General features: G+C 45.4%; 1 protein-coding gene across 4 annotated transcripts; it reads right to left on the bottom strand.

The window, feature by feature from the left end:
* Positions 1 to 14,752: 14,752 nt before the first annotated feature.
* On the bottom strand, positions 14,753 to 210,323 carry mkln1 (muskelin 1, intracellular mediator containing kelch motifs). 4 transcript variants are annotated; one of them, XM_072471106.1, is made up of 18 exons: positions 210,185 to 210,323; positions 163,283 to 163,352; positions 156,513 to 156,655; positions 137,482 to 137,570; positions 127,926 to 128,035; positions 117,985 to 118,177; positions 108,071 to 108,148; positions 106,412 to 106,477; positions 93,174 to 93,286; positions 76,867 to 77,079; positions 75,949 to 76,170; positions 72,339 to 72,468; positions 53,206 to 53,353; positions 45,170 to 45,284; positions 38,168 to 38,307; positions 37,309 to 37,411; positions 25,426 to 25,480; positions 14,753 to 23,807 (listed from the first exon to the last, which is right to left on the bottom strand). In XM_072471106.1, exons 1-18 carry the CDS (start codon positions 210,265 to 210,267, stop codon positions 23,686 to 23,688), a joined length of 2,193 nt encoding a protein of 730 aa, XP_072327207.1. In that variant the 5' UTR covers positions 210,268 to 210,323; the 3' UTR covers positions 14,753 to 23,685. The 4 variants fall into 4 exon arrangements, with proteins under 4 accessions (XP_072327207.1, XP_072327208.1, XP_072327210.1 ...); XM_072471107.1 differs by having other exon boundaries at positions 72,345 to 72,468; XM_072471109.1 differs by lacking the exon at positions 25,426 to 25,480 and having other exon boundaries at positions 14,753 to 19,226.
* Between the last annotated feature and the right edge of the window lie 34,649 nt (positions 210,324 to 244,972).

Here is a 244,972-nt window from a genome sequence, read left to right as displayed (position 1 = left end):
GGCCGTCCTTACCCGGTCTGGCCTACATGTGACTCCAGGTCCACAGCAATGCGGTTGTCGTTTAACTGCACTCCACCCAGCAAGCCGCTGAGCTCGAGGGCAATTAGAGAATTGGTAATAAATGCTGGCCTTGCCAACCACATTCCATGAAGGAATTTTTTTTAAAAAAGACTATTTTTCTATAAGAAGGTAAGGCCTGAGCAAGTTAAATAAAGCAAGTTATTCGTAAGAGTGAAAATTTCCACAGAATTCTCCCCATCTATCTCTGGATGTCTAAAGGCAACGCGGGAGAAACGTCATTAGGCCCTTCATCAGCCTTTGCCTCAGTTTATTTGAGGGTTTGGGTGGGGTAGAGAGTTCTCCGACCAGGGAGATCCCAAAGAAATTCCAGGTGAGGCCCCGCATTTTTCCAGGGAAGAGTAGGGTTGCCAACCCTTCAGGATTGCCCTGGAGTCTCCCGGAATCAAAGATTAATTTGCAGGTCACTGATGTGAGCGAAATGATAGGGGCAAAAGAAAAATAGTGCGTTTTCCCATTTACGTTTTCTCCGAACATTTTTGTTTATTTGATGTGAGATAAAAGGTTTTTTAACTCAGTCAAAAATTCTCCAAATAGATCGTTGACTTTCTAATCGGCAGGGGAAGGAGGTGCACCCTGAGGGCAGACATGTTGGGTGACCAGTGGCAGGAGTGCCGGGGGGGGGGGGGGGGTCATGGAGCATGGCCAAAGTTGCCAACTCTTAAGAGGAGCTCCCTGGTCATTACGTAAACCCGGCAGTGTCACCAATCGAGCACTGAAGAAACCAAGACTCTGAACACGTGGTGCAGTTTCAGCTAGTTGTTTAATTTTATTTTGCAAATGAGTAAGTAGAATAAAGTTCCCACGGCCACAGTGGATGAATAAACCCCTGCAAATCACTTGATCTTACACTTCCAGAATACAAGACTCGGCGTGCTGCCAGTTCCCAGTTAAAGCAACGGTTCCCAGTAAGTCACAAGTGGCCGCAGCCACGTCGGCTGCCGGAACTGGGTACCAACGGGGTTTGTGGCAGGACTGCCCACTTGTCTCTGTGTATCCCAGATATTCCACCGGTCAGATACACTTCTGGCTTTTGGCCAGTTGCAACTGATTATTCCTCAAGGGGACACAATCATCTTACCCCTTACACCTTTAGAATCTGTCAAAGTTTCAAAATTGGAGGCAAGGATAAAAATAATAATAACAATCTTTGTTGTCACATGTAGTTCTATCACCATACGGGAGAATATGGCTTTAACTCTTTAATGCTGTACATTCAGGAAAATATTTTCAGGCAAAATACTTGAACACCAATAAGATGGGAAAGTATGCCAGCACCGAGATCGCCTTTTAATTCACCAAATGCAGCCCACGAGACAAATCAGACTGTTAATATTTACAATGCTCGATGTCTTTTTAAAACAGTGCGACTGGGGAGATGGTTTTGTTGTGAAGTTCTATGTTTAAACAAATAAGACGCAAATCACCTTTCCAATTTAGACACCGCTAGTCTTGATAGATTGAGCTGCTTTACTCTCGGTCAATGAGGAAGTTGGCAAGGACCATAACTTTTCCCAAATTTCCTACTGATTATGCGCATTTGCATTTTTTAAAACTGGATGTTTGACATTTAAGACTCAAATTCCGTGTGAAGCAATCAGCTGATCGCAAGGGTGGGGCCCAGGCCAAGAAATGAAAATCAGTGGAATGAATCTTCAGGTGGGTTTGAATCTCACCTGCCCCCTTCAGGCTGCCTCGTCTATCATCATTGTTGGACTGTTTTTTGATTTAGCTGTCTATCTATCCAGAATGAGAATCCTTGTCTGATTTTTAAACATTGTAGGATGGTAATTTCGTTTGAATTTACAGGTCGGAGTGGGTGGTGTTGAGGCCCCATCTTACATCACTTCTGATTTGGTGGATTCAAGTCCCAAAGTCGGCTTGGACATGTAAATTTAGTCAGTGCTGGGATGTGGGAAGGAGGCCGCTAAACTCTCTGCAGCCAGCTGCCACAAACGGCAATGTCATAATGACCAACTAATCTGGATTTGTGATGTTTGACTGAGGGATAATTGTTGGTCAGGGTGCCAATGAGAACTCCCCTGCTCGTCCCTGATCCAGTGCTGTGGGATCTTTTACGCTCACCTGGAAGAGATAGGGCCTTGTTTTGACGTCTTATTGGAAATGCGGTACCTCCAACCATGCAGCAACCTTAGTACTGCACTGGAGGGTACTGCCTCGAGTTTCCCTGAAACCAAAAGCCCTTTGACTCACAGGTGAGTGTGCTACCCACCGAGCCATTTTCTGAAGAGAAGGCAGTTGACCAGTCTTCCTCCCTCAGCGCCGTCAGTCAACTCTAACTTGTGGAACCTTGGCAGATACAAAATGGCTGCCAGATTGGCTCACATGACAACAATTGCTCTGCGTAGCAATTCACCCTCTCCCCAATGCTTGCGACAGTTCCTGAGACGCAGTAAGATGCTATTTCCTTCTCTTGTCGCCACAATAAATAGCGGGCGCAGTAAAGTCTAGGTTACGTACCTGCCTCTGCACATCGACTATTAAGTCTACCACACACACGCTGGAGGAGCAGTGGAAGTGATGCGGGAGCTTTTTAAACTACTGCACAAAACGCAATCTGAGTAAATGCATGGCATCTAGCTCAGAAAGTAAAATTTCTTCCCTATATCAGTCATCGCGTAAGCCAATCCCCAAATTCAGTAAACATCAGCCCACTCATAGGGGTAGGCAAATTGGTAAAAAGTTGATCCATGCCTGACAAGTATAGATTTTAATCAATAAATTCCTCTTTTTTGCTGTTCATGCATGATTGTTTAATTACACTTGGCGCCAAATTCCACAGGTGGATAGGTTGATGGGTGTACTGCCCAACGTCCAACTGATTTACACAGGCCGGGCATACCCCAGGTCCCAAAGCTGCTCTGTAGTGAGGTGGCTGGGGTCAGCAAGGGTAGCATTTGGGGAAGAGAGGAGGCAACTGAGCCAGTGTTCCCACTCTGAATTATTATTCCATGATGTGTGTGTGAGAGAGAGAGAGAGAGAGAGAGAATGGCATTTGGGCAAGGACAAGAGCAGGCGTGTCTTGAGATTCCCTTTATTTAAATCGTCCGACAGTGATCAGGAGGAATGGCCAGCAGAGGGCAGCAAATTCTCTCCCGGAAACCCAATCCGGACAAGTGGCAGTACCTTCCTGGGAGGAAATGAGGAAACAGGATGGATGGTGAAAGTTGTACAGGTGGAGCTGTAAGCAAGTAATGCGCCAGAGGAGGCAGTCAGGAATAATGCAACGATCAGCTTTCAGACCATAAAACATTGTCAATGTAATGAGTCTGTTTTTAATTGAAAGATAATTGTCACAAAGGGACTTCTGTACTTGTTATCAACAATTGTGTACACAAATAACGACAGCAGCTAATAAAAGAATTCTTAAATTGCTTTAAACTCTAATATCTACAAAGTAGGTTAAGACTATTGTGGTTCTTGTCAGCCCAAGTCTGGACCTGGGTCAATATGAGCAGAAAACAAAAGACTTGCATTTTACGAGAAGGTTTTAAACATGGAACTCTGCTGAGAGTATGCATAAGAAATGTTGGGAGCATCAAGTGAGAGAACGATGCCGTCAATTGCTACTTGAACAGGTTAATAAGACCTGGGTGGTTTTTTTTTTTTAAAAACAGGTAAAGGACTCCCAATAATGCAGCTTAACTCTGCCTGCTCCACTCTTGCTTCTGCTCAGCTGCAGAGCCTGATAGAGGACCGACAGCACAAAGGTAACGGTCTCGGAACCAGAGGTAAACAGGAAGGCAACGTTAAATTTGCTTGTCTGCTCAAGCCTAATGAGGAATGACATCGCCTCAATCATCGTGGCATTTCCCAGATGCTTAATGTTGGTCAGGAGCAGTTTTCTGCTTCTGTGACCCAGATAATTTGCCACGGGAAGTTGGGGGGGGGGGGGGGGGGGTGCGTGCACCAAGGGACAATTTTTTAGCATAGCCAAACCACCTAACCTGCACATCTTTGGACTGTGGGAGGAACCCGGAGGAAACCCACGCACACACGGGGAGAACGTGCAGACTCCGCACAGACTCGAGGCTGGAATCGAACCTGGGATCCTGCGAGGCAGCAGTGCTAACCACTGTGCCACCTGATGTGTCACGATGCTCATTTGAAGAGCCGATGCAGACACTATAGGCCGATCCACCTCCTTCTGTGCTGTAACAATTCTGTGATTCTGGGTTCTCTGTCAAGGGGACCAGGTATCCCTGAAGATGTAGAGGGTCATTAAGAAGAGATGCGAGGGTCTATGAAAGGGGGGTGGAGGCTTGCTCAGAGGGCGGGGATCTCTGTGAAGGGAGATAACGTGTCTCTAAAAGGGAGGACATTTTATTATTTAGTCAGTCAGTCACAAACTAGTCTGGACGGAAAAGAACATAGAACATACAGTGCAGAAGGAGACCATTCGGCCCATCGAGTCTGCACCGACCCACTTAAGCCCTCAATTCCACCCTATCCCCGTAACCCAATAACCGCTACTAACCTTTTTTTGGGCTCTAAGGGCAATTTATCATGGCCAATCCACCTAACCTGCACGTCTTTGGATTGTGGGAGGAAACCGGAGCACCCGGACGGAAACCCACGCAGACACGGGGAGGACGTGCCGACTCTACACAGACAGTGACGCAGCGGGGAATCGAACCTGGGACCCTGGCGCTGTGAAGCCACAGTGCTAATCACTTGTGCTACCGTGCCGCCCAAATGGAAATGAAAAGATCCTCTGATTTTTGCCATAGAGTCAGAGATTTACAGCACAAAAAAAGGCCCTTCAGCCCAGAGTCTGCGCTGGCCATCAAGGACCTATCCCAATCCCATTTTCCAGCACTTAGACTGTAGTCGTGTATGCCATAGTTTTTCAAGTGCCCATCGAACTGCTTCTTAAACGTTGTGAGGATTCCTGCCTTTACCAACCTTTCAGGCAGCGAGTTCCAGATTCCCAACACCCTCTGGATGAAAAAAGGTTCCCCTCAAATGATAGAGAGGGTATTGGTATAGAAAGCAAATTACTGTGGACGCAGGAATCTGAAACCAAAAGAGAAAATGCGGGAAAATCTCAGCAGGTCTGGGAGTATCTGTAGGGAGAGAAAAGAGCTCACGTTTCGAGTCCAGGTGACCCTTTGTCAAAGCTAACAGACAGAGAAAGTGGGAGATATTTATACTGTGGGGCGAGAGAATGAAAGGTGAGTCATGGCCACAGAAACCAAGGGGACAGAGTGCTAATGGCAGTCCCCAGAGAGAACAAAAGATGTGAAAGGCCAAAAAGCAGAGAAACTAAAATCAGAGGGTAAGCTGTGACAGATTTGGGGGGGGGGGGGGGGGCGGGGGAAGCAAAGGGGAGAAAAGGTAAGGAGAGGAAAGAAAGACAAGAAAGAAATAAACAGTAAAAATCAGTTAAAATGAAATGGAATGAAAACAAAGGGGTCGAGGTGGGGTAGAGCTAATCATCTGAAGTTGTTGAATTCGATGTTGAGACCGGAAGGCTGTAGCGTGCCTAATCGGAAAATGAGATGTCGTTCCTCCAGTTTGCGTTGAGCTTCACTGGAACATTGCAGCAGGCCAAGAACAGACATGTGGGCATGGGAGCGGGGTCGTGTTAAAATGGTAAGCAACGGGAAGGTCAGGGTCCTGAATGCGCACAGTATCGGTACAGAAAGCCTCTGCTTCGACAGCATTGCTTTACAGGGAGAGAGAGTGGGAACAATTCAGGCTCTTGAATAACACAGCAGAGTGTTTACCAGCAGCCGAGAGCGACATTTTGAAAAGAAGCATTCAGCTTCAATAGTCTGGGTAGGACCTTCAGAGTTTGCATAAAGGAAACTACTGGAGAACAGATTTTGCAAACTAGCTCTGTTTTTCTTAAGCTAAAGGTTAATATAGAAGCAATTGAGTTAAAGTATCAGTGCTTTTCTGGAGATTTTGAGGTGGATTACTGCTCACCAATCATAGACACAATTATCCCTTCAATCAATCAAAGTGGGTGAATCACCTTCCTCGTCATTGAGGGGAAGTCAAGTAGATTAGAGGGAGAAAAGAACGGAGGTTTATGCTGATGTGGTGAGGTGAAGTGGACAGGGAGGAAGTGTGTGTGGAGCAGAAACACTGGCATTGACTAATGGGCTTGAGTTTTCGTGCTGTACATTTGATGCAATCACGTAGTTCGGCTGTGATGGTGATACCCGGGATTGGCCAGTTCCGCTCTAACACCAGTACCAGCTGGAAAAGGGTAGGACAACAGTGTGAGTCCCAGTAAGAGTGCTGCTGCTTTGAGCTCCATCTCTTTCCTCTCTCCCTAGTCAGTGATATAGTTTGTATTCGCTGGAGTTCAGAAGAATGAGGTGGGATCTGATAGAAACCTATAAGATTCTAACAGGAGTAGACAGGGTAGATGCAGGAAGGATGTTCCCGACGGTGGATATGTCCAGCCTAAGGATACGGGGTAGATAATTTAGGACTACGATTGCCATGATATTCAGATAAACATCATGGTGCAAAGACACATACACACTGATGGACAGATCAACGGACCAATCAACACACACGCAACATCACAGCCAATCACAAGCAAGAGCAGACGCACTATAAAATGGGGAACACCACAGTTCCCGCTCATTCCAGCAGGAGACAGCTCAGGGCACAGAGCTCACAGCGTGTCACTCAGACATACACCATGTGCTGAGTGCCTCTCTAAGATAGCGTAAGGGCTGGGTCCACAGGTTAAAGGGTAAAGAACGAACCACAGTCATAAGTTTACAGATGTTGTTATTGATAGTAATAAAACAGAGTTGTACCATCTGCAACCGTGTTGGTTCGTCTGTATAGCGGAACACCCAACACGACAACGATGACGGGAAAATTCTTCATCCAGAGAGTGGTGAGCCTGTGGAATTCGTTATCACAGGACGTAGTTGAGACCAGAACATTGTTTTCAAGAATCAGTTAGATATAGCAATTGGGACAAAAAAGGATCACAGGGTATGATGAGAAGGCCGGGTCAAGGTATTGAGTTGGATGATCAGCCATGATCATAATGAAGGGTGGAGCAGGCTCGAAGGGCCGAATGGCCTCCTCCTGCTCCTATTTTCTATGTTTTATTGATGCTCATCTATCTTTTCCATATTGTGTATTATCCTAATTAAAGGGATCTGTAACATTATACCTTTGCTGGCACTTGGGCTTTCCATCAATTAATCAGCGTTGGTATACAGAAGTTTCCATCCTGCAAGACAGTAATACCGATAAAGTTCCCCCCAAACATCAGTGCCCCCTGCTTAACTGCAACAAAGTTGTGACCAGTACGGATTCTGTGCACACTAGTTATATGTTGTAACAGGTTAACCTGACAGCAATTATGCAGAACCTCCAAGGAGAGGGCACAGAAACAGGCCATTGGGCCCATTCAATCGGTGTTAGAATTTATCGTGCACATGAGCAGTTGCCCCAGTCTCGCGTGCCCTGCCTCTTTTCAATTTGCTCATTCCCCCCAGAGAGCTGTTTGGGGAATATCGGGAACTGGGAACGAAATGAAAGAACAGGTCCTCAAGGATTATAATCTCTGGATTGCTCCCCGAGCCACGCGCTAGTTGGCACGGGGATGTGAAAAATTAGGGAAGTAAACACGCGGCTGAAGGAGTGGTGCGGGAAAGAGAGGTTCCGTTCCATGGAGCACTGGCACCATACTGGGACAGGAGGCAACTGTACCGTTAGGGTGGTCTCCACCTGAACCGATCTGGGACCAGTGTCCAAACGGAGAGAATAAATAAGGTGGTCACAAAGACTTTAAACTAGTATATTGGGGGGGGGGGGAGTGGAGCCTTAGGGGAAGTCAATACAGTTACAAAAACAAGTAGCAGGACAGAGAATAAAGAAATAGTCAGGAACCCAAGTTCAGGAACCGCAGCTAATGGCAAAACTATGAGTATACTGGCTAAACCAGAAGAGAAAAATAATAAACAAGTGGATAAAGCATCAGTGCTGAGGGACAGGTTAGGGGGGTAAAGCCCACTTAAGAGTTCTATATACTAATGCATGGAATGCAAGGAACAAACTAGGTACGCTGCAGGCATGAATTCAAATTGAAGATTATAATGTAGTAGCTATTCCAGAGACATGGCTGCAGGATGGCTGGGACTGGGAACTGAATATGCCTGGTTATAAAGTTACATGAGGGTCAAGGATGATGGCAGAGGGGATGGAGTAGCCTTACTGATTAGAAATCCTTTCACTTCAATGGTGAGGGAGGGTATAATGAGGGGAAGGCAACCAGCGGAGACCATATGGGTGGGAAACTGAGCAACAAAAATGGCCTAAATCTGTAATGTGTTGTGTATCGGCCCCCTGGTAGCAGCTTGAGGTATTAGATTGTATACATACAGAAATTAGGTAAGTGTAGCAAAGGCAGAGTAGTATTAATGGGGGATTTGAAAATACACATGGATTGGGAGATGCAGACAAGCACCCATCACAAAGGTGAATTTCTGGAATGTGTCTGGGATAGTTTCCTGCAGCAAATATGTTCCAGTTGCAACAAGGGGACAGGCAAATGAGCTGTGGATGTCCAAATCACAATGCTGCATCACTTGGAGATACTCTCTCGTTATTGCCGCCCTTGAACGTCTGGGCGGTGGAGGTCACGGTGATGCTGCCAGAGCAGCCTTGGGAAGTCATAAGAATTTGAACAGGAGCCACCAACCTGCAGCTCACTCTTCCCAGTCTAATTCTTTGCCAAGAACAGAATGGATTCTCTGCAAAGAGGAAGCCTTCCTGCGGGTTTGGGTGTTGGGGGCGGGGTGTGGTGCATAATGAAAACTAATGGATAAGATACCCCAGCATTAACACTTCCTGGCAGAAATCAAACATCACTGCTTCCCAACTGATGTGGGTTTGGGACCAGCAAAGAGGTGCACGTTTGCAACTAGGGGATTTTCACGGTAACTTCATTACAGTGTTAATGTAAGCCTACTTGTGACAATAATAAAGATCATTATCATAAATAAGTAGGTTTTATACCCATTTTGCAACTGAGTTCAGCATCGCCAAGGCTACCAATGGGTTAACTGGCCGTGAAAAATCTGCTGCAATGGCACACGGTGATAAGTGGAGCTGCTGCATCTTTGATCTGATCAGCTGCTCTAACAGCAGCCTTTTGCACTGGCTGCAGAGGAGGAAAGGAAATGAGCCAGGAAGACCAACTGACATTCAATCGTCCGAGAAAATTCTCTCTCCAAAGTGCGCGGATAATGGAGGCAAGGTCTCTGTGGAAAGCAGAGAACGCCGTATATTTTAGGACACATGGTGGCACTGTTCACTTCATGAACAACATGCTGAACATGAAGATCTGCACTCCAATAATTCTTTGAAGCTTGCTTTCCAAAAACATGTTAATAAAAACATCCGCTGTAAACTCATTTCTCCTTTTATCTGGTCACCGAGCCGCAACATTATCAATCTTCCTTGGAAAGAAACTGGAAATGGACCCTTGTGACAAATATATCACTTGACATAATTCAGAGGGAAAAGCCTTGCAAATTATTGGACGCAATTAAAGTGTTTGGCAAGCCAGCCAGCGCAGTTAGAAGTTGAAAAGGTGTTGAATGCATTGTCACAAGTGGGAATTAACGCCGGCAGCTTTTCACAGTAACTTCATTGCAATGTAAGCCTACTTGTGACAATAAAGATTATTATTATATTATTGTACAGTTAGTGATCAATGATAAAGGGTTTAAGGTTGGAAAGCACCAGATTAAAATTGGGTTCCGGTTTGGAGGAATGCCAATTGGAATTGGATAGAAAGCTGTGCTGGATTCCTTGCTGAAGCAGTTCCCAAGGATAAGGAGAGAGCTACATATAGCCTACCATGGTGGTCTCAGTGAGACCAACAGCATCGAAAAGGGGCCGGGCTCAATTGTGCAAATGGGTTGAGATGTGGTTACTGGAGTTCCGTGAACTAGAACAAGGAATGTGGAACATCCGCACACGGTGCAGAAGTAAGTTAGCGAGAAGGATCTGGATCTCATTCCTCGCCCAAGTATCCAGGCAGCCAGGGTCAGCAATGCTGACTGCAGTGGAAACCGACTTGCCTCTCGAGACGCGGTCAATTTCCAATCCTTCCAGCTTTCCTGATTTGAAACAAAGTTCGAGATCCAACTTGAAACATTTTTGGATTGCCCGAGTTACAGTGTCCACCTGACGTCCTCTTGTTTGTCACTGTTGTAAAGCTTCTGTTTTACATTGGGTGTCGAAGCAAGAGTGGAATGGTGCAGTGCTTATTGATGCTCAACGCCCCAGATTGGCCCACAGGCCCTTTATAATAATCTTTATTTGTGTCACAAGTAGGCTTACATTAACACTACACAAAGTTACTGTGAAAAGCCCCCAGTCTGTTCGGGTACACCGAGGGAGACTTCTGAAAGTCCAATTCACCTAACAAGCACGTCATGCGGGACTTTGTGGGAGGAAACCGGAACACCCGGAGGAAACCCACGCAGACACGGGGAGAACGTGCAGACTCCGCACAGACAGTGACCCAAGCTGGGAATCGAACCCAGGTCCCTGGCGCAGTGAAGCCACAGTGCTAACCACTGTGCTAACATGCCGCCCACCAATTAATTACATCTGTGTACTCAAGTGCAAAGCCAATTTTAAATTGTTGGGCTTGGACTTCTCCGGCTCTTTGGAGCTGAAAGATTCGAAATGCCGTCCATTCACTGAAAATTCAATTACCTTCAGAAACCACCATCAGGCTGGTCCTGAAAAATACACCACGTTTACACTTTCTCTCGTGTTGCGGACGTTGGATTGCTGCACTTTAAATAACATGCCACATTCTTCTGCTTGTGCATTTTTGCACTCACGTAATTCCAAACAGTTTGAAGCCAGCAGATGAAGCCAAAAATGAGTTTAAAATAAAGTATAAGGACCTATATCTGAATGCACTTTGCATTTTCAGCAAAAGGATGAATTGTTAGCACAGATAATGATAAATATGTACTGTGGTGATATGCACCACTGTAGATACACAAGGGGTTAATGTAGATACACTAGGACTGAGTAAACACTAGAGGGAGCACCAGAGACAGTATGATACACAGACATTCAAACAATTGGTCAGTAAGATAGGACACGACCAATGGGCCGTCAAGCCACACCCAGAGGTGACACTACCACAAGGGGGCGACCCAAATAAAAGGGCAGGGCACACATGCTCTTTCTCTTTCCATCGGCGACACTCAGAGACACGGGCAGATCAGGGAAGCATCACACCCACTGCATGGATTAGAGCAGACTGGTTAGTTAGTTGAGTTACTATAGTTAGATTAGCAGGAGAGTCGAACCCAAGTAAGGGAATTGTTAACTGTTCAATAAATATGTGTTAAATCTATCTCCAAGTCTGAACCTTCCTTTGTCAGAGTATACATCAAGGAAGCAGCTTATGCTACGTGAAGAAGCATAACACAATATGTACAACCTGATGGGCATTAAGAGACATGGTTGAAAAGTGACCAAGACTAGGGGCTGAATGTTTGGAGGGGTATTGACATATCGGAACGACAGGGAACCAGGAAAAGGTGTCAGGGTAGTTGTGTTAATTAAGGGTGGCATTAGTTCAGCATGGAGGAAGATCTTAGCTTGAAAGACAAAGGTGTAGAAGCAGTTTGGATAGAGAAAGGAAAAGTTACGGTAAGAGAAGTCATTTATCAGCCTCTGAATGTAGTTACACTAAGACTGAGCACACAGGAAGAAAGGTACCACGATAATCGCGGGTGACTTTAAACATGTAGATTGGGGAAATCAGATTGGAAAAGGTAGCCTGTAAAACGGGTTCAGTGTTTTAGGACAATTTCTTTAAGAGCAGTATGTTCTCGAGAGCCAACCAGAGAGCAGGCTATCCTCTACCTGGCAATGTGACAGGAATAATCAATAACCTCATAATAAAGGAGCATCTAGGTGACAGTGATCACAACATGATAGAATGCCATAAAAATAAGCAAAATACCACAAATGCTGGAATCCGAAACAAGAACAGAGGAAGCTGGAAAAACGCAGCAGGACTGGCAGCATCAATCAGGAGAGAAACAGTTAATCTTTCAAGTGTGAATTCATCGGAACTGAGAGGGAGAATATTCGAACAAAGGAAACTGGAACAAAAAGTTAGGCCAGGGATGGGCATGAGAGCATGGCGCCGAGTTAAAACGGCGCACAACAGGAAGGTTGGGGTCATGCTTGCGGACTGAGTGACGGTGATCTGCAGAACAGTCACCCAGTCGGCGTTTAATGTCCCCAATGTAGAGGAGTGTGGCAAATGTAGAAATTGTTATATATTTCATATTTGTGGCAGTAAGGATCCTGGTTTCAAATATATACAGCAGTTTGTCTACTAAAACAGTAATTAAGGTGTTGTAAAAGGTAAGGTTATCATTTATTCCAACCACTTACTTTGTTACAGATAGAGCTGATGGTAGTGTTCATGTTTGGATGGTTACCTAAAATGTCCTAAGGAGCCACAATTTGAAGCAAAGACTTATCTTTCGACCTTCATCCTGATAATCTTTACTCCTTTCCACCTGTGTTTGTCTGTCGTGTGTGTAGTAGGCATTAACTTGTCGTTATCCAGTTGTATTTACTGTATAGTTTCAATTATAAATAAACTAATTCGGTTTCCACCTACAAACTTGGTGACTAATCATTGGGCAGCCAAGGGCCAGATTTTGGGAATTTCTATAAGAATTATTGGTTAATTCACTTGTGTTGTGACTCTGGGGCAGGTGGGGCTGGAATTGACTGCACACTGGCCCTGGGCATTGTAACAAAAGTTGGGGTCTGGTCCAGTATCCTGGGAGCAGCGAATACAATAAAATACAAATTGAAAGAAATACAAGTGAAACACTGCTTAGCCTGAAAGGAGCATTTGGGGCCACGAATGGTGAAGAGGGAGGAGGTAAAGTGGCAGGTGTTACGGCTTCTGTGATTGCAAGGGAAAGTGGTGTGGGAAGGGGATGAGGAGTTGGGCATGATGGAGGAGCGGAACACAGGCGCTGTTCCTCACCTCTTCAGGTTAACCTTCCCCAGCAATTATCAGCATGGATATAAAATTGTTTGGTTCACAGGAAGCAGAAAGTAGGGATAAATGGGTCTTTTTTTGGATTGACAATCTGTGCATAGTGGAGTGCCACAGGAATCAGGGTTGGATCCCCAACTATTTAATGGATATCAATGATTTTGATGACATGATAGCTAAATTTGTTATTGACACCAATTTAGGTAACAAAGTACGCTGTCAATAGGTATAAAATCTGCAACGGTGAGAGGGAAAAATTTAGCAGATAGAGTACAACACGTCAACTTATTCACTTTCGCAGAAAGAATGGAAAAGCAGCACACTATTTAACGGGAAAATTTTAAAATCTCTGTTCCAAGGGATCGAGGTGCCCTGGTACACGAAGCACAAGTTAGTTTGCAGATACGGTAAATGATTAGGAAGACAAATTAAATGTTGCCATTTATTGCACGAGGAATAGAACATAAAAATAGAGAAGTTTTAATACAGCTGTACAAGGCCTTGGTGAGGCCACATCTGGAGTACCATGTGCAGTTTTGGTCTCACTTAAAAAAATATATCATTACTTTAGGAGCAGTTCAGAGAAGGTTCTTATTAAGAAAAGTTGAACAGATTAGACCCATACCCATTGGAGTTTAGATAAATGTGAGGTGATCTTATTGAAACATACAAGATCCTGAAGGGACTTGATAGGGTTGATACATGGGAGGATATTTCCTCCCGAGACCAAAACTAGGGGCCACGGCTTAAAAATAAGGGCCTGAATTCTCCGGGTGTTGCGATTCATTGTTCCTGGCAGCAGAATCTCCCTGCCTGCGAGTTTCCCGGCAGGCGTGGGGCGGCTTCAATGGGAAATCCCATTGACAAGCGGCATGAGTCGTGAATCCCGCCACCAGGGAGTGGTGCGCCGACAAACACGGGGCTGGGGTCCAGAGGATCCAGCCCAAGAGGGCTCCCTTCCCTTTTAAGATAGAGCTGAGGACACACTCTCAATCTCTCTCTTCCCCCCCCCCCCCCCGCCCCGCCAAGGGTCACTAGTGTGTGGAATTTTCTCTTCCGCAAAGTAGTGGAAAGTGGACCTTTGAATTTATTTAAGGCCGAGCTTGACAAATTTTTGTCAGGCAACGGAGTCAAGAGTTATGGGGAAGGGGGGGGGGGGCAAAGACAGGAAAGTTCAGACCACAACCAAATCAGTTATCTTTTTGAATGGAGGCGGTGAGTCAAAAAGGGCCAAATGGCCTACTTTTGCTCCCATGTTAACCTGTCAACACCGATTTGAGTTTATTTTCTGCGTTTGAAAGTAATATGGTGGAAATTCCACCCATTCTCAAGTTAAGGATATCACAATGATCGATGGCTAATTGTTAATTCCAGGAATGCTACGCTATTTAGTACATTCATTACAAGACCCGTTTACAGCAGACAGCAGTTCTTATAAGCAGAGTATGTCAGCAAACATTGTGCAGCCCGGACTGTAATCATCATCAGTAGCTGGCACCACAGATAGAAGATCAAATTAAAAGGCCCCAAAATTATAAGTTAAGGATTTACCGATTTCCCAGTCATGCATTTCATTTAACTGTTTTGACCAAACACAAAAGTACAAATCTTTCAGGGTTTTTTTTAATTAAGAAACTGAACAAAATACAGTCTTTTTTCCATATGTACATTACATACAACATAATTCTACAGTTGCATTTGTTCACTGAGTCTACACATTCAGTTATTCACAACAAGGTAGTGCATAAATTGTGTACATTTCAGCAAATAAAGATTGGGATCTTCATAGTTTCAAGAAAAAAAAAGAAATGGAAAACACACACATTTTGGTAACCTCACAGGTTAAATCTGCCCGGTTGAACCTTCTAATTAACCCACAGGTTTGCTTGTAACATATGGTCTGCTACAGAGGTTCATGAAGAATTACCGAACGACTGAAGGGGAAAAAACATCTTCACTGGACCCATGGATTCACAAATAGCCCAAAGTATAACAGGAATCTGTACATGATGTATTGTATTGCATAAAATGTTTCTGAATACAGGCCCCTGTGCACTAATCAGGATCACAGACACACAACCATGAATAGCTGAAGCACCAAACTGGGTTCAAGACCCAATATTAACAACTGAAAGCCTCTTCAAAACTGCGCACACACACACTGCAAAATCCTTTGGCCAATCATTTTCCCACAGTGGTCTTCTGGCTGACTAGCTAGCCATACTTAATCACCATATGCCGAGGGATGTATCAGCAAGTTTTGTTAATAGGTCTACATTTTGTTACGGTTCTTTGATTGTATGCAGATTGGATCATGCACATGCAAAATTATAGCAACTTATCCAAAGCAACAGATTCAAACTGGAAAACGCCCATATTCTTTAATGATCTTCGGTCATTTCCAGGTGGAAGATGTAGCTGCATTACTCACCAAACCAACACACTTGTATCCTTCATTAGCAATAGTCAGTTAGACCAGGGCAATTCTACACTGATTGAAAGCCTCCTCTGATTGGAATGCTGTGAAATATTAGTACTCCAGACTAAAATACCTTCCTTAAATATTTAGTAATGTTTGTTTTTTTGATACCTATTGACTTGCGATACTCTTCCCTTTCCTAGCTTGCAACTTGGGTGGAGAGCTGGTAGAAAATGCATAACTGCAATCACCAAGTTTACATAACAAAATGGCTTAAAAATAAGAGCTACAAAAGGCATTTAATCGGCAGTGGCCAACCATTGACTTCGGAAACATCATATCTACCGCAACAATATTTGTTCCCCACCCAGCAAGGTCACAAATATATACTCTACAGTACATTTAACTGTTTGAATTGTGTTGTTTATTGATTGGATTCGCAGGAGGGAAGGGAGACAAAAATTCTACTTTCAGAATGCTTTAAATTGTTGTGGCCATCAACCTTTACTCAGAGTTATTACAGGTAGAATTATACAGCGACCGATATTTAATGGTGAACTCATCATTACGCAGGGGATATTATCTCTTGTTGAATTCTGCCCTGTCCTCAAATTCTAGTCAGCCGTCCCATTTTTTTATTCTTCAGAAAAGGACATGTTCAATGAAAGCAATTTCTCTGCACTTGCCAGCTTGGAGAAATTGAGCAGCAAGCGTCTATGCAAATGTCACTTTAAAAATATTTATATTCAAGCTTACTGGATATCGGTAAATGAGTGGCAGCCCTATGGTGGAATTTGTAACTTTATATAAAAGTGTGTGCACTAGGAAACATGGATAAATGGTGGAAAATTAAGATTATTTACCAAGTCTGAGCAAAGGCAAAACAGAAGAAAATATATTTGGTTGAACAGGAGATGATATCAGGTATTAGGTAATCCTTTTTAAAGAAAAAAATATTGCAACTAATCTGCTTGATCAGGCTGGAAGATGTACAATAATCACCAAAACACATTTAAAAAGTAATGTATGAATCATCTTGATGTGGGGAAAGAAACTTACTGTATTTACGACTTGCAACTCAACTACAATTCTCATTGTTTACTAGCAAGAGGCATGGGCAAGGTTTTCGCTGTTTTATAAAAAAATCTTCAGTCAAGGGACAAAAAATTTAAACTCTCCAAATGGTGCATTTTTCTTTTTGCCTGATTACTGAGCTTTTTACATTCCTTGTGCCTTAGATAGCCGAATTATAGTTGTAAAACAAAGATGATGGAAATATTAGTTTCAAGAGGAAAAACTGGTTATGTCGGAATAAAGATCCTTCATTACAAGGTGTATGCAAGTGGTGCAGGGTTGGTACTCAACATTAACCAATGCATTTTGGTTTTCTTTTGTTTCCAATCTGCAGTACTTTCAGTTTATTTTATTTACTATGTACACTTGATTTATCTCTGCCCCCAAAGAGGGAACTAATTTGGCCAGCAACAGTGGAAACACCCCCTTTGGTTCAGAGAAGAGGCTGAACTTTTTAACATTGAATGACGGAACTAATTTAAGTGTCACATTCTGCTTCCTAAATCACAGCCGTTTTAATATTTTGACAAACTGCTGCACTCAAGACGTTAGCAGCGCCGGACATTTCCCCATTTCAGACACCAGAAAGTCAGCTACAGGACTGCCACTTCCCTTAAAGCTCCCTCTGCTCAAACTCCATGTTCGTTACCTTTAACTTCAGAAATCATTCAACTGCAGCGTGACCCTTTCCCATGTCTGTTAGCCTTGTCGCTATGGACTGTGGTTGGCCAAATTAGGGGCAACTTTGTGTTGTCAAAAAAATTATTCTGGCAAAAAATTGCTGCAACAATCCCATCAGTCTGGGCTTTGAATTCAGATTCCAGAACTGAAAGTAGTGTGCTAACCCACTGTGCCACCCACTGACAGTCTTTTAAACTGCAACATCAAACTGTTCAGGCAACCCTCACTTTACCAACAGTGTCCACTGAACACTCATTTCAGTAAGGCTGCAAAGGAATGCTACTTGGTCTATTCAATGGAATTTGGACTACTAATACAAGTCCAAAGTCTTGTATTCCAATTTGTCCTTCACGGAGATGCTGTTAGAAAGATAATATTAATTTGCTTTTTCCTACCCAAGCATAGTAGAACATATTTTGGGCTTTGATCAATGTCAACTCCCAATCTGTTTTTAAAATGTAAACAGAAAATTACAATACATCAATTCTTATGGGTTTGAAAACGTGCAGAAATGTAGTGTCTTGCCCAAATTGTGTCCAAAAGATATTGTAAACACCAACTTACTTTGAAGGAATAGACTAATATGTAGATTTTTACAGGATATCCATTCTCTTGCTTCGCTGCTGGGTATTCACCCAATTCAGCAACACATCAGCAATTCATTTAATGCCACTTCCATATTTTTTTTTTATTTTTTATAAAGGGTCACAGAACCACCTTCGTGATTATTAGGGGACACAAAACTAATCCAGTCTGTTCAAATTACACTCCCCGTTCAAATTTGGCTTTTAACTAGAATCTTTTCTTTTGAGGATTTCCTCAAACTAAGAACTACTGTTGGGAATTGAAACTTGAAACCTCTCCTTTCCACTTTCAACACAGCATGCTTTTCACTGCTCATTTTCTTTTGTTTTTTTTGCTTCACATCCATTCTACTTTCATGCATTTTCATCCTTCTTTTCTACGCTTTTAAAAAATTCAAGTGGCCAAATCAGATTTGTCCCAATATGTCGGATGAGCACAACAAAAAATGAAGACACCCAACAGATCACCCCTTTCCAAAATCCCAATTCCACCAGCCTCTCATTATAACGCTCAACTACTTCTCAAAGTAGGTTAATAACCTGCTCTCAACCATCCTTCCTGTCCTCTGCCCAACCATATCCTTCACATGCATGGGCTACCGAGCTCCTTGAACCTGTTTATCCATTTTAATTAGATCACAGCTGATCTAACACATCAACCTCACAACATATATCCTCACCAGGTTATTACACCAAAGATAGATCAGGTCTATAATTAACAAAATGTTTCGCTGCATAGGAGATGGACTGATTGTTGAACAGCATGGAGGTGAAATTCAAAGCAGAACCTGGTCACTTTATTTTACAAGCAAAGTAGAGCTGCCCCATGTTTAACTTTCTAAATCTAGACTGTTGAGATAAAGCAAATCATCCCAGCTTCATGTTCCCATATCTTAACTTTTCAACGAAGCTAGTTTAAACAACACTAATTCTCTCCTACCCCATCCGAAAATATATTTTTCAGCACGCAAAGTGGGTTCAAAGATATTTGGGAAAGGGATCAAAAAGCTCTCAGGAAGCAACATTAGTAATGGGTCCAAGAAAGTTCCACCTTTTACACAGTCAACATTAAGTACAGTCTGAGTTTAAAGCAATCATTTACAGTGTCCCACTACATTCTGACATCTGCCCATTACACAGCTCTAAGCTGTCCTTAACTTTCTGGGAGAGATCTTCGAGAGATGCTAATTTAGTGACAAAAGTCTGGACAATGTTATTCAATGAACCCCAAAATCAAGACCAAGCAATTCCACTTGAAGAATAAGTTTCCTCCAGTTATTCTTTGTGGCCCAGTAAGGTGAAGGATAATGTTCCAACAGACCTGAAACAAATTGTGAAGACTTGAAAACGCATTTAAAATTAAGTATAACAGGCTATCCCCCACCTTCAAATAACCAGCTAACTTAAATAGTACCTGATCAGGTCATCTCAAAGTGCTTTACAATGAATTACGTTTTGAAGCAGTTATTGTTACACAAACCATGCTGTACAAATATATAATCTTGTAAGAGTTACAATCGGGTATCTCACCATGTCAAATCACCTGTCCTAGGTATCAGCAAGATCCTAGAACCCAATCTGAAGACATTGGATTTATATACCTTAACAGTTGCAAAACCACTTTCTGCAGATGCAAACATCTGGTGGCTTATGAACTCAGCAGAAATTCCTGCTATTATGGCATTGCTTCAATTGTAAATGTCGAGAACAATTGATTATCAAGCTGCAAATCCAGGCAGCAGGTCTCATCTGACAAAGAAAGAAAAGTCCAGCCATAACGTACATGGAGCCAGTAATTGAGTTTTAGAGCAGAATCAAGCCTAAGTAATTTAATACGCCAAAATCTGCCCTATGCATTTGCTCTTTCCTTCCAATTATAAAAAATAATTCATTTTGAACTGAATGAGTCAGCCAGGTTTGTTTTACACTCATGGTCAACAATTATTTCTCTTATTTCAGCTGGTTAATTAAAATATGAACTAGACGAAACTGACCAGTGAGAGTAAATTGTCTAAGATATTAAAAAGATCTGCAAAGCTGCCTGGTTTAAATGCACTCCAGCTCAACAAGAGTAAGCTCGACACATTAGGTATTACCGTGCCACTGTTTGGGCTGTACGTCAAAGAACTATAATCTAGGACACCAATTAGCATATTAATCATTTGTATTTTCCAATAAATTTTTACGTGAACCGTAGTGCCAAATTACGGTCAGTTTTCTGTGCTTCACAAGTAGAAGTTAGTGGTAATTCAGAATAATAGCAGTTCAAAATAATTTGTTGGAAGTCTATAACACAAAAATAGATCCGTGTACACAAGACATCGAGTTTTCGGTTTTGACTCAGCAGGTACTTTAATCAAATTTTACCTTTTCAGATATTTATCACCTGGTTCGGTATTCTAAGCATTTTATTTTACTTAACATAACTGGAGTTCAGAAGGGATAGTTGATGGCTATCCAACCATGCACATGACCAACCATTCCGACTTGGCTGTGAAGCACTTTGTGATGTCCCATGGTTGCAAAAAGCATTTAATAAATGCAAGCTTTTACTATTTTTCTTCTCTTCCAATGAGAAGCCACCATTATGATACAGGACGTTTCAGCTTTTCTTTGGTTAACACCAGTGCTTTTGTTCTCATCATGAATGCTTTCCAATATTTGCTACGACACTTCCAACACTGTCACTAACCCCCACAATTTTATACATACAAAATAACTATGCTAGATCATATTAACAAGAGCATTAGCTGTCAAGGACAAAGGAAACTGCTGAAACACACTTTGAAGTATACCACTTCTCCAAATATTAAACTGTAGAACATTTGGACAGAACTTTTGTTGGGTCCAATTCTGACAAAGCATGATCTGTAGTTATAATTTCAAATCAAGGAATCTGGGGCACACCAGCTAATAACTTCTGGAGTATCAGCAATGTTTTGCAATTTTGAGTAGGAATTGTCTGTTCAAATAGGACAAACTAAATCAAGTGAATATTTTTCTCAAGTCTGTATTTCCAACTGTCCTGTACTCGATTAGCCTTTGGTCAAGGCCATCAGGTCAGGTTGGTCATCAACCAAATGTGACCTCAATGCAAAAATATCGGGAACAATACGCTTTGGTCAAGAGTGAAAATTCTTTGCTTCCCATTGACAGCAGAGGTTACAGGGTTGGATTTTACAGAACTTTCCGTTATACAATTCTTACCAGTAAAGGCCAGGTTAGGAGAACGGGAGTACCTGGCATTGTAAAGGATTAATTGAATACCACTGACTATTTGAACAGCAAATGGTCCATTTTACAAGATGGGTAGTGGCAACATTGAGCAATATGTTTGCCCAACATAGATTTTGACTTGTACTGTGAATGCGTTATATACACAGCTGGAAGATGTTCCTTCATTTCAATTCTTCAACACTCCTGACTCTTCTAAACAAAAAAACAAAGACAATCTCACACCAAGCACCTGTATATTTATAAGACTGTGCAATTTACCAAAACAAAGCAGATTTAATATCCACGGGGCCATCTTTCAATGAAGTAGGGCAGCAATGCGAACAAAATCCTGACTCACTAAGTCTTCCCAGCTATAGAAGGAAATCAAAATTTCCACAGTGGTGCAGAGGCATGAATGCAGCAATAGGGAGAAAAATCTTCATTCAACTCTACATTTTTGAATAAAAGATACTCCTTTTTGGACTTGGAGTATGTTGGCGTCATTCGTGAAAAAACAAATTTAAAATGATCTTCTGTAGAGGAAAGAAACGGAAAAAAACCTTTGCCTCTAGTAGTTGAGCACAAAAGCAGCATAAGGGGAACGATTCAATCAGTGAGGTAAAGTAACATAATCACATGCATTTCTAAGACAAGTGAAAGCCTTTTAGTCACTGCTAACTAGCAATGGTTCTTTAAAACCGTTGCCGTGACCATCCTTCACACAAGATCATTATACGAGGAATTGAAATCGAACGGTGCCAATGGATTAAAAATACATACGTAACAACTGTACAAAGAGGTACAATTTAGAAACTTGCATCAGCAAAGATCTTCCACAATCTCCTTAACAACAATTACAACAAATCGGTTCCAATTCTTGAAGATGTGAAAGAGTTAAAATAGTTCATCTGAGAAGCTTATTAAAAATTAAAATACTGTAACAAAGTCCCCATTTCCTAGACAGTTTCAAACATGTATTTCCAATCGGCACACTTAATTGTATTTCTCTATCTTTGGCAGCGAAGCTGGATTTTTTTTATTTTAAAAAAGCACATCATACTTCAAGGCATCACCTTTACATGTTCCAAGAAATGACATTACAACTGATGACTAAACTTCACTCAACATGCCCAACATCGTTGAGCAAGAATGATTTTAAAAAATGAATACAAGAAGCACGATGTTAGTCTGAGCTTCTTTGTTATTAACGGAAGCCAGGAGCCAACTGCAGAAAGCATCCTAAACCAGACCTTCTGCAGTGTGGAGGCGACCATCTCAAGAACACAGCGAATCAACATATTACACACATCTCATCAATATATCTGATGCTTAAGGAATAAAGTCAGGGACTTTGTAATAGATTTAGAGCGTATATCGACTATTTTGTTTCAATTTCAATTTTTAAAATGGGCAATGTGGACGTCGCGCAATCGGAATTCCAGCAGGAAGTGGGGGGGGGGGGGGGGGGGGGGGGTGGGGGGGGGGGGGAAAGAGAGGAGAGAATGTAACAACAGTCGTGCTTTAAAAACAAAACTAGCACACTGCACTTTCCAGGTGAATGTACATAAAAGCGGGCTTCGGAAACTGACCACCTGTGCATCGTGCTCTGGGCTAGCTGCAATAGAAAGGCAAAGTGCTGATAACCACAATTTTGTGAAAGCAATTGTTTTGTTGGAATCATCTTGTCCCAAGTGGAAAAAGACCATGCTGGAACTTTCGTACCTTTTAAAACAGCCAGCTCAGCAGCAAACATTTCTGAAAGCTGGAGGTTTTTCTTCTTTTTTGGGGTCACGCGATCAAAAACAAAAGAGGGAAGTGTGAAGATTAAAGTTAGTCCCATTTAAGATAGGGCTGCAGCTGAAGCGCAAGAAGTAAATTAGCGGTAAAATGGATCGACTCTGAAGTAAAAACACATCCCAATAAAGGCAGCAAATTTACTCTGCCGGCTGAGAATTCCAGTGTCAGCCACCCCGCAGGGCATTGCTTAACACTGCAGTCACAGTACATTATGCACAGCACTCGAATCAATGTCAAAAGTATAGTTGCAGCTTTTTAAAACAGTTATTAATATTGCTATAGAGATCAAAGAGAATGGTAACAGCACATAAAACAACACCATAATGTGATTTCAAGGGTGTGGACTATTAGACTGATAAATGGACAAAGGTGGACTGAAACACTGCTGATGAAATGTCATTGCAGCATTATTCCAGGAAGCAGCCGAGACATTAAGAACGTCTAACGTGTGTTTCTCTCAACACTCCGGTGGCAGGATTATTAAATGTCAAAATAGTTGTAAATATTTACCAATGCAGCAAAGGACGTAACCACACAATGGGGAGCAAACCCATATTCACAAAGCTGTCACCTGCTCCAACCCAGTTCTATAGTCTGCATGAAAACAGCACTGAAATTGGACACTCAAATCAAAACTAGATGAAGGGTGATGACAAAAAACCATCTTTGCCAGCCAAAAATCATAAGCTGATCTAGCCCGCACAAAACAGGAGATCAGATTTGTGATTCACTTTCTCTTCAGCCAGAATCCATCAATTGCTGTCCAGCTACAGTGTGATAAGGTCAACTAGGTTGCCTTTTGGAGGCGTCATACTGTCAGGAAAGAAGTTTACCAGCGTATCAAACAGCAGAGTCCTCTGGGCATACGTCTGGTCAACGTCTGAAAAACCTGTCGAGAAGAGAGACAGATGAACACAAAGTGAGTGCTTTCATTCTACGATGCTCACAGAGCAAGAGTAATGGCACTGGTGAAATAAAGCATATAAAGCAGAGGGTGGCATAATGGTTAGCACTGTTGCCTCAGCACGAGGGACCCGGGTTCAATTCCGGCCCTGGGACTGTCTGTGTGGAGTTTGCACTCTTTCACCCACCCACCCCCACCCTGCCATGTCTGCGTGGGTTTCCTCCGGGTGCTCCAGTTTCCTCCCACAGTCCGAAAAGTGCAGGTTTGGTGGATTGGCCATGATAAATTGTCCTTAGATAGGTTTATGAAGATAGGGCAGGGGGTTGGGCCTGGGCAGGGTGTTCTTTCAAAAGATCGGTGCAGACTCGACGGGCCGAGTGGCCACCTTCTGCACTGGAGGAACTCTATAATTCCCAAGGTGGGGCATTTAACCAGCTTAGATTGAATTTGAGTTATGGGGAAAGCATGGATCCAAATCGAAACTGCACCATCACACACAACTAAATATCTACCCTGCTTTTAATGGGCTTTAATATTGTCATATCCAGTGTTATTGCTGCCTCGAATTCATCAATTATGGGTTCAAACCAACTGGAGGACATGTATAGGCGTTAGAAATTTAAAAGGAGTGAGGTTATCAATAGAAAAGGATAAATTCTCAGCTTTAAATACAACACAATGGACTCCACTCCAGCTGTAAGGAACCCATGTCACAAACCCTTTCTACAAATAGCTCAAATGAATTCAAAGATTAACACTGTAGAAGTACAAATTTGCCAAGCATGTTCTGGTCTACTAATTTTCATATTTTAGCGAAATTGATTCAGGCCTCAATCCTGTGCTGAATTGGTCTCCAAGAGACCCAGCGGAGGAGTGATTGGTGCCACATTCCCCTCCCTGCCCCAAGTGGAGGAAAGCTCTCTCTACTGTAAGCCTGCTCAGTGAGGCAGCCCATTCCTGCTGCCAACATATTCTGCCTGCCACCTGTATTCAAAAATTACAGTTTTATTACCCGGGAATCTAGTGCAGTTGCCCAAATTCTATAGCCGAGACACTAAAAATGCCCCTAGGACGTTCAAGCGACATGCAGGGCAATAAATAATGAAGACTTGTGCATCCAAGCCCTTGACTCTCATACTGGATTTACTTTTGCTTTATGGTGTTAACTGGAATAACATAAATTGTTGGAAACAAGCATCAGCAGAGAGTGGACAGTAGTTGCAGCTTAATGATCTTCCCCCAGAACCCTGGAGCTTATTCACCACACACAGGCTTTCAGATTATATAATCAGGTTTGAACTTGGAAACCATTTGAACAGCTACTTTTCCAGTAGACATGGAATACACAGAATTTCACTGCACAAAGCAGGCCATTTGGCTGAAGAGATATGTGCTGACGTATATGTTCCATGTAAGCCTTTTCCCACAATACTTAATAACACCCAAGCACATTTGTCCATCACTCTCTGCCTTATGTACCTATCTAGCTTCCCCATAAAATAATCAATGTCATTTGTCTCGAGCACTCTACGTGGTAACAAAGTTCCAAAAATCCCATCAATCATATCAATATTAGACATGTAAATGTTATACAACCACTTACCTAATGGGATGAAGTCTGAACTTGATTTAAAGAGTGCTTGAGCCAGTAACTGAAACTTAAGAATAAAGAAAGCATATTAGTTCTAGCAGAGGGCAGTAGAGCGGAGCTGCTGATTGGCTGTTGCGGGGAAATTTGCATACGCCGTTGTGCTCACCCTAACTTGAAGGTGTACCTGAGCAAGAGACCCTAGCTGTTCAAGTGAAGACAAGCATCCAGCAGAGGGCAGTAGAGTAGAGCTTCTGATTGGCTGTTACGGGGGAAATTTGCAGATTTGCAAATTGTTGTGCTCACCCTACCTTGAAGGTGGTTTGTGGAGGAGCTGTTGTCAAGTGACACTTAAACTCGAAACACTTCAGCGTTTCCATCCCTACCCCCTCCTCTAACCAAAAAAACCCCAGCTGCTGTAAAGATCAAGAGGAAGGCTCGAGGGCAGGTAGAAGTAGATAGAAGTTGAACCGTGACCTCATGGCCTGCAGATAAGGGATTGGCTGGTGACTGGTAAGTAGTTTTTATTTTATTTTCCCTCAGGTGTTATCGTGTGGGGCGCAGAGGTGCTGAGAAGGGGAGTGAATAACAGGTAAGCTCTTTCTTTCTTTTTCTTTTTTTATCCAGAGGGGATGGCAGGGAAGGGAGTGCAATGTTCCTCCTGCAGAATGTTTGAGGTGAGGGACACCGTCAGTGTCCCTGCTGATTTCATCTGTGGGAAGAGCACCCATCTCCAGCTCCTCAGAAACCGCGTTAGGGAACTGGATGAAATTCGGATCATTCGGGAGGCAGAGGTGGTCATAGATAGAAGCTTCAGGGATGTAGTTACTCCGAACAATAAAGATAGATGGGTGCCGGTGAGAGGGGCTGAGAGGAAGCAATCAGTACAGGGACCCCCTGCGGTCGTTCCCCTTAGTAACAAGTATACCGCTTTGGATACTGTTGGGGGGGGGGTAGAAACTTACCGGGGTAAGCCATGGGGTACAGGTCTCTGGCACAAAGTCTGTCCCTGTTACTCAGAAGGGAAGGGGGAGAGGAGTAGAGCATTAGTCATTGGAGACTCCATAGTTAGGGGGATAGATAGGAGATTCTGTGGGAACGAGAGAGATTCGCGGTTAGTGTGCTGCCTCCCAGGTGCCAGGGTGCGTGATGTCTCGGATCGTGTTTTCGGGATCCTTAAGGGGGAGGGGGAGCAGCCCCAAGTCGTGGTCCACATAGGTACCAACGACATAGGTAGGAAAAGGGATAGGGATGTAAGGCAGGAATTCAGGGAGCTAGGGTTGAAGCTTAGATCTAGGACAAACAGAGTTATATCTCTGGGTTGTTACCCGTGCCACGTGATAGCGAGATGAGGAATAGGGAGAGAGAGGAGTTGAACACGTGGCTACTGGGATGGTGCAGGAGGGAGGGTTTCAGATTTCTGGATAATTGGGACTCATTCTGGGGTCGGTGGGACCTCTTCAAACAGGATGGTCTACACCTGGACCTGGGGGGGGGGGGGGGGTAAATTTGCTAATGCTCTTCGGGAGGGTTTAAACTAGTTCAGCAGGGGCCTGGGAACCTGAATTGTAGCTCCAATGTACGGGAGGTTGAGAGTAGTGAGGTCATGAGTAAGGTTTCAAAGTTGCAGGAGTGTACTGGCAGGCAGGAAGGTGGTTTGAAGTGTGTCTTCTTCAATGCCAGGAGCATCCGGAATAAGGTGGGTGAACTTGCGGCATGGGTTGGTACCTGGGACTTCGATGTTGTGGCCATTTCGAAGACATGGATAGAGTAGGGACAGGAATAGTTGTTGCAGGTGCCGGGGTTTAGATATTTCAGTCAGCTCAGGTAAGGTGGCAAAAGAGGGGGAGGGGTGGCATTGTTAGTCAAGGACAGTATTACGGTGGCAGAAAGGACGTTTGATGAGGACTCGTCTACTGAGGTAGTATGGGCTGAGGTTAGAAACAGGAAAGGAGAGGTCACCCTGTTAGGGGTTTTCTATAGGCCTCCGAAAAGTTCCAGAGATGTAGAGGAAAGGATTGCAAAGATGATTCTGGATAGGAGCGAAAACAACAGGGTAGTTGTTATGGGGTCTTTAACTTTCCAAATATTGACTGGAAACGCTATAGTTAGAGTACTTTAGATGGGTCCGTTTTAGTCCAATGTGTGCAGGAGATAATTCCTGACACAGTATGTAGATAGGCCAACGAGAGGTGAGGCCATATTGGATTTGGTATTGGGTAATGAACCAGGACAGGTGTTAGATTTGGAGGTAGGTGAGCACTTTGGTGATAGTGACCACAATTCGATTACGTTTACTTTATTGATGGAAAGGGATAGGTATATATCGCAGGGCAAGAGTTATATCTGGGGAAAGGCAATTATGATGCGACGAGGGAAGACTTAGGATGCATCGGATGGAGAGGAAAACTGCAGGGGATGGGCACAATGGAAATGTGAAGCTTGTTCAAGGAACAGCTACTGCGTGTCCTTGATAAGTATGTACCTGTCAGGCAGGGAGGAAGTGGTCGAGCAAGGGAACCGTGGTTTACTAAAGCAGTCGAAACACTTGTCAAGAGGAAGAAGGAGGCTTATGTAAAGATGAGACATGAAAGTTCAGTTAGGGTGCTCGAGAGTTACAAGTTAGCTAGGAAGGACCTAAAGCGAGAGCTAAGAAGAGCCAGGAGGGGACATGAGAAGTCTTTGGCAGGTAGGATCAAGGATAACCCTAAAGCTTTCTATAGATATGTCAGGAATAAACAAATTACTAGGGTAAGAGTAGGGCCAGTCAAGGACAGTAGCGGGAAGTTGTACTTGGAGTCCGACGAGATAGGAGAGGTGCTAAATGAATATTTTGTGTCAGTATTCACACTAGGGAGCTAGGGAGCAGATTGCTGAGCCTTTGGCTTTGATCTTTAAGTCATCTTTGTCTACAGGAATAGTGCCAGAAGACTGGAGGATAGCAAATGTTGTCCCCTTGTTCAAGAAGTAGAGACAGCCCCGGTAACTATAGACCAGTGAGCCTTACTTCTGTTGTGGGCAAAATCTTGGAAAGGTTTATAAGAGATAGCATGTATAATCATCTGGAAAGGAATAATTTGATTAGAGATAGTCAACATGGTTTTGTGAAGGGTAGGTCGTGCCTCACAAACCTTATTGAGTTCTTTGACAAGGTGACCAAAAAGGTGGATGACAGTAAAGCAGTTGATGTGGTGTATATGGATTTTAGTAAAGCGTTTGATAAGGTTCCCCACGGTAGGCTACTGCAGAAAATACAGATGCATGGGATTCAGGGTGATTTAGCAGTTTGGATCAGAAATTGGCTAGCTGGAAGAAGACAAAGGGTGGTGGTTGATGGGAAATGTTCAGACTGGAGTCCAGTTACTAGTGGTGTACCACAAGGATCTGTTCTGGGGCCACTGCTGTTTGTCATTTTTATAAATGACCTGGATGAGGGCGGAGAAGGATGGGTGAGTAAATTTGTAGATGACACTAAAGTCGGTGAACATGTGGACAGTGCGGACGGATGTTACAAGTTACAGAGGGACATAGATAAGTTGCAGCGCTGGGCTGAGAGGTGGCAAATGGAGTTTAATGCAGAAAAGTGTAAGGTGATTCATTTTGGAAGGAATAACAGGGAGACAGAGTACTGGGCTAATGGTAAGATTCTTGGCAGTGTGGGTGAGCAGAGATCTCGGTGTCCATGTATATAGATCCCTGAAAGTTGCCACTCGGGTTGAGAGGGTTGTTAAGAAGGCTTTTATTGGTAGAGGGATTGAGTTTTGGAGCCATGAGGTCATGTCGCAGCTGTACAAAACTCTGGTGCGGCCGCATTTGGAGTATTGCGTGCAATTCTGGTCGCTGCATTATAGGAAGGATGTGGAAGCATTGGAAAGGATGCAGAGGAGATTTACCAGAATGTTGCCTGGTATGGAGGGAAGATCTTATGAGGAAAGGCTGAAGGACTTGAGGCTGTTTTCGTTAGAGAGAAGGTGGTTAACAGGTGACTTAATTGAGGCATACAACACGATCAGAGGATTGGATAGGGTGGACAGTGAGAGCCTTCTTCCTCGGATGGTGATGTCTAGCACGAAGGGACAGAGATTTAAATTGAGGGGAGATAGATACAAGACAGATGTCAGAGGTAGGTTCTTTACTCAGAGAGTAGTAAGGGCGTGGAATGCCCTGCCGGCAACAGTAGTGGACTCGCCAACACGAAGGGCATTCAAATGGTCATTGGATAGACATATGGGCGATAAGGGAATAGTGTAGATGGGCTTTAGAGTGGTTTCACAGGTCGGCGCAACATCGAGGGCCGAAGGGCCTGTACTGCGCTCTAATGTTCTATGTTCTAATACAAAGTAAAGCAACTGGTATAAATCGCAGCTGTGGAAAATGTACCACAAACTCCTAATAAACGGCAAGGCAGAGTACTGCGGATGTTGGACACCCAAAACAAAAACAGAAAATGCTGAAAATACTCAGCAGGTCTGGCAGCTTTCGTGGCGATAGAGACAAAGAGAGTTATGGTTTCAGGTGGATGACCTTTCATCAGAACTGGGAAAAGTTAGAGATGTTTAGAGAAAGGGGTGGGTGGGACAAGGGGGAAATGAAGGTCTGTGATAAAGGCGGAGGGCAGCACGGTAGCCTTGTGGATAGCACAATTGCTTCACAGCTCCAGAGTCCCAGGTTCAATTCTGGCTTGGGTCACTGTCTGTGCGGAGTCTGCACACCCTCCCTGTGTGTGCGTGGGTTTCCTCCGGGTGCTCCGGTTTCCTCCCACAGTCCAAAGATGTGCAGGTTAGGTGGATTGGCCATGATAAATTGCCCTTAGTGTCCAAAATTGCCCTTAGGGTTGGGTGGGGTTACTGGGTTATGTGGATAGGGTGGCGGTGTGGACCTTGGGTAGGGTGCTCTTTCCAAGAGCCGGTGCAGACTCGATGGGCCAAATGGCCTCCTTCGGCACTGTAAATTCTATGAGATTGAATGACAGAAGAGGGAGTCCTACAGGGCCGAATGGAACGGCGATGGGGTAAGGAAATAAAAGTTGTGCCGAAGGCAGGCGTGCTTTTTACTGAAGCAAGAATAGGAGATAAACCGAAACATGCAAAGAAAAGTGAAAGTCAGATTAGGTTGGTGGAAATAGTTGAGTTCAGAAGACTATAAAGTGTCAAATGGAAAGGTACAGTTCTGTTGCTCCAGCTCAAAACCCATTATATCTCCAACTATTCCCAGTTCTGATGAAAGGTCAGAGTCAGATTGTTAACGCTCCACATATTCTGCCTGACTCGCTGAGTACTTCCAGCATTTCCTCATTTGATTTCATAATAAATGATTTAATAAATGATTCAGATTTACCAACTGAAATTCAGCTCCGTAACAATGCCCAGTAGCCCAGTAACAGCTCAATAGCCTGTTTCTTGCAGGGGTGGGGGGGGGCATTATAAATGCAACAATAAAGAAAATACACATAGCTAAAGAGTAAATGGAAGGCTGATTCCAGAAATTGTTCTGAAAATAAAAGGTAGTTGTAAGGGATTTATATTTGTAAACATTAGAAATAAGGTATTGTTTTCAGTGGGTTTAATTTAATGTTTTAGTATGCCTCGAAGAGTAAAATCTATAACTAGATTTGTGCTGGATAAAGGTGTTTGTACGTGTGGGGGTTGGTTTCACTTCCAACTGAGACTCTCTTGCACTTAGTGATGAAATGAAATTGAAATGAAAATTGCTTATTGTCACAAGTAGGCTTCAAATGAAGTTACTGTGAAAAGCCCCTAGTCGCCACATTCCGGCGCCTGTTCGGGGAGGCTGGTACGGGAATTGAACCGTGCTGCTGGCCTGCCTTGGTCTGCTTTCAAAGCCAGCGATTTAGCCCAGTGTGCTAAACCAGCCCCTGTGAAGAACAAATAGAACTAGAAGGGTTTACTTAACACCAGAGGCCCTTATAATTATTTTTAAAAGTTTAAAAGTTTTAGCTGAATTTGTTGGCAGTTGGAGACAGGACCTCAAGGAGTGAACATTTCTCAACTCTGCCTGAAGAAAAGCTGGACAGGACAGGAGTTGCAAAGAAGCAGGCTCACTGAAGTTATAGTCCAGGTAGCAAAGGAATTGGACAGGAATAATGTTTAAGGCGACTGGAGTTAATTCAACAGAGATTAAAGTATTGTTCAGAAGAATTCAAGAGTAAGCAAAGTCTTCGGAGTTAGAAAGACCATTGCAGATTTAAAGTGGGACAGCAGCCTTCAAAAGGTAAATCAAACATCTGAAGAAATTTTAGTACAGTCTGGAAATCGAGAGTTAAAGCAATTGTGAGCAGGCTGCCCAGCAGTCAAGACAAACAAATCCTAAGAGGAGCAGTGTCAAATCTTAGACTGGATTCACCGTTAAAAGTAGAGTGGAAGTTTTGTTTAAATGTGTCATTTGGAAAACCTGGTCTGGATTTTGAAATGTAAACCACTAAGAACAAGCATAATTATGAGAGAAAATTTGAAAGCGTGTTTTTGGGAGTGGAGCTTGGAAACTCACGTAACAATCATCTGGGGGGGGGGGGGGTTCTGAGGAGGCATTCACTTTGGGTTCAGAGTGTTCTTGAAAGGGACTGTGTGCTAATGAGACCATTTGTAGATTATGATGTATTTATATAATCAGTGTTATTCCTAAAATAGGTGTGTAACTGTTTAGGTAAGGGGGGGGGGGGGGGCAGTAAAGGCGTATATCATAATCCAATTTTTTCATGTGTAATACATGTTTTTTCTTGTTGTTAAAACTAATTAGCAGTCATGCGACTCTGTTCCTTCTGATTTTATAAACAAAATAAAAGTTCCAGGCATTTGAGCCAGAGTTCCACTCGGTTTTGTTCCTGTCCAGTTACAACATCAACAGCGATCGTAACAAAATGCACACCAATGCAGAACTCCAGCAGTGTCAAATTATATTTGAAAATTCCCAATCTGTACAAGGTAGACAGGCAAGAGACACCAAAGTTGGACACTTTAAGGGAGTGGAATGGAAAAAAAGAAAATCTGTGGTGTGTCATCCCAGATCAGCATTTTACATCTGATGGTTGATTATAGAGTAACATTGACAGAATCCTGAACGCAAGCTGTTCATCCATCCGCCCCACGCGAAGGGAATGGTGCATGGGGTAGCAGAAGAGTGAATCAGAAAGCAAAACATCATACAGAAATACAGGATAGTGATAGTCAGCGGTAGTGGGGCTGGTTTAGCACAAGGCTAAATTGCTGGCTTTGAAAGCAGAGCAAGGCAGGCCAGCAGCACGGTTCAATTCCCGTACCAGCCTCCCCGAACAGGTGGTGGAATGTGGCGACTAGGGGCTTTTCACAGTAACTTCATTTGAAGCCTACTTGTGACAATAAGCGATTTTCATTTTAAATCACTGCACATTTACTCGAAGAATCTGAACCAAGTGTAAATATCAGGGAATTCCAGAACAAAAATCTCCCAGTTTATCAGTCATTTAGATGAGGTACAAAACATCTATTTTGCTACTGTAAATGCAGCCTTTTAAATAGTCATTAATTCCAACAGTGGCCAAAAAGGACAATAAATGGCAAGATGTCTTAATGTAAGTCTGCAGCTTGAAAGACCATTGGATTGGTAAATAGGGTTAATAGCCCAAGACTTGAATAATTATTTGTAAATACACAGAAACCAGCCTTGCACAGAAAGCACCAACTGCACAAAGCTGTCATACTCAGCAGCAATGCAGGACCCCACACGCTGGTCTAATACACTGTAATTGGTTCAGCGGTCAGCCACAATCTGTTTCCTGCCACTGATCTGAAGATTGAGATACAAAGTGGTACACGCCCCGCTGAGGCAGAGCATACCCTGACTTTTCAACAGGAGATGAAACAACTCTGTAATCACCATGGATTATAGTGACTGCACAGAGTCATGGCTAAGCAACAGCCTGTATTTAAACAGCACCTTTAATATAGTAAAAGATTCCAAAGCACAGGGCTAAATCGCTGGCTTTGAAAGCAGACCAAGGCAGGCCAGCAGCACGGTTCAATTCACGTACCAGCCTCCCCGAACAGGCGCCGGAATGTGGCGACTAGGGGCTTTTCACAGTAACTTCATTGCAGTCTTAATGTAAGCCTATTTGTGACAATAAAAATTATTATTATTAGAGGAATGTTCTCAAACAAAATATGACAAGCCACGTACGGGGAGGGTTGGGAAGGTGACCAAAGATTGATCAAAGAAATAGATTTTAGAAGGACAGGGGAAAGGGGGAGAAACAGGGGAGTTTGTGGAGAGAGTTCCAGTGCTTAGGGCCTATGCAGCAGAAGACACTGGCATCATTGGTGCAGAGATGAAAATCAGGGATGCCCAGGGGACAGAATTAGAGTTCAGATATCTTCAAAGTTGTATGCCTCAAGCAGATTCCAGAGACAGCAAGAGGCAAAGTCATAGATGGATTTGAATAGGAGGATGCAAATTTTAAACTAGAGTATTTGCTTAATGAGGAGCAAAAGCAAGTCAGCAAGCACAGGAGTGCTCAATGAACAGGAGTTGGTGCAAATACAGACATGGCCTACAAAGTTTCCAATGATCTCAAATTTACAGAGGGTAGAATGTTGGAGAGGAGCCAGGAATGCAGTGGAATAGTCACATCTGGAGGCAGGATAGGCATGGGCGAGGGTTTCAGCGGCAGATGAGCTGAGGCAGGGGTAGAGATGATCATGGTCATGCGATGGAAATAAATGATTTAAATGATTAAATGGATAGAATGGTTTGAAGTTCTTCTCGGGATCAAATAGGCATCCAAGACTTGAGAGAGTCTGATTCAGCCAGAGACCTGCCAGGGAATAAAGATTGTGATAGGAATTGGAGACAGGTCTCCCCAATATTTTGGAGAAATGTCTGCTCAGCCAATAAGAGATGTCAGACAAGCAGTTCGAAAGTTTGGAGATAGTCCATGCTCATTAATAGGCACTCAGCCACAGCAGCTGTGGTGAAACATGGGATAAAACAACAGGAGAAAAAGTCAAGCAGAAAGAAAACACGAATGTCACATGTCAAAATGCAAGTCATCAGGACACCAAAATATAGATCATAGAATTTACAGTGCAGAAGGAGGCCATTTGGCCCATCGAGTCTGCACCGGCTCTTGGAAAGAGCACCCTACCCAAGGTCAACACCTCCACCCTATCCCCATAACCCAGTAACCCCACCCAACACCAAGGGCAATTTTGGACACCAAGGGCAATTTATCATGGCCAATCCATCTAACCTGCACATCTTTGGACTGTGGGAGGAAACCGGAGCACCCGGAGGAAACCCACACACACACAGGGAGGGTGTGCAGAAGCCGCACAGACAGTGACCCATGCCGGAATCGAACCTGGGACCCTGGAGCTGTGAAGCAATTGTGCTATCCACAATGCTACTGTGCTGCCCCGTAATTGACCACACATGGAATACTGTGTTCAGAGCTGGTCACCCTATTATAGGAAGGATATTGTTAAACTAGAATGAGTGCAGAAGAGATTTACGAGGATGCTACCAGGACTTGATGGTCTGAGTTATAAGGAGAGGCTGGATAGGCTGGGACTTTTTTCCCTGGAGCGTAGGAGGCTTTGGGGTGATCTTATAGAGGTCTATAAAATAATGAAGAGTATAGAAAAGGTAGATAGTCAACATCTTTTCCCAAAGGTAGAGGAGTCTCGAACTAGAGGGCTTGGTTTAAGGTGAGAGATACAAAAGAGACCAGGGGGGAGTTTCTTTATACAGAGGGTGAGCATCTGGAACGAGTTGCCAGAGGCAGTGGTAGAGGCGGGTACAATTTTTTCCTTTGAAAAGCAGTTAGACAGGGTGGGTGAAGAGGAATATGGGCCAAATGTGGACAAGTGGGACTAGCTTAGTGATAAGAAACTGGGTGGCATAGACAAGCTGGGCCGAAGGGCCTGTTTCCATGCTGTAAACATCTGTGACTTTGCTACACATGTATTTCGGAAGAGTTCTCCAGAACTAATTGAGAAACTCAACTTCCAGCAACAAGACTGGTTACATCTGCTCAGATTACAATCATCTTTTCAGTACCCTCAATTCATTGCACTCGAAAATTCAAGTCCATTTAAATGCACTATTGCATTATAAATAGCAAATTTGGGTATAGGGCCTATTTTGACCATCACCTTAGAAGCCAACTCAGAACTTGAGCCCCAAGATCCAGGAACATCTTTCATGGCTGGATAAGTAAGCAGAGTTGAGCGCACTTTTAAAAGTAAATCCCAGCTTGATCACAAGGAAAGCCTCTTGGGCATTTTAGTCCATACAGAAAGAGAATCTCCACAGTTCTCCCATTCTGGCAACCAAATCTTAAAACAAACCTCTATTACCTCAATCTGAACCATTTGCTGATCACTGCATATGCAGAGCTTTTAGATATTGGGCAACGCAGGTGGAGAAGGTAGTCAAGAAGGCATACGGCATGCTTGCCTTCATTGGCCGGGGCATTGAGTATAAAAATTGGCAAGTCATGTTGCAGCTGTATAGAACCTTAGTTAGGCCACACTTGGAGTATAGTGTTCAATTCTGGTCGCCACACTACCAGAAGGATGTGCAGGCTTTAGAGAGGGTGTAGAAGGGATTCACCAGGATGTTGCCTGGTATGGAGGGCATTAGCGCTATGAGGAGAGGTTGAATAAACTTGGTTTGTTCTCACTGAACGAAGGAGGTTGAGGGGGGACCTGATAGAGGTCTACAAAATTATGAGGGGCATAGACAAAGTGGATAGTCAGAGACATTTTCCCAGGGTAGAGGGGTCAATTACGAGGGGGCATAAGTTTAAGGTGCGAGGGGCAAGGTTTAGAGGAGATGTGCAAGGCACGTTTTTTTACACGGAGGGTAGTGGGTGCCTGGAACTCGCTGCCGAAGGAGGTGGTGGAAGCAGGGATGACAGTGACGCTTAAGTGGCATCTTGACAAATACATGAATAGGATGGGAATAGAGGGATACAGACCCCAGAAGTTAGACGTTTTTCGTTTAGATGGGCAGCATGGTTGGCGCAGTCTTGGAGGGCCGAAGGGCCTGTTCCTGTGCTGTACTTTTCTTTATTCTTTTGTTCTAAAGTTTGCCTCGCAATATTCTGAACCCACATCTCAGGCTTGTAGTACAGTTTGAAATATTTTTGTGATTGACATTTGCATACCCGTTTCTACCTGGTGATTAATTTTCTATCGGGCTTTTTGAGTTGATTCCTAAAATGGTATTTGAGTAGGAGAACCATGGGTCACACAGACATAAATGCCACTGCAGCCAGTGATCATAAGCAATCTGACCAAAACACCACAACATCTGACCATCGCCTTTGCCACTTCCTACAGCTAACTGTCTGCCTGTCATCCTTTATTTAAAGATAGACTTTGTACATATAGCACAAAGCAGGTTTCCTTGTTAAACAGGAACTGCTGAGGTACAGGCTATGGGATCTCTGTTGACTCAAGCAAGTGGTCACTCCTCATGCCAGAACCTGGGAGTGAATGCTAGTTTCAAAGTCAAGCCCAGCTATGTCTTCAACCACAAGTTCACATCCATGCATTTTCTACCAGGAATTAGTGAATAGCAGCAAGCACTAAGCTCTGGTCGTCATTCTCGCCTTCCTAATCAAGGGGCTTTGAGCTCAGCGCCGTGCCTTCCATCACCCACTCCATTTTCCCTCCGTTTCAGATCAGCTAACAAAATACTCCGCAAATTGAATTTTAAGCTTATGTAATCCAGAAATGGCCTGACAACAGTCTTGCATAAACAGATGAAGACAAATTCAAGTGCAGCCTCCAGACTCCATTCTGGTAATTATTAAACAATATCCATTGATTATATCAAACATGCAAGCAGTAATATCAAAGTGGACAGAGGAATGATGATTAGAAGGTTTGTAGTCCTTACCTCTTTAGTTTCTTCTGGGTCCGAGTGATCCACAGTAACATACAAGTCGTTCTGTAAATATTTTAAAGCACTTAAAGGCTCTGCTCGAGCTTTCTCCTCAAATCTAGAGGGAGAGGAGTGAAGTAAAACAAGTTAACAAATTTGCAGGACAAAAACAAAACACTAAGTTACATTACACTACATCTATGTGACACAAAGGTCTGCAGTCCTCCAAATCCATGGCACCAAGTTCAACAGTATAGCATTGGATGGAAATGTGATTCGGAAATTCAGTCGTCTGACATGTCTGGGGAGGGGTGTGGGGGCAAGCTTGTTCAAGGGGAAATCAATTTCACTGTTCTTTCTCGTGGCCAGTTGCAAAGCTGCACGGTCAGGTGTCCAGACACGTGAAAGTTGTTTCTCTGCAGTACAAGGAGCCGAGGAAGGAGTAATCAACTAATTAGAGAGCCTTGCCCCCCAAAAACGCCAAGTTCGATCGAAACTAACCGCTATCCTGTTTTCTTTAATGTATGTAACAATCACTTTTCACTACATTTCCCAGAATTCCAAATAAATCCCATAACAAAGAAAAATTGGATGAAGTTGGATAAAATTAAATATCACACAAGGGAAAGGCACCTTTTAACCGTGAAGTACATCCTTCAGCTCCGCAAGTTTCAAATATATCTGAATAAGGACTGTAACACACAAAGGTCAGTGAAGCACACCTTAGTATAATGCGATTCATCAGATGAAACTAAGCAACTGAAAACAACTTAGCACTCATCCACAGGCACAGTTTACACTCAAGCCCCCAGTGGTAGTTAAGTGCTATGCTCTATTACCTCTGTACATTATTGAGAGCTTTGTTCTTGCATACCTGTGTCTCCTGATGAGGTATCTGCAATGTCTCAAGAGGTAGTCCTTGGAAGGGCGGCAAAGCTTCAGTGACCAAAAATCATCCAGTCTCATTTTGGGTGAGCACGACTTCCCAGGATTTCCACCAAACAAGTAGTGGACCTGTTCCCCAAAAATTCAGGAATTCAGTTGTTACATACAGAAAAAAAAGTAAACTTCCGGTCAACATTGCAAAAACAAACATATTTAAGATCTACATAAATGGTGCAAAATTGCCCAAATCTGATGCTCAAATTAATTTGGACCAATTACCTTCTGACTTAGCTTTGGAGCATGTAGATGATGAGTGGGGCGGGGGAGAAGAAATGGAGGTTGGCAGAGATATCAGTGTAAACTGGTCGATGCTTTGTCTTGAAATACCAAGTTGCTCTCCATATTTTCCCATTCTACCAAATGGGCACGGCAATCATTAAGAAAGTGAGGCGATTGTTTGATAGTGTGGATACATGCATACATAGATACGTACATAGAAGATAGGAACAGGAGATGGGCTTTGGCCCTTCGAGCCTGCTCCGCCATGCATCACGATCATGGCTGATCATCCAACTCAGTAGCCTAATCCTGCTTTCTCCCCATAGCCTTTGATCCCATTCTCCACAAGTGCTATATCCAGCCGCCTCTTGAATATGTTCAAAGTTTTAGCATCAACTACCTCCTGTGGTAATGAATTCCACAGGCTCACCACTCTTTGTGTGAAGAAATGTCTCCTTATCTCTGTCCGAAATGGTTTACCCTGAATCCTCAGGCTGTGACCCCTGGTTCTGGACACACCCATCATTGGTAACATCTTCCCTGCATCTATCCTGTCTAGCATGAGTATTATTTTCATGGAGGTCTTGTGGCGCAGTGGGTAGCATCCCTGACTCTGAACCAGAAGCTCCGGGTTTGAGTCCAACCCCAGGACTTGATGGCCAAGGAAGATGCGTTCATTACGCGGCCAAACAGGTTGCATGCATCAACCTGCAAATCCTTCCAAACACGCTAATGGTTGGTAGTGGGAGCAGTCAGCCATGATGATTTAGAGTGGCGCCCTTCAAGTTATAAGTCTCTGTTCTGGGAATTACCAGCTATGGAAGTCTGCCATAGTGCATCACTAGGTGTGGGAAGAGAATTGGAATTATATTTGTGCATGAACTGCCTTCTAACAATGCAGAATTGAAGTGAGAAAGAATAAAAGGAAGGGTCCGTTTATTTGGAACTTAGAAAGTGTTATCACTAATTATTCCTTCCCACGATGCACAACAATTAAGAGTGATTCCTCGAATGTGATTCCTAGACTGTGGCCCCTCGGTCCTGAATGATGCTAAGCATTCACTGACATCCGGCTCAAGGGAAAATAACCTTTATATGTAGGGTTACAATTCTCATTTCCCAAAACACTGCAGCACAATGAATTCAGAGACAGCATTATACCTCAATGAAGAGAAAATTATCAATTTCACATATGGAATTAATGTGTCACTATGCTGCGGGATTAGAATTACTGAGTTATTTTGAGCTGGAAGGCATGGAGGATTCTCACTGGAATCGCACGATTGCTCCAAGGTGGGGAAGACACACGTGGGGGCAGAAATATTGTAAGTTTATTACAATGTGTGTGCAGAAACAAGGTATACCAATAGATGAACAACAGCATTTAGTTTGGACTGAGGCTTCAAAGTTTTCGCAATCGTAATAAAAAGTATTTCAAGGTTCAGACTCGCTTTCAGAGTCCAGAAAATAAATCTTGGTTGAAAGGAACAGGGAGAACTTGAACTCCATTGAGTTACACGTCATCACCAGACAACAGAAATAAAAAGTTGGGCTGAATAAAGTAAGGAGATGGCCAACAGCTTGTTAAAGTTGTTCCAGACAGAGAGGCACCTGAACAAAGTTGCAGAAGAAGCCAGATTAAATGCATCTTGGAACATTTTGAAAATGGGACTATTTGAGCAACTCGCCTCAATTAATGCCTTGGTAAGGTGAGTCGAGTCCAGCCATTGGCTCTCTGCAACCTGACTGATTTGCAAATCAAAACACCTAGCCTGTGTGAAGATTGATTTCATTTTCTGATGGTTCAGTCTGGGTTAACTTGCATTAGCTTGCATTCTTGGCCACCTGACTGGAATCCACAGATAAACAACCATTGTCCTTCCAAGGATCCATCATTTGGTTAAACTTCAAATGTCACAGCAGCTTCAAAACAGACAACTCCGCTGCACATTCCAAGCTGCAGAAACAATCAGGTTTCCCGATAGAACCACTGGCTACAGTCATTCTTGGTTCAGCTAGAAATTCATATGAACAAGTACGATGCAGGAACATTTACAACACAACGCAGAATGAAACCAGTGTCTGATATATACAGAATAGGACAGCAGGCAAAAAACAGGATACAGGAACTTCAAATCCGCTATGCAGTCCAACACTTTTTAAAATGTCTGATTCAGCTTGGGTCCAAAGGCTGTGCAATAGATTAATAGAAAATAAAACCATTGCTGCAGTGCTCGCTCTCTCTGGCACGAGAAGAACCTCAGATTTCCAAACTTACAAGCCAGTCATTAAAAAAAAATACTGCCAAACAGAAGCAGACAGAGACCCGTTGACATAATATGGCATGTCAGAATGCCTATACAAGCTGCAGGAACTCTGGCTCAGCAGGAAATGGTCAACTTTGTCATTATTTTATTTATTCTCGGCCTTCTGGCTAAGATCAAGCTTCAGATCAAGCCCAAGATGAGGTGCAGTGCCTTTTCTGATCAGTTTGGATCTTGTATGTCTCCCTTGTGGAGACTGTAAATTGGCTTCAATTTGAATTTGAGTTGGCTTTTCGAGCAAGCAAAGAGATGGATCGAGGGTTTGTGTGTCCATTCTGTGCATTGGCTTTGTAACTTTAAGGATGGGATTTTAAAACAAAATGTACAATTCAATCGAATACAACTCTGGAATTAAATGGAACACACACACACACACACACACACACACACACACACACACACACACACACACACCATTGAGGTGCAGCATCTCTCGTTTCTTGATTCACGAGGTCTTGGCTGAAGCAACCATTTGTGTGGTGCTGCTAAACAGAGTGCTTAGAGTGAAGAGAATTTGAAACCTTGATGAGATGCAAATGGGAACAGCAACATTAGAGCCGATCTATTTACTGCTCGGCCTTTTAATCACTCAAGGCAACTTACTGCCTGCCTTCCCTTCCATTCATGCTCACTCGATCTACCAGCCTACAGCAATTCAGATAGGGAGCTAAGAACTCTGCAGAGAATGCCTTCATCAGCAAGCCAACGCCATTAGTTATGAAGACAGGCATGCAGCCACTAAAAAAGAGTGGGGCCACGAATCTTCCCAAGAGATCACAAATTATTTACTCCGAGGAAGTCACCGATCCAGTTCAGTCACCGAGCATTTATAAAAAGTGACCAACCCTCAAAAAATGTAAACTTGTCCCCATGAATTCACCAATGCATCAGATTGCAGCAATTCACACTTTTTGAAGCAGACGTTTTGTTGATTGTAGTCCCACCAATTAGGAGGTTCTCATCAGTGCCCTTTTCACATACCAAAGTGTTCTTTGGAGTTAAGATACTTACCAAATAACTATTCCTTCTGATTTTGAAACAAAGTGTGGGGACCAGCAATCAAAAAGACCAACAGGTTAGTCATCGGGTAAGAGAAAGAACTGCTGGGCTTCATCACCTGGGTGACTCCCCTGGATAATTCAAGCAGTAGTCAGTACTTGACCAGCGGTCAACATTGTATAGAGGACAGCCCCTGCTAGATTCCTCCCCCCCCCCCCCCCTTCTCCACCGTGGGAACAGTTGTCTGCTTGCTGGATATGTGCATGACGGGGTGTCTGGATGCAAGTCCTGTTGGGGATGGAGTTTGGGAATTCCATGGCAGGAGAGGCCCCAACGCCCTTGCTTGCTTGTTCGAGCCTGCATGGTAAACTTACAAATGAAGCTCCTTTCTAGGCCTGCTCCTGCCAGCAAGTCTGGTATGGGTCACAGGCTTCTTGTTAAAATTATATCAGGGACCTGTTTAAAATCACACAACAGCACCAATCACACACTCAAGAGATCATTGCCCTTTGGCGAGGACTCATGCTGTCTGAAACAGGAGGCCAACCCAGAGGGGGAGGCCACATAGAACTCCGAATAATACAGCACAGAAGGCAACCATTTGGTGCATGGTGACTGTGTCGGTCTTTGGTAGAGCTATCCAATCCATCCAACTCCTTACAAATATTTTCCCTCCTATTTGAATCATAACTCACTACATTGAAAAGTAATCTCATCTCCTCTCTGGTTCTTTTGCCAATTACCTTTACTCCGAGGAAGTCGGAGTAAAGGTAATTGGCATACCCTTTGGTTGCCGATGCCCTTGCCAGTCAGTAGAGCAATATCTCGTTATTTATCTGGCTGCTTCTATGTTAGAGGGTGTTTTCCCCCTAACATGGACAGTTAAAAAATGAGCTCAACAATATCAGAATAATTCTAGCTTCTAAAACAATATTAAATTTAGCTAACTTTTTTTATTCCAAAAAGAACTGTAATTTATTTACAGTACCATTACATCTATAAATCACATAAACTTCACCCTTATTGTTCTCATATCATCTAAGCTCCCAGAAATGAATAGCAGCCATGAAATTCATCCCCAGCTAACCAAACGGTTAGATTTTGCAAGGGCTAAATGACCATCCGCAACACTGCTTAATAGTTCCACTAATTGGAGGTAAAATACAGGTTGTAATTTCAAACTTCGGGGCAGAAAGTAACATACAATGGATATTCATTGTGGTTACACTGATCAGAGGATCTGGGATCAGCCAGTTTTGCATAAACTACGTGGTTTGTGGCACTGCAGTCCCTCCTTCAGGGACTCCAGCAGTCAGGTTATTCTGCCTCTGCAATCACTGAATTATATCAAGTTGCTGCACCTACATATTCCATATATAGCTGCAATCCCACAGCTCAAACTGGATCAACGCTGCTCCATTGTTAAAATGCTTTTAGTTCTTTTGAGAACAATTACTAATAATTTGCTGCTGCTGACTTGTCCATAGACAATTCCTATTTAAATGTATAAATACTGTGTACTCATTTGTGCTCGTTTCCATTGGAACACCCCTGAAATGTTTGAGCAATTACCTTTGAAAGCCATTTGGCTCTGGTTTGATTCCACTTTACAGCAAGTGAATTCAGCTGCATTAGCTTACTGGAAGCATGATAGTCTGCTTTAATAGAATGAAGTCCATCCAGTTATCCAATGGCTCTTGTTGAAATGCACATGGTAGGAAAATGCTGCCTCGATGCATTCAACGAAGCACACTGAACGGCAACAGGTTTATGCCAGTGTTGAAATAGGAGGGGATTGCCAGTTTCCCCCAAAGGGGATTGGATTTTCTGTTTCAAATTGAAGTTTCTCCTTTGTGGGCTTGCAGTTTCAGCAAACTGCTGGCTCCAGTAGGAACAGAACCATCTGTGTGCAAGCCAGCAGAGGTAATTAAGCTGACTTGGACATCTGAAAGAGCTCTATTTTGAAGGGGGAAAAGTGCTCAATTGTTCCCTTGCAAACAACGGGTATAAAGATCTAAATTACTCTGACATGCAGCATACGAAACATGCTTTTTTTTGGGGGGGGGGGGGGGGGGGTAGAGAGAGAGAGAGAGAGGAGAGAGACAGAATATCCAGAATTATCGTTTTCACTGATGGCTCAGTTGTAACAATTCACTGTTCAACATGGAATTAAGACATATAAACCCCAGGTTCAACTCTAGCCTGCTCAGTTCATTGACATCAGCCATAGCTGCAGGGTCCTTACGCTGCAAGAAGGGGTGGTGGAGGGAGAGAAAGGAAGTAAAACAACCATTTAAACTCCAGCAGTGCTTGACAAATGCAGACCTATGAAGATGAGGGTTTATAAGGCAGCAGCCTCAGCTGTGGCCGGTGCACCCTGCGCATCAGGATGTCGGCACTCAAATCAATCCTTCGAGAATGGAGAGCAAAATTGGAAGAGGAAATAATAGTTTGTCAAAAATTATTTTCATGATGGCGCTGCCGTTAAACAGTGCTGAGAATAGGCCATGCCAATTAAAATATGGGAACACGAGAAAAGGGGGAACCAATCAAGTACCAGTTCCACTATGTGCGGATACAGCCAACAGTTACTTGCATTTTAAACTTTACAATGCATTTAACTTCTCGTTTTCTACTGCCCATCAATCAGCGACATCTCCACTATTTTAGCCAAAACAAAATTCCATGTTCCCATTACTTTTTCCTTACTTTCAACATTTTTCACACATTACCCCATCTGATCAAGGCCTACGACCAGAAACGTCATTGAGGCAAAAGATCTAAGATTTGTGGATCTAAAGCAGCCACAGATCCACTTCAAGCACAGTTAATAAGTTCTATCGGGGCAGCGGGTGCAGGCGAACAAACAGGAGAGAAAAACGGACAGAAATCCATTTAAGTTAGTGTGTTGAAAAAGGAATCTTGATGGACAAATTACATATATATAAGCAACTTATCAAGTCTTTCACGTGCTCCAAAATGCATCAGATACAAAAAAACGCTTTGCAGATGTATTGTGCAGTTTCTGCTATTGGAGTAAAGACAGTAGTCATTTGGCACACAAAGCTCTAAAAACATCAGGCAAATTTATCTCCAGTGATATTAGAGAAAGGGAGAACTTTGGTTAGGACACCAAAAAGCTCTTCCATAAAGAATCAAATTTGGTGGGCGTAGCGGCTTTTCTCCCCATTTCTAAATTGGTTACGGTGGCAGGACACAAGTCGGATTGTTCTTTACTTGCAGAATGCATCCACTTTCACTCATAGCAGTTCTCAGCCGATCTCCTAACTGTACACTTGAGGCACATGTTCAGCAGGCAAAAGATGTTGAAGTTGGGAAAGAGAAAAGAAACAAAATCTCAGAATGAATGAGGACTAAATGCAAGATACCTTATGCATATCATCGTAGACGAGCTGGTGAGCAAATCTCGGACATGGCTCCTCTTCTTGAATGCTCTTGTTCAGATTATCTTTTAGAGACTGATCATTTTTGTAAACACAGGACCTATGCCACAGAAAAACATGCCATTATAGGAACATAGGAGCAAAGGAACAGGAGTATGCCATTGAGCTCCTCTAGCCTGTTATACCATTCAACAAGATTGAACCCCGCATACCCATCTTTGCCTCGTGTCCCTTAATCCTTTGGATGACAAAAATCTATCCACCTGTGATTTGAAAGTAATTCTTGCATTTACTGCCATTTGCTATATTTTTTTACACTATGTCACTCAGTCCAAAGTTCCCAACCAGTCGAAACTATCAGTGCACCATTCACTTTAATCAAGCATCATTCGAAAGTCCAAGTACAGCACATCAGCCCTCTCTGCACTTTATCAAAAATTCAATCAAGTTAGTTGAATGCTATTTGCCTTTGGCAAATCCACACTGGTTTTCCTCAATTAATCCACACGACCGAATGCTAATTTTGTGCTGATATCTTGAAAACTTTGATCAAATCAGACATTAACCTTCTAAATGACAGGAAATACATTTAAAAGAATGCAGTAGGCATTTTTCAGATGGAGATCGTAGCCCCGAATGAAAACAAATAAAAATAAGCCTTGAAAACAGAAAATGTCGGAAACTCTGGCAGCATCTACTGGGTATTGCCAGCACTTTGTTTTAATTTCAGATTTCCAGCATCCTCAGTATTCAGCTTTTCTAAAAATAAGACTTATTGTTTTCAAGTCAATACTTCATTTATGTGCAAGAGAGCAATGAAGCACATAAGGAAGTACCACAAAACGCAGAACACAAAGGCACACTGACGAGAATTGCTCACCATTGAAGAATTCTCACTACACCTGGGACAAAATTAAGTCACTTGGATAAATGTGGATTAATCAAGGAAAGCCAGCACAGCCTTCTTAAAGGAAAATAGAATTTTACTAACTTGACTGAGTTTTATGATGAGGTAACAAAGGGTTGATGAGTGCAGTTGTGATGTGCATGGACTTCCAAACAGGGTTGGCAAGATTGCTACATAGAAACTGGAAGCCCATGGAATAAAAGAGACAGTAGCAGCAAGGATACCAAGTTGGCTTGAGTGACAGGAAACAGAGCAGTGATGAATAGTTGCTTCTCTAATGGAGGAGGTTCCCAGGCTGTCAGTACCAGGACCAGCAGGTTTTGATATACTTTAATTTCAAAATGTGCAGGTGACAGTCCAAAGATGTGCAGGTTAGGTGGATTGGCCATGCAAAATTGCCCCTGAGCGTCCAACGTTTAGGTGGGGTTAGGCAGACTATGGGCCGAACGGCCTCCTTCTGCACTGTAGGGATCCTATGACAGAAAGCATGGAGGCTCTGGAGAAGGATGGTGATGGACATCTAGAGGATTTTGGCACAGTGGTGGTATGAGTAGATTTGTGGGACATATGAAATTTAATGCAAGCAAGTGTGACGTGATATATTTTGGTAGGGAGAATGAAGAAGAGAGGCAATGAAGAGAGGTAAAGGGGCTGCAGAACAGAGAACTAGGATATTTTTGCCCAAATTGCTGATGGTGGTAGGGTAGATTGACTATGTAGTTAAAGGCAGAAGGGTTCTGGGCTTTATAAAGAGATATAGAGGACAAAAAAGGTCGTACAACATTGGTTTGGTCTCAACTGGAATAGTGTGCCCAATTCTGGGCATCACACTTTAGAAAGGGTATGTAGACTTCCGGGTGCGGCGATGACCAGCTAAGTCGCACATTTCGGCAGCTCCCGTTGGAACGGACTTTTGGGCTCTTGATAGGAGCCCCAACGGCAATTTTTAACGGCCAAAATCACTGTGCCGTGAAATAGAAGGGAATCCCCCCGGATATATATGGAAAAAGGAGCGGAAAGCGGCCGAATTGCAGTGGATCCTTTGGAGCAGCGGCAAGGAAGGGAAGCTCGAAGCAAGATGGCGTCGGAAGGTGGCCGTTTGGTATGGGCCCCGGAGCAACAAGAGTTCCTGCGGCGCTGTGTGGAAGAGCTGAAGAAGGTGGTGTTGGCCCCGATGCTACAGGCGATTGAAGGGCTAAAGGAGGCGCAGAGGACCCAGGAGCTGGAGCTTCGGGTCGTGAAGGCAAAGGCTGCTGAAAATGAAGACGAAATACAGGGCCTGGTGGTGAAGACAGAGACGCACGAGGCACAGCACAAAAGGTGTGAGGAGAGGTTGGAAGCCCTGGAGAATAATTCGAGGAGGAAGAATTTAAGAGTCCTGGGTCTTCCCGAAGGCGCAGAGGGGGCGGACGTCGGGGTATATGTCAGCACGATGCTTCACTCGCTAATGGGATCGGAGGCCCCGACGGGCCCTTTGGAGGTGGAGGGAGCTTATCGAGTTCTGGCGCGAAGACCAAAGGCTGGAGAAATACCTCGTGCCATCGTGGTGAGGTTTCACCGCTACAACGACAGAGAGATGGTCCTAAGGTGGGCGAAGAAAACGCGGAACTGTAGGTGGGAGAACGCGGTGATCCGCGTATGCCAGGATTGGAGTGCGGAGGTGGCGAGAAGGAGGGCAAGTTTCAATCGGGCTAAGGCGGTGCTTCACAAAAAGGTTAAATTTGGAATGTTGCAACTGGCGAGACTGTGGGTCACACACCAAGGGAAGCACCACTACTTTGAGATGGCAGAAGAGGCGTGGGCATTCATTGTGGACGAGAAGCTGGAATAGTCTGGCGAGAGAAAGAGCTTCTGGGATAAAGTGGTGGGGTGATTATGTGGGGCGAGGAAGGGGAAGGGGGGGATGATTTTTCAATTCTGTAACTTTTCTCTCTTCCCCTCGTTTTGGGGGCGGGGGGAAGGATGAGGAACTGTGGGCGCTGCTGGGAAGGAACGGGGAAGGAGAAGGGAACTGCACCATTAGGGGCGGGGCCAAGTGGGAAACGCGGGCTTTGCTCCCGCGCTATGGTAATTATGGCGGGAACAGGCGCGCAGGAAGGAGGGGGCCTCGCACAGTGAGGGGCCGAGGGCAAACGGGGAAGCCAAGGTCAGCCAGAGTTCGCTGACTTCTGGGAGCAACATGGGGGGTGTAACTACGCTAGAGGGGGATCTAGCGGAGGGGGGGGGGGGTTAACTGGGTTGCTGCTGCTAAGGGGAAGGGGGAGCTGTTATGGGGCGGGGTGGTTGAGACGGGAGGGCACCATCGGTGGGATATACGGGTACGTGGGAACCGGGTGAGGAGCTGGGTTAAAAAAGGGGATGGCGAGTCGACAAGGGGGGGGGGGGGGGGGTAAAGAGCCCCCAACCCGGCTGATTACGTGGAACGTGAGAGGGCTGAATGGGCCGATTAAAAGGGCACGGGTACTCGCACACCTAAAGAAATTAAAGGTAGATGTGGCTATGTTGCAGGAGACGCACCTGAAACTGATAGACCAGGTCAGACTACGTAAAGGTTGGGTGGGGCAGGTGTTTCATTCGGTTTAGATGCGAAGCATAGGGGGGTGGCTATTTTAGTGGGGAAACGGGTACTGTTTGAGGCAAAGACCATAGTGGCGGACAGTGGGGGCAGATACGTGATGGTGAGTGGCAGATTGCAAGGGGAGGCGGTGGTTCTGGTGAACGTATACGCCCCGAACTGGGATGATGCAAACTTCATGAGGCGTATGTTGGGGCGTATCCCGGACAAGTTGGTAATGGGGGGAGACTTCAATACGGTGCTTGATCCAGGGCTGGACCGGTCGAGGTCCAGGACCGGGAGGAGGCCGGCAGAGGCCAAGGTGCTTAAGGACTTCATGGAGCAGATGGGAGGAGTAGACCCCTGGAGATTTATTAGGCCTAGGAGTAAGGAGTTCTCATTTTTCTCCCACGTTCACAAGGTATATTCACGGATAGACTTTTTTGTCCTGGGAAGGGCACTGATTCCGAAGGTGACAGGGACGGAGTATACGGCCATAGCCATCTCGGACCACGCTCCACATTGGGTAGATATGGAGGTAGGAGAGGAAAAAGAACAGCACCCACTCTGGAGAATGGGTATCGGCTTATTGGCGGATGAGGGGGTATGTCTAAGGGTGAAGGGGTGTATCAAAAGGTACTTAGAGCTTAATGACAACGGAGAGGTTCAGGTGGGAGTGGTCTGGGAGGCGTTGAAGGCGGTGGTCAGAGGGGAACTGATATCCATAAGGGCACATAAAGGGAAGCAAGAGAGTAAAGAAAGGGAGCGATTGTTGAGAGAACTTCTGAGGGTGGACAGGCAATATGCAGAGGCACCGGAGGAGGGACTGTACAGGGAAAGACAAAGGTTACACGTGGAATTTGACCTGCTGACCACTGGTAAGGCAGAGGCACAGTGGAGGAGGGCACAGGGTGTACAGTATGAGTATGGAGAGAAGGCGAGTCGACTACTGGCCCAACAATTGAGGAAGAGGGGAGCGGCGAGGGAGATAGGTGGGGTGAGAGATGAGGAGGGAGAGATGGAACGGGGAGTGGAGAGAGTGAACGGGGTGTTCAAGGCATTCTATGAGAGGTTGTATAAGGCTCAGCCCCCGGAAGGGAAGGAGGGAATGATGCATTTCCTGGATCATCTGGAATTCCCGAAGGTGGAGGAGCAGGAGAGGGCGGGACTGGGAGCACAGATTGAAGTGGAGGAGGTGGTAAAGGGGATTGGGAGCATGCAGGCGGGGAAGGCCCCGGGACCGGATGGGTTCCCGGTGGAATTTTATAGGAAATATATGGACCTACTGGCCCCGCTTTTGACGAGAACCTTTAATGAGGCCAGGGAAAGGGGGGAAGTTGCCCCCGACTATGTCGGAGGCGACGATATCGTTAGTTCTGAAGAAGGAAAAAGACCCGCTGCAGTGTGGGTCCTACAGGCCCATTTCCCTTTTGAACGTAGATGCTAAGCTCCTGGCCAAGGTGATGGCGACGAGGACAGAGGATTGTGTCCCGGGGGTGGTCCACGAGGATCAAACTGGGTTCGTTAAGGGGAGACAGCTGAACACGAACATACGGAGGCTGCTAGGGGTGATGATGATGCCCCCACCAGAGGGGGAGGCGGAGATAGTGGTGGCGATGGACGCCGAGAAAGCATTCGACAGAGTGGAGTGGGACTACCTGTAGGAAGTGTTGAGGAGATTTGGTTTTGGAGAAGAGTTTGTTGGATGGGTACAGCTGCTATATAGGGCCCCGGTGGCAAGTGTGATCACGAACAGGCAGAGGTCTGACTACTTCCGTCTTTATAGAGGGACGAGGCAGGGGTGTCCCCTGTCTCCGTTACGGTTTGCATTGGCAATTGAGCCCCTGGCCATAGCACTGAGGGGCTCCAGGAAGTGGAGGGGAGTACTCAGGGGAGGAGAAGAACACCGGGTATCATTGTATGCAGATGATTTATTGCTGTATGTTGCGGACCCAGTGGAGGGGATGCCTGAGATAACGCACTCAGGGAGTTTGGGGAATTCTCAGGGTACAAATTGAATATGGGGAAGAGTGAGTTGTTTGTGGTGCATCCGGGGGAGCAGAGCAGGGGAATAGATGATTTACCGCTGAGGAAGGTAACAAGAGATTTCCGGTACTTAGGAATTCAGATAGCCAGGAGTTGGGGAACTAAAGTCTTCAGGGGTGTTTTTGTATAGATATTTGTACTTGGTTATGTATATTGGATTGTTTGATTTTATTATTTGGGAGAGTTATTATTTTTGTTATGGCAGTTGCCATTTAGTTTATATATTATTTATTTATTTGTTAAAACCGGTCACTGTTATTTGTATTGTTTTATTGTTGTAAAAAGGGAAAAACCTTTGTACTGTTTTATTTGGCCGAAAAATTTGAAAAAAATATAATTTTAAAAAAAAAGAATATGTAGGCTTTAGAAGGAATGCAGAATAGATTTATGAATAATGGTTCCAGGGATGAGGAGCTTCATTTACACACATTGATTGTAGAAACCGGGGTGTAATCCTTCTAGGAGGAGGAGAGAAGGTTTGATCAGAGAGAAGGTTTGATCAGAGGTGTGCAAAATCATGAGACATTGAAACAAAGAGTGAGGGAGAAACTGTTCCCATTGGCGGAATGGGCGACAACCAGACAACACAATTTAAGGTGATTGGCAAAAGAAACAAGGGCGACATGAAACATACTTATGCAGCTAGTTAGGATTTGGAATGCATTTCTCTCGTGTAGTTTTTCTAAAGGGGAACTGCAAAAGCACCCAGGAGACAAAAGGATTGCAGGGTTTCAGAGAAAGGGCAAGAGTGGAACCAGCCACCATCTTACATAGAATCATATACTGGGCACAAAATGGACATGTTGGGCTGAATGGCCTCCTTCTGTCTTGCAACCATTCCATGATATACAACGAGCAATCCGTGTTGAAATAGTTTGGGTTTCTAGAAGAATCCACATTACCAGTAATTGCACAAAATAATTGAACAGAATTTGCTACATCCCTCAAAGGTCAAGGTTAAAATCAGAGCAGAGATTGCTGCATCATTTTTAGTCAGAGTTGCCAGCCAAAACTCCAATTCCATCACGAATAAAATGGAGCAGGAATATTAAAATGTATTTTCTAATTTGCAGTTCAGGTAGGTGGTTTAAGTGCCTATAGCCCAAGGCATGGAGCTCATGTATTCCAATGCATCGCACCAATGATGGATAGAAGCATAAACGTTTATGACACAGAAGGCCATTCAGTCCATCATTTCTGTGACGCCCTAAAAAGCTATGCAGCCTAATTCCATTTTCAGCTCTTGGTCCATATTCCATTATGTTATGGCACTTCATTCAAGTACTGACCTAGCCAGTGACATCCACATCCCGTAAATTAATTTTTTTCAAATGCCATCAAGGTTTCAGCCTCTATCACCATTTCAGGCATTGTGTTCCAGGTCGGTGTGTGTGGGGTATTTACCATTTTCTATAGTTGTCACTCTTATTGATACTATCAAAGGTAGACATGAAACAGAGACTGGACACTTGCTTGCGAGTAGGTACAATGTGCATACACTAAAACTAAAGTTCATGCCTGACTAGCACTGCTCCCATACAGCGCCAGGGACCCAGGTTCAAATACGACCTCAGGTGACTGTCTGTGTGGAGTTTGTACGTTCTCCCCGCGTCTGCGTGGGTTTTCTCTGGGTGCTCCGGTTTCCTCCCACAGTCTAAAGATGCGCAGGTTAGGCGGATTGGCCATGCTAAATTGCCCCCAAGTGTCCAAAGGTTGGGTGTGGTTACCAGTATAGGGCAGGAGATTGGGCCTCGGTAGGGTGCTCTTTCGAAAGGTCAGTGCAGGCTCGATGGGCCAAGTAGCCACTGTAGGGATTCTATGATTCATTTTTATTATACGGTATATTTGTGGAATGAACTGAAAATTAAATAGACTGAAGCCACGTCATAAAACATTGAAACGCTTTTCAAAAAGGCCAAGATCGATGGTCACGCCATACAACCTATTCAAGCTTCTGTTGTCAATGTCACTGACTAAGTGGTGCTTTCCATTGTCTTAGTCAGTCAAGCACATATATGAGAACAATGGAAGGTCAGGCAAGATTTGCGCCAACTACTTCTGGGGAGGTAAGCAAATGAGGGTAAGAAGGTCAGTCAAGTTTCTCATTCAAATCTTAGATGATCAGAAAAGATGCAGCTGCTCACAGTTTTGACTATCTAGGGGAACTGATTACCATGGGGAACTGATAAGGAAAAGTTCAAGTACGCAAATGTAATGGTAAATACGGAAACTAAAAATACAAAGTCGTGCAACTGCAGTTTTGATTTCTTCTTTCCATATCGCGGACCCAGCACAGGCACGAGGGGCTGCATCACCTCTTCCTGTGCTGCATCAGTTGTGCAATTCTATGGTAACATTTATCGGCACTGCAGGGTTTCCATGAATATTAGCGCTGTGAACAGCAAAAGCAAAATAAAGTGTCCGATTGTTGAGCAGCAACAAACCACTGGGGAACTCCAAAAATGGAAGAGCTGTGTGGTTAGTACTCGGGAAATGTTTTGCTTCAGAACTTACCAGTTATTCCGGGCGATGTCATAAATCCAGAAAGAATTCCGAACATTCTCTTCCCGCTTGTCCTTATCTTTACTGAGGCCCGAGAGGACATGAATCTCATTCAGTTCTGGGTCAATGGTAGCCCGCTGAGTGAAACCTGTCATTGGAACTAAAGAGTGCAATGACTCAGAAAATGACTTATTCAAACCAAATATTTAGACAAGTTGTAAAATGTTTTCAGAGACACCATTTTTGAATGGTCACTAAAACCTCTCAATCCTCTACAGTTCTTTGCAAAACAGATGCACCCATATTGCGCAAAAGGCAAAATCCTACAGTGGACTTAAACTACAGCTCACTTTTTCTCTAGGGCTGTTAAATAATAAAAGGTAGGGGATGAGTGCGCTGGTACATCTTTGAAAAAGCAGGTCGCTCCTAGGTAGATATGTATGCGAGAGAATGCATGAGAGAATGACAGCGTATGGAGTGAGGACAGCATGCTTGAGCGATCATTTCATACCACCCTTCCCTAGTCCTGTTAAATACTGTCCATTTCCATGTCTGAAGGGTCTTTCCAAAAGGCCAACTAATTTGTGCTCTAGCACCAGATGACATCTGGCGTGCTAAGTTTTTCCAGTAATTTCTGTTGCACTCGTACTGCATCAGTCATTTAACAAAAAAGCATTCTTACCCTTATGAACTCCTATGGCCAATGAAAATCAAATCAGCTTAAGCATGTTAAAATAGGAAAATAAATGGTTCTGATAAAAGTATTCAGTACTCATTAGGCTGCTGAATTGACAAGTAGTTTCCAAATACATTTTCTAAAAGAAATGTTGGGACTTCTAATGAGGCACTGGTAGTTAAAATGCATGTTGAAGTCTAATTATTTTATAATGAAATGAAGAGCAGCTGGGGAAACAGACCCTCTTTTTGACACTTCATAATACTTTTCATCAGTGAAGTTTCAAAGCTTCTTACTGAAGTATTGGACAAGCCAACATCTCTATTCTTCAGATCCTGCGTTACTTTGGGACAGCATCAAGGGTTTTCATTATTGAGGAGGCTTCAGTTAGACTAAAAAACTTGGTTGGAAAAGTATTTAAAGTCCAATTAAATTTGTTGAAATTATGAAGCAGTGTGCCCAATCAAATCAGAGCAATGATCACAAGGCAAACATGAATCAACAAATAGCAAACCGAAACAAGAATGATTAAATTGCACAGTTCTCTGGTAAAAGCAGACCTTAAGAACAGTGTCCAGTTCGTTGAAAAAGGCATCATAACGTAACAGCCCTCACACTGAGCTTTAGCACAAGATTGAGTTTTGAATTTTAAAAAGATGAAGATACTTGTTTTTTTGTAAGGAAGCAAAACCCCTGAAATCATGTGTAGCATGGGTGTACATTCCCTTGTACCATGATTGACAGGAAGAGAAAAAGATAGACTGTTCTCAATGGATGAGCTAAAATGGAGCCAACAGCATTCCTCATCGAGGTGAATATGTGATAGAACGTACAATTCAGGAGGACAATATAAGAGTCTTCTATTTATCAAGTCTAAAAAGGTTTAGATATAGGTTGGCAACAGATATAGGGATTCCACAACTGTAGGCAGGAGTACTGGAATTTAACCAGCTGAGCTGAACTTTACTAGCACAAAGCAAAGAGTTTACTTCAGTCTGTCCATTCGCTTCATCCATCAGGGTACTGACTCAGGGCAGCAATGCGTGATACAGAGTGGTAGATGTACCCCTGCATATCCCATTAATGAGCCAGGATTGCTGGCTAGTCATCAATAGTGTCTACTGATGGAACAAGCATGAGGGGGCAAATCATTCAAAGAAGCAAAGGGTTCAAATAATCTTTCACCAGTCTGACTTGGGTACAGGATTACTGATTACTAAGCGTGATTTGAGTCTGACTTTCCATCATAAGGTGCATCATCTTGCAGCCTATTTGACTTGAAAAAGATATAATTTATTTCCACTCCCCCAAGTATAATTCCTGGTTAACAGATAACCGCAGCAGCCACATCCAACATGTCCTCTAATGTTATTTTTGCAGTGTGCGGCCCTCTTAATTTTTTTTTTAATGTGGCTGCACAATGCGTGGTAACTTAAAGCAGATGACCAGAGACCTGCACAGGAATTTTCAGGTTGCTGCAAGGCTGCACAGCTTAGAGGCAACATTGATCACAGGTTTTTTTCCAACAGATGTCAACCACTTCTGAGTAGCATGGTGAATATCATGCTTCACCATAAAATGTGTAATAGCATTGCCACTACCCCCCTGTAAATATATGGACATGCACCATGATCAGAACATTTAAAGACATGTGGAAAAAGGTACCAAGGCAGGCTGTTGAAGAAAACAGTGTAAATGTGTTAAGGAAGTAACTAGACAAGATTCTAAGGAATAAAAAAATGATTTGAAGACAGTGAAAAAGTCAGTGGATGGGTTACGATCAATCAAACCCAAGGTATGATCGTTTCCTGAAATACTGTTTTCCTGAATTATTCCAAAAAGGCTTTGCATCCACTCCCATCATTCAGGTACTTAACTGGGAATGCCCCGACTGTTTGCTAAGAATAGTTAGTATAGAAACACCAGCTGACAGAAACACAAGTGGGATGCTGCTAAATTAGGGCACAAAATCTAAATGGCCGCCTTCTTAAGCCAGTCTTCGATAAGGAGCTGCAGTAGAAAAGCTGTTCATTATACTGGGAATTCAACACACAAAAAACTCTACCACCTCACATATGCAAAAGAACACAGGAGAAACAAACAAAATGCAAAAATCAGGCTCAGAATGAGATCAGAGCAAGAACTAATTGCTCGGAGCTGCAAAACTACAGCTTCCATGTTTCCACAATGCTAAGTTTGTTTACCAATCAGATATTATTAAATATCCATCTACCCCTGGAGCTGCTAATGATAAGTTTACTACTGAAAGCAGCATTAACTGCTGGCTTCCTGCTCTTCTAGCTATCACTTCTGATGTCTTGTTAAAATTGTCTCATGATCTGCTCTGCACTGCCTTTGGTGGAAACAGATTCAATCGTCACTTTCAAAAGGGAATCAGAGAAACTGACATCAAGAATTGGATGAGTTTCAGTTTTTGTGTCGAGACAAACACTGGCAAAACCAGAACAATCATCTTCAACCCACCAAACATATTGTGCCCTTATGGGCCAACCCTTTCCCTGTCCTCCTCTCATTCTTTGCAACCTTGTTGTTCTATTTGACCTGAATGGAATTCCAACTGCATATCCTCTCCATCATAAAGACCACCTACTGTGGTATCAAGGCCGACATGTGCGCAACTTTGTATTCAACTTTCACTCTTCACGCCTCCAGAGTTAGTTATTCCGACGTTCTCCCAGATTGCCTTCAAACCTCCGCATTCTTCTAAACTTCAGTTTGCCCAGAACTCAGCTGCCTGTACAACATTCAGCATCAATTTCTGCTGGTCATTCACCCACGTCCTTGCTGACTTACACAGGCTGCCTGCTCCCAAAATATTTCCAATATTAAACATTTACATCCCAGTGTTGAAATTCCTCCATTACCCCACCTTTTCTTTTCTCTGCCAGCTCCCCCAATGTGACATGGCTCCCTCGAATCTGTTCTTCTGACTCTGGCCGCTTGTGCACAGTCAACTACAGGCAGCTGCTCCTTCACTTACTTAAGCCATTCCTAAACTCCTCCATCTGCCTCTTTAAATGATCCTCATAAAATCAACATTTTCAACCAAGCTTCTGGCCACTTTTGCAAATACCTCATTTGGGGATAACATTTTTTTTTTTAAAGTTTAAAGGCAATGTAGAAGTCTTTGCTGCCGTAAAACCTAGATACTTCTTTTAAAAATTCAAACTTCGCTCTAAACGCAAATCAAATTGAGTGAACGCCACCCTGGCTGAGCAACACTTGGCAGATTTAGCAATCCACAAGTACAGGTTGTAATAACCCGGGCTCTCCAGATCACACTGTTCCTTCAGCTTGGTACATAGCTTCTTACACGTAACTGTGTCCCATGCAATGTTTGCAACACAGTGGATCACCAGTTTGGGATGATGCAAGTGTTTTCTCTGAGTGCTAGTTAGCCAATTTAACCGCAGAAGCAAATTAAATGATTATATTGATGAGATTAGCTGCTCGTACTGGATATGGAGGTTTATGGATTTTTGATCCCAGGGTGGGAGGGAAATAGGCAAACTGAAGCCAGGCTGATTTATCCATTGAGTTGGACCCAGCTGTAATGAGGAAAAAGGACGAGGAACCATACAAACATGCAAATTCGGAGTAGGGCAGTTGAGCCCTCACGCCTGCTCCGCCATTCAATAAGATCATGGCTAATCTGATTGTAATCACTACACATTCCTGTCCACATCCAATAGCCTTTCACCCCCTTGCTCATCAGCACTCTATCTATTCTGCCTTAAAGATATGTAAAGACTCTGCCTCAAACACCTTCTGAGGAAGAGAATTCCAGAGTCCCTCAACGCAGCCCCGAGGTCTAGATTCTCCCACAAAAGGAAACATTTTCCACATCCACCCTGTCAAGGTCTTGTATGTCTCTTTCCGATAGCCTGCCCATTCCAGGTATTAATCTAGTAAACCTTCACTGAGCTGCTACCAATGCAATTACATCTTTTCTTAAATGAGACAATACAGCACTGCACAAAAGGCTACTCAATAAGATTAGAGCCCATGGTGTTCGGGATAGTATATTAGCATGGACAGAGGATTGGCTAATTGATAGAAGCTAAAGTTGGGATAAGAGGGGCATTTTCAGGCTAGCGACCTGTAAGAATGAAGTGCCACAGTGATCATTGCTAGGGCCACCATTATTTACTAGATATATTAATGACTTGGATGCGGGAAGTGAACGTACTCTTGCCAAGATTGCGGATGACACAAAAATAGCTGGGAAGGAAAGTGGTGAGGATAACACAGAGTCGACCGAGGAATATAGACAGGTTAATGAAGTCAGCAAAAACTTGGCAGATGGAACATAATGGAGGAAAACTATGAAGTTATGCACTTTGGTAGGAAGAATAAAGGAGCTGAATATTATTTAAATGGAGAAAGACTGAAGTAAGCTGCAACACAGGGTCCCTCCTGCATAAATCACAAAAAGGTAGCATGCAAGTTCAGCAGGTAATAGGGAAGACAGATGGAACGTTGGCCTTTATTTCAAAAGGGATGATGTATAAAAATAGGGATTTTCTTAAGAGGAGAGGTTGAGCCTGCACTCAGTGGAGTTCAGAAGAATGAAAGGTGACCTTATTGAGACATCTAGGATTTTCAGAGGGCTTGACACCTGATACTTCTTCAAAGAACTCCAGTAAATTGGCTATTATTATTTTCCTTTCACAAAACCAGGTTGATTCTGCCCGGTGGCACTTACATAAATCTAAGCTAAATAACTGCTTGAAACATTTTCTCTACAACAGATGTTAAGCTAACTGGCCTATAGTTTCCTGCTTTCTGTCTCATTTCCCCTTTTTGAACAGAGGAGTTACACTAGCTATTTTCCAATGTAATGGAACCTTCCCCAAATCTAGTGAATTTTGGAAAATGAAAACCAATGCATCAATAATCTCACTAGCCACTACTTAAAAAAAAAAAGTAGAATACTCAATTAATTTTTGCCAATTAAGGAGCAATTTAGCGTGTTCAATCCACCTACCCTGCACATCTTTGGGTTGTGGGGGTGAAACCCACACACACACAGGGAGAATGTGCAAACTCCACACGGACAGTGTCCCAGAGCCGGGATCGAACCTGGGACCTCGGCGCCGAGAGACCGCAGTACTAACCACTGCGCCACTGTGCTGCCCCCTCTGCCACTACTTTTAAGACCATAGGATAAAATCCATCAGGACCTGGGGACTTGTCAAACCGCAGTTTCAAAAATTTGCGAAGTACCACTTCCCTGTGATTGTAATTTTCTCTAGTTCCTCCCTCCCAATTCCGGAGGTATGATTTACCAGCTTGCTATCTGGGACAGAACTCAGAACCATCTCCATGTCTGAGGAATGCCTAAAGGGATTATCTGACCACATACTTAGAACCACAAAAATACATTCAAAGCGCATATAGGGAATAGATCCTCCTTGCAGAAGCAAAAAGGAGCTATTTTCTGTGCATTTGAGCAAAGCTAGGTGAAAGTCTGTACTGAAAGATATCCTTCACAGTGAACATGGAATATAGGATTGCAGAGTCAACCGAGATGCTTAAAATCAAAACTGAGACTTACCTGGGGACTGTGTTTATTGTTGGAAATTGCAGAGTTGTGAATTGACACAAAAGCATTGCTGCAGCTAACATAATGGAAATACCGGTTTCATGGGACAAAGGGCCTAAATCCTGCTCTTAAATTTCTGAATGCCAAAGGTAAAGGCCATTGACTGGTACAAGTTGATCATCGCCTAACAAAATCTTCAAATAAATGTCTACTAATGTTGCAACTATAAAATCTTCAGGTGCACATTCAACTGTGACGAGTCATGGTCGATGTAGATTTTCCCCAATACAGATGCTGTCAAACTCTAGAGTAAGAGCTTTAGCGAAATATATTGAAAGATTCCACACCTCACTGTCACAAAAATATGGTGTTTTAAATAAATACCACTGCCCGATGTTGAGCTCTTCTTTACAATCTTATTGAGTGGCTGTACAGGGTACAGCCAGCAGCAGCTATAACTAGGGAAAAAAATCTCAAATCTGACTGGCTGGTGTCAGGAGCACAAGACAACAGCTGAGGTCCAAGTGTGCAAGTCACCTATTTCATGGTTACGTCAACAACCCAGTAAATGATAGTTAATTGCATTTGTGCATACAAGGGTCTGTCTCAGGGGTTGAGAACACTACACAGACAGCAATATGTGATGCGTGATACGTGAATATTTATTACTGGTAATTCATAGTTGTTGTTGTTTTTTTTTTAAATCAGCATGTCAAGAATACTATGCAGTTGCACTAGAAAACCGAATGCTTGTACCAAAAAAATGCAACCATCATTTTAAAGGTATGACTAAAAACAGTGGGCAGCTTTGACAAAGAGTGATCGGACTCGAAATATTAGCTCTTTTCTCTCCCTGCAGATGTTGCCAGACCTGCTGAGATTTTCCAGCATTTTCTCTTTCGGGCAAGATAAAATCATGACATAGCTGAAACTGGAACAGGATAATGTGGGACAAAGCTACCATGAAGGACAGGTATGCTGCAATGCCAGATAAAGCACATTGGTCAGGACTATTGCCCAAAATGTTTTCATGTTTCTGTTTTCTAATTTTCTTAGATGGCTCGAATTCTCTGAGCTACCTCTCATGCTTGTAAAGATTCAAAATCAGTTCCAATCAACTGAGCTTGTTCACAGCATACAGCAAGTTGAACTGTTCAATTTTCTATGCAGGTTGGAGCAATCAACTCTTGCTGAGCAGTTTTGATAACCTCTGTTTAGCTTGGTTTGAATGGAATTAGACTCCAACTTGTAGCGATTGTTCTTGTTCAACTTCTTCAGATTTACTGAAGGAAACTTAACAGAATACTATCCAATTCTGCTATTTATCACGACATCTAAACCAAGTGGGGGTGAAGAAGGTTTGCCCCAAAACTAACACTGGGCTAGATTCAAGGGTGAAAATGAGGTCAAAGCAACCTCTTTATCAATGTACGTCCATTTGGAAATCACTTGCCCAAACAACAATGATTTGTACTTGTAGGAAGAACAGAGACAATATAAAACAAAAAGTAAAATTTTAATGAGAGGCAGGAGCAGAGGGGCGTTGGTATACGTGACCACAAATCATTAAAGGTAGCAGGGCAGGTTGAAAGAGCAGTTAATGGGACTTCCGGTTGCGGCGATGCGGAGCTAAGCCGCACGATTCGGCAGCTCCCGCGATCACGAACTTTTGGGCTCTCTAGAAGAGCCCCAACGGGAATTTTTTGACGACGTTCCGTGTGGGAAGGGGAGAGTGAGGTCCCCCTTCACTGTTTATGGATCGGACGAGAAGTGAAACGGCCAAAAAAGCAGCGTTGGAGCAGCGGGAGAAGCGAGGGAAGAAAAACAAGATGGCGGCGGCCAGGGATAAAGTGGAAGGCGGGCCGGAGCTGCACGAGTTCATTAAGCGCCGTTTTGAGGAGCTGCGGAAAGAGATGCTGGCGCCTATGCTGTCGGCGATTGAAGGATTAGGGATGACTCAGAAGGCCCACGAGGTAAAGATCCAGGAGGTGCAGAAAAATGTTAATGAGAACGAGGATGAGATCTTGGGCCTGGCGGTGAGGGTGGAGGCGCAGCACAAGAGGTGGGCGTGAAGATTCGAAGACCTGGAGAACAGGTAGAGGAGAAAGAATCTTCGGATCCTGGGTCTCCCTGAAGGAGTGGAGGGGGCCGATTTGCAGCCAGCGCGATTGTGGGTCACATTCAAGGATCAACATTACTATTTTGAAACGCCCGAGGAGGCTTGGACCTTTATTCAAATTGAAAGGTTGAACTCAAACTGAGGGTTTGTGAGGGTGGGGGGGGGGGGGGATGTTTGATGTTTGTTGTACATGTTAATCACGCGCAAGAAATGTTCCACGGGCTGGGGGATGGATGGGTATGGGGAAAGGGGCCGGGTGAGAAGACCGTACGCGCTGGTGCTGGAGGGAGAGGAGGCTCGGGGAGGGGGGGAAAAGGAGTCAAGGTCGCAACAGGAGCTGCACCAGAGGGGGCAGGGCAGGCTTAGGAAAGCGCGGGCTTTTTCCCGCGCAAGGGAAGGACGGGGGGGGGGGGGGGGAATGGAGGAGCGCACACTGATTGGGAGATTCCCACACGGGGAGCGGGGGTCAGCAGACTTACGGGAGTGCTATGGGGGGGGGGGGGGGAGCAAAAGAGCTAGACACGGGTCTAGCGGGGGGGGGGGAATAGGGTTGCTGCTGCACTGGCCGAAGGGGAATGGGAGATCATAGAATTATCATAAAATTTACAGTGCAGGAGGCCATTCGGCCCATCGAGTCTGCACTGGCTCTTGGAAAGAGCACCCCACCCAAGATCAACACCACCACCCTATCCCCATAACCCAGTAACCCCACCCAACACTAAGGGCAATTTTGGACACTAAGGGCAATTTATCATGGCCAATCCACCTAACCTGCACATCTTTTGGACTGTGGGAGGAAACCGGAGCACCCGGAGGAAACCCACGCACACACGGGGAGGACGTGCAGACTCCGCACAGACAGTGACCCAAGCTGGAATCGAACCTGGGACCCTGGAGCTGTGAAGCAATTGTGCTATCCACAAGGCTACTGTGCTGCCCTAATGAAGGTCGGTCAGCAGTAGCAGCAACCCAGGGGGGAGAGAGAGAGAGAGAGAGAGAGAGAGAGAGAGAGAGAGAGAGAGAGAGAGAGAGAGGGAGAGGGAGAGGGAGAGGGGGAAGGGGGGTCTGTCTGGGGGGTATTTGAGCAAGAAAATACATGAAGGATCTGGAAAACTGACATGTACGGGAGGAATCCAATGTACAAAGCTCTGTAACATATTGTTTTACCATGTTCATGTCTTGCTATGTGCGCTTTCTTTCTTTTTGTTACCGGGGGGGGTTGTTTGTAAGGGTGAAAAATGGTGTTAACATTCTTAATAAATATATATATTTTTTAAAAAGAGCAGTTAATATAGCGTACAGTATCTAGGCTTTATTAATAGGGGCAGAGAGTACAAGAGCAAGGTGGTTACGTTCAACTAGTTTGTCCTCAGCTAGAACATTGCGCCCTGTACGGAGTTCCGTCCTTTAAGGCGCGAAGGACTATTTTCCTCAGAGAAAAGGTGGCCGAGAGGAGATTTGATAGAGGTAATCAAAGTTACGAGTCTGGACAGAGTAGATGGGGAGTACTCGTTAAAGGATCGAGAACGAGAAGACAAAGATTTAAAGTAACTGGTAAAAGAACCAAAAGCAACAAGAGGAAACAAAATTCGCACAGCCAGAGGTAAGGTCTGGTATGCACTGCCTGAGACTGTTGTGGGGCAGATTCAATCGAGACATTCAAAAGGGAATTTGATTTATCTAAAAAGGAAGAATGTTGAGGAATATGGGGAGAAGGTAGGGGAATGAAACTAAGTGAATTGCTCATTCATAGAGCCAGTGGAGGTAGGATGGACTGAATGGCTTTCCTGGTGCGCTGTAACAATTCTGCAAATTAAGATTTTGAAAAATTTATGAACAGAAGATCTCCAAATACTTTTTTTTTAAGTGAAAGGTGAGCAAGAGGGGGGAAAAAGTGGGGGCAAAATATAAATCAATGGAAAATGGTTTAGGCAGACTTTTGAAGGTAAGCAAGATGGCAGCCAGGAGCTAGGTGGCTGAACGAATTCAAACTATTCTGTCGACTTCAATGGAAAGAAAATCAATCACGCTGAAAAAAAATCAGCTGCCGATTTGCTGTGTCAGTTCCATGCTGCTGGTGTAGTCCAATTTCACTGCCTTAACCTGAGCGACTATGCTCAATCAAGGTTCATAACTGTACTATGCCCGGTAGCCAAAGAGGTTGATGGAGTCTGTCCACACTCAAGTGACACAGAGGTGCTGGCAAGCAGCCAGAGAGAGTTGGCTTTGATATTAAACTGAAAGAAACCACAGCCCACCCAGGTGTTAAATGTTACGAGTTGTCAAGGGTAGCAATATGGAATCAGTGCAAGCAAAGCTGAATGTCATTTGGCACATGTGCAAGCTGACGCCATGCTTTCAGAAGATTTTGCCATTGGGCAGCAAGTAAAGGTGGTCCTGGGCTAGGGGGGCAAGAAACATTGCGGCACAGGTCGCTGGGTCAAAATCCTGGAATTCCCTCCCTAACAGCACTGTGGGTGTACCTACACCTGTGAATACAGCGGTGCAAGACTGCAACTCACCACCACCTTCTGAAGGGCAACTAGGGATGGACAATAAATGCTGTCCTAACCAGCAGCACACCATCCCGTAAATTTTTTTTTTTTTAAATGTACTTAGTTCCAGTGTTAAGAGGCAAGATTGGAAGCATGACAGAGCAGTGCCATGGAAGGTAGTCAGTGGGAGTAGCGCAATAAATTGTATCCCACTGATTTGGTGCTAAATGTGCATTGGCTTCCAGGAGTATTGTATCGTTTCCAGACATAGCAGAATAAATATAAGAGGGACTTTCAAGCAATTGAAGACATAAAAATTACACGTACAATTTAAAACAGCTTAAACAGATGCGACCATGGCACCTTGCAATTCCACAGCCTGAAAAGACGCCTTTTGGAATCCTTGCAGCCACATGCTGTGTAGGTGGAATAGAAGTGTCGCTCAGAGTGCTGGTCACTCAATTTGCTTCAAAAAATGACTGTTTTTTGCAAGTCACTTAGAAATAAAACAAATTCCAACATATTTAAACAAAGATTACAACCCGTGTTATCCTTAATGTGAATTTTTAGGGAGAGCTATACCCAACTGTCTAAATGAGAATCACAATTTAGAACCCATTATTTGCTGCCATTCTAATAAAGGTAATATTACAAAAATCCTTGCTCTAAGTTTTCAATCCCATCTTACCTGGTTTAACAAGTTCAGGCAAGAATTTCTAAATGCTCAGAGAGGTTGTCGTCGAAATTCCCATGGTAACAAAATACTTTGTACTTATAAACATTTAATACAATCGCACAAAATGCTTTTAAAACATACCGGAAATTAATAGGCTTGCAGAATTCATCAGTTGGCAGCATCTCGTCTCTGAGACAGAATCAGCTGGCTGTGGGTTCAAATCCCATTCCAGGGCTTGAGCACAAAAATGAGGACCGAGATATCAGTGCAGTACCGTGCCGTGCCGAGGAAGTGCTGTATTATTGGAGATGCTGATTTCAGATCAGATGTTAAATGTCTGCCCTCTCAGGTGGATGTAAACACTCCCATGGCACTACACCAAAAGCACTACATAAACGCAATTCTGTCTTTTTTCTCATCTGCATATAGAATGGCTACGGCAGCTGTGTCCGTTTTAATGAGGTCAAACGCTGCTGGCAAAGAATACGAAGGTAGCTAGTAAGGGACTAGCCTGGTGAAGAAACAGGAGGAATAGTAGCTCAGTAACAACAGACTCCAAGCAACTGAGTAGACAGTCAATTAACGACACGCATCCTCAGGGTGACTGACTAATCCAAAAGTAGCACTGAGGATCTGTCTCATTTTCCTTTTTTAATGTTGGTACCCCACTGAAGGTCAGTGGTGCAGTTCCAGCTGGCTACTGCAGAGAATAAAAGCTCATGGCGTAGGAGGTAGCCTATTGCCATGGATTGCAGGAATCTAGCTAACAGGAAGCAATTAGCATACGTGGTCATTTTCTGGTTGACAGGATGCCATAAGTGGTGTGCCCCAGGGATCAATGATGGTGCCGCAACTTTTTATAATTTATATAAATGACTTGGATGAAGGGGCTGAAGGTATGGTTGCTAAATTTGCTGGCGACACAATGATCGGTAGGGGAGTAAATTGTGAAGAGGAATCAAGGAGTTTGCACAGGGACATAGATATGTAAAACCTGGAAAATGGAGCTTAATGTGGCATATGTGAAATGATCCATTTTGGCAGGAAGAGTAAAAAAGTTTATTATCAAAATGGTGAGAGATTGCAGAGCTCTAATGTGCAGAGGGATCTGGGTGTCCTACTGCATGAATCACAAAGTGCTGGTATATAGGTACTGCAATTAAGGAAAGCTAATAGAATGTTATCATTTATTGAAGGGAACTGATTATAAAAGTAATGAGGTTATGCTTCAGTTATACAGGGTATTAGTGAGACCACATCTGGAGTATTGCCCATAGTATTAGTCTCTATTTAAGGAAAGATGTAAATGTGTTTGAAGCACTTCAGAGAAGATTTACTGGACTAAAACAGGAATGGATGGGTTGTCTTATGAGGAAAGGTTGGCGAGGTTAGGTTTGTGTCCACTGGTCTGGAACAGTAAGAGTTGACTTAATCAAAACCTTTAAGATCCTGAGGGGCATTAGCAGGGTGGATGTGGAAAGGGTGCTTCCTCTTGTCAGAGAATCTAGAGCTGTTTAAAAGTAAGGTGTCACTCATTTAAATCTGGAGATTAGGAGAATTTTCTTTTGAGGGTTGAGTCTCTCGACCGCTTTCTCAAAAGGCAGTGCAAGTAGATTCTTTGAATATTTTTTTAAGGTAGAGCCAGATTGATTCTTGATTGAGATGGGGGTGAAAGGTTATTTGGATAGGCCTTGAGCTTATTGAATGGCACAGCAGGCTCAAGGGATCAAGTGGTCTACTTCTGCTCCTAATACGCATGTGCGTCTGGTTGCTTCTTGGATATAGGGGGGCATGAGTGCAACAGGGTGATGCGGAAGAAACAAGTGAGCAATATTTCTCCATCTCATCCCAGAAATCTCAAATTACTTTATTTATTGCTAACTTATATTTCTTGCAAACTACATTTTAGTCAAAGGGCAAATCTCTGCATAAATCATTCATTAAGCTGTGCAATGTTTATTCTTCCCTTTTCCTTCCATCACCCAGGCATCACTTAGGTTCCAAGGCTAAGAGCAGTGAAAGCAACTAAGCTACTTTAATGCATATCAACTGCAGACAACAGCAAAACTGCAGTTGTCCAACTTTGGTTGCAGTTATAAACACAAATCGCCTTGTTCCTGAAGCAGCAAAAAGCCATTTTTTCTTTGGATCTCACGCACTTTCTGCTTGGTAGAAATCTTCAGCAGTAACAGTAAAACTAGGAGGGAGATGTATTATCAACACAAAACAAGTGCTGTAATACCAAAATCTTCAAGGTTTTTCAGAAAAGGTTACACGGTGGTTCGATCGTAAGTATTCAGTGATATCCTGTCTTTAGTGAATGCGTACCAATGAATAATAATTTAATTTGTTTTGTGGATCAAGTAACATTGGGCGACACGGTGGCGGAGTGGTTAGCACGGCTGCCTCCCAGCGGCAAGGAACTGGGTTCGATTCCCACCTTGGGTGACTGTGTGCGGAGTTTGCGCATTCTCCCCGTGTCTGCGTGGGTTTTCTCTGGGTACTCCTGTTTCCTCCACTGTCCAAAGATGTGCAGATTAGGTGGATTGGACATGCTTATTGGCTCTTTGGGTGAGGTTACAGGGATGGGGATTGGGCCTAGGTAGGGTGGTCTTTCAAAGGGTCAGTGCAGACTCGATGTGCAGGTTAGGTGGATTGGGAATGCTAAATTATCCTTAGTGGCCAAAAAGTTTAGGAGGGGTTATTGGATTACAGGGATAGGGCGGAAGTGAGGGCTTAAGTGGGTCGGTGCAGACTCAATGGGCCGAACGGCCTCCTTCTGCACTGTATGTTCTATGTGTTTTACTCTTTGATACCCTTGCTGTGTCACTCTTAATGTGCCACCGAGGAACATCTTGTAATACAATCAGGAAGGTTTCAAGTTGAGGCCCACTCCAGGGCTTGATTGTGTAATCTAGAACACTTCAATACAGCAATAAGGGTGTGCAGTACTGTCAAAGATACCATCCTTTGCATAAGACATTTAATCAAGGAATCATTTGCTGGTTTAAGTAGATGCTAAAGACCTTATTGCATAATTAGAAGGGGGACAATTTTTCCCAGTGTTCTGGTCCCAGCTCCACACATTTTCCATTTTGCTACATGGTTGAATTTTGTTAGTGTGTAAAGTGTCACTTATTTCACTTGACGAACAGCCATTGCATTTCAAAGTAATCTATTGAATGCAGTGATCTGGGACCTAGGGTTGTGATAAGGTGCCTACATAATTTAAAATTCTTTAATTAGCAACTAGGCAAATCTGTTCCAGTTACAACTGGTCCTGAAAAGTGCCAACATATCAAACGCCTGCTCTGTGAGCAGTCTTTCAACAATGCTAAAAATCCTGCCTCCTCTAAGTTTGGACTGCCAGTGACTCCTGCCCTGCTCTGAATGTCTGCAGATCATAGAGGAATTTGCAATAAACACAACTATGCACTGTCCCCATCCAGAGAACAAAAATAAACACACTGCAAAGAAATACATGCAAGTCGCTCAAGTTTGTCTTGTATGAAATATTCTCCATTCCTTCCATAAAATTCAAAACAATCCACTCATGGTGGAAATCTTTCGGACCAAAAATCTGATATAATCTATTCCTCCTATGCGTGCTACACTTACCATAGATCAGACTTCAAATTACTCCTATATTATTCCCAAAACATTATTTTCTGAAATAAATCCCTCAAGTACTGTGAGCTTGTAACAGTAGCTGGACCTATTCATCAAAGCGGTTTAATAATTTTGGGGAACTTCGCAGGTCATCTGGACTGTGCATCTTTTGAGTATTGGGTTAGGTGCCTTAAAATTGCAGCCTGCTCCCAGTGCACACCCCTTCACCAGTGAGACTCACTGAAGCTAGCCACTAGGAAGACCCAAATCCTAACCAGGTCTTTCCAATTGCTGCCCTCTGGCCGTTTACTCTGGACAGGTGCTGGCACCTGAAAGATTGTGGTACATGAGGTCTTTGGGCCTGTAGTACTAGCGTACGTTGCAAGCAACATCAAAGCACCTTTTAGCATAGAAGCAGTTTTGGGCACTTCACAGGGGAGATACTGACGTTGCACTATGGGAAAGTTAGATGTGGGTAAGATTTCAAGGGGCATTTGAAAGTCTGAGAAGAGGCAAAGTGAAAGGCAGGGTGGGGCAAGGTAGATGGATGAAGGCTCTATACACAAGGGTTTAGTCAGCATCTGAAAGACTGATGTATTGAACCCAGCCAGCTTTTAGTGTGGAACAGCTGGACAAGTGTTGTGCATTTCTTTGCAGCATAACAGCCAGATCAGAACATTAGCTCTTTGTCCCATTTTCAAAACTGCAAATGACTCTCATCTCAGTCTGTAAATGAGGAAATGGCTCAGAGCTGTTTATTTACATTGCCAGACAAGAACAGCAAAGATTGTAGGGAAACATCAGCAGTCTGTGTCATACAATCTTTCCATTCATTTTCTAACAGCAGTCATTGTTTCTTCATGCCACCAGTACTCAAGGGAACCTTACAAATAATGCAAGGGCAGAACATGACATTTAGGTCAACTACAATCAGAATGTTGAGGGAATTGTTTTGTCCTGTTTTAGTGATAAGCACATCCAAGCGTTTAGTACATCACACTGGTACCAGTCCTCCTTTTCCTTTTCACTCTTCTAAATCCAGGTCCCAATGGATGATCCAAGTCAATTATATAGAGCTAGATTTGCTGTTTATCAGAACTGTAGAAGGCATTAACATGTATTGTTCTGTCCCAAGAGTATTGTGTGCAGCTGTGGTGTCCTTATCTGAGGAAGGGTGTTCTTGCTATGGAGGAAGTGCAGCGAAGGTTTCCCAGGCTAATTCCTGGGATGGCGGGACTATCATACAAGGAGAGACTAAGTCGGTTAAGATTATATTCATTGGAGTTTAGAAGAGTGAAGGGGGAATCTCATAGAAACTTATAAAATTCTAACAGGATTAGACAAGGTAGATTCAGAAAGAATGTTCCCGATGGTGGGGGAGTTCAGAACCAGGGGTCATAGTTTGCGAATAAGGGATAAGCCTTTTAGGGCTGAGGTGAGAAGAAATGTATCCACGCAGAGTGGTGGATCTGTGGAATTCAACTACCACAGAAAGTTGGGGAGGGGGGGGGGGGGGGGGGAGAGAGAGCAGGAGGAGGCGGGTTAGGGTACTGAACCTGATGATGAGCCATGACCATAAGAATGGTGTGGCAGGCTCAAAGGGCCTACGCACACTTCTATCTTCTACGTTTCGATGTTGAGAGTAAGGTTAAATAGCAAATTAATTTTACAGAAGAGACACCAAACCAAGCCTACAGATTTAATTATATGCAAACTTGAGTACTGATGAGAAAAAAGACATGCTGTCAAAGTTTTTCATCTTGCAATTATTATGGTCCGTCAAGAACTTTACAACAGTAATGGGTGGGGGGTGGGGGGGGAGGGGGGGGAAGAGAGAGAGAGAGAGAGAGAAACAATTTATATTGCGTGTGACGAGTGCGCTAATTGGTTGGCAAGTAGACTCCGATTGGTGGAGGCATTACCACAGAGAATGCAGCATGGAACAGTCAACTGACCAGCTTAATTTTAATTTAAATCGGGTAGGTTGACCCAGACTGGACAAGGCATTGCGCTGGGGAATCAACCAGGAAATGATCAGATCTCAAGCTTCTGTTTAGTTTTTAAAAATGCAGTGTGCGCTTGTGCCTTCAATCTGCAAGGGACAGGGCATTGTGTGTTCCCTGTGGCTCCCAGCATTCATGAGTAAGGTGCACTGTAAGCCTAACTGAATCTTAAGTTGGTTTTCAATGCAAGTCTTAGCACCATCAGGATTGTTTAATTGCAGAATCACATAGAATGCTGGACACGGTTTTGAGTTTTGGAAGCAGACTGGTTGGGTACGGTCAATACCTTGCCTATTGTGAAAAGCCAAAAAGATGTGCTGTTTGATGCGATCCATTCATCAGGATGTACAGCGTGGCATCACATAGGCATTGTAATTCATATACCAAATTGCTCATTTGTGATAGACAGCTTGACAGCAACATCATGTTGGTGGAGAATACCCACTCGTGCTGCTACTGTACAGTAACAACGTGCAATGGCTGCCTCCACCTGTTGCTCAAATTTTGAGAAACACCTTACCTTTCTAGGGTACTCAGAGGTAGACGGTGTACTCTTCAGGACCTAAAGTGTCAGCCTTAGGCCCATTCCATGAGTTTGCGCGATATGCAGCGATCTGTTGTGTACTACCAAGTGACTTTTTGTATGCAAAAAATGAAAAATGAAAATCGCTTATTGTCACAAGTAGGCTTCAATGAAGTTACTGTGAAAAGCCCCGAGTCGCCACATTCCGACGCCTGTTCGGGGAGGCTGGTACGAAAATTGAACCGTGCTGCTGTCCTGCCTTGGTCTGCTTTAAAAGCCTTCGACCTTCAGGGCGTTACAGTTGCCACAAAAGGACAGCGCAACAGCTGCTCACAGTATTACCCTACTTCCACACGTGCTAGTTCAATCCTATATACAAAACCAAGAACTGGAAGAGCACTAAAATTGGGGTTAGCACATCTAAAATAAAGAGAGGAGGAAAAATAGCAAACATATCCATGCGGCTAAGCAATTCCTCAAGAAAAGATTTAGACAGGTGGACAGTGGACATCAGCAGCCGAGTATTTGACCCCCTTCCAAGGGCAGCATTCACTGTCCAATCTCACAAATGAAGAATGAGATACTTGACGGAGGTACAACATAGATGGTCAACACTTCTCAGCCTTAACCTACAATGAGTTACAAAAGGGGAAATGCACAAGGTAGAAGTAGTCGCTTCTTGAAGATGCTGTCTGCAGGTAGATCTAGCACTGCTCACCAATTACCTGGGAAAAAACAAAACCGTTTCTCATCTTCTTGAGATTAGCACCACATTCTATTGGATGCAGAGGGCTAAATGAAAATAAACACCATGCCCCAGCTCACAAATTTAAACAGGAGTCTGAATATCAAGACAAAGTGGGGCCTGTGTATTTTGAAAAACATTCAGTTAAATATAAATCAGTCATGGCCAAGGGATCCATGAGTCACATAACTTAGCTTTATTGCTCTTCCCTCTGACCTAAGGTGCCTTCACTCCCACCACAGTCAAGTTATTGATGTCAGCAACTCGGAATAAATGCTTGGAGATTAACCACAAGACCAGTTGAAGTAACAATGCTTTTTTAAGTCAAGACCGAGAGAAACAAAACATTGTTAAATGACCCAATTACAACGTACACTTTCCCCCCTCCGCCCTCCATTTTACTGTCCAATGGATCAGCCGCAGCTTCCTCAGATTGGAGTGGTGCAGTTACATGAAGTGGCAATTTAGTGCTTAAAAAGTGAATAATCAGATAATTCAAGTTAAGAGGTACGTTGATTGATGGTGCCTGTCTTTTATTTGTTTGCAATAAATGTTGCAACTAGAAGTCCAAAGATAATATCAGCAATTTACGCAGCGTAGCTGTATCCCAGTTCACAGCTAATTACAATAACCTAAAAGAACACACTTCTCAGTTTATAAATTTTTAGTCCGTGAAATCAAAGTGGCAACACAATTTATTTAGAAATGTGTAGGATTCAGACTTCTGTCTTACCCATACCAGAATCCTTCTTTGTGCCATCAGATATTATTTCCACATGATCACTGTCCACGTCATAACTGAAGAAGTCATTCAGATAAGTTTTTGACCTCTGCCCACCAAATACGTAAAGGCACCGATTTTTCTGAAACAGAAAAAAAATTGTTTTTGCGTAAAGATCATAGTGGGGAAACTCCACATCTCATATGCACATACCTTTCAAGGAAGGGGGCTAAAGGGGGGGGAAAAAAAAGAGGACACAGCTGCTTATCAAGAGCTACAGAAAAACTTTACATACTTGTACAAATCTAAAACAGCACAATGTGGAAATGGTTCTGGAATGATGGCAATTCAATCCAAGACATGAGGGGGAACACAACAAAACACAAATGCCCATCCAAGTAGGTATAAATCAAGCCTCACAGCTTCAAACGTACACAACACAAAGTGCACTCAATACAAATCACCCACCCTCAGCATTTCCACAAACGGTAGATGCAATCTCAGCAGCACTGCAGAGTTTGACAAACAGAAGTCGCCCAGTTCAGTTCCTCTTCTTTCCAAAACCAATTTACAAACAAATGTTTCAGCGAAAAAGATCTCACCATATTGCTATTCAATTACCTGAAAATGTTAGAACATTATACAGAATTCTCATTAAATGCTGGTTGGAAAGAATTCCTCTACCCGGGTTTTTGTGGCAGCTGGAGACAGAATTAACCCAAGATGTTCTTGTAAGTCTACAACTTCAATGGTGTTCAACTCCCTCAGTCTGGCACCTGAGTTTCAAATCAATGTCCCCCCTGCTCTGCACACCCACTGCTTAAACAAGGCAAGTCAAATGGAGTAGTACAGAAGCTCTCAAGTAACAGCACTGAAATTCACAGAATTGTTTTCAAACAGGAGCCTTCAATACTCAAACTTATTTAGTATTCCCAGGCCGAAGTTCTATCAATTGGTTTCAAGCCATCAGATGAATCTCAACTGCAATGGAACCGGGCAAAGAGAAAGATCGACATGACTCTTCACTCAATGTACTTAAAATGATTCCCTCAGGGAAAGTGTAAAACATGATCAGCCGGATTCTTCAGAAACCTTTCAGTCCTCCAGCCCAACCTTGCTGTCATTTGTGCTTCAAAGTCCTTATCCTTTCCTCCACTGTCTATTTTATTATGATCCCAGACCAGATACCAACAGTTGCTAGGATACTGGACAGAAACCCCAATCTGTTATTAAAATGTGTAAGACTGTGAGGAAAGGATACTTCACTCCAAGAGTGATTCCGCGCACAAATAGGTTTGTGGTATATTGAAACAAAGTTTATTACTGACACAGTATTAATAACTTTATCATAAAGACAACAACTTTCAATTACCAATTCAACAATTCTGAACAAATACAGTGAAACAATAACATTTAACTGCTATCTTTATTGCCACTCAAACAAAACCCATTTCAGGTCACAATCCACTTTTAAATACGGTTAGCAGACTCAGGAATATAAAGAGATATCTTGGATAAACCACTTTGAGAAAGCGATATCCTTCAGGACCCAGCTTGTAGATTCTTGCCTGTCTGAAACGACTGTTTAAACTGCCAGCCTTTCCAGAGACTGCTGTTCAATTCACAGCAAAACCTTTTTAACTAAATTGCTTTGAGAAATGCTGCTGGTCTGTCCACAGTCAAATATTTAACAGAGTTTCCCCAGAAACTACTAATCTTGTGCACAGACTGATCTTTAACTGAACTGTTTTGAGAGCACAGCTTTTTGTCTGTCCATATCCCAATCCAAAATTAAACAAACTCCAGAAACTGCTTCAGCCCCTGGCTCCTCCCATTATCATCACCTTACTAAGCTGACACACTGTCTCTAATTATTTACCCTCCAGAGGACCCTCTTTTTTTTTTTTTTTTATAAATATTTTTATTCTCCATTTTCACATTTTCTTTAGAATTTACCCCCCACCAACAAACTGTAAACGGTAACAAATACAATGTCAATCCCCCTACCAACAACAAAGAACAAAGAAACGTACAGCACAGGAACAGGCCCTTCGGCCCTCCAAGCCTGTGCCGACCATGCTGCCCGTCTAAACTAAAATCTTCTACACTTCCTGGGTCCGTATCCCTCTAATCCCATCCTATTCATGTATTTGTCAAGATGCCCCTTAAATGTCACTATCGTCCCTTCCACTTCCTCCGGCAGCGAGTTCCGGGCACCCACTACCCTCTGTGTAAAAAGCTTGCCTCGTACATCTCCTCTAAACCTTGCCCCTCGCACCTTAAACCTATGCCCCCCAGTAATTGATCCCTCTACCCTGGGAAAAAGCCTCTGACTATCCACTCTGTCTATGCCACTCATAATTTTGGTCGACCTCTATCAGGTCGGCCCTCAACTTCCGTGGCTCCAGTGAGAACAAATTGAGTTGATTCAAGAGTAAGGGAGAGAGAGAGACAGACAGAGGAGAGGGGAGGGCGCCAGAGAGAGAGAGAGACAGAGCGAGAGAGAGAGACCGAGAGAGAGACAGAGCGAGAGAGAGAGACCGAGAGAGAGAGAGAGAGAGAGAGAGAGAGAGAGAGAGAGAGAGAGAGAGAGAGAGAGAGAGAGAGAGAGAGAGAGAGAGAGCGAGAGAGAGAGAGAGCGAGAGGCAGTGCACCAGAGAGAGAGAGCGATGGAGAGGCAGTGCGCCCGAGAGAGAGAGAGAGAGAGATGGAAAGGCAGGGCGCCCGAGAGAGATGGAGAGGGAGGCCGCCCGAGAGGGAGGACGGGCGCCCAAGAGAGAGTGCGCAGAACGTCCCTGCGCACACTGCCCACTGTGCTGCTCCCACATCCCCCAGCCAAGTACTCAAGCCCAGTGGTGGTAGCCACACTAAGAACCTGGAACCAGTTCAGAAGCCATTTTAAACTCCAACATGTCCGACGCTGCCCTCATCTGCAAAAGCCATCCCGGCCAAAATGGACCGCATGTACAAAACCTGGAGAAGTGAGGAAGGGGTGCTGAGGGTCAGAGATCTATAAGTAGACAGTAGAATAGCAAGCTTGGGGGAACTAACATGATTTTCTCTGGCAAGGTTGTCTACCTTTACTGCAGATATAGCATAATTTCTGGTTCACAGCAAAGGATGTGCCAAGCACTTACTGCTTTCAGAACACGACAACAGTTCCCTCACTTCTGCGAGAGTGCGCCTTTCACTTCTAAGGTCTAAACACTTCTGCTAACTTAGCTCAGAAAGCATCACGCAGGAACCAATCACTGACTGTGTCAGGCAGAACACTGCTCCTAGTCAATCCATCGGGTGCCAGTTAACCAATCGAACGGATTCTCTCCACAACCTTGTTCCTAAGATCCACTCGGTGCCAGAGAGTCGGGCTTCTCTTTTCCAAAATACAACGCCTGGGGACACAATGACCTGGCAAGCAGGCTGTTTCAACCTGGGGTCTTCTGCTTCGAGGCACACCCCAATTGTGGGTCCACGGACCAAAATAATTTAAAATAAATTATTGAAAAGAAATAAATTGGAACAATGGAAATAAACCGGAAGGACTCTTGCATGTCCCATACTTTATTAACATGAAGTAAAAATCTCCATTGCCAAGCCTAAGAGAGGACATTAAAGTACTTACAGTATGAAAGAGCATGCAGTGTCCAATCCTAGACTGTACATCCTCTGGTCCAGCATTGCATGAGTCTTCCCGAAGTAGCTTCCAAGTATTAGACAGACAATGGTAAGCAAAAAGTCCACTGAATTGCGGCTCATTGGCTCGAGTGTCATCAACATTTCCATTGCAAGTTAATATCCTTCCGCCAAACGTGTAAATCATGTGTTTTTCAGAATCCATACACATCTAAGAAGAAGAAATATTTTGTTTGCTACCAAATTTATCAGAATAAAAATAAAATTCACTGTACGTTGGTGTCACTGTACATTGGTTTTAATTCTGCCCCCATAAAAAGAACGGATTAGTTTAAAACTTATAAGTAAGTACGGTGGTGAGCATGCTGCCTCACAGTGCCTGGGACCCGGGTTCGATTCCCGCCTTGGGTCATTGTCTGTGTGGAGTTTGCCCTTTCTCCCCGTATCTGCGTGGGTTTCCTCCCACAGTCCAAATATTTGGAGCTTAGGTGAATTGGGCATGCTAAACTGCCCCTCAGTGTCCAGGGATGTGCAAGTTAGTTTATGGAATTACCGGGTGGACAGGGGAGTGGACATGGGTAGAGTGCTTTTTCAAAAGGGTGGGTGCAGACTCAATGGGCCAAATGGCCTCCTTCTGCACTGTATTCTGTAAGAAAAAGAAATAGGTTATTTTAACCCATCACAAGCATGCATGTTTGATCACGGGTGAAATGACATTAGTTATCTCCACGAATAATCTCCCTCAGGTTACTTTCGGGCGAAGTAACTGGAGAGAGCCACAATTTTAAATTAACCTTCGAACAGCAGACCTTTCAAATACTTAAGTCAAGCTCAAAACTGACATTCACAATGAAGACAGGTTAATAAGTGCTAGTAAATGGAGTTTCAACATCCCAGTGTATCATACCTGATGATCAAACACCAACTTTGGTCCTCCATCAGTAGCCGTATCTTCGCTTAACAATGTCCATTTATTAGTATCTATGTCATAGCGATAGAAGTCACTCTTCAGAGACTTACTGTTCCTCACCGAAGAATCTAAGTAACGACCCAATGTGTATATCTGTCTCCGTGTTGTGTCAATACACATCTTGTGGCAAGACCTAGCACTTGGGCCACTCTGGAAAGAAAAATGAAAAGGGATGGCAAGTTAAAGGCAGAGATCCAGGAAATGTTGTATTATTCTAAACAACAGGTTGAAAATGCATTCATTGCAACCACTACAAATGCTGTTCAAATAATACAAGTTTGAAGAGTACACAAGCCTTCATCTTTAAACATGGCAGCCTCAATATTCTAAACAACAGGTTGAAAATGTATTCATTACAACCACTACAAACAAAATGTTGATTTTGACCTTGGCCGTTAGTAGTTTAATGCTTACCTGTATTCTCGTTTCAACTTTCAAACCATTAGCAACGTTGAATTTTGACAAAAATGTTCACAAAGCTGCCAATTCTGTGGCTTTATGCCACAGGATCAGACAAGTACATTTGGCACCAACTATCTTCACCGTCATGGAAACTCTACTGATCCACGTGCCAAGCAAGCACCATCCTCCATAAAATGTTAACGCACATGGTATCAAAGTCTGAGCGGATGTGGAATCAAGAAAGGTATGAAGCAACTTCATATCAGAGCTTGTGCAAAATATATTTGAACCATCTAGACTGATATGTTCCCCTTTTTGCTCTACAAAACAACAGTGCATTGGCAATTCAAACATATTTATTTTTCTTAAAAGGAACAATTAATTCCATGACTTAAGAGGCTAATAATAGCAACTCTTAGGATAGCGCACAAGTCTGCTCAGCATGTGTGGAGATGAGTGTAAATTTTTTTATATAAACATTGAATTTATATGGCAAACATGTCTTGTTAATTGAAAGAGCCTTAGAGCAACTGGCAGTTAGGAATTATTTCCAAACACCATGCCAGGATTAAAACAAATTTAAAACTGAACACGACAAAGAAAAAAAGTGAAGTGCAGCTTAACCAAACAGAAAAAGATTATTACGCTTGTTCTGAACGGAATCGGATAAGAGAATTTTACCCATGCCCATCACTTGGTATCTCAATGAAACACGTGACTCGTGCACAGAGTTTGCGTGTGGAATTAGCTTTTGAATTGTAGGTGAAATCCAAGATTTATATCAACAAACTGTAAAGGCAAATAGCAACAATGAAAAATGTGTACTATTGCCTAGCGCCAGTATGTTGCTGGATGTGAAGAGGGTGTTTTCATGAACGTTGCAATGCTTTTGAACAATCCCTCGTCAGGGACAGGCATGTACTATATAGACCAATTTGTCCCATAGATGTAACAACATTTAATGTCTATAACCATACTCCTGGGTTTTTCCCGTTTCAAAATTAATGTCATGGCAATATTACATGCCCACCACTGCACTTGGCTGAAATTTTGCAGCAACACTTGGCTAAAGTTATATCCATTGGTCTTATGTTTTTAAGTAGGGGATCTTGATGCTAAGCAACAGACTTTTACTTTTGGCACTCAGTATTTAACCCCACACAGGTCAGGGAATAGCAGACAGCTACAGAGTAAACCTTGTCTGGTCTAATTTCGATACCAACCTCAAGCACAGAGCACCAGTATCACATTTTCCATTCCATGCACCAACCTTCCTTGTGGTACGAGAAAGTCAGTTTAGTGGTCAATTTTGGAAAGTTTCTGTTGTGTAACTGCATGAAATGACTTGCATTTACTCAGTGGCTTTCATGGCCTCAAGTCATCCAAAAACACTTCAGTCAATTAAGTACTTCTGAAGTGCAGTCACTGTTGTAAGTTTAAGAAATGCAGCAGTCAATTTGCAGAGCACTCCTACAAATGGCAGCATGGTATTGGCCAGATAATTTGCTTTTAAGTAACGTTGACTGAAGAATCAAAATTAGCCAGGAAGGAGATGGAAACTGCCCAAGCTAATTTCGCAAACTCCAAGAATGAGCAAAGGTTTTGAGCTAATTTCGAGAACTGATGGGGAAGAAAGGGGTAGTGGGGAAACAATTCCCTGCTATCCAATTTGGAAAAAGACCAAGTGCTTCTCTTGCATTCTGTCCTCACAACATTCGGTGTAAAATAATCATGTAGGCAACACACTGTTAATGTTTCACAGAATCACAAAGACAAAGCTGTACTTACAAACAAAGAACAAAGTGAAGCATGGTCACTTGTGGTCAGCCTGTTGGTTTGAGTTGTTGCTACGACAAAGTTATAATCACAGGCAGATAGACTGCCATTTGAAGATAATACGGTGGACAAAGAAACCAAATCAATGCTGTTTAAGCAATGCTACCAGTGTTGCTTTCCAAATTGTTACAGAAATACAGGAAGAGTTTAATGAGGAGAAAGGGACAGGGGAGAATGGAAGGAACCATCAAATTATTAACACAGCAGCTTCACAATTATTTAGGTCAACTGCAGCTAGTCCTTTATCAAAGCTATAACTACTGGAGATCTAAAACCATAAAGTTAAATTTCAGATGGCCACAAACTAAATTAATTGCATTTTGTGTTGTACTCAACACAAGAAAACTCTATATTGGAATAGTCCAAATTCAAGCTCGCGGAAAGCATGCAGAGTTGTTTTAAAGAGACCAGGAGCAAAAGGACAGCATGCTCACTGTACATCTTGTATTAGGAATTTTACTAATCAGTTGGACAGCTTCTCAATAATTAGGCAGCCACCAATATTCCTGTGTGATCGTGGAATGGAAAACCAGATTGGAAATGATGATAAAATAACATTTGTGAAAACCCGACCAATAATTATTGCTCAAAAAATCACGAAGAGATTATCTGGTCCCAAGCTCATTGCTGGGATTCTGCTGTCTGCAAATTAGCTGCCATGTTTCCTGATAGTATTGAGGACTCAGAAGTACATTAGAAGAAAGTGCTGTGACGTGCTAAGAACATCAATGGTGCTGCATTAATTCAAATTTGTTGATTAACCTTTAATGTACACGTTTAATTATAATTTGTGAGGAACTATTAATGACTGAGCACAAGCATCGCAACAGTTCTGCCAACATTTTAAACATTGAGTGACTGGCAGATTTAGGCCTGATGGTGGTGCCCAAGCATTATAAACATTAGCAGTTCAAATGAGAATCTGCAGCTGCCCTGATGTGGGGAACTGTGCTGGTCTCTGTGGCATGAAATCAAATAGATAATCTCACCTGAATTTCAACCCCACTTTGCCCAATCAGTTAATGACATCTAGCAACCCTGCAATTTATAATTGAGGCCTGACACACAAATTCAGACCGAGATTAGCTCTGGAAATGTCAGGGTTTTTGCTCCCCCTCTACCTCCATTGAGAAAGCATGTCTGTGGGCAAGTGGTATGTAAGTAACTTGATCACCTCGAGTGTTGGGGGTGAGAGGGTGGAACGAAAGAAGGAGAAAGCCAACATCCCACTGGTTCCACTACTGGATTGGGCAACTATAGTCAGTACATTCAGGACAGTGGAGTGAAAAATATCCAAGTTAGCAATTCCTTAAAAGTTTAACGGCTTCAGTATTTGCCATTGATTGACATCAAACAACTTAATTGCTTGTGAACGGTGCCAAGAAAATACTAGAAATGAAATGTTCCTTTCTCTATCTTTGTAATGCAACATGATCCAGGATTTCAAATAGGCAAAGCTAATTGCCCTCCCTGAAGTTCCTGATCAAAGGATTCTATAAGCACTTTTGTAGACCAAAAGCCTAGCACCACAGGGATAGAAAGAAACCACGTTTTTGAAATAATTATCCTACAATACAAAATACAGCACTGAGCTTTCACTCTTCAATTTGAAAGAAGTTATTTTAAAATCCGCTCTGACAGTACTTTAATGGAGCTTTACAGAAACAGAGGTGCTCAGAATAATCCTTAGGTCCTTGCTTTAAATTCATCAGATTGTGCCAAATTGCCTGAGGCATACAGGAGTATCAACACGGTTTCTCTATTAGGATAGCTTTAAAATATATATATATATTTTTTAATCAGGTCATTCACCAAGGCTGAGCTAAAGCACATGCTCCCTCAAATGCCATCCACTCAGACCCAAATCTGCTCCAAAAGGTGGACTACACAACTTATTGAATTTATAAATATGTGCTATAAAGTCCTGAACAATTCTCAAATTTGTGAGCCATTTCCTTTCATAAGCTCTTACATTCAAAAATGTTCTCGAGCATATATCATAGCATCTCTACAGTACAGAATCAGGCCATTCGGCTCATCAAGTCGGCAGCGACCTCCAAAAGTGCACCCCACGTAAGCCTTATCCCTGTAACCCGTTAACCCCACCTCATCTTTAGCATGGCAAATCCACCTAAACTGCACATCTTTGCACTGTGGGAGGAAACCTACGCAGGCACGGACAATGTGCAAACTCCACATAGAGTCAGCTGAGGTCAGAATTGAACCTGGATCCCTGGTGGTGGGAGGCAGCAGTGCATACCAGGCTACAACCAGATACAATTGTTATCTGCTTAATTTTCTGACCTTGTGCAAATTGGCGTACCATAAATTGACATGCTCCTGGCCTTAAGGTAGGTAGAGGAGAGGGCTGGTACAAAGAGTTCAGCTAGGAATCCTGCTGAAAATATTAACCACTGACACCTTCTAGAAAAAGAATGCAAGAGGATCTGAACAGTGTGTTCAGCAGTGATGCCCAGCATTATCAAATATTCTACCAAATTTCACTGCCTGGGCTCTCATGCATTAAATGGGCAATACTGCAACACTACCATACACAGCTAGTCTGGGCCAAACTCTCATTCAGACATGAAAATAACAGTTGCTGCAGAACTTGGCAAATTTATATATTTGTGAATTAATACAGCTATGCTCCATCATAGAAATGAATAAGACATGCCCTATCTTGCAGTAATGTTGAGGCCTGTTTGCAGCTATTGCAAAGACAAATTTCCTAATCTTTTTCTTTCAATCTGCCACTTCCAGAGTCAAATGTTGCATTTTCATGATCCAAGAGACAAGTAAAGGAACAAACTTACATTTAAGCCTTTCATAAGCTCAGGACTGCTCACTGTGCTTTGCAGTGAATAAAGTACTTGTTTGTCCAAAATGTATTAACTGTTGAAATGTAGGAAATTCTGTCAAGTCGCCATAGTCCCAGATGACCATAGGCTGCTTTCCCCTCTTGAGGGGGAGAGCTGACTGGTGGTGACTTAACCTGAGGATCACCACACCTCAGGCGAGGGGCAAGGTCGAGAAGGCGGGGCCTTCATGAATAACCTCAACCGGTACGGGAATTGAACCCGAGCTGCTGGCACCCCTCTGCATCATGAACCTGCTGCCCTGCCAACTGACTAAAAGCGGTCCCAAAATGCCAAAGTAATTGCTGTAGTAATTTGCTCACAACAAGGTCCCACACATTGTGATAATGACCAGACAATCTGGTTTAGTGATACTGGTTGTGGGATAAATATTGGCCAGGATATAAGGGACAACTTCACTCGTCTTCTTCAAAATTATGTCATGAAATCTTTTACATCTATCCGTGAGGGCAAGCAGGGCCTTGGTGCAATGTCTCATCTGAAAGATTACCCTTCAGTTTCATTAACTTTAGGGCTTTGCTGGTTCCCACACTTAGTTGGTACACAGGGGATCCCTCCAGCACATAGGCCTTTCAGGTCAACGCGTTTCACAAGAACACAGTTCTGGCTAGTGTTGGGACTGTCCTTTCCCTTTTAAGGTCTTGGCAAATTTGTGTGCGTAGCATTTTATAGGTTCGGTTCCTGTATTTGTATTCTCTCCAGTCATAATTTTTCCCATGCATGCTAATTGGCCAACCTTGACCATTTTCAATTTTCTTTCAATGAATTTCAAATGCCTTATTATGGCAACCTTTGTACAATCACCCACACATTTCCATTTCTTTCAAGCTTTTCAATAGCCTTTTTGCTGAACTTGTGTCCATTGACTCTTCGATCAGACTTTTCCACATTGTTGATTTTTGCCCCGTGTTCTTGTTTTCCCCATTTTATTCAGTTCCGTTATGGGTCTCTTGGTTACCAGCTCTGGCGGAGGATCTGCATTTCCAGCGTTTTCTGCTTTTATTTCCAATTTGCTGTTCTATTTTCCACTGTCCGGAATGAGCCTCACCACTCTCAGCTTCCCGTGATTGGCAACATTCTCAACTCTGATTCAGAAGGCTGCGCGGATCCAACGCCACTCCCAGACATACATTGCCAGTTCAGTACACCTCTCAGGGAGTATGTGCTGTCACGGGGTGCCGTTTCTCAAATTTAGCCTAACTGGAGAAGCATGAAAGCTCCCATGACACTATTCAAAGAGAATCAGCAAATTCTTCCAGTCACCCAGTGGATCTAACTCCTTCAACCACAGACTAAATCTGGGATCTTACTGTATTCAAATTGGCTGCAACGCTTGTCTACACAATACAGACTACCCTTCAAATGTAATTCATTGGTTGTTAAAAGTTTTGGGATTTGGTTCCGGGTGCGGCGATGACCAGCTGAGTCGCACGTTTCGGCAGCTCCCGGTGGAACGGACTTTTGGGCTCTTGATAGGAGCCCCAACGGCAATTTTAACGGCTAAAAACACCGTGCGGTAAACCAGAAGGGTGTTCCCCCTGGACACGGATGGAAAAAGGAGAGGAAAGTGGCCGGATTGCAGCGGATCCTTTGGAACAACAGCAAGGAAGGCAAGCAGAAACCAAGATGGCGTCGGAAGGTGGCAGTTTCATATGGGGCCCTGAACAACAAGAGTTCTTGAAACGCTGCATGGAGGAGATAAAAAAGGAAATGAAGAAAGAGTTGTTGGCCCCGATATTACAGGCGATTGAAGGGCTGAAAGAGGAACAAAAGACCCAGGAGCAGGAGCTTCGGGTCGTGAAGGCGAAAGCAGCAGAGAATGAGAACGATATACAGGGCCTGGTGGTGAAGTCGGAGATACAGGAGGCACACCAGAAACGATCTGTGGAGAGGTTGGAGGCACTGGAAAACAACGCAAGGAGGAACAACTTGAGGATTCTTGGCCTTCCTGAAGGTGTGGAGGGGGCGGACGTCGGGGCATATGTGAGCACGATGCTGCACTCGTTAATGGGAGTGGAGGCCCCGACGGGTCCGTTGGAGGTGGAGGGAGCATACTGAGTTATGGTGCGAGGATCGAGAGCAGGAGAAACTCCCAGAGCCATAGTGGTGAGATTCCTCCGTTTTAAGGATAGAGAAATGGTCCTTAGATGGGCGAAGAAAACTCGGTGTAGTAAATGGGAGAACGCGGTGATCCGCGTTTATCAAGATTGGAGTGCGGAGGTGGCGAGAAGGAGGGCGAGCTTTAATCGGGCCAAAGCGGTACTTCACAAAAAGAAGATAAAATTTGGAATGCTGCAACCGGCAAGACTGTGGGTCACATATCAAGGGAGGCACCACTACTTTGAAACGGCGGATGAAGCGTGGACTTTTATTGTAGAAGAAAAATTGGAATGATTGGATTATGAAAATGAACGTTTGGACAAAGTGGTGGGGCGAATGGGGGGGGGGGCGAAGAGGGGTTTTATGTTTTAATCCTGCGGTATGGTAACTTTTCTTTCTCCCACAGGTGGTGATGGGGGGAGGTGGGGAGGGAGAGGAGATGGGGCGTTGGCCATGGGAGGCGGGGCCGAGGGAGAGGCGCGGGCTTGGTTCCCGCGCTATGATAATTATGGCGGGAATAGAGAAGCAGGAAGGAGGGGGCGTCGCACGGTGCGAGCCGTGATCACGGGGGGGAAGCCGAGGTCAGCCAGAGTTTGCTGACTTCTGGGAGCAACATGGGGGGAGTAATTACGCTAGCGGGGGGGGGGGGGGAATTACTGGGTTGCTGCTGCTGGGGAAAGGGGGGAGTGGGTACGGGAAAGGATGGGCGGGGGGGCACCGTCTGGGAGAGATACAGCTGCGTGGGAACTGGGTGAGAAGCTGGAAAAAGATGATGGCTAACCGGCAAGGGGGGGGAAGCCCCCCAACTCGGCTGATCACGTGGAACGTGAGGGGGCTTAACGGGCCGATAAAGAGGGCACGAGTACTCGCACACCTTAAGAAACTTAAAGCAGATGTGGTTATGCTACAAGAAACGCACCTGAAACTGATAGACCAGGTCAGGCTACGCAAAGGATGGGTGGGGCAGGTGTTCCATTCGGGGCTAGATGCGAAAAACAGGGGGGTGGCTATATTAGTGGGGAAGCGGGTAATGTTCGAGGCGAAGACTATAGTGGCGGATAACGGGGGCAGATACGTGATGGTGAGTGGCAAATTACAGGGAGAGATGGTGGTTTTGGTAAACGTGTATGCCCCAAACTGGGACGATGCCAACTTTATGAGGCGAATGCTAGGACGCATCCCAGACCTAGAGACCGGAAAGCTGATAATGGGGGGAGACTTTAACACGGTGTTGGAACCAAGGCTGGATAGGTCGAAGTCCAGGACTGGTAGGAGGCCGGCAGCAGCCAAGGTGCTTAAGGATTTTATGGAGCAGATGGGAGGGGTGGACCCGTGGAGATTCAGTAGACCTAGGAGTAAGGAGTTCTCGTTTTTCTCCTATGTCCATAAAGTCTATTCACGCATAGACTTTTTTGTGTTGGGTAGGGCATTGATCCCGAGGGTGAGGGGAACGGAATATACGGCTATAGCCATTTCGGATCATGCCCCACACTGGGTAGACTTGGAGATAGGGGAGGAAACAAGAGAGCGCCCACCCTGGAGAATGGACATGGGACTAATGGCGGATGAGGGGGTGCGCCTAAGGGTGAGGGGATGCATTGAAAAGTACTTGGAACTCAATGACAATGGGGAGGTTCAGGTGGGAGTGGTCTGCGAGGCGTTGAAGGCGGTGGTTAGGGGGGAGCTGATATCAATAAGGACACATAAAGGGAAGCAGGAGAGTAAGGAACGGGAGCGGTTGCTGCAAGAACTTTTGAGGGTGGATAGACAATATGCGGAAGCACCGGAGGAGGGACTGTACAGGGAAAGGCAAAGGCTGCATGTGGAATTTGACTTGCTGACTACAGGCACTGCAGAGGCACAATGGAGGAAGGCGCAGGGTGTACAGTATGAATATGGAGAGAAGGCGAGCAGATTGCTGGCACACCAATTGAGGAAAAGGGGAGCAGCGAGGGAAATAGGGGGGGTGAGGGACGAGGAAGGAGAGACGGAGCGGGGAGCGGAGAGAGTGAACAAAGTGTTCAAGACATTTTATAAAAAATTGTATGAAGCTCAACCCCCGGATGGGAGGGAGAGAATGATGGATTTTTTGGATCGGCTGGAAATTCCCAAGGTGGAAGAGCAGGAAAGGGTGGGACTGGGAGCACAGATCACGGTAGAAGAAGTGGTGAAAGGAATTAGGAACATGCAGACGGGAAACGCCCCGGGACCGGACGGATTCCCAGTTGAATTTTACAGAAAATATTTGGACTTGCTCGCCCCGCTACTGACGAGGACCTTTAACGAGGCAAAGGAAAGGGGACAACTGCCCCCGACTATGTCAGAAGCAACGATATCGCTTCTCTTAAAGAAGGAAAAGGATCCGCTACAATGCGGGTCCTACAGACCAATTTCCCTCCTCAATGTGGATGCCAAGGTCCTGGCCAAGGTAATGGCAATGAGAATAGAGGAATGTGTCCCGGGGGTGGTTCATGAGGACCAAACTGGGTTTGTGAAGGGGAGACAGCTGAACACGAATATACGGAGGCTGTTAGGGGTAATGATGATGGCCCCACCAGAGGGTGAAACGGAGATAGTAGTGGCGATGGATGCCGAGAAAGCATTTGATAGAGTGGAATGGGATTATCTGTGGGAGGTGTTGAGGAGATTTGGGTTTGGAGAGGGGTATGTTAGATGGGTGCAGCTGTTGTATAGGGCCCCAGTGGCGAGTGTGGTCACGAATGGACGGGGATCGGCATATTTTCGGCTCCATAGAGGGACAAGGCAGGGATGTCCTCTGTCCCCATTACTGTTTGCACTGGCGATTGAGCCCCTGGCGATAGCGCTGAGAGGTTCCAAGAGATGGAGGGGAATACTTAGGGGAGGAGAAGAACACCGGGTATCTTTATATGCGGATGATCTGCTACTATATGTGGCGGATCCAGCGGAGGGGATGCCAGAAATAATGCGGATACTTGGGGAGTTTGGGGATTTTTCAGGGTATAAATTGAACATGGGGAAGAGTGAGCTGTTTGTGGTGCATCCAGGGGAGCAGAGTAGAGAAATAGAAGACCTACCGTTGAGGAAGGTAACAAGAGACTTTCGTTACCTGGGGATCCAGATAGCTAAGAATTGGGGCACATTGCACAGGCTAAATTTGACGCGGTTGGTGGAACAGATGGAGGAAGATTTCAAGAGATGGGATATGGTAGCATTGTCAATGGCAGGGAGGGTGCAGGCGGTTAAGATGGTGGTCCTCCCGAGATTCCTCTTTGTGTTTCAGTGCCTCCCGGTGGTGATCACGAAGGCTTTTTTCAAAAGGATAGAAAAGAGTATCATGGGTTTTGTTTGGGCCGGGAAGACTCCGAGAGTGAGGAAGGGATTCTTACAGCGTAGTAGGGATAGGGGGGGGGGGCTGGCACTACCGAGCCTAAGTGAGTATTATTGGGCCGCTAATATTTCAATGGTGAGTAAGTGGATGGGAGAGGAGGAAGGAGCGGCGTGGAAGAGATTAGAGAGGGCGTCCTGTAGGGGGACCAGCCTGCAGGCTATGGTGACAGCCCCATTGCCGTTCTCACCAAGGAACTATACCACGAGTCCGGTGGTGGTAGCTACACTGAAGATTTGGGGACAGTGGAGACGACATAGGGGAAAGACCGGAGCATTGGGGGGGTCCCCGATAAGAAACAACCATAGGTTTGCCCCGGGGGGAATGGATGGGGGATATGGAATGTGGCAAAGAGCAGGTATAACGCAATTGAAAGATCTATTTGTGGATGGGAAGTTCGCGAGTCTGGGAGCGCTGACTGAGAAATATGGGTTGCCCCAAGGGAATGCATTCAGGTACATGCAATTGAGGGCTTTTGCGAGGCAACAGGTGAGGGAATTCCCGCAGCTCCCGACACAAGAGGTGCAGGACAGAGTCATCTCGAAGAAATGGGTGGGGGACGGTAAGGTGTCGGATATATATAGGGAAATGAGGGATGAAGGGGAGACTATGGTGGACGAACTAAAAGGGAAATGGGAAGAAGAGCTAGGGGAGGAGATCGAGGAGGGGCTGTGGGCAGATGCCCTAAACAGGGTAAACTCGTCGTCCTCGTGCGCCAGGCTAAGCCTGATTCAGTTTAAGGTATTACACAGGGCACATATGACTGGAACACGGCTCAGTAAATTTTTTGGGGTGGAGGATAGGTGTGCGAGGTGCTCGAGAAGCCCAGCGAATCATACCCATATGTTTTGGTCATGCCCGGCACTACAGGGGTTTTGGATGGGGGTGACAAAGGTGCTTTCGAAAGTAGTAGGAGTCCGGGTCGAACCAAGCTGGGGGTTGGCTATATTTGGGGTTGCACAAGAGCCGGGAGTGCAGGAGGCGAGAGAGGCCGATGTTTTGGCCTTTGCGTCCCTAGTAGCCCGGCGCAGGATATTGCTAATGTGGAAAGAAGCCAAGCCCCCGGGGGTGGAGACCTGGATAAATGATATGGCGGGGTTCATAAAGTTAGAGCGGATTAAGTTCGTCCTAAGGGGGTCGGCTCAAGGGTTTACCAGGCGGTGGCAACCATTCGTCGAATATCTTGCGGAAAGATAGATGGGGGAAAAAAGAAGGCAGCAGCAGCAGCCCAGGACTTGGGGGGGGGGGGGGGTGGCCTGAGACAAGGCAGTTGCCAATTAGGGCTAGTTTTTATTTTTGTTAGTTAATATTTATTTATTTGTTGTTGTTTTCTTTTGTTCTTGTTTAAATAAAAAAGGTCATTATTATCTGTATTGTTATAATGTTGTGTAAAGGATGCACAATGTACTGTGTTGGTTGACCAAAAATTTTCAATAAAATATTATTTAAAAAAAAAAAAAGTTTTGGGATTTCCTGGAGACTCAAGACACTACATAAATGCCAGTTCCTATCTTCCCACACCGACTATGACAGGCTTAAATGAAAATTGTACTTTGCAGTCAATGGTTTATATAAGGGCTACTGAGGTTCTTGGCTCAGAATAATTTCTAGCATCACTGGTCCGATATGTACGATCTCGTATGTGCCGATGGAACACATGACCATGAGTGGGGCACGATCAGAGTTGTCGTGAGAGCTGCTTTTGGAATTATTGAAGGATCCTGCCCATAGATGATTCTGTAGTACTGCCACATTGGGGCCAAATGGAAAGAATAACTTTGTTACAAATTGGGAAGTGGCTTGTTTCTCTTTTTAATTATTTGACTGCCTTAGTCCAACATCTTGGCAGTAACAATCACAAATAACAGGAAGACACGAATGGCTTGTGAGCAAGTACCATTTAGCAGGAACTGGCGTGCCACAAGTCCAGAACATTGACGCAGTTAGTTGCAGTAGAAATTAGGCAGTGAATTGACTTTCCCCAAGGTTAGAAAACAGCAACCAATTAACAGGCTATACCGATGCTTACAGATCAAAGAACAAAGAGAAGTACAGCACAGGAACAGGACGGTTGGCCCTCCAAGCCTGCGCCGACTATGCTGCCCATCTAAACTAAAATCTTCTACACTTCCGGGATCCGTATCCCTCTATTCCGATCCTATTCATGTATTTGTCAAGATGCCCCTTAAACGTCACTATCGTCCCTGCTTCCACCACCTCCGCTGGTAGAGTGTTCCAGGCACCCACTACCCTCTGCGTAAAAAAACTTGCCTCGTACATCTCCTCTAAACCTTGTCCCTCACACCTTAACCTGGTATTTAACCCCTCTACCCTGGGAAAAAGTCTCTGACCACCCACTCTTTTGTAGACCTCTATCACAGGCATTGTCAAACTCGAGGGGCGCGACCCGTGGGTCGCGGAGCCGTCCGTCGCGGCGCTCCCGATCGCGCAAATCTGCGCACAACAGCCGGCTGTTAATAACGCCGGCTGCAAGCGGCCTTCAAAACGGCTGCGAACATGTAAAAATAAAATTCGGGCACGCATGCGCAGTGCGGCTGCTTTTCTTTTAAAGCGGTCGCAGCTTTTTGTTTTACAAGTTCGGGGGGGGGGGGGGGTTCATTCATTTTATTTCTATTTTTTCCATTTATTTTATTCATTTTTTTTACAAGTTCGGGGGGGGGGTTTATTTGATAAAATTTTGCAGGAAAAAAAATGCAGAACTTTGGACAGATGGAGACTCCATACTTTCCAACACCGGAAGGCTTCACCTTCATTCAACAGGTTCCATTGGAGGAGCATGTACGAGGGCCAAAGGGCCCCAAAACCATTTCCTCAATTTTTGTCAGCAGCAAACAAGGTAAGAAAAAATGGTGGGTCGCGACGGCCGGCCGGCACGGGCCGCGAAGGCCGGCCGGCACGGGCCGCGAAGGCCAGCCGGCACGGGCCGCGAAGGCCAGCCGGCACGGGCCGCGAAGGCCAGCCGGCACGGGCCGCGAAGGCCAGCCGGCACGGGCCGCGAAGGCCGGCCGGCACGGGCCGCGAAGGCCGGCCGGCACGGGTCGCGAAGGTTGGCCGGTTGGTAAAAATGGGTCCCCGGAAAAAAAGTTTGAAAAACACTGCTCTGTCAGGTCACCCCGCAACCTCCGTCGTTCCAGTGAGAACAAACCGAGTTTATTCAACCTCTCCTCATAGCTAATGCCCTCCATACCAGGCAACATTCTGGTAAATCTCTTCTGCACCCTCTCTAAAGCCTCCACATCCTTCTGGGAGTGTGGTGACCAGAATTGAACACTATACTACAAGCGTGGCCTAACTTAAGTTCTATACAGCTACAACATGACATGACAATTTGAATACTCAATGCCCCTGCCAATGAAGGTAAGTATGCCATAGGCCTTCTTGACTACCGTCTCCACCTGTGTTGCCCCTTTCAGTGACCTGTGAACCTAGATCTCTCGGACTGTCAATACAGAACTTGAAGGTTCTACCATTCACTGTATATTCCCTACCTGTCTTAGACCTTCAAAAATGCATTACCTCACATTTGGAATGCACAGATGCAAAACTTTCAAAACTACTCAACAGACTACAGCAATAGAGTGCAGGAAAATCCTTTGTGAAGAATTTCAGATGGTCCACACCAAGCTGGTTGGCAAAGTCATTGGTGTATGGCAGGTCAAATACACATTTTACATGAAATTCATTCGTGATACAAACAAAGGATGGCCAATTTACTGGTTGGAAACCACTGATTGAATTTTAAAAAGATTAAAGCCACATTCTGATGACTTCAAAATCACAATCAAAGATGGCTGCACATTTGCATCACTGCCCCTTCTAAATTCCAAAGCCACTGACAGGGAGACACAGAATCAGCAAGGTCTCACCAGGACCAATTGCCTTGGAGTATGAATGGGAGCCATTTCCTACTCCATTACCAAGCTGTCCAAACAGTTACCTGGATACTCAACTGGGTGGAAATAAACCGTTAAACATAAACACTTGGACAATAAATCTCTGGTTATGAAAGGAATTTGCCCAGACATATTCTTTTTTTTCTTTCTTTCTTTTTTTAAGTAAATTTAGTGTACTCAATTAATTTTTTCCAATTAAGGGGCAATTTAGCATGTTGAATCCACCTACCCTGCACATCTTTGGGTTGTGGGGGCGAAACCCATGCTCACACGGGGAGAATGTGCAAACTCCACACGGACAGTGACCCAGAGCCGGGATCGGACCTGGGCGCCATGAGGCAGCAGTGCTACTCACTGCACCACCATGCTGCCCACGCCCAGACATATTCTAAGAAAAAAATCCAATCGATATCTTGGTCTCTGGGTAGTGAGAGAGAGGTACATGTTTAAGACGTGTTTAAATGCCCGTTTTCTCTGCAGGCCAGAGCACAAGAAAACGAGATGAAGAAGGGCTTCCTTCACTCTCTCCATCCAACTTTTGAACCCCGTCTACTTATTTTGACTATCCATGTGCTGCAGAGTTTTGACAAAGAACTCAACTCAGCAGCTGCTGTCTCCAGGAGAAAAGATACGTTGCCTGCCTAGATCTTTAACCCCTCGATGCTGAAACCAGCAGGACTAGCAAGACTAGCCTGTATCCAACGACGAGAAGCATATAATTTTTAATATTAAATGAATTTGAAAATATCATTATTCTACCCACTGCAATTCTGTCAAAAGTGACACCAAAGCAGAAGTCCAAGGAGTTTCCTGGTCATTATAACAGCATTAACAACTTCACTGGAAGGAAATTCAAAGGTCACTCCTCTCTTTGGGTTGGAACAATCCTCCATTGAGGGAACTAAGAGTGGATCAGGTTGTTTGAGGATGAATCAGGAAGTACTTGAAACTATTGGGTTGCTTTGGAGAAGGTAAAATGCAAGATTGGTTCTTTGTGAAAACATAAAGGACCCACCAGTGTGCACACTAACTATTGCTTTTATTTTAAATCAATTTGAGATGGAGCAACATGAAATCCATGCACAGTAAAATACATTTTCCAGAAATGTACATTTTCCTGAAATGTACCAAGTATTGGACAATAATGTAGTGTTTGATGCAGAGGCTACTTTGAAGGGAAGAAATAAACAACTCGCCTTTCAAATTTCACAGGGGCTTTGTTGCAGTGGCAATCAGAGATGCTAACTTGCTGTTCTATGGCAATGGGGGCTTTATGTCCCATGGGCATTTCGAACTAGACTCACGTGGAGCATGAACACTGGCAGGGGTGTGTTTCTGAGCTGGAAATAATTTTTAACCAGACATTTCCATTGCACACAGGTACAGTCCAGCAGATAAATAGTTTTTTTGTTTAAACTGAACAATACACATTTGAACGGAGGAGGAATTACAATACAGGTAGGGTAGGCTGGAAATGTCACGAATGCCAGAGTTTTCAGAGGGAGCACCATTGGCAAGCAGCCCAGGTTGACAACACTGCTGCAACACAATGGGCCAAATACAAATTTCAGGTCAGGCCCTATTAATGAATTGTAACAAACAGTCACAGGGATACAACCCACCCACCTCACTAAATAATTATCACACTGATCCTGAATTTAGGAACTACAAAATCCCCCCCCATTTAATTTCCAGTTGATTTTAGATAACTGCTATCCAACATTATTTCCCATACAAAATACTTGCCTCTTTCTCAGTATCTCTTGATATACAAGTCCACTGGTTTTCTTTAACACTGTATGCCCAGAAGTCTGCCAGATCCTGTGTTCCATCCCAGCCACCAAATAAATATACTGTTTCTGCAAAGAAGAAAAGTCATTATTGGGAGATGTTCCACTTACAACATTAGCAATCAGTTTTATTCAGGAGGGGGGGGGGGGTTAATTTTGCACTGATAGCATAGTTTGTTCATTACAATATATTATTTTCTGCAGTTGCCTTCCAACACCTGGCCAACAATACTTCTCAGCAGGAGGAGAACAAAAAACTGGCAAGGTTTCTGGTGCAAGGATTCATACTAACAGAAAGGAAATGCAAAGCTAAAAACAATGACTTAAGGATCACTGCAGTGTCTTTGTACGATATTGAAATGGACTTTGTTATACAATGCAAGTCAGTGAAGAAATGTGGCTGGTGTAGCTACAGGAACACGGATAGAGTTCAGAAGTGAAATTGCAATTCTTCACCATCAATTCCATAGTTGGGGGGAGGGGTTGTGACGAATGTAGGCAATGTAATAATATATGGTACTATGTGTCTCTTGTTAGGGTCCTTCTTGTTTATTCCCTACCGATTTCCTTATTTCTGCTTTCTTTTATTTTTGCCCTAACATTTTTGATCCGTGGACATGTGTCTTTGAGGCAACCTGTTTTGTTAATTCAACCAGAAGGAAGCAGCGACCTGTGCTAAATTCAAAGAGAGGAAATCCGGAAGGTTGTGCTGTTTTAGACAGGTGATTGCAGACTGGCCAGTGTCAGTGATGACTCAGTTTGATTGATTTGGCTGTGCTCTGCCTGGTAACAGGTGGTGGTTAGATATTATCCCACTGGAATGCTGTCAGAGTCACGAGGTTCCATTTTGGTTCCACTTTCGATTCCGCAGCCTGGATGAAGGGATCTTACCAACTCTCTCCAAAAAGATCCAATCAATTCTCCATTAGGCCACCGTTAGGGCTGACACTCTCTCCAGCAAGTCTGGATCTCATTCCCTTGAGACTGAGAAGTCCCGAGGTCAAACCACGAGCTGAAAGCAAGGTTTGATGTGAAATAAGTGTCTCTATGGAAAGATATAGGCCTGAAGGTGAACCTCGAGCTGAAGGCCCAGTGTAATAAGAAATAAACCTTCTCTCCAGAAAAGCTGTATTTTCTAACCTGCAGTGACCCTGAATGAATGACTCTGCAAGGAAGACCATTACCAGCTGTAAACCAGGGATTCTGATCAACCAGCGTGCTGTGAGGAAAGCGTGCTTAAAGAACCACCATTTGAAACATCGACTCTTATCTTATGACCTTCAGCGTCATTATTTTTACCTTTCCACTCCTGTGTCTGCTTTTCTTGTGCGGGTAGAGGCTGGGACAGCAAAATGGGTCAGTTAGGTATTAGCTTGTTACCCAGTTGTATTTACTGGATATTTCATGATGGTTCTTGCTATAAATGAACAGCAATCGTGTTTAAACTTACAAACCCGATGCCTGTAATTATTGGGCAGCCAAGGGCCAAAGACTTCGGGGATTTTTACAAGATTTATTGGCTAATTCACTTAATCTGGGACGAGTGTGGCTGGAATTGACTGCATACTTGTCCAGGGCGTTGTACCACTGTTGCAGTAGTGTTATTAAAAGAACTTGGGTTAAGGTATACAGATTATACATCTGCTAAAGCAGACTGATTCAGGGGCTAGCAGCTAGGCAGGCTGTGATGTCACTCATGGGAGCAGCTGGGTCTGTTTTTCAGTTTCGTTTCAGCCCTGCCCTGTGTCAGTTTTTAGTTTCATTCTAGAGCTCTGCTCTGGGTTCTGAGAAAAGGAGTTGTGTTTCTCAGATTGACTTCTGAAAGCGGCTCTCCAAAGTCTTTGTGAATAAGAAAGTCACAAAGGGGCAGCACGGTAGCCTTGTGGATATCACAATTGCTTCACAGCTCCAGGGTCTCAGGTTCGATTCCGGCTTGGGTCACTGCCTGTGCGGAGTCTGCACGTCCTCCCAGTGTGTGCGTGGGTTTCCTCCGGGTGCTCCGGTTTCCTCCCACAGTCCAAAGATGTGCAGGTTAGGTGGATTGGCCATGATAAATTGCCCTTAGTGTCCAAAATTGCCCTTAGTGTTGGGTGGGGTTACTGGGTTATGGGGATAGGGTGGAGGTGTTGACCTTGGGTAGGGTGCTCTTTCCAAGAGCCGGTGCAGACTCGATGGGTCGAATGGCCTCCTTCTGCACTGTAAGACTGAGGAGCAGAAGGAGGCCATTTGGTTCATCGGCCCTGCTCCGCCATTCAACGATATCATGACTGATCTGATGTGACAATCCTCAACCTTGCCATATCTCAATAACCCTGGATTCCCTTACTGACTACAAATCTGTCTATCTCAGACATGAACATACTTAACCACGCAACCTCTGTAGCTCTCTGCGGTAAAGAATTCCAGATTCACTTACCTCCAAGAAGAAATCCATCCACATCTCTGCCTTAAATGGGTGACCCCTTCCTCTGAGATTATGCCCTCTGGTCCTAGACTCTCCCACAAGAGGAAACACCTTCTCAGCATCTACCCTGTCAAGCCCCCCGAGAATTCTATATGTCTCAATAAAGTCACCTCTCATTCTTCTAAACTCCAATGAGTACAGGCCCAATGTACTCAAGCTACTCCATGCCCGGGATCAAACAGGTGAACCTTCTCCGGGTGGCTCCGACGCTAGTATATTCTTTCCTTAGATAAGGGGACCAAACAGTATTCCAGGAATTAAAACAAGATTAGCATTGTACAACATTGGGATCTATAAACATAATAGGTCTCGTGCTCCTTGACTTCAGCTCTGCATGTCCGTGAGCTATTTCAGAAAGAAAAGGGGAACAAAAAGCTTGATGATGTTTTTCATGAAAAACAGCTAAAGCCCATTTATTTGATCCTTTTCACGTGATGCTTTTCTTTTCCCCAGTAAGCAAACCAAAAGGGAGAGGGAGAAACGGAAACACTTGGCTATCATTGTATTTTTAAATAAGGTTATGATAGTTCATTAACTCCAATTACCCTTCAATAATAGACTCGCTGTGTTTCAATTTAGAGAGTCTTCTATGTTCATAAATTCTCACAGCTCACAGAAACCATAACATCACAACAGCCTTATTGATCACAAATCTGGCACAATCCTCACGTCCTAGCAGGACTGAGCCAAACAAAGGTCAGCAGACCACACTCCCCCTCTTCCTCGCACCCCACCGTCCAGACTGAATATCAATTCAGTTTGGGATCACCTGCAACTGTTTCTTGTAAAACTCTATTATTCTGTCCATTCATTTCCTGACAGTACTGTGAACCAAGCAGTTGCAGCCCTCTTTTTTTTTTTTATAAATCCTTCCAATATCCATTTTCTCCCCTTCCTGTGGTGAAAAGAGTCATCCTTGAATACTTCATGGACAACAGCAGCAACCTTGCGCTATATGACGTATGTCAGTGGAACTGGCTGATGCAATTTGGAGAAATATCCTTTCATGCTTCCAGAGTTCGACTACACTCAAATAAAAATGTTTCTGAAACCATGAAATCAGTATCAGTCAGTCCCACTGAGACATCATGTTCTAGATTACTCCTGGCATCTCCTTAAACCCAGTTTGAAAATCTTATCTCATTTCAGAGTCATGAAGTTTTACAGCACAGAGGGGTCTTTGGGCCCATCGTATCTGTGCCAGCCATCAAGCACCTATCTATTCTAATCCCATTTCTCAGCACTTGTCTGCAGCCTTGTATACTACGGCATTTCAAGTGCTCATCTAAATGCTTCTTGAATGTTGAGGGTTCCCGTCTCTACCAAACTTTCAGGCAGCGAGTTCCAGATTCCCACCACCATCTAGGTGAAAACATTTTTCCTCAAATCCCCTCACCGTAAATCTATGCCCCCGAGTTATTGATCCCTATATGAAAGGGAAAATTTGATTCCCCACCCCCCCCATCTACCCCCCTCAATTTTGTACACCTCAATCAGGTTCGCCCTCAGCCTTCTCTGCCACAAGGAAAACAACCCCAGCCAAACCAGCCTCTCTTCACAGCGGAAATGCTCCAGCCCAGGCAACATCCTAGTGAATCACCTCTGCATACTCTCTAATGCAATCACATCCTTCCTATAGTGTGCCGACCAGAACTGCACACAGTACTCTCGCTGTGACCTAATGAATGCTTTCTACAGCTCCATCATAACCTCCCTGCTCTTTGATATTCTATGCCTTGGTTAATAAAGGCACATATCACACATGCCTTCTTAACCACCTTATCGACCTGTCCTGCTGCCCTCAGGGATCTATATCCCAAGGTCGCTCTGGTATTCTGTACTTCATAGCATCCAACCATTCATTGTGTATTCCCTTGCCTTTTTTTAGTCCTCCCAAAATGCACCACATCACACGTTGCACGGTTAAATTCTACTTGCCACTATTCGGCCCATCAGACCAGCCTGTCTATGCCGTCCAGTAACCCAAGGCTTTCTTCCTCACTATTTACACCACCATCAAGATCACGAACGTGCACTACAAGCAGCTAGCAACCAAACACCGATCCCTGCGGTACACCACTGGATACTGTAGCCACTTAATATGGCTAACTCCCGATTTAAAATGGCGAACGGCAAAGGCTGATGGGAAAGTCAGCCAACAGGACAAAAATGAGCAGCTACAGGTTGAATGTGTATTTACCTCTGGAAAGGCCAGACAAGATCGATACCAGCAACCATCAGCATAACAAAACACCAGCCATCTGCATACTAATGAGCAATCCCCAGGAACAATGAGCAACATTTAGACACATAAAGTGAAACCAGACTCTTCGGCGCCAGAAGCCTACACAAAATGAGGTGAAAGACCACCCCAAGACCGCCCATCGATCAGGGAACCGCTCCAGCATTGGGACAAAGTCCAATCACTTGGGACCAGGTACAGGGTCCGCCCCAAAAGGCGGGAAGCCCCTGGGGACTATAAGAATTGAGCCCCAAGTTCAAGGCGCTCTCTTCCACCGCTTCCAGCTCTCTTCCAGCTCGCTTAACTCTTCAACAGCCGCTCAAAAAACTGTAAGTCTTACTTCAACGCTCGCTACGAGATAGGCGCTCCTAGCTACCAATCTGTACCAACTTCGAATCCCGCAGGCTCAGAACCCAAACGAAAGGCCATTTGTTTCCCTGACCTGGTGGGCCAGTTCCAAGTTAAGTATTGGCTGTTAGCTGTAGGAGTAGCTTAGACGTAGAATTTGTACATGAGTAGCGATTACGGTGTATAATAAATGTGCTTTGATTTAAATCTTACTAAGCGGTGTATTGGATTATTGATCATTACTCGGACTTGAACCACGTGGCGGTATCATAAAGATACCTGGCGACTCAAGAGCAAAGGTGATAAAACAGAGCAATTAAACTAAGGCAAAAGTTAGCAACAATACAGGCTTCCAGTCACAAAAATAACCTTCAACCATTAACTTCTGCCTCGTGTCACTAAGCTAATTTTGGACACTTGTTTCTCCCCAGTTCTGCAATCTGCTGCAACTTTGATTGAGTTTGGCTAAATGTGAATTTCTCCCTCCCTTGGACCAATCATCAATATAGTGAAGCCTTATCCATGCTCTCTGGAACTTCCTTCATAATTCACTTCACTTTAATTTAATAGAAGGCTGAACAAAAGCAGAGGCAGAATGGAAATCTAACTTGTGCAAACCTCCATGGTGAATGTGGACAGTAAAAGAGCACATCACCGGAGCAATAGGTCAGAAGGTGAAAAAATTGAGGGAGAACTCGGGTATAGGACCGGTATGGCTCTGAGGAAGAGCAGACAGGAAGATGTTGCTGAAAACAGCGGGACTGGTGGCCTGAAGTGCATATGGTTTAATGCAAGAAGTATAACAGGTAAGGCAGATGAACTTAGAGCTTGGATTAGTACTTGGAACTATGATGTTATTGCCATTACAGAGACCTGGTTGAGGGAAGGACAGGATTGGCAGCTAAACATTCCAGGATTTAGATGTTTCAGATGCACCGCGGGAGGACACCTCAGAGGGCAGCGAGGACATATGGGTAGAGATCAGGCATAAGGGTGCAGTCACATGTTGGGGGTTTACTACAGGCCTCCCAACAGCCAGCGAGAGATAGAGGAGCAGATAGGTAGACAGATTTTGGAAAGGAGTAAAAGCAACAGGGTTGTTGTGATGGGAGATTTTACCTTCCCCAATATTGACTGGGGCTCACTTAGGGCTAGGGGCTTGGATGGGGCAGAGTTTGTAAGGAGCATCCAGGAGGGCTTCTTAAAACAATATGTAGATAGTCCAACTAGGCAAGGGGCTTTACTGGACCTGGTATTGGGGAATGAGCCCGGCCAGGTGGTAGAAGTTTCAGTAGGGGAGCATTTCGGAAACAGTGACCACAATTCAGTAAGTTTTAAAGTGCTGGTGGACAAGGATAATAGTGGTCCTAGGGTGAATGTGCTAAATTGGGGTAAGGCTAATTATAACAATGTTAGGCAGGAACTGAAGAACCTAGATTGGGGGGCGGATGTTTGAGGGAAAATCAACATCTGACATGTGGGAGGCTTTCAAATGTCAGTTCAAGGAATTCAGGACTGGCATGTTCCTGTGCAGAAGGAAAAATACAGCAAATTTGGGGAACCTTGGATAACGAAAGATATTGTAGGCCTCGTAAAAAAGTAAAAGGATGCTTTGTCAGTGCTAGAAGGCTGAGAACAGACGAAGCCTGTGTGGAATATAAGGAAAGTAGGAAGGAACTTAAGCAAGGAGTCAAGAGGGCTAAAAGGAGTCACGAAAAGTCATTGGCAAGTAGGGTTAAGGAAAATCCCACGGCTTTTTACACATACATAAAAAGCAAGAGGGTAGCCAGGGAAAGGGTGGGCCCACTGAAGGGCAGGCGAGGGAATCTATGTGTGGAGCCAGAGGAAATGGACAAGGTACTAAATGAATACTTTGCATCAGTATTCATCAAAGAGAAGGAATTGGTGGATGTTGAGTGTGTAGATAGCCTGTCTCACATTGAGATCCAGAAAGAAGTAGTGTTGGACGTCCTGAAAAATATTAAGGTAGATAAGTCCCCAGGGCCTGATGGGATCTACCCCAGAATACTGAAGGAGGCTAGAGAGGAAATTGTGGAGGCCTTGACAGAAATCTTTAGATCCTCACTGTCTTCAGGTGATGTCCCAGAGGACTGGAAAATAGCCAATGTTGTTCGTTGGTTTAAGAAGGGTAGCAAGGATAATCCAGGGAACTACAGGCTGTGGTAGGGAAATTACTGGAGAAAATTCTTCAAGACAGGATCTACTCCCATTTGGAAGCAAATGGACGTATTAGTGAGAGGCAGCATGGTTTTGTGAAGGGGAGGTCGTGTCTCACTAACTTGATAAGAGTTTTCCAAGGAGGTCACAAAGATGATTGATGCAGGTAGGGCAGTGGATGTTGTCTATATGGACTTCAGTAAGGCCTTTGACAAGGTCCCTCACGGTAGACTAGTACAAAAGGTGAAGTCACACGGGATCAGGGGTGAGCTGGCAAGGTGGATACAGAACTGGCTAGGTCATAGAAGGCAGAGAGTAGCAATGGAAGGATGCTTTTCTAATTGGAGTGCTGTGACCAGTGGTGTTCCACAGGGATCAGTGCTGGGACCTTTGCTCTTTGTAGTATATATATATATATATATATATATAAATGATTTGGAGGAAAATGTAACTGGTCTGATTAGTAAGTCTGCAGACGACACAGAAGTTGGTGGAATTGTGGATAGCGATGAGGACTGTCAGAGGATACAGCAGGATTTAGATTGTTTGGAGACTTGGGCGGAGAGATGGCCGATGGAGTTTAATCCGGACAAATGTGAGGTAATGCATTTTGGAAGGTCTAATGCAGGTAGGGAATATACAGTGAATGGTAGAACCTTCAAGAGTACTGACAGTCAGAGATATCTAGGTGTACAGGTCCACAGGTCACTGAAAGGGGCAACACAGATGGAGAAGGTAGTCAGGAAGGTATACGGCATGCTTGCCTTCATTGGCTGGGGCATCGAGTATAAAAATTGGCAAGTCATGTTGCAGCTGTATAGAACCTTAGTTAGGCCACACTTGGAGTATCGTGTTCAATTCTGGTCACCACAGTACCAGAAGGATGTGGAGGTTTTAGAGAGGGTGTAGAAGAGATTTACCAGGATGTTGCCTGGTATGGAGGGCATTAGCTATGAGGAGAGGTTGAATAAACTCGGTTTGTTCTCACTGGAATGACGGAGGTTGAGGGGTGACCTGATAGAGATCTACAAAATTATGAGGGGCATAGACAGAGTGGATAGTCAGAGGCTTTTTCCCAGGGTAGAGGGGTCAATTGCTAGGGGGGCATATGTTTAAGGGGCAAGGTTTAGAGGAGATATACGAGGCAAGTTTTTTTTACACAGAGGGTAGTGGGTGCCTGGAACCCGTGGCCGGAGGTGGTGGTGGAAGCATGGACCATAGCGACGTTTAAGGGACATTTTGACAAATACATGAATAGGATGGGAATAGAGGGAAGTGCAGAAGATTTTAGTTTAGACGGGCAGCATGGTCGGCACAGGCTTGGAGGACCAAAGGGCCTGTTCCTGTGCTGTACTTTTCTTTGTTCTTTATCACAAATGAGTAACTCAACAGCTTGAATCGAGGGAAAATCATCACCTTGCAGTGCCCTTGCCTAAACCAAAGACTTAATTCTAGAATGGTATTAAGTGTTAAATTTTTTTTTTTTACATTTTCTGAAACCGAATAAACCAGTAGCAAAATATACTAACTGTCCAGCAAGAGTCAATCCATAGAAAGTAACTATCTAAACATCAGATGCAGTTGCAATTCAACTTCTTATTCAGAGCAACTAGATCACTTTCTTGCCAGATACAATAACAGTTTTTCAGAAGTTAATTTTTGGAATATAATTTCCACTGGATAAATAAATGCACACAACCATATGCAACAGTGAATGAAGGAGCCTCAGGAGGAAAAACAAATAGAAAGGTGATGCGTAAAATTTGACTGATCAGAGAGGTTTTGAATAAACTGCAGAAGTTGAAGTAATGGTGAGATAGAAGTCATAGAATCCCTACAGCTCAGAAGAAGGCTAATCAGCCCATCAAAATGACTATACCTTGGTGGAAGCAGAGGCACTAACATGAGCAAAAAGTACAAATCGCGCTGATAATGGGGAGCGTACAAGACGCAGGAAGTTATTTGTCACTGAAACTGGAGACAATTAAATCACTTTAAGAGGGAAATCAGATGGTCCTTAGGACTGTTAAAAAATTTTGTGACACAATAATGGTGCATTTGAAGAGTAAAAGTGAATCTCTGAAGAAAACTGTTGTCATTTTGCGTGCTTTTCAAATGAAAATGCTAAAAACCACTGCAGTAAGAAATTAAGTGAATTCTACCGGGAGCACATAGACACAAATCTTTTTGAAGATGGAAGTGGGACAATTCATTCATTTAATCAATAATATTGAGCTCTATGTTTTGAGATCACCAGTTGATTTGTACAGACGTCTACATGGTTTGCAGGCAACCTTCCAAATGTGGAAACCATTCTGAAAATATTTTTAACAATACCTGGCACAGCTGTACACGGTGAACTTACTTTTTCTGTATTGAAGAGTGAAAAATTATCTGCGAAGTAAGCGGAGTCAGAAAGATTTGACAAGTTCAGTAATACTGATGATTGATAGTGTCTTTACAGGATTTTACCTACGATGGTGCAATTGACGATTGTGAAGAAAAAGTATAGGAAAAAAGCTATCTAGTTTTCCATGCCAACAAGAGATGAAGCAAGAATATCTTAAAACTCTGTCCATCTTCCATGTTCTCTTGATTAAATTGTTTTTCAAAATGGACCAGTGCTGGCCTGATAATGGCTGTAACTGGTTACATGTTCCTAACCACCATCGCTCTCAAGACTGGCCTTCAGCAAATCTCTTCATGAAAAAGAACAGAATCCTGCAGACGCAGAGCCACTGACATTGGACTTGGACTCACTGGACACTCCACTCACAAAATGGCAATAATGTCTTTGATTTTGTGAGGAAGGAAGGAGGTACATTTTTAAAACTGAATGAGACTCTGAAATATACTGAATGGCAGCATGTGCATCATGTTGATTGGAATATTTGCTCCTGTACTGGATTGCCTCATTCTGTCCTGCACTAGCCTGCGCTGCAGTGATGTCATCGGCTGATTTTTCCATGTTGTTGCTCATCAGCAAGTTCCACGTTTGCTCTCCTCAAGACACACATCGCATTATTGGCCATCCATACTGTTATTCTGGCAAGGAGGCAAGCTTGGTTTTCAATTCAGCAATTATGAATACAGGTGGATTTTTACAAGTCAAAAAGCAATAAAGGCTTGCACCTTTGCATTCAGAGGAACGGGAGTGGGTGGGTGTGCTGTCATTGAGGGGGGGGGGGGGGAGGAAGAGAGAGAGAGAGAGAGAACGAACGTGAAATCACTGAGGGGGCCCAGAAATGAAGGCGAGCACGAGACCCCACAAAATGGCAAGTCTGCCACGGTTTAGGTCACATAAGGCACAAATGTTTGTACCTGCGTCATTGTGTGAAGAATAAGATTGTAGCAGTAAAGAATTTTGAGAACAGTTAAATAATTTTCTGTGCCAACACTTTGGTTATTGTGCACTGATCCTTGTTCTGCTATTAATATATTTTGCTATCTGACCATTATGTCACTATTAGCACCTTCCTTAATCTTTAAGACTATCTTTCCATCTCCTTTGTCTTTTGTCCAGGTCAATCTTCTTCAAATCTCTCCTGAGCTCCCACCTATCCCGGATCACCTTCTTTGCTCCAACCCTTCTCCTACAGAATAAAGTCATCACGTTTTAGACTTCCCTCCAAAGGTACTACCAGACCTGCTGGGTTTTTCCAGCATTTTCTGCTCTTATTACTATAGTCATTGTCACTATCTTGCTCGATAAACAATATAAATCCAGATATCCAATAATATCTGAAGTCAGGCTTTTAAAAGCCTCGGTTACGGCATATATTTGTTGCAGTATTATTAAAGAACCAAGAATAAGGTATCCGGACTGTGCCTGCTAAAGCTGTAATGAAGTAGTAGTAAAAGCTGAGATCACAATTTATTCTAACCATTTACTTGTTTACCTGTAGACGGCTAATGGAATTGTATTTTGATTGCTAGAGATTACCCGGAGAGCAGATAATTTATGGGGGACTGGAGTTCAGTCCTAGCTAAGCAGGTTATTGAACTTAGTGGGATAGATGATGTAATTTACGTGAGGAGCCAGATCTATTTGTAGTTTTGCAGTTTGCCAAAGGATTGGAGTATGAAAACACAGAAGGATTTTAAGTTAAACAGCAGCTTTGCCAAATGCTGCTAGGTTGAGCAGAAGTGTATAAATCTGCTCTTGAAAAGGACTTCTGTCCAAAGGTCTACACAATTAAGTAATAGGTTTGTTAACTTTATTTATAAGTGGCATTTGAACTGTATTGGATTGCTTAATTTGAGTTAGTCACAGGTATAGAAGTAGGTTTAAGTTTTTCCTTGTGTTTAAGAACTGTTTAAACTGATAAACTGGGTTTCTTGTCCCGTCTCCTAAAAAGTGTTTGGGTCTGGTCCGGTATCCTAAGAGTCACTCTGCATCTTTATCCCTCGTGAACGTCACTGGTAGTTTTCAGTTTAAATATATAAACATCTTAAATTCACATTAACCATTAAGTTTAAGGAGCCATTATGAGTCAAGCCTAATTAAGATTTGCACAAAGAATGACAGTAAAGAGGTCAATGCAGATTAAGAATTCCATCAGGCATCTTATTCGTCCCAAAACTACAAGCACATTATGAGCCCCATAAATTGGAGACTTGCTCAATATTGCCTGTACAGCAGCTGGCTATAAGATTACATTCCTCAGTGTACAATTCAGAGAATCCAATCCTGGCTGCATAATGCATTGCAATCAGCAAGCATTTATTTTACAAATTGCATAAGAAAAATAAGCACATTAGTTAGCACTTTCGATGCCTTTCATTTTTTAACCAAAGCTGTTCATTCCAGTGGCAGTCCTTGTAGACTGTGCAATCACTCCCCCTTGCTGCAAGTGACGTCTGTAAGGCACTGTTGCTATTGACACAGTCTAGCTCATTCTCGGCCTTTCCAGTGATCTTGTTATTACTCTAAATGACCAGTAGGAGGACAGACACCCTTTGAAACAAAACAAATTTATCTTCCCCGATTGAAACTATTATACATCATTTCATTTTCGACAACCACTGCATTCCATCAATACATTCAGATCAGAAAAATACCAGCTATTTTGATTATTCATGACCTAAACTCGGTAATTTTAGAGGAAAAGGTCAGAACAACTATCACGATTGTTCGCACTGTTGCTTCACAGCTCCAGGATCCCAGGTTTGAGTCCCGGCTTGGGTCACTGTCTGTGTGGAGTCTGCACGTTCTCCCTGTGTCAACGTGGGTTTCCTCTGGATGCTCCGGTTTCCTCCCACAAATCCCGAAATACATACTGTTAGGTAATTTGGACATTCTGAATTCTCCCTCCGTGTACCCGAACAAGCACCAGAATGTGGCGACTTGTGACTTTTCACTAACTTCACTGCGGTGTTAATGTAAGCCTACTTGTGACAATTAAGATTATTATTTTGGACTGTTGAAGAACCTTCTACTTTTCACTTGTGTATGTCTTCACTTCTCAGGCCAGCCATTCATCTTGGCAGCCAATTCAAACGTAGAGGTATCGTGGTACAGGCAAAATTATCGGCATCTCAAAAGAGACAACACAGTGAACGGCACAATGCATTTTTATACAATATACGGATTACATGCCACCTCCCTATTCCACCCCCTCCATGCCAAAAGTCCTTCAAGCTAAAATTATGTCCTGCTGTCATACATAACCTACAATTACAGGTACAAAATTGCTTTTCATTCTGCAAAGCGCTCACATAGCAATTTCCAGTACAGATAATAGCTTAATCTTCGGTGTTGACATGGATTACCTCTTGTTTGGAACAAACAACAGGATGTTATCAGCCCCTTGACAACACTTTCACAGACTGAAGAGTTTATGAAAGTGGTTAAATTATGGTCCGGTCTTTTGTTTATCAACTGCACACACTATTTTTGTTTCACTGCTTAGAAAGCAAGTTATTCTAACTCTACCGCTCTGGTTCAATATAACTTCCTTACCTGTTTGAACGTCGATCACCATCTGATGACCTCCTCTCATTCCAGGTCTGTTGTCGTCTCCATCACCTGGATGCAAAATGTAAAATTCTTTTAACTTGTCTGAAGTAGCATCAGGATCACAGTGTCGGCTTTGGAACGCAAAGCAAACGTGAACAAAACAGCTGCAAAAGCAAGGCATTTTCAGCAAACAAATCTGGATCAATCAAGCAAAGGCACTCTTGCCAAAGCAGGTATCTGGAGGCAGGGTTCTCTTGGCTGGAAACAGTTAATACATTGCCGTACCACTTTAAAAACAAAACTGAATATTTTTGAACATCAATGTACTTATTATTGAATAATAATAATGGGCAGCACGGTTGCCTCACAGCTCCAGTGTCCCAGGTTTGATTCCCGGCTTGGGTCACTGTCTGTGCGGAGTCTGCACGTTCTCCCTGTGTCAACGTGGGTTTCCTCCGGGTTTCCTCGCACAAGTCCCGAAAGACGTGCTGGTTAGGTGAATTAGATATTCTGAATCCTCCGTGTACCCGAACAGGTGCTGGAGTGTGGCAACTTGGGGCTTTTCACAGTAACTTCATTGCAGTGTTGATGTATGCCTACTTGTGACAATAAAGATTATTATAAAAGCTGCAAATGTCAATGGAGGATTTCCTCCCCCCCCCCCCCCCCCCCCCCCCGCCCCCCGCCCCACCACAAATCTACATTGTACAGTCTCTACAAATATGGGGTTTTTAAACCTCTCATGTAGGATTGCTTTGTACCTTAAAATACTCTCATGGATGGATTGCTGCCCAGTAATTTTAATGTTGAGGTCTAAATAAGTTTTCAGGAAGTCACGCGAGCAAACAAGGAGCAGGCGTGTTTGGTTAAGTTAGGTTTCCCTTTCCTGTTTGAATTTAAAACCATGAATCCATTTCAAATTACTACTGGTTCCTTTAGAGGGCTAAGAACTGCTTTTCTCTTGCTTTTAAAACTGCCTCTGCTGACCAGGAAGGCTCTTTGCATTGCACATTTTTATACTACTTTTGAAAATCTTCCATTCAAAACCAAACCACAAAATCCAAGTTGATTCAATCACTAAGTTTGCCACCCATGTGTTAGGCTTCATCTCGAAACTATTACCAAGAAGAATTCATTTGTTCATTAATTATGGAGTGAATCACACAGGTGCTTCATATAATGGTGTTTGAGAGGAGTTTAATCTTATTTTGGGGGGGGGGGTTTAAAAACCAAAGACACGACTCCCTACATCAATGAATGCTAAAGATTTGATGGTGCAATTTAAAGGGCGTCAATGTTCTTCCTTCCGCCAATGTCATAAAAAGCTGCACTGGGCATTCATTCTCTCACTCCTTGAGATCCCACTGTACTTTGTCTACGCATACAGTCACTGCATTTCAAAGATGCTCATTCTGCCGCAATTGCTTCAAGAGATTTGTGGAAAATTTGACGAGGCATATGAATTGTAAATGCATAGTTCTAGCTTCATCCACTTAACTTGCAGACAAACATCTGCTGAACAGCCCAGTTCAAATCAAATTAGTACAATTTTTGTTAAATGCAACTTGTTCAAATTATTGAGGGGAAAACTTCATTTTTTCAAACTGAATTAGTCATGCCAAAACAACTCAAAGTTCAATATGTTTCTGCAGCATTCCTTACCTTTGCTGCTTTGAGGAATGATCTGAGTCCACCTGGGCTTGTATTCTTGTTGACTGATATACTGATTAAACAAACCATCTGAAATGGAAACACATTTTTGGATGTTACTCCACAGGTACAAAACAAATACTTCTTTCTTGGTTTCATATTTTTAACATCCTTTTCACACTCCTGTCTTCTTCATTTACACTGGTACATCAATTGATCAGAACAGCAACATTTAATTTGGGATTACAGATCACAAGTCCGTAAGAACACATCTTCCCTATTGTGTAAAGCTCATTTGTCATGAGAAAAATATAAAAACCACATGAGCAACGAAAAACAAGTTAAATGGTCAAGAGCAGAGATGGTAGGAGAATTTAGGTTTAGAAATTGTTTGATAAAACACCCCAATTTAGTAGGCCTTAGACGAGTCCAACTCGAGTAGGTGAAAGAAAACTATGTTTATTGCAAGGCAATTATATTTACAATGCACATCGGATCCCAGCTGGGACTGCTCTGTTGGTTTCTACCTGGCCGACTTTATATAGAAGTCAATCAGGAATGTCCTTGTGCTCCACGCCCCCTCAGCAGGGGAGCTCGTACTCAGCGAGGCTCAGGGGAGACGGATTGCTCCAAACCCTTAGGTCTCGTGCGGGTTATAACAAACACCAACAAGGTTTAGTATGAAATGACTAAAATTGAGAACTCAAGCATCCAATTGAGGCAGCTGACTTATTTAGTCAGTTAGCAGAAACACTTCCAATTTAAAAAAAACAGCTTTTAAAAATACAAGTTTAGGGTGAAAGTCCTGGACTCAAAGGCTTCCCAATCATAATGCATAGAAACTGAAACTTGCAAAGTGTCATGGTAACTCTATAGGTTAGCAGCAAAAAGAACACATTTTGCCTGGCAGAGAAGGAAATACGAGGCTGATCTTCATCAGCAAATGTTTCCCATCCATATGCCTAGCCCTAACCTATCGTCAATTGTAAAACCTGCTTTTGTTAGCTCTTCCAAATTCTGGTTCAAGGGAGAGGCATTTTGATATTCCCACTGGACCAGTAATCCAGAGCCCAGGGTAAAGCTCTGCAGACCAGTGTTGCATTCCACAGCAGAAAATTAAATCGGAATTCAATAAAAATCTGGAAATAAAGATCCAATGATGACCATCAAACCATTGCCGATTGTCATAAAAACACATCTAAGTCAGTAATGCCCCATAGGAAAGGCAATCTGCTGTTCTTACCTGGTCTTAATGTGCAGCAACCTGATCAACTCTGAAATGCCCATCAAGTCACTCAGTTGTATCAAATCGCTAAACTGTCTCAAAGGAATGAAACTTGATGGACCACCTAATGTTAATCTAGACACCGGAAATAACAATGGAAAACTCAGCCCTTTCGACCCTGCAAAGTCCAATCATCTGCGGTCTCGTATCAAAATTGGGAGATCTGTCTCACAAGAGTAGTCAAGCAACAGCCTGGCATCTCACAGAACCATACCTTACAAATCATACCTAGGAATTAATAGTGATGGTGCTGTCTGGGGTATATCTTGACCCACTTGCAGGACACACCCAGTAAAGGTGATGGCACAGAGATATACAGTTGGGAGGGAGTTTCCCTGGGAGTCCTCAACATCATGGCATCAGGGCAACGCCCTCCAGCTGATGAATCATACTCTTCCTTGAACACTACTTTGAGTAAACTTGGATGGTGGCAAGGGCACAGTATGTATTCTGGGTGGGGGACTTCAATGTCCATCAAGAGGGCTCAGTAGCACTAGAGACCAAACCCTAAAGTTCATAGCTACTTGACGGGGTCTGCTGCAAGTGGTGAGGGAACCAACTGGAGGAAAAGCCATACTTGACCTCAGCCTCACCAACCTGCCTGCTGCAGATACATCAGTCTATGACAGTATTGATCGGAGTGACCAGTGCACAGACCCGTCATCACATTGAGGATACCCTCCATCGTGTTGTGTGCCTCTGCCAACGTGCTAAATGGGATAGACTTCGAACAGATCTAGCAACTCAAGACTGGGCATCCATGAGGCACTGTGGGTCATCATCAGCAGCATTCTACTCGACCAAATCTGTAACCTCATGGCAAAGCATATTCCCCATAGGATTACTTGCATGCCAAATAGCATAAGCAACGAGTGATGGACAGGGCAAAGTGATTCCACAACCAACAGATCTGATCCAAGCTCTGCAATCCTGCCACATACTCTCATGAAGATACAGGTGAATGCATTGGGTACTGCAATGGCTTTGAGCCCTGACAAATATTCAGGCAATAGCACGGAGGACTTGCGCTCCAGGATTTGCCGCACTCCGAGCTAAGCTGTTTCAGTAATAATATTGGCATCTATCCGGAAAGTGCAAAATTGCCCAGGCATGCTCGGTGCACAAAAGCAGGACACATCCAACCCGGTCAACTACTGTCCTATCAGTCTGCTCTCAATCATCACTCAATCATGCGCCGAAGTCCCAGGTTCGATCCTGGCTCTGGGTCACTGTCCATGTGGAGTTTGTACATTCTCCCCGTTTTTGCGTGGGTTTCACCCCCACAACCCAAAAGATGTGCAGGCTAGGTAGATTGGCCACGCTAAATTGCCCCTTAATTGGAAAAATTAATTGGTTACTCTAAATTTTTTTTTTTTTTTTTTTTAAATCATCACTCAATCATCAGTGAAGTGACGGACAGGGTGGTCAACAATGCTATCAAGCGGCACTTGTTCAGCAATTACCTGCTCACGGGCACTTAGTTTGGGATTCGTCAGGGTCACTCAGCTCCTGACCTAATTACTACCTTAGTTCAAACAGGGGCCAAAGAGTCGAACTCCAGAGACGAGGTGATTTGACCAAGTGCAGCATCAAGGAGCCTGAGCAAAACTGGAGTCAATGAGAATCAGGGGGCAAAAGTCTGAGTTGGAGTCATACCTAGCAGAAAGGAAGATGGTCGCGGTTGTTGGAGGTCAATCATCTGGGTATCTCTGCAAGAATTCCTCAGGGTAGGCTCAACCATCTTCACCTGCTTCATCAGTGACCTTCCTTCCATCATTAGATCAGAAGTGGGGATTGTTAGGTGATGGTTGCACAAAGTTCAGCACATACCAGACACTTCAGATACTGAAGCAGTCCTATCCAAATGCAGCAAGACCTGGACATTGACCAGAAACTTAACTGAGCTAGCCAATAAATACTGTGACTACAAGAGCAGGTCAAAGGCTAGGAATCTTGTGGCGAGTAACGCATCTCTCAACTCCCCAAAGCCTGTCCACCATGACAAGGCACAAAGAGTGAGTTGGATACTCAAGTGTTGTTGGAGAAGCTCTTCCAGGCAAGTTAAGAAGCTTGACACCATCCAGGACCAAACAGCCCATTTTATTGACATCCCATCCAGACATTCACTCCCTCCACCTTCAATACACAGTGGCAGCAGTGCGCACCATCTACAAGATGCACTGCAGTAACGCATGAAGGCTCCTTAAACAGCAAACCAACCATCTAGAAAGACAAGGACAACAGAAACCTGGGAATGCCACCGCCTGCAAGATCCCCTCCAAACCACTCCCAATACTGATTTGGAAATAAATTGCTGTTCCTTCACCATCACTGGGTCAAGATATGGAACATTTGTCCTAACACGGTAGCATAGTGGTTAGCATAGTTGCTTCACAGCTCCAGGGTCCCAGGTTCGATCCCCGGCTTGGGTCACAGTCTGTGGAGTCTGCACGTTCTCCCCGTGCCTGCGTGGATTTCCTCCGGGTGCTCCGGTTTCCTCCCACAGTCCAAAGATGTGCGGGTTAGGTGGACTGGCCATGCTAAATTGCTCTTGGTTAATTGTGGTTACTGGGTTAAGGGGATGGGGTGGAGGAAGCGTGTGCTCGAGTGGGGTGCTCTTTCCAAGGGCCGGTGCAGACTCGATGGGCTGAATGGCCTCCTACACTGTAAATTCGATTCTACGATTGTAACGGCACTGTGGGAGCACCTACACCACGACGACTGCAGTGGTTGAAGAAGGCAGCTCACCACCAACTTTTCACAGGCAATTAGAGATAGGATAACCCTAGCCTGCGAAACCCATATCAAACAAATCAATAATAAAAAAGATTTTAAAATAAGTTCTCAAAGATATACCGTTCACGTAAAATTGCCCCATTAATACTACATGAAAACCAATATCAATGATTTTCAGAGTCGCAATGTATTTAAACTCAGTTGAGGGGAGCTCTGCAAGCAGGTAACACCATACTAGAATGGGAGAACTTGGTCCACAGAAACCCCTCCAGATGCAAAATGAAATTATTCATTTTAATCAAGTTAAATAACTTTGTCCATTCAGAAGCATTCCTGCAATATTTTTAATAACTTCCATTATTCTTTGTTAAATGTTTTACAGCTGTGCAACCAAATCATTCATGTCAGCGTATTAATATTTCCAAGTAAGCTGGTTGCTGGTTTTCAATCTGCACATTTTTTTCAAAATCTTCAGCTCAACATAAAAGAGAACAGATGGAAACCTTTTCCTAATCATTATTTTTCGGAACAAATCATTTCTGTAGACTAACTGGGATAAAAGTCAAATACTGCAGATGCTGGAAATCTGGACAAAAAGCAGGAAATGCTGAGCAAACACTCAGCAGGTCTGCCAGCATCTGCTGAGAGAGAAAGGAGTCAACATTTCAGGGCGATTATCTTTATTCTGGTTCAAGATTGCTTTTCCATTCCCATTCCGAAGAATTATTCGCTGCTAACGAAACATTATTACACTGCCAATGGAAATAAATTTAAAACTGAGCCTGCACCCCTGGCAAAATATTTGTTCCATTCCATACCCACAATGACAGACTCAAAATGTTTAATTTTGTATATTTTATAAAGAGGAGGAGGAAGATGCTCAATTAATTATTTATCTTTGTCTCACTTAGGAAGTCACTGGAGGTACGATTAACGTCTCTCCGGTCATAAAATTGTTGTGTTATAGTTATCCACTCAATGCTCTTCTATTCATAGCTGTGCAGGATGGGTGAGGGGGGATAAAAGAAATGCTAACTTTCTAACACTTTGCATGCATTGGATGCAACATAAAAGCATGACTTGAGTCTACTAATTACATAACCAACTATGCCATCACCCTCACTTAAAGGCATCTGTGTAGCTTACTGAAGGCTTTCTAAATTAAGGTGAAGATCAAATACACTGGGAGCCTTAGTCCAAAACGGTAATGGGCTCATTTTTTCAGCTTTGCCATGTGGTATATATGAAAACCTTTACCAAAAAGAGCAAACCAAGAACATGCTCATTTCCAAATTACAATGCATTTGCCACAACAATCTCCTATTTTTCTTCATGAAACGTGAGTGTTGTAGAATTGAACTGTTCACCTTTTGTCAGTGGTCCATTTTAGATTAAGTCAATTTAACGCAAATTAAAGGGCACTCCGGTCAGACTCACCATGCCATAGCACTTAATGAAGCAACGCACTATATATCCTCTCTTCCTCAAACCCACCCCTTGTTCCTTCACACCTCTCACACATCTTGATCTCACTTGCATTGCCCCCTTTCAGAATCTAGCCTGTACTCCCTATGAGCCCAAACTTGACTTTGTGCATCTGGATAATTAACCCTTTCTATTCCAATGGATTAAAATGATTTAGGCTACCAGCATAACCTTCTGATTCTGCCATCAAGCACCATGAAGCTATCTACATGGCTCAGGCAGAAAACCACAAACTTAAACAAAGAAAACTGCAAATCTGTTCTGTTTTTCACACTGTACAGAATTCTTTTTGCGCTTGAAATGCATCGAGTGCAATAGCCTTTCTTACTGCTGAAAGAGGAAATAAATAGACTAATGTAGGAAGACATGTAACAAGAATTATTTTGGCATTCTGCTAACAGCAGGTCTCAAAGAACTGTTCCATGATTCCATGGGTTTCAGTAATGTTGGCAAAACATCATCAACTTAGTTTAATTCTCCAGACTGTAAAATATCCACTTGCCCCTAAATTATACTGCTTCGGTTACAATACGGGGCAACTCAAGTTTAAAACTAAATTACGGATGAACTTTTTTTTTTTGAAGTTACAAATTCCATAAAGATTTTTATTCAATGTGACAGCACAGCACCAGTTGCTTTCAATCAAACCAGGCTACTGGATCGGTGTCTAACTAATCAAATGTCTCTGTGGGCGTGGGTGTCTCAGTCATTATCAACGGAATGCTTAAAATTAATATTTAAGGCAGCACAAATAACACCTCTCAATTCTTCTATCATGGGCGAAAGGAAGAACAGCCAAAAGCTACAAGGAAATGGAATGAGTTTGCAAGGCCTCCTTCGGTGCTCTGTCAGTTCATGATCCTACACATCATTTTAGGCAGCCAGTGTCAGCAAGCATCTCGTTTAACCACTGCATAGGAAACCTCTCTCCCAATGTCCCCAATTTCAGACAACCATACCCACTGCACCCACATCCATCATTGCTCGCAGAAGAATACCAGGGCTTAAAGGTTTAATGTATGACCCCAATCGTAATGCTTAAAATAATGAGAGATTTGATGAGGCAGATGCAGAGACGCCATTTCCTAAGGTGGCAGAATGGGGAGGGAGCGTGAACACTGGGCCAAGTCATTCGAGTGAAATCAGGAAGCACTTTTTCACTGTAAACGTGGAACACTCTTCCGCCAAAAAGTTGTGAATTTACATTTCAACTAATCGATTTGAAATTCAAGACTGAGATCAACATATTACCAAGATGCACAAATGAATAGCAAATAAATGGAACTGAGACACAAATCAGCTATGATCGAATTGAATGGTGAAACATGCTCAAGGGGTTGAAAGGCATACTGTTCTTAACCTGTACTTCCTGACTTTTAAAATTCATTTACGGGATGTAGGCATCACTGCTTAGGCCAGCATTTATTGCCCATCTCTCATTATCCCTCAAAAGGTGGTGATGAACTGCCTTCTTGAACCCACTGCAGTCTATGTGGTGTAAGGGAGGGAGTTTCAGGATCATGACACAGCGACAGTGAAGGGACAGAGATATATTTCCAAGTCAGGGTGGTGTGACTTGGAGGGAACCTCCAAGTGGGGGTGTTCCTAGCTATCAGCTGCTCTTGGCCTTCCAGATGGTAGGGATCATAGGTTTAGAAGGCACGGCCACCGGAAGCTTGGTGAGTTCCTGCAGTGCATTTTGTAGATGGTACACACTGCTGCCGCTGTTTGTCAGTGGTCGAGGGACTGAATGTCTGTGGAAGGGGTAGCAATCAATGAGCTGCTTTATCCTGGATGGAGCTTCTTGTGCTTTTGGAGCTGCACTCATCCAGGCAAGGTGAAGAATATCCCATTACACTCCTGGCTTATGTGGACAGTCTTCATTTTCTGGTCAATGGTAACCCCATGATGCTGATAGTGGGAAATTCATCAAAGGTAATGCCATTGAATGTCAAGGGCGATGTTTAGATCCTCTCTTATTGGAGATGGGCACTTTGCGGCGTGCATGGTACTTGTCACTCATCAGCCCAAGCCTGGATATTGTCGAGGTCTTTATGCATGTGGACACGGACTGTTTCAGTACAAGTCATCATGAATGATGCTGAACATTGTGCAGTCATGCAGTCATCTGCAAATACCCCCACTTCTGATCTTCTGACGGAAGGAAGGTCATTGATGAAGCAGCTGAGGAACGTCAGCAGTGATGTCCTGGAGTTGAGATGATGGAGGTCCAACCACCGCAACCATCTTCCTTTGTGCCAGATATGACTCAAACCAGCGGAGAGTTCTCCCATGGACTCCCACTTTTGCTAGGGCTCCTTGATGCCACACTCAATCAAACACTGCCTTAATATTAAGGGCAGTCAACTCTCACCTCACGTCACATCTGCACTTTTGTCCATGTTGGAATCATGGCTGTAATGAAGTCAAGAGTTGAGTGACACTGGCGGAACCAAATCTGAACATCCACAAGCAGGCTACTGCTAAGAGCCACTTGATAGCAGTGTCAATGACCCCCCTCCATCACTTTCCTGACGACTGATTGTAGACTGAAAGGGCAGTAACTGGCAGGTGGCAATTAGCAGGGTTGGATAGGTCAGTGAGGACAGGACATACGGAGACAACGTTCCTCATTGCCAGGTAAATGCCAGTGTTGTAGCTGTACTGGAACAGCTTGGCTAGGGGTGCGGCAAGCTTTGAAGCACAAGTCTCCAGTACTATTGCCGGAATATTGTTAGGGCCCATAGCCTTTGCAGCATCCAGTTTCTTCAACTGTTTCTTGATATTACCTGGAGTGAATTGAATTAGCTGAAGACGGATGTGATGCTGGGAATCTGGAGGAGGCTGAGATGGATCATCCACTCTGCACTTTTGGCTGAAGATAATTCAAATACTGCAGCCTTATCTTTTGCACCTGTGTGCTGGGTTCCTCCATCATGGAAGACAGGTAGGCATATTTGTGGAGCCTCCTCCAGTGAGTTGTTTAATTATCCACCACTATTCACAGCTGGATGTGGCAGGGCTGCAGAAATTAGATCGGATCTATTGGTTGTGGGATCACTTAGCTCTGTCTATCACTTGCTGCTTTTACTGTTTGGCATCCAAGTAATCCTGAGCTTTAGCTTCACCTCTATTTTTAGATATGCCTGGTGTTGCACCTGGCATGGCCTCCTGCACTCCTCAGTGAACCAGGGATCATCCCCTGGCTTAGTGGCAATGGCAGAGTGGGGGATATGCCGGTCCACAAGGTTACAGATTGGTTAAGTACAGTTGGTTCCCTCACCACTTGACGCAGATCCAGTCTAGTAACTATGTACTTTAGGGTTCAGTCTCTAGTGGTGCTACTGAGCTACTCTTGGTGATGGATATTGAAGTCCCCCACCCACAGTACATTCTGCACCCTTGGTGTTTCCTCCAAGTGGTGTTCAAAGTGGGGGAGTACTGAATCATTAGCAATCGGGGGACAATGCATGGTGATAAGCAGGAGGTTTACTTGCCTATGTTTGACCTGTTGCCATGGGATCCGGAGTCAATACCCAGGAAAAATCCCTCCTGACAGTATAGCACTGTACCGCCACCTCTACGGGGTCGGTCCTGTTGGGGAGACAGGGCATACCCAGGAAAGGCGATGGCGGTGCCAAGGGCATGATCTTCAAGGCAAGCTTCTGTGAGATACGATTCCGAGTTTGACTATGTCAGGCTATTGCTTGACTAGTCTATGAGACAGCTATTGGACAAGCCCCCAGATGTTAGTAAGGAAGACTTTGCAGGCTCGATGGGGCTGGGTTTGCTGTAGTCGTTTCCGGTGCCTAGGGTGGTGCGCCCGGTTTAATTCCTTTGTGTTTTCTTCATATACAAATGGCTTGCTGGACCAGTTCAGAGGACTTTAAGAGTCAACCACATTGCTGTGGGTTTGGATTCCCATGTAGGCCAGACCAGGTGGATATGACAATCGTTTCATCATCATCATCAGACTTTTAATTTGAGATGTTCTATTGAGTTTTGAATTCCACCATCTGCTGTGGTGGGATTCAAACCCAGGTACCCAGAGTATTACCCTGGGTCTCTGGATTACTTGTCCAGTGACAATACCACTGCCTTCCCTGATCAGTATCCCCATAACCACAGCAACAATAAAAAAAAGTCCAAGATTTCATTGTTGTTTGTAGAATTAGTTTGAGCAAAATAGCTGTCATATACACCAATGAGTGGGCTTTATTTCCTATATGTGAAGCAGTAGTAATGAACAAGTAGATGTGGTACTAAATTAATTAGCCTTTTCCCTTTGTGCTTGATGGTGTGGTTTGATCTAGGTCGTAGTTTTTTAAATTCCTTAAAATAGATAACTACTTGATGTATCCAAGGTCCTAAAAGAACAAGAGTCTGGACAGGAAAGCATCAAGACAATGGGTACACTCACCAGTGACGGCTTTTTCAATCAGTCCTTCACAAGCATCAAAGTCACCTTTAAGAACCAGCTTGTCGTGCAGTTCAGTTAGCATTGGATGCTCCAATGCAATCTTTGTTTTCTTCTGCAGTGACTCAAAGGCCTCCGTGTAGTTGTGCTGGCGAAAGTGTTTCAGGCATAGCCTAATTGCTTCTTGTTCACGGTACTACTGGAACATAAGGAAACAGTGAAAAGAACATTTTTATGCTATGAAGTTTTGGTCTCCATACTTGCCCCACAATCACACGAACATACTAAATAAAAGCAGAAGAAGCCACTCAGCCCCTTGAGCTAGCTCTGCCATTTAATAAGATATTGGCGGATCGGCTTGTGTTGCTAATTCCACATTCCCATCAAACCCCGATAACTTTTGAAACCCTTGCCAAACAAAAATCTACCTACCTCCATCTTAAAAATGGCCCAGCCTCTACCGTCTTGAGGCAGAGAATTCCAAAAGTTGCACCACCGTCAGAGGAATTAAGTTCTCATCTGTCCTAAAACAGAGCCCCTAGTTCTGGACTCGCCCACAAGAGCAAGCATCTTTTCAGCATTCACCTTGTCAATACCATTCAGGATCTTTTATACTGCAATCAAATGACTCTTCACTTTTCTAAACTCCAGTGGAAACAAGCTCAGTTTGTCTCACCTTTCCTCAAAAGACTTGTTCCAGGTATAAACCTATTTTGAACCATTTCCAATGCATTTACATCCTTCTTTAAATAAGGAGACCAAAACTGCACAGTCCTGAAGATGCAATGTTCAACACCTATGAACATCAATTTGCTTCACTAAATTGAGAATCAGTTTGCCTTTTAGAACACTGAAGGGGCATGTGCAGGGCAAGCAACATCCAGCTCATTAAACATAGCACTTGATTGTCATAGTACTTAATCATATATGGCTAGATATTGGAGACGGATAAACTTGATTGTAAGGACTCTGAGTGCTGCTTGCAGAATGGGCCAAAGACAAAGAATCCAAGAGAACATCTTGAAGATCTGAAATTTTTAGTAACTACATGAATGCAAAATAAAGGTGTTTTATCAAGAAATCTTAGTTACAGTTGACAAATGAAATGTAATAAGGTTCTGATAAATATCCAATAGTAATGCAACAGAATAAGATGACCCAATGCCATCTTTCTGCTGTGATGTGGAGATGCTGGCGATGGACTGGGGTGGGCACAGTAAGAAGTCTTACAACACCAGGTTAAAGTTCAACAGGTATGTTTGGAATCACTAGCTTTTGGAGCGCAGCTCCTTCATCAGCTGAGTCTTTCTGCTGGCAATTTAATGACAAGAACCACATGGCCAAATCAGAGATTTGAAAATATACGCATAATTACAGTGGCTGCCAGCAGAGGGCGGCATGTGCCCGACAGCGGGGTGCCTCCGCAGTGAGGGTCACGCTGACACACGGATCGCGCCACTCTGCGTATGTGCAGCAGGTAGGCAGGCTCTTTAGTCAGTGAGAGCTCAACTCTGTCCAGCCTCTTGGTATCACCTGAGCCTGAAGGAAACAGGTTTTTTTTAAAAATAATTAAATATCTAATTTAAGGATGGACAACTGCAGCATACAGATTCACGGCCCTGGGGTCGGAGAATAAATTTAGTTTTTTTCAACCTGTGTCACAGAAGGTTGATGATGACTTGCAAAGCCATAAACAAAAGGTGTGTGATGCACCGCTCATGTGTTACTATCAGTCAAAGCGCTCGAATATTATATGGCTATTGATTTAGCTTGATATTGCAGTAGTTAGGTTTTAGTCTTTGCATGTTAGAGAAATTTAGGTTTCAAATTGTAATATCTTAAAAACGATTTCAAGTGCGTAACAATTCTAACTTGGCGTCACTGAACTTCACAAGTGACTCTTGCAACACTTGCGGATTAATATGAAGTATCCAGCTACTGACTAGAAGTGTCCTTCTATAATGGATCCCAAGTTTCAGAGAGCTGTTATCAATGTTCGAAGTGCATGGACGCAACCAAAGGTTTATAGGTAGAAAGTTTCACATGTACATCAGAAGAGAAATTGTAATCAGATACCTCAGCAGGATGATGCACTGATCTTTGGTCCAACAGAAAAAGCTGGTTAGTGAGGAAGTCAGCTCGTGAACTGAAGCTATAAATAAGGTGCAAGTTTCAATTTGTTTCTCCATATCAGGAGTTCTTAACTTTTGATGTAACTATGCACCAGTCACTTAGGGTAAGCATGCACGTGCAGCAGGCAGTAAATGGTATGTTGGCCTTCATATCGAGAAGATTAGCGTACAGGAGCAGAAATATCTTGCTGCAATTATATCGGGCCTTGGTGAGGCTACACCTGGAATATTGTGCGCAGTTTCGGTCTCCTTATCGGAGGGGGGATAGATGTTCTTGCTATAGAGGGAGTGCAGCGAAGGTTTACCAGACTGAATGCCAAGATGGTGAGGCTGGCGTCTGAGGAGAGATTGAATCAGTTAGTATTCACTGGAGTTCAGAAGAACAAGGGGTGGGGGTGGGGGGGGAGGAATCTCATAAAAACATACAAAATTCTAACAGGACTGGACAAAGTAGATGTAGGAAGGATGTTCCTGATGGTGGGTGTGGCCAGAACCAGGAGTCAGTCTGAGGGTACGAGGTAGACCATTTTGGACAGAGATGAGGAGAAATGTCTTCATCCAGAGAGTGGTCAGCCTGTGGAATTCATTACCATGAAGTAGTTGAGGCCAAAACATTGTATGTTTTCAAGAAGCAGTTAGATATAGTACTTGGGGCAAAGGGGATCATCAAAGGTTATGGGGGGAAAGTGGGATTAGGCTCTTGAGTTGGATGCTCAGCCATGATCATAATGAACGGTGAAGAGGCTCGAAGGGCCGAATGGTCTCCTCCTACTCCTATTTTCTTTGGTTCAATCAGCCAGGCTGCTTTGTCCTGGATGGTGTCGAGCTTCGAGTGTTGTTGGAACTGCACTCATCCAGACAAGAGGGGAGCATTCCATCTCACTCTTGACGTGCGCCTTGTCGATTATGGACAGGTTTTCGGGTGTCCGGAGGAGAGTTACTCAGCGCAGGATTCCTAGCCTCTGACTTGCTCTTCACAGCAGTTACCTGGCTAGTTGAAACCCCCGGGTTGTTGACAGTTGAGAATTTAGTGATAGTAATGCCATTAAATGTCATGTGGGGATAGTTAGAATCTCTCTCTGACCAAGCCTGGATATCGTCCAGGTCTTGTTGCATTTGGACATGGATTGCGTCAGTGTCTGAGTCGCCGCAAATGATGCTGAACATTGTGCAATCATCAGCGGAAATCCTCACTCTTGACCCTGATTGGGCCTCGGACACTACCTTGAGGAACTCCTGTAGCAATGACCTGGAGCCAAGATGACTAACTAACAACCACAACCATCTTCCTTTGTGGTAGGTATGGTTCCAACCAGCGGAGTGTTTGCCCGGATTCACAGTATCTATTTTTGCCAGGGTTCCTTGATGCTACGCTCAGTTAAATGCTGCCTTAGTGTCAAGGGCAGTCACTCATCTCTGGAGTTCAGCTCTCCTGTCCTGTGTTTTAACTAAGGCTGAGATGAGGTCAGGAGTTGAGTGGCCCAGGGGGAACCTAACAGAGTATCTGTGAGCAGGTTATTGCTAAACAAGTGCCACTTGATTACATGGTTGATGACCCCCTTCCATCACTTTACTGATGATAGAGTGTCGACTGATGGGGCAGAAATTGGTTCGGTTGGATTTGTCCTGCCTTTTACGTACAGGTGACACAAGGGCAATTTTCCACATTGCTAAGTGGATTCCAGTGTTGTCGCTGTACTGGAACAGATTGGTTGGGTGTGTGGCAAGTTTTAAGAGCACAGTACTATTGCCGGGATATCGTCAGGGTCAATAGCCTTTGAATTATCCAGTGCCTTTCGCCATTTCTTGATATCACGTGGAGTAAGTCAAATTGGCTGAAGACTGGCATTTGTGATACTGGGGACCTACGGACGAGGCCAAGATGGATCATTACCCAGCACGTCTGCCTGAAGAGTGTTGTAAAACTCCAGCCTTATCTTTTGCACTGATGGGCTCCCCCATCATTAAGGATGGGGATATTTGTGGAGCCTCTTTTTCCAGCGAGTTGTTTAAATGTCCGCCACCATTCACAACTGGATGTGGCAGGGCTGCAGGGATTAGATCTGATCCATCGATTGTGGGGTCACTTAGCTCTGCCTATCACTTGCTGCTTATGCTGTTTGCCGTGCAAGTAATCCCATGTTAGCGTCGATGAATCTGAAAGAATTACTCGACACTCACGTCTGTTCCAAAGGTCAAAACGGTTTATTTGTTACACCTGCGGGGAGCGAGTCTCTGACGAACCCCAAGCTCTCTCCACAGAACAAAAGAAAACCTAATCATTTATACACTCCTTCAGATAACTAACAGCCCAGTATGGCTGATCATGAGCCAGTGCAAATAATCCCATACTGTAGCTTCACCAGGTTGGCACCTCATGTTAAGATATCCAGCCTGGTGCTGCTCCTGCCATGCCCTCTTGCACTCCTCATTGAATCAGGTTTGATTCCCTGGCTTGGTGGTAATGGTAGAATGGGGATATGCCAGGCCAATGAGGTTACAGATTGTGGTTGAGTACAATTCTGAAATATGTGGTAACCAGGAGGAGGTTTCCTTGCCCATGTTTGATCTGATGCCATGAGACTTCAAGGGTCCAGAGTCGATATTAAGGACTCCAAGGGCAACACCTTCCCAACTGTATAATGTGTCCTGCCGGTAGGACAGGGCGAAGCCAAGAATGGAGATGGTTGTGTCTGGGGCATTGTCTCTAAGGTATGATTGTGAGCATGACTGTCAGGCGATTGCTTGACTAGCCTGTGAGACAGCTCTCCCAATTTTGGCACAAGCCCACAGAGGTTAATAAAGGGGACTGTGCAGGGTCAACAGGGCTGGGTTTGCCATTGTCACTGCTAATGCCTAGGTCAAGGCTGGGTGACCTGTCCAGTTTCATTCCTTTATGTACGTGTCATACCGGTTGGATACAACAGAATGGCTTGCTGGACCATTTCAGTCATCCACATTGCTGTAGGTCTGAAGTCACATGCAGGCCAGACCAGATAAAGGTCCAGACAGGCAGGCTTTCATCTCTAAAGGGCATTAGGATTTATGATAATGGACAATGGTTTCATGCTTCAATTAAAGATTTTAATTGAATTCAAACTTCATCATCTGCCATGGTAGCAACGTTGAAGTCCATGGGATTACAGGGCAGTCACAGTGCGGTAAAAATTTGGCTAAGGGACAGAAAGCAGAGTGGGTGTGAATGGGTGTTTTCCAGCCTGGAGAGAGGTGTACATAGAGTTCCCAGAAATGGCAGGTATATTGTTTGTCCCTCACTCTGGTTGTTTTGATTTCCATCAGTGACTTAGACGTAGCTTTACAGAGTATAATTACAAAGTGTGTAGAGGACGTGAAGCTTGGAAACGTATGATGATAGCAACAGACCGAAAAACAGAAAATGGAGAAATGGGTGGACAAGTTGCACACAAAACTCAACAATGAACTGTGGAACAAGGAGGCAATATAAACAAAATGGCATCATTTTAAAGGGAGTGCAGGGGCAGAGACTTGGTGGTTGGAGGGGTGGATACAAGGTCGATTGGTAAGGCTGCTTTAAAAAATGGGTTTCTTGTGTTTCATTTATGGAGAAAGAGTGGATGAAAAACACGATAAATATACAAACTATTTCTAAACCACTGGTTCAGCCTGAAGTGGAGTATCGTGCTCAATTCTGGATACAACATTTTAGAAAAGATATTAAGATCTTGGAGAAGGTGTAGAAGAGATTTCCCAGAATGATATCAGGAATGACTAGAGAAACAGAACAGATAACGGTTGACGGGTGGGTGACACGATGGCGCGGAGGACCCGGGTTCAATCCCGGCGCTTGTGGAGTTTACACATTCGCCCCGTGTCATCCCCACAATCCAAAGATGTGCAGGGTAGGGGGAAATCGGCCACACAAAACTGCCTCTTAATTGGAAAAAATATAATTGGGTACTCTAAATGATTAAAGGAAGATTTTATAAAGGTATTCAAAATGATAAAGCTTTTGATAGAGTAAAGAAAAACTCTTTCCAGTGGCAAACAGGTCAGTAACCAGCTGACGCTCAAAACAAAAAGTGAGTTGTTGAGATGTGGACACTGCCTGAAAGAGTAGTCCAAGAAGGTTTAATCGTAATATTTACAAGAGAATCGAATACTTGAAGCAAGAGACTTTACAGGGCTCAGGGGAGAACAGGCAGTGGAAATAGTTTTATAGCTCCATCAAAAGAGTCAGTACAGTACATCTTGGTTGAATGGCCGCCTTCTGTGCTTATCGTTCTATGATTCCAAGTGCAGTCATTCAACCCAAGATTCCAAATTTACTGGATGCTTTGAACAAGTGTGACAGGATAAATATTCATTGGTAAATGCAGGAATGAGAGAGAGGTGCGACAACTATAATTAAACAGGTTTCGTAATTACGGTAGGTGAACAAATAATTGCACTCAGCTGCTGTGAACCTTTTGGAGTAAATTCAACTCCCACTCAAACAAGGCCTTTAAAATGACTAAAAGAAAAAAAAGTCAGCACTCTGCAAACAATTAGAATGTGTCCCCTGCTCTCAAATACTGTTGAATGCTCTCGACTGAAAAGTACTGGATGCTTACATCAACATTTTCTGTACGCATAACCTTTTAGCAGTTGGATTCGAAAATCCTGGCAAAATCCAGTGAGCAAAAGGAAATGGTTACTTCTATGCTGCTCACCTGATAGTTACTGATCACTAAGATATAGGAGGAAGTGGAAATGTTCAGTACAATGGTGATGCATTTCAGAGGTTCATAAAGTGAGAAGGCCATTCAACATTTGCCTGTAAAAGAGAAATGCTGAATCACAGAGAAAATGCCTGACAGGGAGGGGCGGAGGCAGAGAAGGAGGAGGAAAGAAAGAAAGAAGGAAAGGAAAGAAAGGAGAGAGAGAGAGAGAGAGAGAGAGAGAGAGAGAGAGAGAGAGAGAGAGAGAGAGAGAGAGAGAGAGAGAGAGAGAGAGAGAGAGAGAGAGCGTGCCAAAATCTCATCTGCAGGCCTCCCGAGCTTGGTGGATGTGAGTGAATGAGCGGGTTGAGTGCGCGGGGCGTGAGGGAGAGTGTGTGAATGAGTGTGCAACTCACTCCCAGTCTCAGGATTTTCACTCACCCTTACCCCCACTCACAGTCGGTGAGAGTGATTGAGTGAGCAATCGGAGACGGAGTGAGCCTGACCCCCCCCCCCCCCACCCCAAGGGTCATCGTTATTAAAGACTCATTTTTCTTATCAATTCTCAGCAAATTGTGAGTAAGAGAAAAATTGAAATGTGGCCCCTCAATCAAAAAAAGTTGGACAAGCCTGATGTAAAGGAACACAAGTGGGATAAAGCTGCTAAATCTATTGTGTTCAGTTCAATCTCGGTGATAAATAGATATCTCAACCATTTTAAAGGTTTCTATGCAGTTCAATAAATGAAATAGTTAAAATTAGATTTTGGAACTAGTTAATTCCTTGATTGAAGTGATATTGAGTACCAAAAATTGCTCCTGCAGAAACTATTACATAATAGATTATAAAACACAATCCTTTACATGCTTAATGCAAGTTATCACTGCAAACTCAATATTCAGTAGCTATGTGGTGACATTTCAATTACTCCTTCCGAGATCAGAATCCTGAGAAAACACTCGAGGCAATGTGAATTCAGTTACATTTGGTTTACAGTTTTCCCAATTTCATGAAATTTGCAATTATCAAGTTATTTGCCCCAATCTTAATTTATTCGAGGCACAAACAAAATGCCTTCTGAAAATACATGTAATGTAACAGCTACAGAATTCAGCACCGAAACAAAGATCGACAAATGTGCACGGCAACTTTCCTAACAGCAGGTAGCAATTGATGAAGACGAGTATTAATTGGTTAGAATCGCAAAAAGGTTACAAGCACAGGAGACTATACAACCCGCCGTGTCCGTGTTTGCTCTCTGAATGAGCAATACACATGGTGCTGCTCCTCAGCCATTTCCCCATAGCCGTATCCATTTTTTCTATACAAATAATGATCCAATTGCCATGCCTCAATTGAACCTGCTTTCACCACTTTCTCAATCAGTGCATTCCAGACCCCCCCATTATCTTAAATCCATGTCTTCTGGTATTCCACCCTTCCACCATCTCCTTCCAGATTCCCTCATGATTTGGAATACCTCTATCAAACCTCCTCTCAAACTCCTCTCTCCAAAGAAAGCAGTCCCAACTTCTCCAATCTTTCTACACAAGTTCCTTGTCCCTGAAAGCATGCTCATGAATAATTCTGCACTCTCTCTCATGCTGTCACATCCTCCCCAAGTAATACCCAGAACTGGACGCAAGGCCAAACTAGTGTTTTATACAGTTTAAATGTAACTGCCTTCCTTCTGTACTCTACGCATCTATTTATAAAGCCCAAGATGATATATGCTTTATTAATCGTGCTCCCAACCCGTCTTGCCACCTTCAATAATTAGTGCACATATATCTCCTGGTGCCTCTACTCCTGCACCCACTTTTATAATTGAACTGTTTGTTTTATCTCGTTTCTCTGCTTTCTTCTCACAAAATTGAGTCACTTCATACTTTCTGCATTAAATTTCATCTGTTATATGTCCACCAACCTGCATCTCCTTTTGAAGCTCTACACTATCCTCATGGTGATTTGGGTTTGTAACTTGAAGAGCTAAATTAGTTTAAAAGCATTCAGTAAAACACATTTAGTTTATCAGATCAAAAAATAAATTGTAATTAAGGGATTCACTTAAAGATCAGTTTAGAACAGCCCAGAGCAGGTTACGGGGTCATGGATGGGTGAAGCATAGAACACCTCGCTGGTTTCACTTTACATGGGCGTCTACTGAGGGAGGTTTTTTGTTGCAGTTTTAACCTCATGTCAAGTTTGCAGCTTATCAAAAGAAGTTTGTCAAAATAATTAAGTTAGACAGACCTGCACTATAAGCAGAGTAAAACGCTAACTTCATCACTGACCACATGGAAGGTGCATGAGGCTTAATCTCAGTTTGGATCTTGTGACTAACAGAAACTGGATGATTGCCTAATTTGAAGTTAGTGGGACAATCTACAGTAGGTAGTAGAAAGTAACCAGATTACCTTTGTTCTGTTTACTTTGCAATATGCCCCCACAGTCAAGAGGCAGCAAATGAAAAATTGACCACTGATACTAGCTAGAGCAGAGGAACATTTTTCAGAGGACTGTGGAATACCTATGGGTGAGCGACCTTACAGAAATAAAAAAGCTTCACAGCAAGGAAGGAGGTGATTGCACTGAAGAAGGTACAGAGGCGATTCACCAGTATGTTTACTGGGATGGAGCATCTGAGCTACAAGGAGAGATTGGGTAGGCTTGGATTGTTTTCTTTAGAGCTGAGAAGGCTGGGGGGGGATATGATTGAAGTGCATGGGATCAGGAATGGTTTTGAACAGGGTAAATAGGAAGCAGCTGCTCTCCTTAGCTGATGGAGTCAATCACAGGGGGCATAGTTTTAGGGTGAAGGGCAGGAGATTCCAAGGGGGTTTGAGGATGGTGAGAACACATCCAATTATGATGGCAAAACTTCATTTGAGAGCCAGCTCCTCTCAAATCAGCAGTGCCACGTAACTTCCGAGGGGCTAGTATTTAGATTTCACTGACAATCATCTTAACACATTTACATTGCATCAAACTATGTATGCTCTCAGCTAAGGTGGTCCGCGACATTAAGCTTAGCTCTTGCTCCATCCATACAACATCTGCAGCATAAAAAAGTGAGACTTTAAATTCAGCATCAGTATAAAATAGTTCACATAAAATACAATACAGTACCTACCTTGCTGTACCAGTTAAGGCACGGTTGTACAATGTCTGGTTCATCTATTCCATGTAGTTCAACATACCAGATGCTGAAGTTAAAACTAGGACCCCAGGACATTAATGGAACTATAAGGAGAAGGATGGAAAAAAGTTGAGACTGTTTTTGGATATGCCTAAAATAGTTTCATATAATCTCAAAAGTAGCAATCACTCATTTAATGACTACCCAATGTTTTCTATATAGATTAAATAATGTCATCAATATATATTTGGCTGTTAAATTTGTCTTGGAGTGTCTTTTTAAGAAATATTTGTCTTATCACATGGCTTCAGTGATGTAATTGGGTGGGTGGAACTGGGCTGTGGCTCTGGGAGTTGGTTTTACTTTCGCTTTGAGTTTGAACTGGTTTTGTTCTGCACAGGTTGAAAGAAGTTTTTTTTCTCTACCTGCATTTTAAAAGTTGTTTCCAGACTGCTTGATAACTTGAAAAGAAATAACTTGTTTTCTGGAAGAAATTCAAACCTGCTGTTTTGGAAAGGCAATAGGAGCATCCATACCAGGTGCTATGTGCTGGGCCACCCCTTTGAAAAGGGGTTTCTGGTTTATTTGGAACAGCTAAAGGGTGAATGTATTAAGGGTACATAGAGTACTGTAGCTGTTGGGGCATTTATGTTGGTAATTGATAAAAATGCTTACTGTGTATTAAGAAAAATGATAACCAAATTCGTAGAATAAACTTTGTTTTTTGGTTTAAAGTGCTTACGGCTTCTGTTGAATAACACCTGAAAGGCACCTTGTGCTCATCGTAACCAAAATCAATAAACAGTTGTAGGTCAGGTGAACTCCATGATATACTTTGGAGTTTTCTAAACCTGGCCCATAACAAACTGAAATGGTAATAAACATGGGATTAAAGAGTTAAAGAGTACAAAGGGTAAACAAACCAGTTTATTCATTACTGCAAAGCTTCCTATAGAACGAAGAGAAAGGATTAAAGATCGGTCATTGCAGAATGAAATGGCAGCACATCCTTCACTTGCATACTAAAAGTGGGACTAAAGAATGTTTCCCACTATCTCCAGGAGGGCATTGTACAGACTAGCATTACTGCGGAGCTTTGCATAAATCAGTATTTTGCTTTCACAGAATGTGCATCGCATCAAGCTTTAAAGTAGTTTAGGTTATGGTCCAAGACCTGTTCTCTTCAAATAATAGCATTGCACTGAATTAAAGCTTTACTCTAGCTCTGCAATATCTTACTTGTAGCACATGCTCTTCAAGGATAATACGGCTACTTAATTGAAACCATTTGTCAAGCGCAAGATTTTGTGATCATTAATGACCAAGCAAGATTATCTCTATACAAGTAAAAGTAAGTAAACTCGCCATTGTCCCAGATGACCATAGGCTGTTTTCCCCTTTGAAAAGTGTTGACTGGTGGTGATTTGACCTCAGACAAGGAGCAAGGTTGAGAAGGCTATCTTCATCAGCTACCTCCACCAGTACGGGAATTGAACCTGCATCTTTAGCCTTGCTCTGTATCATGAACCAGATGTCCAGCCAACTGAGCTGAACCATATATGTATCTATAAATGGCCGCAATAAATATGCATAACTAGATTATCTTACCCATTGAGGACTGATAACAGTTAAACTTTTAAAATGTGTAGGTTCAATTTACAATGAACAACAGCAATTGTGTGTGGTATTATCATACATGAAGACAATGTAAGGGTTAATGAAATGTATTCAGACAGCCACTAGAGGGAGCTAGTCCTATAAGTATATACGGGATGATACTAAGCCTTTAGGGACAGAAGGTTAGAGACAGTGGTAGCAGAAGGAGTGAAGAGTTAGCTGGAGACAGACTAAAGGAAGATAGTGGGAAAGAGCAGATAGTAGTTTAAACTGGTAGTGAGTTTAGATGTAGACGAGAGTAGTTTGTGTGTCATTTATCAAATGTATGTTTCTGTGGGATAAGTGTCGAGTCCAGTTAGTAGTGCGAAATAAATTAGTTTTGTTTGTCAACAAAGCTTGTTGTTCTTTGATCAACACCATGCATCAAAGCAATCCGGGTAAAGTAAAGCAGAGAACAACACATTACCAAGTTATAAAATGTTGATGCTTGGTCCCTTTACAAAATGCATTTTAGGGACCAATTCCAATAATCCATTTAAGTCTTGGCAATAACAAAACAAGCTACCTCCCAATAGCATGGAGATTTAAAAAAAAACAGTAATAGCAGTCAGCAGAGAAGAGGCACTTCATAAGAGTGAGAACTACAGGTTCATGCCCCAAAGGCGGTCAGACAATCAAATCTACCAGTTACAATGCTGTGCTCCAAAAGGGAAAATTTTATTCCAGTCCAATACTTCCAATTTTACAAAAACATCCTGTTTTGAATTCCTCTCTTGAAAAGAATATCCCTCCTCATGATTTTTGCTTTTTCAACCTCTTCACACTGGGTTGAGCACTGAAGTATTATTACTGCAAACTTGGCTTGCTATTTGTTAAAAGGGAACAACATAATGGTCCAAAAAGGGGGAACCAGGCAGCATGGTGGCACAGTGGTTAGCACTGCTGCCTCATGGCACCGAGGTCCCAGGTTCGATCCGGGCTCTGCATTACTTGTCCGTGTGGAGTTTGCACATTCTCCTCGTGTTTGCGTGGCTTTCGCTCCCACAACACAAAGATGTGCAGGGTAGGTGGAGTGGCCGCGTTAAATTGCCCCTTACGTGGAAAAAATGAATTGGTTACTCTAAATTTATAGAAGAAAAAATGGGGGGAGCGGGGAGACGAATGCCCACTGCAGAAATGTGAAGTGGGTTTTGCCAGTTCTTGGTGAGGACAAGATCTGTATAGATAGCCTCGTAGGCATGAAGAATACCACAGATTAACAGAATAATACAGCACAGAAAAGCCCTTCGGCCCATCGAGTCTGCACCGACGCATGAAAGTCACCTGACCTGCCCACCTAATCCCATTTTCCAGTACTTGCCCATAACCTTGAATGTTATGATGTGCCAAGTGCTCATCCAGGTACGTTTTAAAGATTGTGAGGCATCCCGCCTCTACCACTCTCCCAGGCAGTGCTTTCCAGACCACCCTCTGGGCAAAAACGTTTTTTCCTCAATTCCCCCTAAATCTCCTGCCCCTCACCTCAAACTTGTGTCCCCTCAGGAGGCGACCCTTTAACTAAGGGGAACAGCTGCTTCCTATCCACCCTGTCCATGCCCCTCATAATCTTGTACACCTCGATCAGTTCGCCCCTCAATCATCTCTGCTCCAGTGAAAACATCCCAAGCCTATCCAATTTCTCTTCATTAATGTTACATCCCAGGCAATATCCTGGTGAATCGCCTCTGCACCCCCTCCAGTGCAATCACATCCTTCCTATAATGTGGTAAACAGAATAGCATACAGTTCTCCAGCTGTTGCATCACCAAAGTTCTTTACAAACTCCAACACGACCTCCCTACTTTTATCTTTTTCACCACCCTATTAACCTGCCATTCTGCAGAGATCTATGGACAAGCCGCAATGGTCCCCTTGTTCCTCGGAACTTCTCAGTTTCACGCCATTAAGTGAACACTAGGGAGAAATAAAACAAGCAACAGCATACAACGCATCAAGAAGCAGTGGTGTATCTAATGTGAATGGCTGCAACCCTTACTGAAAGTGAACTGGAAGGGGTCCAAACTTAAAAGGCAGAGGAAAATGCACAAAATGGAAAAAGGTGAACTACTTTGAAGCACAGATGCAATAATGCAGCCACACACTAAACAAGGTATTTTTAAATTAGAGACGACATATTTATAGTTTTAATGGCACTAGAGATGACTATTTGGCCCATCTTTCCCAAAAAAGTGTGCAATCTCTCAAGGTGCATCTACAAACTGAAACAGGACTTTTCCAGACACGTATAAAAGCTGTAAATGGAATAAGCAGCTAAATTTTAGTTTGAAGTCTTCATTTTTTGAGTTCCAAGGCTTGATTCCTCGCCAGTTATTTTCATATTCATCTTTTCCCTTGCACATATGTATCTGCCGGGAGCAGTCCGAGACTTTTTCTTCATGCCAATTCTCACAAAGTAATCTGTGTATTCAAATAATTCATTACTGGAGGAAATTATCTAAAAGGCTTCATTTTGTGACCGCTATATTGATGTGTTCCTTCAGCCAATTTAGTATCAAGTTAGAAGTGTAAATACGGAGTGAAATTGAATTGTTTTGCCTCACATTTCAATGTCACACAAAGCCAGGGCCAATTTGAAGCAAACCAGCAATACTGAGTAATCATCGCATTCTGAATTTTGATGGGCAGCTATTCAAACTTTAATACATTAATGCAGTTGAATAATTGGATGATAAAAGGGGAGTTAAATTGCAAATGCATATAAAATTATACATTTGGTGGTACATTTTCTACAAATACCAGATAATAAATAGGAGTACTTGTATTATCAAAACATTGGCCAAAGTATGACAGATTGAATCCAAATTGTGATTGCAAATGAGAAAATTAGCAATCAATTTAAATTTTAAGGGTTCTGTTCTGTCTAGATTAAATTCCACATCACATTTAAAGTTGTAACAATCAGATGGAACTACTCAGTTGCCCCACTGTGCTACACCCTCAATGTTATTCATAAAGTACAATCCACATAGACTTATGGAGTATACCCTGCAATAACATCTCATTTCAAACATTTGCTAATATGGAATACGAAGAAATTACTCTTTTCTCTGTAAAAGAGAAGGTTTAGAGATGACCTGGTCTTCAAAACTACTGTAGGGGTTCTAGACGTTCATCATAGAGAAGTTGGAGGTGAAATTGGCAACACCAGCAGCAGGAAACTTCAGCCAATCTTTTTTCCACTGAAGTTCCCAGAACAGCAGTCCAAACTCCATTTGGATATTTATTTCCTAGTCTCGGTGTCGCTTTTATCCGACTTGAAATTAAAACCTTGACAATATTTTCCAAGCGAATGGGAAATAAAACGACGTGGTGAAAAACCAGCAGCAAAATCGCTCCAAGCTTGTTTTTTGCTGTAGATCAATTTCACCCTCAAGATATTTCCACTCGTAGGGACTAGAAGCCATGAGTATAAGTTGGTCACTCTTAAATCAAGTAAAGAACTCTGAAGGAACGGATTTATTCGGAGTGCTGAGAATATGGAACTTGTTAACACATGGAATAAATGAAATGATGTGCACAGATCCATTTAAGAGGAAGCTAGATATGTGCAGGAAGAGGAAAAGGACTAGAAGGATATGTTAGTACAGCAAAATGAAAAAAGATGGGAGGAAATTAATGTTGAACGTAACACCGGCATAGAATTGATGGACTAAATGGCCTATTTCTATGCTGAACATACTATGGAAGCATGAATGTAATGGAATGAAGGACTGCCATCCATGCAGCACACTGGAGGATTTCAAGTTAGTTCCAAACGTCAAAAAAGCTTCAATTACTACTTCAGCTGTGAATAAATAAAAGAAAAATCACTGCACCAGGCAGAGATATCATATTGTCTACGACAATGTTCCATGCTATCCATAGCCAGTTCAGTTGAAGACTGCATTTGAAAAAAATGAATTTCTCAATCCATTGAGGGGCAGAGCAGAGGCACTGTACAATGTCCCAGGAACTGGATGGTCAAACAACACAACATTTAACCTGCATATGAAAAGAACAGAATGCCAATTAGTCCCAACTCTATATCATATTTCGGGAACCAGTTAGCAGATGGTGCAATTATGTCATACAGAAGAAAGTTAACCAGAAAACTTTATGTATTTGCTCATCCCTAATCTAGATAAAACTGCACTTTAAAGCTTTTTTTTTTTAAAGTTTACATGAAACAAAAAAGGTTGAAACTGTTTGAGAGATCGCCAGTGATTCAGCAGGTGTATACCAAGCTGTATGGTTCTGAGCTGTTGTGAGGAAATGTAGAAATTGTTAGATAGTATATTTCATATTTGTGACAGCAGTCATTTTTTTTAAAACCCCGATTTAAAATGCATATCGGCACTGTGTCCACTGGAGCTGCAATTAAAGAGCCATTAAAAGGGGAGGTAATCATCCATTTGATGCTCATTTGGAGAACCAGCAGATACGATGGGCTGAATGGCCTCCTTCTGCACCATAACATTTTGGTGGTTCTGTAAAGTATATGTCCAGTTGCCTTTTGCAAATTTCTATGGAATATGTTGTTATGGGCTGGATTCTTCCGCCCCGCCCGCTGCAAGATGGCAGTTCCACGTAAAGTTCCACTGACATCGCGTATGAATTTCAGGCCAGGCGGCGCAGCCAGACAATCCCGCCCTATGTCTTTATTGCAGTGCAGCTCAAATCTTAACAACACTGGCAGAATGCTCATCTTTATTTTGTCTCTAGTTCTTCTACTGATAATTTAAAAATCTATGATCCTGCAGTATAACAACCCACTTGACAGACGGTGGAAGTTCTCCCTACTAGCTTTGTCAAAAGCCCTCAATTTTGAATTGATCTTCCCCAAGTTGTTTTTGCTCCATCGAGAGGGCAGCACGGTGGCACAATGGTTAGCACTGCTGCCTCACAGCTCCAGGATGTTTAATTGGAATTTGTGGCAGATACAAATAGTACTTTCAAGATTTCCCTTTTATTGAAACAACTGTTTAACTGATAACTGTAACGCTATTTCTTTGATGTTAATGTGGTTAATTCTGTGTTTAAATTAAAGTTTGTTTAAACATAAAATATACCTATTGTTCAGAGTCACTACTCCTCGGGTGAAGTATCCTGTCCACAGTTTTACAAATTGAAAAAATAGTTTTGGGTGCTCGTCTGGTATTCTAATAGAAGTTGGGGTCTGGTTCGGTATCCTTCCACTCGCTTTGACAAAGTCATCCAGACTCGAAACGTTAGCTCCCCACAGATACCATCAGACCTGCTGCGATTGTCCACTATTTTCTGTTTTTGTTTAAGGTTCCAGCAAACACAGTAATTTGCTTTTACCTTAGTGTTTAAATAGTTACTCTGGAGAGACTTCCGGTGATGGCGGGCGGGAGGCGGCCGCACAATGGAGAGCCCCCGCTCGGGAACGGCAATTTCGGGGCTTTAAGCCCGGTCCCAGGGTCCGCGGAGGTGGCAGAAGAAGGGAGAAGGCACGGAGGAGGCACTGAGAAGACACAGGAGGAAAAAAAGAAGAAAAATGTCGAGGGTGAGCAGAAAAACGGCCGAAAAAAATCCAGCTGGAGGTCAGTCGGGGAGTGGAAAGGTCACCGCGGGGTCACCAGGAAAAATGGAGGCTGGAGCACCAGGGAAGGCCGCACTGCTTACGGCTGAAGAAATAACCAAGGTGATGGCTGCGGAATTTGAAAAGCAGTTGGCGCAGATTGCGAAATGCATGGAGTTGGTGAGGAAGGAGATGAGGCCGGTGTGTGCCGGCCAGTGAACGGGAGTGAGGTGGGGGGAGGGGCTGCGGCCATCGGAGCCTGGCAGAACAGGGTCCGAGTGGTCTAGCCGGGGTGGAAAGTTTGGGGGGGGGGGGGGGGGGGGGAGGAACCGAGGGTAGGGGGAGGAGTTTTACAAGAGGCAGTGGACGGGAGGAGCTGGAGGCCTTGGGGGGGGGGCGCTCTGTTTTTCCAGTGTCCTCAGTTCTTGTCAAATTTGTCAGCCATTTTTCAAATTTTGAAAATGTGCTTCCAATGCCAGTGTCCAAAATGTTTATAAAACTGATGAACAACAGTGCTTCCAGCAATGATCCATGTGGAGCACCACTCCTCCGCTTTTGATGGTCTGGATAAATACTTTCACCTCATGGCTGTTTTTTGCTTTGTAGGCAGCTCGCTACCCACTCTGCCACTTGTTCCATCTCCATGTGTGCTGACGTTAATCATGAGCCTAGTTTTGAAGTCCAAATATATTACATCTAATACAACCTTAATGTACCATTTCTGTCACTTCAATAAGGCTGATCAAGCATGACCTTTTCTTTAGAAATCGATGCTGACTCCTCATATTTTCAATTCCTATGTTTGTTAATAAATACTTTTGAGTATGAATTATCATCTTTCCTACCACTTGGTTCACTGAATTCCCTCGACTTCTTCTCACTCTCCTTTTGAAAATAGGAAGCCATATTATTTGCCATTCAATCCTCCAGCACGTTTCCCTTACTTATTTTTTTTACTGGCTATAACTTCGGCTATTTGTTCTCTAGCTATTTGTGGTATGCATCAATGCAATCCATCTAGGCCAAGCTTTTTATCCCTTTATTCAATATCACAAAGCCAACATTCAAATTGAAACACCGGGCGCGATTCTCCACCCCCCCCCCCCCCCCGAAGTGGCCGCGCCGTCGAGGTTCACGATGGCGCGGAATGGCCCCGGTCGCGACCGATTCAGGCCCTGACAATGGGCCAGTATCGGGGCCGCGTCATCTACCCGCACGAGGCCTTGTCGCCCGCGTAAAAGCGGCGCCGATTAGATGACGCGGCCAGCGCCGCATAACGGACGTCATCCGCACATGCGGGGTTGGCCGGCGCCAACCCGCGCATGCGTGGTTGCTGTCCTGTCCACATCCGCCCCGCAAGAAGATGGGGGACAGATCTTGCGGGGCGGCGGAAGGAAGGAGGTCCTCCTTCAGAGAGGACGGCCCGACGATCGGTGGGCACCCCACATTTAAGGTACCCCCGGTACAGGACCCCCCTCGCCCCCCCACAGGCCGCCCCCCCCAGCGTTCACGCACCGCCTACAACTGTAGCGACCAGGTGTGGACGGCGCTGGGGGGAACCCGCCGTTTTGGCCTGGCCGCTCGGCCCATCCGGGCCTCAGAATCACGGGGGTGCCGGAGAATCGCCATTTTGGGTATCTCCGGCGATTCTCCGGCCTGCGAAACTTGACTGGCCCGTTCCCGCCGCTCAGGAGAATCGCGGGAGGGCGTCGGACCGGCGTCCCCGGAAATTTTGGCGCCCCAGGCGGTTCTCCCAAACGGCGTGGGAGTGGAGAATCGCGCCCACCATCCCCAGAATTCCCCCCTCCTCCCGCACCAAAGGAAAATGAAGAAAAAACATATTCAAGGAAACAATTACAACAACAATCTTTCTGTATAATATTCTTACATTAACACTGCAATGAAGTTACTGTGACACAGATCCCGTGACCCACTCAATAAATGGGGCGCTCACTACAGGGCATGCCAGCATCCTTGATTAATAGGTTGTTAGTCCATTGAGTGTCCTCCTGCGCATTACAGCAAGAATTTGGGTCACAGAAGAATCCCTCATAAATAAGCAAGTCATGATGCAATCAGAGATACGTCTTTTTGTTAAAATCTCTCTACAAGTGCCTGAAGTAGGTCTCTGAGAAAACAAGCAGCATTCACATTCTTTGCTAATTGCTCAAATGCCATCTTCAATAGAAAATTGAAATTAGCAATTTGTTCCATTAAAATGGAACTCCTTTGTAAACATTTGCTCATGGCATATTTACTACGTCACCACCCTACAGACGTTCATACATTTGTCCTACTCAACTGCTTGTACAGCTGATTGAATTAATTTGTTTAATCAGTAAGAGACCTTACCTATTTTAATGAAACGACAGGGGAACATCTGATCGTCAATTTTGTGCTTCAAGGTGAAAGTCTCCTTGTTGTAATCATTCTTTAAGCCGCTGTGAATAATAAACAAAAGTTTAGATATCAAGGGATTAACCACCACCATTTGAAAACAAAACAGCATTGACAAGATAAATGGAAAATGCTGCAAACAATGTCCCCTGAAAAGCAGTTCTTCATTTTGTGTCAGTATCTTTGAGATAACCCCAGAGGGGGTGGGTGGAAATTACCACAGATCACAAAGCAGTTTCAGCATTTTGTTGTACCATAGGACTGACCCAGCAAACCAATTAGTCATCATCTCTTCCCATCCACTGAATTCATTTCCTCAGCTGGAAGCCATCTTCTTCCAACACAGCACCACGCCCAACCTTGCCCAGTCCCTCCATACCTTTATCTATGAGTCATTGCCAATTTCAGATTCGCCTGCCATAGCAACTTCTTTGTATCTTTGACCTCTACCCCCTGTACACGTCCCACCCACACAAAGTAGTCTCCATTGCTGGTGCTTCTTCCTCAAGAAACCCGGCCACTTCCAATCCACCACAATACCCTTCCTGCTACTCGACCTTTTGTCACCTTAAACAAACTCCCATTTTATTCCTCTCCGTCCCTCCAGCATAAGGTTACCGTGGAAATCCATACAGCACAGTGCAGCACAGAAACAGACCATCCGGACCATTGTGCCTGTGTTAGTTACTGAATTAGCCTCGCCTCTTCTCCCCAAAGACTCTGAAAGCCCAGTAAATGTCTCCTACTGAAAAATCAGATTCCCTTTCAAAATATGCTATTGCATTTGCTTCCTCCGCCCAGAGGTGGTGGATTCCAGCATATCCTCACTGCATGACAAAGAAAACAAATTTTTATCTGACTCTTCCCAATTATCTTAAATCTGTGCCCCTGGTTAACATCCTTTCTACCAGCGGAACCAGTTTATCCCATGTCTCTCAAAACCTCCCATGGTTTTGAATGCCTGGGTGTCCAATACTACATTCCAGTTCTATTTGGGTTTAGATTTATTGTCATGTGTACAGAGGTACAGTGATAAGTATTGTTCTGCGAACAGTCCAGACAGATCATTTCTTACATGGAAAAAAATAGGACATATATACGATAAATACACAAAGTAAATACATAGACCGGGTGAAGTATACGGAGTGTAGTGCTACTCAGTAGAAAAGATGCATGGAGGGGTCAGTTCAGTCCATAAGATGGTCATTCAGGAGTCTGGTAACAGCAGGGAAACTGTTTTTGACTATTAGTGAGTGTTCTCAGACTTCTGTATCCCTTGCCCGATGGAAGAGGTTGGAAGAGTGAATAACCTGGGTGGGAGGGTTCTTGGATTATGCTGCCCGCTTTCCCAAGGCAGCAGGAGGTGTAGTCAGAGTCAATGGATGGGAGGTGGGTTTGTGTGATGGGCTGGGGCTGTGTTCACAACTCTAGTTTCTTATGGCCTTGGGCCAGGCAACTGCCACACCAGGCTGTGATGCAGCTAGATTGGATGCTTTCTATGGTGCATCTGTAAAAGTTGTTAAGGGTCCATGTGGACATGCCGAATTCTCTTAGTTTCCTGAGAAAGTATAGGCGGGTTATGCTTTTTTGGACGTAGTGTCAACATGGATGGGCCAGGGCAAATGGTTGGTGATTTCCACACCTGGGAATTTGAAGCTGTCAACTATCTCCACCTCGGCACCATTGATGCAGACATGTACGATACTTCGCTTTCTGAATTCAATGACAAGCTCTAGTTTTGCTGACTTTGAGGGAGAGATTGTTGTCATTCTACCATGCCACTAGGTTCTCTATCTCCTTTCAGTACTCTGACTCATCGTTGTTCGAGATCTGGTCCACTTGGGTTGTGTCATCAGCAAACTTGCAAATGGAGTTGGGCCAGATTTTGCCACGCTAGTCATGCATGCATATGGAGTATAATAAGGGTCTAAGTACGCAGCCTTGCAGGGCCGTTGTATTGAGAACTATCGTGTACGGAATGTTGTTGTTTATCCTTACTGATTTTGAACTCCTTATTGATTCTCTTTTATTTTGCATTTCCCGTATCTGCAGTTTTTTCTTTTTTTAAACTTCTACTTGGCATGCTTTATTTGCAATTTCATCCTCAAATTAAATATGTTTTGTTTATTGGCTTTGGTCCTCAATCTAAACAAAACAGCAGTGGTCAATATACAAACACTGCACACTTCAAACCATTTTACATATACGCTAATCAATTGGAATTATGGAGGAGAGGCTTCAACTTACTGGTAGCATTCTCACCCGAGTCAAAAGGCGCAGGGCTCAAATTCCGCTCCAGGCAATCCAGGCGAAAGGCGACCAGAGTCTTATCAAGATATTTAATCAGTAAGGGAATCATGGGTTATGGGATAAGGTGGGGAAGTAGAGGATTATTTCAGATCATTCACGATCTCATGGAATGGCGGAGCAGACTCGATGGGCCGAGTGGCCTACTTCTGATCGCAAGTCTAATGGTCCAGTTTCAGCTTTAAATTCTGGGAAAATATCCGGTTGAACAATCACTTCCAGGGGGTGTAGGAGACCTTGCTCATCTTGCAGGTTGTGAAAGTCCATAAACCAGTCGAATAAGACATAAGCGCCCTACCATTTCAGGATGGTTATAGCCTTGAGAAATCTCGCTGTGGCCCATCAATGAATGAGTCTGACTATTTTCATTAAGCCACACGGTTCTTCAAAAGTAAGTGCAGGTGAATATAAAAAACAAACTGATATATCTAAATACTCCCATCATATCTCTTATGCAGTAATGTGCGTATTTTCGGTGTATTATCAAGTACTTCAAAGTGCAACTACTTAGGCGGCCAACTGTACACAATGTCTCATAAAATAGCGGGAAACCCTCAACTGCTTCCTTTTGCCCCACACCACTTTCTGGCATAAAATTCAGTGAGGGTACGCTGTGCTACTCTTTTTGAAGTTTCCCCGTTTCTTCCCCAGGTCCGCTCTCTCTCCTGTCTCTAGTATTGGGTCTCCACTCGTCTATTGGGCACATCTACTATTAATGCCGTCTGCATACCATCCATGCTGTGTGTAACGATGGATTGTAACCAAAAATACAAGTGCTGAGGCTTCAATTAGTGCTGCCCATTCCACCAAAAGCAGAATGTTAAAATCAACTCAAGTGAAAACAGTCTAGCTGTCCTGTAGTGGCTATAATCTAACTCCATATTCAAGAAATCAGCTGCTGATATTAACTTTTGGCATAATATACAAAGGACCTATATAGAATAGTGGTTCAATGTAACATTCACAGACATAAAAATGTTTGACACCCAAAGTAACCTACCAAATCTGAATCATTGTTTTGTACAATTACAACCAATCTTTCTAATACTATTAATCAATGTTTAATTCAGTTCTACAAGCAATTTTAAAATATAAACATACAAACCATGAGCATAAGTAGGCCATTCGGTCCCTCGAGCCTTCTCTGCTTTTATTTAGAATTCCACATTCCCATCCAGCTGATAATCTTTGATTCCCTTGCCTAACAAGAATCTATCGACCTCCAACTTAAAAATATTCAACGACCCCCTCCCCTCCCCACCACCGAAGGCAGAGTTCCAAAGTCACACACCCCTCAAACATTTCTCGTCTCTGTCCTAAACATAACATAAGAACTAGGAGCAGGATTAGGCCATCTGGCCCCTCGAGCCTGCTCCACCATTCAATGAGATCATAGCTGATCTTTTGTGGACTCAGCTCCACTTTCCGGCCCGAACACCATAACCTTTAATCCCTTTATTCTTCAAAAAACTATCTATCTTTATCTTAAAAACATTTAATGAAGGAGCCTCTACTGCTTCACTGGGCAAGGAATTCCATAGATTCACAACCCTTTGGGTGAAGAAGTTCCTCCTAAACTCAGTCCTAAATCTACTTCCCCTTATTTTGAGGCTATGCCCCCTAGTTCTGCTTTCACCCGCCAGTGGAAACAACCTGCCCGCATCTATCCTATCTATTCCCTTCATAATCTTATATGTTTCTATAAGATCCCCCCTCATCCTTCTAAATTCCAATGAGTACAGTCCCAGTCTACTCAACCTCTCCTCATAATCCAACCCCTTCAGTTCTGGGATTAACCTAGTGAATCTCCTCTGCACACCCTCCAGTGCCAGTACGTCCTTTCTCAAGTAAGGAGACCAAAACTGAACACAATACTCCAGGTGTGGCCTCACTAACACCTTATACAATTGCAGCAGAACCTCCCTAGTCTTAAACTCCATCCCTCTAGCAATGAAGGACAAAATTCCATTTGCCTTCTTAATCACCTGTTGCACCTGAAAACCAACTTTCTGCGACTCATGCACTAGCACACACAGGTCTCTCTGCACAGCAGCATGTTTTAATATTTTATCATTTAAATAATAATCCCTTTTGCTGTTATTCCTACCAAAATGGATAACCTCACATTTGTCAACATTGTATTCCATCTGCCAGACCCTAGCCCATTCACTTAGCCTGTCCAAATCCCTCTGCAGACTTCCAGTATCCTCTGCACTTTTTGCTTTACCACTTATCTTAGTGTCGTCTGCAAACTTGGACACATTGCCTTTGGTCCCCAACTCCAAATCATCTATGTAAATTGTGAACAGTTGTGGGCCCAACACTGATCCCTGAGGGACACCACTAGCTACTGATTGCCAACCAGAGAAACACCCATGAATCCCCACTCTTTGCTTTCTATTAATTAACCAATCCTCTATCTATGCTACTACTTTCCCCTTAATGCCATGCATCTTTATCTTATGCAACAACCTTTTGTGTGGCACCTTGTCAAAGGCTTTCTGGAAATCCAGATATACCACATCCATTGGCTCCCCGTTATCTACCGCACTGTTAATGTTCTCAAAAAATTCCACTAAATTAGTTAGGCACGACCTGCCCTTTATGAACCCATGCTGCGTCTGTCCAATGGGACAATTTCCATCCAGATGCCTCGCTATTTCTTCCTTGATGATAGATTCCAGCATCTTCCCTACTACCGAAGGTAAGCTCACTGGCCTATAATTACCCGCTTTCTGCCTACCTCCTTTTTTAAACATTGGTGTCACGTTTGCTAATTTCCAATCCGCCGGGACCACCCCAGAGTCTAGTGAATTTTGGTAAATTATCACTAGTGCATTTGCAATTTCCCTAGCCATCTCTTTTAGCACTCTGGGATGCATTCCATCAGTTCCAGGAGACTTGTCTATCTTTAGCCCGATTAGCTTGCCCATCACTACCTCCTTGGTGATATAAATCCTCTCAAGGTCCTCACCTGTCATAGCCTCATTTCCATCAGTCACTGGCATGTTATTTGTGTTTTCCACTGTGAAGACCGACCCAAACACCTGTTCAGTTCCTCAGCCATTTCCTCATCTCCCATTATTAAATCTCCCTTCAATCCTCTAAAGGACCAATATTTACCTTAGCCACTCTTTTTTGTTTTATGTATTTGTAGAAACTTTTACTATCTGTTTTTATATTCTGAGCAGGTTTACTCTCATAATCTATCTTACTCTTCTTTATAGCTTTTTTAGTAGCTTTCTGTTGCCCCCTAAAGATTTCCCAGTCCTCTAGTCTCCCAATAATCTTTGCTACTTTGCATGTTTTTTTCTTCAATTTGATACTCTTCCTTATTTCCTTAGACATCCACGGTCGATTTTCCCTCTTTTTACCGTCCTTCCTTTTTGTTGGTATAAACCTTTGCTGGGCACTGTGAAAAATCACTTGGAAGGTTCTCCACTGTTTCACCATAAAGTCTTTGCTCCCAGTCTACCTTAGCTAGTTCTTCTCTCATTCCATTGTAATCTCCTTTGTTTAAGCACAAAACACTCGTGCTTGATTTTACCTTCTCACCCTCCATCTGTATTTTAAATTCCACCATATTGTGATCGCTCCTTCCGAGAGGATCCCTAACTATGAGATCCTGAATCAATCCTGTCTCATTACACAGGACCAGATCTAGGACCGCTTGTTCCCTCGTAGGTTCCATTACATACTGTTCGAGGAAACTATCGCGGATACATTCTATTAACTCCTCCTCAAGGCTGCCTTGACCGACCTGGTTAAACCAATCGACATGTAGATTAAAATCCCCCATGATAACTGCTGTACCATTTCTACATGCATCAGTTATTTCTTTGTTTATTGCCTGCCCCACCATAATGTTACTATTTGGTGGCCTATAGATTACTCCTATCAGTGACTTTTTTGCCTTACTATTCCTGATTTCCACCCAAATGGATTCAACCTTATCCTCCATAGCACCGATGTCATCCCTTACTGTTGCCCGGATGTCATCCTTAAATAACAGAGCTACACCACCTCCCTTACCATCCACTCTGTCCTTCCGAAAAGTTTGATACCCTCGGGTATTTAACTCCCAGTCGTGACCATCCTTTAACCATGTTTCAGTAATGGCCACTAAATCATAGTCATTCACGATGATTTGCGCCATCAACTTGACGAATGTGATATAAAATAGTTACTTTAGAGATATTAGTTAATGTAATGTAGAAATAAGCCACTTTGATTCTGGCAGATAGAGACAAAGGGATTTGAGACCGCATGGAAAAAGCAGGAAGAGGTGTGTCTATGAGAGTGATGCTGCATTGATAGGGGCCAGAGATGGGGATTGGAAGTGAGCCAATCAGAATAGATCAAACAGGTCAGGAGGGATATAGGCTCACCTATGGGCGTCGAGTATGTGAAACTTGATACCATTTGAATTGATTTGCAGAGATCCCTTTGTCTCTTTGTTCATTCGCTTTCTGGGATGTAGGAGACTGGATGTCTCTTATGTTTCTGTGAGATGAATTAAGCTTGCAAGCTAAATAAAATAACTTCTTTTTACGTGCAAATCCATCTCGACTTTTATTGAGGCCAGACTGACGGAGAAAGAAATTTGGGAATCAACAAACTCATTTACCTTATTCCGAATACTACGAGCATTCAGGTAAAGTACACTTATGTTGGCTTTTTTACCTCTGTTCTTAATCTTTTTTTTTAAATATATTTTATTCAAAATTGTTGGCCAACCATAACAGTACATTGTGTATCTTTCACACAGTAATATAACAATATAAATAACAATGGCCAGTTTTTTTTAAACAAGAAATAATATATAAACAACATCAAAATTTAAAAAAACAAAACTAAATGGCAACTGCCTTGTCCCAAATAAATACCCTCCAAAAAATAGAATTCAGCCGTCCAGTATACAATTACCTAATACAACAACCTATACATATTATACTTATACACTAACATCCCTGAGAGTCCTTCTGGTTCCTCCCCCCCACCCCCCACCCCGGGTTGCTGCTGCTGTCGTCTTCTTTTCCATTCCCTCTATCTTTCTGTGAGGTATTTTACGAACGGTTGCCACCGCCTGGTGAACCCTTGAGCCGATCCCCTTAGGACGAACTTAATCTGTTCCAGATTTATAAACCCTGCCATGTCATTTATCCAGGTCTCCACACCCGGGGGCTTGGCTTCCTTCCACATCAACAGTATCCTGCGCCGGGCTCCTAGGGACGCAAAGGCCAAAACATCAGCCTCTTTCGCCTCCTGCACTCCCGGCTCTTCTGCAACCCCGAATATAGCCAACCCCCAGCTTGGTTCGACCTGGACCCCCACCACCTTCGAAAGCACCTTTGTCACCCCCACCCAAAATCCCTGTAGTGCCGGACATGACCAGAACATGTGGGTGTGATTCGCTGGGCTTCTCGAGCATCTCGCACACCTATCCTCTACTCCAAAAAATTTACTGAGCCGTGCTCCAGTCATATGCGCCCTGTGTAACACCTTAAATTGTATCAGGCTTAGCCTGGCACACGAGGACGATGAGTTTACCCTACTTAGGGCATCAGCCCACAGCCCCTCCTCAATCTCCTCCCCCAGCTCTTCTTCCCATTTCCCTTTCAGCTCATCTACCATAATCTCCCCCTCGTCCCTCATTTCCCTATATATGTCTGATACCTTACCGTCCCCCACCCATGTCTTTGAGATCACTCTGTCCTGCACCTCCTGCGTCGGGAGCTGCGGGAATTCCCTCACCTGTTGCCTCGCAAAAGCCCTCAGTTGCATATACCGGAATGCATTCCCCTGGGGCAACCCATATTTTTCGGTCAGCGCTCCCAGACTTGCAAACGTCCCAACTACAAACAGATCTCTCAATTGTGTTACTCCTGCTCTTTGCCATGTTCCAAATCCCCCATCCATTCTCCCCGGAGCAAACCTATGGTTATTTCTTATCGGGGACCACACCGAGGCTCCAGTCTTTCCCCTATGCCGTCTCCACTGCCCCCAAATTTTCAGAGTAGCCACCACCACCGGGCTTGTGGTGTATTTCTTCGGTGAGAACGGCAACGGCGCCGTCACCGTAGCTTGTAGGCTAGTCCCCCTGCAGGACACCCTCTCCAATCTCTTCCACGCCGCTCCCTCCTCTTCTCCCAACCACTTACATACCATTGAGATATTGGCGGCCCAGTAGTACTCACTAAGGCTCGCTAGTGCCAGCCCCCCCCTATCCCTTCTACGCTGCAAAAATCCCTTCCTCACTCTCGGGGTCTTCCCGGCCCACACAAAACTCATGATACTCTTCTCAATCCTTTTGAAAAAAGCCTTCGTGATCACCACCGGGAGGCACTGAAACAAAGAGGAATCTCGGGAGGACCACCATTTTAACCGCCTGCACCCTCCCTGCCAGTGACAGGGATACCATGTCCCATCTCTTGAAGTCCTCCTCCATCTGTTCCACCAACCGCGTTAAATTTAACCTAGGCAATGTACCCCAATTCTTGGCTATCTGGATCCCCAAGTAGCGAAAGTCCCTTGTTACCTTCCTCAGCGGTAAGTCCTCTATTTCTCTGCTCTGCTCCCCTGGATGCACCACAAAAAACTCACTTTTCCCCATGTTCAGCTTATATCCTGAAAATTCTCCAAACTCCCCAAGTATCCCCTCCGCCGGGTCCGCCACATACAACAACAAATCGTCCGCATACAGAGATACCCGGTGTTCTTCTCCTCCCCTGAGTACTCCCCTCCACTTCCTGGAACCCCTCAATGCTATTGCCAGGGGCTCTATCGCCAGTGCAAACAATAATGGGGACAGAGGACATCCCTGCCTCGTCCCTCTATGGAGCCGAAAGTATGCAGACCCCCGTCCATTCGTGACCACGCTTGCCATCGGGGCCCTATGCAGCAGCTGTATCCATCTAATATACTCATCTCCAAAGCCAAATCTCCTCAACACCTCCCACAAATAATCCCACTCCACTCTATCAAATGCTTTCTCGGCATCCATCGCCACCACTATCTCCGCTTCCCCCTCTGGTGGGGGCATCATCATTACCCCTAGCAGCCTCCGTATATTCGTATTCAGCCATCTCCCCTTCACAAACCCAGTTTGGTCCTCATGGACTACCCCCGGGACACAATCCTCTATCCTCATTGCCATTACCTTGGCCAGAATCTTAGCGTCTATGTTCAGGAGGGAAATTGGCCTATAGGACCCGCATTGCAGCGGGTCTTTTTCCTTCTTTAGGAGAAGCGATATCGTTGCCTCTGACATAGTCGGGGGCAGCTGTCCCCTTTCCCTCGCCTCATTAAAAGTTCTCATCAGTAGCGGGGCGAGCAAGTCCACATATTTCCTGTAAAATTCAACTGGGAATCCATCCGGTCCCGGGGCCTTCCCCGCCTGCATGCTCCTAATTCCTTTCACTACTTCCTCCATTTCGATCTGTGCTCCCAGTCCCACCCTCTCCTGCTCCTCCACCTTAGGAAATTCCAGCTGGTCCAGAAAACACATCATTCTCTCCTTCCCATCCGGGGGCTGAGCTTCATATAATCTTTCATAGAATGCCTTGAACACTCCATTCACTCTCTCCGCTCCCCGCTCCATCTCTCCCTCCTCATCCCTCACTCCCCCTATTTCCCTCGCTGCTCCCCTTTTCCTCAATTGGTGGGCCAGCAACCTGCTCGCCTTCTCCCCATATTCGTACTGTACACCCTGTGCCTTCCTCCACTGTGCCTCTGCAGTACCCGTTGTCAGCAAATCAAATTCTACGTGTAGCCTTTGCCTTTCCCTGTACAGTCCCTCCTCCGGTGCCTCCGCATATTGCCTGTCCACCCTCAGAAGTTCTTGCAGCAACCGCTCCCATTCCCTACTCTCCGGCTTTCCTTTATGTGCCCTGATTGATATCAGCTCCCCTCTAACCACTGCCTTCAGCGCCTCCCAGACCACTCCCACCTGGACCTCCCCATTATCATTGAGTTCCAAGTACTTTTCAATACACCCCCTCACCCTTAGACACCCCCCCTCATCCGCCATTAGTCCCATGTCCATTCTCCAGGGTGGACGCCGTTCTTTTTCCTCCCCTATCTCCAAGTCCACCCAGTGTGGAGCGTGATCCGAAATAGCTATCGCCGTATACTCCGTCCCCCTCACCTTCGGGATCAACGCCCTTCCCAAAACAAAAAAGTCTATTCGCGAATAAACTTTGTGGACATAGGAGAAAAACGAAAACTCCTTGCTCCTAGGTCTGCTAAATCTCCCTGGGTCTACTCCTCCCATCTGCTCCATAAAGTCTTTAAGCACCTTGGCTGCTGCCGGCCTCCTTCCAGTCCTGGACCTCGATTTGTCCGGACCTGGTTCCAGCACCGTGTTAAAACCTCCACCCATTACCAACTTCCCCACCTCTAGGTCCGGGATACGTCCTAACATGCGCCTCATAAAGTTGGCATCATCCCAGTTCGGGGCATATACGTTCACCAAGACCACCGCCTCCCCCTGTAATTTGCCACTCACCATCACGTATCAGCCCCCACTATCCGCCACTATGGTCTTTGCCTCAAACATTACCCGCTTCCCCACTAGTATAGCCACCCCCCCTGTTTTTCACATCTAGCCCCGAATGAAACACCTGCCCCACCCATCCTTTGCGTAGTCTAACCTGGTCTATCAGTTTCAAATGCGTCTCCTGTAACATAACCACATCTGCCTTAAGTTTCTTAAGGTGTGCGAGTACCCGTGCCCTCTTTATCGGCCTGTTCAGCCCTCTCACATTCCACGTGATCAGCCGGGTTGGGGGGCTCTTTACCCTCCCCCCCCCCTTGTCGATTAGCCATCCCTTTTATCCAGCTCCTCACCCGGTTCCCACGCAGCGGTGTCCCCCCCAGGCGGTGCCCTCCCGCCCCACCCACCCCACCCCATACCAGCTCCCCCTTCTCCCCAGCAGCAGCAACCCAGTAAATCCCCCCTCCCACCCCCCCCCCCCCTAGATCCCCCACTAGCGTAGTTACACCCCCCATGTTGCTCCCAGAAGTCAGCAAACTCTGGCAGACCTCGGCTTCCCGCCGTGACCTCGGCTCGCACCGTGCGACGCCCCCTCCTTCCTGCTTCCCTATTCCCGCCATAATTATCATAGCGCGGGAACAAAGCCCGCGCTTCCCTTTTGGCCCCACCCCCAATGGCCTACGCCCCCAGCTCCTCCACCTCCCTCCCCCACAACCTGTGGAAGAGAGAAAAGTTACCGGGTCGCAGGATTAACAACATAAAAATCATCTCTCCCCCCTTTTTCCCCCCTCTTCGCCCCCCATATTCGCCCCACCACTTTGTCTCAAACGTTCTTTTTTAATAACCCACTTATTCCAATTTCTCTTCAACAATAAATGTCCACGCCTCACCTGCCGTTTCAAAGTAGTGGTGCCTCCCTTGATATGTGACCCACAGTCTTGCCGGCTGCAGCATTCCAAATTTAATCTTCTTTTCATGAAGCACCGCCTTGGCCCGATTAAAGCTCGCCCTCCTTCTCGCCACCTCCGCACTCCAGTCTTGATATAGGCGGATCACCGCGTTCTCCCACCTACTGCTCAGAGTTTTCTTTGCCCATCTGAGGACCATCTCTCTGTCCTTAAAACGGAGGAATCTCACCACTATGGCTCTGGGAATTTCTCCTGCTCTCGGTCCTCGCACTATCACTCGGTATGCTCCCTCCACCTCCAACGGACCCGTCGGGGCCTCCGCTCCCATTAACGAGTGCAGCATCGTGCTCACATATGCCCCGACGTCCGCCCCTTCTGCACCTTCAGGAAGACCAAGAATCCTTAAATTCTTCCTCCTCGCATTATTCTCCAGCACCTCCAGCCTTTCCACACATCGTTTGTGGTGTGCCTCATGCATCTCCGTCTTCACCACCAGGTCCTGTATATCGTCCTCGTTCTCGGCAGCCTTTGCCTTCACGACCCCAAGCTCCCGCTCCTGGGTCTTTTGCTCATCTTTTAGCCCTTCAATCGCCTGTAATATCGGGGCCAACAGCTCCTTCTTCATCTCCTTTTTAAGCTCTTCCACGCAGCGTTTCAAAAACTCGTGTTGGTCAGGGCCCCACATTAAACTGCCACCTTCCGACGCCATCTTGGTTTTTGCTTGCCTTCCTTGCCGCTGCTCTAGAGGATCCACCGCAATCCGGCCACTTTCCTCTCCTTTTTCCATCCGTATCCAGGGGGGATTCCCTTCTGGTTTACCGCACAGTACTTTTAGCAGTTAAAATTGCCGTTGGGGCTCTTATTAAGATCCCAAAAGTCCGTTCCACCGGGAGCTGCCGAAACGTGCGACTTAGCTGGTCATCGCCGCACTCGGAAGCCCTCTGTTCTTAATCTTAACACCTCGATCAGTAACCTCTCCCAAGTTATATTTCCTCTTAACCTTTCTCCTAATTTTCCTTGTCGTCGAACCCATATCTTCCTGTAACAACTTGCCGCGTCGCTTACCATTAATGTTTTCACTTCCCGTTTTATTTCTTTTAGTATTCCTGGTCCTATTCACTGAGCTCCCCTCAGTCACTGTACCTTGTACTGTCGCCCTTTTTGATTTTTGACTATGGCTTCTCTGCCTTACACTTTCCCCCTTACTGCCTTTTATTTCTGTCCCTGTTTTACTACCTTCCAACTTCCTGCATTGGTTCCCATCCCCCTGTCACATTAGTTTAAACTCTCCCCAACAGCTCTAGCAAACACCCCCCCTAGGACATCGGTTCCAGTCCTGCCCAGGTGCAGACCGTCCGGTTTGTACTGGTCCCACCTCCCCCAGAATCGGTTCCAATGTCCCAGGAATTTGAATCCCTCCCTCTTGCACCATCTCTCGAGCCACGTATTCATCCTCTCTATCCTGACATTCCTACTCTGACTAGCTCGTGGCACTGGTAGCAATCCTGAGATTACTACCTTTGAGGTCCTACTTTTTAGTTTAACTCCTAGCTCCCTAAATTCAGCTTGTAGGACCTTGTTCCGTTTTTTACCTATATCGTTGGTGCCTATGTGCACCACGACAGCTGGCTGTTCACCCTCCCCTCCCCCCCCAGAATGTCCTGCAGCCGCTCCGAGACATCCTTGACCCTTGCACCAGGGAGACAACATAACATCCTGGAGTCTCGATTGCGTCCGCAGAACCGCCTGTCAATTCCCCTTACAATTGAGTCCCCTATCACTATAGCCCTGCCATTCTTCTTCCTGCCCAGCTGCGCAGCAGAGCCAGTCACGGTGCCATGAACCTGGCTGCTGCTGTCTTCCCCTGGTGAGCCATCTCCCTCAACAGTATCCAAAGCGGTATATCGGTTTTGCAGGGAGATGACCGCAGAGGACAGCTGCACTGCCTTCCTACTCTTGCTCTGTCTTTTGGTCACCCATTTACTATCTCCCTCAGTGCCTTTCACCTGCAGTGTGACCAACTCGCTAAACGTGCTATCCACGACGTCCTCAGCATCGCTGACGCTCCAAAGTGAGTCCATCCGCAGCTCCAGAGCCATCAAGCGGTCTAACAGGAGCTGCAACTGGACACACTTCATGCACGTGAAGGAGCCAGGGACAGTGGACGTGTCCCTAAGCTCCCACATCGCACACGAGGAGCATGACACGGGTCTGAGATCTCCTGCCATGTCTTAAACCTTTGGTTAACTTCAACAATTTCAATTTCCCCCAAAAAAATTTTAAATAAATAAATAAACAATGAATAAATAAATAAATAAAAGGGAGAACCAAGCACCCCTTGGTTCTGGACGCACCCACAAGAGGAAACATCCTTTCAATACCGTTCAGGATCTTGTATAATTCAGTCACCCCTCATTGCTCTAACCCCCAGTGGAAACAAGCCCAGTTTGATGAACCTTTCCTCATAAAACAACCTGCTCTTTCCAGATATCAATCTAGGAAACCTCATCTGAACCACTTCCAATAATTTCGTAAATAAGGAGACCACAACTGCACACAGTATTCAAGATGTAGTCACACCAATGTCCCTGTTTAGGGCAAGGGAGAATGAGAGTATAGAGGTCAGGAGCACAGATTTGACGTTGCAGGAGGGGGCCAGTGTTCAGGTAGGTGGTTTGAAGTGTGTCTACTTCAATGCCAGGAGTATACGAAACAAGGTAGGGGAACTGGCAGCATGGGTTGGTACCTGGGACTTCGATGTTGTGGCCATTTCGGAGACATGGATAGAGCAGGGACAGGAATGGATGTTGCAGGTTCTTGGGTTTAGGTGTTTTAGTAAGCTCAGAGAAGGAGGCAAAAGAGGGGGAGGTGTGGCGCTGCTAGTCAAGAGCAGTATTACGGTGGCGGAGAGGATGCTAGATGGGGACTCTTCTTCCGAGGTAGTATGGGCTGAAGTTAGAAACAGGAAAGGAGAGGTCACCCTGTTGGGAGTTTTTTTATAGGCCTCCTAATAGTTCTAGGGATGTAGAGGAAAGGATGGCGAAGATGATTCTGGATATGAGCGAAAGTAACAGGGTAGTTATTATGGGAGACTTTAACTTTCCAAATATTGACTGGAAAAGATATAGTTCGAGTACAATAGATGGGTCGTTTTTTGTACAGTGTGCGCAGGAGGGTTTCCTGAAACAATATGTTGACAGGCCAACAAGAGGCGAGGCCACGTTGGATTTGGTTTTGGGTAATGAACCAGGCCAGGTGTTGGATTTGGAGGTAGGAGAGCACTTTGGGGACAGTGACCACAATTCGGTGACGTTTACGTTAATGATGGAAAGGGATAAGTATACACCGCAGGGCAAGAGTTATAGCTGGGGGAAGGGCAATTATGATGCCATTAGACGTGACTTGGGGGGGGGATAAGGTGGAGAAGTAGGCTGCAAGTGTTGGGCACACTGGATAAGTGGGGCTTGTTCAAGGATCAGCTACTGCGTGTTCTTGATAAGTATGTACCGGTCAGACAGGGAGGAAGGCGTCGAGCGAGGGAACCGTGGTTTACCAAGGAAGTGGAATCTCTTGTTAAGAGGAAGAAGGAGGCCTATGTGAAGATGAAGTGTGAAGTTTCGGTTGGGGCGATGGATAGTTACAAGGTAGCGAGGAAGGATCTAAAGAGAGAGCTAAGACGAGCAAGGAGGGGACATGAGAAGTATTTGGCAGGAAGGATCAAGGAAAACCCAAAAGCTTTCTATAGGTATGTCAGGAATAAGCGAATGACAAGGGAAAGAGTAGGACCAGTCAAGGACAGGGATGGGAAATTGTGTGTGGAGTCTGAAGAGATAGGCGAGATACTTAATGAATATTTTTCGTCAGTATTCACTCAGGAAAAAGATAATGGTGTGGAGGAGAATGCTGAGCCCCAGGCTAATAGAATAGATGGCATTGAGGTACGTAGGGAAGAGGTTCTGGACAGGCTGAAAATAGATAAGTCCCCGGGACCTGATGGGATTTATCCTAGGATTCTCTGGGAGGCCAGGGAAGAGATTGCTGGACCTTTGGCTTTGATTTTTATGTCATCATTGGCTACAGGAATAGTGCCAGAGGACTGGAGGACAGCAAATGTGGTCCCTTTGTTCAAAAAGGGGAGCAGAGACAACCCCGGCAACTATAGACCGGTGAGCCTCACGTCTGTAGTGGGTAAAGTCTTGGAGGGGATTATAAGAGACAAGATTTATAATCATCTAGATAGGAATAATATGATCAGGGATAGTCAGCATGGCTTTGTGAAGGGTAGGTCATGCCTCACAAACCTTATTGAGTTCTTTGAGAAGGTGACTGAACAGGTAGACGAGGGTAGAGCAGTTGATGTGGTGTATATGGATTTCAGCAAAGCGTTTGATAAGGTTCCCCACGGTAGGCTATTGCAAAAAATACAGAGGCTGGGGATTGAGGGTGATTTAGAGATGTGGATCAGAAATTGGCTAGCTGAAAGAAGACAGAGGGTGGTGGTTGATGGGAAATGTTCAGAATGGAGTACAGTCACAAGTGGAGTACCACAAGGATCTGTTCTGGGGCCGTTGTTGTTTGTCATTTTTATCAATGACCTGGAGGAAGGCGCAGAAGGGTGGGTGAGTAAATTTGCAGACGATACTAAAGTCGGTGGTGTTGTCGATAGTGTGGAAGGATGTAGCAGGTTACAGAGGGACATAGATAAGCTGCAGAGCTGGGCTGAGAGGTGGCAAATGGAGTTTAATGTAGAGAAGTGTGAGGTGATTCACTTTGGAAGGAATAACAGGAATGCGGAATATTTGGCTGATGGTAAAGTTCTTGAAAGTGTGGATGAGCAGAGGCATCTAGGTGTCCATGTACATAGATCCCTGAAAGTTGCCACCCAGGTTGATAGGGTTGTGAAGAAGGCCTATGGAGTGTTGGCCTTTATTGGTAGAGGGATTGAGTTCCGGAGTCGGGAGGTCATGTTGCAGCTGTACAGAACTCTGGTACGGCCGCATTTGGAGTATTGCGTACAGTTCTGGTCACCGCATTATAGGAAGGACGTGGAGGCTTTGGAGCGGGTGCAGAGGAGATTTACCAGGATGTTGCCTGGTATGGAGGGAAAATCTTATGAGGAAAGGCTGATGGACTTGAGGTTGTTTTCGTTGGAGAAGAAGAAGGTTAAGAGGAGACTTAATAGAGGCATACAAAATGATCAGGGGGTTGGATAGGGTGGACAGTGAGAGCCTTCTCCCGCGGATGGATATGACTGGCACGAGGGGACATAACTTTAAACTGAGGGGTAATAGATATAGGACAGAGGTCAGAGGTAGGTTCTTTACGCAAAGAGTAGAGGCGCCGTGGAATGCCCTACCTGCTACAGTAGTGAACTCGCCAACATTGAGGGCATTTAAAAGTTTATTGGATAAACATATGGATGATACTGGCATAGTGTAAGTTAGATGGTTTTTGTTTCGGTGCAACATCGTGGGCCGAAGGGCCTGTACTGCGCTGTATTGTTCTATGTTCTATGTCCCATATAACTGAAGCACAAGATCCTTACATTTATGTTCCATTCATCCATAATAAAAGGAGAACATTCCGCCTTCTTAATTACATGCTGTATCTGTATACTTTTTTGTGACCCATGCACAAGAACACTTAGGACAATACTACTATCGAAGACCTGTGCTCCAAAACTTACTGTGGCAAGTAGCTCGCCTCCCAACTCCCCAAAGCCAGTTTACCATCGACAAGGCATAAATCAGGAGTGTGATGGAATATTCTCTCTCCATTTGCCTGCACGATTGCAGCTCCAACAACACTGAAGGTCAACAGCATCCAGTACAAAGCAGCCCACATGATTGGTACCCCTTCCACAGTCACTCCCTCCACCAATGATGAACAGTGCCATCATTGTTAGCATCTGCAAGATGCTTTGCAGAAACTCACAAAGGCACCTTCCAAACCCATGGTCACCAACCCTAACCCTGTTATTCTTGCCTTTACCCCCAATTTATCAGAACATGACAAAATGTTTAAACGTTTGCACCATTCCCTACATAGATCCTATGTTCTAATTTTTTGACCAACATTCTCACCCATCTGATATTAAGAAACCTGTAATGCTCAGCTCCCACAGCTTTGCCATGTTTCTGCTGCATGAAAATAAAGAAAAACAAACAGTTGCCCGTTGGATCTGGTTTATTGTGTAGATTTCCCTCCTCCCACCACACAAGCTGTTGGAAGGGGCAAATAAAAATTCTGGGCCAATTGAAGAGCGGATAAAAATTTGGGGAAATTCCTTCCCAGCCACAATGGCAATCAAACAGGTTTCTGGAGGTATTTCCAATTCAGAGTTCTTCTCGGCAGCACCAAATAGTGCTCACATGAAGGCATAATTGCCATGACTGCAAGTACAGATTACCTATAGAAAGTATATATTTTCCATAGATAACTAGCCTAGAATGAATTCCAAGCCGAACACATTCAAGGAAATTAAGTGTCCAATAGCAAGATATAACTCAATGGCATCACCTAGTCCCCGAGCTAGTATACCAGCTTGAATCTCGGTTCAAATAAACAAATCCATTATTTGTTCTACACACGACAATTCAAACTGTAAGCAATAGAAATTCTGGCATTAAACATTAACAAAATCGGAGGGGTAAGAAACAGGCCATCCAGGGTCCGTTGCAAAAACATCCGCCAACAAACAAACAATACAAGTAGATACCAAAAAGGGCAGCACGGTAGCATTGTGGATAGCACAAATGCTTCACAGCTCCAGGGTCCCAGGTTCGATTCCGGCTTGGGTCACTGTCTGTGCGGAGTCTGCACATACTCCCAGTGTGTGTGTGGATTTCCTCTGAGTGCTCCGGTTTCCTCCCACAGTCCAAAGATGTGCAGGTTAGGTGGATTGGCTGTGATTAATTGCCCTTAGTGTCCAAAATTGCCCTTAGTGTTGGGTGGGGTTACTGGGTTATGGGGATAGGGTGGAGGTGTTGACCTTGGGTAGGGTGCTCTTCCCAAGAGCCGGTGCAGACTCGATGGGCCGAATGGCCTTCTTCTGCACTGTAAATTCTATGATAATCTATGATTCTGGTTAGGTAGTGAAGGTACTCAGATGACTTGTCAATTTATAAAAGATAACAGAAATCCTCAATTGAATCATTTGCTTATCAAACACCTACAGAATGATTGCTTTCCAAACGTCTCGCGTAACCTTCCTACAGCTAAACATGGAAGAAAACAACAGTAAAAGCAATTATCATAACACCACTGTTATCACTTGCCTTGACAGCAGTTCAGTCATGTTCTCTTCACTCATTCCCCCATAAACTTTGAACTTCTTCAGGTTGCAGACATGGGTTTTTTCATACTTGCCGAAGGTAATGCTCTGAACTATTGCAGGTCTCTCAAGTTTCAGAATCAAGTACTGGAGGAAAAGAATCAAACAATTCATAGGGAGGCTAAGAATATCTTTGAGAGAACCTGTGCGATCATATTCAAAGATAAACGATAATTGGAAATATAAACTGAAGAAGAACACTGGCATAACCAAAAACGCTCATTTAAAAATTAGACAGAAAATGTTCCGCAAAAGAATCAGTATGGCTTAAAAATTGACACGCCACTTCTTTAAAACAGAATGGACTTCCTTAAAATGGTGACCAAAACCATTATCAATGCTTTCTGTTGAGTAAAAATATTTTGTATTTCAGAAGATACTTGGCAATGTTCCAGGGCAAAACTTCTATGGATGAAAGTATACAGGATCATTGGCAATGTAGTTAGATGGAATAAGAACTGGCTTGGGAATAGGGAAGTTATAAAAGCACAGGGTATTAAGTTTGTGTTAAGTTGACGATTAGATTAGTCTATTTGACCCTAATCTTTTGAATGTTAAGTAAGAGCTGCAGAGAGTGGCTAGCTTTATTGCTTCACAGTGCCAGAGACCCAGGTTCGATTCCCACTTAGGTCACTGTCTGTGCGGAGTCTGCACGTTCTCCCTGTATCTGCGTGGGTTTCCTCCAGTGGCTCCAGTTTCCTCCCACAAGTCCTGAAAGACGTGCTTGTTAGGTTAATTGGACATTCTGAACTCTCCCTCTATGTACCCGAACAGGCGGGAGTGTGGAGACTAGGGGATTTTCATTGCAGTGTTAATGCAAACCTACTTGTGACAACAATAAAGATCATTACTATGTTTAATGTAGGTAATCCAATCTGGTGTCAGAAATATAAAAAATAGATGGGTACATAAAGCTAATGAAGATTTGGATGTGTCTATTAATTTTAACTTAATAGAGGCAACAGGTGAGGGAATTCCCGCAGCTCCCGACACAAGAGGTGCAGGACAGAGTGATCTCAAAGACATGGGTGGGGGATGGTAAGGTGTCAGATATATATAGGGAAATGAGGGACGAAGGGGAGACTATGGTAGATGAACTAAAAGGGAAATGGGAAGAAGAGCTGGGGGAGGAGATCGAGGAGGGGCTGTGGGCAGATGCCCTGAGCAGGGTAAACTCGTCGTCCTCGTGTGCCAGGCTAAGCCTGATTCAGTTTAAGGTATTACACAGGGCGCATATGACTGGAGCACGGCTCAGTAAATTTTTTGGGGTGGAGGATAGGTGTGCGAGGTGCTCGAGAAGCCCAGCGAATCATACCCATATGTTTTGGTCATGCCCGACACTACAGGGGTTTTGGATGGGGGTGACAAAGGTGCTTTCAAAAGTAGTAGGGGTCCGGGTCGAACCAAGCTGGGGGTTGGCTATATTTGGGGTTGCACAAGAGCCGGGAGTGCAGGAGGCGAGAGAGGCCGATGTTTTGGCCTTTGCGTCCCTAGTAGCCCGGCGCAGGATATTGCTAATGTGGAAAGAAGCCAAGCCCCCGGGGGTGGAGACCTGGATAAATGACATGGCAGGGTTTATAAAGCTAGAGCGGATTAAGTTCGTTCTAAGGGGGTCGGCTCAAGGGTTCACCAGGCGGTGGCAACCGTTCGTCGAATACCTCGCAGAAAGATAGATGGAATGGAAAAAAGAAGGCAGCAGCAGCAGCCCAGGATAGGGGGGGGGGAACCAGAAGGACTTTCAGGGTTAATATATACTGTATAATATGTATAGGTCGTTGCTACAGATAATTATATATTGGACTGTTAAATTATATTTTTGGAGAGTGTTACTTGTGGTAAGGCAGTTGCCAATTAGGGTTAGTTTTCATTTTTGTTATTTATTATTGATTCATTCATTTTTTGTTTATAAAATAGGTCATTGTTATTTGTGTTGTTATAATATAGTGTAAAGGATGCACAATGTACTGTGTTGGTTGACCAAAAATTCTCAATAAAATATTTACAAAAAAAAAAAAAAATTTTGTGTACTGGGATGCAATGCTATTTTCAAATCTCGATACATGTGGATATGCTATGTATATCCACATGTATATCCCTATGTTAGGGAAGAGGCAGCACATGATCTGGCTGCACTTGGGCATTCCTCAATTTGGTTGGTAGTTAGATTTTGCCCCACGGGCAGAGGCCTCTGGTCTTGTCATGAAACATGACATTCGGCACAACAGGAGGAGGATACATAGTGTTTAGCTTAAATGTGCGAAGGAAACTGGGGTTCAAGTTAATGGTGGCTTTGAGGTCAGACAAAAGCACGAGGATCCTGACAAACATCGATGTCTAAATTTCTAGAAACAAATGCTACATTTTGTAGTGGTTGGTGTTTTGGACTGCTATCAACAATTGGAATATTTCCACTTGCTAATTTTACTTGCTAAATGCAGTTATTTTATTTTTTTTAAAAGAGGAAAGGAAATAACAAATTAGAGCGAAGGAAAGTATCCGGTTTCCATGTCTCCCATTAAAAAATCTCAAGAGTCTATTTTAAAATGTACTTATAAACTTGAACTTCAGTGTTTTTGACTTTGTCCAGCTAATTGCAACTGAATCCCTTGGGGTCAACTGCGCAGAATCAACGGTCTACATCAAAGTCCAGGTTATTGTGAGAGGATGGAAAGGGAGGAGGTGCAATGTAACACATCAATTGTATTATGGAATACAGAAATTTCTTTGCCGTATCCAAGTTTTATGCAAGACTTTATTCCCGACATCGGAAATTTCAGTTACTGAAAAAAAATTAACAGCATCAGAAAGTTTGCCAGAAAATCTTGAGTGATTCGATTAGTTTACCACTGCCTTTTCAAGATGGTTCTTTTTCACCTCAATTTTTACTTTTCTCCGTAAGCCCATTTGATTGCCCTTTGCAGTTTTTGAATGATTGTTGCATTTTGAGTCAATTCATTAAAGGATGACATACACTTCACATTACAGACAAAATTGCATCAGCTATTAATAAATATATATATATATTTTTTTTTAATTGCATCAGCTTAAATACTTGCTAGATACTTCACATAATTTCTGATTTTACCCCAACTACCATACCAGAAGATGTCATACAAAAAATGGCCAGAATTGTTTATGGCAGACCCGGGGCAGTTTGTTTGGCATGCTGCTTGCACAGGGAGTAGGATAAGCTGTGACTAAAAATAAGCTGTGCTGTCATTCTATCAGATCTTGCGTAGGTTATCTGGCACAGTGTACGCATTGGGAAGGCACACGGTGACTGCACATGAGTTCCACGAGAATTGTAATAGGTTTTGGATTGGTTATCTGTGCATAATTTTCTGTGTGGCAGGTGAATGATTACCTGTCACATTCTGTACACCAGAAGTGGGACAGTCTGCACGTGCATGGTATTTCCACTGCTCCCGTGTCAGGTTTGCAGTACTGTGCACAAAGAGAAGGGCAGGCAATGAATGGAAGGGAGGGGGCAATTCACACTGAAACAAGAGGACCTCCAGCTTTCAAAACATACGCACTAAATGGATAAGCATTGATAAATCTATGCCCACAGCTTTTTTTTTTTTTTAAAAAGTTCATTCATAGGATGTGGGCATCGCCAGCTGGATCAGTATTTATTGCCCATCCCAGAGGGCAATTAAAAGTCAACCACATTGCTGTGGATCTGGAGTCACATGTAGGCCTGACCAGGTATGGATAACAGATTTCCTAAAAGACATTCCCGAATGGACCGCCACTTCCAACTCCTGTGGGAGGAGCACTGGATACGAGGGCAGCACGGTAGCACAGTGGTTAGCACAGTTTCTTCACAGCTCCAGGGTCCCAGGTTCGATTCCCAGCTTGGGTCACTGTCTGTCTCTGCATGTTCTCCCCGTGTTTGCGTGGGTTTCCTCCGGGTGCTCCGGTTTCCTCCCACAGTCCAAACTGTGGTTAGGTGGATTGGCCATGATAAATTGCCCTTAGTGTCCAAAAAGGTTAGGTACGGTTACGGGGATAGGGTGGAGGCTTAGTGGGGTGCTCTTTCCAAGGGCCGTTGCACACTCGATGGGCCGAATGGCCTCCTTCTGCACTGTAAATTCTATGATTCAATGAAATGTCCAAGGCTCAGAGACCTGACAGATGATCATTCATCTGCCCCCAAACATCTGAAGCGGTGTCTAAACATAGTGATGCACAAATCAAATCTTCACTGCACTATGAACAAGTAATGCTTCTTGAATCTTTTTGGGCCTACCTATTCTTTTTATTTTGACTGCAAATTTAAATAAAATCCAGTTCCCAATATAAAATAGGTAACGCTGCTGAGGAACTGTTAAGTAACATTCTATGCATCGCAAGCAGTGCAAAGATTTGGAAATAATCAAGTATAAAATATTGATGCACACAACAGTATGTGGTACTCTTTAAAAACTGCCACTGGAGCATGGTATCTCCTGCATTATAGATCACAAGCAGGCAAAGCACGACATTGTTAGAAATTAAGCTGATTGAATTTCACATTTTGTTTCACAGTGCTGAAAAATCCTTTGCAGCTTTAAAGTTATGCAAATTTCTTCAATATGCTGCAGAGTTTTTCATAAATTTCCAGCTAAATATATTATGGAGAACACAGTATTTTTGATTCACAGGGGAGTCCATATCAAAGCAGTACAGCTGCATCACGCTCTTCTGGTTTGGAAATTTCAGCTCTATTTTACATTCAACGTCAATTAAAATGTATTAATTTGTACATACAATTGTTACAATTGCTTCCATTCCATGATATGGGCATACAACATACACAAAGCATCAAGAAAGGTACAACCACAAATTCCCCCAAATTCAAAAAGCAATCAAATGCAAATGTGTGAATGGAACTTGGATGAGAGTTAGGACACTAGCAACAGAACTTTGCATAAGTTCATATCTGGAGGAACGAGCCTTGGACTAATGGAGTCTGTGAGGTGGAAGGTAATGGTCTTTAGAGATGGAGGAAAGAAATGGTTTCGAAGCTCAGCTCAGGAATAAATTAGAAGACAAGGATGTGAACATGCTCGTTTCGCCTGAAACAATGACTGGGGATGTGGATTGCTTCTGTAAAATACAAGAAACTGCTCAATAAACTCCATATATCTGCATACGTACGTCATGGTAGAAGTACACAAATGCTTATTCCATGGAATAGGAAACACTTAGAATAGGAACACAAAAGACCACGTCAGCAAAAAATTACTTTTCCGATACCATTTGAAACTATTAAAGTCATTAATAATAAGAGATTCTTATATTTGCTGTTAGGAGCACTCAGATACAACTGTCAGAATTAGAATTGGTATCAAATGGACCTGCACTTGCAGCAAATTGACACACCCTACCTCAACTAATTGCTAAACATTTGTGTGTGCATTTTACATTAAGAGTCAAAAAGAGTGGAAATGGAGGGGTAGAGGTTTACTGAAGGAAATTCTGTCAGGAAAGCAGGAGGACCTACCACTAACAGTGAGATGAAATTAGGGAATGCATGATACTGTATTCTGCAGTTTCTTTGCAATCATCCCAGTTTATGGAGCATAAAATATTTACCTAATAATGTTCCCATGATATAAATGGGGTAAATTTAGGTGCTTGCAATGTAATTATTTTAACTTCGTGCAACTAAAAGGGGAGGTAGTGGTGTAGTGGTATTTTCACTGGTCGAGTAATCCAGAGACCTAGGGTAATGCTCTGGGGTCCTGGGTTCGAATCCCACCATGACAGATGGCTAAATTTGAATTAAAATAGAAATCTAACGATGACCATGAAACCATTGCCGATCGCAGTAAAAACCCATCTGGTTCACTAATGTCCTTCAGGGAAGGAAATCTGTCGTCCATACTCGGTCTGGTGTACATGGGCGGCAGCACAGTGGTTAGCATTGCTGCCTCACAGTTCCAGGGACCCTGGTTCAATTCCGGCCTCGGGTGACTGTGTTTTGGGTTCGCACTTCCTGCAGGTTCTCTGGTTTGCGCCCACAGTCCAAAGATGTACAGGTTAACTGGAGTGACCATGCTAAATTGGCCCTTAATGTCCAAAACGTTAGGTGATGTTACTGGGATAGGGTGGAAGCGTGGACTTAAGTCGGATGCTCTTTCCAAGAGCCGGTGCAAACTCGATGAGCCGAATAGCCTCCTTCTGCACTGTAAATTGTATGATTTTATGTGACTCCAGACGTACACAGCGATGCGATTGACTCTTAATTGCCCACTGAAATAGCCAAACAAGCCACTCAGTTCAAGGACAATTTGGGATGGGGATCAATTGCTGGCCCAGCCAGCGGTCCCCACATTCCAAGAACAAATTTTTAAAAACTATCTTCAAATTGCCATCGGACAGGCTTGTGCAGTAAGGGGTGGGAAGGTATTCACAAAGTTAGTCACAGGAGCAATAGTCCAGGGGATTAGGATTAGGCTCAAAACCACAGCCACACAAAAATGTACTGCATTGGACTTGTGAAAATCCTGAAGTGCGTGCTGCAACCACTAAAGACTAGCTACAGGATTGTGCAGTTTGAAAAGAAAGCAATGTGTCCCTCACCTCAATTAAAACACAGAATACACATTTGTGATGCATCTGTGAAGTAATGTACAACAGCTTTAAAGGATTAATGCAAGAAGAGGAATTATAAAAAGTAGTTGAAAAAGAGTGAAAAGCAAAGAACACAAATGTACGGTCTTTCACCTGAGGGGGATAGTTGCTTTCAGAGGACCACCTTGAAGACTGGTCATGAGGTTTATCCACCAAAATATTCCTGAAAAACAGCAAAACACCTTGGTTAGTTCCTCATAGTTAATCTCCTTTCCCTCAAGCGGTGCAACTCCCTTCAGTCTTGTCTGACAGCGTGAACAGGATTCTCCAAATCCTTAATAATTTCTTGATCTATATAGCATCATGTCATGTTTAACTAAATCACAGGATAATTTGTTCTCATGGAGGTTGAATAAAATGTTCAAAATTCACAACACCATACATACAAACTGGAAGAAAAAGAAAAATGCTGGAAACACACAGATTGTAACCCGAGTAAAGATAATCAACATCAGATTCCTGGCCTTGCAGATAGCTCAAAACTATTTTGTGAAACAAATAAATTCAATTAAATAAACTAAGGGACAAATGAAAAGAGCAACACACACAAGGCTAATGGTCGAGGTCCACAACATTGATTCGCCTATCACTTGCCTCCTGCATCTGTCCAGTGTGCAGGAAAGCCAAAATCATGCAAATTTATAAATGCTCTCACTCCAGCAGAACTCAGGAAGCCGACATCTGCTTCAAAAAGATTTCAATTAATCGGTTTGTCAGATTGTCGGATTAGAGGAAACTTCAATTTATTTTTGATCAAGGGGGGGGCTGGTCCTTCATGTTATAATCGAGTGCAATGGTCCATTGTACAATACATGTACACGTAGTCATGTTGTAAATTCTAAACCTTCATATTTTTGTGCTAAATCAAATTCCATCAGTGCAGTCCCATATAAACTCCTAATTTTAGGTGAGGGTAAGGGCAACAACATAATACAGCCATCAATTTTGGGCATTTCCATGCAGGCATTAATACAATAGCGCAAACCAAGAAGTAAATTACCTACAATTCAGGGGCTGTTGCACAAGAATGCAAACAAACTCCCACTATGCAATTGGAGCAAAAGCTGTAGGAGATAATAAATTGCAAAATCCCATAATCGTTCTGTTTGTGTACGGCACAGGGAGGCTATGCGAAATACATTCTCGTGACAATTTTCCCCTTTTTAATGTTGATTAGAACATGGTTAATTAGACATTAATGACTCTAGATCACAGTGGAGAATGTACTTAAACTTCGCAAAAGCAATGTTCATTTTGAAACAGGGGCTCCAAGTCAATAGCGGAGAATGAAATAGGAAACTTAGATCACAACGAATGAGAGGTGCGCATATGTTCAGTTTTTCAATAGCCAAATGAGCAAGGCAATCCAAATGACAACACGATTATACTTACTATGGACTAGTTATGAAAGTTAGTTATGGCTTCACAACAAAAATTCAGGTAGAAAAGCAAACAAGTTCCATGTTTGTGCATGTAAGCATGCGTTCTTATTTCAGCTAAAGTATTTGCATGTTTTATCATTATTTTGATAAAAGTATGGAGACAGAACAACTAAATGTTTAGCCGCAACTAAATCAAAATTGGTTTGACCTGTATGCTCGCAGATAATATCTTTCTATCACAATGACAGCACAGTGTGGCAAGAGAAAAGATAGGATAGAAAGGTCGCTGAGATGACAATGTAACAGGATACTGACCAGGATACTAACCAGGACACGAGACCCCTATCATTGTGTATGTTCAATCTGTTCACTGACTTAAAGGTCATAAGACACCAAATGAAGTTAAACCCACCAAGAATTAGACAATGAATGCTTGTTTTTAAAATTAGTGTAAAAGACGATGCAAAACACAGCAGGGACTTTGGCGAGCTTTAAGGCCTGGATAGGCATCACTCATGCTTCCTGATAAGTTGATCTCACACAAGTTTATGGACATACGGCTGCTCTGTATATTATCATAGGTTGAAAAACTTTATTTATTTATAGAATTTGAGTATCATGAGCAAGGCCAGCAATTGTCACCCATCCCCAATTGCTCTTGGAGGTGGAGGTGGTGAATCGCCTCTTGGACTGCTGCAGTCCACCCAACGTGCTATTAGGGAGAGAGTTGCAGGATAATGATCCAACAAAAGTAAAGGAAGAGTGATAGAGTTTCAAGTCAGGATGGTGCGGGGCTTGGGAGAAGAATGTGCATGTGGTATTCACATGCATCCCATACAATTGCGCAGGGCGTTGAAGACACCACATAGTACAGTGTACGGTTTTGGTGTCCTTACTTAAAGGATATCATTGCAACGGAAGCAGTTCAGAAAAGGTTCACTCATCTGACTCGTGGGATGGAGGAGTTATCTCATGAGGAATGCACGGATAGGTTGGGCCTGTATCCACTGGAATTAAGAAGAATGAGACATGATCTTATTGAAACATAAAAGGCCCTAGATGCACTTGAAAGGGTGGATGCCGAGAGGATGTTTCCCCAAATGAGAGAGTTTAGAACCAGGGGACACAGTTTAAAAATAAGGTGTCTCCCATTTAAGCTGTCTTGGATGAGAATTTTGTCTCTCGGAGCATCGTTAGATTTCTGTAGTTTTCGCTTCCCCAGAGTGGAGGAGGCAGGTTATTGGAATATTTTTACAGCTGAGTAAGAAAACTCTTGATTTATAAAGGAAAGCAAAGGGTGTGGGAGTAAGGAGGACAGTAGAGTTGAGGCTACAATCAGATCAGCCATGGCTTTATCTAATGATGGAGCAGGTTCAAAACTAATTGGTCCACTGATAGCTCATATGTCTGATGCCCTTCTTTGGTGGTAGAGATCATGGATTTGGAAGGTGCTGTCGAAGGAGGCTGAACAAGTTCCTGCAGTACATCTTGGAGATGGTATACACTGCTGCCACAGAGTCGGTAATGGAGGGAGTGAATGTTTAAGGTGGTGGATTAGGTGCTGAAGCAGGTTACTTTATCCTAGACGGTGCCAAGCTTCTTGAATGTTGTTGACGCTGCACTTACTCAGGCAAATGGAGAGTATTCAATCACAGTCCTGACTTGTGCCTTGTCATAGACAAGCTCTGGGGAGTCAGATGAGCTTACTTACTTACTGTAGAATTCCCAACCCGAGCTGCTCCCGCAGCCACAGCAATATAGGGCTGATCCAGTTATAATAATTTATAATAATCTTTCTTGTCACAAGTAGGCTTACATTAACACTGCAATGAAGTTACTGTGAAAAGCTCCTAGTCGCCACATTCCGGCGCCTGTTCGGATACAGAGAAAGAATTCAGAATGTCCAAATTACGTAACAGCACGTCTTTCGGGACTTGCGGGAGGAAACCCACGCAGACACAGAGAACGTGCAGGCTCCGCACAGACAGTGACCCAAGCAGGGAATCGAACCCGTGACCCTGTGAAGCAACAGTGCAAACCACTGTGCTACTGAGATTCTGGTCAATGGTAACTCCCACGATATTGATGGCGAGAGATTCAGCTATGGCAATGCCATTGAAAGTCATGGGGAGCTGGTTAGAATTTCAATTGTGTGAGACGGTCATTAGCACAAGTGTTGCCACTTACCAGCCCAAGCATGAATATTTTCCACATCCAATGGTACGAAACACAGATCAGCAAGCATCCTGACTTCTGACCTAATGCTGGAGGCAAGTATTTAAAGGAGGATAGCTGGGCCTAAAGCACTATCCTGAGGAGCTTCTACAGCGATTTCCTGCGGCTGAGATCGTTGGCATCCAACAACCACAGCCTTTACGCTCATTATGACTACAATCAATTTCCATCAGCTTGAATTTTGCAAGGGCTGCTGAAGCCACACTCAGTCAACCAAGTTTTTGCTGGACAATATTAAGTGTATTTAACAGTCAGACATGCTGTCTCTAACTTCACTAATCTGTTTTTGAGAAGCGTCATTTGACAGTAAGACAATGCCTAATCACCCCAATTAAAATTACACTGAACACAATCACAATCAACCTTTTTTACACAGAGGGTAGTGGGTGCCTCAAACTCACTGCCGGAGGAGGTGGTGGAAGCAGGGACGATAGTGACATTTAAGGGGCATCTTGACAAATACATGAACAGGATGGGAATAGAGGGATACGGACCCAGTAAGTGTAGAAGATTGTAGTTTAGTCGGGCAGCATGATCGGCACAGGCTTGGAGGGCCGGTTCCTGTGCTGTACCTTTCTTTGTTCTTTGTTCAAACGTTTGACCCACAAATTACATTTAGCGCAGGATGGAGGTGTGGTTTTTAGTCACTGTGCTGCAGCACTAACCATTAAATCCTCATGTCCGCAATCTTCATAGTTGGATCACGATTCATTCAATGGGATTTAGGATTAAAACTTTTTATTGTATTGGTTATGAACTACACCAATACAAAAGATCCCATGCAGCCCTTCAATCGGGGTTTCAGAATTTCATCTGGGACAGTAGAACACAGCAGCACACGTTGTGCAATGATTTGAGGATACATTGCATAAAAATCATTGGCAATTGAGCCGCTCTGCAAATGTTATTTGAAAAAGGTAATCAGCACGAATAATTCAAGTTTAATTCAGGTGACATAACTGCAAGATTCAGGCAAAAAACTGCTAAAAGATCCTGAAGTATGCACAAGGCACAGGTCAGATTTTGGAGGTCATTGATCATACTATTTCCTTTTAACATACAGAACATACTGGTAACTGAAAATGAAAAGCAGAAGGAGGAGAAGAAAAAAAAAAATCACCAAAAAAACCAGCAACCTGCTCTTGTGCAGGACAGGACAGCATACTGGCCAAGCATTCTCAAAGGCTAGCTGCAATATCAGCTGTTCATTCCAGCAGATGATCTCGTCGGCGGGAGCTAAATTCCACCAGACGTCAAGACTCCCATTTCCAATGGGACAGGCTGATGCCAAGAGGATCAGCTGATGTCGGAATAGCTGATCTTGCAGCTAATCTACCAGGAACTCGGTTGCCCACAGGTTCAGGGTCAGGTCAGGTTCCTTCCAGCAGCAACATCAAGTCATGAATAGATTTCAAGTTATTCTGGCACGAAGTTGTGCAGTGGCAAAACATTCACTGCATATTACTCAGATATAACACAACACCATTGTGCATATTTTCAGCCCATAGTGGCATAAATACTTCAATCTACACTTGGAGCATTTACTATACAAGCCTGAGAGCAATACTGCAAGTTATCGGATTTTATTCAGTGCATCAGAAATGAACTTACAATTTCACATATGAATTAAACAGTCTGGCTTCATAAAATACATACTTCTCATTAAAAATTGAATTATTTTTAAGTATAAATATTATTCTCAAGAGCAAAAATTATTCTATTTTCAATCATATTCCCAGTTAATGGGATCTTAAAAAAGTACTGATCAGCAACCTAGTTACTTTAAAAAAAAACTGATTAAGCTTCAATCCTCAGTTTCTCTGATTTTCGGTGCTAAATGGTGAAGTAGACCTGGAGAAACCCAACTCATCCACAACAGTTTCTTGACTTTACTATCAATGTTCGAAATCCAGGGACTCTTGGCACTGGTAGCATTTTTCTTTCATCACCAATAAGTAAGGGGAAAAATCATGGGGTGGACCAAGTCATCCCCATATGCCAGTGGATCTCAAAGTGGGCTCCAGAGACTACTGAGGGTCCAAGAGGGGCTTCCATGTAGTCAGCAAGCTGGTCCAAATTGCAAATCACTGCATGCAAGACCATAGCACGAGTTAACAGACCAGAGCCCTCAACCCCACCATTCAAGTGACCTCACACACCCGAATGACTCCTGCATGTGTGGCACAAGTCAGTAGAATCAACAACAATAGAGTTTTATAAGCAAAATTTGTGTTATTGTTACAATTGTGGGGGCTGACTAGAGAGGAACAACCTGAACATGGAACCCAACATGGAACTTTCCAGCTTCGAACCAGACATCACTTTGTTGGTCTACCAAAAGCACCGCCATTCTTCCGATTAATCAAGATTCAGTTTTTTTAGGAAAGCGGGTGGGGGAGGGCTGGTACAGTGGCCCATGAGGTATTTGAAGGGATCCACGGACTAAATGTTCAAGCACCACTGCCTTAAGTTAATTCAATTTATCCCACACACTTGCTCAATATCCCTCAATCTCTTTTCTGCTCCCCAAAACATTAAATTGTCTTTTGGACCAATTTAGCACACCCACTTCAACAGTTTGCCTGGCTATGCCAAAGCAATTGCTATTAAGCGAAAGATCCCACCTGGCCTCTTGCTTGTTTCGAGTTCAATATACATATATTTCAGCTAAATATTTCCATTTCATCAAATAGGTTAAAATTAGATCAATTGGTGTATAGCCATTGTAAGAAAATTGAAGTCCTTCCAAGAGCGATGAAGCAAAATTCTTCATTGCTCCTGGCAATAGCAACAACTATGGAACAGAAATCAAACAGTTCAACACAAAAAGCTGCAGTGCTACTCCAGTGTGGATATTTGATGTCCACTTTAAACAAAGAAATAACTAAAATTTCAGCTTCCAAAAAGATAATATGGACACCTAGTTGGAAAGGTTAACAGATTGGATCCAACTGGGATGAGAAACGTTTTCCACTCAGGATCAGCCACAATCTTACTGAAAAGGCAGGGCAGGCTGCAGGGGCTGCCCCTGCTCCAATTTCTTATTAAATGGAGAAAGCGAAAACCAAATTCAGTATAAAGCACAATGGCTGTTGTACAGCTTGGTCCACTAAAAACATTATGCCAAGAAACAGAGGCCTAAATGTGTATGTGGAATGTAATACTAGTCAGTTATTTGAGGCATGTATTAAACTTTTCAGCAAGAAACAAGCGAAGGAGCAGGGGACAGGCAGTCAGCAGCACCCCAAGGAAAGGAAGCCAAGCCAGGGAGTCAGTACCTGATATCATGAGAAAAACACAAGTTCATTGGTTGGTTGGAGATAAACTACTGTTAGAGGGTCATCAAGTAGCTGAGAATTAGAAAAAAAATCATTATTTCTAAAAGATGGGGCTAGTTACATTTAAGAAAGAAAAACAAGCAATAGGGAAATAAAGTTAAGTCAAGGCCAGGTAAAGTAAAGTTGTAAAAGTAAAATTAAGTTAACATAAAGAAAGCAAAGTGAAGCCATGGCAGGGCAGCTCAGCCATGTGGAATGAGTGCCTTGTAAAACATGGAAGTCATGGACGTTAATGTCCTAGAAGACCACATGTGCAGGAAGTGTCACCAGCCACAGAACTCTGAACTCTGGGTTTCGGAGCTCAACCGATGGGTGGAGTGACTCTGGCACATCCACGAGGCTGAGAGCTCCGTGGATCGCATGTCGAAAGAGGTGGTCACGTAGCAGCTTAGGAGCCTGAAGGCAGAGAGGGAACGGGTGGCCGCCAGGCAGTCTAAGAAAACTAGGCAGTAGTCCAGAGGTCCTGCTCACCAATTGGTTTTCCACTTTGGATAGCAATGAGGGTGTTGGTTCCTGAGTCTAGTCAGAGCCACATTTATGGCACCACGGGTACTGCCGAACAGGTGCTGAATGTGGCGACTAGGGGATTTTCACAGTAACATCATAGCAGTGTTAACAAAAGCCTACTTGTGACACTAATAAAGATGTACAGAAGGAGAGAAACAAGGGAAGTGCAGTAGTGATAGAGGATTCATTCATTCGGGAAATAGTCAAGGCATTTCTGTGACCAGAGACATGACTCCAGGATGGTATGGTGCCTCCCAGGTTTCGGGGTCAAGGATGTCACAGAGTGGCTGCAGAACATTCTTCTGGGGGAGAATTGTCAGCCAGAGGACATGTTCCACGTTGGCACCAATGACTTGGATAGGAAAAGGGGCAAGTTCCTGAAAGCATATATCAGGGAGCTGTGAAGGAGATTGTAAAACAGGACGTCGAAAGCAGTTATCTCAGGATTACTCCCAGTCCCATGTGTAAGCAAGTGCAGAAATGGGAGAATTGAGCAATTAAACATACGGCTGGAAAGCTGGTGTAGGAGGAAGGATGTGAGATTGGAGGTATTGGGACCAGTTTGGGAAAGGTGGGCCCTGTACAAGCTGGACGGTCTACACCTGAACAGGGCTGGGACAAATACCCTCGCAAGGAGATTTGCTAGTGTTGGGGAGGGGATTTAAACTCGATTGGCAGTGGGGTGGCAGGGGTTTGGGAACCAGAGGGAAAATTCAGAGCAGGTAAAGGGATATTGAGAATTGGTGAGTGACTCTGAAAAGCCAGAAGCAATACAGGTTAAAATGTGTCCAGCACAGTAATTTTGCAGTGTTAAAAAGCATATATGTAAACGTAAGGAGCAAAGTAAATAAAGCCGATGAGCTGAAGGCACAGATAGATGCTATCATCGTGCTCATGGAACCTTTGCAGGGTGGTGGTTGGTGATGGCGCAAAAATGGTGGCTCAACATCCCTGGATATAAAAGAGATTTTTTTAAAATTTTTTTATAAAGGTGGGGGTGTAGCGTTATTGGTTAAAGAATCAGTTACAGCTATGAGAAGGGATGATATACTAAATGAAGCATCAAATGAGGCCATATGGGTAGAGTTCAGAAATTCAAAAAGGGGCAGCCACATTGCTGAGAGTGTACCATAGACCCCAAATAGTAGAGGGGGTTAAAAAAGCAAATATGTAAACAGATTTCGGAGTGCAAAAATAATTGGGCAGTAATCGGGGACTTCAATTACATTAACATCCACTGGGATACAAACAGTATGAAGGGCACAAAATTCTTGAACCGCATTCAAGAGAGCTTTTTAGCTAGCATGTAACAGGCCCAATTAGAAGGGGTGCAATTCTAGATTTTATCTTCAGAAATGAAGTTGGGCAAATGGATGAAGCAACAGTGGGGGGCTATTTTGGAGAAAGTGACCATAATACAGTTTTAGCATCATTTTGGGAAAGGAGAGAATAAAATATCACCAGAAAAACAGCAACAAAGATAGAACAGTTCTATATTGGGAGAAGACAAATTTTACAAAGCCGAGAGATGGATTGGCAAGAAAGAACTGGATGCAGCAATTCGAAGGAAAAATTTCAAATCAGTGGGAGACATTCAACAGTGAAATTCTACAGGCACAGTGTAGACATATCCCCACAAAGTAACAAAAGGGCGGTACTGCCAAATGTAGATCCCACTTCTTATTCAGATGCATGCTGGCCAAGATAATGCAGGAAAAGAAAAAGGTGGCTTATGGCAGTCACAAAAGACTTAATACCGTAGAAAGCCTAGGAGCATAGAAAACACAACAGTGAAGTAAAAACAGAAATTAGGAAAACAAAGAGACGCCTATGGAAAAAAATAGGATACAAAAAGATATTGGTAGGTAAAATCAAAGAAAATCCCAAGATGGTTTACGAATACATTAATAGCAAAGGAATAACTAAGGAACAGACAATACATAGAACATAGAACATAGAACAATACAGCGCAGTGCAGGCCCTTCGGCCCACGATGTTGCACCGAAACAAAAGCCATCTAACCTACACTATGCCATTATCATCCATATGTTTATCCAATAAACTTTTAAATGCCCTCAATGTTGGCGAGTTCACTACTGTAGCAGGTAGGGCATTCCACGGCCTCACTACTCTTTGCGTAAAGAACCTACCTCTGACCTCTGTCCTATATCTATTACCCCTCAGTTTAAAGTTATGTCCCCTCGTGCCAGTCATATCCATCCGCGGGAGAAGGCTCTCACTGTCCACCCTATCCAACCCCCTGATCATTTTGTATGCCTCTATTAAGTCTCCTCTTAACCTTCTTCTCTCCAACGAAAACAACCTCAAGTCCATCAGCCTTTCCTCATAAGATTTTCCCTCCATACCAGGCAACATCCTGGTAAATCTCCTCTGCACCCGCTCCAAAGCCTCCACGTCCTTCCTATAATGCGGTGACCAGAACTGTACGCAATACTCCAAATGCGGCCGTACCAGAGTTCTGTACAGCTGCAACATGACCTCCCGACTCCGGAACTCAATCCCTCTACCAATAAAGGCCAACACTCCATAGGCCTTCTTCACAACCCTATCAACCTGGGTGGCAACTTTCAGGGATCTATGTACATGGACACCTAGATGCCTCTGCTCATCCACACTTTCAAGAACTTTACCATTAGCCAAATATTCCGCATTCCTGTTATTCCTTCCAAAGTGAATCACCTCACACTTCTCTACATTAAACTCCATTTGCCACCTCTCAGCCCAGCTCTGCAGCTTATCTATGTCCCTCTGTAACCTGCTACATCCTTCCACACTATCGACAACACCACCGACTTTAGTATCGTCTGCAAATTTACTCACCCACCCTTCTGCGCCTTCCTCCAGGTTATTGATAAAAATGACAAACAGCAACGGCCCCAGAACAGATCCTTGTGGTACTCCACTTGTGACTGTACTCCATTCTGAACATTTCCCATCAACCACCACCCTCTGTCTTCTTTCAGCTAGCCAATTTCTGATCCACATCTCTAAATCACCCTCAATCCCCAGCCTCCGTATTTTTTGCAATAGCCTACCGTGGGGAACCTTATCAAACGCTTTGCTGAAATCCATATACACCACATCAACTGCTCTACCCTCGTCTACCTGTTCAGTCACCTTCTCAAAGAACTCAATAAGGTTTGTGAGGCATGACCTACCCTTCACAAAGCCATGCTGACTATCCCTGATCATATTATTCCTATCTAGATGATTATAAATCTTGTCTCTTATAATCCCCTCCAAGACTTTACCCACTACAGACGTGAGGCTCACCGGTCTATAGTTGCCGGGGTTGTCTCTGCTCCCCCTTTTTGAACAAAGGGACCACATTTGCTGTCCTCCAGTCCTCTGGCACTATTCCTGTAGCCAATGATGACATAAAAATCAAAGCCAAAGGTCCAGCAATCTCTTCCCTGGCCTCCCATAGAATCCTAGGATAAATCCCATCAGGTCCCGGGGACTTATCTATTTTCAGCCTGTCCAGAATTGCCAACACCTCTTCCCTACGTACCTCAATGCCATCTATTCTATTAGCCTGGGGCTCAGCATTCTCCTCCACAACATTATCTTTTTCCTGAGTGAATACTGACGAAAAATACATGGTAACTTGCGGGTCGATGAAGAAGATATGGGCAGGGTCCTCAGTGGGTACTTTCTCTCTGTCTTCACCAAGGAGAAGGATGATGCAGACATTCCATTTAAAGAAATGTGACATATTAGATACAATAAGCACAGCAAAATAGGAAGCATTGGAGGGACTGGCATCCTTGGAGATGGATAAACCACCAGGGCCAGATGGATGGTATCCCAGGCCATTGAAGGAAGCCAAGTAGGATATAGAAGATACTCGGGAGGATTGTTTTTCCAATCCTCACTAGATGTAGACACGGCCTGCAAAGGTTCTGCCATTATTTAAGGGTGCGAGGGATAGGCCAGAAAACAATAGGCCCATAAGTTTGACTTCAGTGGTGGGCAAATTATTGGGAAATATTCTGAGGGACAGGATATACTGTCACTTAAGAGGACACGGATTAATCAAGGATAGTCAGTATGGTTTTATTAGGGGACAATTGTGCCTTGTGACAAGAAGCACTGATGAGAGTAATGCAGTGGATGTTGCCTACATGGATTTCAGTTAGGCATTTTATAAGGTCCCAATGGTAGATTGGTCAGAAAAGTGAGATCTTATGGGATCTTAAGGGCAGATAGCAGGTGGGATCCAAAATTAGCTCAATGACTGGAAACAAAGGGTCATGGTTGATGGATGTTGTTGCAAATGGAAAACAGTTTCCAGTGGTGTTCCACAGGGCTCAATGTTGTAGCCCTTGCTGTTTGTTGTTTACTTTAATGATCTAGGCTTACGTGTGGGTGGCATAATTAGTAAATTTGCAAATTACACAAAGGTTGGCCATGTGGTTGATGGTGCAGAGGATAGCGGTCAACTCCAGAATGATATCAATGGTTTTGTTGAGTGGACAGAGAAGTGGCAAATGGAATTTAATCTGGAAAAATGTGAGGTACTGCATTTGGGGAGGGCAAGGGAATATGCAATAAAAAGATGATTTAGAGGGGTTGAGGAAGTGCATGATCACAGGTCCTTGAAGGTGGTAGGATAGGTGGTCACGATGGTCAAGAAAGATCATGGAATACTTTCCTTTATTGGATGAGGTATTGAATACAAAAGCAGGGATGTAATGCTGGAACTGTATAAAATGCTGGTTAGGCCACAATGAGAATTGTGTACAGTTCTGCTCATCACATTACAGGAAGGACATAACGGTTCTGGAGAGAATGCAGGAGATTTACAAGAATGTCACCAGAGCTGAAAAATTGTAGCTATGCAGGGGAGATTGGATAGGCTAATGTTGTTTCCCTTAGAATAGAGGGTTGACCTAATTGAGGTGTACAAAATTATGAGGGGCCTAGATAGTGTAGACAGGAAAGATTTGTTTCCGCTAGCAGAGAGATCAATTACCAGGGGGCATAGATTGAATGTGATTGGTAGGTGGATTTATTTATTTATTTTTAAATATTTTTATTGGTATTTGAAATAACGGTTACACCGGGAACACAATACTAACTAATGCTACAGTACTGGCAAGCCTTCAGGTGGGAGACCGGCGAGTCTCACTTAGCTGTGTGACCCTGAGAAACATTCCAGTCAAGTCTTTACCTCATATGTCATCACAGATCAGCAGGTGGACAGGTATACTACATCTACTGATTGCCCTTTATCTATGTTACTAGTTACATCCTCAATAAGTTTGTCAAACTGGTTTCCCCTTTTGAAATATCCACATTGACTTGTTCTAATCATTCTATACTTTAAGTGTGTTAAGACCGCTTTGATATTAGATTCCAACTTTATCCCAATGACTAACGGGCAGACTGACTGGCCTGTAGTTCCCCATTTTCTCTCTCTTCCTCCTGTTTTCAATAGTTGTGTTAACATTTGCCATCCTTTGGGTCCACTCTAGAATCCAGGAAATGTTTGAAAATCATAACCAGTGCATCCACCATCTCTGCAGCTGCCTCTTTTGGAACTCTAATATGTAGCCATCAGGTCCCAGGGATTTATCAGATTTTAATCCTTCAATTTTCTCCAATACTTTTCCTCTGCTGAAATGATGTTCTTGGCTTTTATTGGCCCCTAGGTTACTCTCTATTTCTTCCATCTACTGTGGAAGAAAGGCACAAAATATTTGTTTAATGTCTCTGGTATTTCCTCTTTCCCCAACAATTATCACTTCTCCTTTCTCTGGCTCTAAGGGATAAGGTTTACTTAACCACTCTCCTTTTCATATAAGTGTATAAAGAACCTACATGTTTCTAACAAGCTGTTTTTGGATTTCTGGTTAGTTTACTCTCATTCTATTTTTTGCTGGTTTCTAAAACACTCCGAATCCTTAGGCTTACTATTATTCTTTATAACTTAAATCTTTTATTTTAAGCTGATACTTTTTTTGCAAGCCATGATGGTGGATCTTCCTTGCTGAGATTTTTGATTTAAAATGGAATGTATTGTTGAACAATTTGAATTGTGTCCTTAAATGTTTCCTGCTTATAGTCATACCATTACTTTACCATATACTATTAGTTTTCAAGCAAAAATACAAAACATGGTGAATTGAAAGAATGCACCTGAAAGACTGATTACAAACTCAAATGGAGTTCAAGAGAAAAAAGGTGCTGTGGGGTCCCAGGTTCTATTCCCAGCTTGGGTCACTGTCTGTGTGGAGTCTGCACGTTCTCCGGGTGCTCCGGTTTCCTCCCACAAGTCCCGAAAGGCGTGCTGTTAGGTAATTTGGACATTCTGAATTCTCCCTCCGTGAACTCGAACAGGCGCTGGAATGTGGCGACTAGGGGCTTTTCACAGCAACTTATGCCTACTTGTGACAATAAAGATTATTTTTTTTAAATTTCTGAGCAACATCTCAAATTACTGTGATTTTGTTTTTAACTAATAATTTTATAATCAAAATAGAATTTGAAAACAAATATTTTGCCTCCACAAGTTAGTTGCTATGTATCCTGCCAGCGTAAACGTTCTTCCAAAATATTCATAAGTCATGGGCAGCACAGTAGCATAATGGTTAGCATAGTTGCTTCACAGCTCCAAAATCCCAGGTTTGATTCCCGGCTTGGGTCACTGTCTGTGTGGAGTCTGCACATTCTCCCCGTGTCTGCGTGGGTTTCCTCCGGGTGCTCCGCTTTCCTCCCACAATCCAAAGATGTGCAGGTTAGGTGGACTGGCCATTCTAAATTGCCCTTAAGTGTCCAAAAAAAGGTTAGGTGGGGTTACTGGGTTACGGGATAAAGGGGGATAGGGTGGAAGTGTGGGGCTTAAGTAGGGTGCTCTTTCCAAGGGATGGTGCAGACTCGATGGGCTGAATGGCCTCCTCCTGCTTTGTAAATTCTATGATTCGATGATACGAGTCTCTTGCCTTTGCAGTTGGTAGGTTGTTCAAGTTATCAATGCTACCTCCCTTCCACGAATATCAAAACATTTAATCAATAAACACTCCTCTTAAAATTACTAATTTTCACTCTCCATTAACTCAATTGTCTGAAATTCACCACTACTTGTCCATCACCCAACTATGGGCTGGTTTAGCTCAGTGGGCTAGACAGCTGGTTTGTGATGCAGAACAAGGCCAGCAGCGCGGGTTCAATTCCCGTACCAGCTAAGAATTCTGAATTCTCCCCGTGTACCCGAACAGGCGCCGGAATGTGGCGACTAGGGGCTTTTCATAGTAACTTCATTGCAGTGTTAATGTAAGCCGACTTATGACAATAAAAGGTTATTTATTCATTTTATGCTAGCCTACATAATCACTCTGCCCCCAAACTATCAAACATAAAACCCCCACTTTTAACAAACTTCTCCATGACCTGACCAACTCCCAATTGCCTTACATTATCTTCATGGTAACCGGAGCTCATTGACTCTCAAACCTCGCTTTACACCATCTGTCAGAGTAATCAGACATCTTGGTTCAATTAATATAAAAGCAAATTACAGCGGATGCTGGAATGTGAAAAAGAAACAGAAAATACTTGGCAATCTCAGGTCTGACAGCATCTGTGGAGAAAAACGGGAGCTACCGTTTGGAGTCTGGATGACTGTCAATTTTGAGTTGGATGACTCTTAGTCCAAAATTGGACCATTAAATTTCTGCTGGGTTTTAACTTCTTGCACTGCCTTTAAAGGTTTCGTCAAAATCCAACTTCTGAACCAAACTTTCAGGTGCCTCTTGGCACCAGAGTGAAATTTTACATTAACCCCTTTCTTCCGCGATGAAGCAGCTTGGGATATCTCCCCAAATAATACTTAAATACAAATTTGCAATAGCAACCAGAAGCTTAAATAGCTCAGAATTTAGGCTCCACTTGCCTTTGTGATTTTGGCAATATAACTGCCTCTCCTCACATGCCTGCTCAGATAAGTCATTATCTGCCTTCCTATGCATGAAGGCCACACTGTCCTCTGGGGAGAACAGTAAACACAAGTGCAGGCCATGAGCAAAAAGGTCATGTCTATTTAACAGACTACCCTGAAATCATTACAAGCCAAAAGAACCAAACCCTCCTCAATGTTAGAAATTACCTGCCTTACTTCTCCTTCAATTAAATGTTCATTGGATACATGTGAAGGAACCTCGAATGGTGGGAAATAGGATTTGCCTCAAATTTCCCATCATGAACTATATGAACTGATTTGAAAGAGGTTGTTTGAGTGCAAATTGCCTATCACCAGATTGACTTCCTGAAATGGTTCAACAGAAGATACAATTTTAACTTGCAGCATTGGCAAATCAGTGCTTTCACCAAAGTTTTCTTGAATGAGCTTTCTTAATGAGATGCTTCAGTTAAAAAGGTTCACGGGGCTGACTTCCGGGTGCGGCTATGCAGAGCTAGGTCGCATATTCGGCAGCTCCTGCTTGGAACGGACTTTTGGGCTCGTTACAGGGCCCCCACGGCATTTGTTTGACATTTCCCGGTGTGGGAAGAAGGCTGCAATATTCCCCCGACAGTGTCCCCCAGGAAGGGTATGTCTCTTGGTTGCCAGACACACGCAGAAACAGTAAAAGATTTGGCTGCAACTGCAGGATAAACAGGGCCTCTTCCAGCGGGGGAAGGGCAAGCTTAAAGCTGCAAGCTGACCTGAGGGCCTGTATCAAAAGTGAATTCTAGCAACAGAGGGAACAACTGTGAAAAGACCTCATCAAGGCCACTGAAGGGACTTCTGGTTGCGATGATGCCTAGCTAGCCGCACGCTTCGGCGGCTCCAGCTCCGACGGACCTTCGGGCTCTTTTAAGAGCCCCAACGGGGAATTTTTCGACGACGCAACCCGGTGTGGGGTGTGTGAGAAGGGAGTCCCCCCCAAACGAAGGAGGAAAAAACCGGCGGCGGCGGCTGCAGCGCGAGGAATCGTCGACCAAAGGGTCAGAAAGAGAGAAGTACATGGGGGCCTGAGCAGGATGAAATTGTGAGACGGTGCGTGGAGCTGCTGAAGAGGGAGGTGCTGACCCCGTTGCTACAGGCAATTGAGGGGCTCAAGGAGACATTAAAGACCCAGGAGACAGAGCTCCGTGTGGTGGAGCAGAAGGCGACAGATATTGAGGACGAGATCCTGGGCCTGGCGGCTAAGACACAGACGCACGAGGCACTTCATAAAAAGTGTACTGAAAGGATCGAAGCCCTGGAAAATGGAGCGCGAAGGAAGAACCTTCGGATACTGGGTCTCCCTGAGGGTGTGGAAGGAGTGGACTGTGGAGCGTACGCAAGTACGATGCTGAGCTCACTGATGGGTGCTGAGGCCCCTACGGGCCCCTTGGAGGTGGAGTGGGCAAATCGGATTCCGGCGAGAAGACCAAAAGCGGGAGAACTACCCAGGGCGATAATCGTGCGATTTTACCACCTTAAGGATAGCGAAGAGGTCCTGAGATGGGCTAAAAAGGTGCGGAGTAGCAGATGGGAGAATGCAGTGGTACGGGTATACCAGGATTGGTGCGGAGGTGGCGAGAAGGAGGGCGAGCTTCAACCGAGCCAAAGAGGTGTTGCATAAAAGGAAGGTGAAGTTCGGGATGCGGCAGCCGGCAAGACTATGGGTCACGTATCAGGAGAGACACCATTATTTCGAGACGGCGGAGGAAGCATGGACCTTCATCAAAGAAGAGAAATTGGATCGGAACTGAGGGACTGATGCTGCAGGAAATGTTATTGTTAATGTTACGGTGGAAGTTAATTGAGAAGTAAACAGGGAAGGGGGGAGACATTGGGGAAATGTGGGCGCCGGTGAGGGGGGAAAGACGGGACATAGTTGGAGAATGGGGAAGGGGAGGGGGAGGGGAAAGGGAGCTGCGCCATAAGAGGCGGGTCAGGTAAAGGGATGTTCCCGCACCAGAAAGAATAAGGCGGGAAGACAGGTGCAAGGCGGATGGGAGTTCCCCACACGGGGGGGGTCGAGGAGTGAGCAGGAGTAGCCGGGGTCAGTTGAAGTCAGCTGACTTACAGAAGTAATATGGGGGGAGCAATCATGCTAGAAAGAGATCTAGCGGGGAGGGGGGAGGGAGGGGGAGGGGGGGGGACTACTGGGTTGCTGCTGCGGAAATCCAAAAGGAAATGGCTAAAGAGTGGGTGGGCGGGGATGGTGTGCGACGCTGGGGGAGCGAGCGGGAGCGCGGAGGCGGGATATGGGACTGGCCTAGAGAAGGTAATGGCTAGTCGACACGGGAGGGGGGCAGGTAGCCCCCTAGTGAGGCTGATCACGTGGAACGTGAGAGGCCTGAACGGACCGATAAAAAGGGCCAGAGTGCTCGCGCATTTGAAAGGACTAAGGGCAGACTTGGTTATGCTCCAAGAGACGCACCCAAAGGTGGCGGACCAAGTTAGGCTAAGGAAAGGATGGGTGGGACAGGTGTTCCACTCAGGACTGGACGCAAAGAGTAGAGGGGTGGCCATTTTGGTGGGGAAACGGGTAGCATTTGAAGCAAAGAACATCGTAGCAGATAGCGGAGGTAGATATGTAATGGTGAGTGGCAGGCTGGAGGGAATGGAGGTCGTGTTGGTTAACGTGTATGCCCCAAACTGGGACGATGCGGGATTTATGAGACGGATGCTGGGGCGTATACCGGACCTGGAGGTAGGAAACTTGATTTTAGGAGGGGACTTTAATACGGTGCTGGACCCGGGGCTAGATAGATCCAGCTCAAGGACCGGAAGAAGGCCGGCAGCAGCCAAGGTACTTCAGGGGTTTATGGACCAAATGGGGGGAGTGGATCCATGGCGATTTCTTAGACCTAGGGCTAGGGAGTTTTCCTTCTTCTCCCCTGTCCATAAAGTGTACTCCCGGATAGATTTTTTTGTTTTGGGAAGGTCGTTGATCTCTAGGGTGGAAGAAGCTGAGTACTCAGCCATAGCGGTTTCGGATCATGCCCCACATTGGGTGGACCTGGAATTAGGAGAGGAAAGGGAGCAGAGGACACTCTGGCGATTAGATGTGGGACTGATGGCGGATGAGGGAGTGTGTGCAAGAGTGCGGGGGTGTATTGAGAGATATCTGGAGGTCAATGACGACGGCGAGGTCCCTGTGGGAGTGGTATGGGAAGCACTAAAAGCGGTGGTCAGAGGAGAGCTGATCTCCATTGGGGCCCACAAAAGGAAAACAGAGGCCAAGGAAAGGGAAAGATTACTGGGGGAGATTTTAAGGGTGGATAGGGAATTTGCAGAGACCCCGGAGGAGGAATTGTACAGGGAGAGGAGACGACTCCCGACGGAATTTGACCTTCTGACCACCAGAAAGGCGGAGGTACTGTGGAGGAAGGCACAGGGGAGGAGGTTTGAATATGGGGAAAAGGCGAGTCGCCTGTTGGCTCATCAATTGTGAAAGAGGGCAGCAGCGAGGGAGATAGGAGGAATTAGAGACGAAAGGGGAGACACGGTGCGAAGGGCAGGAAAGATAAATGAGGTGTTCAAGACCTTCTATGAGGAACTGTATAGGTCTCAACCCCCAGAGGGAGAGGAGGGGATGCAGCAGCTCCTGGACCAATTGAGGTTCCCGAAAGTGGAGGAGCGGGGGGTGGTAGGCCTGGGGGCACCGATTGGGGTGGACGAGGTTATTAAGGGACTGGGAAGCAGGGAAGGCCCCAGGACCAGACGGGTTCCCGGTGGAGTATTACAGAAAATATGTGGACTTGTTGGCCCCGTTGATGGTGAGGACGTTCAATGAGGCCAGGAAAGGGGGGACTCTACCCCCGACGATGTCGGAGGCGACGATATCGTTAATTTTGAAGAGGGATAAAGATCCGTTGCAGTGCGGGTCCTATCGACCCATTTCATTATTGAACGTGGACGCCAAATTGTTGGCAAAGGTACTGGCATCGAGGATAGAGGACTGTATCCCAGGGGTGGTGCACGAAGACCAGACAGGGTTCGTAAAAGGGAGACAACTGAATGTTAACGTGCGACGACTATTAGGGGTGATAATGATGTCCCCAGTGGAGGGGGAGGCAGAGATAGTGGTGGCAATGGACGCAGAGAAGGCATTTGATAGGGTGGAGTGGGAGTATTTATGGGAAGTGTTAAGGAGGTTTGGGAACGGGTTTATTAGCTGGGTTAGACTTCTTTATGGGGCTCCAACGGCAAGCGTAGTTACAGGTCGACATAGATCGGAGTTATTCCGATTATATAGGGGAACAAGACAGGGATGCCTGCTGTCTCCATTGTTGTTCACGTTGGCAATTGAACCTCTGGCCATGGCGTTGAGGGACTCCAGGAAATGGAGAGGGGTGATTAGAGGGGGAGAAGAACACTGAGTCTCGTTATATGCGTATGACCTATTGTTATACGTGTCGGACCCAGCGGGGGGGATGATAGACGTTATGCGAATTTTGAGGGGGTTCGGGGATTTCTCGGGGTATAGGCTAAACATGGGGAAGAGTGAATTATTTGTGATACATCCAGGGGACCAGAGTAGAGAGATAGAAGGCTTGCCTCAAAGGAAAGTGGAAAGAAACTTCCGATACCTGGGGATTCAGATCGCTAGGAGCTGGGGAACCTTGCACAGACTTTATCTGACACGGTTGGTAGAACAAATGGAGGAGGACTTCAAGAGGTGGGACATGCAGCCTCTATCGCTGGCGGGCAGGGTGCAAGCAATTAAGATGATGGTCCTCCCGAGGTTCTTATTTGTATTTCAACGTCTCCCTATACTAATCACCAAGACCTTTTTTAATAAAATAGACAGGAGCATCACGAGCTTCGTGTGGGCAGGGAAAGTTCCGAGAGTAAGGAGGGGGTTCCTTCAGCGTAGTAGGGACAGAGGAGGATTGGCACTACCGAACTTGGGCGATTACTATTGGGCCGCCAATGTGGCAATGATACGTAAATGGATGATGGAGGGTGAGGGAGCGGCGTGGGAAAGACTGGAGAGAAAGTCCTGTAAAGGGACGAGTTTAGAGGCGCTGGTGATGGCGCCGCTACCGATCTCACCTAAAAAGTTTACCACGAACCCGGTGGTGGCGGCATCATTGAATATCTGGGGACAGTGGAGGCGACAGAGAGGGGTGCGGGGAGCCCTGGTGGGGTCCCCAATCAGGAACAACCATAGGTTCGCCCCAGGAAGAATGGATGGAGGATTTCAGAGCTGGTACCAGTTGGGAATTAGGAGGGTGGGAGATTTATTTATAGATGGGACTTTTGAGAGCTTGGGAGCATTGGAGGAAAAGTATAAGTTGCCCCGGGGAAATTTCTTGAGATATATGCAGGTGAGGGCATTTATTAGACAACAGGTGAGGGAATTTCCGTTGCTCCCGACACAGGGGATACAGGACAGGGTGCTTTCAGGGGTGTGGGTCGGAGAGGGCAAGGTGTCAGAGATTTACCGAGAGATGAGGGAAGAGGGGGAGGAGTCGGTGGGCGAACTAAAAGGAAAGTGGGAAGAAGAACTAGGGGAGGAGATAGAGGAGGGTATGTGGGCTGATGCCCTAAGCAAGGTAAATTCCTCTTCCTCATGCGCCAGGCTTAGCCTGATTCAATTTAAGGTGCTACATAGGGCACACATAACGGGAGCAAGATTGAGCAGGTTCTTTGGAGTGGAGGACAAATGTGGGAGGTGTGACGGGAGCCCGGCAAACCACGCACATATGTTTTGGGCGTGCCCGGCACTGGAAGGGTATTGGAAGGGAGTGACGGGAGTGATTTCGCGGGTGGTGAAGGCCCGGGTCAAACCAGGCTGGGGGTTAGCTCTATTTGGAGTTGCAGAAGAGCCGGGAGTGCAGGAGGCGAAAGAGGCCGACGTTGTGGCCTTTGCGTCCCTAGTAGCCCGGCGCAGGATCCTACTCATGTGGAAGGAGGCAAAACCCCCCGGACTGGAGGCCTGGGTAAATGATATGGCGGGGTTCATTAAACTGGAGCAGATAAAGTTTGCCCTGAGAGGATCGGCTCAAGGGTTCACCAGGCGGTGGTAGCCATTTCTCGACTACCTAGGGGAACGTTAGAGGGAAGACAGGTGACCAGCAGCAGCAACCCAGGGGGAAGGGGGGGGGGTTTAGTTTAGTTTAGGTCAAAGATAAAGGTTTTTTTTTACTTGTGTATTGTTAAAAATTTCTGTATTGTTATTGTTGCGTTTGCTTTGTAAGAGGGGAAAAATTGTTGTTTGGGAAAAAAATTTCAATAAAACATATTTTTTTAAAAAAGGTTCACGGGTTGAGCTTTATCTTTGGCCAATAAAGCAAAGTGTAAAAAAAAAATGCAATATATATTACCCAAGATTGAGAATACAGATTTAGAAGAATAAACTTCACTGATAATCCTACCCCGCCTTTCATCCATGAATTTATTGGCTGCTGTTTGCTTTAAGTCGTCTCCCACTCCCACCCACTTCCTTGTCTTGACGTTTTCACTTTGTCTTCAACTCCCTGTAAACTTTCCAACATGCTGCTGCTTTCTTCATATTTAACTTTCAGCTCAACAGTCATGCCCAGCCAAACTCTCAAGTCCACTCTTAATTTGGACACCAGCATGGTTGTTGCGTTCAGTGACACTACATCAATAATAATCAAAGTTTAAACAACTTCAGTAAAATCCTTGTTTACATTTAAAAATGACCTCCCATTCCAGTTTGGTCAGACCGACCTGACCTGCACGTGACTCCCTCCTTACCCATCGTGTTTAGATAGTGACCACTGCAAACTCAATATTATTTTACATTTTGATTTGGTTTTGTTGTGCAGGAAATTGGAACCCGAGTAATTACATTGAACGGGTGGATTGTTCTATTTATTCGCCATGAATAACTCAAAAGGGCAATGCATTATGTTCTGAACCAGTCAAGATACCTGTAACTCCACTGAAGGTCTGTAATTATCCAACACTAAAGGTGCTTCAGCGATGCCCACTTTTCTAATTAGAAAACAATTAAATAAAGTACGTACCCTTTAAAGGCGCAAAGTATTTTTTCCTATCTCATTTTTGGTTCATAGGTAGAACTGTTAATGGTGAGAATGAGGTTCTTAATTTCTCAGACAATCCCAGGTTAAGTACAGCTAAACAAATGGAGAGTAATGCTCCGTTCAGGCCCCGCCACAGAATGGTATTCCCTACTGTGGCTATGTGACATCCGGTGGTCATTTTCCCACACCAGCCATCCTCTGTCCTATTGGAATCAGACTGCCAATCTGCATTTATATAGACCCCATGATTGAACTTGTGCCAAGCACTTATTATTGACAAAATCAAGACCTTGCTTAACAAGGGATAGTTAAAAATTCTCATCCTGTTTGCAAATTATTCCATGGGCTTGCTTCTATCCCTGCAATGGCCTCTGGCCCCACAATCCTCCAAAATGTCATCCACTCAAGCCAGTTTTCACTCCTCCATTGATGACCATGCCTTCAAGTACCCAGACCCTGAGCTCTGTATTTCCCTCCTTTTGCTTGCCCATCTCTCTACTCACTTTCCTTCTTTGACACTGCTTCATACCTAACTCTTTGACCAGGCGTTTGGTTATCTGTCCAAATCGCCTTAGGTGACTGTGTCATATTTTATTGTGCACTTGTGAAGTACCTTGGAATGCTTGATGTTTCTCTTGCACTTGTAGTAAGTTGTTAATGTAGTAAAGTGGTTCAAACAGCTACACGGAGAGTTATCAGACAAGACAAATGCAAAATTGGACACAAACCACATGAGGAAACATTGGGAGCAAGATGTCCAAACACTTGGCCAAAGCGTTAGATTTTAAGGGGAGACTGGGATGAGGTGGTTGTCCCATGATCAGAAGCTGAATAAGTTGTGTACATATTCTCTGGAGTTTAGAAGAATGAGAGGCAATCTCTGAAACGTACAAGATTTTAAAGGGGCTTGGAAGGGTTGATGCTGAGAGATTGTTCCATTGGTTGGGAAATCTAAAACACGGAGGCACACTCAGGATAAGGGACCAATCATTTAGGACTGAGATGAGGAGAAATTTCTTCATTCAGAGGGTTGTGAATCTTTTTTAATTCTCTACCATAGAAGGCTGTGGATTGTTGAATATATTTACGGTTGGGATAGACTTATTTTTGGTAACTCAGAGAATTGAGGGATATGGGGAAAGAGCTGGAAAGTGGAGTTGAGACCCAAGGCCAGCATGATTGTACTGAATGGCAATGCAAATTCAACAGGCCATTGGTCTCCTTCTGCTCCTATTTCTTCGGTGTTCCTTCAGTGGTCAGCACGGTAGCACATGTGGATAGCACTGTGGCTTCACAGCACCAGGCTCCCAGGATCGACTCCCCGCTGGGTCACTGTCTGTGCGGAGTCTGCACGTTCTCCCCGTGTCTGCGTGGGTTTCCTCCAGGTGCTCCGGTTTCCTCCCACAGTCCAAAGATGTGCAGGTTAGGTGGATTGGCAATGCTAAATTGCCATTAGTGCCCAAAAAAAGGTTAGGAGGGTTATTGGGTTATGGGGATAGGGTGGAAGTGAGGGCTTAAGTGGGTCAGTGCAAACTCGATGGGCCGAATGGCCTCCTTCTGCACTGTATGTTCTATGTTCCTGTTAATGGAGGACAAAAAGGAAAAGAGGGAAGAGACTTGGACAGGGAATTCCAGGGCTTCGGGCCTTGACAGCTGAAAGCACAAGTCACCAACAAGAGCGATGAAAATCAGAGAGTCAAAAAGCCAGAATTGGATTAACACAGATGCCGGAGGGTTGTGAGTTGGACGAGATTAGCGATAGGGAATGGAGGGATGAGAGAACAAGGGTGATCTTCTATTTGGTTGGATTTGAATCAGGTCCCAGGGGTCAGGGTCTAAGTTACTGCATCGCCCAGTTAGCAAGCATATTTTAAAAAAATAATATATCAACAAATCACAATGAGGTTAAACACAAAAGCTATTGATACTGGTTTAATGCATGCCCCAGCCAGCTGATCCATTCTAATTTAATAATCACTCATGGCTATCTAGCTTAAACAAACACCACTCAGAGCCCAAACTAAACGTTGTCGAAAAGTACAACGTAAGTCAATGTAAAAACTCTGGCTTTTAAGAAACCATAAAATTGTTAACATACAAATTATGTAAAAAGACATGAGTATGTCTCAGGACTGTTTAAACACACACTATAGAGTATCAGCAGCCAGATGTCACTTTCTAAATGTAAAGGATCATGAAATTCAAACATAACAAGAAGTACGTGCGCAAGAATAACCAAGTTACCTCGGCTTCCAGTACCAGAATGCCAGGATTTGGGATGGTTGGACTGGGGTACCTCACTTGCAGGCTAGAGTTTGCACACCCTTGGCCAAGACCAACTCAAGAAATCAGCCCTTGCAATTAATTGGGTGAGCTATTTTTCTAACCCCAAAATGCAGCCATATACCATTCTTTAGCTTCTTTCAATCTCGCAAGCTTCCAAGCCCTCCTCCAACTCTGGCCTTGCATGCATACCTGATCTTAATCACTCAACCAGTGCTAGCTGGGCCTTAAGCCGTTTAGGCCCTTGCTCTGCAATTCCCTTTCAAACTTGACTCAGCCTGCCTATTTTATTTGCTCCTTGAAGACGCTCCTTAAAGCTCTTTAAGCTTCTGACCATCTATCCTAATCTACTCACATGGCTATGTCAAATTGTGTTTAATAACGCTCTTGTGACTTCCGGGGGCGGCTATGAGGGAGTGAGTCGCACATTTGGTGGCTCTCACTCCGGCTGGCATTTTGGACCTGGTTTCCCGACTTTTCGGAACTTTTCAGCGCTAGGAAAGACGGCCACAAAGTTGCTGATAGAAGCGTGCGGAGCTGCATGAAAACAAAGAAGAGCAGAAAGCAGCGAAAGCAGGAAAAGGGGCAGAGACAAAGTGGTGTGGGAGCTGACCCGGGACCAAAGATGGCTGACGTACGGGCCGCTGACCAGACGATCCAAGCAGCACTGGACAATATGCTGCAGGTCATAAAAGGAAGTTTTGAAGATTTGAAGCGGGATAACGTAGAACCGCTTCAGAAAGCGGTGGAGCAAGTGAACCAAAGGCTAGAGGCCCAGGACAAAAAGGTCAAGGAGCTGGAGCAAGCGGTGGAGAACCAGGCGGACACACAAACGATCGCGGCAATAGAGATGGATGGGTTGAAGGAGTGACAGAGAAGGCTGCTTGACAGGCTTGAAGACCTGGAAAACAGAGCCCGCAGACAAAATTTGAGAGTTATTGGCCTCCCAGAGGTGCGGACGCCACGACATTTGTGGCAGACCTGTTGCAGCAGCTGATGGGAGGTAACTCCGTTCCGCGACCACTGGAGCTGGATGGGGGGCACAGAGTGCAGGTGAGGCAGCCGTGGCCGTGACCCCCCCCCCCCAATGGTGGTCCGGACTCACAGATTCACAGACAAGGAGCGGGTCCTTCAGTGGGCAAAGAGTACAACGAGCTGTACATGGAACAACAATGTCCTGCAAATCTATCAAGACCCAAGTCAGGAGGTGGCAAGCAGCCTTGAAAAGAAGTAAAGAGATTTTGTTCAAAACGCACATGAAGTTCGGTCTGCTTTTCCCAGCACGGCTGTGGGTCACGCACCAGAGCCAGCATTACTACTTTATGGACCCCGATGAGGCGATGGGAGTTCGCAAAGGATCAGGGACTGGTGTCAAACTGAGGGCCCACGGACCAAAGTCACGGTATACTACTGTTTGTGAGACTTCCTAGTTTTCTTGGACTGACTTTCTATTTTTTTTTGCTGCTTCATAGGTAATTTGTAGTTTCTGTTTTCCGCTTTCACTGCCTATGGGTACAATGGGTGGGGGCGGCAGGGGGGAGCTCAGGGGAACAATGGGAGCGAGACAAGAGGGCGCCGGAGGGATGAGTCACCGGGCTAGTGGGAGGCTAGTCAAGGGAGTCAGGTGGGGGGGGGTTGCATACAGCCAGCATATGGCAGGGGTCGAGTTACAGAGGGGTGTCGTTGCTTTGGGGGGGGGGGGGTATTCTGCTGACATGGGAGGGATCTAAAGAAGGTAACAGAGCAGAGGTCGGGGGTGGGAACTACCAGGAGGCAAACTGGGAGGGGGCGCGGCACATGGGCTGGGGGCGGGCCCAAGAAGGGGGATGGCTGATCGGCAAGGAGGGGGGCAGGTGCCCTCCAACCGGGCTTATCACCTGGAATGTCAGGGGACTGAACGGGCCAGTCAAGAGGGCGTGTGTGTTCGCACATTTGCGGGCTCTAAAGGCGGACGTAATCATGCTGCAGGAGACACATCTGAAAGTGACTGACCAGACCAGACTAAGGAAGGACTGGATTAGCCAGGTCTTCCACTCGGGCTTGGACTCTAAGTCCAGGGGGGTGGCAATCATGATCAATAAACGGGTTCAATTTGAGGCGGAGGGCACAATTGCAGATGGAGGGGGTAGATTTCTTATGGTCCGTGGTATGCTTGATGGGGTGAGGGTAGTCCTGGTGAATGTATATGCTTCAAAATGTGACGACGCTGATTTCATTAAAAGGGTGGTCGGGAAAATCCCAGACTTAGATTCACGCAAAATGGTCATGGGTGGGGACTTCAACACGGTCCTCGACCCCGGACTAGACAGGTCATGCTCCAGAACGGGTAGGCTCCCAGCGATGGCAAGGGAACTGAGGGGGTTCATGGAGCAGATGGGGGGGGGTAGACCCATGGAGAGCCAGACGGCCGACAGGAAGCGAATATCGGTTCTACTCGCATGTTCATAAAGTATACTCTAGAATCGATTTTTTTCATCATGAGCAGGGACTGTGTAGGCAGGGTAAAAAACACGGAGTACTCGGCGATCACCATCTCGGATCATGCCCCACACTGGGTTGACCTGCAGGTCTGCAAAGGGAGCTACCAGCGCCCGCAATGGAGGTTGGACGTAGGATTGCGCGAGAGACTGCGGAAGTGCATGCAGGACTACCTGCAGGTTAATGACACAGAGGAAGTCTCAGCAGCAACCCTGTGGGAGGCGCTGAAGGCGGTGGTAAGGGGGGAGCTGACTTCAATTCAGGCCCACAGTGATAGAACAGAGAGCGGAAATGGACAGACTGGTCAAGGAGATCCACTGGACAGATAGAGAATATGCACAGGCCCCGAGGGAGGACCTACTTAGAGATAGACGGAGACTGCAGGCCGAGCTGGGAGTGTTGTCCACGAGTAAAGCAGTGGAACAACTCAGGAAGGCAAAGGGTGTGGTCTATGAGCATGGGGAGAAAGCTAGTAGAATACTTGCGCAGCAACTCAGGAGGAATGAGGCGGCCAGAGAAATAGGCAAGGTATTGGACGGTATGGGGAATAGAGTGGATGACCCATCAGGGCTGAACAAGGTGTTTCGGGAGTAATACAGCAAGCTCTATACATCGGAACCCCCTGGGGAGCAGGAGGAGATGAAGCGTTTCTTAGACGGACTGACCTTCCCAAGAGTGGATAGGGCACTGGTAGGCGGACTGGGAGCCCTGATCAGAGCTGAGGAAGTACTGGGGGGCTTGAAGGCCATGCAGTCGGGTAAATCCCCGGGTCTGATGGATACCCAGTGGAGTGCTACAAAAAGTTCTCGGAGATAGTGGGGCCGGTGCTGACTAGGGTATTTAACGAGGCGAGGGGCAAAGGTACTTTACCCCCGACAATGACACAGGCTACCATTTTGCTGATATTAAAAGGGGATAAGGACCCGGAAGCGTGTGGGTCATATAGACCAATCTCCCTGATTAACGTTGACGCCAAGCTCCTGGCTAAGGTCTTGGCGCATGGAATTGAGGACTGTGTCCCGGAGGTGATCGGGGAAGACCAAACAGGCTTTGTTAAAGGCAGACAGCTGGTAGCCAACTTGAGAAGACTACTCAATGTGATCATGATGCCCCCGGAGAGCAGAGGGGTAGAGGCAGTGGTGGCAATGGATGCCGAGAAGGCCTTTGACCGGATGGAGTGGGACTATTTGTGGGAGGTACTCGGGCAGTTTGGGTTCGGGGAGGGATTTGTTGACTGGGTTAGACTATTGTACCAGGCCCCAAAAGCTAGTGCGAGGACGAATAGGACAACATCAGAGTACTTTAGACTACACCGGGAGACCAGAAAGGGATGTCCATTCTCCCGTTGCTGTTTGCACTGGCCATAGAACCTCTGGCGATTGCCCGGAGAGCTGCGATGGGATGGAAGGGAATGATTAGGGGAGAGTTGAAGCACAGGGTATCGCTGTACACGGACGACCTGCTCCTGTACGTATCGGACCCACTGGCTGGGGTGGACAGTATACTAGGAATATTGAAAGAATTTGGCAGGTTTTCAGGGTACAAACTGAACATGACTAAGAGTGAGATGTTTGTAGTGCAGGCGAGGGGCCAGGAGAATAGGTTGAAGGGGCTGCCATTTAGGATGGTCGGAGAAAGTTTCCGATACTTAGGGATACAGGTGGCGCGAGACTGGGGCAGGCTGCATAAACTAAATTTGACTAGAGTGGTGGAGCAAATGAAGAGCGAGTTCAGGAGATGTGATGCACTCCCGCTATCACTTGCGGGGGGAGTGCAGACAGTAAAGATGACAATCCTCCCAAGATTCCTGTTTATTTTTCAGTGCCTCCCGATTTTCATCCCGCGGTCCTTCTTGAAAAAAAAGAGTCCACAAGATTATTATGGGCTTTGTCTGGGCAGGGAAGTCCCCGCGGGTGCATAAAGCGATACTTGAGAGGAACCGTAGCGCGAGGGGGCTGGCGCTGCCAAACCTCAGCAACTACTACTGGGCGGCCAACATAGCCATGGTAAGGAGTTGGATGGTGGGTACGGGGTCTATTTGGGGGCGAGTGGAGGTGGCTTTGTGCAGGGGTACTAGTTTGGCAGCCCTGGTCACGATCCCCCTACTGCTCCCGCCGGCCAGGTACTCCACCAGCCCGATAGTGGTGGCAGCCCTGCGGATCTGGGGCCAGTGGAGGAGGCATGTAGGGGAGGTGGGAGCATCGGTCTGGTCTCAAATATGCGACAACCACCACGGTATTCGCCCCTGGGAGTATGGACAGTGGATTCCGAGCGTGGCAGCGGGCGGAGGTGGGAATGATGGGCGATATGTTCTTGGGGGGGAGCTTCTCGAGCATGAGGGCCTTGGAGGAGAAATTCGGACTAGTAAGAGGGAATTACTTTCGGTACTTGCAAGTGCGTGACTTCATACGCAGACAGGTCCCATCCTTCCCACGCCTCCCACCAAATGGGATCCAGGACAGAGTAGTCTCTAGGAGAGAGGTGAAAGTCTCGGATGTTTACCAAGAACTTATGAAAGGGGAGGAGTCCCAGACAGAGAAACTGAAGCTCAAGTGGGAGGAAGAACTCGGCGAGGAGTTGGAGGAGGGGGTATGGGCGGAAGCCCTGAGTAGGGTAAATTCAACTGCAACATGTGCTCGGCTCAGCCTGATTCAGTTCAAGGTCGTCCACCGGGCCCACATGACGGTGGCCCGGATGAGTAAATTTTTTGGGGTGGAGGACAAGTGCGCTAGGTTTGCGGGAGGGCCAGCGAATCACGTCCACATGTTCTGGGCATGCCCAAAACTTAGGAGATACTGGGAGGGATTTGTGGATGTCATGTCCCACCACACTGGAAACTAGGGTGGTGATGAGTCCAGTGGTGGCAATTTCTGGGGTCTCGGAAAACCCGGGCGTCTGGGAGGAGAGGGAGGCCGACGTCTTGGCCTTTGCTTCCCTGGTAGCCCGGCGACGTATATTGCTGGCATGGAGGGACTCAAAGCCCCCGAAGACCGAAGCATGGCTCTTGGACATGTCGAGATTTTTGGGGCTGTAAAAATTTAAGTTCGCCATGAGAGAATCTGTATTAGGGTTCGCCCGAAGGTGGCAACCATTCATCAACTTCTTCGCGGGGGAATTAAACGTCAGCAGGGTGGGGGTAGATTAGAGTAGACTAGGTGGGATAAATAGGCGGGTACTGTTTACAAGAGAGGATTGGTCTTTTGCACTATGTTTCTGTTTTGGGTTGATATTTGCACATTACTGTATACTGTAACTGTTTACAATGCCAAAAATACCTTAATAAAATTGTTTATTAAAAAAAAATAACGCACCTGTGAAGTGTTCGAAGTTAATGACACTATCCAAATGCAAGATGTTTTACATACTTTAGCCAGTGTATAGTCTCTGCAGTACTTACACATGGATATAATGTGCTATTGCTGAATAGCATGAGCACAGAGCTAACCCACCTCTGCGCTGACCTGATGTGCATCTACAGCTGAATCAGTATGATTAACTCCAGGGTCTTTCCTTGACCCCAGCTGTGCTCAGACCCACAATTTCAAAGAGCTCAAAAGGAACAAAGTCTTCAGTCACAGCTTATTCTAAATAGCAAATTTATGTTAGTTTGTCAGGCTTACATTTGCTGTCTATCCATACTGAAAAACTATGTAAAAACCCACACAACTAAATCCTAAACATTCAGTTCAAAGACAGTTATTTCCATCACTTGTGTCCATCAAGTGTACTTAATTTTCCTTTGCTCTTTAAGACTTCCAGCAGCATGGTATAGCCATTGCAAGAAGCGGTACCTTAGCATTTCAAAGCAGAGGTCATATTCTGAATTGTAATTATAGCTGAGCGAACGAACAGCTCTTTTTTTTACATGCACAATGGAAATTGCTCATTTGTTCCAGTATTCTTATTTCAAGCCTTTCCCACATTTTAAACCATCAAAATTGTGGTTCAAAAATGCAATTTTCATTTAAACCACATCACTCATTGCTGGACTGAGCACATCAAGATAATTTTTGTGGTTTTATTTCATTTTGTTCTTCCATTAAATACCATCAACATCACACCTACACTTAATAGTATCACAGCACGCTGTAAAAATAGTATCACAGCACACTGTAAAAAAATAATCAAACTCACTCCTTGTACACTTCCAGAAAGGCCAAATTTTAAAAACTGCTATATTTTCACAAGATGACAATACTTAGGCAATTGTGTGGACAATTTCAATCTTGTCAAATTATTAGTGTTTAATCAGCAATTTCACAATGTCACACATTTAAAATTGAATATCAGAACTACACAACGGTAGCACATAATGAGCAACATAACCTCACCAAACAGAAATAATCTCAGTTAACTAATGACTTCAATATAAATTAAAGGAAGGGCAAGTATTCAGTTATGCATCCCATGGCAGACAGACAAGTGGGGGATCGGTCAGGCACTGAGGTTTCATCTAAGTCACCAAACACTGGAGAAATAGCAGACGACCAAAATAGTTCCATGTTCCAAAAAAAGACAGAACAGTCAAGGCAACCACAAACATAGGAAACATAGGAACAGGAGCAGACCATTCAGCCCCTCCAGCCTGTCCCACCATTCAATGAGATCATGACTGATCTGGATCTAATTCCATGGACCGGCCTTAATGTCTTTGCTCAGCAAAAATAAAAACCCAGAGAAAAGTGCAATGTAATAGACAGAGTTCAGTTTCGATTTAGAGCAGGACGATTCTGCCTCACCAACTTTTACAGACAGCCCAAGTGGATTGTGAAACACCCTACAACATGGTGTACCTGGATTTTCAAAAGAACCCGACAAAATTCCAAACAAAACTTTAAAGATAACCGTGGGGGTAAATTAATAAAGAAAACACGATTTCCGTGGAAAGTCATATCGAAGGCCAAAAAAAGATCAAGTGGATCACGACTGTTTTGAATTTATGCAAGGAACTTTGATTCAGATACTCATGCAAAGTGGTCAAATTTACATATGAACATACATACAAACAAACAAACTAACAAGAGGAGAAGTAGGCCACTCGGTCCTTTGAGCTTACTCCATCACTCAATAAGGGGCAGCAAGGTGGCATAGTGGTTAGCATTGCTGCCTCCCACCACCAGGGAGCCGGGTTTAATTCCAGACTTGGGTGACTCTCTGTGGAGTTTGCACTTTCTCCCCATGTCTGTGTGGAGTTTGCACATTCTGCCTGTGTCTGCGTGGGTTTCCTCCAACAGTCCAAAGATGTGCAAGTTGGGTGGATTAGCCAGGATAAAATTACCCCTTAATATGTCCAACGATGTGCAGGTTTGGGGGGGAGGGGGGAGAGAGAGAGAGAGAGAGAGAGAGAGAGAGAGAGAGAGAGAGAGAGAGAGAGAGAGAGAGAGAGAGAGAGAGAGAGAGAGAGAGAGTGGGCTTAGGTGGGGGTGTTCTTTCAGAGAATGGGTGCAGACCAAGGTCATGGCTGATTGGACTGTAACCTGTAACCTTCCACCTACCCTAGGTACCCTTTCACCCTCTTGTTTATCATGAATTTATCTAGTTCAGCCTTTAAAACGTTGAAAGACTCGTTTTCCACTGGTTTAGCACACTGGGCTAAATCGCTGGCTTTCAAAGCAGACCAAGGCAGGCCAGCAGCAATTCCCGTACCAGCCTCCCCGAACAGGCGCCGGAATGTGGCGACGAGGGGATTTTCATTTCATTTTGAGAAAGGGACTCATGACCTTCGGCAAAAATTCACCTCATCGGACTTAAATGAGCTACCCATTATTTTCAAACAAACAGTGACCCTCTAGTTCCAGATTCTCTCACTACAAGCATCCTCTCCACATTCACCTTGTCTAGTCCCTCAGAATCTCACATGTTTCAATCAAGTCGCATCTTATTCTTCTAAACTCCAATGGACACAAGCCAAGCCTGTCAAATCTTACCTCAGAAGATAACCTGCCCGTTCCTGGTATTCGTCGAGTAAACCTCTGAACAGACTCTAAAGCTCTTGCATGCTTCCTTAATAATAATAGTCTTTATTCTAAATGTGATAATGATGCCATCGGTGGAGGGAGAAGCGGAGATAGTGACAGCCATGGACGCGGAAAAGGCCTTCGATCGGGTAGAGTGGGAGTATCTCTGGGAAGTGTTGAGGAGGTTTGGGTTCGGGGGAGGGTTTATCAGTTGGGTTAAGCTCCTGTATAAAGCCCCAGTGGCGAGTGTGAGCACGAACCCGCGGAGGTCGGAGTATTTCCGGCTGTATCGAGGGACGAGGCAGGGGTGCCCCCTGTCCCCTCTGCTGTGGAACCTTTGGCCATGGCGTTAAGGGAGTCGGGGAAATGGAAGGGGGTGGTTCGAGGGGGAGAGGAACATCGAGTGTCGCTGTACGCAGACGACCTGTTGCTGTATGTGACGGATCCAGTGGAGGGGATGGTTGAGGTTATGCAGATCCTACGGGAGTTTAGAGACTTTTCGGGCTATAAGCTCAGTGTGGGAAAGAGTGAGCTCTTTGTGATCCATCCGGGGGACCAGGGAAGAGGGATAGACGACCTACCGTTGAGGAGGGCGGAAAGGAGCTTTCGATACTTGCTGATTCAGGTAGCTAGGAACTGGTGGGCACTGCACAAACTTAATTTGTCGCGGTTGATGGAACAGATGGAGGAGGATTTTAGAAGGTGGGACATGTTGCCACTCTCGCTGACGGGTAGGGTACAGTCGGTTAAAATGGTGGTCCTCCCGAGATTTCTTTTTGTATTCCAATGCCTCCCAATTATGATCACTAAGGGCTTTTTTAAGAGGGTAAACAGGAGCATTACGGGATTTGTGTGGGCGAGCAAGACCCCGCGGGTAAGGAGGGGGTTCTTGGAGCGTAGCAGAGACAGAGGAGGGTTGGCGTTGCCGAATTTGGATGGTTATTATTGGGCAGCCAACGTGGCAATGATCCGTAAGTGAGTGATGGAGGGCGAGGGGGCGGCGTGGAAGAGGTTGGAGATGGCGTCCTGCAAAGGAACAAGCCTGGGGGTGCTGGTGACGGCACCGCTGTCGCTCTCGCCGACAAGGTATACCACGCGCCCGGTGGTGGCGGCAACGCCAAGGATCTGGGGGCAGTGGAGACGGCATAGGGGTGCGACGGGAGCCTCGGTGTGGTCCCCGATTAGAGACAACCATCGGTTTGTCCCAGGAAGGATGGACGGGGGATTTCAGAGCTGGCATCGGGTAGGGATTAGACGAATGAGGGACCTGTTCATTGACGGGATGTTTGCAAGCTTAGGGGCGCTGGAGGAGAAGTTTGGGCTACCCCCAGGAAATGCCTTCAGGTACATGCAAGTGAGGGCGTTTGTGAGGCGGCAGGTGAGGGGATTTCCGCTACTCCCGGCACAGGGGATTCAAGATAGGGTGATCTCGGGCGTATGGGTCGGGGAGGGCAAGGTGTCGGCGATATACCAGGAGATGAAAGAAGAGGGGTAGGCTTTGGTAGAGGAGCTGAAGGGTAAATGGGAGGAGGAGTTGGAGGAGGAGATCGAGGAGTGGCTATGTGCTGATGCCCCAAGTAGGGTTAATTCCTCTTCCTCGTGTGCCAGGCTTAGCCTGATACAATTTAAGGTGGTTCATAGAGCGCATATGACGGAGGCGAGGCTGAGCAGGTTCTTTGGGGTGGAGGACAGATGTGGGAGGTACTCAGGAAGTCCGGCGAACCATGTCCATATGTTTTGGTCATGTCCGGCACTGGAGGGGTTCTGGAGGGGAGTGGCGGGAACAGTATCTAAGGTGGTGAAAGCCCGGGTCAAGCCAAGCTGGGGGCTAGCACTATTTGGAGTAGTGGACGAACCGGGAGTGCAGGGGGCGAAAGAGGCCGGCATTCTGGCCTTTGCGTCCCTAGTAGCCCGGCGAAGGATCTTGCTAATGTGGAAGGAGGCGAAGCCCCCCAGCGTGGAGGCCTGGATAAATGATGTGGCTGGGTTTATTAAGTTGGAAAGGATAAAGTTTGCCTTGAGAGGGTCTGCGCAGGGGTTCTACAGGCGGTGGCAACCGTTCCTAGACCATCTCGCGGAGCGTTAGAGGAAGGTCGGACAGCAGCAACAGCAACCCAGGGGGTGGGACAGCGGTCGGGGGGGTGGCACATGGTAGGATCCGGAAACTGACATGTACGGGAAGAATCCACTGTACAAAGTTTTGTATCTTATTGACTTGCCACGTTTATGTCTTGCCACGCAAGTTCTTTTTTATCCGGGGGGGGGCGGTTTGTAAGGTCGAAAATATTGTTATTGAAAAATTCGTAAAACATTTTTTAAAAAATAATAATAATCATCTTTATTGTCACAAATAGGCTTACATTAACACGGTAATGAAGTTATTGTGAAAAGCACCTAGTCGCCACATTCCTGCGCCTGTTCGGGTACATCGAGGGAGAATTCTGAATGTCCAAATTACCTACCAGCACATCTTTCGGGACTTGTGGGAGGAAACCAGAGCACCCGGAGGAAACCCACGCAGACATAAGGAGAATGTGCAGACTCCGCACAGTGACTCAAGCCAGGAATCGAACCTGGGACCCTGGTGCTGTGAAGCAATAGCGCTAATACTTCTGCATCACAGTGCTCAGCAATCTCTCACCATTTAGATCAGCTTTTTGTTTTCTTCTTCCATCCAAAATGGACAATTCTACATTTGCCCACATTGTACGCCATTTGCCAGATCTTTGCCCATTCACTTAATCCTTCTAGCCTCCTTACATCTGCACAATTTACTTTTCTAACTACTTTTGTATTATCAGCAAATTTAGCAGCAATACCTTTGATCCCTTCATCCAAGTTATTTATATAAATGGTAAAATTTGAGACCCCAGCACTAATCCCTGTGACACACACATTCCATCCAGCCAACCAGAAAAAGGCACATTTATGGCTATCTTTGGTTTCCAGTTAGCTAGTCAACATTCTAACCATGCCAATATGTTACCCTCTTAACCTTATTTTCTGCAATAACCTTTGATGTGGCATCTTATCAAATGGCTTCTGGAAATCCAAGTACAGTACATCCACCAGTTCTCCTTCATCTCTTTCAAAGAACTCCAATAAATTGGTTAAACCTGAATTCCCCTTCATGAACCCATGCTGACTCTGCCTAGTGCCTTGAATTTTTCTAAAAATAACATCTTTAATAATAGCTTCAAACATCTTCCCAACAAAAAGTGTTAGGCTAACTGGCCTGTAGTTTCCTGCTTTGTCTCCCTCCCTTTTTGAATAAAGAACCTCACATTTGCTATTTTTGAATCTCGTGGAATCTCCGAATCCAGGGGATTTGCTTTTAATACCAAAAAATCAGAACAGTTCAGAAATTACAGATTGAGGTTTGTTAAAAATATTATTGGTACATAGCAAAAAAAGATAAATCCCAATTATTTAATTTGAATTGCGGGGCAAACCAGCGATAAGATAAAATTAGGACTAATATCAGAACCGTTTCCTTCAGTAGTCAACCTATGGAACAGAGTACAGAAGGGAAGCAAAACATTTCCAAAAATCATGAAATCCTCAGCAATAATTGGGTGTTGAAATGGAGGGAACTGTAACAGCTCACTGAATGGATGAACTAAGATAAGGCCTTGGGGGCTTCCCCAACTAAAACCATGTTGCAATTTTGTAACGTATGGCTAACAACGCTAGGTACAAGCACTAGCCTATTATTCAAGCTGCCATTAATAAGGGGAATGGAGGAGTCAGACACCCCAACCTCAAAGCACAACGTAAAATGAGCTGTTCAGACAAAATTATGAAGAGTTTACATACTAGATTTTGAGCACTTAACTTGGTAGTGTAGCAGGTTAGGATACGTCCTTCCACCTCAGAAGTTCAAAACTAGCACATGGAGCTCGAGCTACAAGAACCTCAGTCTTCCTCATCATCTGTACACAAATGCCAAAAAACAAATCCGAACACTTTCCTGTATCAGCCAATCCAACTAAAAGGTTCATCCAATCCAGTTTAACATTTACTTTTACAAACTCAAGCTAATAATTTCTAGGTCAATATCAATAATTTCAACTGGAGGAAAAGGATAAAAATTCTTGAACCTCAAGTAATTACATGCACTTTGTTTCATATTCTTGCATATGTGGAGAAGAGAAAAGGCCTCCTACAGACAATTCCATTAAACTATATTAACTTAAGACAGAAACATGAACTATTTTGAAACACTTGTATAGCACTCACCTATTAAAGCTAAAGAATGTGCAGTAGGGAACGAGGAAACAGTCCCGAATTGTGCATTCGCAGCTAATGATAACTTATCCACTCTTCCAGATTTATTTGCTTTGGGTCAAGTTCTCTCATCTGTCCAGCATTGTCAGTTTGAAGCACAGAATTGAAGGAGTTAACCATTACTACATACAACGTCTGAGAAAATAGAGAATTTGGCATGGCACTTGGGTCAAAAGATGAACTACCTTGCGGAGAAAATGTTATACTCCTATGATGTGTGGAGATGCTTTCAAAATGTTAAAGGCACCGTTTTCACCATCATCCCTTTTATCGCGTAATCGATCTTCTCTTATGTTCTTTCCTCCCATTCCCCAGGATCCCTTTCTCTGCAATAGCTTAAAACATGTTACATGTCATTTTCCAGCTCTGATGAGAAGGCCAAAGCGTTAGCTCGGTTTCTTTCTCCACAGGTGCCGCCTGATCCAGTATTTCTAGCATTTTATGTTTATATTTCAGATTTGGAGTATCGACAGATTTTATTTTGCCAGCATCAGTGCAGGGTCCGGGTGTTGTTGACGAAACAAGTAGTTCGGAGGCGGCTCAGTGTTTAGCACTGCTGCCTCACGGCACTGAGGACACTTAGGGGCAGCACGGTGGCATTGTGGATAGCACAATTGCTTCACAGCTCCAGGGTCCCAGGTTCGATTCCGGCTTGGGTCACTGTCTGTGCAGAGTCTGCACGTTCCCCCAGTGTCTGCGTGGGTTTCCTCCGGGTGCTCCGGTTTCCTCCCACAGTCCAAAGATGTGTAGGTTAGGTGGACTGGCCATGATAAATTGCCCTTAATGCCCAAAATTGCCCTTAGTGTTGGGTGGGGTTACTGGGTTATGGGGATAGGGTGGAGGTGTTGACCTTGGTGTTCTTTCCAAGAGCCGGTGCAGACTTGATGGGCCGAATGGCCTACTTCTGCACTGTAAATTCTATGATCTATGACACGGGTTCGATCCTGGCCCCGAGTCACTGTCCATGTGGAGTTTGCACATTATCCCCATGTCGGAGTAGGTCTCACCCCCACAACACAAAGATGTGGTTAGGTGGATTGATCACACTAAATTGCCCCGTTAAAAAAAAGAGAAACAAGTAGTTGGAGGAGTGACTTACTGCATTTGTCAATCTTCTACTTACAAATTAACCATGAAAGTCTTGACCTCCGCTTCACACCCAGACATCTGTGTCAGTTGACAGGATTTCTCTCCTCATCTCTTGTGGAAGGATATCAGAAAGCAATATTATTCCAAGTCTCCATAATTTGACTGATGATGCAGCACTGCTACTAAACCTAACTACGGCAAGATATTGACAAAAGTTCCGCATTCAATAGATATCTTCCACTTTAGAACTTCAAATTTTTTCTCCACTTGATCAGCACTATCGATAATCTGGCTCCAGATACTTTATTTAGGCCTGCTAACCTCCAACTATGTCATCCAGCTTTATAGTGTCAACAGGTGGAACTTCCAGTTGAATCATTAGCCCGAGTTTTCAAGTTTCATGCCAAAAGCCGAGTGTAAATGTTAGGCTGACTTTTCAAACCTTACTGGGGGAAATCTGCATTATTGATGTAGCTATCTTTCAGGCGACATATTAAACATGGGCCCCTGTCTGCCTCTTCAGTTCATTAGAAAACTCCACATGGTATCGTCTGAAGGGTAGCAAGGATTTCTCCTAGTATCTCTCCTTGATTATTTATAGTTAATGTTTGCAATACCTTGCTATGCACAATTGTAGCTTCAAAAAGCAATTGCTGGTGACAAGGAGTTTGAAGACATCCTAAATAAGTGACACAGAAGTTCTTCCTCGTTACACCAGCTTTGAAATCAAGATAGCACTGTAATCTCCCATATCAAATTATTTTCCAGAATCTTACTGATTCTTTCTGATATCCTTCATGTGGATTATTCATCACCTGCAGTCCCTTCCCTTCCTCCAACAAACCTCAGGTTTTGAAAACCTGATCTTGCCGTGATGATTTTGTCACATCTTTAACTCTGAATCCTGGGTGGCATGCTGTAATCTGGGTATATTATTTTATCAGAAAATCAAGATAATATGCACTTATGGAAATTGTGACTCCTGCAACACTAAAGATTGGGATTTTGCTCATTGAATTTATAAGAATAATTTTTGTTAGTAACACATGTAGGCTTACATTAAATCTGCAATGAAGTTACTGTGAAAATCCCCTAGTCGCCACACTATGGCACCTGTTTGGGTACACAGAAGGAGAATTCAGAATGCCCAATTCATCCAACAAGCACGTTTTTTGGGACTTGTGGGAGGAAACCGGAGCACCCGGAGGAAACCCACGCAGACACGGGGAGAATGTGCAGGCTCCATACAGACAGTGGCCCAAGACAGGAATCAAACCTGGGTCCCTAGTGCTGTGAAGCAACAATGCTAACCACTGTGCTACCTTGCTGCTCATTTTCCATGCTATCGAATGGCAATTAGTTCCGTATAAGGAATCAATGTTGGACATGCCACTGAATTTGTTTGCCACCAGTTTTGCAGAGCACTGTGGACATATCTCGGAAATATTACCTTGATGTGAGCAAAGGGGCACCCACCACATGACAACTTTGGTATAAATTAAATACTAAATCACTTCATTCCACAGTATCACTTGGGAAAATGTTTCTGTAACATTTAATTACACCCAGGGAAAGACAAATAACTGGAAATGTTTACTTTCTTTCTTTTTACATTTAATTTTTCCCCCAATTAAAGGGGCAATTTAACATGGCCAATCCTACACACCTTTGGGTTGTGGGGGTGAGAACCAAGCAGACACGGGGACAATGTGCAAACTCCACACGGACAATGCCCCTGGGCTGAGATCGAACCTGGGTCCTCAGCGCCGTGAGGCAGCAGTGCTAACTGCAGCGCCACTATGCCGCCACAAGAAACGTTTACCTTCAACATTACACATTTATATAACTACCTGCCTATTTCTGTGACAGTGTGACAATGAAAATCTCACGTTATGAGTTGAATTAACACTGAAGTAATGTCTCTCAACAATAGTCTCAACAGAGGTTTGTCAGATGATGCTGCATGCAAAATGTCTACCACGTCAATTGTGACTGTTCTGCAAATGTACTGGACGTGAACCACTTTAGGGCATTTTTGACATGAATAAGGTTCTATATAAATGCAAGCTTTTATTCTTCAAATTATTTAATGGCAAGTGTGGAATGGTTCCAACATTGCAATAGGCACAAGTACATGATTTATTGCTTCCTATAACACAAATTTCAAATCCAATTACAATCCAAGCATGAAATGATAGTTAAAAAGGCAGAGAAAAAAAGGCTGGAAATATGCATCATCTCTGTGAACCTAGAATTGTTGATAGCATCTCATAAAAAGAAAGTTCTTTAACAGCGATATTATCCTCTCTTTTCCCCCTTATATATTTGTGTAAATGAAATAATCATGTAATAATCTGCAGCACCTGTTTTTATTCAAGCCCCACCTTTGCGAATGGTTAAACTTCTGCATGAATCACTATCACAGAAACATGTTGAAAATGTCTCAGATGGCAGCACTCTCATCCAAGTCAGAAGATGGTAGATTCAAGCCCCAGTCCAGGGGCTCATATAGCATCCCAGGTTTGTGTGCTGCAGTATAGTTGCAAGGTTGTGCTGCACTGTCAGACATGTCATCTTTCAGATGACCAAGGCCCAGCTGCTACCTAACCGACATGAAATATTTCTCAGTGCTATTTCAAAGAGCAGGGGCGTTTTCCCATTGTATTGTGCAATAGTCATCGCTCAAATCAACTGCACAAAAATCAGATTATTTGGTCATTACCATTGAAAAATAAAATTGGAGGACATACGGCCCTTCGAGCCAGCTGTGCAATTCGAAATGAAAAAGAAAATTGCTTGTCACAAGTAGGCTTCAAATGAAGTTACTGTGAAAAGCCCCTAGTTGCCACATTCCGCCGCCTAATCGGGGAGGCTGTTACGGGAATTGAACCGTGCTGCTGGCCTGCCTTCAAAGCCAGCGATTTAGCCCTGTGCTAACGATCATCCGCCTCCATGGCCTGATTCCACTTTCCCTCCATATTCTTTGATCCCTTTCATCCCCCCCCTTCGTCCCAAGTGCTACATCTAACTGCGTCTTGAAACCATACAATGTTTTGGCCTCAACTACTTCCTGCGGTAACGAATTCCACAGGCTCACAACTCTCGGTGAAAAAGGTTCTCCTCATCTGTCCTAAATGGTCGACCCCATATCCTCATGCTGTAACCCCTGATTCTGGACATACCCCACCGTCGGGAACATCCTTTTTGCATCTATCCTGTCTAATCCTGTTAGAATTTTATAGGTTATGAGATCCCCCTCATCATTCCTTTGAACTCCAGCGAATATAATCCTAACCGATTCAACCTCGCCTCATAAGTCAGACCCACCATCTCAGGGGTCAGTTTGGTAAACCTTTGCTGCACTCCCTCTAGAGCAAGAACATCCTTGCTCAGATAAGGTGACCAAAACTGCACACAATTCCAGGTGTGGCCTCACCAAGGCCCTGTATAATTGCAGCAAGACATCCCTGCTCCTGTACTCGAATCCTCTTGCAATTAAGGCCAAGATACCGTTTGCCTTCTTTACTGCCTGCTGCATGGTTACCTTCAGTGACAGGTGTATGAGGCCACCCAGTTCTCATTTATGGCCATTCAGATAACAGACTGCCTTCACACTTTTGTTACCAAAGTGGATAACTTCACATATCCAAATTATACTGCATCTGCCATTCATTTCACATTGAAAGATCTCTGCATCCTCCTCACAGCTCATCCTCCCTCCCAACTTTGTCATCTGCAAATGTGAAGTTATTACATTTTGTTCCCTCATCTAAATCATTAATATATACATTGTGAATAGCTGGGGTCGTAGCACCGATCCCTTCAGTACCCCACTAGTCACTGTCAGCCAATTTCAAAAATACCAGTTAATTTGCACTGTTTTCTGTCTGCCATCCAGTTTTCTATCCATCTCAATATACTATCCCTAATCCCACACGCTTTAACTTTATCCACTAATCTCTTATGTGGGACATTTGTCAAAAACCTTCGGAAAGTTCAAATAAACCACATCCACTGGTTCCTTCTCATCAACTCTACTGGTTACATCCTCAAAGAATTCCAGTAGATTTATCAAGCACGATTTCCCCTTCATAAATCCATGCTGACTGTGTCCAATCCTGCCACTCTTTCTAATTGCCCTGCTATAAAATCTTGAGAATGGATTCTAGAATTTTCTCCACTACTGACGTCAGGTTTTCTGGTCAATAATTCCTGTTTTCTCTCTATCTCCTTTTTTAAATAGTGGAGTTACATTAGCTACCCTCCAATCTGCAGGAACTGTTCTATAGAATCCTGGGAGATGGCCACCAATGCATTCACTATTTCTTGAGCTATTGCCTTAAATACTCTGGGATATAGATTATCAGTCCCTGAGAATTTATCAGCCTCCAACCGCATCAATTTCCCCAAAACTATTTCTCTACTAATATAATAATAATCTTTATTAGTGTCACAAGTAGGCTTACACTAACACTGCAATGAAGTTACTGTGAATATCCCCTAGTCACCACATTCCGGCACCTGTTCTGGTACACTGAGGGAGAATTCAGAATGGCCAATTCACCTAACAAGCACGTCTTTTGGGACTTGTGGGAGGAAACCCACACAGACATGGGGAGAACTTGCAGACTCCGCACAGACAATGACCCAAGCCGTGAATCGAACCCGGGTCCCAGGTGATGTTAAGCAACAGTGCCAACCGTTGATCTCCTGCAGTTGCTCCCCCTCACTAAAGCCTGTAATCCCCTACATTTCTGATACCTTATATGTGACCTCATTTCTGAAGACAAAGCCAAAGTATGTTTTTGGTTGCTCAGCCATTTCTTTGACCCCTATTATACATTTGTCTGTTTCTGACTGTAAGGGACCTACCTACATTTGTCTTCACCAATCCTTTTCTCTTCACCTACCTACAGAAACTTTTATAGTCAGTTTTTGCGTTTCCTGCAAGCTTACTCTAAAACATCATATTGCTGTTTGCTGCATTCCTTATATTGCAACACTAATTATTTCATTGGCTGCCAAGTGTTTTGGGAAGCCCTGAAAGGCACAAAATAAATGAATGTTTTTCTTTAGAATTGATAATGTCGTTACTCAAATAAGGAACTAACGCAGCTCAGAATAAAAACAATTTCCACAAAACAAAGTGAACCCAGGTGCCTTTGGGTTCGAGGAGGCCTTGCTTCCACTCGAGTTTGATGGATGTGATTGATAAGTCCAATGAGCAACCTGCAGCTTCCAGATGTGGAAGGGGAGGGAAGAATTGGGGACATATACAAGTGGCTGGGGCAACAGGGAGGCAAGTGGGTGGTGCAGATCAAGGAGAAATGGGAAGCAGAGTTGGGAGGGGAGATCAATTGGGGAGTATGGAGTGAGGCACTGCATAGGTTAAACGGGACCTCCTCTTGTGCAAGGATGAGCCTCATGCAAGGATGAGCCTCATGCAATTTAAGGTGCAGAGGATGTGAAAAATTGGGAAGATTCTGGGCGGGAGTGTTCACGGTCTTAGCCAGGATAATGGAGGAGGTGTATTCAGACCCTTGGGTGGCGATATTTGGGGTTTCAGAGAAGCCGGAGCTCATGGAGAGGAGGAAGGCCGATGTCGTGGCCTTCGCCTCTCTGATTGAACGGCGGCAAATTTTGCTGGAGGGGCGGTCGGCGTCGCCACTAGCAGTACTTGGTTGGGTGATCTGTACGACTTCCTGCGATTGTGGAAAATAAAGTTTGAGTAAAGGGGCTCTTCAAGGGTGTCTGAGGAAAGGTGGGGGATGTTTGTGACGCTGTTTGAGGGGCTGTTCGTCGCGGGGAAGGGGGGGTGAAAAGGGCAATAATCTGTACAGACTGTATAGCTGATTGTTGGGAATTATGTTTATTCGCTGTAACCTGTTTCGATACATGTTTGTAATAAAATACTTTTTTTTTTAAAAAAGAAAAATGGAAAAGATAAAGTATGAGTTAAGGGGTCTCTGCAGGGCCTTTTGAGAAAAGTGGGGGATAATTGTGACCGTGTTTGAGGAGCTGTTCATGGGGGGGGGGGCAGTGAAATGGGGAAAACAATTGGACAGACTGTATCGCGGATTGCGGGGAAGTTTGTTTCCTGGGGTGTTTATTTGCTGTAACCTGTTTTGATACAAGTTTGTAATAAAATACATTTTTTTTTTTAAATGAGCAACTTGCAGACCTGGACACATTTGGGGTAAATCATCATATAACCCCTACAGTGCAGGAGGTGGCCATTTGACCCATTTAGGCTGCACCAACCCAAGATCAGACCCCACTCGACCCCCGTAATCCCACCTAACCTTCTGGATACTAAGGGACAATTTAGCATGGCCAATCCACCTAACCTGCACATCTTGGACTGTGGGAGGAAACCTGAGCACCCGGAGGAAACCCACGCAGACACGGGGAGAAAGTGCAAACTCTATAAGAGTCCCCAAGGCTGGAATTGAACCCAGGTCCCTGGCGCTGTGAGACAGCAGTGCTGACCACTGTGCTATTGTGCCACCCCATAGTACTTAACAGCACTGGGTAGATGAGTTGTTTGGAGGTTTGCACGCTCACTCCAACCTCTGCACACTCCCAATTAAGTAACTCGATGTGTTCAGTCACAAGCCGGATTCTCCCATGAGTCAGAGGGATATCTGACTTATCTAGGGACATCCATAAAGCGTTTCTGCTGTCCTCCGGGGATTCTCCTGACGAGACAGAGTTCAGAGTAGAATCACAGAATTCCTACAGTGTAGAAGGTGGCCATTTAGCCCATCGAGTCTGTACCAACCCTCCAAAAGAGCACCCTACCTAGGCCCACTCTTCTATCTGCATAACCTAACCTATACATCCCTGGACACTAAGGGGCAATTTAGCATGCCCAATCCACCTAACCTGCACATCTTTCAATCATGGGAGCAAACCAGGGCACTCAGAGGAAACCCACGCAGACACGAAGACAAAGTGCAGACTCCACACTGACACTGACCCGAGACTGGAATTGAACCAAGGTCCCTGGCGCTGTGAGGTAACAATGCTAATCACTGTGCCACCACCATGCCAAAGTAGTGCAAACTGGAGTCAGGCATATGCCCAGCAGAACTGGTTTTGAGTGATTAGCATCTCAATACTGGGCAAGTACTTGAGAGAGGACGCTGCTGTTGGACTATCTTTCTTACCACTTGATTTGCAAGACCCAGGTAAAAAGGATACCGATACAACCAACAGTAAAAGTTGCTTTGTGGCACAGCTACATTGAAGCCTTCAATTGAGTGTTTAACAGTCAACAAAGTATTCAACTTGGTGGTGATCAGTGCTTTCCAAAAATAATACTCACCAATAAGCCATTGAAGCATACAAATTTTAGAACAATCACACCAACTGAGAACAGAGAGCCAATTCAAGTTCAACTTTTATTCATATTAAAGAAATGTTCATCATTGCCCACATATTAAAAATCTGTACCCACCAGCAATGTGCTGGCTTTATTTATTTTAAGAAGTTGTGTATCCAGCATACCCAAATATTTGAAGTGGCTTGTACTATTTGCAGGTACTTGGCACATTGCAAAGACCATATGTCAATAATCGCATCAATTCCCACAGAAAAACTGTTTTGCAACATCCTTCGAATGGGATGCAAGTACACATCGAATTGACTGAAGTAGCTACAATTGCCCTCAAGCAAAAACTTGCTTTTGATATATTTTAGCTACGATGCCAACAGCAATTTTCAAACTGCTCGAGTTCTGCAACAACGGGGAGAACAGTTATCCATTGCAGGATCAAGGGCAAATCCCCTTTCTCTACTGAGGAGACAAGTAACCCACAAGTTCCCAACTAACTGCAGAAACACCGACTACACCTTGACTTGGAGTGCAGATGCATGAAATCTGCTGGTTAACGGGACTAAAGAGATTTCTAAACGAAATGCCTGTTGCTTTGCATCGGGTATTGTTACAGAACCGCGGGTGTGAGACTGGGGAGAGGGAGACTGGGTAGAAATGTGCAGCTCCATTCAACTCTACGGCTGACAGAATGGGGGGGGGGGGGGGGGGGAAATAAAAGCTTTTTGTTGGGGGGGGGGGGGTTGCAACCTTTAATACATCTCCGGCTGGGGGGGCGGGATACAGGCTAGTAATCACACCACAAGCAACCAGCCCTCTCCCATCGCAGGCTGCACAATTCAACTCCACCTTCAAACAAATTAAATTACAAACTAAAGACGCCGTGAGCTGGAATCACGGAATTTTAAAACATGTAGAAACCGATTTCCACCATTACCATTCCCCCCCAAACTCCCCTGCAGCCCGGGCCAGGCTCGGAGCCCCGGGAGATGCGCTAGGCGAGCCCGAGGCCTCACCGGCCCAGCCCGGGCCCCGCTGGAGGTAACAAAGGAGCGCGGGGGGGGGGGGGGGGGGGTGCGCGCCGGGGAACCGGCCGAGACGTGCCTCAAACAACACCGACTACTTACTCGGGGACGTAGATGGAGGAGTAGCTGGACCATTTGTGGACGCAGTAAGTCAGCGCCCGGCTCTCCGCTGACACAGCCGCCATCTTACAGCAGCGGCGGCGGCCCCGGCTCGGCGGCACGTGACCCTGGGGAGGGGCGGGGCCGGGGAGGGGGAAGAGGGGTGTGGCAGGGGAGGGGCGGGGCCGGGGAGGGGCGGGGCCGGGGAGGGCGAAGAGGGGTGTGGCAGGGGAGGGGCCGGGGAGGGCGAAGAGGAGGGGTGGGGCCCTCCTACGACTCATTCACATACTCACACAGCGTAAAGGTTCTCAGCTTCAGTCAATACATATACCCAATCTCACCCACAGACATATACCCAATCTCACCCACGTACATGTACCCAATCTCACCCACAGACATATACCCAATCTCACCCATATCCATATACCCAATCTCACCCACATACATATACCCAATCTCACCCACGTACATATACCCAATCTCACCCACGTACATGTACCCAATCTCACCCATATCCATATACCCAATCTCACCCATATACATATACCCAATCTCACCCACGTACATGTACCCCATATCCATATACCCAATCTCACCCACGTACATATACCCAATCTCACCCACATACATATACCCAATCTCACCCACGTACATATTCCCAATCTCACCCACATACATATACCCAATCTCACCCATATACATATACCCAATCTCACCCACGTACATGTACCCCATATCCATATACCCAATCTCACCCATGCACATGTACCCAATCTCACCCATATCCATATACCCAATCTCACCCACGTACATATACCCAATCTCACCCATATCCATATACCCAATCTCACCCACGTACATATACCCAATCTCACCCATATCCATGTATGTACCCAATCGTGTACCCAATCTCACCCATATCCAATATTCCAATCTCACCCATATCCATATACCCAATCTCACCCATATCCATATACCTAATCTCACCCATATCCCTAAACCCCATCTCACCCATATCCAATATACCAATCTCACCTGTATCCATATACCCAATCTCATTTTTTTAACTTATTGTCACAAGTAGGCTTCAATGAAGTTACTGTGAAAAGCCCCTAGTCGCTACATTCCAGCGCCTGTTCGGGGAGGCTGGTACGGGAATTGAACCTGCACTGCTGGCCTTGTTCCGCATTGCAAGCCAGCGATTTAGCCCACTGTGCTAAACCAGGATGCACAGTAGCTTGGGACAGCCACCACAAAGGCTCATCGGGGCAAGACCATGGGATAATGCTCTGCTGCCACAATGGAGAGGAAACCCTGTGAAACCCCTCGCGCTGCACACATGAAATGCGCTTTAAAGTCTAATTGTACATTCTGCAAAAGGTAAGTGTATTGAGGTACTGCATGTATTGTATTGTAAAGAAATGATAGGTATTGCACTTTACAAAATGTCAAATTTGAACTGTTATGTAACGTACTCTCAGAAATATTATGGATACCAAATATTTTTGGGTGAAAAAAAGTAAACTCGGAGAACTCAAGTAGTTATCCACAATGTCAGACTGGGTGCAGAGCCCAGATTCATTCACATAACCTCACGAGATACATGTTACATCCAATTACTCAGTGTTAACTGCAAATCTGCATATTGCGGCAAGCAGAACCCATAAAAGCATCCCGTAAATGCAATTTTCCACTGCAGAACCGTGTCGCGCTATTTTTTAAATAAGTGATAACATTTTTCTGCCTTCAGCACCCGGCTTAGCCATTCGCTAGTGGAGTTTCTAAAACTGTTAACTGACGCCTGAGTTAATTCCTCACTCACTTCCTCGATTAAACAATAACCAAACACCTCGAGCTGAATCAGTGTCCGTTTTCGAGGAGTGGCCCATTGGTCAGCTAAAGGAATGATAAAAAGACGAGAAGCTCATTTTTCAAATTCCGCTTTTAAAATAAAGAGGCCCAGGGTATGTGAAAATGGATTTTGTGGACTTCCGGTTGCGGCTATGCGGAGCGAGGTCGCACGTTCGGCAGCTCCCGCAAAAAACTGACTTTTGGGCTCTTTTCAGGGACCCCAACGGTATCTTTCCGACGTTTCCCGATGTGGGAAGGAGAGTACAATAGTTCCCCGAGAGTATATGGCTTTTACCAGGAGCAGGGCGACTAAAAGAGTGGTGGTGGACCCGAAGAAGGTGCGAGGGACGAAGAACAAAATGGCAGCGGGCGGGGACCAGGCAGCGTGGATGCACTGGGCGCAGGAGCAACAGGAGGTTATCCAGCGCTGCATTAGGGAGATTAAAGCGGACCAGCTTGAGCCGATGAAGGCTTCTATCGATAAGCTGCTGGAGACACAGACGGCCCAGGGGGTGGCGATCCGCGAGACCCGACAAAAGATCTGCGACAACGAGGACAAGAAATGGCAGGAGCGGTTCGAGGAGATGGAGAATCGGTCGAGGCGGAAGAACTTGCGGATTCTGGGCCTCCCAGAGGGGCTGGCCGAGATGTTGGACACAGATTAAGGGTCGGGATGGGCGTTTGGGGATTGCGGTTGATATGTTACTTTTTGAGGGGGTTCCTTTGCTCTTGTTTTTTTTCTTTCTGGTTGGGTGAGGGTGGTTAGGGCGGGTTGGGCACTGTTTTGGTTGGGTTGGTCGGGGGGGGGCTCTTGGAGGGGGGTAAGCAAATGGAACAGGGGTGGATGGCCGTCAGTGTGATGGGGCCCCACGTTGTTCCCGCGCTGAAGGCTGGAGGGGGCGGGGCCGGGGCGGGGAAGCGAGGGTTGTTTCCCGCGCTTGGAATGGAAGGGGGAGGTGGAGAGCCTGCGGATGGGGAATGGAAGAGGAGGGTGCGTCACACAATGAGAGGAGTCGAAGGAGAGGTGGGAGTGGCCGGGGTCAGCTGGCTTGCGGAAGTGCATTGGGGGGAGTAAAGCAGCTAGGAGAGGTCCTAGCCCGGGGAGGGGGGGAGGGATCGAGTTGCTGCTCCTATGGTCAAGGGGGAGCTGGAGCGAGTGGGGGGGGGGGGTTGAGACGGGGGTCTGCAGCCGTGGGAAACGGGCCGGGCGTGGGGTGCGGGCACGTGGCTGGCCGAGGAGGGGTTATGGCTGTCGGTGGGGGAAGGGGGTGGGTAGCCCCCTCATCCAGCTGATAACCTGGAATGTCAGGGGACTGAACGGGCCGGTCAAGCGCGCCCGTGAGTTCGCGCACCTGAAGGGGCTGAAGGTGGACGTTGTCATGCTTCAGGAGACACACCTGAAGGTGGCAGACCAGGTAAGATTGAGAAAAGGGTGGGTAGGTCAGGTGTTTCATTCAGGGCTGGATGCCAAAAATCAAGTGGTGGCGATCATGGTGGAAAAGAAGGTGTCGTTCGAGGTGTCGAGCATTGTGGCAGACAATGGCGGTAGGTACGTAATGGTTAGTGGTAAGCTGCAGGGAGAGAGGGTGGTACTGGTCAATGTGTACCCCCGAACTGGGACGATGCGGGTTTTATGCGGCGCATGTTGGGTCGGATCCCAGATATGGAAGTGGAGGGCCTGATAATGGGGGGAGGCTTTAACACGGTGCTGGATCCGGCACTGGATCGCTCCAGGTCTAGGACGGGTAGAAAGCCGGCGGCGGCTAGAGTGCTGAGGGGGTTTATGGACCAGATGGGAGAGGTGGACCCTTGGAGATTTGCAAGGCTAGGGAATTTTCATTCTTCTCACACGTCCATGAGGCTTATTCCCGGATCGACTTTTTTATTTTGAGCAGGGCGCTGATAGCGAGAGTAGAGGATACCGAGTACTCGGCGATAGCCATTTCGGATCACAACCCTCATTGGGTGGACTTAGAGCTGGGGGAGGAGAGGGACCAGCGCCCTTTGTGGCATTTGGAGGTGGGGCTGCTGGCAGACGAGGAGGTGAGTGAGCGGGTCCGAGGAAGCATAGAGAGGTACCTGGAGGCCAACGATAACGGGGAGGTCCGAGTGGGGATGGTATGGGAGGCGCTGAAAGCGGTGGTTAAGGGAGAGCTGATCCCCATTAGGGCCCACAAGGAGAGGAGGGAGCAGAGGGAGAGGGTGAGGCTGGTGGGGGAGATGGTGAGGGTAGACAGGAGGTATGTGGAGGTGCCTGAGGAAGGACTGTTGAGGAAGAGGCGCAGCCTCCAGGCCGAATTCGACCTGGTGACCACCAAGAAGGTGGAGGCGCAGTGGAGGAAGGCCCAGGGGGCGATTTATGAGTATGGAGAAAAGGCAAGCCGGATGCTGGCGCATCAGCTTCAGAAGCGGGACGCAGCTAGGGAGATCGGGGGAGTTAAGCACAGGGGAGGGAGTGTGGTGCGGAGTGGGGTTGGCATCAATGGGGTCTTCAGGGACTTTTATGAGGAATTGTATCGGTCCGAGCCCCCACTGGAGGAGGGAGGGATGGCCGCTTTCTGGACCAATTGAGGTTTCCGAAGGTGGAGGAGGGACTGGTGACGGGATTGGGGGCCCCAATTGGGCTGGAGGAGCTGACCAAAGGGATAGAGAGCATGCAGGCGGGGAAGGCACTGGGGCCGGATGGTTTCCCGGTCGAATTTTATAAAAAACATATGGACCCGTTGGGCCCGTTGCTAGTTAGGACCTTCAATGAGGCAAGGGACGGGGGGGGGTGCTTTGCCCCCGACAATGTCCCGGGCACTGATCTCCTTGATCCTGAAGCGGGACAAAGATCCCCTGCAGTGTGGGTCTCACAGGCCGATTTTGCTGCTAAACGTAGATGCCAAGGTGCAGGCAAAGGTCTTAGCCACGAGGATTGAGGATTGTGTGCCGCAGGTCATCCACGAAAACCAGACCGGGTTCGTGAAGGGGAGGCAGTTGAACGCGAATGTGCGGAGGCTTCTGAACGTTATCATGATGCCGGCGAGGGAGGGGGAGGCGGAGATAGTGGTGGCGATGGACGCTGAGAAAGCCTTCGATAGGGTAGAGTGGGGGTACCTGTGTGTTTGGGTTTGGGGAGGGATTTGTCAGGTGAGTCAGGCTGCTCTATGAGGTCCCGATGGCGAGTGTGGCCACGAACAGGAGGAGGTCTGAGTACTTTCGGTTGCACCGAGGGACAAGGCAGGGGTGTCCCCTGTCCCCCCTGCTCTTCGCACTGGTGATTGAACCCCTGGCTATGGCACTGAGGGAGTCGAGTAACTGGAGGGGGTTGGTGCGGGGTGGGGAGGAGCATAGGGTGTCGCTCTATGCGGAGGACTTGCTGTTATATGTGGCAGATCCGGTGGGGGGAATGCCGGAGGTAATGAGGATCCTCAGGGAATTCGGGGATTTCTCGGGGTACAAGCTCAACAGGGGGAAGAGCGAGCTGTCGTGGTCGACCCAGGGGACCAGGAGAGGGGGATTGACGAGCTCCCACTAAAAAGGGTGGAGAGGAGCTTCAGGTATTTGGGGATCCAGGTGGCCAGGAGCTGGGGGCCCTGCATAGACTTAATTTCACAAGGCTGGTGGAGCAAATGAAGGAGGAGTTCAAGAGGTGGGACGCGTTGCCGCTGTCCTTGGCGGGTAGGGTGCAGTCAGTTAAGGTGACGGTGCTCCCAAGGTTTTTGTTCCTGTTCCAGTGCCTCCCCGTGTTTATCCCGAAGGCTTTTTTCAGGCGGGTTAACAGGAGCATAATGGGGTTTGTGTGGGCGCGAGGGACTCCGAGGGTGAGAAGGGTGTTCCTGGAGCGGAGTAGAGATAGGGGGGGGCTGACGCTGCACAACCTCTGTGGGTACTACCGGGCCGCCAATGCGACAATGGTGCGCAAGTGGGTGATGGAGGGGGTGGGGGTTGCATGGAAGTGACTGGAAACGCGTCCTGTGTGGGTACGAGTCTGGGGGCGCTGTCACCGACGCCGCTGCCGCTCCCTCCAAGGAGGTATACCACGAGCCCGGTAGTGGCGGCTGCCCTCAAAATCTGGGGGCAGTGGAGGCGGCACAGGTGGGAAGTTGGGGCCTCGGTGTGGACCCCAATACGGGAGAACCACCGGTTTGTCCCAGGGAGAACAGATGGAGGGTTTTCGGGTTGGCACAGGGCAGGGATACGAAGGTTGGGAGACCTGTTTGTGGACGGGACGTTCGCGAGCCTGGGTGAGCTGGAGGAGAAGTATGGGCTCCCCCCGTGGAACACCTTCAGGCACTTACAGGTAAGGGCGTTTACCAGACGGCAAGTGGTGGAATTCCCGCGGCTACTGCCACACACAGTGCAGGACAGGGTGCTCTCGGGGGGATGGGCGAGAGTGGGGAAGATCTCGGAAACTTACCAGGTGATGCAGGAGGAGGAGGAAGCCTCGGTGGTGGAGTTGAAAGGTAAGTGGGAGGAGGAGTTGGGAGAGGAAATCGAAGAAGGCACATGGGCAGATGCCCTAGGGAGGGTGTACTCTTCATCTTCGTGTGCGAGGCTCAGCCTCATGCAGTTTAAGGTGCTGCACTGGGCACACATGACCGGGACAAGGATGTGCCAGTTTTTTGGGGGTGAGGACAGGTGTGTTAGGTGCTCAGGGAGCCCAGCAAACCACATCCATATGTTCTGGGCATGCCCAGCGCTGGAGAAATTTTGGAAGGGCATAGCGAGGACGGTGTCGAGGGTGGTAGGATCCAGGGTCAAACCGGGCTTGGGGCTCGCAATATTTGGGGTGGCAGAGGAGCCGGGAGTGCAGGAGGCGAAAGAGGCCGGAATTCTGGCCTTTGCATCCCTGGTAGCCCGGCGAAGGATTCTTCTTCAGTGGAAAGATGCGAGGCCCCCAAGCGTGGAATCCTGGATCAACGATATGGTGGGGTTTATTAAGTTGGAGAGGGTGAAATTCGCCTCGAGAGGGTTGGTACAAGGGTTCTTCAGGCGGTGGCAACCGTTCTTAGACTTCCTGGCAGAATGGTAGATATTGGTCAATGGCAGGAGCAACCCAAGGGGGGGGGGGTTTACTTTATTTATGTTTCTTTACACTGGGGGATCTGAGGGTGTGGATATATTTGCTATGTTGGCTCTGTGTTAAGTTGGGGTGTTCATTTATTATTTTCGTACAGGGGGGAGGGGGGTATGGAGGGTTGTTTTTTGACTGTGTTTTGTATTTAACCCTGTTGGGTTTCTTTTTCATTTTGTTATTGATATTCTGTGAAAACCTTAATAAAAATTATTTTAAATTTTTTTGAATGGATTCTGTGGGACTTGTACATCGTGACAGGCTGCAGCCTTAGCAGAGCATACAATGCATTAATAGATAATCCTACATAAGCCCTCCAAAAATAATAAGAATCTTTTTCTCTAATACTGCATGTTAAATGTGTGTTCGTGTGTGTATTGCTGTCCAATTAAGGATGGCAGATGGGCTTTCAAAGCTGGATGCGTCTGTGTGTGTGTGTAATATATTTGAAAAATATTGAGTAAATATTACCCCCTCTAAAATATACAACATTTACAACGTCATGTTTATTTTACCAAGTGGAATCAAGAAAAGAAAACAATCAATCATCCACTACATTGCAATGAATTTGGTTTGACGACGGCTCATTCACTGAAGTTCACTCAACAAGAACAAATTCACAAAGTGCGCGATCTACCCGTCGCACTGCGCCCGGAAGGCAGCGCGGCCGGAAGGTGCCGGGAGATCCCACTTCCGGGATCTATCCAGCTCGTCATGACTCCTGAGGTCTAATGCAATATCGCGAGATGATCTGAATCCCGCCCATTGTGGGCTGGATCACTATTTTGCAAATCTGCATATTACGGCGTGACAGCTAGTCTCACTCTTATCTGCTCTCCCAGGATCTACCCGAGGCTTTGATAACTAACCCCTTCGCCTCGGAGAACTCGGGCGAGCGCCGTTCAGTACTGGTCTCCACAAACGGGGACCAGACGGAACAGTACTTATGGGGATCTCCAGGGAATCAGAGGCCCCCTGGTGCTTGCCCTCTGGGCAGGGTGGCACCCTGGCACTGCAACCTGGCATTTTCCCCATGATGGGGATTGGGCCCGGAGGTGCCATGCCAGGGAGGGAGGGGGGTTGCAAGGACCCCCTTCTCGGTGATTTGGGGCTTTGAGGGCGTTCGGGGGTCACGTCAAGGGGTCAAGAGATCAGGATGCCATTTTTAAATGGAGTCCCGATCGCCTCCTGTACTGAGAAGTTCCGTGCAGGAACTCAGTGCAGGGAACGGACCTAAATTCGGCCTCGTCGGGGGGTTCCCTGCTGAGGCCCCAAGTGGAACCCGAGTCCTGATAGATAGCCTGGGGTTTCTCGGTGCTGCAAGGGCCGGGAAACACACGGCTAAAAGTGCTCGTTATGGAACTTTATTCCCATTTGGTTCGATTGCGTCCAAGATATTCGGAATAAGTAGCCAATCCACCAGCATCTGTAAAGAATCAAACAGGATTTGTCCTTTACAAATCTGTACTTGTTCTTATTTATTTGTCCATGTTCAACCAAGTGGCTGCTAATTTTCTTCCAGATGTTATTTCCCAGTGTCTTTACTCATCGTTCCCACATTGCTCCCACTCAGGAAAGCACTGCCTATTGGTTGGGATGTAACAGTAGCTGAAACGAGCAAGAAAGTTTAAATTTGGCAGCGACACTTGAAAACATTTACACCTACATTTCAAATTGGCAAAAAAGGTAAGCGGAAACTGCTTCAACTTAAATTCTCACAGTCAAAATTGAGTAAGCCGCCCAGTAATACCAACTGGAACAGCTGACCATCTGCCAAGAAATGTTACAATTAGTCGCTGAGATGCACATCCGATGAAGCAGCGATAAAACATGTTTAATTCTGAATTTAAATGCAAGTGTAACTTAAAGGAGCGAAGTCAATGGTGTTGAAATCTAAGGGGTGCAAACAAAGGTCCAAACCAAACCCTGCCTGTTTCCCATCCCACTGGTTCGACTGAAACCCCCCCCAATTCTCTCTAAGGCCCTAAGACCAAGGACCAGGTTTGTGACCCCTCAATACATTGACTCTAATGTATGAACTTTCCCCCTGATGTCTTGTTGGCCTGAAAGGGAACAGAGGTCAAGGTGCAGTTTGACTGGACCAAATGCTCCTTAATCACAACTTACCCTGACTTGTATTCGAATGTTGGGTAGAGGGTTCAACATTCCATTGGCTTTAATAAATAGACCCCACTGGATTAAAATATCCCGAGCAGGACTTCCGGTTGCGGCGATGCGGAGCTAAGCCGCGCGTTTCGGCAGCTCCCGCGAAAACGGACTTTCGGGCTCGCCAGAGGAGCCCCAACTGAGTTTTTTTGTGACTGATCCCGTGTGGGAAGGAGCAGTGAGGTTCCCCCTCCCACAAAATTTGGCAGGGAGCAGCGGTGGAGCAACGAGGAAAGAGGCCATGGAGCAGAGAACAAAACGGGGAGAAGAAGGCAAGATGGCGGAGGGCGGAGTGCAGGCAGCGTGGGGGCCAGACCAGCAGGAGTTCTTCATGAGATGTGTGGAGGTGCTGAAAAAGGAGGTGCTGGTGTCAATGCTGTTGGCGATCGAGGGGATGAAGGAGACCCAGACGACCCAGGCGGTGGAGCTTCGTGAGGTGAACGATAAGGTGAACACCAACGAGGACGATATCCAGGGCCTGGCACGAGGCGGTGCACAGGAGGTGGGCCGAGAGAATTGAGGTCCTGGAGAACAGGTCGAGGAGGAAGAACCTCCGGATTCTGGGTCTTCCCGAAGGAGTGGAGGGAGCTGATGCCGGGGCGTACGTGAGCACGATGCTCCATTCGCTGATGGGTGCGGAGGCCCCTCCGACCCCCCCTGGAGCTGGAAGGGGCTCACCAGGTCCTGGCGAGGAGACCCAAGGCTGATGAGCCGCCAAGGGCGATAGTGGCAAGGCTCCATCGCTTCGTGGATAAGGAAAGTGTGCTGAGATGGGCCAAGAAGGTGCGGAGCAGTAGATGGGAGAACGCGGTGATCCGAGTATACCAGGATTGGAGCGCGGAGGTGGCAAAGAGGAGAGCTGGCTTCAACCGGGCCAAGGCGTGCTGCACAGAAAAAGAGTCAGGTTCGGCATGCTGCAGCCTGCGTGTCTGTGGGTCACTTATCAGGACCGACACCATTATTTTGAAACGCCAGAAGAGGCGTTTATACAGATGGAAAAACTGGACTCGAACTGAGGGGATGTGGTTGTATATGGGGTTGTAAATATGGGTAAAGAATATTTTGTGGGTGGGATGATAGATGGGGATGTGGGTAGAGTTCTGGTTAAAATTCCTAAAATTTCCTTTTTTCCTGTCTGTAGACAAAATGATGATGATGGGGAATGTGGGCGTCGGTCCTGGAGGGAGGTGAGACTCGGGGATGAGGGAACTAGGATGATGGCAACAACAGGAGCTGCGCCACAGGGGGCGGGGCTGGTTCAGGAAAGCGCGGGCTTTTTTCCCGCGCCAAAAAGGGGGGGGATGGAGGAAGGTAAGGAGGAGGAGAGACTCCCACACGGGGAGATCAACGGGAAGGCGGGGGAAGCCGGGGTCAGCAGAGGTCAGCTGACTCACAGAAGTAATATGGGGGGAGCAAAAGTGCTAGATGTGGATCTAGCGGGGGAGGGGGGGGGGGATTCTAAGGTTGCTGCTGCACTGTCCGAGGGGGAACTGAAAATGGAAGAGGTGGTCGGGGCGGGGGTTCCCCGCCTGGGGGACTGGAGGGTGCGGGAGGCGCGAGCACAGGACTGGCCTAAGATAGGAGATGGCTAGTCGGGGGTGGGGGGGGGTAACCCCCAATCCGGCTGATCACGTGGAATGTGAGAGGCCTAAATGGGCCGGTTAAGAGGGCCCAAGTGTTCGCGCACCTAAAGGGACTGAAGGCAGACGTGGCCATGCTTCAGGAGACACATCTGAAGGTGGCAGATCAGGTTAGGTTAAGGAAGGGATGGGTGGGACAGCTGTTCCATTCAGGGCTGGATGTGAAGAATAGAGGGGTGGCAATATTGGTGGGAAAGCGGGTGTCATTTGAGGCCAAGAACATAGTAGCGGACAAGGGGGGGCCGATACGTGATGGTGAGTGGTAGGTTGCAGGGGATGGAGGTGGTATTGGTAAATGTATATGCCCCAAACTGGGACGATGCTGGCTTCATGAAACGGATGTTGGGGCGTATTCCGGACCTGGAGGTAGGGAGCTTGATAATGGGTGGGGATTTTAACACGGTGCTGGACCCAGCATTAGATTGTTCCAGATCTAGGGCGGGGAGGAGGCCGGCTGCGGCCAAGGTGCTTAGGGTGTTTATGGATCAGATAGGGGGAGTAAATCCGTGGAGATTTGCCAGACCTTTGGCCAAAGAATTTTCTTTTTTCTCCCACGTACACAAGGCCTACTCCCGGATAGATTTTTTTGTTTGGGGCAGGTCACTGATCCCGAAAGTGAAGGGAACGGAGTATTCGGCCATAGCCATTTCAGACCATGCCCCGCACTGGGTGGAGCTGGAGCTGGGGGAGGAGAGGGACCAACGCCCGTTGTGGAGGTTGGATGTGGGACTGCTGGCAGACGAGGAAGTGTGCGGGAGGGTGCGGGGGTGTATTGAAAGATATCTGGAGGCTAACGACAACGGGGAGGTGCAAGTGGGAGTAGTATGGTAGGCGCTGAAGGCGGTGGTCAGGGGAGAGTTAATCTCCATCAGGGCTCACAGGGTGAAGAGCGAGGGCAGGGAAAGGGAGAGGTTAGTGGGGGAGATTTTAAGGGTGGACAGGAGCTATGCAGAGGCTCCGGATGAGGGACTACTCAGGGAGAGACGAAGTCTCCAGACGGAGTTCGGCCTGTTGACCACAGGGAAGGCAGAGGCACAGTGGAGGAAGGCACAGGGGGCGATATATGAATACGGGGAGAAGGCGAGCCGGATGCTGGCGCACCAGCTCCGTAAGAGGATGGCAGCGAGGGTAATAGGTGGAGTCAAAGATGGCAGGGGAACTACGGTGCGGAGTGCTGGGAAAGTGAATGAGGCTTTTAAGGCCTTTTACGAGGAACTGTATAGGTCCCAGCCCCTAGGGGGAAAAGAGGGGATGCGGCGATTCTTGGATCAGTTGAGGTTCCCAAGGGTGGAGGTGCAGGAGGTGGCTGGTCTGGGGGTGCCAATTGGGGTGGAGGAGCTGGTTAAAGGACTGGGGAGCATGCAGGCAGGGAAGGCCCCGGGGCCGGATGGGTTCCCAGTGGAGTTCTACAGGAAGTATGTAGACCTGTTAGCCCCGTTGCTGGTAAGGACCTTCAATGAATCAAGGGAGGGGGGGACCCTGCCCCCGACAATGTCGGAGGCAACGATCTCTTTGATTTTAAAGCGGGATAAGGACCCACTGCAATGTGGGTCATATAGACCGATCTCGCTCCTTAATGTAGATGCTAAGTTGCTGGCAAAAATGTTGCCCATGAGGATTGAGGACTGTGTTCCGGGGGTGATTCACGAGGACCAGATGGGATTCGTAAAGGGTAGGCAGTTAAACACTAATGTGCGAAGGCTCTTAAATGTGATAATGATGCCATCGGTGGAGGGAGAAGCGGAGATAGTGACAGCCATGGACGCGGAGAAAGCCTTTGATCGGGTAGAGTGGGAGTATCTCTGGGAAGTGTTGAGGAGGTTTGGGTTCGGGGGAGGGTTTATTAGTTGGGTTAAGCTCCTGTATAAAGCCCCGGTGGTGAGTGTGGTCACGAACCGGCGGAGGTCGGAGTATTTCCGGCTGTATCGAGGGACGAGGCAAGGGTGCCCCTGTCCCCTCTGCTGTTCGCATTAGCAATTGAACCTTTGGCCATGGCGTTACAGGAGTCGAGGAAATGGAAGGGGGTGGTTCGAGGGGGAGAGGAACATCGAGTGTCGCTGTATGCAGACGACCTGTTGCTGTATGTGACGGATCCAGTGGAAGGGATGGTCGAGGTAATGCAGATCCTATGAGAGTTTGGAGACTTTTCGGGCTATAAGCTCAATGTGGGAAAGAGTGAGCTCTTTGTGATCCATCCGGGGGACCAGGGAAGAGGGATAGACGACCTACCGTTGAGGAGGGCGGAAAGGAGCTTTCGGTATTTGGGGATTCAGGTAGCTAGGAGTTGGGGGCACTGCATAAACTCAATTTGTCGTGATTGGTGAAACAGATGGAGGAGGATTTTAAAAGGTGGGACATGTTGCCACTCTCGCTGGCGGGTAGGGTACAGTCGGTTAAAATGGTGGTCCTCCCGAGATTTCTTTTTGTATTCCAATGCCTCCCAATTGTGATTACTAAGGCCTTTTTTAAGAGGGTAAGCAGGAGCATTAAAGGATTTGTGTGGGCAAGCATGTCCCCGCGGGTAAGGAGGGTGTTCTTGGAGCATAGCAGAGATAGAGGAGGGTTGGCATTGCTGAATCTGGGTGGTTATTATTGGGCAGCCAACGTGGCAATGATCCGTAAGTGGGTGATGGAGGGAGAGGGGGCGGCGTGGAAGAGGTTGGAGATGGCGTCCTGCAAGGAACGAGCCTGGGGGCGCTGGTGACGGCACCGCTGCCGCTCTCGCCGACAAGGTATTCCACGAGCCAGGTGGTGGCGGCAACGTTAAAGGTCTGGGGGCAGTGGAGACGGCACAGGGGGGCGACGGGAGCCTCGGTGTGGTCCCCGATCAGAGACAACCATCGGTTTGTCCCAGGAAGGATGGACGGGGGATTTCAGAGCTGGCATCGGGTAGGGATTAGACGAATGGGGGACCTGTTCATTGACGGGACGTTTGCGAGCTTAGGGGCGCTGCAGGAGAAGTTTGGGCTACTCCCAGGAAACGCTTTCAGGTACATGCAAGTGAGGGCGTTTGTGAGGCAGCAGGTGAGGGAATTTCCGCTACTCCCGGCACAGGGGATTCAAGATAGGGTGATTTCGGGCGTATGGGTCGGGGAGGACAATGTGTCGGCGATATACCAGGAGATGAAAGAAGAGGGGGACGCTTTGGTAGAGGAGCTGAAGGGTAAATGGGAGGAGGAGTTGGGGGAGGAGATTGAGGAGGGGCGATGGACTGATGCCCTAAGTAGGGTTAATTCCTCTTCCTCGTGTGCCAGGCTCAGCCTGATACAATTTAAGGTGGTTCATAGAGCGCATATGACAGGGGCGAGGCTGAGTAGGTTCTTTGGGGTGGAGGACAGATGTGGGAGGTGCTCAGGAAGTCCGGCGAACCATGTCCATATGTTTTGGTCATGCCCGGCACTGGAGGGGTTCTGGAGGGGAGTTGCGGGAACAGTATCTAAGGTGGTGAAAGTCCGGGTCAAGCCAAGCTGGGGGCTAGCAATATTTGGAGTAGTGGACGAGCCGGGAGTGCAGGAGGCGAAAGAGGCCGGTATTCTGGCCTTTGCATCCCTAGTAGCCCGGCGAAGAATCTTGCTAATGTGGAAGGAGGCGAAGTTCTGTATTTTATTGACTTGCCATGTTCATGTCTTGCCACGCAAGTTCTTTTTCTTTTCTTTGTTACGGGGGGCTGTTTGTAAGGTGGAAAATATTGTTGTTGAAAAATTCTTAATAAAAATATATTAAAAAAAAAAAAATATCCCGAGCAATGAACACGGTAGCACAGTGGTTAGCACTATTGCTTCACAGCGCCAGGATCCCAGGTTCGATTCCCGGCTTGGGTCACTGTCTGTGTGGAGTCTGCACATTCTCCGTGTCTGTGTGGGTTTCCTTCGGGTGCTCCGGTTTCCTCCCACAAGTCCCGAGAGACATGTTTGTTAGGTGAATAAGGCATTCTGAATTCTCCCACAGTGTACCTGAACAGGCGCCGGAATGTGGCGATTCGGGGCTTTTCACAGTGACTTCATTACAGTGTGTAGCGCAACAATTACTCACAAGTCGAGAAGTGATTAAGTCAATCGAGGCTTTATTAAGCAAGACTTGTTCCCCAGCAGCTCAGTTACAGAATGTGGCTGCTGGGAGTACCCGGGCTCTTATACTCCGCCTTGCTGGGTGGAGCCAGCAGGCGGCAGATCCAACCAGGACCCAGTGTCTGTCTGCCAATAGCCTCTCGGCTTCACAGGTACCGTACTACCCCTAATACATACCACCACACAGTGTTAATGACACTAATAAAGATTATTATTATAACAGAATAGTTACAGCACAGAAGGAGGCCATTTGCTTGTCGTGTCTGTGCTGACTAACTGAAGGAGTGAATCACCCAGTGCTACCTGCCTTTCACTGGCCTTGTGCACTTCCAGGAGTTTCTATGTAGATTTTGAAACACACAATACTTTTTTTCTTTCTAGCTATCTCCCATGTAACAATATATTTTAACCGTCAGCAAATGGAAAACATGGTCAAAATGGATAATGGCTTCACCAAATATTTATTTAAGTTCAGCTCCTCAAAACTCAACAGGGTTGTGTTTTTTTTAAAATGCTGGTGAACAATATGTAGAATGTGGAGAAAGAGAAGCCAGCAGTTGGATAGGTGTGCTCTCTCCTTCTTGCATCAGGTGGCGCAGTACAGCCAGATTTCTCTCTCTTTGCAAAACTGATCTCCCAGATGGTGTTCGCTTTCCAAATTTCAGATATGAATGAACTTTTCCTTCGCCACCCATTCCAGGTCATTAGATCACTTCCTTAGTAAACGGTGCTCATGACTTTGTTGGTGCAAGGCTATTCCATGCCTGTTTGCACCTCCACTCATGTTCAATGTTGGCTTTTGACTTGCACTCTACGTTCTCACGAATTCTGTGACTACGTATTGAACCTTGTTCCTGAAAGTATGGGTTTTAGCCAATGGAAATAACTCGTCATTAAAGTTTAATTTGCTTATTTTGCGCTCTTTAATTTGCATACTTGCATCTAATATTCCATTGGAGGGTACAACTGAATGACCGCTAACATTAACAAGTGTCTTAATCACTCTGCTGCTTGAAGAGCCTTACCAAAGCTTAGTTCCAAGATTTAATTTGTTGCACTTGAAGCACATTTCTGAGAAACATGAGGAGGTGTGACACAAATGCAAGTCTTTCTTTGCAATCTTATGGTCAAAGGAGGGAGGGGGAGGGGGGGTGGCTTTGCTTATTACATCGCGCGATTGAACTGCCTCGTTGCATCACCAAGTCGGGCGCAGCGAGGCTGGTAAATCGCACCCATTGTTTGTGGGATCACTTTGGTCTATTGCATGCTGCTTTTGTTGTCTGGCATGCAAGTAGTCCCGTGTTGTAGCATCACCAGGTTGACGTCTCATTTTACGTATGCCTGGTATGAGAGTCCTTTTTGTTTTGTTCCTTTGTTTCCAGGTTTTGTTTTCGGAAAGAATAAGTCAGATTGATCAGCATCAAGTGGATCTCAGGAGCCAGGTTTGGAGGGAGTCAGGTCAATTGGTTGGCTGGCAACCAGGGGCAGAGGCCCAGCAGCTCGGGCTTGTCATGATATTTAGATCAGCATATCATGGTGCAATCACACACACACTGATGGACAGGCAGTAGGACCAACCAACACACACACAACATCGCAGCCAATCACCAGTGAGAGCACACGCACTATAAAAACAGGGGACACTACAGTTCCCGCGCATTCCAGCAGCAGCCAGCTCAGAGCACTAAGCTCAGAGCATGCCACTCAGACATTCACCATGTGCTGAGTGCCTCACGCAGGTAGCAATAGGACAGGGTCCACAGATTAGCTGGTAATGCACGTACCCAAGCTAGCAGTGTGCTGTTACAGTTAAGTAGGTAATAAAATTGAGTTACACCATCTCCAGCCGTGTTGGATCGTTTGTACGTCAGAACACCCAACACGACGGGGCTCATGATGCTTGTTAAAAGTCGGCCCGGATTGGGACCGGCATGATCGGTAGTCCCGGCTGAGACGTATGTGTTGTGTTCCGCTTTGCAGCCTTTACTTTTGTTTGCCAAATAAAGCTTGTTTGTGTAATCGTCTCGGGACTCCTGAAGATATTATAAGGTACTACGAGGGTTTTGGCAGCCTTAGACCTCCATTGTATTGTTCTATTATAATTTTAATAAGGACACGGGGCGTCCTCACCGAGGAAAATAAAGAACTTTGATTTATTTACAATTTTGGTCTATACACCTCCCGGTATATCCCTACTAGGTCTCTTGCTGGTTGGTACCTTACTGGTCGATCTTTTATACAATGCTGAATGGAGTTCCCCCGCCCTTCAGCGAGGAAGCTAGTACTCCACGAGAACCACCAGCAGGATATTCATTCCCGCTCCACAATCCCGTGCGGGATATTACTGCAGTGGTTTGCTGTTGCCTTCTGCTGATCAGGAAACTCTCCCACTCTTCACCCCCATCAGGTGCAGTGGAAAGATTCACGCATCGATACTTAGTTTGTTTGGTCACATTATGCATGCACCTCCCATGTCCTGAAGTGGGACTTGAACCTGAGTCTCTGGCCCAGAAATAGGGACGCCACTACACTCCAAGGCCTTCCCATCCCCTGGCTAATGAAAAACAAAGATTATTCAGGGTTCCACTTCTTATCTAGCCAGTGTTCATCGGACACCCATTGTACAAAATTCACCAGTACGGACAGGGCATGGTGTTAACTTTTAACACCCAGCAGCGTCAAATGCTCTGCCAACATTCACCATCCAGGCTTATTTCAATTCAGTGAGCTGGTGAGGGGGCTGCCAACATTCAGGGAGTAAACTGCGGCCGTCATCTTCAGGCAGATAGGGAAGAAAACTAAATAGAAGCAGAAATAGATCAGGCCTCAAGGGAAACAGCAACAGTTGAAGATGTTGATTGAGCCTTATGTTTCCCTGTCTGCTTATTGTAGTTTGAGACACATGCATGCAGTCTCCATGGATACATTCTTTAGATGAATTTAATAAGCAATTGATGGACTTCCGGTTGCGGCTATGTGGAGCTAAGTCGCACATTCGGCAGCTCCCGCTAAAAACGGACTTTTGGGCTCTTTTCAAGGCCCCCAACAGCACTTTTTCGACGTTTCCCGGTGTGGGAAGGAGATTGCAATAGTTCCCCGACAGTGTATGGCTTGGACCAGGAGCGGGGCGACTAACAAAGTGGTGGTGAACCCAAAGAAGGTGCGAGGGAAGAAGAGCAAAATGGCGGCGGGCGGGGACCAGGCAGCGTGGATGCACTGGGCGCAGGAGCAGCAGAAGGTTATCCAGCGCTGCATTAGGGAGATTAAAGCGGACCTGCTGGAGCCGATGAAGGCTTCTATAGACAAGCTGCTGGAGACCCAGATGGCCCAGGGGGTGGCGATCCGCGAGGTCCGACAAAAGGCCCCTGACAACGAGGACGAGATCTTAGGCCTTGCGATAAAGGTGGGGGCGCACGAGGCGCTCCACAAGAAATGGCAGGAACGGTTCAAGGAGATGGGGAATCGGTCGAGGCGGAAGAATTTGCGGATTCTGGGCCTCCCGGAGAGGCTGGAGGGGTCGGACGTGGGGGCCTATGTTGTCACCATGTTGAACTCGCTGATGGGAGCGGGGTCCTTCCAGGGGTCCCTGGAGCTGGAACGGGCCCATAGAGTGCTGGCGAGGAGGCCCAAGGCTAACGAGCCTCCGCGGGTGGTGCTGGTGAGGTTCCATCGGCTCGTCGATCGGGAGTGTGTGCTCAGGCGGGCCAAGAAGGAGAGGAGCAGCAGGTGGGAGAACGCGGAGGTTCGAATATACCAGGACTGGAGTGCGGAAGTGGCGAAGAGGAGGGCCGGGTACAATCGAGCAAAGGCAGCGCTGCACAGAAAGGGGGTGAAGTTTGGCATGCTGCAGCCAGCGCGACTGTGGGTCACCGACAAGGACCAGCACCATAACTTCGAGTCTCCAGAGGAGGTGTGGGCCTTTGTTCAGGCCGAGAAACTGGACACAAACTGAGGGTCAGGATGGGTGGTCGGGTGTTGTTGTTGGGGTGTTATACTTTGAGGGGGGGTTTATCATAGATTATCATAGAATTTTTATCATAGAATTTACAGTGCAGAAGGAGGCCATTTGGCCCATCGAGTCTGCACCGGCTCTTGGAAAAGTCACCCTACCCAAGGTCAACACCTCCACCCTATCCCCATAACCCAGTAACCCCACCCAACACTAAGGGCAATTTTGGACACTAAGGGCAATTTAACATGGCCAATCCACCTAACCTGCACATCTTTGGACTGTGGGAGCAAACCGGAGCACCCGGGGGAAACCCACGCACACACGGGGAGAACGTGCAGACTCTGCGCAGACAATGACCCAAGCCGGAATCGAACCTGGGACCCTGGAGCTGTGAAGCAATTGTGCTAACCACAATGCCGCCGTGCTGCCCTTATTCTTGCCCTTTGCCGTTATTTCTGTTTGGTTTGATGAGGGTGGTTAGGGTGGGTTGGGCACTGTTTTGGTTGGGTCTCTCGGGAGGGCTCTTGGAGGGGGGTAAGTAAATGGAGTAGGGGCGGATGGCCGGTAGGGGGGATGGGGCCTAACGGGGGAGGGGGAGGCCCGAGTCGGAGGTGAGGGGACTGGGCCTGTAAAAGGAACGGCGACAAGGGTGGCGGGGCCGGGCAGGTGGAAAGCGCTGGCTTTTTCCCGCGCTGAAGGCTGGAGGGGGCGGGGCCGGGGCGGAGAGGCGAGGGTTGTTTCCCACGCTTGGGATGGAAGGGGGAGGCGGAGAGCCTGTGGATGGGTAATGGAGGAGGAGGATATGTCCCACAATGGGAGGAGTCGAAGGAGAGGCGGGAGTAACCGGGGTCAGCAGGAGTCAGCTGACTTGTGGAGTGCAATGGGGGGAGTAAAGCAGCTAGGAGGGATCCTAGCTTGGGGGGAGGGGAACCGGGTTGCTGCTGCTATGGTCAAGGGGGAGCTGAAGCGAGTAGAGGGGGTTGGGACGGGGGTCTGCCGCCATGGGGAACGGGCTGGGCGTGGGGTGCGGGCGCGTGGCTGGCCATGGAGGGGTCATGGCTAGTCGGCGGGGGAGGGGGGCGGGTGGCCCTCCGATCCGGCTGATAACCTGGAATATAAGGGGACTGAACGGGCCAATCAAGCGGACCCGGGTGTTCGCGCACCTGAAGGGGCTGAAGGCAGATATGGTCATGCTCCAGGAGACACACCTGAAGGTGGCAGACCAGGTAAGATTGAGGAAGGGGTGGGTAGGTCAGATGTTTCACTCAGAGTTGGATGCCAAAAATCGGGGGGTGGCGATCTTGGTGGGAAAGAGGGTGTCGTTCGAGGCGCGAGCATTGTGACAGACAATGGCAGCAGGTACGCAATGGTAAGTGGTAAGTTGCAAGGGGAGAGGGTGGTACTGGTCAATGTGTATGCCCCGAACTGGGATGATGCGGGTTTTATGCGGCGCATGTTGTGTCGGATCCCGGACTTGGAAGTGGGGGGCCTGATAATGGGGGGGGGGGGACTTTAACACGGTGTTGGATCCGGCATTGGATCGCTCCAGGTCTAGGACAGGTATGAAGTCGGCGGCGGCTAAGGTGCTGAGGGGGTTTATGGACCAGATGGGAGGGGTGGACCCTTGGAGATTTGCAAGGCCGGGGGCGAGGGAATTTTCATTCTTCTCGCATGTCCATAAGGCTTACTCTCGGATCGACTTCTTTATTATGAGCAGGGCGCTGAGAGCGAGAGTAGAGGATACCGAGTACTCGGCAACAGCCATTTCGGATCACGCCCCACATTGGGTAGACCTAGAGCTGGGGGAGGAGAGGGACCAGTGCCCGTTGTGGCGTTTGGTGGTGGGGCTGTTGGCGGACGAGGAGGTGAGGGATCGGGTCCGAGGAAGCATCGAGAGATACCTGGAGGCCAACGATAACGGGGAGGTCCGAGTGGGAATGGTATGGGAGGTGCTGAAGGTGGTGGTTAGGGGAGAGCTGATTTCCATTAGGGCCCACAAGGAGCGGAGAGAGCAGAGGGAGAGGGAGAGGCTGGTGGGGGAGATGGTGAGGGTAGAAGGAGGTATGCGGAGGTGCCTGAGGAAGGACTGTTGAGGAAGAGGCGTAGCCTCCAGGCCGAATTCGACCTGTTGATCACCAGGAAGGCGGAGGTGCAGTGGAGGACGGCCCAGGGGGCGGTCTACGAGTATGGGGAAAAGGCAAGCCGGATGCTGGAACATCAGCTCCGGAAGCGGGATGCAGCTAGGGAGATCGGGGGAGTTAAGGACAGGGGAGGGAGTGTGGTGCGGAGTGGGGTTGACATCAATGGGGTCTTCAGGGACTTTTATGAGGAATTGTATCGGTCCGAGCCCCCACGGGAGGAGGGAGGGGTGGGCCGTTTCCTGGACCAAGTGAGGTTTCTGAAGGTGGAGGAGGGACTGGTAGCGGGATTGGGGGCCCCAATTGGGCTGGAGGAGCTGATCAAAGGGATAGGGAGCATGCAGAAGGGGATGGCACCGGGGCCAGACGGTTTCCCGGTCAAATTCTACAAGAAATATGTGGACCTTCTGGGCCCGTTGCTAGTTAGGACCTTCAATGAGGCAAGGGAGTGGGAGCTTTGCCCCCAACGATGTCCCAGGCACTGATCTCCTTGATCCTGAAGCGGGACAAGGATCCCCTGCAGTGTGGGTCTTACAGGCCGTTTTCGCTGTTCAATGTAGATGCCAAGGTGCTGGCGAAGGTCTTAGCCACGAGAATTGAGGATTGTGTGCCGCAGGTGATCCACGAAGACCAGACGGGATTCATGAAGGGGAGGCAGTTGAACGCAAATGTGCGGAGGCTCCTGAACGTGATTATGATGCCGGCGAGGGAGGGGGAGGCAGAGATAGTGGTAGCGATGGATGCTGAGAAGGCCTTCGATAGGGTAGAGTGGGGATTCTTGTGGGAGGTGCTGAAGAGGTTTGGGTTTGGGGAGGGGTTTGTTAGGTGGGTTAGTTTGTTGTATGAGGTCCCGATGGCGAGTGTGGTCACGAACAAGAGGAGGTCTGAGTACTTTCGGTTGCATCGAGGGAGGAGGCAGGGCTGTCCCCTGTCCCCCCTGCTCTTCGCACTGGCGATTGAACCCCTGGTTATGGCACTGAGGGAGTCGAGGAACAGGAGGGGGTTGGTGCGGGGCGGGGAGGAGCATAGGGTGTCGCTCTATGCGGACGACTTGCTGCTGTATGTGGCGGACCCGGTGGGGGGAATGCCGGAGGGAATGAGGATCCTCAGGAAGTGCGGGGATTTCTCAGGGTACAAGCTCAACATGGGGAAGAGCGAGCTGTTCGTGGTCCACCCAGGGGACCAGGAGAGGGGGATTGGCGAGCTCCCACTAAAAAGGGCGGAGAGGAGCTTCAGGTACTTGGGTGTTCAGGTGGCCAGGAGCTGGGGGGCCCTGCATAGACTCAATTTCACGAGGCTAGTGGAGCAAATGAAGGAGGAGTTCAAGAGGTGGGACGCGTTGCCGCTGTCCTTGGCGGGTAGGGTGCAGTCAGTTAAGGTGACGGTGCTCCCAAGGTTTTTGTTCCTGTTCCAGTGCCTCCCCATTTTTATTCCGAGGGCCTTCTTTGGGCGGGTCAACAGGAGCATAACGGGGTTTGTGTGGGGGCGAGGGACTCCGAGGGTGAGAAGGGTGTTCCTGGAGCGGAGTAGGGATGGGGGGGGGGGCTGGCGCTGCCCAACCTCTGTGGGTACTACTGGGCCGCCAATGCGGCGATGGTGCGTAAGTGGGTGATGGAGGGGGAGGGGGCTGCATGGAAGAGGCTGGAGACGGCGTCTTGTGTGGGTACGAGTCTGGAGGCGCTGGCAACGGTGCCGCTGCCGTTCCCTCCAATGAGGTATACCAGGAGCCCGGTGGTGGCGGCTACCCTCAAATCTGGGGGCAGTGGAGGCGGCACAGGGGGGAAGTTGGGGCCTCGGTGTGGACCCCAATACGGGAGAACCACCGGTTTGTCCCAGGGAAAATCGATGGAGGGTTTTTGGGGTGGCACAGGGCAGGGATAAGAAGGTTGGGGGACCTGTTTGTGGACGGGAAGTTTGCGAGCCTGGGTGAGCTGGAGGAGAAGTATGGGCTCCCCCCGGGGAACGCCTTCAGATGTTTACAGGTAAGGTCGTTTGCCAGGCGGCAAGTGGTGGAATTCCCGCGGCTGCTGCCACACACGGTACAGGATAGGGTGCTCTCGGGGGGGGGGTTGGAGTGGGGAAGATCTCGGAAACTTACCAGGTGATGCAGGAGGAGGAGGCGGCCTTGGTGGCGGAGTTGAAAGGTAAGTGGGAGGAGGAGTTGGGAGAGGAGATCGAAGAGGGGACGTGGGCAGATGCCCTAGGGAGGGTGAACTCTTCCTCTTCATGTGCGAGGCTCAGCCTCATACAGTTTAAGGTGCTGCACTGGGCACACATGACCGGGACAAGGATGAGCCGGTTTTTTGGGGGTGAGGACAGGTGTGTTAGGTGCTCAGGGAGCCCAGCAAACCACACCCATATGTTCTGGGCATGCCCAGCACTGGAGGAATTTTGGAAGGGCGTAGCGAGGACGGTGTCGAGGGTGGTAGGATCCAGGGTCAAACCGGGCTGGGGGCTCGCAATATTTGGGGTTGCAGGGGAGCCGGGAGTGCAGGAGGCGAAAGAGGCCGGTATTCTGGCCTTTGCGTCCCTGGTAGCCCGGCGATGGATTCTTCTTCAGTGGAGGGATGCGAGGCCACAAGCGTGGAATCCTGGATCAACGATATGGCGGGGTTTATTAAATTGGAGAGGGTGAAATCCACCTTAAGGGGATCGGTACAAGGATTCTTCAGGCGGTGGCAACCGTTCTTGGACTTCCTGGCAGAACGGTAGACAATGGTCAGCAGCAGCAGCAACCCGGGAGGGATGGTTCAACTTTATTTTTGTTTATTTGCCCTGGGGGATCTGAGGGGGTGTATATATTTGCTATGTTTGCTTTGTGTTAAACTCGGGGTGTTAATTTATTATGTATGTATAGGGGGGGAGGGGGTCACGGGGGCTGTTTTAATTTGTTCTGTATTTAATTTTATTGGGTTTCTTTTCCATTCTGTTGTTGATATTTTGAGAAAACCCTAATAAAAATTATTTAAAAACAATAAAAAAAATAGGCAATTGATCCAACTCCATCAAACTTCAGTCACTCTCAAATGTTTTATCTCTGTCATGCTTATTCGGGCACGGTCGGAGGGCCATGCTGCGCCCGGAAGGCAGCGCACCATGGCACATGTGGACGACCAAAGCCGGGAGGCCCCATTCCTGGGGTCTACCCGGCTCAACACCTTGCAAGATCTAACGTGATCTCACGAGACGTAACAATGTAAATCCCGCCCATTGTGCGCAGGTCACTTTTCGGCAAATCTGAATATTAAAGCGAAACGTCTAGTCTCACTTTAATATGCAGTTTACCGAGGTACCTGAAGGGTTGGGATCAATCCCCTTCGCCTTGGAGACATCGGGCGAGCGCCAGTCAGTACCGGTCTCCACAAATGGGGACCAGATGGAACGGCACTCGTGGAAGTCTCCCAGTGGATCGGAGGCCCACAGTTACATGTCCTTTGGGCAGGGTGGCACTCTGGCACTGCTGCTGCAACACGGCAGTGCCAGCCTGGCACATTGGCAGTGCCACCTTGGTGAAAGCCTGGCAGTGCCAAGGTGCCCAGGTGGCATGGCCAGCTGTCGGGGGCAGTGCAAGTGTGAGAATTTGTGATCCTGGCCAGTGTGCTGATTTCCTGGTCACATCCCGCACATAGGACATTTTATCAAAGATGGGATGTGTGCCAGTGCCTACCCCGCCCGCAAACAGCAGGTTGCCAATTAAGGTGATTAAATGGTGTATTAAGGCCAATTGTCAGAGGCTGATTGGAATTTTCCAATTGCTGGAATTGTCAGGGGCAAGGCCAGATGCTTGGAGGTGGCCTGGGGCCAATGGTCCAGGGAGGCTTTGCGGCTCTCCTTCTTGCCCGGTTATTGCTATTGCTGCAGCCTGCTGTCGCCAATTTCATTTAAAAATAATAATAATATAATAATAATCTTTTTTTATTGTCAAGTGTTAAAAGTTGGAGAATGTGTGCCTCAAGACGAAGGCGCCTCCTGCCTCTCTCTCTCTCACCTAAACATCAAGCCTTTGCTTCTCCCCCCATACTGGGTAGGCCTCCTATATGCCTCCCATCTTCAACAGCAACTGGCCAATTCGGGGAAAATCCCTGCCTGCTGACTGTTTCTCACACAGTGGGAGCTCCCATTTAACCTGAATATCTGGGTCGTGACTTGAAATGCAGAATCCTGTCCACGATTTCTGATTTAGTTCAGGAAGGACTGATACATTGCATGCCTACAACTGCCCAGTGGCTTTGCTGACTGCCTTCAATTACAGAGAAGTGGCAGGAATCCTTCCCAAGATTTTCCATCCATTAATTTTAATGGACGGAAAATTTGCAGGCAGTATGCCTGACATTTGCCAGCAAGCACGGCCAGCGAGTGAGACTTCCTGCCAGTTGTATGCATCAGTAAAATCGACCGTCAAGTGCCTCTGTCCATTAGACCACCAAAATTCTTAATATTGCGTGACAGATTCAATCTGCCTCCAGCCTTGCTGTGGAAAAGAAGGTTATGTTTTTATCAGAACCATTAATTTTCAGAAGAATTCTGCTTTAAGCTCTGAAGGTGTCAAAGAGAACATTCCTGCGATCAGCAGCACGATCCACAGCTGCAGACTGGCTGGCAGACCTGATGGAATTTCTCCACCTGGAGAAGATCAAGTACACCATCCGAGGGTCCTCAAAACGTGGGGGCAATTTGTCGGCCTGTTCCAAGACCTGTTTGAAGCCAACAGTAACTAGAAGGGAAAAATAAGATGATGTGGAGATGCCGGCGTTGGACTGGGGTGAGCACAGTAAGAAGTCTTCCAACACCAGGTTAAAGTCCAATAGGTTTGTTTCAAATCACTCGCTTTTGGACCTTCCTCAGGTGAATGAAGAGGTAGGTTCCAGAAACATATATATAGACAAAGTCAAAGATGCAAGACGATGCTTTGAATGTGAGCATTTGCAGGTAATTAAGTCTTTATAGATCCAGAGAGAGGGGTAATCCCAGATTAAAGAGCTGTGAATTGTCTCAAGCCAGGACAGTAGGTCGGATTTCGCAAGTCCAGGCCAGATGGTGGGGGATGAATGTAATGCGACATGAATCCAAGGTCCCGGTTGAGGCCGTACTCATGTGTGCGGAACTTGGCTATATGTTTCTGTTCGGCGATTGTGCATTGTCGCGTGTCCTTGGAGAACGCTGGGGGAGGCTTGGTTGCTGCTGGTGGTGATGCCGAGTTTCTCAAGCTTCCTGTTCTTGGTGTGCATCTCAGTGGCATAGTATCGTTGTCTCGTCTGTTTGGCAGTGTTCCGCAGCTGGTCTGCTGCGTCCTGAGTGTAAATTGAGAATATGGACTCTATCTTGGTTTCCAGGTCGTGGCGTCTGCTGTAGAGCTGGTGTACGAGGTGGTTGAGCAGTGTGAGAGAGGTGCGACGGCAGAGTCTCTCAGCGTAGTCTGTGTTGTAGGTCGATTTGAATGGGTTTGTCGACAAGATCTTGTCTGCTTTCTTGCATCTTTGTAGAACTTAATGTCAGTGTCTATATGCGCGACCTTCTTGGAGATGCTCTGCACTTTGAGCCGGCAGTTTGCGGCATCGATGGTAGCCATGATGTTGAGATCCCAGCGTTGGACTGGGGTGAACACAGTAAGAAATCTTACAACACCAGGTTTAAAGTCCAACAGGTTTGCTTCAAATCACGAGCTTTCGGAGCACTGCTCCTTCCTCAGGTGAATAGGACCCCTCCGGAAGGCCGCTGCCTAGAACCATAGTAGAAAACAATTCAGGGAAATCTATTGTCAACTTGTCGGACTACACCCTTCAACCAGACAAAATTGAAGTCCTCAGCAGACGGCTCAATTTCTGCACCACCACCAAAATGGACCCCATCAGTCTCGTGGCAGACACGGAGGAATTCATCAGGTGAATGAGGCTCTGGGAGTTCTTCCACAGACCACAAGATGCCCACAGCGAACCCAATGAGACAATCAATGAACAGCAGACCGAAAGATCTGCGGTACGGCAACCGAAGAGGAAAGAGTGGAATTGGACCCCTCCGGAAGGTCACTGCCCTCGACTCGACATGTATGCTCAAGCCGTCAGGAGTCGCATGAATACTAGATTCATCAGTCGCATTCACAAAACAGCAGCGAACGTCACCCAAGCACAACGCAACGCCATCCGCGCTCTCAAGACCAACCGTAACATCGTTATCAAACCAGCAGACAAAGGAGGGGCCACCGTCATACCGAACAGAATGGACTACTGCAAAGAAGTGTACCGACAACTCAACAACCAGGAACACTACAGACAGTTACCCTCAGATCCGACCAAGGAACACACCCGCCAACTCAACAGACTGATCAAGACCTTGGATCCAGACATTAAGAGCACCCTATGTGCTCTCATCCCACATACGCCCCGCGTTGGAGATCTCTACTGTCTCCTGAAAATACACAAGGCGAACACACCAGACCGTCCTATCGTATCAGGAAATGGGACCCTGTGTGAGAACCTCTCTGGCTACATCGAGGGCATCTTGAAACTCATCATACAAGGAATGCTCAGCTTCTGTCGCGACACAACGGACTTCTTACAGAAACTCAGCACCCATGGACCAGTTGTACCAGGAACATTCCTTGTCACAATGGACAAAGATAACAAGACGTATATAAAAGTACTGCACATGTTAAACATAAAATGCAACTGTGTATAAAATTGAAAATGCCAATAAAAATATTTTTGCAAAACGGACATTCCTGCGTCAAATTAAGGAATACGTTGTGTGTGAAAATAATGAATCCATTTAATGCAATTAGAAACTTCACCATCTATATAAAAGGAATATATGATGAGCTGAGAGCAAATATCCACGGTAAATATCCAACCTCCATTTAACACATCCACTAATACTCGTTTCTGGAGAGGGAATCACAAAGTAGAGCTTCTATCCCATCCATGGGCTCATTATGAATGTCACTTCATGGCCTCGCTGAATGTACTGTAAATCTGGACAAAGGCCGCAGGTCATTTAAGGGTCTTAGATTGTTTGCAGGCAGAAGAAAATAGCCACGAGGACCATACTGAACACATGTTAATTAATCTGCAGAGGATAAGCTCATCTACTGATTTCTTGCCATCTTCAGACGCTATGAATATGTGCTGCTGGCGAGAAGCCTCATATACTGTCCATGCCCCATGTCAGCAAGCTTAAACTGCTCCCTGCCTAGCACGCCACTCAGTTCAAGGGCAAGAACTGCTGACCCAGCCAGCAACGCTCACGTCCCATAAATGGATAATTTAAAAAAAATTAAAACACATAGTTGTGCCGAAAGACATAGTTACAAGATGGTCAATAACACGTTGAACCTTTTTTTGTCTTATAGAATCATAGAATTTAGAATCATAAATTTACAGAGCAGAAGGGGGCCATTCGGGCCATCGCGTCTGCCGGCCCCTGGAAATTGGACCCTACACCTCCACCCTATCCCCGTAACCCAGTAGCCCCACCTAACCTTTTTTTTTTTTGGACAGTAAGGGCAATTTAGCATGGCTAATCCACCAAACCTGCACATCTGTGGACTGTGGGGGGAAACCGGAGGAAACCCACGCAGACACGGGGAGAACGTGCAGACTCCACACAAACAGTGACCCAAGCGGGAATCGAACCTGGGACCCTGGGGCTGTGAAGCAATAGTGCTAACCACTGTGCTACCATGCCGCTCTTCTCTAGGATTCCCCTTTATTCTTCTCCAGGAGGTACTGACTCTTTGCTCAGCTATTGTCCCACCAGCAGTGGACCTCCTCTGGCACCTTTCTAAAGTCTTCATCCACGAGCCTGGGGTCAGTGAGCTCCAAAAGGTGACTGGTCTACATTCAAACATCAAAGCTAAACTTCATACTCAGCTGGAACTTTCACATAGACACTGAGCAGAGATTCAGATACGTACCCAGGCAAATGAAGACCAAAAAATCCTCCCCACAATCAGAATTCACAGTTTTCCCAGAAGTAGGATTGGATTGGCACAAACAGAATTAACAAAAATGTGCGCATGGTTGAATATTTATTCTCATTATTGCTCTTGTAGCAAACAAGGACAATTAATCTTTCAGTGAGTGAAAAGCAGAGACATGAATCACTGCTTTTAATTAATGCACCAATAGGGGATTTGTGTTTACATTTTGTAATATGCTGTCATAAAAACCTAATTACAGCTCACCATCCATCTGAGCACTGTTGCATTTTTAGGGACTGACATTATATAGAACCTTGTTCATAAACAAACACCTGCCATTTGCTGCAAAGCTTCCTGCTAAATATATTTCCTGGTTATCACCGTCACAGGATTCACAAGACTTTGCATCGTTTGTGTCCTGCGAGGGTGAGGCGAAGAACCGGGAAAGGTGTGGTGTTCTTAGTTGGAAGCTTTTACGGAAGTAGCAGGTGAAAGGCTCTCATTTTTAACTTCAGTCAAGAGTGTTTATTGGTGATCTCCCATTTTCCCGACACCCCTTGGGCTGGCCACAAGAGGGAGCAAGGCATAGCAGTTGAAATTAACTGCACCTCTGTCACGTTGCTGGGGTTTGTAATCCTGGCAATTTGCCAAAGCCTCAGCATTTAAAGCCATCGCCCCAAAAGTCTGCATTTCAAAAAGAACCTCAGGCGGCCATTGATGTTTCAGCTACATCCTTCCAGCCAGTGTCACAGTCAAATATAATTTCATATAATGCTTGCAAACCCATCTGGTAATTATAACTGTGAGGATGAACCAGCTTATATTTTAATTAGGTATCTTGGGAGGGAGGGGGGACTGTTATTTTTATGATGTGGAGATGCCGGCGTTGGACTGAGGTGAGCACAGTAAGAAGTGGAATGCTCAAAGCATTGTCTGGCATCTTTGAATTTGTCTATATATGTGTTTCTGGAACATACCTCTTCATTCACCTGAGGAAGGAGCAGCGCTCCGAAAGCTAGTGATATCAAAACAAACCTGTTGGACTTTAACCTGGTGTTGTAAGATTTCTTACTGTTATTTTTATGTTATGGTTCACACTCACGTACACACACTAGTCCAAAGATTGGGAGGAAATGGACTTGCACCTGCAGGATCTGCCTGTGAAGACTTTCTGGTCAGACTCGGACCTGAGGCTCTGATTAATGGAGTTTGTTGTTGGTCAGAAACGTTCAAGGCAGAGGCCTGCTGTGCACAGGAGGTGCTGAACAGAGATCTACATTGTACTGGAGGTATTAAGCAAAGGCGCGATATGAACACAATGTGTTGAACCTATGTGTACAACCCTTCAGATACCAGTCGGTATTTCAGCCACCCACCGGCTTGTTCACGTTTCAGGTAAAAAATAGCTGTGTTATTCACGGGGGGGATGTAAGTTGAGAGAGATGAGCCGCATCAGTCAGAGGCAGTGTCTGGAGGATTTTGGAACTGAAGACTGGAGCCCAGGAGGTAAAGCGAGTTAAACTTGAGAAATGACAGCTACTGATCTCAACTGGAGTTCCATTTCAAGGTGTATAAGACTGGTTTGGATCAGTACCAGTAGTTTCCCTAATTTTACTGTTTTCTTTCCTTCGGGGAACTAAAGGCTGTAAGAATCAATCTGATTGGATGGAGGGCAGGACATGAGCCTGTCAGAATCAATCCAGCAGAAGTTACTTTCTGCTGCTGTTGGTTTTTCCAACTTTTCTTCCCAGGGCCCACTTTTACCAACCAGCCGAACTTCGCAACCCACTCCGGCTGACCTTCCCGACCCATACCGGCCAAACTGCACGATCCACGCCGACTGACTTTCACGACCCACATCAACCGACCTCCGTGACCCATGCCAGCTGACTTTCGCAACACATCATTATTGCTTACTTTTAATGCGACCGATGAGCCTGCTTGGTCCTCACGATCGCACTTTCATCGTCATTCAATGTTACATTTCTGCTAAAGACTTCAGTGGATGATTTAAGTTCTCGCTGCATCCTTTGAAGAAAAATCAAGAGATTTGTCATCGAACTCGCCATGCTTAGTCTTCACATGCCTTTGACGGTTTGAGGGTTTTAAACTTTCCTTTGCCAGTACTTCCCTGCATATAACACACATGGGTTTTGTACCCTGATTTGCACTGGCACAATTAATGAAGCCATACCTCAAGGAATCATCTTTAATACTGCTTCGTTCCTGATTTCAGCTTCTAATTAATGGGCTGTTCACCAAAGATCCCGGACCTCACACCAGCACTGCTTTGTCCTGCTGTGGGCTCTCCTGAGCAGCTCTCTCCAATAGATTTAGTTATAAGATCCTCGTTTGTTTGTGTCTCTGGCCCTTCCTTCCTTATTATGAAACGATCCATTTTAAATTCTTCCGTTGTTTGCTGGCTGGCAGCTACAAAATGGAGGAATCTCTCTTCAGTGACTTCATGTGCCCAGAGCACATTCCAGAAAGCCAGTCACATCCAGCATGTTTAAAAGCAGGTCGCAACCGTGGGGCACTTTTCCCGCGATCGTCGATCGGCTGGGACCCTCCCAACACCCACCCGCCACCCAGCTGCGGGTCGCGACCCTGAATTTGCAAACGATTGGGTTACACACATACGTCAGGCAGAAGAGGCTTTAAGATGAGTTGATGGTTTATGAGAGACTTAGTTACAAGGGTATCATTTCACCTTGTCATGCTCCCCCCTCCCCAATGTTCTAATTCTTTTTCTCTCAGGGAGTCTTTGGAACTCTTCACTGGAGGGTGATGAGGGAAAGATTGTTGTATATTTTTAAGGCAGAGGTAGATAGATTCTTGAGTCACAAGGGAGACAAAGGTTATCCAGGGTTGGCAGTATGTGGAGTTGAGGCCACAATCAGATCAGCCATGATCTTATTGAATGGTGGAGCAGACGCGAGCAGTAAAATGACCTACTCCTTCTCCGTATGTTCATACATATGTTTGTCAGCCACACTGCAGGCCACTGCAGTTATTTGCCAAGCATAATCATGGACCAATCCAATGGCAACTTGGGGCGTAGTACCTGGAGGAGGACCAATGGGAATACTGGTATCATCTGTACCAGACTAGTCAACATTCATAAGGAAAGATGAGAGATTCCATTAATAATGGTTAAAAGTAAAAAGAGTTTGCAAAGCCAAGGTTGTGAGCAAGCAGTCGGGTGCAACTGTGAGCATAACATTCACTTGTTCCTTATGCACCACATCGTCATGTTCTTGGTTCTAGTTGCATTGTATAATCAGGTTTATTTCACAATAAAATATCAGCTGTAGTGCAGTGAGCGACACGCCTGCATCTGAGAGTTAGGAGGTTGGAGGTTCAAGTTCTTTCCAGAAGCTTGAGAGCACAATACGTGCTAACGTTTTTGAACATAGAACATACAGTGCAGAAGAACATAAGAATATAAGAACTAGGAGCAGGAGTAGGCCATCTGGCCCCTCGAGCCTGCTCCGCCATTCAATGAGATCATGGCTGATCTTTTGTGGACTCAGCTCCACTTTCCGGCCCGAACACCATAACCCTTAATCCCTTTATTCTTCAAAAAATCTATCTTTATCTTAAAATCATTTAATGAAGGAGCCTCTACTGCTTCACTGGGCAAGGAATTCCATAGATTCACAACCCTTTGGGTGAAGACGTTCCTCCTAAACTCCTAAATCTACTTCCCTTATTTTGAGGCTATGCCCCCTAGTTCTGCTTTCACCCGCCAGTGGAAACAACCTGCCCGCATCTATCCTATCTATTCCCTTCATAATTTTATATGTTTCTATAAGATCCCCCCTCATCCTTCTAAATTCCAACGAGTACAGTCCCAGTCTACTCAACCTCTCCTCGTAATCCAACCCCTTCAGATCTGGGATTAACCTAGTGAATCTCCTCTGCACACCCTCCAGTGCCAGTACGTCCTTTCTCAAGTAAGGAGACCAAAACTGAACACAATACTCCAGGTGTGGCCTCACTAACACCTTATATAATTGCAGCATAACCTCCCTAGTCTTAAATTCCATCCCTCTAGCAATGAAGGACAAAATTCCATTTGCCTTCTTAATCACCTGTTGCACCTGTAAACCAACTTTTTGCGAATCATGCACTAGCACACCCAGGTCTCTCTGCACAGCAGCATGTTCTAATATTTTATCATTTAAATAATAATCTCTTTTGCTGTTATTCCTACCAAAATGGATAACCTCACATTTGTCAACATTTTATTCCATCTGCCAGACCCTAGCCCATTCACTTAGCCTATCCAAATCCCTCTGCAGACTTCCAGTATCCTCTGAACTTTTTGCTTTACCACTTATCTTAGTGTCGTCTGCAAACTTGGACACATTGCCCTTGGTCCCCAACTCCAAATCATCTATGTAAATTGTGAACTGTTGTGGGCCCAACACTGATCCCTGAGGGACACCACTAGCTACTGATTGCCAACCAGAGAAACACCCATTAATCCCCACTCTTTGCTTTCTATTAATTAACCAATCCTCTATCCATGCTACTACTTTCCCCTTAATGCCATGCATCTTTATCTTATGCAGCAACCTTTTGTGTGGCACCTTGTCAAAGGCTTTCTGGAAATCCAGATATACCACATCCATTGGCTCCCCGTTATCTACCGCACTGTTAATGTCCTCAAAAAATTCCACTAAATTAGTTAGGCACGACCTGCCCTTTATGAACCCATGCTACGTCTGCCCAATGGGACAATTTCCATCCAGATGCCTCGCTATTTCTTCCTTGATGATAGATTCCAGCATCTTCCCTACTACCGAAGTTAAGCTCACTGGCCTATAATTACCCGCTTTCTGCTTACCTCCTTTTTAAACAGTGGTGTCACGTTTGCTCATTTCCAATCCGCCGGGACCACCCCAGAGTCTAGTGAATTTTGGTAAATTATCACGAGTGCATTTGCAATTTCCCTAGCCATCTCTTTTAGCACTCTGGGATGCATTCCATCAGGTCCAGGAGAAGGAAGCCATTCGGCCCATCGAGTCTGCACCGACCCACTTAAGCCCCCACTTCCACCCTATCCCCATAGCCCCAATAACCCCTCCTAACCTTTTTGGCCACTAAGGGCAATTTATCATGGCCAATCCACCTAACCTGCACGTCTTTGGGCTGTGGGAGGAAACAGAAGCACCCGGAGGAAACTCACGCAGACACGGGGAGAACGTGCAGACTCCGCACAGACAGTGACCCAGTGGGGAATCGAACCTGCGACCCTGGCACTGTGAAGCCACAGTGCTATCCACTTGTGCTACCGTGCTGCCCGTGTTTTGGTGCGGTATAGAGGGAAACCTGCACTATTGGACAGTTGGAGCTGCTGTCTTTTGGATGAGCCAAGACAATGGGCGGGATTTTTCATGCCCACCCCCTCCCAATCCGCGTCCCACCCCCGCGTGGTGTGTTTGCCAGTGGCGGAGGTGTCTCGTCATTATCCACTGCTGAGATCTTCCGCTCCTGCAGAAATCAATGGCCATTTGCAATGCTTGCTGGCCACACCACCGTGTTACCTGCAGCCACTGAGGAGGGGGTGGGGGGAGAGGAACAAGCGACTGGGGGACCGGAGAATCCCACCCTACATTTCAAAGTGCCTTAATTGGCTTCAAAACACTTTGGGACATCTTGAGGTCGTAAAATGTGCTAAATAAATGCAAGTCTTACTTTCTTTAGAATTTGGTGATAACAACAAGGTTACAGACATGCCACAATTTGATCAGTGGTCTTGAACCCTTTCAGTTTAAGTTTACATCGTAAAGTTGCATTTAAGGCTCTATGTTGTGGGTTTGGATCATCCGTCAAAGCGACTTAAAACAAGAAAATGCTGCAAATACTCACCAGGTCAGTCAGCATCTGTGAACAGAGAAAAACAAGAGTGCATGTTTCTGGTCAGTGACTTCTCATTGGAAATGTTATTCCTCTCCACAGCTGCTGCCTGAATTGCTGACTGCGTCCGCAAAATGC

The sequence above is a fragment of the Scyliorhinus torazame genome, chromosome 13 (assembly GCF_047496885.1).
Source record: "Scyliorhinus torazame isolate Kashiwa2021f chromosome 13, sScyTor2.1, whole genome shotgun sequence".
Classification (NCBI taxonomy): Eukaryota; Metazoa; Chordata; class Chondrichthyes; order Carcharhiniformes; family Scyliorhinidae; genus Scyliorhinus; species Scyliorhinus torazame.
Note: the sequence above shows the minus strand (reverse complement) of the source record. Positions and strands in the feature narration are given on the sequence as shown.

Bases quoted from the DNA above. Each gene is read 5' to 3' on its own strand.
- mkln1 (XM_072471106.1), bottom strand. From the start codon at position 210,267: ATGGCGGCTGTGTCAGCGGAGAGCCGGGCGCTGACTTACTGCGTCCAC. The intron at 72,469-75,948 runs GTAAGTACTTTA...TTTCTGTTTCAG, and splicing joins ACTGCATGCTCTTTCATACT to AAAAATCGGTGCCTTTACGT. The intron at 23,808-25,425 runs GTAAGTGGTTGT...TCTTCTCGACAG, and splicing joins TTCAGACTTCATCCCATTAG to GTTTTTCAGACGTTGACCAG.